The following is a 241,674-nucleotide window of genomic DNA, read 5'->3' as shown; positions in this document are numbered from 1 at the left end:
GTAGAGAGCAGGCTCAGGAGTCAAGCTCACCCCATAGAAAGTGCTGGTGTCAGCATATATGGATGTCTCGATCAGAGAGCCCTGCAGTACAGATTACAGCAGAGCATCCATCCAGTAAAGCCACCACCACGTCAGCACCTCTCTCACATAGGTAGGGTTCAAAACTGGACTATCCCTTTAAATAATTAAACTCCATCTGCCTGCAGTTGCCACTAGGGGGAGCTGCTGTACACAGACTTTCTCCAACCTCTATAGAAGTAATATGGCAGAATTTTGGTGACTCTGTAGTCCGCTGATGGTACATTATGTCATTTATTATATACATATAAAAAATTACACTGTTATAAAAAAAATTTATAATAAAAGTGTCAGGGCTGAGTGGCATCCGCTGCTGTGTCTTGTGTCACCACGGACGTGTGCCCCGCATATCCTGCTTCCGTTTCACCCACTGTGCGTTCACGACTGTTCCCAGCACCGTCCATGATGGAGTCTCCAACCAAGGAGCCGTGAAATTGTCCAGGCGGCAGGGTTTACTCTGTTCCTCACTTATTACTGGGCTTTTATTTCCTCCTGGCCGCTGGGTGCTGAATGACGTTGGTTTTTGCAGATTGCTCTTAGGCTGAACATTCCCATGGTGGTGGGCTTCTCCGGCCACAACTCTGTTACCCCTGTTTTTGATGATGGGGAATGGAAACATTGATTTATTCCAGAATTAGCAAACACCTTAACACAGACAGAGTCATAAATCAGCCTACAGGGAAGGTAAAAAGTATTTGGATTTTCCTAATGCCCTGCTATAATACTGCACCCCCTCCATACTGTAACATCATAACTGTGGAAACCCATGTATAGTATCTTACTTCTCTGCTGAAATCTGAGCAACTAGATACACATACAGGTTTCATTGAAATCATCGAGAGCTGTACAAATCTGTATGCAGTGAGCTCCCCCTAGTGGTGGCTGTATAAATCTGTATGCAGTGAGCTCCCCCTAGTGGTGGCTGAATACATATGTATGCAGTGAGCTTTCCCTAGTGGTGGCTGAATAAATCTATATGCAGTGAGCTTCCCCTAGTGGTGGCTGTATAAATCTGTGTGCAGTGAGCTCCCCCTAGTGGTGGCTGTATAAATCTGTATGTAGTGAGCGCCACCTAATGGTGGCTGTATAAATCTGTAGGCAGTGAGCTCCCCCTAGTGGTGGCTGTATAAATCTGTATGTAGTGAGCTCCCTCTAGTGGTGGCTGTATAAATCTGTAAGCAGTGAGCTCCCTCTAGTGGTGGCTGTATAAATCTGTATGTAGTGAGCTCCCCCTAGTGGTGGCTGTAAAAATGTATATTCAGTGAGCTGCCTCTGGTGGTTGCTGTATAAATCTATATTCAGAGAGCTCACTCTAACTGTGGCTGTATAAAGCAGTATGCAGTAAGCTCCACCTAGTGGTGGCAGTATAAATCTGTATGCAGCGAGTTCCCCTATTAGTGGTTGTATATATTTGTATTCAGAGAGCTCCCTCTAGTGGAATCTGTAAATCTTATATAGCCACCACTAGAGGGAGCTCACTGCATACAGATTTATACAGCCAACACTAGGGGAATTCGCAGCATACAGATTTATACAACCACCACTAGGGGATCTCACTGCATACAGATTTATACAACCACTAATAGGGGAACTCACTGCATACAGATTTATATAATCTGTATGCAGTGAGTTCCCCTAGTGGTGGTTGTATATATTTGTATTCAGAGAGCTCCCTCTAGTGGTGGCTATATAAATCTGTATGCAGTGAGCTCCCTCTAGTGCTGGTGTTAGGAATCTGGGTTCTATAATGCCTATGCGGGAATCCAGATTCACACATTTGTCTCCAGAGGCTAAGTGCTTTGTCCCAGCTTCTGAGCATGCTCACGGGACTAGCTCTCATTGGAGTTCAGGAGTCAGGTGCTCAGGTCCTGCTCCTGATTTGATTGGTTATGCTCGGGGCTCTGGAGATTTGTGGAAGGTCCCGTACGCTATAAAAAGTGTGCATGGCCGCTATGCCATGCGCTAGTATTTTCATACTGCTGCTGTATGTATGGTGATGGATGCTTGGACTGGTGACTGACTTATTATGAAACCCCTTCCCTCTGATATTACGTTTGTGTGAGTGATTGGGCAGCCGCCAGTAGCAGCGCTAGCGTCAGGGCACTCCAGCTATACTTTTCCAGCAGCTAGCGTCCTGCATCGCGCCAGCGAGTTTGCGGTGTCTCCTCTGTGGCTCCGTGCACACCACTCTGCGGTTGCAGTCTGTCGGACGTTCGCAGTTGCGATGTTCCGCATCTTTTGTTACGGTAGGTCTAGACGGAGTAGTCCTGCGGTTTAAGGCTACTCCTGTGACCTTAAATACTGTATCTGTGTTGCTGTCAGTCTGTGACATAGAACAGACTCAGCGTTATTGTATACTCTGTGCGTGCAGCTCTGTGTGTGAACAGAGCTTGCCTCTGTGCATATTGGGTGCAGTTATACCCAGTGCACACTACCGCCGTAGTGCTCTGCCTCTGTTAGCAGCGGTCTTTCTATCTGCCGCACGGTGGACCCCGGGCGGCGAACACGCTTATTTATATTTTTTTAAGTGTGTTCCGCCGCCGTAACAGCTGGCTGTATAAATCTGTATGTAGTGAGCTTTCCCCAGTAATGGCTGTATAAATCTGTATGCAGTGAGCTCCCTCTAGTGGTGGCTATATAAATCTGTATGCAGTGAGTTCCCCTAGTGGTGGTTGTATACATTTGTATTCAGACAGCTCCCTTTAGCTGTATAAATCTGAATGCAGTGAGCTCCCTCTAGTGGTGGCTGTATAAATCTGTATGTAGCGAGCTTTCCCTAGTAATGGCTGTATAAATTGTCAAGCAGGAAGCTCCCTCTAGTGGTGACTGTATAAAACAGAATTTTAAGGATTTGCTTTTTGTTGAGTGATGGCAATGGCAAGGTTTGCTTTGATAGTAGGGATGCCATTGCTAAAAAAAAAAAAGCCCCTAGGAAGACATAGAACTCAACAGAAACCAAAAATCTGGACTGGCAAAATTATTTGTTCTGATCATAACAAGCACCAATTTAAAAATTGTGCACTGTGAGGATTTTCCAGTGTCGGAGTGGGCGGTCATGTGATCTGCATACATCCAGCCACACTCCAACTAGAGGTGTCCAGCCACGCTCAATACACTTGATTTGAGAGAGGCTGTGCCCATCTAGTTGGCACATGGCCCCAATTATGCAAATCACATTCTTGTGGTAACACACCCGACACCGGACAATCCTTACAGCACACTGTGATGATTTATAAGTCTGCAGTCAGGTAGAGTAACTGCAGACTTGCAGCCTATTAGCCTATGGCTGGACAACCCCTTTAATTACCAGGTAGAGCAATGATGAAGCTTTCTGCCTAAACAAAGAATGCAGCCTGTAGATGTTCAGTAGCTGCCCAGCCGTCTGCCCCTTCATTCTGATCAGTACAGATAAACTGGAAGCAATGATCAGCATCCTACTACTGACTGGTGAGAGTAGGAGAACAAGAAGCAGGATGTGTGGGAGAGTCTTCTTCTTGGAGGGGTGAACTGACAAAGAGGAGCAGATATAAAAGCAGCCTGTGCGAGAGAGGTGGGGGGCGGCGAGCAGCCTACACGAGACAGAGAGGAGGGGCGCGGCGAGCAGCCTACACGAGACAGAGAGGAGGGGCGTGGCGAGCAGCCTACACGAGGCAGAGAGGAGGGGCGTGGCGAGCAGCCTACACGAGGCACAGAGGAGGGGCGTGGCGAGCAGCCTACACGAGACAGAGAGGAGGGGCGTGGCGAGCAGCCTACACGAGGCAGAGAGGAGGGGCGTGGCGAGCAGTCTACACGAGGCACAGAGGAGGGGCGTGGCGAGCAGCCTACACGAGGCAGCGAGGAGGGGCACGGCGAGCAGCCTGCGTGAGAGAGGGGCGTGGCAAGCAGCCTGCATGAGGCAGAGAGGAGGGGTGTGGCGAGCAGCCTACACGAGGCAGAGAGGAGGGGCGTGGCGAGCAGCCTACAAGAGACAGAGAGGAGGGGCATGGGGAGCAGCCTGCACGAGGCCGAGAGGAGGGGCGTGGAGAGCAGCCGGCACGAGGCCGAGAGGAGAGGCATGGCGAGCAGCCTGCACGAGGCCGAGAGGAGGAGCGTGGCGAGCAGCCTGCGCGAGAGAGGAGGAGAGTGGCAAGCAGCCTGCGCGAGGCAGACAGGAGGGGTGTGGCGAGCAGCCGGCACGAGGCAGAGAGGGGCGTGGCGAGCAGCCGGCACGAGGCAGAGAGGAGGGGCGTGGCGAGCAGCCGGCACGAGGCAGAGAGGAGGGGCGTGGCGAGCAGCCGGCACGAGGCAGAGAGGAGGGGCGTGGCGAGCAGCCGGCACGAGGCAGAGAGGAGGGGCGTGGCGAGCAGCCGGCACGAGGCAGAGAGGATGGGAACGGCGAGCAGCCTGCACGATGCCGTGAGGAGGGGCACGGCAAGCAGCCTGCACCAGGCAGAGAGGAGGGGCGTGGAAAGCAGCCTGCATGAAGCAGAGAGGAGGGGCGTGGAAAGCAACCTGCACGAAGCAGAGAGGAGGGGCGTGGAAAGCAACCTGCACGAAGCAGAGAGGAGGGGCGTGGAAAGCAACCTGCACAAAGCAGAGAGGAGGGGCGTGGAAAGCAACCTGCACAAAGCAGAGAGGAGGGGCGTGGAAAGCAACCTGCACGAAGCAGGGAGGAGGGGCGTGGAAAGCAACCAGCAGGGAGGAGGGGAGTGGAAAGCAACCTGCACGAAGCAGGGAGGAGGGGAGTGGAAAGCAACCTGCACGAAGCAGGGAGGAGGGGAGTGGAAAGCAACCTGCACGAAGCAGGGAGGAGGGGAGTGGAAAGCAACCTGCACGAAGCAGGGAGGAGGGGAGTGGAAAGCAACCTGCACGAAGCAGAGCGGAGGGGCGTGGAAAGCAGCCTGCACGAAGCAGAGCGGAGGGGCGTGGAAAGCAGCCTGCACGAAGCAGAGAGGAGGGGCGTGGCGAGCAGCCTGCACGAGTCAGAGAGGAGGGGCATGGCGAGCAGAAGGAGGGGGTATCACGAGTAGTTTTTGTGAGCTAGGCGAGCTGTCTGTGGGAGAAGGGAAATCATGAGGGTTTACTCTTTCTGCTACAGAGATTATGCTGGAATTTGGCGGGGTTATTTACCCACTGGACACCAAGTATGTAATGTTAATCTATCACTGCCCTAGAGCTATCGGTGCGACAGAAACACATTAACGCCTTCATGACCCAGCCTATTTTGACCTTAACGACCTGACCATTTTTTGCAATTCTGACCAATGTCCCTTTATGAGGTAATAACTCAGGAACGCTTCAATGCATCCTAGCGATTCCGAGATTGTTTTTTCGTGACCTATTGGGCTTCATGTTAGTGGCAAATTTAGGTCGATAATTTTTGCGTTTATTTGTGAAAAAAATGGAAATTTGGTGAAAATTTTACAATTTTCAAATTTTGAATTTTTATTCTGTTAAACCAGAGAGTTATGTGACACAAAATAGTTAATAAATAACATTTCCCACATGTCTACTTTACATCAGCACAATTTTGGAAACAACATTTTTTTTTCGTTAGGAAGTTATAAGGGTTAAAAGTTGACCAGCAATTTCTCATTTTTACAACAAAATTTACAAAACCATTTTTTTTAGGGACCACCTCACATTTGAAGTCACTTTGAGGGGTCTATATGGCAGAAAATACCCAAAAGTGACACCATTCTAAAAACTGCACCCCTCAAGCTACTCAAAACTACATTCAAGAAGATTATTAACCCTTCAGGTGCTTCACAGGAACTAAAGCAACATGGAATGAAAAAATGGACATTTTAATTTTTCCAACCAAAATTTTCTTTTAGCATCAGTTTTTTCATTTTCACATGGGTAACAGGATAAAATGTATCCTAAAATTTGTTTGGCAATTTCTCCTGAGTACACCGATACCTCATATGTGGTCATAAACCACTGTTTGGGCGCATGGCAGGGCTCAGAAGGCAAGGAGCGCCATTTTACTTTTTGAATGGAAAATATGCTTGAATATTTAGCGGTTGCCATGTCGCGTTTGGAGAGTCCCTGTGTGCCTAAACATTGGAGCTCCCCCACAAGTGACCCCATTTTGGAAACTAGACCCTCCAAGGAACTTATCTAGATGCATAGTGAGCACTTTGAACCCCCAAGTGCTTCACAAATTGATCCGTAAAAAAAAAAAAAGTACTTTTTTTTTTTTTTCACACAAATTTTATTTAGCCTCAGTTTTTCCATTTTCACATGGGCAACAGGATAAAATGGATCCTAAAATTTGTTAGGAAATTTCTCCTGAGTACATCGATACCTCATATGTGGTCATAAACCACTGTTTGGGCGCATGGCAGGGCCCGGAAGGGAAGGAGCGCCATGTGACTTTTTGATTGGAAAATTAGCTCCAATCGTTAGCGGACACCATGTTGCATTTGGAGAGCCCCTGTGTGCCTAAACATTGGAGCTCCCCCACAAGTGACCCCATTTTGGAAACTAGACCCCTGAAGAAACTTATCTAGATGTGTGGTGAGCACTTTGAACCCCCAAGTGCTTCACAGAAGTTTATAACGCAGAGCAGTGAAAATAAAAAATCATATTTTTTTGCTCAAAAATGATTTTTAAGCCCGCTATTTTTTATTTTCACGAGGCTAACAGGAGAAATTGAACCACAAAAGTTGTTGTGCAATTTGTCCTGAGTACACTGATACCCCATATGTTGGGGGGAACCACTGTTTGGGAGCACGGGAGAGCTCAGAAGGGAAGGAGCGCCATTTTGGAATGCAGATTTTGATGGAATGTTCTGCGGGCGTCATGTTGCGTTTGCAGAGCCCCTGTGTGCCTAAACAGTAGAAACCCCCACAAGTGACCCCATTTTGGAAACTAGAACCCCCAAGGAGCTTATCTAGATGTGTAGTGAGCACTCTGAGTCCCCAAGTGCTTCACAGAAGTTTATAAATGCAGAGCCATGAAAATAAAAAAATATTTTTTTTTCCTCAAAAATGATTTTTTAGCCAGCTATTTTTTATTTTCCCAAGGGTAACAGGATAAATTGGACCCCAAAAGTTGTTGTCCAGTTTGTCCTGAGTACACTGGTACCTCATATGTGGGGGGAAACCACTGTTTGAGCGCACGGCATGGCTCAGAAGGGAAGGAGCGTCATTTGACTTTTTGAATGGAAAATTAGCTCCAATCGTGAGCGGACACCATGTCGTGTTTGCAGAGCCCCTGTGTGCGTAAACTTTGGAGCTCCCCCACAAATGACCCCATTTTGGAAACTAGACCCCCTAAGGAACTTATCTAGATGCATAGTGAGCACTTTGAACCCCCAGGTGCTACACAGAAGTTTATAACGCAGAGCCGTTAAGATAAAAAAAATTTTTTCCTCAAAAAATACATTTTTAGCCTATTTTTTATTTTCACAAGGGTAACAGGATAAATTGGACCCCAAAAGTTGTTGTCCAGTGTGTCCTGAGTACGCTGGTACCCCATAAGTGGGGGGGGACCACTGTTTGGGCATACGTTGGGGCTCGGAAGGGAGGTAGTGACGCTTTGAAATGAAGACTTGATGGAATGGTCTGTGGGCGTCATGTTACGTTTGCAGAGCCCCTTATGTACCTAAACAGTGCAAACCCCCCACAAATGACCCCATTTTGGAAACTAGATCACCCAAGGAACTAATCTAGATGTGAGGTGTGCACTTTGAACCCCCAAGTGCTTCACAGAAGTTTATAACGCAGAACCGTGAAAATAAAAAATCATTTTTTTTCCACAAAAATAATTATTTTAGCCCCCATGTTTTTATTTTCCCAAGGGTATCAGGAGAAATTAGACCCCCAAAGTCGTTGTGCAATTTTTCCTGAGTACCCTGATACCTAATAAGTGGGGGTACACCACTGTTTGGGCACATGTCAGGGCTCGAAATGGAGGGAGCAACGTTTGACTTTTTGAATGCAAAATTGGCTGGAATAAATGGTGGCTCCATGTCGCGTTTGGAGACCCCGTGATGTGCCTAAACAGTGGAAACCCCTCAATTCTATCTCCAACCCTAACCCCAACACACCCCTAACCCTAATCCCAACCCTAATCATAACCCTAACCTCAACCCTAATCCCAACACACCCCTAACGAAATCCCAAGTCTAACCCTAACCACAAGCCTAACCGTAATCCCAACCCAACCCTAAGCCCAATTACAACCCTAACCCTAATTCCAACCCTTAGTCCAACCCTAACCCTTAGTCCAACCCTAACCCTATTTCTAACCCTAACCCTAGCCCTAATGGAAAAATAAAAAAAAAATTTTTTTTTTTTTTTTTTTTTTATTATTTGTCCCTACCTATGGGGGTGATGGGGGGGGGGCGGTGATTTACTTTTTTTTTTATTTTGATCACTATGAAAGTTTATTATAGTGATCAAAATAAATGAATGAATCTGCAGCATTGCAGATTCGATGCACTGCGCATGCGCCCGCCATCTTCCAAGATGGCGGCGCCCATGACGCTGGACGGCGGGACACCGGGACGGATAGCGGGAGATCGGAGGCACAAAGGAGGGTGAGAGGGGGTGATCGGAGGGCTGAGGGGGTGATCGGAGGGCTGGGGGGGCGGAGGGAAGGCGGGGGGGGCAGATTATGATGGCGGCTGCCGATCGGTGCCGTCAGTCGGTGTGGGGGGGGGGTCGGGTCTCGGTGTCCAGCCATGTCCGATGCTATTTCAGCATCGGCCATGGCTGGATTGCAATATTTCACCAAATTTCATTGGTGAAATATTACAATCGCTCTGATTGGCAGTTTCACTTTTAACAGCCAATCAGAGCGATCGTAGGCATGTGGGGGCTAAGCCACACCCCCAGGTGTTAACTCTGAAGGGTCCTTTGTGTGCGGGTCGGGTGACCTTTCAGTGACCCCGGTCACCCGACCCGCAGGGGGGCAATCAATTCATGACGCCACATAGGCGTCATGGGTCGTATTGTCACGACTTTTCATGATACCTACGTGGCGTCAAAGGTCGTGAAGGGGTTAATCCCTTAATTCCCATAGACTGCCAGGCATACATACATTAAACTAAATAGCAAAGCCACTAAGGAAGACTCAAGGTCTCCAAAAATTCATTTTTAAACAGCAGAAAAAAAAGGCAGCCCAGGTCTAAGAACAAATGCACTGCAGGGTGCAGCCAGCCCATATAGCAAGATGTTAGCAACACAGGTGCAAAATACCAAATTAACAGCCACTCTCCACATACCCTGCAGTGCATTTGTTCTTAGACCTGGGCAGGTAAGTGTTGCTGCATACATACATTAACCCTATCTCTGCCCAAAACCCAACAGATTAGTATATGTCCAACAACTACTATTGGCGCCCTACAGTAGTATCATTTGCTGCCTAAAGGGCCTGTCACACTAAGCGATATCGCTAGCCATATCGCTATAACGTCACTGGTTTTTGTGATGTAGCAGTGATATTGCTAGCGATATCGCTATGTCTGATACTTACCTCCGACCGGCTCCCCCCGCTGGTTATCGCTGATTGCACGAAAACGTCCAGGACTGTTTCTCGTCGTCAGCTTCCTGCTGTGGAGACGAGCGACGCGTGGAGCCGGGCGGGAGGACGTCAGGATCGCCATGTCTGACAGGTAAGTAGCGATCCCCGTCCCCTGCGATGTCGCTGGTGAGATCTGCCTGTGTGGCAGCGCACTAGCGACCACTTAGTGACGACCGCGTCATATCACTGGTCGGGATCGCTGGTACATCGCTAAGTGTGACAGTACCTTAAGGAACAGCACCTGGGTTGCTAATTTCCTGGCTCACTGGCTACAAAAGCAGAGGAACAGTGAACACGGATGTACAACATGCACAGATGTAGTGCTGCCGTCTGCCTGAAGACAACACTCAAGTCTGCACCTGCTCCTAACCTACACGTAAGATTAATACATGGAGCGACTCTTACCCTTTAGCGCCTTCATCCTGTTCTTCTCCATCGTCGACTGGAAGAAGAAAAATATAAACCCAACTCTTAATACAAAGAATATAAAGCAATGAAAAACATTATGGGGTCCCTAACCCCAGAAAATCCCAAAATAAATAGGTCACAAGGGTCCTATGAGCCCCAAAAATATTTTAGTAACAAAAATCACTTTTAACTATAGTAAATCTGGAACCCCAGGAGAGAAGCTTCACCATTGTGATGCTTCGTATATGAAGTACACCAGGTGGCACGGACATAGGGGGCACTTCGCCCCAAGATAACTTTTTACTTGCAGTACCACGGCTGACCACATGGTGCGCTGTTAAATAGAAACACTAACTCTAATTTGGCCATGTGACATTACTCTACATTGCCCTCTAAAAGGTAAAAATATTTAGTGCAACTTTTTCAGTTTAATTTTTCTTTTTTTTGGTGAGAATAATATAAAGGAAATCCACAAGATGGGCCACAAATGTCTTATATCACTACATATTTATGACTTTAGATAAAGGTAACTCGGGTCATCGTTCTGCAGGAAAACTCTCATCGTTTTGTGAGTGGTGAGTGCACGTACCTGTAGGTGGCGCCCTGGAGAGAAGTGGAGGGGAGACACACGAGTGGCGGCTGTAGCAGTTCCTCTGCGCCATGAGTCCGCGGGAGAGATTCACTCCGCTGAGAGATAAAGCGACAGGAAAAGAGGGAAAAGGAAGGAAGGAGCGGAGGATGGATAGAAGACAGCAGGAAATGAAAGTGGAGTGATATAAAATGTGCAGAAAATGAAGAGACAAGTGACGTCAGCAGCCCACGACAAGACGGCCTTCTCTAGAGGCTACAAGAAACCAGATCTATAAAACATGTTCTTAGTAACAGGACAGGAGCACCAAGGAACGGAGGCAAAAACCTCATCGCTTCTGTACAACTTTACACCAAAAATAACATACTCGTGCTTGCTCTGGGGTTGTCATAGCAGCCTCACCAGGTAAACAACCTCATGTGACTTTACCTCACAAGGACATAATACAGTGGACGTGCATACACATTTAATCACCGTGGCAACCCCAGAGCAAGCGCAATACCCATCTAGAGATCACTAGGTCAGCAGGAGATGAGAAACAAGAAAAGAAACTCAAATTAAATTAGACTTCTATTCAATGCAAGAGATACCAGGCCATTTTATTATTTCGGGACATGTGCTCTCAATGGGTGAAGAGGAAAAAAATTTAAAAAAAAACCACGATCAGACACATGACCTGCTAGATCAGTCACTAGTCCTGGGGTCAGATTTCAAGCAGCCATGCTCCAGTAGGGGGCAAACGTAGACCATTTATCCAGAGTTTTTCCACTTTCGTATTGGGAGGAGGGAGTGACTGCTGATGTAGTGTCATCGACCACCTGCCAGGTATTGGGAGGCGCCGCGTGCGGGATAACTGCCGATTGTACACAAGAGCTGACAATCCGCCGTTGATGTCATAAATTAGTGCCTCGGACCCTCCCATACAGAAAAGTAGACCTCCACCAATCCATCCAAGAAAGGAAAGGAAGAGCTATGCCTAGGTTCAAAACTTGCCATTTTGTGTATACAGCTCCAATGCACATCTATGTGTTTCCATGATTTTCAGACTACAGGCGAGATTTGTTTGTAATTCCTAATGCATCCTGTTAATGCAAACACAAGACTAAGGAATCAGACCAACTGGGTCTGTAACCATGGAGACACATAGATCTGCATGGGGACTGTATACACAACACAGCAGGACATTGCTAAAGAAAACTATTTGCAAACTTGGTTCAGTGCATCAGAGAAATACCAAGTCTGTTGCAATAGTATTGACGCCTTAAAACTTTTTTAAGGTTGGAGCTTTGCTCTCCATTACGCACCTTCTAGAACAGCAATATGGGTGGTCTCACACAGACACCTCACAATTCAGATGCATGAAAACATGAGCGCCGCCAGCCAGCACACAGACACAGATCTCGTCATCATCAGCCTTTTTATTGATCCAGTCAAGTAAAATAGTTACTCCTAAGTTATTCCTAGGGTGCACACCATCTCCTACAGATCACGGGCCGCCGCCGTAGGTGGGGCGCCCGCCTCTTCCACTGCGCGAAGGCAACAAGCACCGTCATAAACAACTCATCCCGGAGGGGCAAAAATGTGCAAAGGACGGAACATTGTAAAAGTGTATAAAATGGCGGAAACCCGCAGCACATTCTGAAAGGACAGGAGTCACCGAGGCGTTACCCGTCAATGGTGATTCAATGAGTCAACAGCGACCCCTACTGGCCACAAAAATAAGAAGTTCTACAAGATTATTGCACTTTGCAGAGTATAAAATAAATATTATATATAAAATAATGCTAAAAACATAGAAAAGACAAATTAAATTTAATGAAGCGGTCAGCAGAGGGTGTGACACTGTCTGGAGTAATTGACATAATGGGTGGCTGGCATTCTGCTGGAAAGGACATGGGTGAAAATAAAAAAAGCCCTGTGAAAGCTCTTAGTACCCTCTATACATCCTATAAATGCCCTTATTTAAAATTCTACACTCTCAAGACAATGGCTCATTAAAGGCATCCCAGCCTTAGACAATAAGTTTGTCAGAAAAGTCTCTTGACAAAAAGCGGATGACAAATTACTCACTGACTGAGACTTGCAGACTTGTGGGCAGTCCTGGCAGTTCCCTGTAGCACCACCAATAGGGTGAAATAAGTACTACACAGTGCCCATTAGGGTGACCGCAAAAAATTGATGTCGGAATTTTGTCCGTCTGGACCCCACAAAACGATTCCCCTTTCCAGATATTGAGATAGCCAAAATTTGAGCTCGATCAAACGACGTTAACCCGTGCCGCTCGTCGCTCAAAGTTTGAAAAAATCCAAATTGAGGTATTTTAAGATTTAGGTATTTTGCATAGTCTGTTAGACTATAAAGAATGTGACAACAACATTGCAGAAATAGCCCTGACCAAATTTTCGAACCATTTGTGGTATTTGAATGCAGAGTTGGTGGGATTATCGTTTTTTGATCCCACCATTACAGACAATGAAAAGTTGTTAATGGCTAATAAATTGCTCAGTAGCACAGATGAACCATCAGAGCACGCTAGGGTTGTAAAGCCAAAAGTTAGGAAAGAAAAATTAAAAGAGGTAGGAAGTAACCGACTTTAACGACCTTCTGACAAAAGATGAAGAACAAAAGCAATATGTCCTGCAAGTTGTAAGCAAATGCCGAGCATTATATTCTGACGTTTCAAAAACTACTTTAACAAAAGCTCTAGAATAGATTAGATAACTATGTAAAATTATCAACTCATGTAGGTTAGCGTGCTCTGATGGTTCATCTGTGCTACTGAGCAATTTATTAGCCATTAACAACTTTTCATTGTCTGTAATGGTGGGATCAAAAAACGATAATCCCACCAACTCTGCATTTAAATACCACAAATGGTTCGATAATTTGGTCAGGGCTATTTCTGCAATGTTGTCACATTCTTTATAGTCTAACAGACTATGCAAAATACCTAAATCTTAAAATACCTCAATTTGGATTTTTTCAAACTTTGAGCGACGAGCGGCATGGGTTAATGTCGTTTGATAGAGCTCAAATTTTGGCTCTCTCAATATCGGGAAAGGGGAATCGTTTTGTGGGGTCCAGACGAACAAGATTCTGACATTTCCCCCCCCCCCATATGAGATCCGGTCACCCTAGGGATTTCTGTGCAGTACAGCACAGGTCATCCAGAGTGACAGAGGTGAAGATCCTAAACCGAAGACCCCCTCTGTAGAGTATATGGAATAGGGTTTCCAAGGCCAGACACCCCCTTTAAATGTGACATGACTATTGCAGGGAATGTGAAGGTTCAGCACTGACATATCCCCCCTCTGTGCATGCATTGCGGAATGATGAGGCCCCTGACGTCCATTGCAGCAGTCGATGCTTAGACCGAGCCCCAGGCTGCTAAAGTGCATTTCCATTATATAAGCCACAAAGGTGGGCATTGTGACATTGTAAAAGTGATGCTGTTAACCCATGAGTGCGCGGTCAGCTCAGGAACTGCCTCTGTAATACGGATGCGAAAATGCAACAGAAATACGGTCCTGCTTTAGGCCAAAAAGGAAAAACCTCAGCAAAACGGAGTAAATGATAAATAAAAGTGCTCAAAATCTACATAAATACTACCGTAATATTAGCAAATTCACTAAGATATGGGAAATCACCAATTCACATAAAAAACTCATCATCAATCGGCCTATGAAAAGTGTGGTAAACTTACCTCACTGCATGTCTAGAATTAATGTCATTAAAGGGAATCCGTCACCCCATTTTTCGAATATGAGCTGCCGGCACCGACATCAGGGGCTCATCTACAGCATTCTGTAATGCTGTAGATAAGCCCCCGATGTAACCTGAAGGAGAAGAAAAAGGAGTTAGATTATACTGGCACCTCCCATCTTCATACAATGCCGTCCTCTTCTTCCCTTCCTGTCGTGGCTCCGGCGCAGGCGCACTGCTCTGCCCTGTTGCACCTGCGTCGTCGGGAGAGGTCCTGGTCCGGCGCCTCCCATCTTCATAAGATGCCGACCTCTTCTTCCCTTCCTGTCGTGGCTCCGGCGCACTGCTCTGCCCTGTTGCGGGCAGAGCAGAGTCCTGTAGTGCGCGGGCGTCGGTAGAGGTCCGGGTCCGGCACCTCCCATCTTCATAAGATGCCAACCTCTTCTTCCCTTCCTGTCGTGGCTCCGGCGCACTGCTCTGCCCTGTTGCGGGCAGAGCAGAGTCCTGTAGTGCGCAGGCGTCGGGAGAGGTCCGGATCCGGCGCCTCCCATCTTCATAAGATGCTGACCTCTTCTTCCCTTGCTGTCATGGCTCCGGCACACTGCTTTGCCCTGTTGCGGGCAGAGCAGAGTCCTGTAGTGCGCAGGCGTCGGGAGAGGTCCGGGTCCGGCACCTCCCATCTTCATAAGATGCCGACCTCTTCTTCCCTTCCTGTCGTGGCTCCGGCGCAGGCACACTGCTCTGCCCTGTTGCGGGCAGAGCAGAGTTCTGTAGTGCGCAGGCGTCGGGAGAGGTCCGGGTCCGGCGCCTCCCATCTTCATACGATGCCGACCTCTTCTTCCCTTCCTGTCGTGGCTCCGGCGCAGGAGCACTGCTCTGCCCTGTTGAGGGCAGAGCAGAATATTGCAGTGCACAGGCGCCGGAACTCTCTGACCTCTCCCGGAGCCTGCGCACTGCAGGACTCTGCTCTGCCCTCAACAGGGCAGAGCAGTGCGACTGCGCCGGAGCCACGGCAGGAAGGGAAGAAGAGAACCGTATCGCATGAAGATGGGAGGCGCTGGACAGGACCGCAACACCCATCGGACCAGACCGGACGCCGGGGTGAGTATAATCTAACTCTTTTTTTCTTATCTTTCAGGTTACATCAGGGGCTTATCTACAGCATTACAGAATGCTGTAGATAAGCCCCTAATGTTGGTGCCGGCAGCTCATATTCGAAAAATGGGGTGACAGATTCCCTTTAAAGGGGATCTGTCAGCAGTTTTTTGCCATGTAATCTGACATCACCAAGATGTAGGGGATGAGACGCTAATTCCAGCAATGTGTCTCTTAGTTTCTTGGGTGCAGCAGTTGTGATACAATCAAATCACAGTTTTCTCTATTTCAGAGCTCGGAATGCTTAACTCTATATAACCCTGCCTACACCACTCATTGGCTGTGGGGGTGTGGTTGGACCAGGAGGCAGGAGACACCTAGTTCTGTCATGATAATCCCCTGCTGTTAAAACACTCATTGTATTGAAACAGCAACACACGGCTGAGTAAGTGACATCGCTGTTATCAGGGTCTCTGCCTCTACATCATATTAAATACCTGCTGACAGATTCCCTTTAAACAGGATCGTTATTGTGCTCCGTGTATGGCAGTATATGAAGCCAGCCCATCCCTGCTGGCTAGATATATGCTTTATAGCATAAATGCTCGGCTTTTGTTAAATTTATCAGTTGGTCAAATATGGAGGTAAAAACGAAAAACAAAATAAAAAAAAAATCAAAATGGACTGAGCTAGAAAGCTGTGATTTAAAAAAGACAAAAAAAAAAAATCACAGCACCATTCCAGTCCATAACGCTGTCCCATTCGATGACTGAATTACAATACTGGGCACAGACTGTGGACCCAAATGTTTAGTTTTGTAAACAAAAAATAAAAGTCCATCATTTCTAATTTTATACAATCTTATAAACAACATTCATCACCCATTTACTAGAGGAGTTAATAAATAAATATATATATATATATATATATATATACACTCACTGGCCACTTTATTAGGTACACCATGCTAGTAACGGGTTGGACCCCCTTTTGCCTTCAGAACTGCCTCAATTCTTCGTGGCAGAGATTCAACAAGGTGCTGGAAGCATTCCTCAGAGATTTTGGACCATATTGACATGATGGCATCACACAGTTGGCGCAGATTTGTCGGCTGCACATCCCTGATGCGAATCTCCCGTTCCACCACATCCCAAAGATGCTCTATTGGATTGAGATCTGGTGACTGAGGAGGCCATTTGAGTACAGTGAACTCATTGTCATGTTCAAGAAACCAATCTGAGATGATTCGAGCTTTATGACATGGCGCATTATCCTGCTGAAAGTAGCCATCAGATGCCTGTTCTTAGCTGAGAGGAGTGGTACCCAGTGTGGTCTTCTGCTGCTGTAGCCCATCTGCCTCAAAGTTCGACGCACTGTGCGTTCAGAGATGCTCTTCTGCCTACCTTGGTTGTAACGGGTGGCAATTTGAGTCACTGTTGCCTTTCTATCAGCTCGAACCAGTCTGCCCATTCTCCTCTGACCTCTGGCATCAACATGGCATTTCCGGCCACAGAACTGCCGCTCACTGGATTTTTTTTCTTTTTCGGACCATTCTCTGTAAACCCTAGAGATGGTTGTGCGTGAAAATCCCAGTAGATCAGCAGTTTCTGAAATACTCAGACCAGCCCTTCTGGCACCAACAATCATGCCACGTTCAAAGGCACTCAAATCACCTTTCTTCCCCATACTGATGCTCGGTTTGAACTGCAGGAGATTGTCTTGACCATGTCTACATGCCTAAATGCACTGAGTTGCCGCCATGTGATTGGCTGATTAGAAATTAAGTCTTAACACACAGTTGGACAGGTGTACCTAATAAAGTGGCCAGTGAGTGTATATAGTGGTTATAGCACTGTTGAGACCTCCATCGATTACAATCACACAGGAGACATTTGGACCTTCAGTGACGCTCCCGGTAGTCTGAAGCACGGCGATCCTACATTTATCACCCATCCCATTAATAGTAAATATAGGACGACCCATTTAAGCATTACATGAAAATCAACTGAGTAGTTTTCCATAGGAAAATGAATCTTCATGTAATGATTTGCTGCCTGCCATCTATGGCTACCATAGGATAATGGCAGGCTCATGAACACGGACTCATTTCCTCACCATTTGCAGGTAACACCTCCATGGCCTGACCTCACGACATTCACTGACCATGGGCAGGACACCCCTTTATAGCGGTGTATATACCTAAACACCCACATTATGGAATTGTACCATAGATAGTTTTGTAGGTTTTTTGCCTCCCAAGTGAAAAAGTAAAAAAATTGTTGTGACTGACGGAGGTGGTAAAAATTGGAGGAAACAGACTGGTTCAATTTCCAATAAAAAAGATGCGCTTTATCTGGGAGTATTCCCATCTCCTACATGTCACAATATGTAGTAGGGGTCATAATAATATTATCAAATACGGTACATTCAATTAGATAAAAAAAATAGTATATTTCTTCTGATAACCTGTCCCCTTACCCCATGTGCAGGGCATTGCAGCAGCATAGGTATCCATAGATACAACCACTAACAACCAACTGTCACTATATGAGTGGTCGTAACCATGGATACCTTAGCTCCTGCAATGCCCTGCACATGGGGTAAGCGACATAGCGAATCAGAAGAACTTATCTACATTTCTAATTGGAGGTATTTGCCAATATTATTATTACTATACCTACTACATATTGGGAAAGGATCTTGGAGATGGAAATACCTCTTTAACTCTGCAGTCACTGTGCAGGGCTACGAGGAATGATGGAGGAGGTGGACCGAGTACGACGGCAATGGAGATCAGACTGTAGAAAAGGTTAATGGTGAATGCTCTGAGGACGGTTGAGGGAACTGAGAGGGGAAAAGGCAGGAAAAATGGAGAAAAAGAAAGGAGAGAAAAGAGGAGAAGAAAAGATCTATAGTAACAGACGGAAGGAAATCTGTAGATCGCTGATCAGAGAGCGTCACGGTCACCTGTGGTCTGTCACTATGAGACACATACATCGCTGCTGCTGGCAGCACAGCGTGATCTTCACATGGTGGTGAGCTACCATTCTCAGTGTGTTTTGTCAGCATATGTGTGGTGTAAGCCCCCAGTACATGGCTATAGGCCCAATTCGCCTAAAGATTGCCCTCCGGACCCCTCTTGGATGGGTATATCCTTTTCTTTTACTCTATAGAATAACATAAAGATCGCTGATAAACGGCTGATTGACGGGATCCCCACTGATCACTAGAACGGAGGTCCAGATCCCCCATTCCCACTCTCTGCAGTCAGGACAGAAGGAAGCAGTGGTCACATGTGCAATCAGGTCACCCTATTCACATCCTCCCCCAAAACAAGTAAGAAAAAGAATGGAGGATTGAAACTCCTGTGGGTGATCAGACATTTATCATCCTGAGAGGGATCTTACTACGCAGGTGCACTAACTTTACCACAATATCGGAAATACAATCTGATCCCGTACTGCGGTCACCATATGAGATGAGGACGTCGCTTGGACAATGTCAGTCCTCTCTTTTAGAGCATTTTAGGCCTGCACGATGTTTAGGGGGTCTGTCCAGTTGACATATTACTGACTGATGATGATTATAACCTACAGTAAAGGACACTTCTGATGTCCATGGTTGGTCGATATGTGGCTCCAACAACATCCATATGGCCCCTTTAGACAGGCGGATGCAGGCAGTAAACGACCCTTGGGTGACTACATACAGTGGCTTGCGAGAGTATTCACGCCCTTGGCATTTTTTATTTTTTGCTACCTCACCATCTGGAATTTCACGGTTATTTCAGTGTGCAAAACTACTCACCCCCCCTACAGTCAGCACTTTGTAGCACCTCATTTTGTACAATTACAGCTGCAAGTCTCTGAGCTTTCCACATCTTGCAACAGGGATTTTTGCCGATTCCTCAAGACAAAACTGCTCCAGCTCCTTCAGGTTACATGGTTTCCCCTGGTGAATAGCAATATTCAAGTCTGACCACAGATTCTTTATTGGATTAAAGTTTGGACTTTGACTAGGCCACTGCAAAACATTTACACGTTTCCCCTTAAACCACCCAAGTGTTGCTTTAGCAGTATGCTTTGGGTCATTGTCTTGTTGGAAGGTGAACTTCCATCCCAGTCTCAAATCACTGACAGACTGAAACAGTTTTTACTCAAGAATATCCCTGTATTTCACACCATCCAACTTTCCCTCGACTCGGACCATTTTCCCTGTCCCTGCAGCCAAAAAATATAGCAACAACATGATGCTACCACCATATTTCACTGTGAAGATGGTGTTTTTGGGGTGATGCGCAGTGCTGGTTTGGTGCCAGACATAGTGTGGCTAAAAAGTTCAATTTTGATCTCCACTGAAGACAGCACCTTCCTCTGTACATTTGGGAAGTCTTCCACATGTCTTTTGCAAACTCAAAACGAGCATTACAATTTTTCTGTGCAAGTAAAGGTGTTATGAATGGGTCACCGAGGAGGATAGCAGGCCCAGGCTAAGCCACAGAAAACCAGAGAGGTTGGTAACTAAGCGGATTGCAGACCCCTGATCCTGTCCACACAACTAGCAGTAGCTGTGGAGCATACCTACTATGATCCTAGACGCCTCGGCACAGCCGGAGAGCTAACTAAGCCTAAAGCAAGGAAGGGGAAATCTAAACTGCCCCGGAGCAGACCCCAAAGGAATAGACAGCCCCCAAACATATATTGTCGGTGAGACAAGATGAAAACACAAACGCAGGCAAAAAAATAGACTGAGCAAGCGATGGGGCCCACACTGACTAGACAGGACAGGAAAGGAAAGACTGTCTGCAATCACGCAAAAAACCCTGCAAAAGTCCAACACGTCTGATGCACAAAAAACACTGAAGTCGCACAACTTCGCCCCCACTATATCAGCACTCTGGTATATTCTGAAAGCAAAGCAAAAAGAGACGAATACAACAGGGGACAAAACAAACTGGCACAAGCAGTAACATATGGGCGGTGATTCAGCACAGCCCCAGCCGGAGCTGGCTGACCCGCACAAAGCAGAGATAGACAAAACCAGATCAAATGCAAACAGCGTAGCAAATGAACCACTTAGCTGAACATGCAGGGACAGAGCAGGAGACATCAGACCTCAGGAGGCACAGGAAGAAAATCACCAGCAGGGATAGAGGGAGTCGGCTGTCTTAAATCCCAATCTGAAACCCCAGATCTTCAATCGTCTTCCTCATTATCAGGTGGCAAGGCCTCTGTCAATCAGATCAGCTCCACTACCTCCAGTAACCACCAGAGGGAGCCCAGAAAGAGAACGCTCAACCCCTCTGTCAATCTGACCAGCTCCACTACCTTCAGTAATCACCAGAGGAAAGCCAGAGAGAAAATTCACAACATAAAGGCTTTTTTCTTCCCACTCTTCCATAAAGGCCACCTCTATTGAGTGTATGATTTATTGTGGTCTTATGGCCAGATACGTCAGTCTCTACTTGGGAACTCTGCAGCTCCCTCAAGGTTACCTTTAATCTCTGTGCTGCCTCTCTGATTAATGCCCTCTTGCCCGGGCTGAGAGTTTTGATGGATGGCCCTCTCTTTGCAGGTTTGTTGTGGTACCATGTTCTTTCTATTTGATGATAATGGATTTGATGGTGTTCCAGGGGATAATCAGAGATTGGAATACTTTTTTATAATGCTTCTTTCGAGATTCACTCTGTCCTTATTTACTCTCCCTCTAATCTCCAAATGGCTGTCATATACCGACCACCGGGCTCAGCCACTGCCTTCATAGACCAATTCTCCACCTGACTCCTCCACTTTCTTTCTGCTGACATCCCCACCATCATCATGGGGGACTTCAACATCCCCATTGACACCCACCAGCCAGCAGCCTCCAAACTCCAGTCACTTACCTCATCCTTTGGACTCACTCAGTGGTCCTCCACAGCCACCCACACAGATGGACATGCATTAGACCTCATCTTTACCCGCCTCTGTTCCCTATCTAATCTCACAACCTCTCCCTTCCCCCTATCTGACCACCATCTAGTCACCTTCTCATCCTTGTCCTTCTCACCTGCCCCCCATGTCCAGCCACTAGCACATCCTCGCAGAAACCTCACACACTTAGACATTCACAGACTCTCTTCTACCTCTGTCCTCCATATCTTCACTCCACAACACGGACAGTGCCACCGCTTTCTACAATGCCACCCTCACATCAGCCATAGACTCAGTCGGCCCTCTCATGCATGGCAAAGTGCGACAAATCAATAGGCAACCCTGTCACAACAACCTCACCAAAAAACTTCGACAAGCATCCAGTGTCGCGGAGCGGCGTAGGAAGAAAACACACCTGCCAGATGACTTCACTGCTTTCAAACAAGCTACACTTGCCTTTAAATCAGCCCTCACCTCTGCTAAACAGACCTATTTCACAAACCTTGTATCTTCATTATCCCACAACTGTTCAGCACATTTAACTCTCTCCTCCGACCCACCACTGCCACCTCCAACTCCCCTCATCTCTGCTGAGGACTTTGCCACCTACTTCAAAAACGAGATTGACCAAACAAGGCAAACCTTTACAGTTCCACCACCCCAACCACTCCACATACCAGACCTCTGCCTTTCCCTAATAACCTCCCTCTCCAACATCACTGAAGGAGAGCTTACTCATCTCCTTTCCAAATCACGCCTCACCACCTGTGCACTTGACCCCATCCCTTCCCACCTGCTCCACAACCTCACTAACATGATCATTCCAGCCCTAACCCATCTCTTCAACCTATCCCTATCTTCTGGTACCTTCCCCCCTGCCTTCAAACATGCCACCAGAACACCCATCCTCAAAAAATCAAACCTTGACCCAACTGCTATGCCCAGCTATCGCCCCATATCACTGCTCCCGTTTGCTTCCAAACTCCTTGAACAGCATGTCCATGCTCAACTTTCCTCCCACCTCTCATCTAACTCCCTCCTTGACATCCTCCAATCTGGCTTCCGCCCCCACCACTCCACTGAAACTGCCCTGACCAAAATTACTAATGACTGATATTATGCTTGTTTTATTTACACACAACTGATGCACACATTATGTCTCACGTCTACATGCTATTTGAACATATATATTTTGTATCAAGCTTAACATCTTTTACTAAATGTGTGTACTGTAAAACTGCTTACGGTTTAATAAACGAATTTAAAACAAAAATTACTAATGACTTACTCACAGCCAAAGCTAACAGACAGTTCTCCATCCTCCTTCTCGATCTGTCCTCTGCCTTTGACACAGTTGACCACTGCCTACTGCCACAGATTCTTTCTTCCCTTGGCATCAAAGACCTTGCCCTGTCCTGGATTTCCTCATACCTTTCTGACCGCACATTCAGCGTTTCCCACTCCCACACTACCTCCTCATCCTGCCCTCTCTCTGTTGGAGTCCCCCAAGGCTCTGCCCTGGGGCCCCTACGTTTTTCCCCATCTATACTCTTGGCCTAGGACAACTCATAAAGTCCCATGGCTTCCAGTACCACTTGTATGCGGACGACACTCAGATCTACCTCTCTGACCCAGATGTCACCTCTTTGCTGTCCAGAATCCCGGAGCGTCTATCAGTCATATCCTCCTTTTTCACCTCTCGCTTCCTAAAACGCAATGTGGACAAAACTGAACTCATTATCTTTCCTCCATCTCACGTATTTTCCGTACCCGATCTATCATGGTAAACGGCATCCGCTCTCTCCCGCACCTTAAATCCGCTGCCTCGGAGTAACTCTCGACTCTCTGCCCTGTCCTTCAAACCACACGTCCAAACTCTTGCCACCTCCTGTCACCTCCAACTCAAAAATATTTCCAGAATCCGTCCCTTCTTCAGCCCTCAATCTACTAAAACTCTTGTTGTACATGCCCTCATCATCTGCCTTGACTACTGCAACACTCTCCTCTGTGGCCTCCCTGCTAACTCTCTTGCACCACTCCAGTCTCTCCTCAACTCTGCTGCCCGACTAATCCACCTCTCTCCTCCCCTGTCTCTCCCCTCTGCAAATCCCTCCACTGGCTCCCAATTCACCAACGAATCCAGTTCAAACTACTGACCTACAAAGCCATCCACAACCTTTCCCCTCCCTATATCTCTGAACTAATCTCCCAATATCTTCCCTCGCGTAATCTTCGATCCTCCCAAGACCGCCTACTCTCCTCCACACTTATTTGTTCCTCACACAACCGCCTCCAAGATTTTTCCCGAATATACCCTATCCTCTGGAATTCCATGCCTCAACATGTCCGATTATCCACCACCCTTGGATCCTTCAAACGGAACCTGAAAACCCATGATGTCATTGGAATCAATGAAACTTGGTGGGACAATACACATGATTGGAATACAAGGCTAGAAGGATACAACTTATTTGCAAGAAACAGACTTGATAAACGAGGAGGAGGTGTCACATATTATGTTAGAAACACGCATATCTGCACAGAGATTGAAGCTTCAGAGACTGGGAGTTCTGTGGAAACTGTTTGGGTAAGAATACAAGGACAGAACAATGGAAAGGACACCATTGTAGGCATTTACTACAGGCCGCCTGTGCAAGCTGAAGATATGGGTGAACTCTTTATGCATCAAATGGCCAAGTTCTCCAAAAATATGACATAGTTGTCATGGAAGATTTCAACTATCCAGACATTTGTTGGGAATCTCTCTCAGGCAAAACTAACAGGTCAAGGAAATATCCTCTCTTGCTGACAACTTTATCTTCCAAAAGGTAGGGGAGAAAACAAGGGGATCTGCTACCTTGGATCTAATCCTTATAAGCAGGGAGGAAATGGTTGAGGAGGTAAAAGTGGCTGGGACCCTAGGAGGTAGCGACCATGCTATTTTAGAATTTTGGATAGCTAGAGGAGGAAGACCTGTGAATACTCAGACGTCAAGGTTAGATTTCAGAAAGGCAGATTTTAAGGGACTCAGAAAGAGAATTGGAGGGATCCAATGGCTGGATATCGTTAAGGACAAAAATGTCCAGGAAGGATGGGAAATCTTGAAAAATGAAATTCTCAAAGCACAATTGTTAACCATTCCGAAAAGAGGGAACAATAGGAAGCATTTAAGGAAACCAGGATGGATGAACACAGAACTTAAGCACATGCTAAAATGGAAGAAAGAAATGTTTATAAAATGGAAAGAGGGAGGCATATCTAAAGAAGAATATAATGCTGTCTGCAGAACCTGCAGGGCACAAATCAGATTATCTAAAGCTGACAATGAATTGAGGCTTGCAAGAGACGTCAAAAGCAATAATAAAGGATTTTGGGGATATGTCAAAAGTAAAAGAAAAGTCAAAGATGCTATAGGATTTTTACAGGATGAAAATGATAAGACAGGATGTTGAGTGTCACGTGGACCCGTCCTATGGGAAACGACCCGCAGGCCGGTAACTAAAACAATGAGAAAATGGAAACGGTCTTAGGAGCGCAGGAAAGAGACTCAGACAAGAGATGGGGTTAAACCACAACGCGTTTCGACGGAGGATCCGTCTTCGTCAGTTGGTAACTAAAACAAGACACGGCACGTGTAACTGTCCTGTGTGACACGACCCGCAGGCCGGTAACTAAAACAACAAGACACGGGGGAAGGGAAAATAGTTACAACGGTGGGCCCTGCGATAGGGAACGGCGATGTGGAGACCTCCTGCACTCCCCTGAGTCAGTGTCCCTCACACTCCAAACGTTCCCTAGGCCGGTTCCGCACTGGGCGCCGATCAGGATACCTGTCACCCTAGCACACCCTACACCTATCCCTTGCTAGGGAGCTGGGTGGTGCAGGCACTGGCCCCACTGCTGTACTAATACACACCAGGGAAAAATACAAACAGGGAAACACCACTTAGCTTTGCTCTGTTGCTATTGCTCCCAGCAACAGAGTCCACCACCAGAATGCAGCTTTCCTCAAGAATAGCTGCTACTTCTCCAAGCTTTGTCAGAGCTGCAAGGAACACCTCTCTGTATTTCCTTCCTTCACCAGACTTTAACCCAGAGCTCTCCTGAGCTGCTCTCTGTAGTTCCTTCCTTCACCAGTCTTGGTTGGAAATTAGCAATATCACCAACACCTGCTCATAGACCATGTGACCCTATATAGAAAAAGGGAATGGTCAAATGATCAGGGGCAAAAAGCTGCTATAACCCCACTGACCACCGGGGGCAAAAGGCAAAGCAAAGAAAACATCAAGTGCAATGACCCTAACGGCCACTGGGGGCAAAACTAGAACTGAAACCACACAGCTTAAGGAAAAAAAAAAGGTTACTAGTGCTAGTGCTTTTTATCTGTCATGATCCAGCATGGATCATGACATTGAGAAGGCCGAACTTTTAAATTCCTATTTTGCATCTGTTTTCTCTCAGAAAGGAAATGTAACATTAACTGTTCTTCACTGTCCTATTAAGGGAATAGAAGAATCCAGGATATCTATAGACAGAAAGATAGTGAGGAAACACTTAGCTAAACTAAATGAATTCAAGTCTCCAGGTCCAGATGAATTACACCCCAGAGTACTGAAGGAGATAGCAGAAGAAATTTTTGAACCCCTCTTCATAATCTTTGAAAATTCTTGGCGAACAGGAGAAGTCCCAGAAGACTGGAGAAGAGCAAATGTTGTTCCTATCTTCAAAAAGGGGAAAAAGGTGGACCCAGGCAACTATAGGCCGGTGAGTCTGACTTCTGTACCAGGAAAGATCTTTGAACAAATAATTAAACAACATGTATGCAAGTACCTGGATAAGAATGAAGTGATTAAACAGAGTCAGCATGGGTTTGTAACTAATAAGTCATGTCAGACTAACAATTTCCTTCTATGACAGAATCACTGATTGGGTGGATCAAGGAAATGCTGTAGATATAGTATATCTTGACTTCAGCAAACCATTTGACAAAGTATCTCACACAATCCTTACTGAATAAATGACTAAGTATGGAATGGACAAGGCAACTGTTAGGTGGATTCATAACTGGCGTAGTGATCGGACCCAATGAGTGGTCGTAAATGGCTGCACATCCAGTTGGAAGAATGTCTCAAGTGAGGTACCACAGGGCTCTGTCCTGGGCCCTGTACTGTTCAACATCTTTATCAACGATTTTGAAGAAGGAATTGAGGGTAAACTGATTAAATTTGCTGATGACACAAAGCTAGGAGGGATAGCTAATACTAGAGAAGAGAGAGAGAGGATTCAAAAAGATATAAATAAACTGGAGCAGTGGGCAGCAACTAACAGAATGGTTTTTAACAGGGAAAAATGCAAAGTACTACATCTGTGCAATAAAAATGAAAAAAACATATACAGTATGGGAGGAATAGGGCTAAGCAACAGCACACGTGAAAAAGATTCGGGTATAGTAATAGATCACAGACTGAATATGAGTCAACAGTGTGATGCAGCAGCAAAAAAGGCAAATGCAATTCTAGGATGTATTAACAGAAGCATACAGTCTAGATCACGTGAAGTCATTATTGCCCTCTATTCCTCTTTGGTCAGACCTCATCTGGAATACTGTGTCCAGGTTTGGGCACCACATTTTAAAAAAGACATCAACAAACTGGAGCAAGTTCAGAAAAGAGCGACCAGAATGGTAACCGGTCTGCAAACCTTGTCTTATGAGGAAAGGTTGCAGGATTTGGGAATGTTTAGCTTGCAAAAGAGAAGACTGAGAGGAGACTTAATAGCTGTCTACAAATATCTCAAGGGCTGTCACATTGTAGAAGGATCATCTTTATTCTCATTGCACAAGGAAAGACTAGAAGCAATGGGATGAAACTGAATGGGAGGAGACACAGATTAGATATTAGAAAAAACTTTTTGACAGAGTGATCAATGAGTGGAACAGGCTGCCAGGAGAGGTGGTGAGTTCTCCTTCAATAGAAGTCTTCAAACAGAGGTTGGACAGACATCTGACTGGGATGATTTAGTGAATCCTGCTTTGAGCAGGGGATTGGACTAGATGGTCCAGGAGGTCCCTTCCAACTCTACGATTCTATCTTTTCAGGAAAGCTTACAGACTGCAATAACCATTCTGCCGCCTCACCACCGCACGAGCTGCCGCCTCATCACCACCAGAGCTGCTGCACTCCCGACCTTCTGTCTCTTCCCCATTATCCCGTAAAATGTAAGTCCACAAGGACAGGGTCCTCTGCCCTCTGCACCAGTCTGTCATTGTAAATTTGTTTACTGTTAATGATATCTATAACTTTGTATGTAACCCCCCTTCTCATGTACAACACCATGGAATTAATGGCGCTATATAAATAAATAATAATAATAATAATAATAATAACCCAACCCTGACTTGTATTTCTCAACAACTTTGTCCCTGACTTGTTTGGAGATCTCCTTGGTCTTCATGGTGGTGTTTGGTTAGTGATACATCTTGTTAATGGTGTTGCAGCCTCTGAGGCCATTCAGAAAAGGTAAAGTGTATATACTGACAAACCATGGGACACTTAGATTACACACAGGTGGAAGTTCTGTCATTAACCATGGCACTTCTGAAGATAATTGACTGCACCAGAAATTTAGGGGCAGCAGAAGGGGTGAATAAATATGCACATGACAATTTTTAGTGATTTGATCCCATAAATGTAATTTATGCCTCTTATTTTTCCCACTTCACTAACTTAGACTATTTAGTGTTGTTACATCACACACAAATCAGATTACAAAAACTATTAAACCAAGTTGTAATGTAACAAAATAGGTAAAAAGCCAAGGGGGTGAATACTTTTACATTCTAGATGCACAGAACGATCGTTAATATGATCGTTCTGTGCCCATGAAGTAGCATTTATCATCTGCACATTTCCGGCCATCAGCTCAGATAGTCCACTCGTGCCCCACGGTACAGCACGCAGGCAGACCCCTTTACCTGGTCCTTCTCCTCTGGGAAGGATCGTCCTGTTCACCATTGGCCGCTCTTTGAAGCGAGTGTGGCCTGCAGTTTCTAAGGGACTTCACAAATTCGTCTTCTCCAGGAATAGGTCTGGAGCAGGCCCGTGTGGGAGAAGAGCCAAGGCTACCGGCGCGGTTAATGGAAGCCTGCGCCTGACTGAAGGGCCATGGAAGACCCTCCTCATGCTTCAAAACTGGAAGTAGAAAAAGGGAAACATCAGTGATCACAAGGTACAACAAAGATATTTTTTATAAATCTGCCTTTGTAGTCCAGAACAACCAATCACGGCGCCGCTTTCATTTTCCCACAGCAGTTTAAAAAATGAAACTAGTGCTGTGATTGGTTGCTATGGGCAACACTGACAGTTTTGGAAGAAGAGGCCCATTATGTCCCCAGTTACCCCAGATTCACCAGTCCTTACAGTCTCTCTCAGACAGGGAGTACGGTTTGATCTCTCCTTCTGCTCGTTTGGGGGGTAATTTCCTTCCTGGGACTGAAAGAAAAAAATTAAACATAGAATGAGACTTAGGAGGGGCCTTGAAAAACACATACATATGGGTCCCGTCCATGCTCCGGGTTACTATGCTAGGAGGAGGGAAATATATATTAGGAGAAAAAGAGAGGGGCGTCCAGAGTCCACCCTAAGGATAGGCAGGGAACGGATTTACAGGACATGGATACTGAAAATGCACTAGGTCCCGTTTACTGTCTGAAAAGCCTTGTCACAGCACAGCTTTCATTTTACATGAGCAGTATAGAAAATGAAAGGTGGGCTCTCATTGGTTGATATGGGCAATAAAGGCAGATTTTCTTACAAAAAAAAGAGATGGCGTCTCTGCACTTTTTTCCATGAAAATCTTCCCCAGATGGTCCCAGGCCCCTTCTACTACTACACACCATGATGCTGACCACTCCTCACACTGCCCACACCACCGCCATCTTAAATTTCTATTTGTACTTTGCTTAAAGTTTCTCTCTATTGGAAGGATTTCCAAAAGGAATCCCCCTCGACTGCATGTCCCCCCCGCGATCCATATTTTTCTGGGGAGGTTTGGCGTTTCATTGATGTGTGTGCCTCATTCATCTCCCTCTTTAACCTCTTGTAGTGGCGTTTAGTCCTCCCCCTTTACTGTACAGGTAACTTAATTTTAGATTTTAGTAGATCAGACTTTTACGGACTTGGTGATACGGAATAGGTTAAAACAAAATATTTAAATTATAGCACTATATAGTACCGTACTTATTAGGCTAAGTGCACACGTTGCAGAAATTTTCTGCTCAAAAACCTGAATCCCTTCCCAGAAACCGCACCTATTTTTCCGCTTGCGTTTTTTGCGCAGTTTTGATGCGTTTTTGATGCGTTTTTTTTCCGCAGCAGTTTAAAACCGCATGGAAGAGGCCTAAAACGGGGAAAATCCGCAAAATTAATGATCATGCTGCGTTTTTTACTGCGATGCGGTTTTTTCGCGGTAAAAAACGCATCAATGTGCACAAAAAGTGCAAAATGCATAGAAATGACTGTGCAGCTTATTTTTAGCGGTTTTATAGTGAACACCGCGGTAAAAACCGCTAAAAAAACGCTGTGTGTGAACACAGCCTTATAGTCTCTTATATAGCGTCATTAATTCCACACTGCCTTACAGACACCTCTACATTACAGTATATAGTGAAAATTACAGTCTCCTATGAACCCTAGTCCTCGGCCCGACTGTACATTATCAAGATGACGCAAAGGGGGCTTTCATCAGACTCATGGCTGCTGTGGTAGCCCTTCATCACCCCGCTAATGAGTCGAGTTAGGTGGGGGGGTGAAGGAATAAGGAGGGTTCCTGAACAGATGTCCACTGAGGTTGCGTGACTTAGAGGAACCTGCCACGTGAAAAATAGCTATTAGCCTGCAGATATGGGGTTAATCTTCAGGTTAATAACATTGTGAACTTGCCCAGTGCCCGCACTTAGACCCTTGCTGTCGGGACAAAATTAACTTTATAGATCTAGGCGCTCAGTCATGGAGGTGTCACCGGTACAGCTTCAGTCACCGCTCAGTGTATAGAGAGTGGCAGCAGTAGCCCCGCCCCTGGGGACAGATGGTGGCGCAACCACTAGGTGGCAATCTGTTTACAGCAAATATTAGTCAAAATACAGCTCACTCTACTGGTGGCTAGACTGTAGTGTTTTTGTATTATTACGTATACTACAGCCTTCACAGAAAATAGAAATTGTAAATGGCAAGGTCACTTTAACAGCATCCGAAGCAACAAAATCCTGTCAATGACCCCCGCAACTTTGGTCAATGAACAATTGTAACTTACACAGAAAGGAGCAAGAAAGGAATACAGGGGGTAAGGTGCAAGAAATGGAGAAATTTGTGGTTGGGTATGGGGGGTGGGGAGCTTATATGCCTTACTGTCCAATTAGCAGGACGATCTCCGGGGTCCCTGTGAACAGTATCGTCGGCTGCATGGAGTGAGGGATTGGAGGGTTATAAAGAGATGGGGTCATGAGTGGAGCGGACCCTCTAATAAGACATTTCCTGCGTTAAGACGGTGATAATAAGAAATAAAGAAGTAAAAATTATAATAACCAACTGGACAAAAGCAACGGGGGCTGAACAGCGGGAAATTGCAAACTTTTCAGAACTACTGTGATAGTTCGAGCCACAGTGAAGAGTTGTATGCAAGGCACCTGGAAATGAAGAGGACCCGGGAGCACGAAGCATATTTCTTTTTTCTCTTGTCTGTGGGCTACATTTATTTTAGGGGGCCTATTATATGGTTTTATTACCCCTAGGTCCATGGTCGGATAAATGTAAGGGTTATTCAGGGTCTGAACAGATTTAGGACTCCTAGCAAAATGCTAACAAGATGAGATATTTTCTATTCATGTTGGGACCTTCACCGGACCACAGATCCAGGTGACGGATCTTTACTGAACCTAGCTGAATCCTTCTTCAGAGATACTCTCAATGTCCCACTGTTTGGCCTTAATTCATGATCTTAACTTTGGCGGAACGTTGATTTCATTTCACTGTAGGTACTCCACTTAGAAACATTGATCAAGAGTTGCGTTTCGTAAAGCAGCATTCACTTGAATGGGGCTGAGCTGCAATACCCATAACGGCCTACGGGACAACAGTGGCGCTGTTTATATGGAAAATAAGCAGATTTCTATTTTCTTTCAAACCTCATAAAAAACACCTCCAGGATGTATTTTTCAATTAGCCATCTCTTACCTTTCCGGTCTCTGAAAAATCCATCAAAGACGACAAAATTGTTAACCTGAAATAAACAGGAAACGTACAATAATCCGGGAGGGGTAAAGATTATGCAAAGAGTCTGGACAACCGGAGGGAGCGCACATGAGGGATCCTCAATTTAGTTTTTTTAGGAGGTTGACATTTTGGTAAGAAATAAATACATTTTAAGGTTTTTCAATTTTATTTTCATGGTAAAAGTTATAGATTTAATTTTTGGGTACATGTGACGTTTTCAGCTCGTCTTATTCAATTTTTGGGGATAAAGTGACAGAGAAAAAAAAATAAAAGGGATACCAAATATGTTTTTTTTTTTTTCAATTATTGGAGAATGAACATGGCAGACATGAGGGCCTCTGATGGGCCACTGGCTCCTATGACAATGCCATCCACACCCCACAATTGGGTTGTGGGGTGAGGAGAGAGGTGAGTAAAAGACGCCCCCAGCCTTTTTCAAACTATTTGGGTCTGTCTGTACAACACAGCCAGCGCCTGATGTTTATAGAGCAGCCTCGCCTCATCCGGACCCTCTAAACATTTACACATCGCCAGAGGGTTAAACCCACATCCACCCTTTATCTCACCTGCGGGATAGTTGAGCGAAGGTTGTAATGTTTCCGCAGAAAGGAGAGAAACTTCTCAGATGGTCGGTCAATGGCGAGATGCTGCGGCTCAACCTGCTCGGTCTGGAATAAGACAAGGATAATGGATATTCACAAAGAGAAGAATGAAAACGAACGTCGCGACTGTACCATATACAACGGCCATGTACTTACTCTGAGCATAAAGCCGAACAGTTCCTTCCCGAATCCATGACGCTGGAGAGATTCATGGATGTAGAAATCGAGGATACACAATGGTTCTACTTCTATGTGGGCTCCTGTGTGGTCCTAGTAGGAAACATCAAAATATCTGGAAAGGGCCCAATGTCATCACTACAGACGCAGTGTGCATGAAGCCCAATGTCATCACTCCCGACAGTTCAATCGCCAAGCGAAGGGCTCAGACGCAGTGTGCATGAAGCCCAAGGATAATGGTGCAACTCATGGTTTCAGTTCTTACCAGCACAAATAGCTTCTTATATCCGACCTTGAGGAACCCGATCACAACTCCTCGGCCGGCTCTGAGACACAAGACGATTCAAGAAAAGTAATGGCGTCAGACGTGTGTGCCCAGCAGGTACAATAATCAATTACACCCATTAGTTCAGAGAAAGACACAACTAAGAAAATAGAAATTGAGGAAGAAAGAAGGACAAAGCACAATGGCGGGGCTCTCACGTTTTTGGGGTGCAGTCCTTCAGGATATAGAGATGATGCTGATTGGTCTGCATCCGTGAAGCACTGGTTATGGGGGCAGGTAATCGCTGGGCCTGAAAAACAAGAGGCAAATGTTGTCAAGAGCGTCCTCTAGTGTAGAGAGTTAGTATTACATTGTGATGAAGTCACATTATAAACAATGGTACCTTCGCGGACGCCTTCCCAATCTCATCTATGACCACCGTAATTTGTTTCTGGGCCTCCGAGCTGGAAAATAGAAGTGTAATATATTAGTACACATCAGTACAGAGATCCAGTGCTGGCCACAGTAGCCTCCTAGTATATATTCCCCAGCCAGAGCAGCCTCCTAGTATATATTCCCCAGCCAGAGTAGCCTCCGAGTATATATTCCCCAGCCAGAGTCGCCTCCGAGTATATATTCCCCAGCCAGAGTAGCGTCCTAGTATATATTCCCCAGCCAGAGTAGCGTCCTAGTATATATTCCCCAGCCAGAGTAGCGTCCGAGTATATATTCCCCAGCCAGAGCAGCGTCCGAGTATATACTCCCCAGCCAGAGCAGCGTCCTAGTATATATTCCCCAGCCAGAGTAGCCTCCTAGTATATATTCCCCAGCCAGAGCAGCCTCCTAGTATATATTCCCCAGCCAGAGTAGCCTCCTAGTATATATTCCCCAGCCAGAGTAGCCTCCTAGTATATATTCCCCAGCCAGAGCAGCCTCCTAGTATATATTCCCCAGCCAGAGTAGCCTCCTAGTATATATTCCCCAGCCAGAGTAGCCTCCTAGTATATATTCCCCAGCCAGAGCAGCCTCCTAGTATATATTCCCCAGCCAGAGCAGCCTCCTAGTATATATTCCCCAGCCAGAGCAGCCTCCTAGTATATATTCCCCAGCCAGAGTAGCCTCCTAGTATATATTCCCCAGCCAGAGTAGCCTCCTAGTATATATTCCCCAGCCAGAGTAGCCTCCTAGTATATATTCCCCAGCCAGAGTAGCCTCCTAGTATATATTCCCCAGCCAGAGTAGCCTCCTAGTATATATTCCCCAGCCAGAGTAGCCTCCTAGTATATATTCCCCAGCCAGAGTAGCCTCCTAGTATATATTCCCCAGCCAGAGTAGCCTCCTAGTATATATTCCCCAGCCAGAGTAGCCTCCTAGTATATATTCCCCAGCCAGAGTAGCCTCCTAGTATATATTCCCCAGCCAGAGTCGCCTCCTAGTATATATTCCCCAGCCAGAGTCGCCTCCTAGTATATATTCCCCAGCCAGAGTCGCCTCCTAGTATATATTCCCCAGCCAGAGTCGCCTCCTAGTATATATTCCCCAGCCAGAGTCGCCTCCTAGTATATACAGTTGTGACCAAAAGATTTGACACCCCTGCAATTCTGTCAGATAATACTCAGTTTCTTCCTGAAAATGATTACAAATACAAATTCTTTGGTATTATTATCTTCATTTAATTTGTCTTAAATGAAAAAACACAAAAGAGAATGAAGCAAAAAGCAAAACATTGATCATTTCACACAACTCCAAAAATGGGCCAGACAAAAGTATTGGCACCCTCAGCCTAATACTTGGTTGCACAACCTTTAGCCAAAATAACTGCGACCAACCCCTTCCGGTAACCATCAATGAGTTTCTTACAATGCTCTGCTGGAATTTTAGACCATTCTTCTTTGGCAAACTGCTCCAGGTCCCTGATATTTCAAGGGTGCCTTCTCCAAACTGCCATTTTTAGATCTCTCCACAGGTGTTCTATGGGATTCAGGTCTGGACTCATTGCTGGCCACCTTAGAAGTCTCCAGTGCTTTCTTTCAAACCATTTTCTAGTGCTTTTTGAAGTGTGTTTTGGGTCATTGTCCTGCTGGGAGACCCATGACCTCTGAGGGACACCCAGCTTTCTCACACTGGGCCCTACATTATGCTGCAAAATTTGTTGGTAGTCTTCAGACTTCATAATGCCATGCACACGGTCAAGCAGTCCAGTGCCAGAGGCAGCAAAGCAACCCCAAAACATCAGGGAACCTCCGCCATGTTTGACTGTAGGGACCGTGTTCTTTTCTTTGAATGCCTCTTTTTTTCTCCTGTAAACTGTATGTTGATGCCTTTGCCCAAAAAGCTCTACTTTTGTCTCATCTGACCAGAGAACATTCTTCCAAAACGTTTTAGGCTTTTTCAGGTAAGTTTTGGCAAACTCCAGCCTGGCTTTTTTATGTCTCGGGGTAAGAAGTGGGGTCTTCCTGGGTCTCCTACCATACAGTCCCTTTTCATTCAGACGCCGACGGATAGTACGGGTTGACACTGTTGTACCCTCGGACTGCAGGGCAGCTTGAACTTGTTTGGATGTTAGTCGAGGTTCTTTATCCAACATCTGCACAATCTTGCGTTGAAATCTCTTGTCAATTTTTCTTTTCCGTCCACATCTAAGGAGGTTAGCCACAGTGCCATGGGCTTTAAACTTCTTGATGACACTGCGCACGGTAGACACAGGAACATTCAGGTCTTTGGAGATGGACTTGTAGCCTTGAGATTGCTCATGCTTCCTCACAATTTGGTTTCTCAAGTCCTCAGACAGTTCTTTGGTCTTCTTTCTTTTCTCCATGCTCAATGTGGTACACACAAGGACACAGGACAGAGGTTGAGTCAACTTTAATCCATGTCAACAGGCTGCAAGTGTGATTTAGTTATTGCCAACACCTGTTAGGTGCCACAGGTAAGTTACAGGTGCTGTTAATTACACAAATTAGAGAAGCATCACATGATTTTTCGAACAGTGCCAATACTTTTGTCCACCCTCTTTTTTAGGTTTGGTGTGGAATTATATCCAATTTGGCTTTAGGACAATTCTTTTTGTGTTTTTTCATTTAAGACAAATTAAATGAAGATAATAATAACAAAGAATTTGTGTTTGCAATCATTTTCAGGAAGAAACTGGGTATTATCTGACAGAATTGCAGGGATGTTAATACTTTTGGCCACAACTGTATTCCCCAGCCAGAGTAGCCTCCTAGTATATATTCCCCAGCCAGAGTAGCATCCTAGTATATAGTCCCAGCCAGAGTAGCCTCCTAGTATATATTCCCCAGCCAGAGTAGCATCCTAGTATATAGTCCTAGCCACAGTAGCCTCCTAGTATATATTCCCCAGCCAGTGGCATCCTAGTATATATTCCTCAGCCAGAGTAGCCTCCTAGTATATATTCCCCAACCATAGTAGCATCCTAGTATATATTCCCAGCTACAGTGCCCTCCGAGTATATATTCCCCAGCCACAATAGCCTCCTAGCACATATTCCCAGCCACAGTAGCCTCCTAGTATATATTCCCCAGCCACAGTAGCCTCCTAGCACATATTCCCAGCCACAGTAGCCTCCTAGTATATATTCCCCAGCCATAGTAGCATCCCAGTATATATTCCCAGCCACAGTACCCTCCTAGTATATATTCCCCAGCCACAGTAGCATCCTAGCTTATATTTTCTGCCACAAAACCCTCCCAGCAACTGCAGTGCCCTGTCCTTGGATTGTGAGTGACTTGGTTGTTGAGCCCCACGCAAGTGAATGAGGGATCTATAATTCCACACACTGTAATCACCGACCAATGACATCCCCTATGTGCTCAATGGGAGACAAGTCAGGAGACGCAGTAGCCATGCGATCTGGTTTAACCAAGCAAGCGGCTCACAGAAGTGTGAGGAACATGTGGCCTGTGGTGGTAGTGTTAAATAATGGCTCCTGGGGATTTTTCACATTCCTTCATGAAGACTTCTTCATGGCGTTGCCCATGTAGTCTCCAGACCAATCTCCTGCCATCATTGTGGCCAAGATAAAAGTGGCAAAGCAATGACCTGTTTGAGATACAGGGTCTTGTTCTTCAAGATCATATTGTGATGAGCTTGGAAAAACACCTTATTTAAAACATACCTTTTACTTCATTACTAAGAAAAATCAAATGAGACAAGGGCAGTACCCAAGTTGGCTCTACAGATACCCCCCAAAAAATGTATCTATAGATCCAACCTGGGTACTGCCCTTGTTGGACGTGGACATTTAAATACATGGGGAACGACAGGGCAGAGCAGATAGTTAAGGCAATGGTGTTCGTCTGACCCTGGAGTTCTACAACTGAATGCCCCTTGGCTCAAATGGGTGAGATGTCAGCTATTTATACACTTGCACTCTCTTTAATTTTGGGGTGTTTTTTCCTTTAGGATTTTAGGTATTTTGGTACAAACCCTATGTGTAATATATGCTGAATCTAATGGTTCGTGCTCAGTCCACTTGTAAGTCAAGGTTGCACATTGTGTATTAGTCCATGTTGCACGGAGACATTCTTGGATATGATAGCCTGGTGGTTCAATGTCTTATTTGATTTTAATAGTAATGAAATAAAAGCTGTGTTTTTCCCCGATCACCACAAGACAAAAGTTGGACTCATTACTGTGAGGACAGACCTCATTTCCAACCTCCAATACTGTCTTGCTCTGCACCATGAATGCTTTTGAGAGCGGTGGCGTGAGGTCAATAGAACCTGTATCTGGACGTCTGGTTGTAGCCCTATGTCGCACTAATGTTTTCTGACTGTTTCTGTAGAAGCCACCGCCTAATGTGACATCCATTTTTACTTGGAAGTACAGAATAGATCACTACTGGCCATTCTTCGAATCTGACGAGACCACGTGGGCAATGCCATGAAGACGCCTTCACAAGGGAGCGTCACAATGGTCCTACTCTTGGGATTATGGTGGAAGATCACATAATGTATGATAGCTGGACCCCTGTAGTCTTCATTCCAGGTCACTAACAGATCGGCGTCACATTGATTTAGTTGTGTAACCAGTAGTGCGGCCATTTCTCCAGTGTCTCACGAGCCAATTTTCAACATGACATCCCCAGGCCACATGTGCCTCCTGCTACTGTGAGAAGCCTGTGTGACCTAAACCTGCTCCCATGGCTGCAGCGTCTCCAGACTTGTCTCCCATCGAGCTTATCATTGGTCGGTGATTACACAGGAGCTGCCAGCAGAGGATCTTGATGATGTGCCCAAGTGCATTCAGTGGCAGAACCTTTCTCAGACGACCATTCATAACCTCAGTGATAGAGGCCGACGCTGGAAGTGCCGGGATTTCTGCACGACGCTCAGACTCCAGAGGTTTTTAAAATAAAATGTTGCTTCCATTTTTCCATCATTTGCAGATCAGTGACATCTCAATCCTGTGATCTCCATAATTACATGACTTTTCCTTCTTGGTGTTGCACTTTCAATGTTGAGTAGTGTATAAATTACCAGAGTGGATCCTGTTGATCGCCAAGATGTATCCCTTGTCCTCGCTTGGCCACAAGATCACTTTGAGTAGTTAATTGGAGCAGTCGGGCACCCCCGCTCCCATCCGTCTAGGATTGTATCCTCAGATCTTCAGCGCCAGGCGACTTTCTACATAAATGCATGTTCTATCCAAGCTATATTGTAGCCAATTATGGTGCGATTTAATCCATTTATCATCAGAAAAAAAAGGTCTTTACTTTCTCTGCTTCCTCCTCAGAAGACGTGGACAATGGAGGTTATGTCTGCCATTGGCACAGTGAGGGGTATTGTTCCCTGGCCACAGTCAGTCCTATAATGAACTCTTCACAGACATCCTTATGCACAGAAAGTTATGTGTCCCCTGCAGCTGCCAGCTCGGAGCCTGCATTAACACTGTGCAGTCCTATGCAAGCTCCATGCCGAGCCCCTAAAATGTCTTTGTGTCTTATACAGGGCAGATATGGACAGACCACAACCGAGCAGGGAATACCTGTCTGTTCTTGTATGCAGCTGTGGATGCGATTGGAGTATAGAACAGCTCAAAAGCAGTATAAAGTAAAGCAGAAATCTGACCGCTCACAGACTGTGTCAGCCAATGAAATAACAGGTCTCATTAGCCCCACCTCCGAGGAACCCCTTGCACTGCACTCCTACATACCTGGAGATTAGAGGCCGCCGCTGCGGGAGAAGGCTGCTGTCCAGCTTGCTGATCGGCTCCGAGAAGATCTTGTGTATGTCGAACGTAAACTCCATCTTGGTTGCCGGGTGACACTATAGTTCAGCTCCAGAGGATGAGTTTGGATTTCGGGTCATATCCCACCGACGCCTCCCCTTATAGAAAGCCCCTGTGAGGGATAGAACAGAAGGTTGGGATGAGCTTCCATGGAAGGCCGCAATAAATACCACAGCACAGGTATATATGTCACCAGCGCACTCACATGATATACAGGGGAGCACTAACAAAAATGGAAAAAAATTATGTACTTTATACATATATTTCACATCACGTCCTTTTCCTGGAAAATAAATATCTTAACATGGGCACGCGGAACAGTCCGGCCTAAGGAAATATAAAAAAAAATTATCCCAAACAAGTGGAAAAAAAATTAAAATTATATATGTTTGAAAAAACACAATAAAAGGAAGAATTTGAAAGAAAAAATATGAAAGTCATTCAGAGCCCAAAACATTAATAATAATAATAATAATAATAATAATAAGTGCAGCAAAAAAAAAACTTCAATCAAAGGAAACATCTAATGGGGCTAGGGGCCCTATATACATAACATGAGTCCACATTTCCAAGCCCTACAATGTCACCACACGGTCCCCCACTATTTCCCTCACTCCCACAGTGGATGGCCAGACCCCCGCACTAATAAAGGGGCATTCAGGGTCCCCATTCTATCACTTTGTGGGGTTCTCCCATGCTGAGAATATACAGACCCATCAGTGTAGCCATATACAGCCCTGTGCACACTCACCTCTCCCTACAGACGTACCCGGCAGTGTCCGTGCACGGCGGCGCGCACATCAGGCCGTACTCATCCTATATGGGACGCCTGTACAACGCGACCATACGCTGCGCGCCCCCGCCGACCCGCACTCTGCTGCGCGCCCCCGAAACAAAAGAAGCCCGGCTCCAGATGAGCGCGAGGGGAGCAAGTGGGCGTGGCCACATGACAGCAGCTTCCTCCAATCGGAGAAGGCGAGTCCGCTTCCACCTAGCAACCGCTTTCCTAGCGACAGCTCCTCACGCCCATTGATTGGTTATGAAAGGTAAAGAGGCTTTAGTATTAAAAAAGTGACCTCGCCCTCCTATTTGCTGGTCAATGGCTGTCACGTGACCGCTTCTCTGTCAGTCACAAAAAAAAAAGGCGTGGGGCTCCCTAGCAACCGACCAGGCCTTCCTTAGCAACCCCTATTTGTTCCTGCTGGGGCTCTTCTGTGTCCCTTAGCAACTGATACAGGAAAGATGTATATCTTTGCACCGTGTTAGCCAGTAGATAGAATATTTAGAACTGAGAGTATACATTGTAAGCTTTCGGGGCTACTCAGGTCTCTTCATCAGGCTGGACTAATACAACATCTGAAGAATCACATATTTATACACAAAACAGCACAGAAATAATACAATAGATAAGACAAGTGACAGGAAGCAGAATTGTCATTATGTGAGTAGATAAACATTAATATTGGAACAGATCATAGATAAGGAGTGTGAAAGTTATATTGTCTTCTGATTGGTGTTTGGTTCTGTGTTGTGTGATGCCCCCAAAAGGTCTGAAGAGCAAATTCCTTAATTGGTGTAAAAAGACATAAATCCATGCGACACATTCCTGCACTGAGTGTGCCAAAGGTCGTCATAAATTTATACTCCCAGACTCTTCTGTCTCTCTGAGACTTGAAGTTACCGTTTAATACAAGTAATTTAATGTCCATCATGGTATGACCGGGGATACAAAAATGTTTGGCCACAGGTAGATCCATTTTTTTCTCTTATTGTGTGGCGATGAGAATTCATCCTTGTTCTCAGTTTTTGCCCGGTCTCCCCCACATACAGACCCCCAGTTGTACATTTAGTACAAATGATTAGGTACACCACATTAGCAACCGCACACTTTATTCATTGTAGAACTTGTCAGTGGTTTTATGTATCTTTTCTGTTAGCCCTTAGAAGGTCTGAACCACTGAGGACTCTCAATTCTGAATATTCTACTATGTGTCGGGTCCCATTGCACTGTGTTATCTGTAATGCCTTTTTCATTCTTCCAATGAACGATAATAAAGGTTAAATACTTAACCGATCCTCGCAAGCCATGACGTCTTCATGCTTGTCAACCCTTCTGAAATAACTGGGACACCGTCTCCCCAAAAAAGGAGACGAGTAGCCATGACTCCCGCGAGGCACCATTTCCTCCCTTGCTGGTCTGCTGTGCCATCAGACTCCTCACATTGCAGGAACAGGAGGTGGACGCTGTGTGACCCATCAAAAGAGGCCAAATAAAAATGAAAGTGAAGATCCATCCACACTGCAAGATCATCGTGGATGAAATGTTGATAATCTTCCAGTCTGTAAATCATCTGGATCAAAACATTCGTTTGTAAGCAGGTTGCGGGATGCAGTGACGCAAGGGAGGCAGAGCAAGGGTTAACAATTTAATTGGCACAGTACAGAAACTCCTCGCAGTGAGAAAACAGTTAAATTGAAAGAGGGAAATTGTAATGTAATGACAGTCCACTAATCAAAATTATCGTGTCTTTGAGGTCCTCCACCGCAGGTGATCTGATGGGGCTTGTAGTCCCGGGAACAGCCGGTGGAGTATCCTGAGATGAGGTCCCAGAGATGACGATCCAACTTCTGGCGGCAGCGGGAAGTCACCAGTTTTACCCACTGAGCCTGTAATAACATGCAGGTGCTGAGGATGTCACCACGGATCACAGACAGACCAAAAGTTAAAGACTTTATTTACAGAGGTCAGTATCTCCTCGCAGCGAGAAGCAGTGGGGGTAAAACTGACAGAAGAAACGTGTTGTAACGGTATACTTAACCCCTTTCCTACAATGGGCGTAATATTCCGTCCATGTGACCCTGGACCTAATTTCCATGGACAGAATATTACGTCATAGCGATCAGCGGCGCTCACGTGGTGACAGCCGCTGATCGCGGCCGGGTGTCAGCTGATTATCACAGCTGACACCCGGCACAATGTGTCAGGGGCGGTCACAGACCGCCCCCGACACGTTAACCCCTTGCACACCGCGATCAAACACGATCGCGGTGTATTGGAGGTTAAAGGGAAGCATCGGCAGGGAGGGGGCTCCCTCCGTGCTTCCCTGAGCCCCCCACAGCAGCGCAATGTGCAGCGCTGCTGCGGGGGGCTCCATCCCTGCAGGTCTCCGGATCCAAGATGGCGGCGGGGGCCTGCAGGAAGCTGGCTTCCTCATGCCTGCAAAGCGCAGGCAAGGAGGAAGCCTTGTGCAGTGCCTGGGACAGATCGCTGATCTGTCACAGTGATCTGTGATGTGACAGATCAGCGAACTGTCACAGGACAGTGATGTCCCACCTGGGACAATGTAATAAAGTAAAAAAAAAAAAAAAGTGTAAAAATAATTTTAAAAAAAATCGCTAAATAAATTAAAAAGAACAAAAATATTACCTAATAAATTCATTTTTTGGAAATAAAAAAAACAAAACAATAAAAGTACACATATTTGGTATCGCCGCGTCTGTTTTCATTGCATAAAAGCGCCAAAACATAAAAAAAACCTAAATGAGGTATCGCTGTAACCGTACTGATCCGAAGAATAAAAGCGCTTTATCAATTTTACCGCAGGCGGAACGGTGTAAACGCACCCCCCCAAAAGAAATTCATGAAACGCTGGTTTTTGTTCATTCTGTGTCCCAAAAATCGGAATAAAAAGCGATCAAAAGATGTCACGAGCCCGAAAATGATACCAATAAAAACGTCAACTCGTCCCGCAAAAAATAAGACCTCACATGACTCGGTGAGTCAAAATATGGAAAAAATTACAGCTCTCAATATGTGGTGATGCAAAAACTATTTTTACAATAAAAAGCATCTTTTAGCGTGTGACAGCTGCCAAATACAAAAACCCGCTATAAATAGTAAATCAAACCCCCCGTTATCACCCGCTTAGTTAGGGAAAAATAATAAAATTAAAAGAAAATGTATTTATTTCCATTTTCCGGTTAGGGCTAGGGCCAGGGCTAGGGTTAGGGCTAGGGTTAGGGCTGAGATTAGGGTTAGGGGTCTGTTGGGGTTAGGGTTGGAGTTAGAATTGGGGGGTTTCCACTCCTTGGACACATCAGGTGCTCTCCAAATGCAACATGGCGTCTGATCTCAATTCCAGGCAATTCTGCGTTGAAAAAGTCAAATGGTGCTCCTTCCCTTCCAAGCTCTGCCATGCACCCAAACAGTGTTTTACCCCTACATATGGGGTATCAGGGTACTCAGGACAAATTGCAAAACAACTTTTGGAGTCCAATTTCTCCTGTTACCCTTAGGAAAATTAAAAATTGGGGGCAAAAATATCATTTTTGTGGAAAAAAATGTTTTTTTTATTTTCACGCCCGGGCGTTATAAACTTCTGTGAAGCACTTGGGGTTTCAAAGTGCTCACCACACATCTAGATAAGTTCCGTGGGTGGTCTAGTTTCCAAAATGGGGTCACTTGTGGGGCGTTTCAATAGTTTAGGTACATCAGGGGCTCTCCAAAAGCAACATGACATCAGCAGACCATTCCATCAAAGTCTGCATTCCAAAACGTCACTACTTCCCTTCCGAGCCCCGACGTGTGCCCATACAGTAGTCTTCTCCCACATATGGGGTATCAGCATACTCAGGACAAATTGGACAACAACTTTTGGGGTCCAATTTCTCCTGGTACCCTTGGGAAAATAAAAAAATTGGTGACTAAAAAATCATGTTTGTGGAAAAAATACGATTTTTTTATTTTCACGCCCGGGCGTTATAAACTTCTGTGAAGCACTGGGGGGTTCAAAGTGCTCACCACACATCTAGATAAGTTCCTTGGGGGTCTAGTTTCCAAAATGGTGTCATTTGTGGGGGGTTTTCACTGTTTTAGTACATCAGGGGCTTTCCAAACGCGACAGGGTGTCCGATCTCAATTCCAGCCAGAAACGTCAAATGGCGCTGCTTCCTTTCCGAGCTCTGCCATGCGCCCAAATAGTGGTTTACCCCCACATGTGAGGTATCAGCATACTCAGGACAAATTGCACAATAACTTTTAGGGTCCTGTTACCCTTGGAAAATTAAGAATTGAGGGTGAAAAGATCATTTTTGTGGAAAAAATATGATTTTTTAATTGTACGGCTGTACGTTATAAACTTCTGTGAAGCCCTTGGGGGTTCAAAGTTCTCATCACACATCTAGATAAGTTCCTTGGGGGATCTAGTTTCCAAAATGGTGTCATTTGTGGGGGGTTTCCACTGGTTTGGTACATCAGGGGCTTTCCAATCGTGACATGGTGTCCGATCTCCATTCCAGCCAAAAAAGTCAAATGGCGCTGCTTCCCTTCTGAGCTCTGCCATGCGCCCAAATAGTCGTTTACACCCACATATGGGGTATCAGCATACTCAGGACAAATTGCACAATAACTTTTAGGGTCCTGTTACCCTTGGGAAAATAAAAATTGGGGGTGAAAAGATCATTTTTGTGGAAAAAATATGATTTTTTAATTGTACCGCTGTACGTTATAAACTTCTGTGATGCCCTTGTGGGTTCAAAGTTCTCATCACATATCTAGATAAGTTCCTTGGGGGGTCTAGTTTCCAAAATGGGGTCACTTGTGGGGGGTTTCCACTGTTTAGGTACATCAGGGGCTCTCCAAACGCGACATGGCGTCCGATCTGAATTCCAGCCAATTTTGCATTGACAGTGGTCAGAATTGTAAAAATTGGCCCTGGAGTTAACGTGCAAACCACCCTTGGTAGTGAAGGGGTTAAGCTAAGCAGAGTTATCAAACAGTTCAACGGGGAAATAAGGGTTAAATGGCTATTCTTGCAACTTATCAGTCCGATGAAGCCTTGATTGAAGGGTCGTCTTCTCCAACGTAGGCACCCAGGGTCGGACTGAGGCACCGGGATACTCCTGCTTTCTTCATTAGTCCCTACCCTGCATGTCAATAGTGTGTCCCAATTTTAAAACCCACCCCACCCGCTTACCCGCCCGGGAGTCTATTTTTCCCCACACTGCACTGAGATAAGCCGCCCCCCCATGCACTCCATCCTCGCCCTCCTGGAGAGACCCACCGCAGTGATATCACTAGGCTGTTCTCTTCTGTGGCACAGGGCCTGTGATGAGGTCACAGAAGGGGAGGAGTCAGGGGTCACATGATCTGGGGCCTGTCTTCAGGACTCTTCTATGCTGGTTGCCATGGTGCTGGATGAGGTGAAGTTTTTGTGTGGGGTCAGGAGGGGTTTGCAGGGTGGATGTAGCAGAGCTGTGTGTGTACGAGGTACACGGAGCGGAGCCATGTGTGTATGAGGTGTGTGAAGCCACGTGTGTACGACGTGTACGGAGCGGAGCCGCGTGTGTATGGGATGTACGGAGCCGAGCCACGTGTGTATGAGGTGTACGGAGTGGAGCCTCATGTGTACGAGGTGAACGGAGCGGAGACGCGTGTGTATGGGGTGTGCGGAGAGGAGCCGCGTGTGTACAAGGTGTACGGAGCGGAGCCGTGTGTGTACTTGGTGTACGGAGTGGAGCCGCATGTGTACAGAGCGGAGCCACGTGTGTATGGAGTGTGCGGAGCGAAGCCGTGTGTTTACGGGGTTACAGAGCAGAGCCATGTGTGTATGAGGTGTGCGGAACGGAGCCACGTGTGTACAAGGTGTACGGAGCGGAGCGGTGTGTGTACATGTTGTACAGAGCGGAGCCTTGTGTGTACAAGGTGTACGGAGAGGAGCTGTGTGTGTGCGAGGTATATGGAGCGGAGCCGTGTGTGTATGAGGTTACGGAGCGGAGCCACGTGTGTACAAGGTGTACAGAGCGGAGCCACATGTGTATGGGGTGTGCGGAGAGGGGCCGCGTGTGTACAAGGGGTATGGAGAGGAGCTGTGTCTGTACTAGGTGTACGGAGGGCAGGGCTGTTTTTAGGGGGGGACTGGGGGTGCGATCGCCCGGGGCGCCACCCAAGCCAGGGGGCGCCTGCCAGTGCCTAGCTGTCTGTGTCTGTCTCTCTACAAGCCCAGGCAGGCGCGCAATAACCCCCTCTCCCTGAAGTGAAACAGCCGGCAGAAAATAATCATTCACAGTGACAGGCAGCAGCTCAGCCAGCAGGGCGCCGCGCACGGAGATAGTGTAAGTGAGTGACGTCACACTCACTCCTATAACTCACTTGCCTGCTCCTTTGCTCCTCTGCTTCTGCGACTGGCCGAGGAACGCCCCCACGCTCTCACACAGGAAGGATAGTGAGAGACGGATGCTGCCTGATCGCTGCTGTTTGGATCCAGGGTCTTTGCTGCTATATCAATGAATGATCAATCCGTGCCTGGCCCGGATTGAGGTATTCTGTATTGCGGTATTTTGTGGCATGATCTGGGGTGCTTAGCCTGATGTTTTTTCTTGTAATATTGGGGGGTTGTTTGCTGGCAGTATCTGTGGTGCTTAGCTTAGCCTGCTGTTTTTTTGTGTAATATGGGGGATGGTTGTGGCACTGGCAATATCTGGGGTACTTAGCCTGCTGTCTTTGTGTGTAATATTGGGGGGGGGGAGTTTGGGGGCAATATCTGGGGTGCTTACCCTGCTGTTTGTGTTTGTTATATTGGGGGGGAGGGGATTTTGTGGTAATATCTGTGGTACATAGCCTGCTGTTTTTTTGTGTAATATTGGGGGGGGGTTGAACTTGTGGCAATATCTTGGGTGCTTAGCCTGCTGTCTTTGTGTGTAATATTGGGGGGTTGTTTGGTGGAAGTATCTGTGGTGCTTAGCCTGCTGTCTTTGTGTGTAATATTGGGGGGTGAGGGGTGTTTGAAGGCAATATCTGGGGTGCTTACCCTACTGATTGTGTTTGTTATATTATATCGGGGCGGGGGGAAGGATTGTGTGGTAATATCTGTGGTGCTTAGCCTTCTGTTTCTGTGTGTGTGTAATATCGGTGAGGTGGCGGTTGGTGGTAATATCTGGGGTACTTAGTCTGTGTTTGTGTGCGCGTGTGTATTATCGATGATGGGGGGGGCGCTTTTTCGATGTTCGCCCTGTTGGCAAAATTCCCTAGAAACTGCCCTGACGGAGGGGAGCCGCATGTGTACAAAGTGTATGGAGCGGAGCCGTGTGTGCACTTGGTGTACGGAGCGGAGCCGTGTGTGTACAAGGTGTACAGAGCGGAACCGCATGTGTATGGAGTGTGCGGAGCGGAGCCGTGTGTGTACGAGGTGTACAGAGCGGAGCCGCATGTGTATGGGGTGTGCGGAGTTGAGCCGCTTGTGTACAAGGTGTACGGACCGGAGCCATGTGTATACTTGGTGTACGGAGCATAGCCATGTGTGTACGAGGTGTACGGACCGGAGCCGTGTGTGTACGAGGTGTACGGAGTGGAGCCGTGTGTGTACGAGGTGTACAGAGCGGAGCCGCATGTGTATGGGGTGTGCGGAGTTGAGCCGCTTGTGTACAAGGTGTACAGAGCGGAGCCATGTGTATACTTGGTGTACGGAGCATAGCCATGTGTGTATGAGGTGTACGGAGTGGAGCTGTGTGTGTACGAGGTGTTCGGAACGGAGCCATATGTGTACGGGGTGTACGGAGCGGAACCGCGTGTGTATGGGGAGTATGAAACGGAGCCCTGTGTGTACGAAGTGCATGGAGCTGAGCCTTGTGTGTACGGAGTGGAGCAGAGCCATGTGTGTACGAGGTTTACGGCGTGGAGCCATGTGTGTACTGAGTGGAGCCATGTGTGTGCGAGGTGTACGGAGCGGAGTCGTGTGTGTACGAGGCATACAAAGTGGAACAGTGTGTATGAAGTGTGCGGAGCTGTACGTGTACAAGGTATATGGCGGGGAGCATTCATACCTCCCAACTGTCCCGGATCCAGCGGGACAGTCCCGATTTTGAGAGTCTGCCCCGCTGTCCCAGGGAGCTTACTTTTCCCGTGGACACGAGTACATGGCGGAGCCCCGAGGAGCACTTTAAAAATCATACGTGATGTTCCATCAGAAATGACATGCTGGAATCTGACTGGAAATGAGGTAATTTCGGGAAGAGATTGTGACGGAACCATGGAGGCACTTCACGGAATGCTTCAGATCCATCTCCGTGTTTTTCTCTGACAGTGCGGACAGTGGGATCATCTTGGAATCGGGGATGCCGGCCATGAGAGCGGATCATGATATGTCCTGCATCGAGTGGCTCAGGTGGGCACTACAATGGGAGCCGGGCTGCTATAGTATCTTTATAGAATCTTTCTTTCTCTCTCTGCTTCTTTCTCTCTCTCTGTTCTTTCTTTCCCTCTCAAATCTTTCTGTCTCTCTGTTTCTCTGTTTCTTTCTTTCTCTGTTCTTTCTTTTTTCTCTGTTTCTTTATCTCTCTGTCTGTTTCTTTCTCTCTCTTTGTTCTTTCTTTCCTTCTCTAATCTTTCTTTCTCTCTGTTTTTCCTTTCTCTGTTCTTTCTTTCTCTCTCTTTTCTTTCTTTCTCTCTATTTCTTTCTCTCTGTTCTTTCTTTCCCTCTCTAATCTTTCTTTCTCTCTCTGTTCTTTCTTTCTTTCTTTCTCTCTGTTCTTTCTTTCTCTAATCTTTCTTTTGTCTTTTTCCCTATCTGTTATTTCTTTCTCTCTCTCTCTGTTCTTTCTATCTCTCTGCTCTTTCTTTCTCTAATCTTTTTTTCTTTTTCCCTATCTCTGTTCTTTCTTTCTCTCTTTCTCTCTCTGTTCTTTCTCTCTCTCTGTTCTTTCTTTCGCTCTCTGTTCATTCTATCCCCTTTCTTTCTTTCTCTCTTTCTTTCTTTCCTTCCTTCTTTCTTTCTCTCTGTTCTCTTTGCCCTCTTTCTTTCTCTCTGTTCTTTCTTTCTCTCTCTGTTCTTTCTTTCCCCTCTTTCTCTCTCTCTGTCCTTTTTCCCTCTTTCTTTCTCTCTGTGCTTCCTTTCTCTCTCTGTTCTTTCTTTCTCTCTCTGTTCTTTCTTTCTCTCTCTGTTCTTTCTTTCCCATTTCTGTCTCTTTCTTTCTTTCTCTCTTTCTTTCTCTCTGTTCTCTTTTCCCTCTTTCTTTCTCTCTGTTCTTTCTTTCTTTCTCTGTTCTCTCTTTCCCCTCTTTCTATCTCTCTGTTCTTTCTTTGCTTCCCCTCTTTCTCTCTGTGTTATTCCTTTCTCTCTCTGTTCTTTCTTTCTCTCTAATCTTTCTTTCCTTCTGTCTCCTTTCTTTCTTTCTTTCTTTCTCTTTCTGTTCTTTCTTTTGCCTCTTTCTCTATCTGTTTTCCTCTTTCTCTCTCCCTGTTCTTTCTTTCTCTCTCCCTCTCTGTTCTTTCTCTTTCTTTGATTCTTTCGCTCTCTCTGTTCTTTCCACTCTTTTTTTCTCTCTGTTCTTTCTTTCCCCTCTTTCTTTCTCTCTGTTCTTTCTTTCTCTCTCTGTTCTTTCTTTCTCTCTCTGTTCTTTCTTTCCCTTTTCTTTCTTTCTTTCTTTCTCTCTTTCTTTCTTTCTCTCTGCTCTCTTTCTTTCCCCCTCTTTCTTTCTATCTGTTCTTTCTCTCTCTCTGTTCTTTCTTTCCCCTCTTTCTCTCTCTATGTTCTTTTTTTCTTTCTTTCCCCTCTTTCATGCTCTCTCTGTTATTCCTTTCTCTCTCTGTTCTTTCTCTGTTCTTTCTTTCTTTCTCTCTTTTCTTTCTTTCTCTCTATTTCTTTCTCTCTGTTCTTTCTTTCCCTCTCTAATCTTTCTTTCTCTCTCTGTTCTTTCTTTCTCTCTGTTCTTTCTTTCTCTAATCTTTCTTTTGTCTTTTTCCCTATCTCTGTTATTTCTTTCTCTCTCTCTGTTCTTTCTTTCTCTCTGTTCTTTCTTTCTCTAATCTCTCTTTTTTCTTTTTCCCTATCTCTGTTCTTTCTTTCTCTTTCTCTCTCTGTTCTTTCTTTCGCTCTCTGTTCCTTCTATCCCCTTTCTTTATCTCTCTCTTTCTTTCTTTCTCTCTGTTCTCTTTGCCCTCTTTCTTTCTCTCTGTTCTTGCTTTCTTTCTTTCTCTGTTCTCTCTTTCCCCTCTTTCTCTCTCTTTTCTTTCTTTGCTTCCCCTCTTTCTCTCTCTGTTATTCCTTTCTCTCTCTGTTCTTTCTTTCTCTCTAATCTTTCTTTCCTTCTGTCTCCTTCCTTTCTTTCTTTCTGTTCTTTCTTTTGCCTCTTTCTCTCTGTTTTCCTCTTTCTCTCTCTGTCCTTTCTTTCTTTTCCCTCTTTCTTTCTCTCTGTGCTTCCTTTCTCTCTCTGTTCTTTCTTTCTCTCTCTGTTCTTTCTTTCTCTCTCCTTTCTTTCTCTCTCTGTTTTTTCTTTCCCATTTCTGTCTCTTTATTTCTCTCTTTCTTTCTTTCTTTCTTTCTCTCTGTTCTCTTTTCCCTCTTTCTTTCTCTCTGTTCTTTCTTTCTTTCTCTGTTCTCTCTTTCCCCTCTTTCTCTCTCTCTGTTCTTTCTTTGCTTCCCCTCTTTCTCTCTCTGTTATTCCTTTTTCTCTCTGTTCTTTCTTTCTCTCTAATCTTTCTTTCCTTCTGTCTCCTTTCTTTCTTTCTTTCTCTTTCTGTTCTTTCTTTTGCCTCTTTCTCTCTATCTGTTTTCCTCTTTCTCTCTCCCTGTTCTTTCTTTATCTCTCCCTCTGTTCTTTCTCTTTCTTTGATTCTTTCACTCTCTCTGTTCTTTCCCCTCTTTCTTTCTCTCTGTTCTTTCTTTCTTTCCCCTCTTTCTTTCTCTCTCTGTTCTTTCGTTCTCTCTCCCTGTCATTTCTTTCCCCTTTCTCTCTGTTTTTTCTTTCTCTCTCTGTTCTGTATTTCTCTCTCTCTGTTCTTTCTTTCCTCTTTCTTTCTTTCTCTCTTTCTCTCTGCTCTCTTTCTTTCCCCCTCTTTCTTTCTATCTGTTCTTTCGCTCTCTCTCTCTGTTCTTTCTTTCCCCTCTTTCTCTCTCTATGTTCTTTTTTTCTTTCTTTCCCCTCTTTCATGCTCTCTCTATTATTCCTTTCTCTCTCTGTTCTTTCTTTCTCTCTCTAATCTTTCTTTCCTTCTCTCTCTGTTCTTTCTTTCTGTTCTTTCTTTTTCTCTCTTTGTTCTTTCTTTCTCTCTCCCCCTCTGTTCGTTCGTTCTTTCTTTCTTTCTCTCTCTGTTCTTTTCTTCTTTCTCTCTCTGTTCTTTTTTTCTTCCTCTCTGTTCTTTCTTTCTCTCTGTTCTCTTTCTTTCCCCTCTTTCTTTCTCTCTCTGTTCTTTCTTTCTCTCTCCCTGCTCTTTGTTTCTTTCCCCTTTCTTTCTCTCTCTATTCTTTTTTTCTGTCCCCTTTTTCTTTCTCTCTGTTCTTTCTCTCTCTGTTCTTTCTTTTTTCTCTCTCTGTTCTTTCTTTCTCTCTGTTCTTTCTTTACCCTCTTTTTTTTTCTCTCTCTGTTTTTTTTCTTTTTTTCTCTCTCTGTTCTTTCTTTCCCCCCTTTATTTCTCTCTGTTCTTTCTTTCGCACTCTATTCTTTCTTTCTCTCTCTGTTCTTTCTCTCTCTGTTCTTTCTTTTCATTCTTTGTTTCGGTCTATGTTTGTTCTTTCTCTCTCTGTTCTTTCTTTCTCTCTCTCTCTCCTTTCTTTCATTCTTTCTCTGTTTTCTTTTTTCCTCTCTCTCTGTTCTTTCTTTCTCTCTTTTCCTCAGTACCAGTCAGTGTGCCCACAGTACCAGCCACAGTGCCCTCAGTACCAGTCAGTGTGATCAGCAGTGCTAAATGGGTGCGGTTGGGGCGTGGACATGGGTGTGACTAGTTGTGAAATGGGTGTGTTCGGGGCGTGGCCTAAAATTTGCCACGGCAGTCTGACACTGTAGGCACCGTCAACAGCGGCACTTGTAATCTCTAGAGTCTCTCTCTACTCTTGGGAAACAGGAACTCCGGGGTTAAGTCTCTCAGCCACACTCAGGGCTCTGTCCTGTCACTGTGGGCACCGTGGCTGTGCGAACGGGTCACCGTCTCTGTACTGTCAGGGGAAAAGTCTCCTCTGGACAATGGGGCTTTCACGTTCACGTACTCACAGACAGTGTTATCTAGATCACGTCCCTCTGTCTCTGTACTCTGACCGGGAGTCCTCTCACCCCTGGAGCATGGTGCTGCTCTCTCTGTGGCGTGTGCTGCTCTGACCCTAGTGTGCTCAGCTTTCGCTCCCTCCGCCTGCACAGTTTCCGGTCCCCCTTCTCTTCTCTTCCCTCACTGCTCCTGACGGTCACCTGATGCAGTCAGTCCGAGTCAGTAAGTCTTCCCCCCGGCAGCCCTGCTGCCCAGCTGTGTGGTTCCGGGCACGGAGCAGGAGAGGTAACCCGCTTCTGATTCTTCTTGCTCTTCACCCCCTTATAAGCCCCTAGTCCATAATCCTGTTCAGCTGAAAAAGAGGGCTGCCGAATCACAGTGTCAAGTGTGGGCTGCTGTGCTCTGGCCGGCAGAGAAGATTGCAACTCAATGTCCTGCAGACGTCTCTGACCTAACTGCATGAGTTCTCCAATCTCACCGTTCTGCCCGAGTGTCCAAGGGAAGTTAGCCGCAGCACGTTGTGGCACTGATGTCCAGGGTGCGGAGCGCGCTGCTCACCCTGCTGCGCTCTCACTGATGGCGGGAAACTGACTGCCACTTCGCCTTCTTTTGGCTCTGCTTCCAGTTTAACCTCGCCCCGGGTCATGGGGCCTGTCCGGTCCCCTATGTATTCCCCCTGGCAACATGGGACGCAGCCTCGACAGTTCCAGACCGGGCTCAATACAGGTACCTGCAGCCCGGTCCGCCTCATTATACGATCATCAAGTGAAATGATCTTTCTGGAGCACAACACTCACTACAATCACTACATCACGCCTGCAGGAGGCACGATGATGTCACTACATCACGTCTGCAGAAGGCACGATGATGTCACTACATCACGTCTGCAGGTGGCACGATGGTATCACTACATCACGTCTGCAGGAGGCACGATGATGTCACTACATCACGTCTGCAGGTGGCACAATGATGTCACTACATCACGTCTACAGGTGGCACGATGGTATCACTACATCACGTCTGCAGGAGGCATGATGATGTCACTACATCGCATCTGCAGGAGGCATGATGATATCACTAAATCGCGTCTGCAGAAGGCACGATGATATCACTACATCACATCTGTAGGAGACACAATGGTGTCACTACATGATGTCTGCAGGTGGCTTGATGATGTCATTACATCACATCTGCAGGAGGCGCGATGATGTCACTACACAGTGGCGTAACTACAGAGTTATGGGCCCCGGTGCGAACTTTCAAATGGGCCCCCCTCCATGCCAAAATATTTTCCACCCAAATTCATATTTTCTCTATTCATTTCGCACACTATAGGTTTGTTGCAATGTTGTATAGATTCAGTGGCATAACTAGAGTATGATGGGTCCCGGTGCAAGATTTAGTCTGGGCCCCCTGCCATCCTGAATAAATTATATAAAAAAACTGGAGTCTGAACTGAGAAAGTAAGTTAATGTGTATGCACAATGTAAGTGCTTATTAGCACATGACCATTACACAGAGAAAACAAATATTACCTTTATGCATTATTTGCAGTTTATTTTTTAATATTAATTTTAGGATATTTGTGTATTTTGTTTTTGATTTCTCTGTGTAATGGTCATGTGTTAATATGCACTTACATTGTGCATACACATTAATTTACTTTTTCAGTTCAGACTCCAGTTTTTTATTCATTTTATTGTGCATTCAGTGCATATATGGGTGTGACCGCCCTCTTTCTGAGCTGGGAAAACCATCCAGTCTGGCCTATGCTTTTACTAGTGGTTCAGCCGCTCGATCCTTGTTCACATTCACGTCACTTGGCAACTGAAAAGGTTTTAAATACTAGAGTAGGGACTGTCCCACAAGGGTTGCCGTGACGTGGCGGGATGGCTTGTACATTATTTTGATCAAAATTATGTTTACTAAATACCCTTATTATTATTATTACTTTTATGCATTATTTGCAGTTTATTTTTTTCTTTTTTATTTTAGGATATTTGTGTTTTTTGTTTCTCTGAATAAATTATATACAGCATATGCACCCTCCATCCTGGTATATATGCGCCTTATCCTGATGCCATTCTGGTATAAGTATTGCCCATTTTGTTATATGCCCCTTATCTGGTGCCCCATCCTGGTATTTATTTGTCTCCCGTTCTGCCGTTGTTCTGTAATGTATAAAAGAAAATAAACCATTATACTCATCAGGGGCTTACATAGAAGTCATGGTGATCCATATAAGAAGTATAATGCACCACCATAGTCCTCCATATAATATAATGCACCCCCATAGTCCTCTATATAATATACTGCACAGTTCATAGTCATCCATGTAATATAATCAAATGCACCTCCATAGTCATCCATAAAGAATAATGCACAGCCCATAGTCCTCGATAAAGTATTATGCACCCCATAGTTATATGTAGTATAAGGCAGCATCCCCATAAGAGTATAAAATGCAGCAGCCCTATAGCAGTATAAAATGCAGCAGACCCATAGGAGTATAAAATGCAGCAGACCAATAGGAGTATAAAATGCAGCTTCCCCATAGCAGTATAAAATGCAGCAGACCCATAGCAGTATAAAATGCAGCAGCCCCATAGCAGTATAAAATGCAGCAGCCCCATAGCAGTATAAAATGCAGCAGACCCATAAGAGTATAAAATGCAGCAGTCCCATAGGAGTATAAAATGCAGCAGCCCAATAGGAGTATAAAATGCAGCAGCCCCCATAGGAGTATAAAATGCAGCAGACCCATAAGAGTATAAAATGCAGCAGTCCCATAGGAGTATAAAATGCAGCAGCCCCATAGCAGTATAAAATGCAGCAGACCCATAAGAGTATAAAATGCAGCAGTCCCATAGGAGTATAAAATGCAGCAGCCCAATAGGAGTATAAAATGCAGCAGCCCCCATAGGAGTATAAAATGCAGCAGCCCCATAGGAATATAAAATGCAGCAGCCCCATAGGAGTATAAAACACAGCAGCCCCATAGCAGGATAGAATGCAGCAGCCCCAGAGCAGTATAAAATGCAGCAGTCCCATAGCAGTATAAAATGCAGCAGCCCCATAGGAGTATAAAATGCATTACGTCTGCAGAAGGCACTATGGTGTCACTATATCACGTCTGCAGGAGGCACGATGATATCACTACATCACGTCTGCAGGAGGCACGATGATGTCACTATATCACGTCTGCAGGAGGCACGATGATGTCACTATATTACGTCTGCAGGAGGCACGATGATGTCACTATATCACGTCTGCAGGAGGCATGATGATGTCACTACATCACGTCTGCAGGAGGCACGATGATGTCACTATATTACGTGTGCAGGCGGCACAATGATGTCACTACACCTCTGCAGGAGACAATGATGTCACCACATCATGTCTGCAGGAGGAGGCACGATGATGTCACTACATCATGTCTGCAGGAGGCACGAGGGTATCACTACATCGCGTCTGCAGGAGGCACGATAATGTCACTACATCACCTCTGCAGGAGGCACGATAATATCACATCATGCCTGCAGGAGGCATGATGATGTCACCACATCATGTCTGCAGGAGGCACGATGGTATCACTACATCACGTCTGCAGGAGGCATGATGATGTCACTACATCGCATCTGCAGGAGGCACGATGATATCACTAGATCACATCTGCAGGAGGCACAATGGTGTCACTACATCACGTCTGCAGGAGACACGATTATGTTACTACATCACGTCTGCAGGAGGCACGATAATGTCACTACATCACCTCTGCAGGAGGCACGATAATATCATCACATCATGTCTGCAGGAGGCATGATGATGTCACCACATCATGTCTGCAGGAGGCACGATGGTATCACTACATCACGTCTGCAGGAGGCATGATGATGTCACTACATCGCATCTGCAGGAGGCACGATGATATCACTAGATCACATCTGCAGGAGGCACAATGGTGTCACTACATCACGTCTGCAGGAGACGCGATTATGTTACTACATCACGTCTGCAGGAGGCACGATGATATCACTACCTCATGTCTGCTGCCTCAGGATATAGAGGCAGTGCTGAAAGGAGACCTCTGCTCATTGTGGGGATGAGGCTAGGTGAGATTTTTTTTATCATGTTCCTTTTCGACAGAAGTGGAAAAGCAACATACAGGATGAGAAAGGGGTATCTTATTGTTTGGGGAGGCATCACTGTGTGAGGGGGCAGCTTTGCGTATAGGTGGCATCATTGTGAACTTGTGAATGAGGGTCAGGTAATATTTTCATATATCCAAAAAGTGGGTCCCCATAATCAATGCCACTGGTGGACCTAAGGATGTAACTAGAGTCAGATAGTCCCTGTTGCAAAATTTGGACCTGGGCCCAAAATGCATGTTGGACAGATGTATGAGTCTTGGTAGCATTCTAGATCCAATAAAGACATTTGTGTTCACCACTCTATGCAATAATGTCCCCCATTCTGGCCCCTTCCAGTAATAATGATTTTCATCCTGGGCCCATCCTATAATAATGTCCCTCATCTTGTGCCCCTTCCTGAAATAATGTCCCCCTCCTGGTCTCTCCTATAATAATGTCCCTCATCCTTTGCCCCTTCCTGAAATAATATCCTCAACCTGGGATCTTCCTATAATAAAGTCTTCACCCAGCACCACTTCCTGAAATAATGTCCCCATCCTGGGCTCTTCCTATAATAATGTCCTTCATCCAGTGCCACTCCCTGAAATAATGTCCCCATCCTGGGTCCTTCCTGTAATAATGTCCTTCATCTAACTAAAATATTTAACCTCTCTCTCTCTTCTGGTATCTTTCCCTCCTCATTTAAACATGCCATCATACATCCACTACTTAAAAAACCATCTCTCAATTAAAACTGTGCCTCAAACTACAGACCTGCCTCTAATCTTCCCTTCATCTCTAAACTCCTGAAACGCCTGGTCCAGTGCCGTCTTATCCGCTATCTCTTTGATAACTCTCTTCTCGACCCTCTCCAATCCGGTTTCCGCTCTTTACACTCTACTGAAACTGCCCTCACTAAAGTCTCTAATGATCTACTAACAGCTAAATCAAATGGTCATTACTCCATGCTAATTCTCTTGGATCTCTCTGCAGCATTCGACACTGTGGATCATCAGCTCCTCCTCACTATGCTCCGTTCCATTGGCCTCAAGGACACCGTTCTCTCCTGGTTCTCCTCCTATCTCTCTGACCGCTCCTTTACTGTATCTTTTACTGGTTCCTCCTCCTCTCACCTTCCCCTTACTGTTGGGGTTCCTCAAGGATCGGTTCTAGGCCCCCTCCTCTTCTCCTTGTACATTGCCCCTATTGGTCAAACAATCAGTAGATTTGGTTTCCAGTACCATCTCTATGCTGATGACACCCAATTATACACTTCTCCTGATATCACGCTTGCCTTTCTAGAAAACACCAGCGATTGTCTAAACGCTGTGTCTAACATCATGTCCTCACTATATCTGAAACTGAACCTGTCAAAGACCGAACTCCTTGTGTTTCCTCCCTCTACAAATGTACCTATACCCGACATTGCCATTTCCGTGTGTGGTTCCACTATTACTCCCCAGCAACATGCCCGCTGTCTTGGGGTCATACTTGACTCTGAGCTTTCCTTTGCCCCCCACATTCGATCACTGGCTCGCTCTTGTCATCTGCACCTCAAAAACATTTCTAGAATTCGACCTTTTCTTACTTTTGACTCTGCGAAAACTCTTACTGTTTCTCTTATTCATTCTCGTCTCCACTATTGTAACTCTCTTCTAATCGGTCTCCCTCTTACCAAACTCTCCCCTCTCCAATCTGTTTTGAATGCTGCTGCCAGGATCATATTCCTCACCAATCGTTACACCGATGCCTCTACCTTGTGCCAGTCATTACTCTGGCTACCCATCCACTCCAGAATCCAGTACAAACTTATTACCCTCACCCACAAAGCCCTCCATGGCTCAGCACCACCCTACATCTCCTCCCTTGTTTCAGTATACCACCCTACCCACGCCTTCCATTCTGCTAATGACCTGAGGTTAGCTTCCTCAATAATCAGAACCTCCCACTCCCGTCTCCAAGACTTTACACGTGCTGTGCCAATTCTTTGGAATGCACTTCCCAGGTTAATACGATTAGTCCCCAATCCCCACAATTTTAAGCGTGCCCTGAAAACGCATTTATTCAGAGTGGCCTATCGCCTCAACACATTAACCTAATCTATCCCTGTGTGGCACAGCCAAACGTTTTACCATAACCAGGTTCCCCGCATCATGTTCCCACATGCTTTATGCATCCATTAGCCCTCTGTGTCTGTACTGTTACACACTTAACATTATGGCTGGTCCATACAATCAGGGCAACTGTTACCACCCACCTTTCGAGCCTACCTCTTTCCTCATAGACTGTAAGCTTGTGAGCAGGGCCCTCATTCCTCTTGGTATTTGTTATAATCTATGTGATTATTGTTATGCTTGTTATGCTGTAATGTCTATTGTCTGTACAAATCCCCTCTGAAATGTAAAGTGCTGCGGAATATGTCAGCGCTACAGAAATAAAATTTATTATTATTATTATTATTATCCAGTGCCACTTCCTGAAATAATATCCCCATCCTAGGTTCTTCCTATAATAATGTCCTTCATCCAGTGCCAATTCCTGAAATAATATCCCCATCCTGGGCTCTTCCTATAATAATGTCCTTCATCCAGTGCCACTTCCTAAAATAATATCCCCATCCTGGGCTCTTCCTATGATAATGTCCTTCATCCAGTGCCACTTCCTGAAATAATGTCCCCATCCTTGCCCTTCCTATGATAATGTTCCTCATCCTGCACCTTTCCTTATATAGTGTCCCTCATCTTGAGCCCCTTCCAGTAATAGTGCCCCCTCCAGCCTCCCTCCCAAATTGGCCTGGGCGTCTGTGATTATAGTGCCCCTGGGTGGGCCCTTGTCCCCCCAGCCCAACACTGTAAGAGCCAATGCTCTCTGAAGACAGCAGATCTGTTAAGCTATGTCGTTATGTACAAAAATAGTCTAGCTAGGCAGCAATATAGAAAACTACACCGATCATGTATAAAAAATTAGCAAAGGTTAAAAAAATGATCAGTTTTGTTACAAGAAAAGTAATACAAATGTTTCAAAATGTTGGATGATGTGTAAATTAATCCCACGAGTAGTTCAAGGGAGAGGTCCATTTACAAAGTCCAAAATAGCTTTCTTAGTTTATTTTTTCTTCTACTAAACCTTTTGTTCTTCTCTTTTAGTTGTTTTTTTCTTCCATGAAATGTTAAGAGGGTGAACACTTGATTATCCTGTGGGATGGTCGAATATGAAAAAGGGAGGTATACGACAGGCACCAAAGAAAGGCAATTATGTGTTAAGTAGAGAAAATCTGCAAGAAAAACAAGAAACTACACAGAAGTAAATAAGGAATAGCTTATAGCAGCCTACTTTTGGGCTGTAGTGAGGAGACGAATGTGCTCCCTTTTGACTTTTACAATCTCATGTGTGCAGATGGTGGCGGTACATTGACGATGTGCTATTTATTGGGACTGGTTCTATGGAAGCTTGTCAGGAGTTTATGTCCAGTCTTAATAAACATTTTAACATTTTTCCACAACTTCCCTAGGTTTATTGGATAGAAGAGTAGGGCGGGCTGCAAAACATAAGAAAACAGCAGTTAGTAGCTTATTGCATTGCGCTGCGCACTTTTGTAGGTGCGCCGAACGCAGCATGTTGCATTTTGGCGCACCTATAAAAGTGCGCAGCGCACTCAAAAATCCTACTAGCGCTCGGTCAGTGCACGGTCTGTGCACCCTATATTAAAGATAGGGTGCGCAGATTGCATGCGGCCATGTGCGATAATAGGCGGTGATGTCAGGAGGGGGTGCGGCAGGGCTTATCGGCGGCCGTGCACATACAGCAGAAACGCTAGTGTGAAACTAGCCTAAGACTGAAACACAAACACGATGAGAATAAAGCAAAACAAAAAAACTGAGCTGGATTATAAGCTTGTATACGTGCAAAGTATAAGAGCACGTTCACACTGTGGCCATTTCATAGACAAAACCCATGCGAAAAAAAATTAAAATGAACATATACACTACATCTAAGGGGTAAGTTTGCTCCTTGTGGCGAGAAACATGCCAGGTCTGGCATGCCAGTATGTGGTTTAAATGCCTTGCATGCTCCTCTGTAAAATTAAATATGCAAATTCTGTGTTCAGAGAGGAAGAGGACTTGAAATATAGTGCCACCTATTGGAAGTAGCAATTCAACAAGTCAATATCGACCATTTAACGAGCCTTGCAATATGACATAGGATATAAGCCAAATCAGAATCTCAGTTTGCAGACATGATGTATCTGGTCACCAGGCTCCATGGGCAGGATCCTGTCGGTTTAGTAACTGAACGTGCATCCTGTGATGCACATTCAGTTAAAATCTATTACCGTGCGGGCCCACAAGACAAGCGAAAAGTGAAGTGAAAAGCCGCCAGCCAATAACAGGCCGGCAGGATCATGGGTCAGAATGAAGGGGGAAGGACCATTGGGCAGGATAGAGGAGACAGAATCATGGGGCAGGATGGAGGGGGCAGAATCATGGGGCAGGAAGGAAGAGACAGAATCATGGGGCAGAATGGAGGGGACAGAATCATGAGGCAGGATGGAGGGGGCAGGTCCATGGGGCAGGATGGAGGAGACAGAATCATGGGGCAGAATAGAGGGGGTGAATCATGGGTCAGAATGGAGGGGGCAGAATCATGAGGCAGGATGGAGGGGGCAGGTCCATGGGGCAGGATGGAGGAAGCAGAATCATGGGGCAGGATGGAGACAGAATCATGGGGCAGGATAGAGGAGGCAGAATCATGGGACAGGATGGAGACAGAATCATGGTGAAGGATAGAATAGGCAGAATCATGGGGCAGGATGGAAAGGGACAGAATCATGGGGCAGGATGGAGGCGAAATAATCATGAGGCAGGATAGAGGAGACAGAATCATGGGGCAGGATGGAGGAGACAGAATCATGGGACAGGATGGAGGAGACAGAATCATGGGGCAGGATGGAGCATACTCAATCATGGGGCAGGATGGAGGAGGCAGAATCATGGTGTAGGATGGAGGGGGGCAGAATCATCGAGGGGGCAACATCATGGGGCAGAATGGTGGAAACAGAATCATGGGGCAGGATGGAAAAGGCAGAATCATGGGGCAAGATGGAGACGCCAGTATCATGGGGCAGGATGGGACAACATATGAGGCAGAATAGAGACACATGGGGGCAAAATGTATGAACATAAGGGGCCAGGATGGGAGAACATATCCCTGGGGCCAGGAATGAGCTATAAGGAGCTAGGAATGAGACACAAGGGGGCAGGATGGGGAATTTTATTACTGTAGGGGCTAATTAAGAGATTTTATTACTGCTGCTTTAATACATTTTATTTTTGAAGATAACATTTCAGTGCTGTGGTGGTCCTCTTACTGTACAGGGCAGCACTATGTCTCTTTTTCTTCATCAGGTGTAGTGTAGAAGTTGGGAAAAAATTGGGCGATGTGCTCTGTAAGTGGTGCTTTAGATAACTGTTATTTTCTGCAGAGTCAAGTCCTGGCTGGAAGAAGTGATTGTGGTCTGTGCTGGATGAATATGAAAAGCGAAGATAAAGGACTTCAACTAGAGACGTCACTAGTGAGTCACTGTGTTATTTATACACCATATAGTATATACAGAGCTCCTCTGTATAATGTCACTGCTGATCATTGTATTACTGTATACTGACACTATACACTGTATAATATGTACAAAGCTCCTGTGTATAATGACACTTATGGTAATATTAGTATTGTATTTTTTGTATTACTGATCAATATTGTAGTATTCGGTCACTATGTGGTGGCAATATGTGGTCTGGTCATGGAGTGTCGGTATTTATCCCCTGTATGTAGTATTATTCGATCACTATTTGATGGCAATATGTGGTCTGGTGATGGTGTGGTGGCATCTGTCCCTTGTATGTGCTATTATTCAGTCACTATGCGGTGGTAATATGTGGTCTGGCCATGGTGTGACGGTATTTGTCCCTTATATTTAAGGTTATTGGTCATTTAAAAAAATGAAAAATAAATAAAAATATACATAAAAGAGTACTGACTATTTTAACAAATGTTTAAGAGATTAGAGTAGAGATGGGCCCGGACAGTCTACCTTGTCATGGTGGTGGCTAAAAAAAATCTTTAAGCCAAAACAAAAGCTGCTGGCTACGTATGTGATCTGGGGTTAGATATGAATTGTTCATGTGTGATTGGTGAGGACATGGTGCAGAAGTGGAGTTTTTCCAAGAGTGGGTGGTAGGACTATGGAAGGTTCAAGGGGTGGATGCAAAGCTGAGGTAGAGACTTGGCGAGGTCTTAAGGGGACCCTGAAATTCTTGGTGGCAGACCTGCTCCTCATACTGACATGCCAGACTTTGCATGTCACTCTCCACAAGAAGAAAACTTACCTATTAGATCCCAGTCTTAGCATCTCACCTAGCCAAATCAGATCTCATACTTTACACTTATGGTGTGAAGGAGAGAATGGCTAATGAAATAAATTATTAAACCTTATATAAGCTAGTTCAAATATGATGTGACAATGATGGCGTCTGTGTCCTGGACAACATGTTGAAATGGACCTATCATAGACTGACACTGGCTGTTCAAAAGATTGTATGATGCCCTTTTTCTGTCACAAGATTCTTTTGTTTTAAGAATAAAGTTCGGTTGTGTGCCAGCCTTTGCTGGGAAAGGAGAATATATCTGACTTCTGTGTCCGATATATTCTTTCCTTTATGCATGCACCCAGCTCATATATATTAGGTCAGGAACAAGCAATAATTTAGATCTGATTTTAAGAGATCACCCCCACAATGGGCAATACCCCAAAACACCATGTCTGCAAATTGCAATTCTGATTTGGCTTTTATCCTAAGTCATATTGCAAAGCTCGTGTAAAGGTCAATGTTGTAGGATTGCTTCTTCCAATAAGTGGCACTAGCGTTCAATTCCTCTTCCTTTCTGAAGAAAACAATTTGCATACATATACCCTAGACTCCTAGAGCAAGTAAATCATCAAATGGTAATAATACAGTGGCTTGCGAAAGTATTCAGCCACCTAGTCATTCTTCGTGTTTTGCTACCTTACAACCTTGTTTTTGCATAAGTTCAAGTAAAGAACATGCCTACAACTATGAACATTTGGTTTTCTTTTTTTTGTGTGTGAAACAAGCAAAAAATAGGACAAAATAACTGAAAACTTCAGTGTACATAACTATTCACCCCCCATAAAGTCAGTACTTTGTATAGCCTCCTTTTATGGCAATTAGAGCTGCTAGTCACATTGGATAAGTCTCTATGAGCTTTCCACTGGGATTCTTGCCCATTCCTCAAGACAAAACTGCTCCAGATCCAAGTTAGATGTTTCCTCTGGTGAACAGCAATCTTCAAGTCTGACCACAGATTTTCAATTGGATTAAGGTCTGGGCTTTGACTAGGTCACTTCAAAACATTGACAGGACGAAAGGGCCTTGGCATCTCTGGACACTGCTAAGGCTTTTGATTTGTCCGAGTGTGTCTATCTTGAGGAAGCCTTTCAATAATTTGGCTTTGGACCAGGCATCAGAAGTTGGATTGCATTCTTTTATCGACCTCTGAAAGCCAAGGTCCTGATTAATGGTTTTATGTCCTCTTTGATTCCCTTGGGGAGAGGGACCAGACCACCTCTCTCCCTTTTTGTTTGCCATTGCCATGGAACCACTAGCTGTCATGATCAGTCAGACTGCAGGCTATCAAGGGTTTAAAGTGGGTTCCTATGAGAACTGCTTGGGGTTATATGTCGATTATTTAATCCTGATTATGAATACTCCAAGAGTTACGCTGCCTTTGGTAATGGATCTGATTGATAAATTTGGCTGGTTCTCCAGTCTAAAAATGAAACTGGCAGAAATCCATGTGGTTACCTCTAAGCACTAAGGGATGGAAAGTAGGGGATGAATGCTGCAGGCTACAAATAGTATCCCACTTTCAGGGACGGTTTTAGGCAAAGTGGGGCCCTAGTATAATGCACCGCCATAGTCATCCATGTAGAACAATTCACTTCCCATAGTATAATTCACCCCATAGTTCTTCATATAATGTATTCCCCATAGTCCTCGATACAGTATAATGCAGCCCACATACAGTATAATGCAGCCACCCCATAAAGCATAATGTAGCCACCCCACAGAGTATAATGCAGCCCCACCATACAATATAATGTAACCCCCATAGAATATAATGCAGCCCTTCTCTTATAGTATAATGCAGCCACCCCTTAGAGAATAATGCAGCCACTCCACAGAATATAATATAACCCCCCATAGAATATAATGCAGCCCCCTCATATAGTATAATGCAGCCCCTCCATAGAATATATGGCAACCCCCTCATAGAGTATAATGCAGCCCCTTATATGGTATAATGTAGCCCCTCCATAGAATAGAATGCAGCCCCCATAAAATATAATGTAGCCCCCTCAAAGTATAATGAAGCCCCCATGCAATATAATATAGTCCCCCATAGAATATAATGCAACCCCCATAGAATACAATGTAGCCTCCTCATATAGTACAATGTAGCCCCCTCATAGAGTATGATGCAATCACCCCCCATAGAATATAATAAATATAATACAGCCCCCCCATAGAATATAATGTAGCCCCAAATAGAATATAATACAGCCCACCTCCCCATAGAATAGAATGTAGCCCCCCATATTATATAACACAGCCTCCCCCATAGAATATAATGTAAAATGTACCCCCCAATGTATATAACACAGCCGCATAGTATATAGCCCAGCACCACATGGTATATAGCACAGCCCCACATGGTATATAGCACAGCACCACATGGTATATAGCACAGCACACCATGGTATATAGCACAGTAGCACCATGGTATATAGCACAGTACCACATGGTATATAGCCCACCATGGTATACAGCCCACCATGTTATACAGTCCAGCATGGTATACAGCCCACCATGGAATACAGCCCAGCATGGTATACAGCCCACTATGGTATACAGCCAAGCATGGTATACAGCCCACCCCAAGAATGGCCCCACAGTCCAGTACTCACACTGATTAAAAAAAACCCACTCCTCACCTTCTCCTCGTGCCCGTGCTGCTCCCAGCTCCTGTCTTCTGCTCTGCCTGGTTCACAGTGAGTGCGCAATGACATTATTGCGCACCAGCTGTGTCAGAAGCAGAGCTGGGAATGATGCGAGAGGGGGCGTCAGCTGACGCTCTCTCCTCCATCATTCCTTTGAACTGTACCGGCGTCTATGACGCCGGTATAGTTCAATGCGGTGGCGGGGGGAGTCGGTGCTGGCGGCAGGCGGGCCCCTACCTCATGGGCCCCATAGCGGCTGCATGATGTTCCACTAGCTGGGGGCCCCTGGGGGAGCGGGGGCCCTAGGCAGCTGCCTGGTCTGCCTGCCCCTAATGGCCCTGCCCACTTTAAATATCTAGACCTACACATACATTGAAGGAAATAATTATTTGATCCCTTGCTGATTTTGTAAGTTTGCCCACTGACAAAAACATGAACAGTCTATAATTTTTTTTTAATCATATAAATTTTAATACATAATGCAGGAATATAGATTTCATATGATATATAAGCGCCTACAACGTTCATGGGACCATCCCTGACGAAGGAATCAGTGAATTCCGAAACGCGTTGGCTTGTTGTCCTCTGCGCGCTCTGTAGCCAGTCACGTGAGTCATCACATGACTGTGACGTCATGCAAGGTCCTGCAGCTTCTCTGCGCCTTGCTGGCTTTATCCTGGATGCCATGCCTTGACTGCTCTGACGTGACAGATTGGCACACTCCAGGAGGGACGTCTGTCACCGGCCTGGACAGCGCCCCATTAGTTTAGACTCCTTTATTCCTTGGCTATTTCTGGCAAAGACGGTACACCAAAATTGGGACGTTTAACCCTGTACAATAAAGAAAACTTGCTTCTAAAAAGGACCTTCCCTACAGCGGCGACTATCATTTCACTGAGCACATACAGTATGCATATATTAACCCCTTCACCCACAAGGGTGGTTTGCACGTTCATGACCGGGCCAATTTTTACAATTCTGATGACTGTACCTTTATGAGGTCATAACTCTGGAACGCTTCCATGGATCCCGGTGATTCTGACATTGTTTTCTCGTGACATATTGTACTTCATGTTAGTGGTAAAATTTCATTCAAATAACTTGCGTTTATTTGTGAGAAAAACTGAAATTTGGCGAAAATTTTGAATATTTCGCAATTTTCCAACTTTGAATTTTTATGCCCTTAAATCACAGAGATACTGCACACAAAAAACTTGATAACTAACATTCCCCACATGTTTACTTTACATCAGCACAATTTTGGAACCAAAATTTTTTTTTGTTAGGAAGTTATAAGGGTTAAAAGTTGACCAGCGATTTCTCATTTTTACAACACCATTTTATTTTTAGGACCACATCACATTTGAAGCCACTTTGAGGGATCTATATGATAGAAAATACCCAAAAGTGACACCATTCTAAAAACTGCACCCCTTAAGGTGCTCAAAACCACATTCAAGAAGTTTATTAACCCTTTAGGTGCGTCACAGGAATTTTTTTGAATATTTAAAAAAAAATGAACATCTAACTTTTTTTCCCCAAAAAAATACTTCAGGTTCAATTTTTTTTATTTTACCAAGGGTAACAGGAGAAATTGGACTGCAGAAGTTATTGTGCAATTTGTCCTGAGTACGCTGATACCTGATATGTGGGGGAGAACGACTGTTTCGGCGCATGGCAGAGCTCAGAATGGAAGGAGCGCCGTTTGACTTTTTCAATGCAAAATTGGCTGGAAATCAGATCGGATGCCATGTCACGTTTGGAGAGTCCCTGATGTACCTAAACAGTGGAAACCCCCCACAAGTGACCCCATTTTGGAAACTAGACCCCCCAAGGAACTTATCTAGATATGTGGTGAGAACTTTGAACCCACAAGGGCTTTACAGAAGTTTATAACATACAGCGGTACAATTAAAAAATCATATTTTTTCCACAAAAATGATCTTTTCACCCCAATTTTTATTTTCCCAAGGGTAACAGGACCCTAAAAGTTATTGTGCAATTTGTCCTGAGTACGCTGATACCCCACATGAGGGGGTAAACCACTATTTGGGCGCATGGCAGAGCTCAGAAGGGAAGCAGCGCTATTTGACGTTTTTGGCTGGAATTGAGATCGGACATCATGTCGCGATTGGAAAACCCCTGATGTACCAAAACAGTGGAAACCCCCCTCAAATGACACCATTTTGTAAACTAGACCCCTCCAAGGAACTTATCTAGATGTGTGGTGAGCACTTTGAACCCCCCAGTGCTTCACAGAAGTTTATAACGCCCGGGCGTGAAAATAAAAAATTCGTATTTTTTCCACAAACATGATCTTTTAGTCACTATTTATTTATTTTCCAAAGGGTACCAGGAGAAATTGGACCCCAAAAGTTGTGCAATTTGTCCTGAGTATGCTGATACCCCATATGTGGGAGAAAACTACTGTATGGGCACACGTCGGGGCTCAAAAGGGAAGTAGTGATGTTTTGGAATGCAGTCTTTGATGGAATGGTCTGCGGGTGTCATGTTGCCTTTGGAGAGCCCCTAATGTACCTAAACAGTGGAAACCCACACAAATGACCCCATTTTGGAAACTAGACCCCCTAAGGAACTTATCTAGATGTGTGGTGAGCACTTTGAACCCCCAAGGGCTTCACAGAAGTTTATAATGCCCGGGCATGAAAATAAAAAAATCTTATTTTTTCCACAAACATGATCAATTAGTCCCCAATTTTTTCATTTTCCCAAGGGTAACAGGAGAAATTGGACCCCAAAAGTTGTTGTCCAATTTGTCATGAGTACGCTGACACCCCATATGTGGGAGAAAACTACTGTATGGACACACGTCGGGGCTCGGAAGGGAAGCAGTGACGTTTTGGACTGCAGACTTTGATGGAATGGTCTGCGGGTGTCATGTGCGTTTGGAGAGCCCCTGATGTACCTAAACTATTGAAACTCCCCACAAATGACCCCATTTTGGACACTAGGCCCCCCACGGAACTTATCTAGATGTGTTTTGAGCACTTTGAACCCCCAAGTGCTTCACAGAAGTTTATAACGCTCGGACGTGAAAATAAAAAAATAATTTTTTTCCACAAAAATATTTTTGCCCCCAATTTTTTATTTTCCTAAGGGTAACAGGAGAAATTGGACCCCATAAATTGTTTTGCAATTTGACCTGAGTAGGCTGATACCCTACATGTGGGGGTAAAACACTGTTTGGGCGCATGGCAGAGCTTGGAAGGGAAGGAGCACCATTTGACTTTTTCAACTCAGAATTGGCTGGAATTGAGATCAGACGCCATGTTGCATTTGCAGAGCCCCTGATGTGCCCAAACAGTGGAAACCCCCAATTCTAACTCCAACCCGAACCCCAACACACCCCTAACCCTAATCTCAGCCCTAACCCTAGCCCTAACCCTAACCCTAACCCTAACCCTAGCCCTAACCCTAATGGAAAAATGGAAATAAATACATTTTTTTTATTTTATTATTTTTCCCTAACTAAGGGGGTGGTAACAGGGGGTTTGATTTACTATTTATGGTGGGTTTTATGTTTGGCGGCCGTCGCACGCTAAAAGACGCTTTTTATTGTAAAAATAGTTTTTGCATCACCACATATTGAGAGCTATAATTTTTCCGTATTTTGACCCACCAAGTCATGTGAGGTCTTATTTTTTGCGGGACGAGTTGACGTTTTTATTGGTACCATTTTCGGGCACGTGACATTTTTTGATCGCTTTTTATTCCAATTTTTGGGACGCAGAATGAACAAAAACCAGCGTTTCATGAATTTCTTTTGGGGGGGTGTGTTTACACAGTTTCGCGTGCGGTAAAATTGATAAGGCGGTTTTATTCTTTGGGTCAGTACGGTTACAGCGATACCTCATTTAGGTTTTTTTTATGTTTTGTCGGTTTTATGCAATGAAAACTATTTTATATAAAAAATAATTAATTTTGCATCGCTTTATTCTGCGAGCTATAACTTTTTTATTTTTTCACTGATGATGCTGTGTGGTGGCTCGTTTTTTGCGGGACAAGATGATGTTTTCAGCAGTACCATGGATATTTATATGCGTCTTTTTGATCGCGCGTTATTACACTTTTTGTTTGGCGGTATGATAATAAATCATTATTTTTTGCTTTGTTTTTTATTTATATTTTGTAAGGGGTTCGCTAAAGGGGTTAACTAATGGGACAGTTTTATAGGGCGGGTCATTACGGACGCGGCGATACCTAATATGTGTACTGTTATTGTTTTTGTTTTTTTTTATTTCCAAAAAATGGATTTATTTGGGGGAATATTATTTTTTTTTTCTAATTTATTTGGCGATTTTTTTAAATTTATTTTAACACTTTTTTTATTTTTTTTTAACTTTATTAAATAGTCCCAGGTGGGACATCACTGTCCTGTGACAGATCGCTGATCTGTCACATCACAGATCACTGTGACAGATCAGCAATCTGTCACAGGCAGTGCAGAAGGCTTCCTCATGCCTGCGCTTTGCAGGCACTGAGGAAGCCAGCTTTCTGCAGGCCCCCGAAGGCCCCCGTCGCCATCTTGGATTCGGGGGCCTGCAGGAAAGGAGCCCCCCGCAGCAGCGCTGCACATTGCGCTGCCGTGGGGGGCTCAGGGAAGCACGGAGGGAGCCCCCTCCCTGTCGATGCTTCCCTTTAACCCCCGGTACACCGCGATCATGTTTGATCGCGGTGTGCAAGTGGATAACGTGTCAGGGGCGGTCTGTGACCGCCCCTGACACATTGTGCCGGGTGTCAGCTGTGATAATCAGCTGACACCCGGCCGCGATCAGCGGCGCTCACCACATGGGCGCCGCTGATCGCGGTAGACGTACTATCCCGTCCATGGGCATAGGGGCCCGGGTCCCATGGACGGGATAGTACGTCTGATGTCAGGAAGGGGTTAAGGAAATCCAGCACATGGATTTTTCTTCCACCTTTTAAAACTATATATGGTTTTGTACAATCCGGGTTTTATCTCCCCATACAGTATATTCATAATCTTTGGTACTATTTATGTATTTATTCTTTTAAATAACCGGGATCTTTAGTGCAAATTTAACCCATCATTTGAAAAAATAATTTTCATTGGACAAAAAGGGTGGTATTGTCCTACTATTTGCTGCTTATACCTGGTACAGCGCTTAGCGCTCTTGGTTCTTTGTACAATTACTAGTTTTAGACTTACATCTAGAAATTTCTCAAAACAGAAGACCCCTCAAATATGCCTTCATGGCATCCCACACCAGTCGCCAGTCAGCACTACCTTCATTGATCTGCCAATATTCGTCTAACTCCCCCTTTATTGCTTCTATACTAATATCTTCCAGCCAAAGAGGATGGAGCATCCACCCACTCCCCTGTCTAGACCTTCCACCCGTCTTTTTAACAAGCAGCTCCAGAGGTTTATGATCTGAAACCACTCTTGGAAGATATTCCACTCGAAAAATCAATTGTGTCAACTCCAAATCAATTCACGAGAGAGATCCATGAGTAGTGGAGTAGCAGGAGTAACACACCACATCCTCATTCCTTACCCTCCACAGGTCTACCATTCCAAGCTGTTTGACATAGTTCCCAAATTATGTCAATTTCCAGCCACCTTTTCCTAATCCCTGTTTATGTCTATCCCATCTCTCACATTATTAAAATCGCCAATAATTAGCAATGGTAATCCCGCCCCCCTTTTAGATAACTCTATCACCTCCTGGATCTTCTTCCCCGAGTATGGAGGTGGTATGTACATGGCCACTATACATAACAATTGTTCATAAATTTTGCAGATTACAAAAACGTATTGGCCTTCACTGTCGATATGGCTTTTAATTTCTTCAAAGGGTGTGGATGCTCCCACCAACAAGACCCCCCTGGCATATGAGGAGCACGTGGAATGATATGCCCTCCCGATCCATCTTCTCTTCAACACCTCCACCTTCTCCTTAATCAAATGTGTCTATTAAAGGCATATCACATCCGGTTCCTCCTTCCTAATAAAGTCCATAATCACCGCTCTTCGTGTTCATCAGACAATCCCCTCACATTCCATTTGAGAATTTTAACCTTATCACCCTCCATATTTCCCTATACGTATACATTCCCAATCCCGTAGAGGACAATACTTCTCCCAGGAACCCCTAGAACCAACCCATAGCCTGAAGGGCCTTCCCTCCCCTCCCCACTGTTGATGAACATAAACCATTACCAAAGAATCCCAATGTGTTTCTCCCCTCTCCTCTCTAAAGTGGGTAACTCTATACCTAGCAATCTCACAAACATTATCTCAAAACCGTGAATTACTTTCAATCCCTCCATTTCTCCTCGGCTTATATGTGCTATCACCTACAGTCCCTCCATTGGCCACAAAAACTAGAACGCAGTAACAAAAAGATTGTATATAACAGCACCATCCATCTTTACTCCTTGACAAGTATATAGCCTGCCAAGTCTTTCAGCGCGTCTTCTCACTTCTCCCTTCCTTTACCAGCTCTGATCCTTTTCTTCTTCAAGTCCAACCACTTGTGTTATGATTCGGTCACCGAGGAGGATTACCGGGGAATTAGCTATGAGTTGTCCTAGGCCAAAAGTATAGATGGAAAAAAGTAGGGGCCCCAGGACAGAGCCTTGGGGGACTCCAAGAGAGTGGGTAACTTCTTGACCTTTCCTCTGCCTTTGACACAGTTGACCACTGCCTACTGCTACAGATTCTTCCCTTGGCATCAAAGACCTTGCCCTGTCCTGGATTTCCTCATACCTTTCTGACCGCACTTTCAGCGTTTCCCACTCCCACACTACCTCCTCATCCCGCCCCCTCTCTGTTGGAATCCCCCAAGGCTCTGTCCTGTGGCCCCTACTTTTTTCTCTGATCTGACCCTTCTCCAATGACTCCTTGATATAAGATCGCATAGCATCATGTTCAGGTACAGATAAGTTGAAAAGCCGACCCTTGGGAAATTTAAGTCAATCGCGAAATCATAACTCCTATGAGGAGGCAAAGACGTGGACTTACTCTCACTAAATATATCAGAAAAATCAGCCAAATAATCAGGAACATCATGAGACTGGGGAGAGGTGGAGAAAACAGGAGTGTCACTAAGAACACATTGACAACCCCAACTCACCACAGATTTCCAATCCAAAACAGGATTATGGGTCTGCAACCAAGGAAAACCCAGTATAATAATGTCATGTAAATTATGCAACACCAAAAATTTACAATTCTCTTGGTGGTCTGGGGCGACCCGCATTATCACCTGGGTCCAAAACTGGGGTTTATTCTCTGCCAAGGGGGTAGCATCAATACCCCTCAAAGGAATTGGGGTCCGCAGGGGTATCATGGTAAACCCATAACGTTTGGCAAAGTCAAAATCCATTAGATTCAGAGATGCTCTTGAATCAACAAAAGCTTTAGCAGAAAATGAAGATAAAGAGCAGATCAAGGAAACCGCCAAAAGGAATTTAGGCTGTACACTGCCCATAGCAAATGAGTGGGCAAAACGTTTTTCCCGCTTAGGGCAAACAGAAATAGCATGAGAGGCGTTCCCACAAGAGAAGCATAACTTATTACACCTTCTAAACTCTTGACGTTGCGCCCTACACAAAACCCTATCACATTTCATGGGCTCAGAAGTTTGTTCAAAAGGCAGCACCGCCTTTCGCATAGGTTTACGTTCACGTAAACGTCGATCAATGGAATGGCTAGTGACATAGAGTCGTTAAGACCAGAGGGGACTGGAAATCCCACCATAACATCTTTTATGGTTTCTGCCAAACCTTTCCGAAAGAGAGCTGCTAGGGCGTCATCATTCCATTTAGTAAGGACCGCCCACTTTCGGAATTTTTGACAATATAACTCTGCCGCATCCTGACCTTGGCTCAATGCCAATAAGGATTTCTCAGCTTGATCAATAACATTAGGTTCATCATACAACAGCCAAAATAGGATTCCCAGGTGTCAGAGAAAAAGCCTAGTCCTGGGGATCGCCGCGCAACAGGGAGACGACAATTTTAACCTGCTGCACCGAGTTCCTCGAAGAGTTAGGTTTCAAGGCAAAAAACAGTTTACAATTATTCTTAAAGTTCAAAAATTTAGATCGATCCCCAGAAAATACATCAGGAATAGGAATTTTTGGTTCTACAGCAGACGATTGCGTGAGATAGGCAGAAATTTCCCGAACTTCAGCAGCGACCTGCTCAACACGATCGGACAATTGCTTAGTCTCCATTAAAGAAAAAATCCTCCTACGGTCCCTAGAGAAAAAGAGGAAAAATTATATAAAAAATTCTGACACTTTTTTTTTTCTTAACAATTTTTTCGTTCTTTAGAGTACCCTAGAGTCTACAGTTTTGGCCGGTGATTCTGTTATGATTTGGTCACTGAGGAGGATTACCGGGGAATTAGCTAAGCAACCAGGAAACCAGAAAGGTTGGTAACTTAGCGGATTGCAGACCCCTAAACCTAACAACACAACTAGCATTAGCCATGGGATGTGCCTACGACGCCCTAGACGCCTCGGCACAGCCAAAAAGTTAACTAAGCCTAAAGCAAGAAAGGGGAAAGCTAAACTGCCCCGGAGTAGAACCCCAAAGGAATAGATAGCCCCCAAACATATATTGTCGGTGAGACAAGATGAGGCACAAACGCAGGCAGAAAATAGAGTGAGCAAATGATGGGGCCCAAACTGTCTAGATAGGACAGTACAGAAAAGATACTGTCTGCAATCATGCAAAAACTCTAAAAAATCCAACACGTCTGATATACAAAAACACTGAGGCCACACGACCGCTCCCCCACTAGATCAGCATTCTGGTGTGAACTGGAAGCAAAGCAAAAGATACAAATATAACAGGTAATTAGCAATACTGAACGAAATGGCATAAGCTGTGACATATGAGCGGGGTCCAGCACAAATCCCAGCAGGGAATAATGCTGAACCCACACAGCAAAGCAGAAAGCAGAGAAAGGCAAAAACTATATCAAATGCAAAAGATTCCAGCAAGCAAATAACTTATCTGAATGATGCAAGACCAAAGAGGGGAAAAAGCAGACCTCACAATGCACAGGAAGATGTTGTGAATTCACTTTCTGGCCTACCTCTGGTTACTAGTGAAGGTAGTGGAGCTGGTTATATTGACAGAGGGGTCGCCAGTTCTCCTTCCGGGCTCCCTCTGGTGGTTACTGGAGGTAATGGAGCTGATCTAATTAACAGAGGCCTGCCACCTGAAAATCAGGAGGATGACTGGAGATCTGGAGTTTCTGACTGGATTTAAGACAGCCGACTCCCTCTATCCCTGCTGGTGATTTTTTCCTGTCTCCTGAGGTCTTAGTTTCCAGCTCAGTCCCTGCATGCTCAGCTAAGTGTTATTTTGCTATTGTTCACATTTGATCTGGTTTTGTCTATTTCAGTTTTGTGTGTTGAGCCAGCTCCGACTGGGGCTGTGCTGAATTTCCATCCTTATGTTACTGCTTGTGCCAGTTTGTTTTTGTCCTTTATTGGATTGGCCTCTTTTTGCCCTGCTTTCAGAATATACCAGAGTGCTGATATAGTGGGCGAAGTCTAGTGACTTCAGTATTTTTTTTTCAGACGTGTTGGGCATTTTTTGCAGGGTTTTTTGCGTGATTGCAGGCAGAGTCTTTCCTGTCCTGTCCAGTCTAGTTAGTGTGGGCCCCATCGTTTGCTCAGTCTATAATCCTATCTGCGTTTGTGTTTTCATCTTGTCTCACTGACAATATATGTTTGGGGGCTATCTATTCCTTTGGGGTCTGCTCTGGGGCAGTTTAGATTTCCCCTTTCTTATTTAGTTCTCCGGCTGTGTCGAGGCGTCTAGGATCATCGTAGGTATGCTCCACGGCTACTGCTAGTTGTGTGGATAGGATCAGGGGTCTGCAATCCGCTTAGTTAACAACCTCTCTTGTTATGAGCTCATTTTCTGCTCCACCAGTTGAGAGTTCCCCTTCCGTTCTCCCTCTGGTGGTGACAGGAGGTAGAGAGGTTGGCTTAAGTGGTAGTGATCTGCTACCTGGTGAGGAAGATGACGATTGAATCTCTGGAGGATCAGAATGGATATAAGACAGCCGACGCCCTATCCTAGTGCTGGTGATTCAGTCTGCTTCTCAGGTCTAGGACTCAGCTCTGTTCCAGTCTTCCCAAGATAAGTTTGTTTTTTGCTAATGTTCACACTTGCTCTTGTTGGTCATTTCAGTTTTTTGTGTGGTCAGCCAGCCCGGCTGGGCTGGGCTGAATTTCCACACTTATTTGCCAAATTGTCTTTTTTGTCCCTTATTGGATTGGCCTCTTTTTGCTCTGTCTCAGAATATTTCAGAGTGCTGATATAGTGGGAGAAGTCTAGTGACTTCAGGTTTTTTTTTGCTATCAGTTGTGTTGGACATTTTTGTAGGGTTTTTTTGGCAGATTGCAGACAGTATCTTTCCTTTCTTGTCCTTTCTAGTATGGCCCCATCGTTTGCTCAGCCTATTTTCCTGCCTTTGTTTGTGTTTTCATCTTGTTTAACCGTCAATACATGTGGGGGGCTGTCTCTCCTTTGGGGTCTGCTCTGGGGCAGTTAATTTTCCTCTTTTCCTGCTTTAGGCTTATTTAGTTCTCCGGTTGTGACGAGGTGTCTAGGACCACCGTAGGAACGCTCCACGACTGCTGCTAGTTGCGTGTTAGGATCAGGGGTCTGCAGTCTGCATAGTTACCAACCTCTTTGGTTTTCTGAGACTTAGCTTGTTTGTTTTTCATTTCCTCCTCGGCTACCCGTTCATAACAGAATCACCAGCCATACCGCAGATTCTAGGGTACTCAAAAGCAGGAAAAAGAGAAAAGAAAAAAGAAAAAAAAAGTGTCAGAATTTTTTTTTTTATATGCATTTTTTCCTCTTTTTCTCTGGGGCCGTAGGAGGATTTTTTTTTCTTAATGTAGATTAAGCAATTGTCTGATCGTGTGGAGCAGTTCGCTGCTGAAGTGCAGGGAATTTCCACCTATCTCGCTCAGTCACATGCTGTTGAACCCAAGATCCCTACTCCTGATGTGTTTTCTGGGGATCGGTTTACATTTTTGAATTTTAAGAATAATTGTAAATTATTTCTTGCTTTGAACCCTAACTCATCGGGAAGCTCTGCGCAGAAGGTTAAAATTGTCATCTCCTTGCTGCGCGGCGATCCCCAGGATTGGGCGTTTTCTCTGACACCTGAAAATCCTATTCTGACTAATGTGGATGCATTTTTTCAGGCCTTGGGGTTGTTGTATGATGAACCTAATTCCGTTGATCAAGCTGAGAGAACCCTGTTGGCATTAAACCAGGGTCAGGATCCTGCAGAGTTATATTGTCAAAAATTCCAAAAGTGGGCGATCCTTACAACATGGAATGATAGTGCATTGGCAGCCCTCTTTCGGAAAGGTTTATCAGAGACCGTAAAAGATGTTATGGTGGGATTTCCTGTTCCCTCTGGTCTGGATGGCTCTATGGCATTAGCCATTCAAGTTGATTGGCGTTTATGTGACCGTAAAAATACATGGGAGGCGCTGCCACCTTTTGAACAAATGTCTGAACCTATGCAATGTGATGGGGTTTTGTCTAGGGCGCAACGTCGGGAGTTTAGAAGGCGTAATAAGCTGTGTTTTTTCTGTGGAGACGCCTCTCATACTATTTATGTCTGCCCTAAACGAGAGAAACGTTTTGCACACACATTTGCTGTGAGCAGTATACAACCTAAGTTCCTTTTGGCAATTACTCTGATCTGCTCCTTGTCCACATTTTCCACTTAGGCTTTTGTGAATTCAGGAGCAGCTCTGAATCTCATGGATTTGGACTTTGCTAAATGTTGTGGTTTGTCCATGACGCCTCTGCAGACGCCTATTCCTTTGAGGGGTATTGATGCCACTCCTTTGGCGGAGAATAAACCTCAGTTTTGGACCCAGGTGATAATGCGAGTTGCCCCAGACCACCAGGAAAATTGCAAATTTTTGGTGCTGCATAATTTGCATGATACTATTGTTCTGGGGTTCCCCTGGTTGCAAACTCATAACCCAGTTTTGGATTGGAAATCTGTGTCTGTGGTGAGTTGGGGTTGTCAGTGTGTTCTTAGGGACGCTCCTGTTTTCTCCACCTCTCCTCAGTCTCATGATATTCCTGATTACCTGGCTGAATTCTCTGATGTATTTAGTGAGAGTAAGTCTGCGTCTTTGCCCCCTCATTGGAGTTATGACTGTGCAATTGAGTTGATGCCTGGGTGTAAATTTACCAAGGGTCGGCTTTTTAACTTATCTGTACCCGAACATGATGCTATGCGATCCTATATTAAGGAGTCGTTGGAGAAGGGTCATATTAGACCATCCTCGTCACCTTTAGGTGCTGGGTTTTTTTTGTGACCAAGAAAGATGGTTCATTAAGACCGTGTATTGATTATCGTTCCCTTAACAAGATGACGGTTAAATATCAGTACCCGTTACCTCTGATGTCTGATTTATTCTCCAGAGTTAAGAGTGCCTGCTGGTTTACTAAGCTTGACCTCAGGTGGGCGTATAATCTTATTCGCATCAAGCATGGGGATGAATGGAAGACGGCGTTTAATACTCCGGAGGGACATTTTGAGTACCTGGTGATGCCTTTTGCCCCTTCTGTCTTCCAGTCCTTTATGAATGATATTTTCCGAGACTTTGTGGATACGTTTTTGATCATCTATCTGGATGATATGTTGATCTTTTCTAGTGATTGGGATTCCCATGTGGAACATGTCCGGACTGTGTTTCGGATTTTGAGGGAGAATTCCCTGTTTGTTAAGGGATCGAAATGTCTCTTTGGTGTACAGAGGATTTCATTTTTGGGATTTATCTTCTCTCCATCGACTATTGAAATGGACCCGGCCAAGGTACAGGCCATTTATGATTGGGTTCAGCCTACTTCTTTGAAGGCTCTTCAGAAGTTCTTGGGTTTTGCTAATTTCTATCGTAAATTTATAGGTAATTTTTCTAGTATTGTCAAACCACTGACTGATCTGACCAAGAAGGGAGCTGATGTGCTGAATTGGTCTCCTGAGGCTGTCTCAGCATGTCAGGAGTTTAAGCGGAAGTTTACTTCAGCTCCAGTTTTACGGCAACCTGATGTCTCACTTCCATTTCAAGAGGAGGTAGACGCTTCTGAGATTGGTGCAGGAGCTGTTTTGTCCCAAAAAGACCCTGTGACTTCTAAGATGAATCCCTGTGCCTTCTTTTCTCGAAAGTTCTCCCCATCTGAACGCAACTATGACGTGGGGAATCGGGAATTATTGGCCATGAAATGGGCATTTGAGGAGTGGAGACATTGGTTGGAGGGAGCTAGACATCATTTTTGTAGGGTATTTTGGCAGATTGCAGACAGTATCTTTCCTTTTCTGTCCTTTCTAGTTAGTTTGGCCCCATCGTTTGCTCAGCCTATTTTCCTGCCTTTGTTTGTGTTTTCATCTTGTTTAACCATCAATACATGTGGGGGGCTGTCTCTCCTTTGGGGTCTGCTCTGGGGCAGTTAGTTTTCCTCTTTTCCTGCTTTAGGCTTATTTAGTTCTCCGGTTGTGACGAGGTGTCTAGGACCACCGTAGGAACGCTCCACGACTGCTGCTAGTTGCGTGTTAGGATCAGGGGTCTGCAGTCTGCATAGTTACCAACCTCTTTGGTTTTCTGAGACTTAGCTTGTTTGTTTTTTATTTCCTCCTCGGCTACCCGTTCATAACACTCTCTGGTTTTCTGTGGCTTAGCTTGGTCTTGCTTTCCTCCTCGGTGACCCAATCATAACAGAATCACCAGCCTAAACCGCAGGTTCTAGGGTACTCAAAAGCAGGAGAGAATTGTAAAAAAAAAGTGTCAGAATTTTTTTTTTATATATTTTTTCCTATTTTTCTCTGGGGCCGTAGGAGGATTTTTTCTTTAATGGAGATTAAGCAATTGTCTGATCGCGTTGAGCAGCTCGCTGCTGAAGTGCGGGGAATTTCCCCCTATCTCGCTCAATCATCTGCTGCTGAACCAAAAATCCCTACTCCTGACCCTGTATTGGTTAAAAGCATTGTGGAATATGAGGTAGAGAAAATATTGGATTCTCGTTTGGCTAGACGGAGACTCCAGTACTTGGTCATTTGGAAGGGTTATGGCCAGGAGGATAATTCTTGGGTCTCTGCTTCTGATATTCATGCCGATAGATTGGATCTTGCTTTTCACCGGGCCCATCCTGATTGGCCTGGTGGCGTGGATGAGGGTTCGGTGACCCCTCTTCAAGGGGGGTTACTGTTGTGAATTCGCTTTCTGGCCTACCTCTGGTTACTAGTGAAGGTAGTGGAGTGGAGCTGGTTATATTGACAGAGGGGTCACGAGTTCTCTTTCCGGGCTCCCTCTGGTGGTCACTGGAGGTAATGGAGCTGATCTAATTAACAGAGGCCTGCCACCTGAAAATCAGGAGGATGACTGGAGATCTGGAGTTTCTGACTGGATTTAAGACAGCCGACTCCCTCTATCCCTGCTGGTGATTTTTTCCTGTCTCCTGAGGTCTTAGTTTCCAGCTCAGTCCCTGCATGCTCAGCTAAGTGTTCTTTTGCTATTGTTCACATTTGATCTGGTTTTGTCTATTTCAGTTTTGTGTGTTGAGCCAGCTCCGGCTGGGGCTGTGCTGAATTTCCATCCTTATGTTACTGCTTGTGCCAGTTTGCTTTTGTCCCTTATTAGATTGGCGTCTTTTTGCTCTGCTTTCAGAATATACCAGAGTGCTGATATAGTGGGCGAAGTCTAGTGACTTCAGTATTTTTCTATCAGACGTGTTGGGCATTTTTTGCAGGGTTTTTTGCGTGATTGCAGACAGAGTCTTTCCTTTCCTGTCTTGCCTAGTTAGTGTGGGCCCCATTGTTGGCTCAGTCTATTTTCCTAGCTGCATTTGTGTTTTCATCTTGTCTCACCGACAATATATGTTTGGGGGCTATCTATTCCTTTGGGGTCTGTTCTGGAGCAGTTTAGATTTCCCCTTTCTTGCTTTAGGCTTATTTAGTTCTCCGGCTGTGTCGAGGCGTCTAGGATCATCGTAGGTACGCTCCATGGCTACTGCTAGTTGTGTGGATAGGATCAGGGGTCTGCAATCCACTTAGTTACCAACCGCTCTGGTTTTCTGTGGCTTAGCTTGGTCTTGCTTTCCTCCTCGGTGACCCAATCATAACAGGAAGAGAAACCAAATCACCAGCAGCAACTGAAGGAAGCTTGCTCACTTAAATCCTTCCACTCTGTAACCCCTGACTTCAAATCATCCTCTTCAGATGATAGACTTCTGTCAACACGACCAGCTCCACTACCCGCAGCAACCACCAGAGGGAGCCCTGACTCAGAAGTCAGATCAAGAGAGTTCACAACACACTTGGTGGCCTCCTTTGGAGTTGGAGAAAATGAACAGATCCTAGGGCCACAACCCTGAGCTTAGCAGGATACAAAGTAGAGTACGCCAGTTCCATATCTCTCAACCTTTTCTTCTCCCCTCCATACCGCATTCATTTGCCTCTGAACCTCAGCCAAGTAGTTGGGGTATATGGACACTGTTTGGCCGTGAATACTCATATCCTTAGCCCTTCTTGCCTTCCGTAGGATAATGTCTCTATCCCTATAGTTAAGGATGCTGGCCAGGATGGTGTGATGGAGCGCAAGGGCTGCAGTCGTGGCTGAGACTAACGGCTCTTGCGCACCCTGGTCTCCTGTCACATACAAACATTGTCCCTTTGTCAGTATACTTGCCTCTTTGCTCTCTGCACCTTCAGGGTCTCTTCTGGGTTGCTGAAGACCCTCTCCAGATGATTGCGCACAAACAGAGACACAGTCCAATTTCAACTGTAAAGGAATAACTTTCCTTTCCTTTCGCAGCACATCCTTATCAGATACAGCATCAGCATAGGGTTCCATACAGTTCACAATCTTCACTTTCCCTCTACTCTTCCCTATGTCTTTCAGTGGGTGCCCAGGTCATACCGTCTCATCCGGTTCTAAGCGTCCTCCCTGTTCAGCTATACTACTTTCAGGAGTTCCTGCATCCGTTTTGCCCCAGACAAGAGGGCATCTGCCCATGATGTAAGCTGCCACATATTGAGCGACCTGTGTCCCTGTACTGCTGCACCTCTGCTGTAGCTTCTGGCCACCATAGGCCGTGGACGACTGGGTTCTTAGCTTCTAAAGTTGCAGAGACAACCACACTGTTCGGGCTCTATGGCCCTAATCCCACAAATGAGGAAGTCCCCCCTAGCTTACCCACGGTTTGGCTGCTCCTAAATAACTATGTACACTAATGTGCCACATCTAGTGTCCAATTCGGTGTACTACACTTTCCCTAATCTAAAACATAGCAGTAATATACATTTAACAGCAATTTGGCATAAAACATTATATACACAGTTCAACATGAACCAACGGTTTACCGGGAAGAGTGTGGGGGTAGTCATACCATCTTTGCAACCCCTTACAAAGGTACGGGGGGAGGAACCCGAAGGCATGGGAACATGGTGTGCTCTCTCCACTGCAAACAGCTTGGTCAGATTGTTAGCGCCACTTTTATTGCGGAGCCAGTCCGCAACAAATGCTGTAGGATCAGTCCCTTCTGCCTTTTCAGGGATGCCCACCAACCGCACATTGTTCTGCCTGGAGCGGTTTTCTAGATCGTCAATTTTATCAGCCAGAATGGCACACCGCTGCAGGTATTGAGTGTGGGACTTCTGCAGCTTAGAAAGTTGGTCCTCCAGTGTTCACACTCTTTCTTCTACCACCCCCACTCTGGTATCAGCCTTGTTAATGGCTGCTTTCATATTGATCATTTCCTCCTTTATACCGTCCACTCTTTTTGTGAGGGTAGTTAGTGCAGTTTTGCAAAACTTAACCAGATCATACATGTCTCTCATTGTGGGCTCCCTTACTACAGGCTCCTCAGAAGTCTCCTGCATCATGTTTTCCTGCTCCTGCCTTCTCTTCTCTCCCTCTGGACCCTCCTGTGCTGCATAGTCCTCCAGATCTCCATCCAGTTTCTAACCGGTCTCCTCCTCACCCCCTTCGGCCATCTCCTATGCTGCTCTATCCACCTAAGCAAATCTTTCAGGTTTAGCAGCAATTTCAAGCCGCTTTGTGTATGCTGCATTAGCTGCGTCAGATTTATCCACTGCCTCCACACTGTCAGCACCATCATGGATCTGGCTCCCTGCTCCTTCTCCCGCATCCCTCTGCCTTCTTCTCACCATTGCCTCAGTCCTCAGTTACACCACACGACAGGGCCGGATCCTGCGATCTTCTGCCACCGGTATAGGGTGGTACCAGTACTCTGGAGGCACTTTTAACCGGACAAAATCAGGATTACAGCGGAGGAGTCCTGAAAGCAGTCTGCTCACATGGAGTGCTAGGCCACAGTCTATATTTTTAAAGATAGGTTAATTTTAACATTGAGAGATAGAATATCAAACATAAAATCCAGAAAATCACATTGTATAAATTATATAAATTTATTTGCATTGAGAAATAAGTATTTGATCCCCTACCAAGAGTTCTGGGCTCCTACAGACCAGTTAGACACTCCTAATCAACTCGTTACCTGCATAAAAGACAGCTGTCTTATATAGTCACTTTTATAAAAGACTCTTGCCCACAGACTCAGTCAGTCAGACTCTAACCTCTACAACGTGGGCAAGACCAAAGAGCTTTATAAGGATGTCAGGGACAAGATCATAGACCTGCACAAAGTTGGAATGGGCTACAAAACCGTAAGTAAGATGCTGGGTGAGGATGAGACAACTGTTGGTGCAATAGTAAGAAAATGGAAGAAATACAAAATGACTGTCAATCGACATCAATCTGGGGCACCATGCAAAATCTCACCTCATGGGCTATCGTTGATCATGAGGAAGGTGAGAGATCAGCTTAAAACTACACGGGGGAACTTGTTAATGATCTCAAGGCAGCTGGGACCACAGTCACTAAGAAAACCATTGGTAGCACATTACACCATAAAGGTTTAAAATGCTGCAGTGCTCGCAAGGTCCCCCTGCTCAAGAAGGCACAAGTGCAAGCCCGTCTAAGTTTACCAATGAACACCTGGATAATTTTGTGAGTGATTGAGAGAAGGTGCTGTAGGCAAATGAGACAAAAAGCTCTTTGGCATTAACTCAACTTGCCGTGTTTGGAGGAAGAGAAATGCTGCCTATGACCCAAAGAACACCGTCCCCACTGTCAAGCATGGAGGTGGAAACATTATGTTTTGGGGGTGTTTCTCTGCTAAGTTCACCGCATCAATGGGAGAATGGATGGAGCCATGTACCGTAAAATCCTGAGTGACAACTTCCTTCCCTCCGCCAGGACATTAAAAATGGGTCATGAGGAAGCACATTAAGGTCATGGAGTGGCCTAGCCAGCCTCCAGACCTTAATCCCATAGAAAACTTATGGCTGGAGTTGACGCTCCGAGTTGCCAAGCGACATCCTCAAAATATTAATGATTTAGAGATGATCTGCAAAGAGGAGTGGGCTAAAATTCCTCCTGACATGTGCGCAAACCTCATCATCAACTACAAAAAACGTCTGACTGCTGTGCTTGCCAACAAGGCTTTTGCCACCAAGTATTAAGTCTTGTTTGCCAGAGGGATCAAATACTTATTTCTCACTGCAAAATGCAATAAGTTTATATAATTTATACAATGTGATTTCCTAGATTTTATTTTTGAAATTCTATCTCTCAATGTTAAAATTAAACTACCCTTAAAATTATAGACTGTTCATGTCTTTGTCAGTGGGTAAACTTATAAAATCAGCAAGGGATCAAATAATTATTTCCTTCATTGTTGCAAGAAATCACACTCAACTCTGTGTTTTAACTGTATCCCCTCTTTTGTTATACCTGCGGGAGAAAAAGAATATGGGGAACGCTCCCTGTGTAAGTAGCTGGAAAAATCAAGGTAATTAACCCCTTTCTGACATCAGATGTACTATCTCGTCCATGGGACCCGGGCACCTATGCCCATGGACGGGATAGTACGTCTAGCGCGATCAGCGGTGCCCACGTGGTGAGCGCCGCTGATCGAGGCCGGGTGTCAGCTGATTATCACAGCTGACACCCGGCACAATGTGTCAGGGGCGGTCACGGACCGCCCCCGACAAGTTAACCCCTTGCACACCGCGATCAAACATGATCACGGTGTACCGGGGGTTAAAGGGAAGCATCGGCAGGGAGGGGGCTCCCTCCGTGCTTCCCTGAGCCCCCCACAGCAGCGCAATCTGCAGCTCTGCTGCGGGGGTCTCCTTCCCTGCGGGTCCCCGGATCCAAGATGGCGACAGGGACCTTCGGGGGCCTGCAGGGAGCTGGCATCCTCAATGCCTGCAAAACGCAGGCAAGGAGGAAACCTGCACACTGCCTGTGACAGATTGCTGATCTGTCACAGTGATCTGTGATGTGACAGATCAGCAATCTGTCACAGGACAGTGAAGTCCCCCTTGGGACAACCTAATAAAGTTAAAAAAAAAAAAAGTGTAAAAATAATTTTAAAAAAATCGCTAAATAAATAAAAAAAAAAAATATTCCCTAATAAATTTATTTTTTGGAAATAAAAAAAAACAAAACAATAAAAGTACAAATATTTGGTATCGCCGCATCCGTAACGACCTGCCCTATAAAACTATCACATTAGTTAACCCCTTTAGCAAACCCCTTAAAAAATAAAAATAAAAAACGATTAAAAAAATAATGATTTATTATCATACAGCCGAACAAAAAGTGCAATAACGCGCGATCAAAAAGACGCATATAAATATCCATGGTACCGATGAAAACGTCATCTTGTCCCGCAAAAAAACGAGCTGCCACACAGCATCATCAGAGAAAAAATAAAAAAGTTATAGCTCGCAGAATAAAGCGATGCAAAAATAATTATTTTTTATATAAAATTGTTTTTATTGCATAAAAGCGCAAAACATAAAAAAAGACATAAATGAGGTATCGCTGTAACCATACTGACCCGAAGAATAAAACCGCTTTATCAATTTTACCGCACGCGGAATGGTGTAAACGCACCCCACAAAAGAAATTCATGAAACACTGGTTTTGTTCATTCTGCGTCCCAAAAATCGGAATAAAAAGCGATCAAAAAATGTCATGTGCCAGAACATGATACCAATAAAGCAAAAAAAGGAAGCACACTGTAGCGCCAAACCATGCAAACATGAAAAATGAATAATGAATTGCATTACTGCATTAGAAATATGAAAAATTGAGAAAGTTTAGCGCATAAAATGGCCAAGTTATGTGTACCTGGAAGCCACGTTAAGGCATTTCTCGTTTTCCAGGTCCCTATTCTATGCCAATCCTCACTAGGACTGTAGTCTCCATCTGAATGGGAACCTATGAAAAATCCTCTGTTAGGACTGAAGTCTATATCTCTGTGGAGGGGAAATGGCCCTGGTTTGATTAAAAACGCCTGCAGCTAACAGCTGGAGTGCTCAGTCAGAAGGTAAATGAATCAAAATTTCAAAAACTGACCGTCACATCCAAGCATAATGTGAACAGGTGCTTAACCTAGAGTCACCAACTCATATACATTCAAGCAAAAAAAGGAAGCACACTGTAGCGCCAAACCATGCAAACATGAAAAATGAATAATGAATTGCATTACTGCATTAGAAATAAGAAAAATTGAGATAGTTTAGCGCATAAAATGGCCAAGTTATGTGTACCTGGAAGCCACGTTAAAGCATTTCTCGTTTTCCAGGTCCCTATTCTATGCCAATCCTCACTAGGACTGTAGTCTCCATCTGAATGGGAACCTATGAAAAATCCTCTGTTAGGACTGAAGTCTATTTCTCTGTGGAGGGGAAATGGACCTGGTTTGATTAAAAACGCCTGCAGCTAACAGGTGGAGTGCTCAGTCAGAAGGTAAATGAATCAAAATTTCAAAAACTGACCGTCACATCCAAGCATAATGTGAACAGGTGCTTAACCTAGAGTCACCAGCTCATATACATTCAAGCAAAAAAAGGAAGCACACTGTAGCGCCAAACCATGCAAACATGAAAAATGAATAAAGAATTGCATTACTGCATTAGAAATATGAAAAATTGAGAAAGTTTAGCGCATAAAATGGCCAAGTTATGTGTACCTGGAAGCCACGTTAAGGCATTTCTCGTTTTCCAGGTCCCTATTCTATGCCAATCCTCACTAGGACTGTAGTCTCCATCTGAATGGGAACCTATGAAAAATCCTCTGTTAGGACCCATTAGGACTCTGTTAGCACCCGTTCACATTATGCTTGGATGTGACGGTCAGTTTTTGAAATTATGATACCAATAAAAACATCAACTTGGCCCGCAAAAAATAAGACCTCACATGACTCGGTGGGTCAAAATACGGAAAAATTATAGCTCTCAATATGTGGTGGTGCAAAAACTATTTTTACAATAAAAAGTGTCTTTTAGCGTGTGACAGCTGCCAAAAATAAAAACTGCCATAAATAGTAAATCAACCCCCCCCCCCGTTATCACCCCCTTAGTTAGGGAAAAATAATAAATTTAAAAAAATGTATTTATTTCCATTTTCCCATTAGGGTTAGGGCTAGGGTTAGGGCTAGGGCTAGGGTTAGGGCTGAGATTAGGGTTAGGGGTGTGTTGGGGTTAGGGTTGGTGTTAGAATTGGGGAGTTTCCACTGCTTGGGCACATCAGGTGCTCTCCAAATGCAACATGGCGTCTGATCTCAATTCCAGCCAATTCTGCGTTGAAAAAGTCAAATGGTGCTCCTTCCCTTCCAAGCTCTGCCATGCGCCCAAACAGTGTTTTACCCCCACATATGGGGTATCAGCCTACTCAGGACAAATTGCAAAACAACTTTTGGGGTCCTATTTCTCCTGTTGCCCTTAGGAAAATAAAAAATTGGGGGCAAAAATATTATTTTTGTGGGAAAAAAATATGATTTTTTTATTTTCACGCCCAGGCGTTATAAACTTCTGTGAAGCCCTTTGGGGTTCAAAGTGCTCACCACACATCTAGATAAGTTCCTTAGAGGGTCTAGTTTCCAAAATGGTGCCATTTGTGGGGGGTTTCCACTGTTTAGGTACATCAGGGACTCTCCAAAGGCAACATGACACCCGCAGACCATTCCATCAAAGTCTGCATTCCAAAATGTCAGTACTTCCCTTCCGAGCCCCGATGTGGGCCCATACAGTAGTTTTCTCCCACATATGGGGTATCAGCGTACTCAGGAAAAATTGGACAACAACTTTTGGGGTCCATTTTCTTCTGGTACCCTTGGGAAAATAAAAAAATTGGGGACTAAATGATCATGTTTGTGGAAAAAATATGATTTTTTTTATTTTCACGCCCGGGCATTATAAACGTCTGTGAAGCCCTTGGGGGTTCAAAGTGCTCACCACACATCTAGATAAGTTCCTTAGGGGGCCTAGTTTCCAAAATGGTGTCATTTGTGGGGGGTTTCCACTGTTTAGGTACATCAGGGACTCTCCAAAGGCAACATGACACCCGCAGACCATTCCATCAAAGTCTGCATTCCAAGACGTCACTACTTCCCTTCCTAGCCCCGATGTGGGCCCATACAGTAGTTTTCTCCCACATATAGGGTACTCAGGACAAATTGGACAACAACTTTTGGGGTCCATTTTCTCCTGGTACCCTTGGAAAAATAAAAAAATGGGGACTAAATGATCATGTTTGTGGAAAAAATACGACATGGTGTCCGATCTCAATTCCAGCCAAGAAAGTCAAATGGCACTGCTTCCCTTCCGAGCTCTGCCATGCTCCTAAATAGTGGTTTATCCCCACATATGGGGTATCAGCGTACTCAGGATAAATTGCACAATAACTTTTAGGGTCCTGTTACCCTTGGGAAGTAAGAATTGAGGGTGAAAAAATCATATTTGTGGAAAAAATATGATTTTGTAATTGTACGGATGTACATGATTGCAGTGTACCGACTGAGAGCAGGCGCTGAGAAAGCCTGCAGCGGTGCCTGTGAGATCGCTGATCTGACACAGCGCTGTGCAAAGTGTCAGATCAGAAATCTGACACTAGACAGTGATGACCCCCCCGGGACAATAAAATAAAGTAAAAAAAAAATAAGTGTAAAAGTAATTTATAAAAAAGCCTTTAATAAATTTAAAAAAATAAAAATATTCCCTAATAAATTCATTTTTTGAAATTAAAACAAAACAAAACAGTAATAGTACACATATTTTTTTACCGCCGCATCCGTAATGACCCGCCCTATAAAGCTGTCTCACTAGTTAACCCCTTAAAAAATAAAAATAAAAAACAAAGCAAAAAACAATGTTTTATCATCATACCGCCGATCAAAAAGTGCAACAAAGCGCAATCAAAAAGATGTATATAAATAAACATTGTACCACTGAAAACGTCATCTTGTCCTGCAAAAACCGAGCCGCCATACAGCATCATCAGCGAAAAAATAAAAAAGTTACAGCTTGCAGAATAAAGCAATGCAAAAATAATTATTTTTTATATAAAATTGTTTTCATTGCATAAAAGCGCCAAAACATAAAAAAATACATAAATGAGGTATCGCTGTAATCGCACTGACCCGAAGAATAAAACTGCTTTATCAATTTTACCACAGACGGAAGGTGTAAACGCACCCCTAAAAGAAATTCGTGAAATGCTGGTTTTTGTTCATTCTGCGTCCCAAAAATAGGAATAAAAAGCGATCAAAAAATGTCACGTGCCCGAAAATGGTACCAATAAAAACATGAACTCGTCCCACAAAAAATAAGACCTCATTTGACTCGGTGAGTCAAAATATGGAAAAATTATAGCTCTCAAAATGTGGCGATACAAAAACTATTTTTACAATAAAAAGCATCTTTAGCGTATGATAGCTGCCAAACATAAAAACCAGCTAAAAATAGTAAATCAAAACCCCCTTTATCACCCCCTTAATTAGAGAAAAATAATAAAATGACAAAAAAATGCATTTATTTCTATTTTCCCATTAGGGTTAGGGTTAGGGCTAGGGGTGTGTTGGGGTTAGGGTTGGAGTTAGAATTGGGGGGTTTCCACTCTTTAGGCCCATCAGGGGCTCTCCAAACGCAACATGGCGTCTGATAACGTCAACTCGTCCCACATAAAATAAGACCTCACATGACTCAGTGGGTCAAAATACGGAAAAATTATAGCTCTCAATATGTGGTGATGCAAAAACTATTTTTACAATAAAAAGCGTCTTTTAGCGTGTGACAGCTGCCAAAAATAAAAACCGCCATAAATAGTAAATCAAACCCCCCCCGTTATCACCCCCTTAGTTAGGGAAAAATAATAATTTTTAAAAAATGTATTTATTTCCATTTTCCCATTAGGGTTAGGGCTAGGGTTAGGCCTAGGGCTAGGGTTAGGGCTGAGATTAGGGTTAGGGGTGTATTGGGGTTAGGGTTGGAGTTAGAATTGGGGGGTTTCCACTGTTTGGGCACATCAGGTGCTCTCCAAACGCAACATGGCGTCTGATCTCAATTCCAGCCAATTCTGCGTTGAAAAAGTCAAACGGTGCTCCTTCCTTCCAAGCTCTGCTATGCGCCCAAACAGTGGTTTTCTCCCACATATGAGGTATCAGCATACTCAGGACAAATTGGACAACAACTTTTGGGGTCCAATTTCTCCTGTTACCCTTGGGAAAATAAAAAAATTGGGAACTAAAAGATCATGTTTGTGGAAAAAATATGATTTTTTTATTTTCACGCCCTGGCGTTATAAAATTCTGTGAAGCCCTTGGGGGTTCAAAGTGCTCACCACACTTCTAGTTCCTTGGGGGGTCTAGTTTCCAAAATGGTGTCATTTGTGGGGGGTTTCCACTGTTTAGGCAAATCAGGGGCTTTCCATACGCGGCATGGTGTGCAATCTCAATTCCAGCCAAAAAAGTCAAATGGTGCTGCTTCCTTTCCGAGCTCTGCCATGCGCCCAAAAAGTGGTTTACCCCCACATGTTGAGTATTATGGTACTCAGGACAAATTGCACAATAACTTTTAGGGTCCTGTTACCCTTAGGAAAATAAAAATTGGGGGTGGAAAGATCATTTTTGTGGAAAAAATATGATTTTTTAATTTTACGGCTGTACATTATAAACTTCGGTGAAGCCCTTGGGGGTCCAAAGTTCTCACCACATATCTAGATAAGTTCCTTGGGGGTCTAGTTTCCAAAATGGTGTCATTTGTGGGGTTTTCTACTGTTTAGGCACATCAGAGGCTTTCCAAACGCGACATGGCATCCGATCTCAATTCCAGCCAAAAAATTCAAATGGCGCTGCCCACATATGGGGTATCAGCGTACTCAGGACAAATTGCACAATAACTTTTGGGGTCCTGTTACCCTTTGGAAAATAAAAAATGGGGGTGAAAAAAATATGATTTTTTAATTGTACGGCTGTATGTTATAAACTTCTGTAAAGCCCTTGGGAGTTCAAATTTCTCACCACATATCTAGATAAGTTCCTTGGGGGGGTCTAGTTTCCAAAATGGGGTCACTTGTGCGGGTTTCCACTGTTTAGGCACATCAGAGGCTCTCCAAACGTGACATGGCGTCCGATCTGAATTCCAGCTAATTTTGCGTTAAAAAAGTCAAACGGCGCTCCTTCCCTTCTGAGCTCTGCCATGCGCCGAAACAGTGGTTTCCCCCCCACATATCAGGTATCAGCGTACTCAGGACAAATTGCACAATAACTTTTGCAGTTCAATTTCTCCTATTACCCTTGGTAAAATAAAAACAATTGGACTTGAAGTAATTTTTTTGTGAAAAAAAGTTAAATGTTCATTTTTTTTAAACATTCAAAAAAATGCCTGTGAAGCACCTGAAGGGTTAATAAACTTCTTGAATCTGGCTTTGAGCACCTTGAGGAGTGCAGTTTTTAGAATGGTGTCAGTTTTGGGTATTTTCTATCATAAAGAACCCTCAAAGTGACTTCAAATGTGATGTGGTCCCTAAAAAAAATATGGTGTTGTAAAAAAGAGAAATTGCTGGTTCACTTTTAACCCTTATAACTTCCTAGAAAACAAAATGGTTCCAAAATTGTGCTGATGTAAAGTAAACATGTAGGAAATGTTACTTATTAAGTGATTTGTGTGCCATATCTCTGTGATTTAAGGGCATAAAAATGTGATTTAAGGGCATTTCAAAATTTTCGCCAAATTTCCATTTTTTTCACAAATAAATGCAAGTTATACGAATGAAATTTTACCACTAACATGAAGTACAATATGTCACGAGAAAACATTGTCAGAATCACCGGGATCCATGGAAGCGTTCCAGAGTTCTTACCTCAAAAAGGAACAGTGGTCAGAATTGTAAAAATTGGCCCGGTCATGAACGTGCTAACCACCCTTGGGGGTAGAGGGGTTAAATTCAAGGACATGGTAGCAAAGTCCCCGTTATAGCATAACAGTGCTCTTCCTGAAATGCTACATTCCCAAGGTGGTCAGTTCTATTTGAAGTTAGTGGTCAAAACACTGGCACAGGTATATTTCAAGGGTGTTATTGTTTCCTTTACTCAATGTCAGCAGCTCTATCAAGTCCTCAGACATGCTTTTTTAGGTATCTGCAACAAAGACATCCCCCGAGCACCCAGATCTTGGAAATTCACTCACATTGTCATACACCTTTGGGATTCTTAGGAGCCATGCATCCATGGGGTGGATCTCCTTTTCATACACCCATGTTCCTCATCACCATTGTTGGTTGATGCCAAATGGGGGACTTTACATTCCCACAATATGTTTCACTGGTAATTAATAACAATCTAGTCCAAATGTATATGTTAGGCATTGGGTTCCTGTCACTGCACAGCAGGAATCCCGAGCCTTGCATTCGGCAGTCTCCCATTCCTCTCCGGCCGCAGAGGAGGCAGCTCAGCAGACTTGTCAATCCAGGCGCTTGGCTCAGACCAGCTCTGTAGGTTTGGTTGCTGCTGCCACGTCTGGACCAGCTATAGCAACGCATGCTGGTCAGCAGCGAGCTACTCCAGGGACTAAGTCCTCCTTTCTGTCCACTGAGCATGCCTGTGGGATGATCTCTCATTGCAGATCGGAGGTCACATGCTCAGGTCCTTCTCCAGCTCGGATTGGACCATCAGGAAGGTCAGGAAGGTCCCGGAAGGACGCGGCTATAAAAGGTTCGCATGGCTGCTTGGCCATGTGCTAATATAGAGAAAGATTTAGACCATGTGGAGTGAGAGTTGTATGCATGTATGAATGTCTTTGGTGAATGACTCATTGGAAACCCCTACCCTTGGTACGCATGTGTTGTGTAGCCTAGCCTGTTAGCACCCAGGCTGAGGAGCAAGTAGGAGGCAGAGTCAGAGACTGGCATCAACGCCAAGTGGTGGCCTGGTCTGTACGCCACGGTTCACTTGGTCGGCACTCCACGGTCGCCAGCGTCACTTAGTGGCGTCCGCAGTTGCGACGCCGCACGCTTAGTAGGTCTAGAGGGACTCTGACCCTGTGTCTTTGGGGTTGAGTTCTGTGAACTGATACTGAGCGTTTACCTTGCCGAGCTCTGTGAGCTTTAACAGGCTCCGGCATTTATGTTCAGCGGTAGTGCGGCTCTGTGAAGCAACAGAGTCTGCCACTGTACACACTGGGTGACGTTAACCCGCATGTGTTCCTCTATTATACCACCATATAGCGTCCGCCATTACTGAGCAGCAGTTTACCACCCCTGCACGCTGGACCCCGGGCTGCAAACGCACCTTATTACCATCTTTATTATTTGGTGCGTTCCGCCAGCCCTAACATTATATTAGCGCCAGGGTCTGGCTAGTAATGGCGGACAAACAGCGATTGCAGTGGTACATCCAGCAGCTGGAGGGTAGGTTGGCGGCTCTTGAGCGCAAAACCTCAGCCGTGGATGTTACCGCAATAGCTGTTCAGGCTGCTAGCACGGCTGCAGCTTCTTTGTCCACTGCCACCCCTGTTCTGACATTATCCCGCCTCCCGCTGCCAGATAAATTTTCTGGCGATAGTAAGGCATGTAGGGGATTTCTGAGCCAGTGTGCAATACACCTTGAGCTCCTGGCTGCATGTTTTGACTCAGAGCGGGCTAAGGTGGGGTTCATAATATCCCTCCTGTCGGACAGGGCGTTGGAGTGGGCCACGCGATTATGGGAGCGCGACGATCTTGTGGTACAGAGGGCTCCACGGTTCTTGAAAACTCTGAAACAGGTCTTTTTAGGACCTCGGGTCACCCATGATACGGCGCTCCAACTGCTGGCATCGACACAAGGCTCGTCCATGGTCAGTCATTTCGCCATTCACTTCCGGACCCTAGCATCCGAGCTGGAGTGGCCGGGTAAAGCTCTCATTCCTGTATTTTGGAGGGGGACTGGCTGACCATGTGAAGGACGCCCTGGCCACTAGGGAGATTCCTGCCACACTGGAGGAGTTAATAGCAATATCTACTTGCATCGACCTCCGCTTTAACGAGCAAAGGTTGGAGCGAGCCCAGTGTAGGCAGAGGTTTCGGCTGGCACCCACCTTCGCCAAACCTCTGGAACCTCCAGTCCAGGCGTTCAAGCCGCATGAGGCCATGAAGACGTCGCGAGCAGGATCCAAGTCCCGGACCGCTCGGGTACGCATGGTCTGTCATGTCTTCCGGCAGTCAGGACATCTTGCCTCCAGATGTTCTCGGCAACTGGGAGAGCGTCCTCGTTTGGTGACCTTGGGAGCTGGCTCACTAAACACAGCGGTGTCTTTTTCTAAGTTGACCTTTAAGGGGACAGTTTCTATTGGCCCATCCACCCATATGGTAGAGCTTTGCGTGGATTCCGGGGCGGAGGGCAACTTCACGTCCTCTGCCTTCGCCAGATGGCACTCAATTCCGCTAGTTATGCTCGCCAAGCCAGTGACCATACGGGTGATAAATGGGTCGACACTACCATCACAAATAACCCATTAGACCATCCCTTTTACGTTATCCATGTCTCCTTCCCATCAGATCATCTCCCTGCTAGTCATTCCCGAAGGAATTGACGAGGTCCTATTAGGGATGCCGTGGCTACGGTATCATTCCCCTCATATAGTCCTCAGGGAGGATTCTGGGATGGGGTAAATCTTGTGTTGGTAAATGTCAAAGGGAGTGTGTTCAGGTTGCTTCTACTGAGGTACCCACAGATCTCTCCTCCCTCCCCAAACACTATTGGCCCTATGCGGACGTGTTCTCCAGGAAGGCAGCGGAGACCCTTTCGCCTCATCGCCCCTATGACTGTCCTATCGACCTCTTGCCCGGTGCTGAGCCTCCTCGGGGTAGAGTTTATCCACTCTCTATCCCGGAGACGGATGCAATGTCTCAGTATATCAGGGAGAATCTGGCAAGAGGCTTTATTAGGAAGTCAGTGTCACCTGCAGGGGCGGGGTTTTTCTTTGTGCAGAAGAAGAACGGAGAACTACGTCCATGCATAGACTACAGGGGTCTTAACGCCATCACCGTTAAGAACAAGTACCCTTTGCCCCTGATATCGGAGCTTTTTGATAGGTTGCGGGGAGCTAGGGTCTTTACCAAACTAGACCTGCGGGGTGCTTACAACCTCCTGCGGGGTGCTAACAATCTGATTCACATCTGTGAGGGGGACGAATGGAAGACAGCATTTAACACCAGGGATGGGCACTATGAATATCTGGTGATGCCCTTCGGGCTCTGTAATTCTCCGGCCGTCTTCCAAGACTTTGTGAATGACATCTTCCGGGATATGCTCACCTGTTGTGAGCTCATTTTCGGGTTTGCTTCTGGCTTCTGGTGAGGGTTATGGAGCTGGCTGTGCTGACAGAGGAGTAGTGAGTTCTCTATCTGGACTCCCTCTGTTGGTGAAGGGAGGTAATGAAGCTGATCTAAATGGCAGAGACCGGCCACCTGAGGAAGAGGACTGCGATTGGACATCAGGAGTTTCTGATTGGATTTAAGGCAGCCGACTCCCTAGTTTCTTGCTGGTGATTTTTCCTGACTGTGGCTTCTGGTTTCCTAAAGCTAAGTTTTCTCTGCTATTGTTCTTATGAGTTTTTGTCTTGTTTACTTAGTTTTTGTGTTCAGCCAGCCCTGGCTGGGACTGGGCTGAATCCCCATTTTGTCTCTGATCAATTGATCTCTTTTGCTCTGTCTTCAGAATATACCTGAGTGCCGATATAGTGTTTTGAAGTCTAGCGACTTCAGGGCCTTTTTCTATCAGACGTGTTGGACATTATTTTTGGCAGGGTTTTTTGCGTGATTGCAGACAGCGGCTTTTCTTTCCTGTCCTTTCTAGTTAGTGAGGGCCCCATCGTTTGCTCAGCCTATCTTTCTATCTGTGTCTGTGTTTTCATCTTGTTTCACCGACAATACATGTTGGGGGCTGTATATTGCTTTGGGGTCTGCTCTGGGGCAGTTTAGATTTTCCCTTTCTTTCTTTAGGCTTATTTAGTTCTCCGGCCGTGACGAGGCGTCTAGGACCACCGTAGGCACGCTCCACGGCTACTGCTAGTTGTTGTGGATAGGATCAGGGGCCTGCAATCCGCTAGTTACCAACCTCTCCGGTTTTCTGGGCTTAGCTTTCTTTTTGTTTTTTCCTCCTAGGTGACTCATTCATAACAGAATCACCAGCCATACCACACATTCTAGGGTACTCAAAAGCAGGAGAGAATTGTAAAAAAAAAAAAAAAACTGTCAGAATTTTTTTTTGTATGTATATTTTCTCCTCTTTTTTCTTCTGGGGCCGTAGGAGGATTCTTTTTTTTTTTCTCCTTGATGGAGATTAAGCAATTGTCTGATCGTGTGGAGCAGCTCGCTGCTGAAGTGTGGGGAATTTCCGCCTATCTCACTCATTCACATGCTGTTGAACCAAGGATCTCTGCTCCTGATGTGTTTTCTGGAATAATTGTAAATTATTTCTTGCCTTGAAGCCTAACTTGCGATCCCCAGGATTGGGCGTTTTCTTTGACACCTGAATATCCTGTTTTGACTAATGTGGATGCATTTTTTCAAGCCTTGGGGTTGTTATATGATGAACCTAATGCTATTGATCATGCTGAGAGAGCCCTATTGGCATTGAACCAGGGTCAGGATCCTGCAGAGTTATACTGTCAGAAATTCTGAAAGTGGGCGGTCCTTACTACATGGAATGATAGTGCATTGGCAGCTCTCTTTTGGAAGGGTTTGTCTGAGGCTTTAAAAGATACTATGGTGGGATTTCCTGTTCCCTCTGGTCTTGAGGATTCTATGTCATTAGCCATTCAAGTTGATCGGCGTTTACGTGAACGCAAGACTACACGGGAGGCGCTGCCACATTTTGAACCTATGCAATGTGGAGTTTTGTCTAGGGCGCAACGTCAAGAGTTTAGAAGGTGTAATAAGCTGGGATTTTTCTGTGGGGATGCCTCTCATGTTATTTCTGTCTGCCCTAAACGAGAGAAACGTTTTGCACACACATTTGCTGTGGGTGGTGTACAACCTAAGTTTCTTTTGGCAATTACTCTGATCTGCTCCTTATCCACATTTTCCGCGAAGGCTTTTGTGGATTCAGGAGCGGCCTTGAATCTAATGGACTTGGATTTTGCTAAACGTTGTGGTTTTCCTATGACACCTCTGTGGACGCCTATTCCTTTGAGGGGTATTGATGCTACTCCTTTGGCGAAGAATAAACCTCAGTTTTGGACCCAGGTGATAATGCGGGTCGCCCAGACCACCAAGAAAATTGCAGATTTTTGGTGTTGCATAATTTACATGATACCATTGTTCTGGGTTTTCCCTGGTTGCAAGTCCATAATCCGGTTTTGGATTGGAAATCTGTATCTGTGGTGAGTTGGGGTTGTCGGTGTGCTCTTGGCGACACTCCTGTTTTCTCCACCTCTCCCCAGTCGCATGATGTTCCTGACTATTTGGCTGATTTTTATGATGTATTTAGTGAGAGCAAGTCTGCGTCTTTGCCTCCTCGTAGGAGTTATGTGCAATTGAGTTGAGACCTGGGTGTAAATTTCCCAAGGGTCGACTTTTCAATTTATCTGTACCCGAACACGAGGCTATGCGATCTTATATTAAGGAGTCATTGGAGAAGGGTCATATTAGACCATCCTCTTCGCCCTTAGGTGCTGTTTTTTTTTCGTGGCCAAGAAAGATGGTTCATTAAGGCCTTGTATTGACTATCGTTCCCTCAACAAAATTACGGTTAAATTTCAGTATCCGTTACCCCTGATTTCTGATTTATTCTCCAGAGTTAAAGGTGCTTGCTGGTTTACTAAGCTTGACCTCAGGGGGGTGTATAATCTTATTCGCATCAAGCATGGGGATGAATGGAAGACGGCGTTTAATACTCCGGAGGGACATTTTGAGTACCTGGTGATGCCTTTTGGGCTCACTAATGCCCCTTCTGTCTTTCAATCCTTCATGAATGATATTTTCCGGGACTTTGTGGATAAGTTTTTGATCATCTATCTGGATGCTATTTTGATCTTTTCCAGGGATTGGGATTCTCATTTGGAACATGTTCGGACTGTGTTCCGGATTTTGAGGGAGAATTCCTTGTATGTTAAGGTGCAACAACCCTGCTGGCATCACTGCATGGCCTCCCATCCCCCGCACACCAACTTACTTTCTGCTTCAAGCAATGCTGTAAATTCTGTCTGTTGCCAGCTCTGTGCCTCTGCTCTCCATGTTTCCAGACTGTGTGTATAGGGGGGCGGCGCCTGAACTCTCTGGTTCTTATGCAGTCAGGGTGCACCTGTGTAATATGTTCCTTACCAATCACCTAGAGCCCTTGACTATTTAGTTTCGCCACTCCCACTGAAACATTGCCTGTGCAATGTCTAAACTCAGTTAGCTCCTTGCTGCTGAGCCAGCCAGGCCCTGTCCTATGTCTTGCCTTCTCTGAAGGCTCTTACTGCGTATTCCTGTGTCTTGGTACCTTGCCTAGCATTTCTCTGTCCGCCTGCCAGGAGGCAGAATATCCTGGTCCTTGAGTCTTGTTCCCAGTGCCTTGTCTGTTCTCTGTCCGCCTGCCAGGAGGCAGAATATCCTGGTCCTTGTGTCTTTGTCCCTGTGTCTCTGTCTGTACTCAGTCTTACCTCTGTCTGTCAGTCTCCTTGTCTGTGGTTCCTTCTCTGCCGTGTCTTTCCTTGTGTCCTCCCTATCTGTGATTCTGCTCCCTAGCCGCTCTGTCTGCATGGCTCCCTAGCCGCTCTGTCTGCACGGCTCCCTAGCCGCTCTGCCTGCTCGGCTCCTTAGCCGCTCTGCCTGCTCGGCTCCTTAGCCGCTCTGCCTGCTCGGCTCCTTAGCTGCTCTGCCTGCTCGGCTCTCTAGCCGCTCTGCCTGCTCAGCTCTCTAGCCACTCTGCCTGCTCAGCTCTCTAGCCGCTCTGCCTGCTCAGCTCTCTAGCCACGCTGCCTGCTCGGCTCTCTAGCCGCTCTGCCTGCTCGACACTCCTGCCTATATCCATACCTGCACCTCCTGTGTGAACAGGTTCAAATCCTGTTCCAGCATACACCACTCCCTCCTGCCTACACCTCCTGTGTGAACAGGTCCAAACCTGTTCCTTCATATTCCACTCCTTCCTGCCTATATCCATACCTGCACTTCCTGTGTGAACAGGTCCAAACCTGTCTCTCATATTCCGTGCCCGCCTGTCCTGTGTCTCCAAGCCGTGCCGGCTTGCCCGGTGTCTCAGCCTGCTTGTCACTCGCACCTGTCCAGGTGTCCTGTTCCCGAGTGGGATCAGCAGCCACAGCCAGACACCACCCTGGAGTGGCACCCGGCAGCTACCTGCCGCACAAGCCTGACCTCACCATCAGAGGCTCCAGTGAAGACCAAGGTAGCTGCCGTAGTTACGCCCCTTCCAGGGTAGTCTGGTTTGTAGCACAGTGGGGCCACAACCCCCCTGGCTCACGCCATTCAGCCAAGGCGCGAGCGTGACATAAGGGGTCGAAGTGCCTTTTTGGTGTACAGAGGATTTCATTTTTGGGATTTATTTTGTCTCCGTCAACTATTGAAATGGACCCGGCCAAGGTACAGGCCATTTATGATTGGGTTCAACCCACTTCTTTGAAGGCTCTCCAGAAGTTTTTGGGTTTTGCTAATTTTTATCGTAAATTTATAGCTAATTTTTCTGGTATTGCTAAACCACTGACTGATTTAACTAAGAAGGGTGCTGATGTGTTGAATTGGTCTTCAGAGGCTGTTTCGGCCTTTCAGGAGCTGAAGCGGAGGGTCACTTCTGCTCCGGTTTTGCGGTAACCTGATGTCTCACTTCCTTTTCAGGTGGAGGTAGACGCTTCAGAAATTGGTGCAGGAGCTGTTTTGTCCCAAAAAGATCCGGTGACATCTAAAATGAATCCCTGTGCCTTCTTTTCCCGAAAGTTCTCCCCATCTGAACGCAACTATGATGTGGGGAATCGGGAATTGTTAGCCATGAAATGGGCATTTGAGGAGTGGAGACATTGGTTGGAGGGAGCTAGACATCAAGTTGTGGTCCTCACTGACCACAAGAAATTGATTTACCTTCAGTCGGCCAAACGCTTGAATCCTAGACAGGCTAGGTGGGCCTTGTTTTTTACGCGTTTTGATTTTGTGGTCTCCTTTCTTCCAGGCACTAAGAATGTTAAGGCAGATGCCCTTTCTAGGAGTTTCTTTGCTGATTCTCCTATTGTGACCAAGCCTAATACCATCCTAGGTGAGGGGGTAGTTCTTTCTGCCATCTCGCCCGATTTGAGACATGCTCTGGAAGAATTCCAGGAGGACAAACTTGAGCGTTGTCCTATGGGAAAATTGTATGTTCCTGACCAGTGGAGGAAGAGAGTGATGTCTGAAGTTCATTGCTCCGCATTGGCTGGTCATCCAGGTATTTTTGGTACCAGAGATTTGGTGAGTCGGTCTTTGTGGTGGCCCGCCTTATCTCGTGATATCAGGAATTTTGTGCAGTCCTGTGGGACTTGTTCCCGGTCTAAACCCTGTTCTCGCTCTAGTGGGTTGTTGATGCCCTTACCGGTGCCTAAGAGGCCATGGACCCATATTTCAATGGATTTTATTTCTAATCTTCCTGTCTCTCAGAGAATGATTGTTATCTTGGTGATTTGTGATAGATTCTCTAAGATGGTCCATCTTGTACCACTCCCAAAGTTGCCATCTTCCTCAGAGTTGGTACCCTTGTTTTTACAATAGGTGGTTCGGTTGCATGGGATTCCTGAGAACATTGTATCGGACAGAGGAGTTCAGTTTGTTTCCAGATTCTGGAAAGCCTTTTGTTCCAAGCTGGGAATTCAGTTGTCCTTCTCCTCTGTGTTTCACCCTCAGACCAATGGGCAGATGGAGAGAACAAACCAGACTTTGGAGTCCTATTTGAGATGTTTTATATCTGCTGATCAGGATGATTGGGTTTCATTTTTGCCCTTGGCCGAATTCGCTTTAAATAATAGAGCTAGTTCTGCCACCTTGATGTCACCCTTTTTCTGTAACTTTGGGTTTCATCCTCCATTTTCTTCAGGGCAAGTGGAATCTTCAGCCTTCCCAGGTGTTGACACTGTGGTAGAGAGAATGCAGCAGATTTGGGACCAAGTAGTGGATAAGTTGTCTCTCTCCCAGGAAAAGGCCCAGCGGTTTTCTAACTGGCATAGGACCATTGGTTCCCGATTTAAAGAGGTTGATATGGTTTGGTTGTCATCAAAGAATATCTCTATGAAGGTGTCTTCTCCAAAGTTCAAGCCAAGATTTATTGGACCTTACAAGATTTTGGAGATTCTTAATCCGGTTTCTTTTCGATTGGCTCTTCCTGTTACGTTTAAGATCCATAACGTGTTTCATAAGTTGCTGTTGAAGAAATATGTTGAGCCAGTAGTTCCTATGGCTGCACCTCCTGACCCTGTATTGGTTGAAGGTAATGTGGAATATGAGGTAGAGAAAATACTGGATTCTCGTCTGGCTAGACGGAGACTCCAGTATTTGGTCAAGTGGAAGGGTTATGGCCAGGAGGACAATTCTTGGGTCTCTGCCTCTGATATTCATGCCGATAGATTGGTTCGTGCTTTTCATCGGGCCCATCCTGATTGGCCCGGTGGCGTGGATGAGGGTTCGGTGACCCCTCCTCAAGGGGGGGTACTGTTGTGAGCTCATTTTCGGGTTTGCCTCTGGCTTCTGGTGAGGGTTATGGAGCTGGCTGTGCTGACAGAGGAGTAGTGAGTTCTCTATCTGGACTCCCTCTGTTGGTGAAGGGAGGTAATGAAGCTGATCTAAATGGCAGAGACCAGCCACCTGAGGAAGAGGACTGCGATTGGACATCAGGAGTTTCTGATTGGATTTAAGGCAGCCGACTCCCTAGTTTCTTGCTGGTGATTTTTCCTGACTGTGGCTTCTGGTTTCCAGTTTGGTTCCTGCCTTCCAAAAGCTAAGTTTTCTCTGCTATTGTTCTTATGAGTTTTTGTTTGGTTTAGGCTGAGTTCACACGTGGCGTTTTTTTCGCGTTTCCGCGGCGGTTTTAACCGCGCAATTTTGCCGCGAAAACGCGAAAAATAAGCATCCCATGCATTCCTATGGGATTCCGCAATGCTGTACTAATGCTGCGGTTTTTACCGCGGCGGAATCGCTTCGCGGTAAAAACCGCAGCATGCTCATTAATTTGCGGAATCGCAGCGATCCCGCACCCATAGGAATGCATTGTTCCGCTTACTTTCCGCATGTGGCTGTGCCCACCATGCGGAAAGTAAGCAGAACATTTGCGGATGGTACCCACGGTCCGGAGGAGAGGAGACTGTCCTCCGGGCTTTGGGTACCATATCCCTGTAAAAAATAGAATTTAAAAATAAAAAATATTGTTATTCTCACCCTCCGACGTCCTGCGCAGTCTTCCTGCTTCTCTTCACGCTCTCGTTCCCAGTAGTCCTTTGCGAAAATGCCCGCGATGGCGTCCGTTCTCGCGGGATCGCGAAGTCTCGCGGTCATTCGCGCGACGTCATCGCGAATTACCGCGAGTCGTCGCGATCCCGCGAGAACTGACGTCATCGCGGGCATTTTCGCAAAGGATTACTGGGAATGGATGCGCGGGACGTCGGAGGGTAAGAATAACAACATTTTTTATTTTTTTATCATTTTTAACATTCTATCTTTTACTATTGATGCTGCATAGGCGGCCTCAGTAGTAAAAAGTTGGTCACACTTGTCAAACACTATGTTTGACGAGTGTGACCAACCTGTCAATCAGTTCTCCAAGCGATGCTACAGATCGCTTGGAAAACGCTAGCATTCTGCAAGCTAAATACGCTTGCAAAATGCTAGTTTTTCCGCGGGAAAATCGCGGGAATTTAAAATGCGATTTTCCCGCGGACTGGAATTTCGGAATTCTCGCGGTAATTTCCGCGAGAGTTCCGGTACGTGTGCACTTAGCCTTACTTAGTTTTTGTGTTCAGCCAGCCCTGGCTGGGACTGGGCTGAATCCCCATTTTGTCTCTGATCAATTGATCTCTTTTGCTCTGTCTTCAGAATATACCTGAGTGCTGATATAGTGTTTTGAAGTCTAGCGACTTCAGGGCCTTTTTCTATCAGACGTGTTGGACATTATTTTTGGCAGGGTTTTTTGCGTGATTGCAGACAGCGGCTTTTCTTTCCTGTCCTTTCTAGTTAGTGAGGGCCCCATCGTTTGCTCAGCCTATCTTTCTGTCTGTGTCTGTGTTTTCATCTTGTTTCACCGACAATACATGTTGGGGGCTGTCTATTGCTTTGGGGTCTGCTCTGGGGCAGTTTAGATTTTCCCTTTCTTTCTTTAGGCTTATTTAGTTCTCCGGCCGTGACGAGGCATCTAGGACCACCGTAGGCACGCTCCACAGCTACTGCTAGTTGTTGTGGATAGGATCAGGGGTCTGCAATCCGCTAGTTACCAACCTCTCCGGTTTTCTGGACTTAGCTTGCTTTTTGTTTTTCCTCCTCAGTGACTCATTCATAACACTCACCACCTCGGTTGTAGTCTATCTGGATGATATCCTCATCTACTCTCCAGATATAGACTCCCACCGGAGAGATGTTTGCAAAGACTTTGACCTCCTATGGGCAAACTCACTTTACGCCAAGTTGGAGAAGTGTGTGTTTGAGCAGGAGTCCTTTCCATTCCTGGGCTATATCATCTCCGCCCAGGGATTGGCTATGGATCCTGCCAAGCTACAGGCGGTTATGAATTGGCAGGAACCTCATTCCCTCAAGGCGGTGCAGCGCTTTATGGGATTTATTAACTATTACCGCCAATTCATTCCTCACTTCTCAACCTTGGTAGCTCCCTTGGTGGCTCTCACCAAGAAGGGAGCAAATCCTAAATTGTGGTCAGAGCAGGTCTCCAAGGCCTTCCTCTCTATTAAGTCTAATTTTGCCAGCGCTCCCATTTTACATTGCCCCGATGTAGATAAACCGTTTATTTTAGAGGTGGATGCCTCGTCCGTCGGTGCTGGAGTGGTCCTGTTCCAGAAGGACGCTCAAGGTCGGAAGCACCCTTGCTTCTTCTTTTCTAAAACCTTCTCACCGGTGGAGGAACTATTCCATTGGGGACATGGAGTTGCTGGCCATGAAATTGGCCTTTTCTGAATGGAGACATCTCCTGGAGGGGGCCCGTTACCCCTTCCAAGTTTACACTGACCACAAAAATTTAGTGTATTTACAAACCACCCAGCGGCTAAAATCTCACCAAGCCCGATGGTCTCTCTTTTTCTCCCAGTTCGACTTCACCCTACATTTTCTTTCCGGTGAGAATGTCCGGACCGATGCTCTCTCTTGTTCCATGGTATCAGCAGAGGAGGAGGAGCCTCGGTTAATTGTACCATCTGAGAGCCTGAGGATGGTGGCTCCGGTCGCCCTTGACTCTGTACCGCTGGGCAAGACTTTTGTCCCTGCTCATTTGCATCCGTAGGTCCTCTCTTGGGCTCACGCGTCCAAGGTGGGTGGACACTTTGGTACAAAGCGGACAGTTGAGCTTTTGGCGAGGACGTACTGGTGGCTGCATATGGCCCGTGACATCAGGGACTATATTCAGGCGTGCGTCTCCTGCGCCAAGAATAAGTCTTCCCGGCAATGACCCGCTGGGTTACTTTACCCCTTACCCGTGGTGGACAGGCCCTGGGAGATGGTTGGCATGGACTTTGGGTCTACCCAAGTCCAGTGGCAGCACAATTATTTGGGTCGTCACCGTCCATTTTTCTAAAATGGTGCACTTGGTGCCTCTCTCTCGGCTACCTTCCGCACAAGGCCTAGTAGTGTTGTTCGTTAAACATGTTTTCCGGTTAAACGGCATGCCAGACAAGATTGTCAGTGACCGGGGTCCCCAGTTCGCATCTCGGTTCTGGAGAGAGCTCTGTCACTTGCTCAGTATTGAGCTGAATCTCTTATCGGCCTATCATCCCGAGACGAACGGGTTGGTAGAGAGGGCCAACCAGACCCTGGTCATGTCTCCGACATTTTGTCTCGGCCAGGCAGGATGACTGGGCATCTGTTGTGAATTCGCTTTCTGGCCTAACTCTGGTTACGGGTTAGGGTTTTTGCGTAATTGCAGACAGTGTCTTTCCTTTCCTGTCCTATCTAGTCAGTGTGGGCCCCATCGTTTGCTCAGTCTATTTTCCTACCTGCATTTGTGTTTTCATCTTGTCTCACCGACAATATATGTTTGGGGGCTATCTATTCCTTTGGGGTCTGCTCTGGGGCAGTTTAGATTTCCCCTTTCTTGCTTTAGGCTTAGTTAGCTCTCCGGCTGTTCCGAGGCTTCTAGGATCATCGTAGGCACACTCCACGGCTACTGCTAGTTGTGTGGATAGGATCAGGGGTCTGCAATCCGCTTAGCTACCAACCTCTCTGGTTTTCTGTGGCTTAGCTTGGGCTTGCTCGCCTCCTCGGTGGCCCAATCATAACAGGCATCCTTGTTGCCGTGGGCAGAGTTTGCCTTGAACAACACTGTGGCCGATTCCACCGGCCAAACCCCATTCCTCCTTAACTACGGCCAACATCCTCGTGTCCCGGTGACCATGTCCGTGTCTTCCACCGACTCTAGGGTGGCAGACTGGGCGGTGGAGGCACGCGATATTTCGGACCGCACCCAGGATGCTATTCGGGCCTCTAAGGAGAGAATGAGGGTCTCCGGATGCACACCGGCGTCCTGCTCCAACCTTCTTCCCTGGTGACTTAGTGTGGCTCTCCGCCCGTTACATCAGGCTGCGATTTGAGTCCACTAAGTTCGCTCCTCACTACATTGGTCCCTTTAAGGTCCTCGAGCAGATCAGTTCTGTGGTCTATCGGCTGGCCCTTCCACCACACTTGGCTATCTCTGACACGTTCCACGTGTCCCTTCTTAAGCCAGTCCACATGTCTCAGTTCTCCGAGTCATCTGCCGGAACATCAGACCTGTCCTCAGACGAGTTTGAGGTTAATGCCATCGTGGGACCAAGGTTGATACGTGGAAAAAGTTTTATTTGGTGGACTGGAAAGGTCATGGTCCAGAAGCTCGGACCTGGGAGCCAGTGGTGAACATCCACGCTCCGCTTCTCATTGCGGCATTTGAGCGCAGCGAGGCTCAGAGGGGAGGGGGCCCTAGGAGGGGGGTAATGTTAGGCATCGGGCTCCTGTCGCTGCACAGCAGGAATCCTGAGCCTTGCATTTGGCAGTCTCCCATTCCTCTCCAGCCGCAGAGGAGGCTGCTCAGCAGACTCGTCGATGCAGGCGCTCTGCTCAGACCAGCTCTGTAGGTTTGGTTGCTGCTGCAACCTCTGGTCCAGCTATAGCAACACATGCTGGTCAGCAGCAAGCTACTCCAGGGACTAAGTCTTCCTTTCGGTCCACTGAGCATGCCCGTGGGACGATCTCTCATTGCAGATCCGAGGTCATTGCTCAGGTCCTTCTCCAGCTCAGATTGTACCATCAGGAAGGTCAGGAAGGTCCCGGAAGGACACGGCTATAAAAGATTTTCATGGCCACTCGGCCATGCGCTAATATAGAGAAAGATTTAGACCATGTGGAGTGAGAGTTGTATGCATGTATGAATGTCTCTGGTGAATGACTCATTGGAAACCCCTACCCTTGGCACGCATGTGTTGTGTAGCTTAGCCTGTTAGCGCCCAGGCTGAGGAGCAAGTAGGAGGCAGTCAGAGACTGGCATCAGCACCATGTGGTGGCTTGATCTGTACACCACTGTTCACTTGGTCGACATTCCACAGTCGCCAGCATCACTTAGTGGCGTCCGCAATTGCGACGCCGCAAGCTTAGTAAGTCAAGAGGGACTCTGACCCTGTGTCTTTGGGATTGAGTTCTGTGACTTGATAATGAGCGTTTACCTTGCCGAGCTCTGTGAGCTTTAACAGGCTCCGGCATTTATGTTCAGCGGTAGTGCGGTTCTGTGAAGCAACAGAGTCCGTCACTGTACACACCGGGTGACGTTAACCCGCATGTGTTCCTCTATTATACCGCCATTACTGAGCAGCAGTTTACCACCCCTGCACGGTGGACCCTGGGCTGCGAACTCACCTTATTACCATCTTTATTATTTGGTGCGTTCCGCCAGCCCTAACAGTATATAGTGTTAGGCATCAGGTTTCTGCGTCTGCTCTGCAGGAATCCAGACCCTTACATTCTGCGGTCTCTTGCTGTTTATCTACCGCAGAGGAGATTGCCTTGCAGCAAATCTCTCCAGGGGCTAAGTCCCTCTGTCCTCCTACTGAGCATGCTCATGAGACGATTTCCCATTGGAGATTGGGAGTCATGTGCTCAGGTCCTGCTCCAGATCTCATTGGTCCATCTCGGAGATCTGGAAGCTTCCGGAAGGTCCCGGCTGCTATAAAAAGCGCTCATGGCCGTTCCGCCATGCACTAGTATAGTCTCTAGTTGCTACTGTGTGAATGATGATGGATGTATGATTCTGGTGAATTACTCATTTGAAACCCCTTCCCTCTGATATTACGTATGTGGACAGGGACTAAGCTTAGAGTCAGCGCCAGCGCCACTACTACATCATCCACAGTTGCTAGCATCCAACATTGCGCTTGCGTACTAGCTTTGTCATCTAGCGGCAGTGTCCTACGCCGTGCTGCAGTTGCAGCCCTCGGCGTCCGCAGTTGCGACGTCGCACGCACGGTAGTTCTAGATGGATGCAGTTCCGCTGTCTTTGGCTCTGCTCCTGTGACCAGATACCATGTGTGCATTTACTCTGAGTACTGTGACTCCAACAGGCTCAGCCTTATTGTATTTGTCTTTGTTGGCACCTCTGTGACTTAACAGAGATTGCTCTGCGCACCTGGGTGACGTTTAACCCACGTGCGCATTTCCGCCATATTGCTTGCCTGCCACCACTTAGCAGCAGCCATATCATCTACTGCACGGTGGACCCCGAGTGGCGAACGCACTTTATTATTATTTTTATTTAGTGCGTTCCGCCATTCCTAACATATAGTTCATCAATGTCTGACCGTGGTCTGTCTCCGTAAGGATGGCTCTATAAGGATACAGCAGAAATATGCCAGAAATTAGCCAGATCTGAACAGAAGGTACGACTAACCACTGTTGTTAAATGTACTAAATTTCTTTCTCCTTCCTCCACACTTACTCTCATCATGCTGACATACACTCTAACAGTGTTGGCACCATTACGTCTCACTCTCCTTCACTATCCACATACCCCAGCACCATCAAACCATATAATAATCTCCCCTTCATTCTTGCCTCCCCATCTGACCTCCTCCTCAACATCACATCTCTCATACTAAAACATAAAACAAGCTGCCCACTCTCCTTCTCCAACCTGCTCTCCTTCTCTGCTTCTCCTCACTGCTGGCGACATATCTCCCAATCCTGGACCGCCACAACTCATAGCTCCCATTACTACCCCTCCTATCGCTCCCAACCCAATATAAACACCTGAAATCTCGCCCACTTCAAATCCATGCCCTTGATGCCCACCACCCTACTCCCTCTCTCTGGATCACTCTGGAATGCCCGCTCCGTCTGCAATAAACTCCATGTGATTCACGACCTCTTTACCTCTCGTAATTTTTCCTTCCTGGGCCTCACTGAAACATGGCTGACACCCTCCGACACAGCCTCCCCTGCTGCGCTATGTTACGGCGGCCTCCACTTCACCCACACTCCTCCCTCTGGCAACAGACATAGTGGAGGAGTGAGCCTTCTCCTTTTGTCCAACTGTACCTTTAACCCAATCCCACCTCCCTTGTCCTCCCCTCTTTTGAAGTCCGCTCTGTCCGCACCTACTCTCCCTGCAACCTCCAAGTGGCCGTCATATAACGACCTCCGGGCCCGACCTCTGCCTTTATTGACCAGTTCTCCACCTGGCTTCTTCACTTTCTCTCTGCTGACATTCCGACCATCATCATGGGTGACTTCAACATCCCCATTGACAACCAGCAGTCAGCAGCCTCAAAACTCCTGCTGCTCACTTCATCCTTTGGACTTACTCAGTGGTCCTCAGCCACCCACACAGACAAACATACATTAGACCTAGTCTTCACCCATCTCTGCTCCCTATCTAACTTCACTACCTCCACTCTCTCGCTATCTGACCACCATTTACTCACGTTCTCATCACTGTCCTCACCTGTCACCTATGTCCACCTGCTTGCACCCCCCCGCTGAAACCTCGCACATCAAGACACTCGCACACTCTCTGACTCTATTCTACCACTGTCCTCCATAGCTCCACTCCATGACACAGACACTGCCACTAGTTTCTACAATGCCAATATTGCATCAGCCATCGAATCGGTCGCCCCGTCATGCAGACAATCCTGGCACAATAACATCACTCACAAGACGACTTCACCCCATTCAAACAAGCAACACTCGCATTCAAATCAGCTCTCACCTCCGCTAAACAGGCCTACTTTACATCCCTTGTATCTACCTTATCCCACAACCCCATGTTTAACACTTTTAACTCCCTCCAATCACTGCCCCCTCCGACTTCCCTAATCTCTGCCGATGATTTTGCCATGCACTTCAAAAATAAGATAGACCAAACAAGGCAAGTCTTTGTTGTTCAACCACCACAACCCCTTTGCCAGATCAATGTCCTAATCCCATAACTTCCTTCTCCAAAATCACTGAAGGAGAGCTTACTCATCTCTCCAAATCACCTCACTTCTTGTGCACTTGACCCCATCCCATCCCACCTCCTCCCCAACCTCACCACTACACTTATCCCATCCCTAACCCATCGCGTCAACCTATCAGTAACTTCTAGTACATTCCCCTCTGCTTTCAAGCACACAACGATCACACCTATCCTCATAGCATCATAGAATGGTAGAGTTGGAAGGGACCTCCTGGGTCATCTGGTCCAACCCCCTGCTCAAAGCAGGATTCACTAAATCATCCCAGACAGATGTCTGTCCAGCCACTGAAGACTTCCATTGAAGGAAAACTCACCAACTATCGTGGCAGCCTGGTCCACTCATTGATCACCCTCATTGTCATTTTTTTTTTTCTAACATCTAATCTGTCTCCTCCCATTCAGTTTCATTCCATTGCTTCTAGTCTTTCCTTGTGCAAATGAGAATAAATATGATCCTTCTACAATGTGACAGCCCTTGAGATATTTGTAGACACCAATTAAGTCTCCTCTCAGTCTTCTCTTTTTGCAAGCTAAACATTCCTGTAACCGTTCCTCATAGGACATGGTTTGCAGACCAGTCACCATTCTGGTTGCTCTTCTCTGAACTTGCCCCAGTTTGTTGATATCTTTTTTAAAATGTGGTGCCCAAAACTGGACACAGTATTCCAGATGAGGTCTGACCAAAGAGGAGTAGAGGGGGATAATGACTTCACGTGATCTAGACTGTATGCTTCTGTAGACACATCCCAGAATTGTATTTGCCTTTTTTTGCTGCTATATCACACTGTTGACTCATGTTTAGTTTATGATCTATTAGTATACCCAAGTCTTTTTCACATGTGCTGTTGCTTAGCCCTATTCCTCCCATTCTGTATATGCTTTTGTCATTTTTACTGCCCAGATGTAGTACTTTGCATTTTTCCCTGTTAAAAACCATTCTGTTAGTTGCTGCCCACTGCCCCAGTTTATTTAAATCTTTTTGAATCCTCTCTCTCTACTCTAGTATTAGCTATCCCTCCTAACTTTGTGTCATCAGCAAATTTAATAAGTGTACCCTCAATTCCTTTAAGTAAATCATTGATAAATATGTTGAACAATACAGGGCCCAGAACAGAGCCCTGTGGTACCCCACTTGAGACATTCTTCCAACTGGATGTGCAGCCATTTACGACCACTCTTTGGGTCCGATCGCTAAGCCAGTTATGAATCCACCTAACAGTTGCCTTGTCCGTTCTTAGTCATTTTTCTCAATAAGCATGGTGTAAGATACTTTGTCAAATGCTTTGCTGAAGTCAAAATATACTATATCTACAGCATTTCCCTGATCCACCCAGTAAGTGATTCTGTCATAGAAGGAAATTAAGTTAGTCTGACATTGCCCCATATCTTTGCTCTCATTGGCTTCCAAACTCCTTGAGCAGCACATCATGCTGATCTTTCCTCTCACTTTACATCTAACTCGCTCTTCGACAACCGACTATCTGGCTCCTGTCCCCACCATTCCAGCGACTGCCCTGACCAAACTCACTAACCATTTACTTACAACCAAAGCTAGCAGAGGATTCTCTGTACTCCTCCTTCTAGACCAGTCCTTCGACACAGTTGACCACTTCGACACAGTTGACCACTGCCTCCTACTACAGATCCTCTCTTCCTTTGGTGTCAAAGATCTTGCCCTATCCTGGATTTCCTCATACCTTACCAACCGCACATTTAGTGTTTCCTACTCCCACACTTCCTCCTGATCTCACCCTCTCTCTGTTGGTGTCCCTCAAGGCTCTGTTCTAGGACCCCTATTCTTCTCAATCTATACCCTTGGCCTGGGACAGCTCATAAAGTCCTATGGCTTCCAGTACCATCTATATGCTGATGACACTCAGATCTACCTTTCTGGCCCAGATCTTGTCCAGAATCCCAGAGTGTCTATCTGCCATATCCTCCTTCTTCTCCTCTTGCTTCCTCAAGCTCAATGTGGACAAATCTGAGCTGATTATCTTTCCTCCATCTTGCATACCTTCCGTACCTGATCTATCTATCACAATAAATGAAATCACAGTTTCCCCGTCCTGGAAATCCGCTGCCTCGGAGTAACCCTTGACTCTGCCCTGTCCTTTAATCCAAGCTCAAAAATGTATACAGAATCCATCCTTTCCTCAACCCTCACTCTACCAAAATGCTTGTGCATGCCCTAATCATCTCCCGCCATGACTACTGCAACATCCTCCTCTGTGGCCTACCTTCTGACACTCTCGCACCCCTCCAGTCTGTCCTTAACTCTGCTGCCCGACTAATTAATCTCTCTTCTCGCTACACTCCTGCTTCCCCTCTTTGCAAATCCCTTCACTGGCTCCCAGTTTCCCAGCATATCCATTTAAACTACTAACACTGATCTATAAAGCCATCCATAACCTTTCTTCCCTCACATAATCTCCGGTCCTCCCTAGACCTCCTTTTCTCTTCCACGCTTATTCGCTCCTCACCCAATCGCCTCCAAGATTTCTCCCGAATATCCCCCATCCTCTGGTATTCTGTTCACGTCTGGTTATCCACCATATTTGGATCCTTCAAACGAAACCTGAAAACCCACCTCTTCAAAAAAGCTTACAACCTGTAATGACCACTCTGTGCTGTTCCGTCTAAGTTATGCATATATGGTTGTCTTGCATTTGCTCTGCTGCCACCTGCTGGTCCTTTTTCTGTATGGCAGCCTGCAGCTAATTAATTCTTGTACATGCCTTTCACTTCCTGTTCAGAGGTCACGCCTTCTCTTCCTGCTTCCAGCCATTGTTAATTTCACTTTCACCTGGGAGAGACATGCTTGTACCGAGCTGTGAAAGGCATCAGTTTTTCGACCACCTTGCTTATCACTTTGCTGCACCACCTTGTTAACAACTTTGCTGTATCACTTTGATAACACTCTGCATTTCTGGAGAACTTATTGCATTATGCTGTATGTCCAGATTTCCAATTAAACAAGTCTGGACTTCACAATCCCTGGTGTGCATTAGCATTATCTCTCTGGACGCTGAGCAACATGGTCCTGTCTGCCCTGCACTGAGGAAACGGAAGGTAGGAATCTCTCCCAGCCCCAATCAACTATACCTCCAATCGCCTCATGTGGGGACAGAACAGTCGAAAAACTGCCTTGAAGCCCGGCAGAATCACCCTTATATCCCAACCCATCTGCCTGCTCACATACTGCAGCCCTGCTCTGCTAAGAAACTGTCTGCATCGTCACCCCAGACCGCATTGTGCTTAGAGACTCTCTGTATATTATACCACATTGCTGCAGATTGCAAAACCCCACAATTCTCCAAAAACAGCTAGAGAATCTTGTCAGGATGTCTTAACTAAGCTGCACTGCGATTTGCAGCCTCCAATTCAAAGGTTCAGTTTCTTAAAGAGACAGTGCACCTTAAATCAAAATGGCCAAAAAAGACCCTTCACAGTCTCCCACTGCTGAAACAGAGCAAATGCAACCCGATACTGCCCATTATGAAGAGCAGGAAACAGAGCCAGCTTCACAAACAGACTAAGACTCACGACCAGTACGCTCCCTTAAGCCAACGTTAAAGGTCCTCAAGAACTACCATTCCACGAAGGATTAGTTCAATGACAACCTGAACGTCCAATGGGAACGAGTCACCTCCCTCATGTCAAGCATCCAACGCCACAAAAATGATGCAGCGAGTCTACAGGACGCTATAAAACGGCTAGACACGGCCCACGGAAGATACAAGAGACTGTCCGCAAGGTACGTTGCCTTCCTAAAAGACTAATATTGATGACGCCTCATCAGAATTAAGCAAAGTAGATTCCACAGAAAGAGAAAGGGACGCCGCCGTGCAAGACGTGCAAGAAGATAAAGCGAAGCTCCGTATTGCTCATCTGCAAGAATCAAGATCCCACAGGTCAGGCTCATCCAGACACTCGGTCATACAAATCATCCTGCTCAAGGACTTCAACCCTCAGCGACAGAATCCTAGAGGCCCGTTTAAACGCAGAGCGATCCAAGCTAAGACGTTCCTACACAGAAAAGAAAGCAGAAGCAGAGGCAGAAACCAAGAAAGCAGAGGCAGAAGCCAAGAAAGCAGAGGCAGAAAGCAAGAAAGCAGAGGCAGAAGCCAAGAAAGCAGAGGCAGAAAGCAAGAAAGCAGAGGCAGAAGCCAAGAAAGCAGAAGAAGAGGCCCAAGCAAAGATCCTTCAAACAGAAGCAGAGGCTCGGGCAAAGATTCTTCAAACAGAAATGGAGGAAAAAATTGCATTAGCTGAAGTAAAAATACTCGAGCAAGCATTGAAGCAAAACCTCCACCCGATTTGCCTACCAGCACTGGAAGAAGAGGACCCAGCTGTCAGTACCAGTGATTATGTGCAGAAACAGATATCTGCAGCATACACCTTCTCCAGCGACGTTCAACCCAACAATGTGGAAACGTCCAAGTCAGCCAAATTTACGTTGCCAGTGTTACCCACAGCATCTGCAGAGACCCAAGACCAACGCCATAATGTGTCCCCTCAGGAGCGGCAATCATCACAAGACGACCACAAGACGCATTCCAGTCCATCTCCACAGTTCAAGCTGCAGTCATCGAAATCTCCAGAGGTTAAACCACAGCTCAATCCTGCAGCAACATCATTTTACCCGGGAACAATTCACCCCTGCACGCCACACAGCTTATACGCCCGAAGGGCACCACAAGCTAACACGGTAACAAGGAGTGAAGGATCAGACATGTCCGAGTTTGCCAGGTTTATGGTGAGCAAAGAGCTAATCAGCACCAGCCTCTCAAATTTTGACGACTGTGCAGAGAATTGCAGAGCCTGGAAAGCAACCTTCAAGGACGCCATTACTGACCTCAACCTATCCGCGGAACAGGAGCTCGACCTCATGGGTAAATGGTTGGGTCCTGACTCCACAAACCGTATCAAGAGTCTTCGGACCGTCTACGTGGGGCAAGCTGAAGCAGGTCTTTGATGCTGCCTGGCTGAGACTCGAAAGAACCTATGGCAGCGCTGAAGCCATAGAAAAGTCCCTATTCAAGAGACTGCAGAACGTTCCAAGGATCAACTTTAAGGAAGCCCACAAGCTTCTGGACTTAAGTGATCTGGTTATGGAGCTGGAACTTGCAAAAAGAGACCCTCGTCTGTCTGGATTATGCTACCTGGACCCTGCCAATGGGGTGAACCCAATCGTCTCAGAGCTGCTGCATAGTCTGCAAGAGAAGTGGCAGTATGTGTTTCCAGGTACAAAAGGTCACATGATGTCACCTTTCCTCCGTTCAATCAATTCTGCAAGTTCATTGACGAACAGGCCTAGGAACGACCCTAGCCTAGACTTCCTGGAGTCTAACATTATAGCTCAAGCAACACCGTCTTCAAGGTATGAAAGCGTCACAGGAAGACTATCCTGCCACTACCTGCAGTAACTGCCGATAAACAGTACACTATTATGTCGAGGGATAAGTCTTTCAATCGTCAGTGTCCCATTCACAAAAAAACACTCGTTGAACAAATGTAGAGGCTTCAGGTCCAAAACCATGCAGGAGCGTAAGAAAATCCTCAGTGAACTTGAGGGGGGTTTCAAGTGCTGCGCCTCATTAGATCACATGGCCAAGGACTGCGAATCTGCCATTAAGTGTGAAGAGTGTCATAGTGACAAACACCCATCAGCTTTGCATCCAACCTCAGCCACCAGCAATCCGGCAGTCGCAGTTACCTTTAGTCCGGCTACAAGCCATGGCGGGGAGCCACAGAATATGCTTAGCTACTTACCGGTAGCTGTGTTTTTCAGGAGCACACGACATCACCACGAGAGAGGGGATCTGCCCTTCGGGGACAGGAAACCTACAGACACAAAAGGGCGGCCCTCTCCCTTGCTTCAGTTGGATTACAGAGCATGAGAGGACCTCCCTGGTTAGTAGCAATATATATATATATATATATATATATATATATATATATACATCCAATCGAATTTTCTTCACACCCGTGCCTAAGGTCTAACTCTTGAGAAAAAAAGGTGCTGAAGAAAAACGAAAGAAAAGGGAGGGAATGGAAAGGTGCTGTCGTGTGCTCCTGAAAAACACCACTACCGGTAAGTAGTTAAGCATTTATTCAGTCGCCACGACAGCACCACGAGAGAATTACAGAGATGTAAAAAGCCTAGGGAGGGACAGCTGCCTCAAGCACCTTTCTCCCGAACGTGAGATCGGAGGAGTCATCCAAATCCAGCCTATAGTGTTTGAAGAACGTAGATGGAGAGGACCACGTAACTGCCTTACAAATGTCCTCGATGGATACCTCCGAGCATTCTGCCCATGACGTCGCCACAGCTCAAGTGTGCTCTTACGCCTTCTGGAGCTTCTGCGCAACCTGCTGTGTAAGCCAGAGAAATTACCTCCCTAATTCACCTGGCTAAAGTGTTTTTGGACACCCTAAGCCCTTTCCTAACTCCCTGAAATGAAACGAATAGGGATTTGTCCCTCTTCCAAGAATCTGTGGCCCTAATATAAGTAAGGAGACATCTTCTTACGTCTAGTGAGTGAAGTTTTTTCTCTGACTGGCTAACAGGGTTCGGGCAGAAGGAGGGAAGGACTATCTCTTGTAATCTATGAAACTTTGAAGCAACCTTAGGCAGATACAAGGGGTCTGGTTTTAGTACGACTCTGTCTTCTCTAAACTGTATACGGGGGAAGTCTAGAGAGAGCCTGCAAATCACTAACCCTCCTGGCAGATGTCAGTGCGACCAGTGGGGCAGTCTTGAAGGATAGGAACCTAATAGGGGCAGAATCAATAGGCTCAAACAGGGCTTCTGTTAAGGCTGATAGCACCAAGTTCAGATCCCAGGGAACTAGCTTCTTTTTAATGATGGGCCTGGACCTAGCCGCTGCCTTTATGAATCTGGATACCCAGTAGTTGCTCACTAGGTTACAGTTGTATAATGCCCCTAGGGCTGAAACCTGGACTCTGAGCGTGTTAGTGGCAAGACCCATCTCTAACCCCTTCTGTGGGAACTCCAAAACCTGGTTAATACAGATTCTCTGACCAACCTCCGCCCCCGAGGCTGACAAGAATTTTTTCCAAATTCTGACATAGATGTTTGTCGTGGAAGGTTTTCTGCTGACTAACCCCAGGGAGAAGCCCTTCCCACTCATTAGTGCCCCTTCAAATTCCACGCCGCTAGATGTAAATTGGACACACGCGGATAGAATACTGGACCCTGGGAGAGGAGATCTGGGAGCTCCGGGAGAATCCATGGCTGGATCACAGACATCTTCCTCAGCCAAGGAAACCACGGTCTCCTGGGCCAGAATGGAGTTGTCAGGAGTATGCGGGCTTTGTCTTCTCGAATCTTCCTCAGCACTATCGGTATTAGATTCAGTGGGGGGAAGGCGTAAGCCAGGCCAAAGTTCCACAGGATTAGGAGAGCGTCCACTGTGTGCGGGTCTTCTCTTCAGTCCAAAGAACAAAACTGATGTAGCTGCCTGTTCTTTATGTTGGCAAACAGGTCTACTTCTGGGGACCCCCACATGTGCATGATCTGTTCAAAGACGGCCCTGTTTAGTACCCACTCTCCTTGTCTGAACATCTTGCGGCTTAGGAAATAGGCCGTAATATTGTGTTTCCATTTTATATGGAGGGCTGTAAGGGATAGAAGATGGACCTCGGCTATCTGAAAGATATGATTTGCCACCTCCATTAATGCCCTGGAGCGCATTCCCCCTTGATGGTTAATGTAGGCTACGGTAACCTGATTGAGAGAAGCCTGACGTGTTGGCCCTGTAGGGACCTAAGGAAATCACTTAAGGCCCGCTCTACCGCTAGTAACTCCTTTATATTAGATGAGTAGTACTGTTCCTGTGGTGACCATACCCCCTGGACCCACATCTCCCCCATATGCGCCCCCCAACCCTTGGGGATAGCATCTGTGGTTATGATATGGGATATGATTTACCCAGGGAACACCTCTACGCAGGTTTGGTATGTGAGTCCACCACCGAAGAGAATGTACCGACTCGTGGGACAGTGTAAATTTTTTCTCTAGGTGACCTTCTAGCTGATAAGTGTTGTGTAACACATCCCACTGCAGGGACCTGGTGTGGTATTGGGCCCAGAGAACCGCTGGTATACATGAAGTGAGTGAGCCCAATAGTGAAATTGCCCCCCTTAGAGTGATCGAAGGGTTCTGTATTTCCCTGAGTGTTTGTTGCTGAATACTGTCCACTTTTGTTTCTGGTAACCGACATTCCTGTAACCTGGAATCTATTAGAAGACCGAGGAACTGCTGCGTTTCCAGGGGTTGCAACGGCGATTTTTTTAAATTAATCCATCCCAACTCTTGAAGGCTGGATACTAGCTTCTGTAAGTTGTGCGGTGCAATGTGACTCTGAATGTCCTACAATTAGCAGGTCATCTAAATAAGGTATCACGAGGATATCCTGTTCATGTAAATGAGCCATAACTTCCTATTTTAGTGAAAACTCGTGGTGCAACAGCGACCCCTAAGGGAAGTCCTCTGAATTGGAAGTGGCTTACTATTCCCCCCAATGAAACCGCTACTCTTAGAAACCGCTGGTGATCTACCTGTATCGGGACGTGATAATAAGCGTCTTTAAGGTCTAAAACCACCATGAAACAGCAGCTTTATGGCAGATTTAACTGACTCCATTTTGAAGGTGCGAATGAAAATAAATTTATTGAAGCTTTTAAGGTTTATGATGGTATGGAAGGAGCCATCGGGCTTTTTGACCAAGAAGAGGGGGGAATAAAATCCCTTACCTCTTTGTACCTCTGGGACTTTCACCAGGACTCCCTTCTGCTGAAGTTCCCGGACCTCAGACTCTAACGCCAGTTGTTCTGTTGAAGAAGAACGAACGGGGGTGTGGAGGAACGTACACAGACCCGTTCCTCCCACGTCACCACCGTGACGTAACTACACAGGCACAGCTCTCCGGCGCCCCCTTTGTCTCAGGTCAGTAAGGGAACTGCACCTAGAGCAAATGGTCACCGGGGAGGAGGTCCTGTTACCCGCTGGGGGTTCTAAGATTCGTGATCAGAGTAAAAGCATCAGCCCAAGATTAAGTTTATAGTTTAATTGCCTTAAGGGCGCACTAGATAATTACAGAAATATACAGTAAATTTGCAGTCAGAGAAAAGATATAACAATAAGGGTACAAGACTTAAGATATTAAGCTGGAAGTCAATTTACCAGATTGTAGGGTCATGTGGGTGCTGGGGAGCTCTGCAGTCCACAGGTACAAGAATCTTAGTTGCCGGACAGACCCCCAAAGCATGGGCCGCTGCTCCCCTCGGCAGGTCTGTCCCCAGGCCCTTCTTAGATCGTCATCGTCTGGATCTTCTGTGTGAAAGAATGAATGTCTGCCAGGGGCTGCTAGTCCTTAAACACGCTAGGTTCCTCCCCCTGTGTCAGAGGGTGGGCTAATAATCTCCACCCTTTAGCTCTCTGCAGAACTTATTTCCAATATCTAAGAAAGGGGATAACTTTCTACAGCATGATCGGATTAGAACATGAGAGGTACCAGTGAATGCGGTTTGTTTTGCCTGTCGTCTGGAGTGCAGACATGGCCCCATTGGGTCACTGTAGAGGGCCAATCTCTATATCTCAGGAATCAGTGCTCTAATCGACTCGGGCGTCACACTGCCAGATGCACGATTTCCTCAGGGTCACCCGGATATTTTCATGTGTCCATAACTCGAAAGATGAGTTCATAATCCATGCTCCTAGGATGGAGCCAAAGCATCTGGGACACACAAAGGACATATATTCCTGCGTCTGCTAGCAAGTACATTCTAATTGAAGCCCTAGGCTTTTTTCCGGCCCCCTGCTGGCACGGCTCCATACCTGAGCTTTGAAGCTCTGTTTTGGGCCTATCCTCATTATCACACCAATGGCCCTGGCTATTTAGCATTGGAACACTAAATCCTGCTTGTATTTACTAAGTACACAGCACCTGGGGGTATAGAAGCCGTTAGCTGCCTGTAATTCCTGAACTTAGACCAAAATGGATGCCAAGCTCAGACATGTGGCCCCATATCTAAGATGGCGGCTGCTCCTTCATCACACCTCCCTGCTTTAGAGGGCGCTAGGGGGTATCACATTCCTGTGATCCCCCATGTGCCCTTCCGCACCCTCTCCTTGCCGGGACAGCCCATCAGCGTTACCATGGTCCCTGCCTCTTTTGTGGCGAATGGTGAAGTGATACTGTTGGAGAGAGAGGCTCCAGCGTAGCAACCTCCCATTCGTCCCAGAGACCGTGTGTAACCAGCTGAGGGGGTTGTGGTCTGTTTCCACGGTGAATTGGCGTCCGTACAAGTATGGCTGCAGATGCTGCAGGGCCCACATAATTGCCAGACATTCCTTCTCCATCATGGAATAGGCCATTTCCCTCGGCAGGAGCCTCCGGCTCAGGTACAGAACGGGGTGTTCATGGCCCGTAGTGTCGACCTGGCTGAGCACAGCACCGAGGCCGAAGTCGCTGGCGTCGGTCTGCACTACGAACGGCCGCATGAAGTAAGCTGCCTGTAGTACAGGAGAACTAGAAAGGGCGGTCTTGAGCGCCTGGAAAGCTGTCTCGCAGGCGACTGTTCAGTCGACTGCGACGGGCAGCCTCTTCTTGGTGAGGTCCATCAGGGGCTTGGCCAGGCCACTATAGTGTGGAACAAACCTCCTATAATACCCGGCAGTCCCCAAGAAGGACATCACCTGCTTCTTGGTCCTGGGGGTGGGCCAGGATGCGATGGCATCCACCTTCCCGGGCTCTGGCTTCAGAGCTCCCCCACCTACCCGGTGCCCCAGGTAGTGGACCTCACTCATACCCAACTGGCACTTTTCGGGCTTAATGGTCAAGCCTGCTCGCTGGATCTGCCCGAGCACCTGCGCCAGGTGCTCTAGGTGATCTTCACAGGTGGGACTGAAGATGGCGATGTCGTCTAGGTACGCGGTCGCATACCCTTCCAGTCCCTCGAGCAGCGTGTTGACCATCCTCTGAAAAGTGGCAGGGGCATTCTTCATGCCGAATGGCATCACCGTGGACTCGTAGAGTCCGAATGGGGTGATAAAGGCAGAGCGTTCCCGTGCCCCAGGGGTCAGGGGAATCTGCCAATACCCGCTGCTCAGATCCATGATGGTCAGGTACTTGGCCCTGGCCAGCCGATCGAGCAGGTCATTGATGCGCGGCATTGGGTATGCATCGGTGACCGTCACAGTGTTGAGCCCCCGGTAGTCCACGCAGAACCGTGTAGTTCGGTCCTTTTTAGGGACGAGGACTACAGGCGAAGCCCACGCTCTATTGGACACTTGGATCATCCCCAGCTTCAGCATCTCGTCTATCTCTTGGCGCATGTGCTGCTGCACCTCAAGAGAGACCCGATATGCTGAACGCCGGATTGGGGGGTGATTGCCGGTGTCCACGTCATGGACAGCTGTCTCAGTCCTTCCGGGCAGGCTGCTGAACAGCTCCCTAAAGGGGTGTAGGGTGACCCTCAGCTGGGAACGTTGTTCCTCCGAGAGCTGGTGGCCAACCCCCACATCCTCGATGGATCCACCCGCCTTGGCTTGGGTGAGCAGATCCAGGAGGGTTTCTACCTCTCCTTCCTCGGGAAGGTTGCACACTGGGTGGGCACAAGCCTCCCGCTCATGATGGGCCTTCATCATGTTCATGTGGAAGGCCTTCCTCCTTCCAAGGGCGTGGTCCAGGGTGACCAGATAGGTGACAGTGTTGAGCCGCTGGTGCACGAGGTACGGACCCTCCCAGGCTGCCTGAAGCTTGTTTTGAGGTACGGGGACCAGTACCCACACCTTTTGACCCACCTCGTAGGTCCGCTCACAAGCATTCTGGTCGTAACACCGCTTCTGGTCAGCCTGGGCTTGGGCCATATTGTTATGCACCAGCCGTGTCAAAGCCGTCATTCTGTCCCAGAAGCGCACGACATACTCAATGACCGACACTCCAGGGGTAGCCAAATCCCCTTCCCATGCTTCCTTCACCAGAGCAAGGGGCCCCCGTACACGTTGCCCGTACAGGAGCTCAAAGAGGGAGAACCCTGTTGAGGCCTGTGGGACCTCTCGATAGGCAAACAGCAGGTGTGGGAGATACCGCTCCCAGTCTCTCACGTGGGAGTCGACCAACATCTTCAGCATCTGCTTTAAGGTGCCATTGAACCGCTCACACAGGCCATTGGTCTGTGGGTGGTACAGGCTGGCTACCAGATGTTGCACCTGCACCTGGTTACAGAGAGACTCCATCAGCTGCGACATGAACTGGGTCCCTCGGTCGGTGAGCATTTCCTGGGGAAACCCCACTCTGGAGAAAATCTCCAGTAAGGCAGTGGCCACTTTGTTGGCCCGAATGGACGACAAAGCTACCGCCTCCGGGTACCGGGTGGCACAGTCCACTACCGTTAGTATGAAGCATTTCCCGGAGCGGCTGGGAGTGGACAGAGGTCCAATGAGATCCACAGCCACCCTTGAGAAAGGCTCTTCGATGATGGGCAGAGTTACCAGTGGGGCTTTGGGGCGCCGCCCCGCCTTCCCCACCCTCTGACAGGTGTCACACGAACGGCAGTAGGCCATCACCTCGGTCCTCATTCCTGGCCAGTAGATATGCTGAGCTAGCCTGGCCCTGGTTTTAGCGATCCTTAGGTGTCCGGCCATGGGAATCTCGTGTGCGATCCGCAACAATTCTGCTCTGAACGGATAGGGTACCAATAACTGTCGGTCCCTGGGACACAACTCCGGTGAACCCTGCTGGACCGTTACCCGGTACAGCCGTCCCTGGTCCCAGACCACTCGCTCGCGGTCGGACTGAAATCCAACGCTGCCTGAAATCCCTGACTTGATGTGGCAAGAACTGACGAAACTGCCACCTCCTCTGTCACCTCCCTGGGATCTGTATCCTGGCCGCTGTCTGACTCGGCAGCCACTTGGTCGAAGAGAGGGGAACCGTCGGACCTCCGCGAGGCTCCTTGGGCTCCGGCGCTCCTACTCCTGGTAACAGCAGCCACGACCGCTGAGACCACAGGTAGCGCCTGCTTCCCCTCAGCCCCCGACCAAGTCGCCGGGTCAGGCAGACTTCCCTGGCCTCCTGACATCCCGGATGTGGGGAACTCCTGCCCTGGGGTCTTACCTGGTGGCTCCTCTCCCGGGACGCCCCCTCCCCCCATGGCCTGTTCCTCTTTCTGCAGAGGCCCTCGACTCAGCAGGCTGGATTCACTTAGGGGCCCTACACTGCCCATAGCAGCCCCTCCCTCCACCTCTGAGCTCTCCCCTGCAGGCTTCTCACCTGTCCTCACTGTGAGTCCTGTGTGTGTAGTGTCAGTGCATGGCTTACCATCAGGTTTCACTCCCTCCTCCACTGTTGGAGGCACATTCAACACATTAACATTAGCATTCACAGTAGAGTCATGACATTCTTGTGGAGCCAGACTTGGGGGTTCAGTGGTTACCCACTGAGTCACTGGCCGCCCCAAATTGGTCCCAAGCAACACACTGGCAGGAAAATTTGGCATTACTCCCACCTCCATTGTTGGAGGCACATTCAATACATTAGCATTGGCAGTCACAGTAGGGTCATGACATTCTTGGGGAGCCGGACTTGGGGGTTCAGTGGCCACATACTGAGACACTAGCCACCCCAAATCGGTCCCAAGCAACACATTGGCAGGAATATTTGGCGTTACTCCCACCTCCCGCATTCCCCTCCCGGCGCCCCAGTCCAAAAACACCTTGGCGACGGGCAGCGCCGGTTCAACACCTCCAATTACGGAGATGGAAAGGGTTTTCCCAGGCACCAAGTCTTGAGGGGACACCACCTCAGGACGTACCAGGGTTCATTCAGCGCCTGTGTCCCACAGTCCCATGACCGCTGAGCGGCCGATGGTGACGGGTTGGTAATTGTCCAGGGACCTCCCACCACCCCCTCCCACACACAAAACAGTGGACGGTTTCTGGGACAGGGATGGGGCCTTATGGCGCTGGGGACACGCAGCCTTAAAGTGTCCCGGCTGGTTGCAATGATGACGTCTGGGTTCTGCTCCTGGCCTGGAGAGGGCAGCAAGGGGTTACACCCCTTGCACTCTGGGGGCTGGGGGGACAGGGGCAGGACTGGGCTTAAACCCTCTCCATGGGGGTTCTGGTAGGCTTATTTGGCTCAGAGGCCCTGTTGTTGGCATACTCGTCTGCCAGGGCGGCTGTAGCAGAAGCCCCCTTTGGTTTCCGGTCACGGAGGAACTGCTGGAGGTCCACTGGGCAGTTCCACAAGAACTGCTACATGACAAACAGTTCCTGGACCTCCTGGCAGATGGTGAGCTCTAGACCCGAGGTCCAGTGCTCCGCAGCTCTCAGCAGTGCCCGCATGTGGTCGGTCCAGGTGTCCTTTGAGCCCCGCTGCAGGCTCCGGAACTTCCTGCAGTACGACTCCGGGGTGAGGTTGTAGTGCTGGATCAGGGCCCGCTTGATGCTGTTGTAGTCCTGCTCCTCCCCGGCAGGTAAGTCCTCCAAAACTTCCAGGGACTTACCCCTCAAACGGGGGGTCAGGTACCTTGCCCACTGATCCAGGGCCAGATGGTGTTGGAGGCAGGTTCTTTCAAAGGCCAGCATAAAGGAATCCAGGTCTCCATCCTTTTCAAGCAGGGGGAAGTCCTCCGCCCGGACCTTGGAAGCCTTGGTCCCTGGTGGGGCTGGAGCGTCCAGCGGGAGCCCGTGCTGAGCCATCTCCAGTCGGTGCCGGCGCTCCACAGCTTCACGGCGTTCAGTATGCTCACGCTCCGCTGCTCTCTCAGCCGCCGCTTGCTCACGCTCCGCTGCTTTCTCTGCTGCCGCTAGGAGTCTGTCATGGGTGGCGTCGTTACCAGCCTCGAGCTGTGCTATAGCCGCTTGGAAAAGGGCCTCCAATCTGGACAGGCTGGGGTGGGCAGGTGGTGGGCAGTCCACTACGGGACTGAGCATGGGGATCTGGCTCCTTGGGGAGCCCTGGCTGAGCTCCCCCTCGCCTTCATTGGTATTGTCCACCACCACCTCCTCATAGACCATAGCATTGGCCTCCCCCTTTGCCTTACTCCTGGTGCCTTCCGCCATCTTGGGCACCACTGGTTACTGACACAGCTGCAACCCTGGCCTCGCACACTACTTATTATATTTGCACTCTGACCGTCTAGTGCTGGGCTGACCTTAAGACCCCAGCAGTGAAAGTTACCGCTGGTAGTCTCTAGTGTCTGGGAGTAGGGGTCCCATGCACACTGTTACTCTGATCCCACCGCTGCCACCAAGTGTGGAGGAATGTACACAGACCCGTTCCTCCCACGTCACCACCGTGACGTAACTACACAGGCACAGCTCTCCGGCGCCCCCTTTGTCTCTCAGGTCAGTAAGGGAACTGCACCTAGAGCAAATGGTCGCCGGGGAGGAGGTCCTATTACCCGCTGGGGGTTCTAAGATTCGTGATCAGAGTAAAAGCATCAGCCCAAGATTAAGTTTATAGCTTAATTGCCTTAAGGGCGCACTAGATAATTACAGAAATATACAGTAAATTTGCAGTCAGAGAAAAGATATAACAATAAGGGTACAAGACTTAAGATATTAAGCTGGAGGTCAATTTACCAGATTGTAGGGTCATGTGGGTGCTGGGGAGCTCTGCAGTCCACAGGTACAAGAATCTTAGTTGCCGGACAGACCCCCAAAGCATGGGCCGCTGCTCCCCTCGGCAGGTCTGTCCTCAGGTCCTTCTTAGATTGTCATTGTCTGGATCTTCTGTGTGAAAGAATGAATGTCTGCCAAGGGCTGCTAGTCCTTAAACACGCTAGGTTCCTCCCCCTGTGTCAGAGGGTGGGCTAATAATCTCCACCCTTTATCTCTCTGCAGAACTTATTTCCAATATCTAAGAAAGGGGATAACTTTCTACAGCATGATCGGATCAGAACATGAGAGGTACCAGTGAATGCGATTTGTTTTTCCTTGTCGTGTGGAGTGCAAACATGGCCCCATTGGGTCACTGTAGAGGTCCAATCTCTATATCTCAGGAATCAGTGCTCTAATCGACTCGGGAGTCACACTGCCAGATGCACGATTTCCTCAGGGTCACCCGGATATTTTCATGTGTCCATAACTCGAAAGATGAGTTCATAATCCATTCTCCTAGGATGGAGCCAAAGCGTCTGGGACACACAAAGGACGTATATTCCTGCGTCTGCTAGCAAGTACATTCTAATTGAAGCCCTAGGCTTTTTTCCGGCCCCCTGCTGGCACGACTCCGTACCTGTCACGCGGGGCTTAGGACAACTAAGGCAGAAATACCCGGGGCCCCTGTGGTGTCCCTTTCACTAGGGGAAACCCTGTCTGACCCTCAACCCAGGGTTTTTGCTGAAGGTGCAAATGCCTGAGCCTCCACCCTTTCCTTATCTCCTGCTCAGCCCTGCACTTAACCCTCCACCCTCCACCCAGTGAGGAGACACACCACCAAAGCTCCCACACAAATAAGACAGACAGGGAGAACTTAAACTGCACTGCGCCGCACACACACAGGAATATACAGTAATGTGAACAGGGCACAACTAAACACAAATATGGGAAGGAGAAAGGATAACGACGGATCATACGACACCAGATACGAATCTCTCTCTCTGCAACACCTCCACTCCAGACCGGAACCACTTGGTATGAAAACACAAGCTATAATCGGCGACGCCCATATGCCAGTATGACTATTTAAAGACCGTGGGCGTGACTAACCTTCCAACCTGGTCTCCAGCAGGATTAACCCCCGAGAGCCTGAAGATCAAGCCGGCGCCACTGAGGCTATAGTGGCTGGAGGTGGAACTACCTCTGCCTGCCGGACGCTGTGGTGTGAACAGCGTCCGACATGACAGTACCCCGTCTTCTACGAGGGACCCCAGGGCCCTCAAGACTCATAGGACCCGGCTTGTCCGGATGACGACGGTGAAAAGAACTGACCAGCCGATCCGCATGTATGTCTGAGGCTGGAACCCAAGACCTCTCCTCCGGACCATACCCCCGCCAGTGCACCAAATACTGAAGAGTACGGCGTACTACTCGAGAGTCCACTACCTTGGCGACCTCGAACTCTAAATCGCCATCCACCATGACTGGAGGTGGCATCGGCGTCGTGTCCACCAAGCCTACCACCTTTTTCAATAAAGCCCTGTGAAAAACGTTATGTATTTTGTACACCGCAGGAAGTTCCAACCGATAAGCCACTGGGTTAATGATGGCAGAAATCCTAAAAGGCCCAATAAACCTTGGACCCAGTTTTAAAGATGGAATTTTGAGTTTTATGTTCTTCGTAGCTAACCACACCCATTCACCCACACACAGGTCCGGACCTGGCACGCGTCTACTGTCAGCCACCCGTTTGTACCTGGCACTCATGCTCAACAAACGCTGTTTCACCCGCCTCCAGACTGATGACAATTGGGCTCCTAGCTGATCCTCCTCCGGGACACCCCCGGAGTCACCCTGACGTAAGGTACAAAACTGAGGATGTTGACCGTACACACAAAAGAATGGAGACTCTCCTGATGCCTCTTGGCGGTGATTATTTAACGCGAATTCGGCCAGAGGAAGGAAAGTAGACCACTCCTCCTGGTTGTCGGACACAAAACATCGTAAATACTGTTCTAGATTTTGGTTCATGCACTCAGTTTGTCCATTAGACTGAGGATGAAACGCCGATGAATGTGACAACTTGATCCCCAACCTTGAGCAAAAAGCTTTCCAAAACCTCGCCACAAATTGCGTACCCCTATCAGATACTATGTCAGATGGTACTCCGTGGAGTCTGACCACCTCCTTCACAAATACCTGAGCCAACGTCTTAGCATTGGGCAAAGAAGACAACGCCACAAAATGCGCCATCTTTGAAAAACGGTCAACCACCACCAGGATGACCGTGTTCCCTGCTGAGGCTGGCAAGTCAGTGATAAAATCCATGGAGATTTCTGTCCATGGCCTATTGGGTATCCCCAGAGGCTGTAGCGTGCCAGCAGGACGGGTTCGGGGTGACTTAGCCCTAGCGCACGTGATGCAAGCTGCCACGTACGAGACCACGTCCTGCCGGATTTTGGGCCACCAGAAACGACGCGATACCAGCTCTAAGGTGCCCTTCACCCCTGGATGACCAGCCAGTACCGAATCGTGGTGTTCCTTCAACACCTTAAGCCGAAGATGCAGGGGTACAAATGATTTGTTGGCGGGAAGTCCTGGTGGTACCTCCTCTTGGGCCTCGGCAATCTCCGCCTCTACCTCCGTCGTGAGAGCCGAGACCACTACCCCTTTCTGGAGGATGGGTACCGGCTCTTCCCGAGGTTCTCCCCCCGGAAAACACCTAGACAAAGCATCCGCCTTGGTGTTTTTAGCCCCGGGACGGTACGTCACAAGAAAATTGAAACGAGTAAAAAACAATGCCCAGCGAGCCTGCCTAGGAGACAGACGCTTGGCCGACTCCAGATAGAGCAGATTCTTATGGTCGGTGATAACTGTGACCTGGTGAGCCGCCCCCTCCAAGAAGTGTCGCCATTCCTCAAAAGCCAGTTTGATGGCCAACAACTCCCTGTTGCCGATATCATAATTCCGTTCGGCCGGCGACAGCTTCTTGGAGAAGTAGGCGCATGGATGCATCTCGCTCAAGGACGAGCCTTGAGACAGTACTGCCCCCACTCCCACCTCCGATGCATCAACCTCTACCACAAAAGGTTTAGACACGTCTGGTTGCACCAGAATGGGGGCTGAAGCAAATCTATTCTTCAGACGCTCAAATGCACGTATAGCCACCTCAGGCCAGTTCGCCAGATCGGCACCCTTTTTTGTCATGTCCGTGAGCGGTTTGGCGACAGTCGAAAAGTGTTTTATAAATTTCCTATAATAATTCGCAAACCCAAGGAACCGCTGGAGTGCTTTCAGACTCTCCGGCCTCTCCCATTGCAGCACCGCTTGCACCTTAGCGGTGTCCATTTTAAAACCGGCTGCGGACACAATATATCCCAAAAAGGGCAACTCCTGGACAAAAAATAAACATTTTTCCAGCTTAGCATAGAGCTGGTTCTCCCGGAGCAACTGTAACACCTGCCTAACATGCTCCAAATGAGTGTCCCGATCGCTAGAATAAATGAGGATATCATCCAGGTATACAATCACAAATCTCCCCAGGACATGAGCAAATACATCATTAATAAAATGTTGGAAAACGGCAGGCGCGGTGGTCAACCCAAACGGCATAACCAGACTCTCAAAATGACCCTCAGGAGTGTTAAACGCCGTCTTCCACTCATCCCCCTGACGGACCCTTATGAGGTTATACGCCCCCCTGAGGTCCAGCTTGGAAAACCATTTCGCCCCCGCTACCTGGTTGAACAAATCCGGGATCAACGGCATTGGGTAGGGATCACGGATAGTAATCTGGTTTAACTCTCGGAAATCCAGACACGGGCGTAACCCCCCATCTTTCTTCTTAATGAAGAAAAACCCCGCGGCTACAGGCGAGGACGAAGGCCGGATGTGTCCTTTGCTCAGACTCTCCGCGATGTAGTCTTTCAGAGCTTGCCTCTCAGGACCAGAAATATTAAACATCCTGGCCTTAGGTAATTTGGCCCCGGGTTTTAACCTAATCGCACAGTCATAGGCTCTATGTGGAGGCAGTTCTGAGCAACCCTTCTCAGAGAAAACATCCGCGAAATCCTGCAAAGCCTCCGGCAGGCTGGGCGTCACGGCGGACACACATGTGGCCAAGCAATTGTCTTGGCAGAAACCACTCTATTGCACTATGTCCTGAGTTTTCCAATCAATTACCGGGTTGTGCCTGGACAGCCATGGAAAACCCAGGACCATTTGAGCTGGGAGATTACGGAGGACCCTACATGTAACCGACTCAGAATGTAGGACCCCAATGTGGAGTTTCCCCTCTGCCACAAACTCAGTAATCTCCCCTTGAGGGAGGGGAACAGCATTAATGGTCACCACCTGTATGGGGTGAGGAAGTTTTTCGATCTTAAACCCGGCGGTGTGTGCAAACTCCTCATCTATGAGATTGGTAGCGGAACCGCTATCCACAAACACTGATATAGGTAGCTCTCTGCCGGCGATAATAAACTTGGCAGGGAGCATACATTGAGATACCATCATGGAGGATATGCATACGCTCAGTTGGGTCTCCTCCATACCCTCTGAGCTTAACAGTTTTCCGCCGATGTGACCCTCTTAGGTAGTACCGGGCAAACGTTAACATAATGACCTCTTTTACCACAGTAGAAACATGCTCCGGGCTTCCGGAATCCCAGAGCGCGAGGCTGAACCTGTGCCACGCCAGCAATCTGCATAGGTTCAGGGGACTCATCTACTTCAACCACACCTGCACCTCTGCTTTCCCCCAGAGGTAGCGTCTCCTGTGCCCCCTGACGAAAACGGCGATCAATACGTATCACCAAACTCATGGCAGACTCCAATGATGCCGGAGTCTCATACATCAGGAGGGCTTGTTTCACCCTCCCTGATACCCCATGAATAAACTGGCTCCGCAGTGCTGGGTCATTCCACTGTGTGTCTACAGCCCAGCGGCGAAATTCCGAACAATAGTCCTCTGCCAAGCGCTCCCCCTGGCGGAGGGCGCGGATTTTGGATTCCGCTAGAGCCAGTCGGTCAGGGTCATCGTAAATGAGCCCGAGGGCAGAAAAAACATTATCGACCGAATGAAATGTAGCAGAGTCAGCTGGTAAGGAAAATGCCCATGCTTGGGGGTCACCACTTAGTAATGACAACACCAGCCCTACTCGCTGGGCCTCATTACCTGAGGAGATTGGCCGCATGCGGAAGTATAATTTGCAGGCCTCCCGAAATACGACAAATTTGCTGCGATCGCCTGAAAATCGTTCTGGCAGCGGAAACTTCGGCTCTGCACCGATACCTGCAGATGCCGTTTGCACCTTTGCTACTACCAGGCCCTGCTGCTGAACTGCCCCTTTCAACTCGGAGACCTGTAAGGACAGCGCCGCCAACTGGCGGGTTATGGAATCCATGGGATCCATGGACTCCTGAAAAAATGTGGGCCGATTATAATGTCACGCGGGGCTTAGGACAACTAAGGCAGAAATACCCGGGGCCCCTGTGGTGTCCCTTTCACTAGGGGAAACCCTGTCTGACCCTCAACCCAGGGTTTTTGCTGAAGGTGCAAATGCCTGAGCCTCCACCCTTTCCTTATCTCCTGCTCAGCCCTGCACTTAACCCTCCACCCTCCACCCAGTGAGGAGACACACCACCAAAGCTCCCACACAAATAAGACAGACAGGGAGAACTTAAACTGCACTGCGCCGCACACACACAGGAATATACAGTAATGTGAACAGGGCACAACTAAACACAAATATGGGAAGGAGAAAGGATAACGACGGATCATACGACACCAGATACGAATCTCTCTCTCTGCAACACCTCCACTCCAGACCGGAACCACTTGGTATGAAAACACAAGCTATAATCGGCGACGCCCATATGCCAGTATGACTATTTAAAGACCGTGGGCGTGACTAACCTTCCAACCTGGTCTCCAGCAGGATTAACCCCCGAGAGCCTGAAGATCAAGCCGGCGCCACTGAGGCTATAGTGGCTGGAGGTGGAACTACCTCTGCCTGCCGGACGCTGTGGTGTGAACAGCGTCCGACATGACAGTACCTGAGCTTTGAAGCTCTGTTTTGGGCCTATCCTCACTATCACACCAATGGCCCTGGCTATTTAGCATTGGAACACTAAATCCTGCTTGTATTTACTAAGTACACAGCACCTGGGGGTATAGAAGCCGTTAGCTGCCTGTAATTCCTGAACTTAGACCAAAATGGATGCCAAGCTCAGACATGTGGCCCCATATCTAAGATGGCGTCTGCTCCTTCATCACAGGGGGTCAAAATAAATCGGTTAATAGGCGTTTCCCGGAACTCAAATTTTAGCCCTGTCTCAATGACGCTCCGGATCTAGTGGCTATTTGAAATTTTTATCCAGGCCGGAAAGAAGTGTAAAAGCCTGCCTCCGACCTGGTCCATCAGTCACTGCGGCTTTCTGCGGTCACGAGAGGAAAACATCCTCTACCTTTCCTCCTGCTGGTGTCGACTCTCTTTCTCTCTCTATTTGACCTTCTTCGGTCGAACCACCTTCTGTTATAGTCCCACCTGTAAAAAGGTCTTCCCAAGTAAGGGAACCGTTTTTTGCTGTCGCCTGCTTTCTCCAACAGCTCGTCTAGTACTGAGCCAAACATGTATCCACCTTCACAAGGGATGTTGCACAGCTTTGACCTTGCCTGCATGGTGGCATTAGACAAGGCCGCTGACCTGGCCGCTAGCCTTACAGAGTCTGCTTATGCTTCTGAAAGAAATGCTGCTGCACCCTGGATCATAGGGAGGGAGGATAGGATCTCTTCCCTAGTGACCTTGTCCCTGAGCTGTTCCTCTAGGCAATCTAGCCACACCGTCAGAGACCGGGCTGTACACATGGCTGCAATAGCTGGCCTAAGAGATCCTGCTGGTTTCCCAAGACCCCTTAAGGAACACATCAGCCCTTCTGTCTAGCGGATCTTTTAAACTACCCAAATCCTCAAATGGTAGGGAGGTTCTTTTACAGGCCTTGGCCACCGCAGCATCAAGTTTTGGGGCTTTATCCCATGCGGCTGATGCTGTTTCCTCATTTCCTTTTAAATGCTGGTGGTAAGGAACCCTTCCTTTCGGGTCTTTTCCACTCCCGCGTTATGAGGGAACTTATTTCGTCAATAACTAGGAAGGATCTACGAGACTTCCTGTCCAGTCCTTTAAACATAAGATCTTGTATGGAACTTTCTGACTGGAGCTCCTCGATCCCCATAGTGGTGTTCACCGCTTTCACTAGCCGGTTTATCTGGTCAAGCGGAAAACATGGGCGACCTGCTCTTGCCTCTGAGGACGATGAGGATGAAGGGGATGAATCTGACCTCAGTTCCCCTGAGTCGCTCCCTGAATCTGAAAACGTGAGCCCGGGTTCTACCTCTCTAACCCGTCTTTCCTGTGATAGGGCTTTAACGGAACCCTTAACCAACTCTTTCAGAGTGGTGGTCAGGTCGGGGGTCTTGTGTGTTGTGAGTTCATTTTCCCCTTCGTCACTGGGGTCTGGTGAACTCCCTATTCTGGTGAAGGAAGGTAGTAAGCCTGATTATCAGGCACCTGAGTCTAATGAGGATGACTGGCTGAGTGGAGTCACAGACTGGATATAAGGCTGCCGACGCCCTTCTGCCCTGCGGGTGATTTCTCTGTGGACTCCTAGGACACCAGTCTGATTCCTGCTCCCTAAAGCTAAGTTTTCTGTTTTGGCTGTTTGCCTTTTTGTTTTGTTTTCCTTGCTTTTCAGTATTTTGCCATCCCCTGCTGGGGTGAGCTGAATCTCCTTTTGCCTGCAGCTCTGTCTTCAGTATATTCCTGAGTGCTGACATAGCTTTTTGAAGCCTAGCGTCTTCAGGGCCTTTTTCACTGTCAGTTTGTAGGCTCTTATTTTCATAGGGTTTTTCACGGATTGCAGACAGCAGCCTTCCTGTCCTTTTTCTATCAAGTTAGCTTGGGCCCCCCTTTGCTCAGTCTATCTTTCTGTCTGTGTTAGTATTTTCATCTTGCTTCACCGTCATTATATGTTGGGGGCTGCCTATTGCTTGGGGGGCTGCTCTGGGGCAGTTTAGATTTCCCCTTTCTTTCTTTAGGCCTATTTAATTCTCCGGCTGTGATCGAGGGGTCTAGGGCATCGTAGGAACCCCCCACGGCTACTGCTAGTTGTGTTGATAGGTTCAGGGGTCTGCAATCCGATAGCTGCCAACTTCTCTGGTTTTCTGGACTTAGCTAGCATTTCTGTTTTTGCCTCCTACAGTGACTCAATCATAACACTTGTGGCCATCAGGGAGAGGAACCCCACATTCGGCAAACTCCCTGTGTTTGGTCTTAGCGGAACTCTTTTGCCTTTTGTCCCTGCTAAATTAGGAGAGAGGGAACATAAGGGGAGACAATACATAACCAAGTGAACCTTCACGAAGATCACTTACCCCCTGCCTGTAGTAAGTGGTATCGTAGTCTGCGGGGGTTCCTTCTTAGCTGATGAAGTGTCTCTGTGGCTTGAGGACCTGCTGGACTTAGCCTTCTCTTTTTGACTGGCCTTAGCTTCTGTAAGGCGGCTACTGCCATTAGACCGCCGTTGGGAAGCTGAAGTGTGGGGCTTTTCCTGTTGCAGGTGCTCTGGCGATGCTACTGCTTGCTCCGGTGAATCCATTATGCACAATGGCCTTGAAGCACCTGGACGCCCGTGCAGCACCCTTAAATAGCAGGCCTCCCCCGGATGGGGCCAGCAGGCGAATACGAGTGGCCTGCCGGTACAGTAATGCGCGTTGGGGACGCCCATACCCCCCGGACCGCACCCCCCCAGGCGATGCTCGTCTGTGGGCATCAGTACCCCCCCGCCCGCCGGTGCCTACCCGGCCCAGCGTCCCGGAAGAGGCCCACGCCGTCGGCCCCACAACGCATGCCCGGCCACGTCATCAGGGACTGCCCCTTCCCGACGCGTCACAGCGGTTGCGCCGCGACGGCGGCGGGCACACACCGAGACCGCACTGCCTGCCTCCCAGCGCGAGACGGAGGAGCACCCGCCCCGGACGCCGCCAGAAGGCCACGGCCCGAAGGAGGGAGGCCCCCGCGCGTGTACTTACCGGTACACGTGGCGATGGGCCCCCTAAAGTCTAGGTTATTGAACTTTATTTAAAAAAAAAAAACATTAATATAGTGAAATCCCTTACGAAATGTCAGACAGGGGGTGTGCTGTTCCGTCTAAGTTATGCTTATATGGTTGTCTTGTATTTGCTCTGTTGCCACCTGACCTTTTTTCTGTATGGCAGCCTGCAGCTAATTAATTCTTGTACATGCCTTTCACTTCCGGTTCAGAGGTCACGCCTTCTCTTCGTGCTTCCAGCCATTGTTAGTTTCACTTTCACCTAGGAGAGACATGCTTGTACCGAGCTGTGAAAGGCATCAGTTTTTCGACCACCTTGCTTATCACTTTGCTGCACCATCTTGTTAACCACTTTGCTGTATCACTTTGATAACACTCTGAATTTCTGGAGAACTTATTGTATTACCAATCATACGCTGTATTTCCAGATTTCCAATTAAACAAGTCTGGACTTCACAATCACTGGTGTGCATTATCTCTCCGGACGCTGAGCAACATGGTCCTGTCTGCCCTGCATTGAGGAAACGGAAGGTAGAAATCTCTCCCAGCCCCAATCAACTATACCTTCATTCGCCTCATGTAGGGACAGAACACGCGGCCACCTCAACACCATCGGAACTACTGCAACCCACGACTTAATTCTCTTTCCCCATAATCCTGTAGAATGTAAGCCCGCAAGGGCAGGGTCCTCTTCCCTCTGTCATTGTTAGGTTTGTATTTTGATGTAACCCTGTCTCATGTACGGCACCATGGAATTAATGGTGCTATATAGAGTTGAGCGACTTTTGGTTTTTTAGGGTCGCGTTTCGTTTCGTGAAACCCGACTTTTCCAAAAGTCGGGTCGAGCAAGATCGTCCGATTATAGGGAAAAGTCGGGGTCGTCCCGAAACACGAAACCCAATGTAAGTCAATGGGGAATAAAAGTCGGCAGTGAGAGGAGGACAGGAAACACACCAACAGTGCCCATTTGAATGCCAAAAGCATCAATTCTTCTTACTTAAGCTTGTCAACCTTAATTAACTTCATAATACAAGTTACGCACTGAAAAATGGGGGTTATTTGGCTACAGTTGTGGGGGGGAGGGCTGGCTCCAGGTTTTCATGTGCCCTGGGCGAAAGAGCGCCCCTTTAACACATACCACAACTCATCATGCTCCGATACGGCAGAGAAATAGCGGTATAGTACAATGAAAAATACTTCACTTTTTACATCTCATGACGAGGCCCATCTATTTCTCCATACAGAATCATTGGTCCCATATAATGTTTGAAACAGTATATGATGAGCTCCACATAATGCTACAGTATATGTTGGTCCCCATGGATGAAGCTCCACTGTCTTATGGGCCCAAATAATGCTCCAAACATAATGGGCCCCATTTCTAATGCTCTAGTGTATAGTGGGCCCTGTAAATGCTGCTCCAGTGTCTGATGTCCACCTTTGGAATGTTCCAGTGTATGGTGGGCCCCATCTATCATTCTCCAGAGTATAGTGCTCCCCAAAAATTGCTGTCCCAACATTGAAAACAATCAAATAAGTCTCCTCGCTAGGGAATCCCTGTACTTGTCTGGACTCCTCGTCGTCCCCATCTTCCATCTCACTGCACAGTATTTCAACTTTGCAAGTGCTGTGATCCTGAGCAAGCAGGGGGGGACCACTCATTGGCGACGGCACTGGCACAGGGCCCCTGATAGTACGGTGGTGTGTCTGATGGCGGGTGGGCCGAACCTGCACTTTCATCTGCAGCTTCCTCTTTGTCACCGTGTAAGATGGAACTGTATATGGGAAGGGTAACCTGAGTTTCATCAGGGTCAGATTCAGGCCGTGTAGCGTGCGAGGGGAATCATAGAATCATAGAATCGTAGAGTTGGAAGGGACCTCCTGGGCCATCTGGTCCAACCCCCTGCTCAAAGCAGGATTCGCTAAATCATCCCAGTCAGATATCTGTCCAGCCTCTGTTTGAAGACTTCCATTGAAGGAGAACTCACCACTTCTCGTGGCAGCCTGTTCCACTCATTGATCACTCTAACTGTCAAAAAGTTTTTTCTAATATCTAATCTGTGTCTCCTCCCATTCAGTTTCATCCCATTGCTTCTAGTCTTTCCTTGTGCAAATGAGAATAAAGTTGATCCTTCTACAATGTGACAGCCCTTTAGATATTTGTAGACAGCTATTAAGTCTCCTCTCAGTCTTCTCTTTTGCAAACTAAACATTCCCAAATCCTGCAACCTTTCCTCATAAGACAGGGTTTGCAGACCGGTCACCATTCTGGTCGCTCTTTTCTGAACTTGCTCCAGTTTGTTGATGTCTTTTTTAAAATGTGGTGCCCAAAACTGGACACAATATTCCAGATGAGGTCTGACCAAAGAGGAGTAGAGGGAAATAATGACTTCACGTGATCTAGACTGTATGCTTCTGTTAATACATCCTAGAATTGCATTTGCCTTTTTTGCTGCTGCATCACACTGTTGACTCATATTCAGTCTGTGATCTATTAGTATACCCAAGTCTTTTTCACATGTGCTGTCACTTAGCCCTATTCCTCCCATTCTATATATGCTTTTTCCATTTTTATTGCCCAGATGTAGTACTTTGCATTTCTCCCTGTTAAAAACCATTCTGTTAGTTGCTGCCCACTTCTCCAGTTTATTTAAATCTTTTTGAATCCTCTCTCTCTCTTCTCTAGTATTAGCTATCCCTCCTAGCTTTGTGTTATCAGCAAATTTAATCAGTTTACCCTCAATTCCTTCATCTAAATCGTTGATAAAGATGTTGAACAATACAGGGCCCAGGACAGAGCCCTGTGGTACCCCACTTGAGACATTCTTCCAACTGGATGTGCAGCCATTTACGACCACTCTTTGGGTCCGATCACTAAGCCAGTTATGAATCCACCTAACAGTTGCCTTGTCCATTCCATACTTAATCATTTTTTCAATAAGGATTGTATGAGAGACTTTGTCAAATGCTTTGCTGAAGTCAAGATATACTATATCTACAGCATTTCCTTGATCCAACCAATCAGTGATACCGTCATAGAAGGAAATTAAGTTAGTCTGACATGACTTATTAGTTACAAACCCATGCTGACTCTGTTTAATCACTTCATTCTTATCCAGGTATTGACATACATGTTGTTTAATAATTTGTTCAAAGATCTTTCCTGGTATAGAATGTACCAGAATGTAGTGGTCTGGGTCAATGTACCAGCAGATTCATCGAGCAGTGGCTGGGCATCAGTGCACTTGTGTCGCCCCCAGGAGTACGGTCGCCACAGTGGCATTACCTTCTTCCTAGGGAGTGTGATGTCATGCTTGGGAGCAACGAACGATCTCTCTAGCAGGTTAACTGATTGGGCGGCGTTATTCCCACGAGTCATGACCCTCCAAACAGTGTTCATGAAGGCAAAGTGTTTGTTTTACGTGGGCAGTATGGTTGCAAAGCTGAACCTTAAAGGAATGTCCAGAAGGGCACCACCAGGAGTGGAGCCTACGGTTAAATTCGACTCCACCTGGGAAACCTCAACCATGCCAGCTACAGAACAGATGCACACATTGCAAGCTTAATTCCGTTAACGAACGAGACTCCGTCATGCCCCGCAGTCCGAGTCCGGCTTACTAGAGGGACACGTGAGGCTCTGGCACATGAGATTGGCCAATAACTGGTGTGTCATGCCCTTACATGTCCGTGGCTACATGTGCGCTACACTGAAAAGGCCAGCGTTTGTCGCTTACAGGTGCAGATAACCCGCTGAACAACGTTAGTGATGGGGATCACTGATTACAATTATTACCCGCGAACAATGATTTCCCAGTAAGTGCAGGTCAACCGCAGTTCCGGAATTAGGCCTAACCGTCATTCCTGAAAAAATGAAAAACTTACGTGTGCAAACCACAGGTGCTGTAGCTTGCTTAAAAGCTCGCCAGCCGTTCTCACGCCCAGTATGGATTACACGTGATTGCACAAAGGTGAGAAAGGGTACCGTATCCCCAAATAACATGTATGGATAGCGTACACATTCAAAATATATGTCTATACATCAGGAGGCAGGCTCAGACGGTGTTAGGCCCAGTATGGATTGCACGTGATTGCACAAAGGTTAGAAAGGGTACCGTATCCCCAGATAACATGTATGGATAGCGTACACATTCAAAATATATGTCTATACATCAGGAGGCAGGCTCAGACGGTGTTAGGCCCAGTATGGATTACACGTGATTGCACAAAGGTTAGAAAGGGTACCGTATCCCCAGATAACATGTATGGATAGCGTACACATTCAAAATATATGTCTATACATCAGGAGGCAGGCTCAGACGGTGTTAGGCCCAGTATGGATTGCACGTGATTGCACAAAGGTTAGAAAGGGTACCGTATCCCCAGATAACATGTATGGATAGCGTACACATTCAAAATATATGTCTATACATCAGGAGGCAGGCTCAGACGGTGTTAGGCCCAGTATGGATTGCACGTGATTGCACAAAGGTTAGAAAGGGTACCGTATCCCCAGATAACATGTATGGATAGCGTACACATTCAAAATATATGTCTATACATCAGGAGGCAGGCTCAGACGGTGTTAGGCCCAGTATGGATTGCACGTGATTGCACAAAGGTTAGAAAGGGTACCGTATCCCCAGATAACATGTATGGATAGCGTACACATTCAAAATATATGTCTATACATCAGGAGGCAGGCTCAGACGGTGTTAGGCCCAGTATGGATTGCACGTGATTGCACAAAGGTGAGAAAGGGTACCGTATCCCCAGATAACATGTATGGATAGCGTACACATTCAAAATATATGTCTATACATCAGGAGGCAGGCTCAAACAGTGTCAGGCACAGTATGGATTTGACGGCCCAGACTACACAGCGGAGGAGCAGGGAGAGGTAAAGATTGCAAATGCTGGGGCCCTGCCCAAGCAAGGGGGGCCCACTCGTGGGCGTCGGTACTGGCACTGGGCCCCTCATAGTACGGCGGTGTGTCTGACGGCGGGTGTGCACCACCACCGTCAGAGACACTTGATTGCACTATGAGGGACCCTGTGCCAGTGCCCGCGCCCAAGAGTCAGCCTACCCACCTGTCCAGGGCAACGGCACTCGCACGGTGTCGTGGGCTAGGTGGTGACCCCGGCCATGGGGGGGGAGGCAGCACAGTTAGGGAGTTTTAGAAAGTGGCATATGTTGATGTTGGACATTCAGCTGATGCAAAAGGTGAAATAGGTCAAGTCCCAGGAAGAGGTGGACCAAAGCAAGCCATTTTTCTGTTACCCTATGTGTCATCAGGGGAAGGTGGGACAAAATCCTTGGAAACCCATGAGTGGTTCATTTTAATGAAGGTTAGATCATCCACATTTTGGGTTGACAGACGGGTCCTTTTTTCTGTCAGGATTGATCCACCTGCACTGAAGACTCTTTCCGATAGCACACTTGCAGCTGGGCAAGCGAGCTCCTGTAAGGCATATTGTGCCAATTCAGGCCAGGTGTCCAGTTTAGCGGCCCAATAGTCAAAGGGGAATGACCTGTGTGGGAGAACATCGATATGGGAGGAAAAGTAGTTTGTAACCATAGTTGACAACTGCTGTCTCCTGTCACTTTCCATCGATGCAGTATTACCAGTTGTGTGAGCGGTACTTGAAAAATCAGTCCACAACATTGTCATGAAACCCCTGTCTCCAACGCCACTTCTGCTGTGTGCACCACGAACACCTCTGCCAAGCTGACCCCGGCCCGTACGGCTCGTGTGAGAACCATCACCGCTGCTGTGTGCTGGGAATGCCTCAAGCAACCGATTTACCAGAGTTGCTTGTTTATTAGCCAATATTAGGTCAAGGTTATCCTGTGGCATGATGTTTTGTAATTTGCCTTTATAGCGTGGATCCAGGATGCTGGCCAACCAGTAGTCGTCATCGTTCATCATTTTGGCAATGCGGGGGTCCCTTTTTAGGATCTGCAAGGCATAATCTGACATGTGGGCCAATGTTCCCGGTGTCAATGATGCACTGCGAGTGCTGGTTGGAGGAGCACTTTCTGGCAAATCCACATCCCTCCAGTCATGCACAAACCCTGTACCAGACCTTGCCATGCCAACATTTTCACTTGCCCCACGAGATGCATCCTCCTCCCCTAAGTAATCATCCCCATCATCCTCCTCCTCCTCTTCTTCCTCCACCTCGTCCAGGAGAGGTCCCTGAGCAGACAATGGCTGAATGTCATCAAGGATTCCCTCCTCCTCTTCCTCCTCATCAACATTGGCTGCGGAAGCCTGCTCCTTAAGGTGCGTCAAAGTTTGCATGAGCAGACGCATAAGTGGGATGCTCATGCTTAGGATGGCGTCGTCTGCGCTTACCAGCCGTGTGCATTCCTCAAAACACTGAAGGACTTTACAGAGGTCTTTCAGCTTCGACCACTGCACACCTGTCAACTCCATGTCTGCTCTCAAAGTGCCTGGCCGTGTATCCTCCCACAAATGCATTATGGCCTGCCTCTGCTCGCACAGCCGCTCCACCATGTGCAGGGTGGAGTTCCACCTTGTTGCAATGTCGATAATGAGGCGGTGGTTGGGAAGGTGGAGCATTCGCTGCAGCTTCTGCATACGAACGGAGTGTACAGGCGACCGGCGGATGTGCGCGCACAGTCTTCGCACCTTCTGGAGCAGGGCTGTTAACTCCGGATAATTTTTGAGGAAGCACTGCACCACCAGGTTCAAGGTGTGAGCCAAGCAAGGTATGTGGCTGAGTTTTGAAAGGGCTATGGTTGCCACAAAATTACGTCCGTTATCACTAACTACCTTGCCTGCCTCAAGATGTACACTGCCCAGCCATGACTCAGTTTGTCGCTTCAAGTACTCGGCCAGCACCTCGGCGGTGTGTCTGTCGCCCAAACACATCATCTGCAACACAGCCTGCTGACGCTTTCCACTAGCTGCTCGATAGGGGGACACCTCGTGTGCAACAGTGGCAGCTGCAGATGGAGTGCTCGTACGACTGCGCTCTGTGGACGAGCTTTCGCTTCTGGAGGAGGAGGAGGTGGGTCGAACGCCTACAGCCAACTGTTTCCTATACCGTGGGCTAGGCAGCACTGTCCCACCACCGCTGTCCCCTGTGGACCCTGCATCCACCACATTAACCCAGTGCGCAGTGATGGACACGTAACGGCCCTGGCCATGCCGACTGAACCATGCATCAGTTGTGAGGTGCACCTTTCCGCTCACTGACAGCTTGAGTGCATGGACAATGCGTCTTTCACATGATGGTGGAGGGCTGGGATGGCTTTGCGAGAGAAGAAGTGGCGACTGGGTAGGTCATAGCGTGGTACTGCATAGGCCATGAGTTCGCGGAAAGCTGCGCTTTCCACCAACCGAAAGGGCATCATCTCAAATGAGATTAGTTTGGCAATGTGGGCGTTCAAACCCAGTGTACGCGGATGAGAGACTGAATACTTTCTTGACCTACTCATAGTGTCTGGGAGGGTGAGCTGGACTTGAGAGCTGCATATGGTGGAAGTAGCGGTGGACAGGGCGGACTGAGAGAGGGTTGATGATGGTGATGGAGTTGGTGTTCTTTCTGATGGCCTAGAATCAGTCTTTCGTTGATATAACAGTGGGATTCCCTGACTGCTGTGCCCTTGCAACGACACCTCAACATTTGCTGCTGTGCTAACCGGTGGGCTTATAGTGGGGGAAACAATGTAGCGTTGCTGACTACCTTCGTTGTGATCAGTTGCACATGTGGCACTTGAGGTTTGGTATTGTGTCCACGCTTGCAAGTGCATGGTGTTTAAATGTCTAAGCATGCAACTGGTATTCAAATTTTTCAGATTTTTCCCTCGGCTAAAGGTCTTTGCGCACTTCTTACAGATAACCTTGGCCTGATCATGAGGAGTTTGTTCAAAAAAGTGCCACACTGCACTCTTCCTACTTTGGCAGACATTTTGCGGCCTAGCACGCTGTGATGTTTTGACCCTCTGGACAAGCTGTCCAGCAACTCTTTTGATTTTTGGAACCTGTCTTTGGAGTGCTCCGGGCCTGCCAGATAACAGCTGTTGCGATGTCGATGTCTGCTGTGGATGCTCCTCATCTGAGCTATTGGAAGCAGCACCCTCTTCCCCCAATGGATGCCAATCTGGGTCAACAACTGGGTCATCCATCACCTCCTCTTCAATGTCATGTGCACCTTCCTCTGTGTCACCGTGTATGGTGGTATAGTGTGCGGGAAGGGGCACCTGAGTCTCATCAGGGTCAGAATCTGGCTCTGTACACTGCGAGGACAATGTAGTGCTCTGAGTGAATGTACCAGCAGAATCATCCATCAGCGGCTGTGCATCAGTGCACTCCATGTCAGATTCATCTTGGCCTGGGTAATTCACCATTTGACTTGATAATCCAGGCATGGTATGTGAAAACAGCTCCATGGAGTAATCAGTAGTATGGCCTGCGTCATCCTTCAATCTTGGTTGGGGTGAAGGACACAAGGAAAGGTGTGGTTCATGAACATGAGCCTCCAATGACGACTCAGTGCTTTTACTTTTTACAACTGAAGAAGAGGAGGCGATAGAGCTGGAGGCTGAGTCAGCAATGTAAGACAAAACTTTTTCCTGATGCTCTGGCTTTAAAAGCGGTTTGCCAACTCCTAGAAAACTAAGCCTTCGAAGCCTTATGGAGCCAGACGATGACGCAGGCTCAACACCTCCTGCATTCGGTCCTATTTTGCTCTTGCCACTACCATCAGATCCACCACCAACACCATCATTACCAGCTGCCAACCCCCGCCCAGTTCCACGGCCTCTTCCACCAGCCTTCCTCATTTTTGGTAGAAATGTAGACAAAATCCAACAAACTATATAGTAATGTAAAACAAGGTACAAGGTGTCTATAGGACAGGGGAGATTTTGAATTTCTGCTCACACTAGTGGACACTGGACACTTTTGGATTGTGTGAGGCCCACTGAATATCTGAGCGCTATGTCACAGGCTCGATGGCACAGCTGTGACCAACGTGACTAGAGGATAAGTGAGATTTTGAATTTCTGCAGACACTTGTGGACACTGGACACTTTTGAATTGTGTGAGGCCCACTGAATATCTGAGCGCTATGTCACAGGCTCGATGGCACAGCTGTGACCAAAGTGACTAGAGGATAAGTGAGATTTTGAATTTCTGCAGACACTTTTGGATTGTGTGAGGCCCACTGAATATCTGAGCGCTATGTCACAGGCTCGATGGCACAGCTGTGACCAAAGTGACTAGAGGATAAGTGAGATTTTGAATTTCTGCAGACACTTGTGGACACTGGACACTTTTGGATTGTGTGAGGCCCACTAAATATCTGAGCGCTATGTCACAGGCTCGATGGCACAGCTGTGACCAAAGTGATTAGAGGATAAGTGAGATTTTGAATTTCTGCAGACACTTGTGGACACTGGACACTTTTGGATTGTGTGAGGCCCACTGAATATCTGAGCGCTATGTCACAGGCTCGATGGCACAGCTGTGACCAAAGTGACTAGAGGATAAGTGAGATTTTGAATTTCTGCAGACACTTGTGGACACTGGACACTTTTGGATTGTGTGAGGCCCACTGAATATCTGAGCGCTATGTCACAGGCTCGATGGCACAGCTGTGACCAAAGTGACTAGAGGATAAGTGAGATTTTGAATTTCTGCAGACACTTGTGGACACTGGACACTTTTGGATTGTGTGAGGCCCACTGAATATCTGAGCGCTATGTCACAGGCTCGATAGCACAGCTGTGACCAAAGTGACTAGAGGATAAGTCAGATTTTGAATTTCTGCAGACACTGGACACTTTTGGATTGTGTGAGGCCCACTGAATATCTGAGCGCTATGTCACAGGCTCGATGGCACAGCTGTGACCAAAGTGACTAGAGGATAAGGGAGATTTTGAATTTCTGCAGACACTTGTGGACACTGGACACTTTTGGATTGTGTGAGGCCCACTGAATATCTGAGCGCTATGTCACAGGCTCGATGGCACAGCTGTGACAAAAGTGACTAGAGGATAAGTGAGATTTTGAATTTCTGCTCACACTAGTGGACACTGATATGCAAATTGCCTCTTCAGAAAGAAAGAGGACTTTTACTCTACAGCGCCACATATTGAAAAAATATAATAAATGAATGAATGAATAAAATGAATAAAAGTCCTCTTTCTTTCTGAAGAGGCAATTTGCATATTATTTTCCCAGAGGAGCGTTGCACGGCGAATAAGTCTCCTTACCTTGACAAGCCAGAGCTGGCATGTCACTCTCCACAAGAAGCCTTACCTCTTAGACCTTAGTGGACACCGGACACTTTTGGATTGTGTGAGGCCCACTGAATATCTGAGCGCTATGTCACAGCTGTGACCAAAGTGACTAGAGGATAAGTGAGATTTTGAATTTCTGCGGACACTGGACACTTTTGGATTGTGTGAGGCGCACTAAATATCTGAGCGCTATGTCACAGGCTCGATGGCACAGCTGTGACCAAAGTGACTAGGGGATAAGGGAGATTTTGAATTTCTGCAGACACTTGTGGACACTGGACACTTTTGGATTGTATGAGGCCCACTGAATATCACAGCGCTATGTCACAGGCAGAAATTGGCTAGTGTATCACAAACTACAAGGTGTATGTAGAATTGGGCAGAGTAGGAATCTCCCTAGAGTGCAGGTCTGTAAGAATGGAACATGTCCTCGACTTATTCTCACAGAGTGACACAGATAGCTTCACTGTGGCTGTGATAACAGCCGTTACACGGTACTGTGTGAGGAGCGTACACCGCTGTATGGTGTGAAAAAATGCACGCTCAGTACCTCAGCAGGAAAAAAAAAAAAATTGGGATTGCTTTTAAAAAAGCAGTTTGCAGCTCAGTACCTCAGCAGGACAAAAAAAAAAAATTGGGATTGCTTTTAAAAAAGCAGTTTGCAGAGCAGTGGGTAAACAGCAATGCAGCTGTCAGGAAGCCTTAGAAGGCAGCCCAAACACCAACACCACTGATACACCACTATATAGCCTCCCCTTGCACTGCACACACAGTGACTGGTGTGTTGTACAGGCACAATCGCTAGCAGCAGAAGCAGTTTTTTTTTCTTCTTCCCTGCCTAACACTCTCCCTACAGAATCAGCAGCAACCTCTCCCTATCCTAAGATCGGCAGAAGTAAGATGGCGGTCGGCGTGCACGCCCTTTTATACCCCCTGTGACGCCCACCAAAGCAAGCCAATCACTTGCATGCCCTTCTGAAAGATGGTGGTGACCCGTGCCTATGTCATCACGTTGCCCACAGTGTCCGTGGATCCTGATTGGCTGAAAAAGAGCGCAAAACAAACTTTTGAAACGCGACTTTGGCGCGTAAGTCGTCGACCTCGTGGCCGACCTCATCCTAGGGTCGGGTTTCGTTTCATGAAACCCGACTTTGCCAAAAGTCGGCGACCTTTGAAATTTTTCGACCCGTTTCGCTAAACTCTAGTGCTATATAAATAATAAAATAATGCTATCTGACTCGTAGCAGGTCATATACAAGGGCTAGATCCACCACTACAGACTGCCAAAGGTTTGGGGAAGAGGCAGCAGATTTCATACATCTGATGTGGTCTTGCCCGCCTATTGCAGACTTTTGGAAAATGGTCATAACTATCCTCATCAAGATCATATATTCCCTTGTACCTATCTGCTCTAAGGCAGGGTTCCCCAACTTCAGTCCTCAAGGCCCACCAACTGATCATGTTTTCAGGATTTCCTTTGTATTGCACAGGTGATGCAATTATCACCTGAGCAATACTAAGGAAATCCTGAAAACATGATCTGTTGGTGGGCCTTGAGTTGGGGAACCCTGCTCTAAGGTATGTTTATTAGGATTCCGGGATGAGGAGACCTGGCCTCAGTACCCTCACACTCTTCTTTTTGGCTTGCAAGATTATCTCCATGAGATGAATGGATAGAAGACCCTGCGGACTTCACACTGGGTCAGTATGGTACTGCAGCTTCCTACAAGAGGGTGGTATATGAAAGTAGACCTTGTCCTCAAAAATGCGATCAGGTACAGTGGGTACGGAAAGTATTCAGACCCCTTTAAATTTTTCAGCTTCATCGCAGCCATTTGATACATTTTTTTTCTCATTAATGTACACTCTGCACCCCATCTTGACTGAAAAAAAACAGAAATGTAGAAATTTTTGCAAATTTATTTAAAAAAACAAAACAAAACCCTGAAATATCACATGGTCATAAGTATTCAGTCCCTTTGATCACTCATATTAAGTCATATGCCGTCCATTTCCTTGTGATCCTCCTTGAGATGGTTCTACTCCTTAATTGGAGGAGTCTAGCTGTTTAATTAAACTGATAGGACTTGATTTGCAAAGGCACACACCTGTCTATGTAAGACCTCACAGTGCATGTCAGACCAAATGAGAATCATGAGATCAAAGGAACTGGCCAAGGAGCTCAGAGACAGAATGTGGCAAGGTGCAGATCTGACCAAGGTTACAAAAGAATTTCTGCAGTACTCAAGGTTCCTAAGACCACAATGGCCTCTATAATCCTTAAATGGAAGACGTTTGGGACAACCAGAAGTCTTCGTAGACCGTCCAGCCAATCTGAGCAATCGTGGGAGAAGAGCAGTAAAGAACCCCAAGATCATTGTGGCTGAGCTCCACAGATGGAGTAGGGAGATGAGAAAAAGCTCCACAAAGTCAACTATCACTGCAGTCCTCCACCAGTGGAGCCTTTATGGCAGAGTAGCCTGACTGAAGCCTCTCCTCAGTGCCAGACATATGAAAGCCTGCATAGTGTTTGATAAAAAAAAAACCAAAAACACACATGAAGGACTCACAATGAGAAATAAGATTCTATAGTCTGATTAGACGAAGATAGAACTTTTTGGTGATAATTCTAAGTGGTATGTGTGGAGAAAAGCAGGCACTGCTCATCACCTGCCCAATACAATCCCAACAGTGAAAAACATGGTGGTGGCAGCATCATGCTATGGGGGTGTTTTTCAGCTGCAGGGACAGGATGACTGGTTGCAATTGAAAGAAACATGAATGCAACCAAGTACAGAGATATCCTGGATGAAAACCTCTTCCAGAGGGCTCTGAATCTCATACTTGGCTGAAAGTTCACCTCCCAACAAGATAATGACCCTAAGCACACAGCTAAAATAACAAAAGGAGTGGCTTCAGAACAACTCTGTCCATTTTTGACTGGCCCAGCCAGAGCCCTTACCTAAACCCAATTGAGCATCTCTGGAGAGACCTGAAAATGGCTGTCCACCAATTTTCACAATCCAACCTGATGGAACTGGGAACTGGAGAGGATCTACAAGGAAGAATGGCAGCGGATCCCCAAATCCAGGTATGAAAAACTTGTTACATCATTCCCAAGAAGACTCATGGCTGTACTAGCTCAAAAGGTTGCTTCTACTCAATAATGAGCAAAGAGTCTGAATACTTATGACCATGTGATTTTTCAGTTTTTCTTTTTTTCATAAATTTGCACAAATTCCTACATTTGTGTTTTTTCAGTCAAGATGGGGTACAGAGTGTACATGACTGACAAAAAAAAAAATTGAACTTTTTTGAATTTACCAAATGGCTGCAATGAAACAAAGACTGAAAAATTTAAGGGTATGTGCACACGTTGAGGATTGCTGTGCGAAATTTGCATCTTTTGGCAGAATCCGCAGGTCAAAATCTGCGCTTTTTTATGCGGATTTTGCATACTTTTTTTTAACTTTTTATTGAAAGATTCCACAAAATAATATAACAAGCATATGACATTTCAGTGTAAAAGCAGAGTAATCCATCAAATCATCATCCATATCTTTGCATGCATTTTTACACCTGCGGATTCCTATAATGGAATGGGTGTAAAAACACTACGGAATCCGCACAAAGAATTGACATGCTGCAGAAAAAAAACGCTGCTTTTCCGCAACATACGCACAGTGGTTTTTTTCCCCCATAGAATAACATTGTACTGTAAATCATTTGGATCTGCAGCAGATCCGCAGGGACAAATCCGCAACGTGCAAATACCCTAAAGGGGTCTGAATACTTTCCATACCCACTGTATATAAGCCTTGGTTTGATTCTCCTTTGACACAGTCCCCAGATGATGAGGATTCCCTCATGATGAAGTACCTGTATGTGATATTTGGATAGACCCATGGTATAAAGGTTAACTTTACCAGACATTATTAATGAGCAATGAGAAAAGCTGTTTGTTCTATGGTGTAATCTTATGTTGTACAATCTTCAATTAAACAATGTTAAAAGAAAAAAATGTTTCTTGTAAAGTCATAACTTTTTTTTTTTTTTTAACTTTTCTATCAAATCCCATAACCTCACTCTCCAACATCATTAAAGAGGAGCTTGTTTCCTCTCCAAATCGCACCTCTCAACCTGTACACTCGACCTCATCCCATACCACACCACATCCTCCCCAACCTCACCACCACTCTTAGCCCATCCCTAACCCACCTCTTCAACCCAAACTATCACTAACTTCTGGTACCTTCCCTTCTGCTTTCAAACATGCCACAATCACGCCTATCCTTAAAAAGTCAACCCGACCCAACCGCTATGTCCAGCTATCGCCCAATATCGCTGCTCCCATTCGCTTCCAAACTCCTGGAGCAGCACGTCCACGCTGAACTTTCCTCTCATCTAACTTGCTCTTTGACACTCTACAATCTGGTTTCCACCCACATCACTCCACTGAGACAGCCCTGACCAAAGTTACTAACGACCTTCTTACAGCGAAAGCTAACGGACAATACTCTATACTCCTCCTTCTAGACCTGTAATCTGCTTTTAACACAGTTGACCACTGCTTCCTACTACAGATCCTCTCCTCCTTTGGCATCAAAGACCTCACCCTATCCTGGACCTCCTCATACTTTTCCAACCGCACATTCAGCATCTCCCACTCCCACATTACCTCCTCATCCCACCCGCTCACTGTTGGAATCCCCCAAGACTGTGTTCTAGGACCCCTACTCTTTTCTCAATCTAAACAGTTGGCCTAGGACAACTCAAAGTCCCATGGACTCCAGTACCACCTTTATGCTGATGACACTCAGATAAACCTCTCTGGCCCAGACGTCACCTCTCTGCTGTCCAGAATCTCGGAGTGTCTATCAGCCATATCTTCCTTCTCCTCTCGCTTCCTCAAACTCAATGTGGACAAATCTGAACTCATCATCTCTCCTCCATCTCACAGATCTTCCTTACTTGACCTATCACAATTAACAACATCACGCTTTCCCTCATACCAGAAGTCCGTTGCCTCGGAGTAACGCTTGACTCTGCCCTGTTCTTCAAACCACACATCCAAGTTCTTTCCACCTCCCATCACCTCCAGCTCAAAAATATTTCCAAAATTCCTCCCTCAATCTTAAAATGCTTATGCATGCCCTCCTCATCCCCCACCTTGACTACTGCAACATCCTTTTCTGTGACCTCCCTGCTAAAACCCTAGCACCTCTCATCCATCGTTAACTCTGCTGCACAACTAATTCATCTCTCTTGTCACTACATCTCTGCGTCTCCCCTCTGCAAAACTCTTCACTGGCTCCCATTCCCTCAGCGTATCCAGTGCATATTACTATTACTGACCTACAAGGCCATCTATATCCTGTCTCCTCCATATACATGTCTGACCTAATCTCCCGATATCTTCCCTAACGTAATCGCCGGTCCTCCCAAGACCTCCGTCTCTCCTCCACACTTATTCGCTCCTCACCCAACCACCTCCAAGACTACTCCCGAATATCCCCCATCCTCAGGAATTCTTTGTCTCAACACGTCCGACTAGCAACCACATTCGGATCCTTCAGGCGGAACTTAAAAACCCACCTATTCAGGAAAGCTTACAGCCTGAAATGAGCCCACTGCCTAATCACCACTACCAAAGCTACTGCCTCACCATCACCAGAGCTGCTGCAACCCCCCCAACCTACTGTCTCCTTCCACACCATCCTGTAGAATGTAAGCCGGCAAGGGCAGGGTCATCTCCCCCTGTATGAGTCTGTGATTGTTAGTTTGTTTACTGTAAGTTATATCTGGAATTTGTATATAACCCCTTCTCGTGCAGCAACATGGAATCAATAAATAAATAAGCATGATTGATAGATCTATGGGCTTTCATTAGGCTCCTTTCTGCCACAACAAAGGGAGTTTGATATTGAATGCAGCACCTAAGGGTTTAAACGGCCAGTACCCGACATTGCTCGCTGCATCAGGTACCAGGGTGCAAGTTAAAACCAGCTCATGAAACATTCGCTATAAATAAGTGGCAGATCTCAAGAACGGGTTTAGAAGCAAAATTCCAGATCTTCTAATTAATAAATGCGAGGACCTACGATTTGTTCCTTGACAGGAATGACGGCAGTCTCTAACATAGTTGTCTGATACAATTACACAAAGTTCTACTGAAGGATGAGTTATCTGAGAAAATGCAAGCTCTCGATTCTTAGACTCACTCCTGTCACTGCAACCTGACTGCATTCTCTCCTGGGGTCTGTCCATTATCCTCTTTTTTATATTCTCCTGAATAAACTATGTCCTCCCGAGCAGGAGGAGATGCCCAAGTGATGCCATGCTAAGGCATAATGGAAATGATAGCGCACAAAGGAAGAGGAAGCAGAATGACATCTGAAATTCAAGGAGCAAACAGAAGAAAAGTCCAGTGATGATGGAAAGTTGAGTTTCTGCCTTTGATCTTCCATTAGGCAGATGTTACAGAAAATCCATTTTTTACATTTTGGGAATCTTATGATTTCAGAAATTAGGTAAATCTTTTACCATCCAATTCAATCCACCTTCTCATTAGGTTTATTTATCATTTACAAAGTATACAAAAGAGAAAAAAAAAAAAAATCATGGAGTCCGGGGGGGGGGAGATGGCGCTCCCACTAGGCGCCTGTAAAAAGTAAACATTTAAAAAGAAATACAATATATTCTCGGACAGTTTTCACAGAAAACAAGTTTGCAGGATAGGACTCGGAGCCGGCTCCCATCCTGTGATGTCGGTAGGTACAAAAGGTCAGAGCTTGTCCTGTTAATACTGTATTTAAATATATAAGTTGTGAAGGGGAAGAAGGAAGGGTTAATAACGAAGACCATATTGAAGTGGTATCAGAACGTCAAAACACTGGTTGTAGACAGATTGTCAGGGATGAAGTCCTTGTGTTTAGGCCCTGACAGTATAAACGCTCAGCATTATCAGTATATAGATACCCTGTATATCACACAGAGCAGCATAGACACTATATACATGGTGCAGATGCTCAGCATCATTACAATTTGACATTACACATATTATTTGTATAAAAAAAAAATAAAAATAATAGTGGTCAAAAAATATTCAGTGGTTTCCAATGCCAGGCAAGGAGTCCATAATAATACAAGTCTTTAGTGTAGCGTTCAGTCATTGTAATACTCGTTCTTGCAAGGTCTGTCCTGGAGAAAGCAGAGCTGAAGACAACACTGAGTTGCGTAGCACTTCTGTAGTGTTTAGTCTAAAAATATTGTATGCCGACCCAGCCGCTGAGAATCGGAAAAGTGTAATGTGGAACCGGGGGAAAGTGCAGAAAACAAACAAAAAATCTGGGAGGTTAGTTCTCCATCACATTTGATTTCTTTACTTGTGCAGTGGCATCCCCCCCACCCCAATGTTGTCCTTCTGACACCTAAGACGAAGGATATTTTGCATCCTTTCTAATCTGTGGTGAACGGAATAGGCAGCACTCCCCTGATCACCAAGTGCTTTATAGTAGCCGCTTTGTTACCAGGTTATTCAAGTAGAGGCGTAGATAGGCAGGAATGAGCTGCTCCTTCTTCAGGTCTAGACTTAGAGAGAGTTGGAGGCCTCACAGAAGCCATAAACAGAAAATCCAACAAGAATTCTCAAGTCACTTGCTCGCTTTAACCAGGAAAACACTGATTGTAAAAAGTCGTTGGAGGTTGACTAGAGAGGTGGGCCATTGATGCCTGGATGATAGAAGGCACAGCCGTTTTCATACCGGCAATTCCCCTTCAACATGAAGTGCCTGCAAACAGGGCGAAGAGACTTATCTGGAAACAGAAGGGAAAAAAAGTTTTATAAGGGCACAGAAATATCACACAGGTGTTAAAAGGGCTATCCCCACCATAGTACATATGCCATACATGTCCAAAAGACACGCATCCTATCTCTGGGAGCCACATCTAGAGGTGCTTCTCACAAAATTAGAAAATCAAAAAGTTAATTGCAGTTCTTAAATATAAAAAGTGAATCTCATTATATGGAGTCATTATAGAATGATCCATTTCAAGTGTTTATTTTTGTTAACGTTGATGATTATGGCTTACAGCCAATTAAAACCCAAGAGTCATTATCTCAGTAAATTAGAATACTTTATAACATCAGCTTGAAAAATGATTTTAAAATACGATATGTTGGCCTACAGAAATGTATGTTCAGTAAATGCATTCAATACTTGGTCGGGGCTCCTTTTGCATCAATTACTGCATCAATGTGGCGTGGAATGGAGGTGATCAGCCTGTGGCACTGGGGAGGTGCTATGGAAGCCCATGTTGCTTTGATAACAGCCTTCAGCTCATCTGCATTGTTGGGTCTGGTGTCTCATCTTCCTCTTGACAATACCCCATACATTCTCTATGGGATTAAGGTCAGGCGAGTTTGGTGGCCAAGCAAGCTCAGTGATACTGTTGTTTGTAAACCAGGTACTTTTGGCAGTTTGGCCAGGTGCCAAGTCCTGCTGGAGAATGAAATTTCCATCTCCAAAAAGCTTGTCGACAGAGGGAAACATGAAATACTCTAAATTTTCCTGGTAGACTGCTGCGCTGACTTTGGTCTTGATAAAACACAGTGGACCTAAACCAGCATATAGCATATCTCCCCAAACCATCACTGGTTGTGGAAACTTCACATTAGACCTCAATCAAGCAGCTTGGATTGTGGCCTCTCCACTATTCCTCCAGACTCTGGGACTTTGATTTCCAAATGAGATGCAAAGTTTACTTTCATCTGAAAACAACAACTCGGACCACTGAGCAACAGCCCAGTTCTTTTTCTCCATGGCCCAAGGTAAGACGCTTCTGGCGTTGTCTATTGGTCATGAATGGCTGACACAAGGAATGCGACACTTGTAGCCCATGTCCTGGATACGTCTGTGTGTGGTGGCTCTTGAAGCAATGACTCCAGCAGCAGTCTACTACTTGTGAATCTCCCCCCCCCCCCCCCCCCAAAATTTTTGAATGGCCTTTTCTTAATCCTTTCAAGGCTGCGGTTATCCCGGTTGCTTGTGCACCTTTTTTTGACCACACTTTCCTTCCACTCAACTTTCCATTAATATCCTTGGATACAGCACTCTGAACAGCCAGCTTCTTTAGCAATGACCTTTTGTGGCTTACCCTCCTTGTGGAGTGTCACAGTGACTGCCTTCTGGACATCTGTCAAGTCAGTCATCTTCTCCATGATTGTGGAGTCTACTGAATCAGACTAAGGGATCTTCTTAAACGTATAGGTAGCCTTTGCAGGTGTTTTTTGTTAATTCTAATTTACTGAGATAATGATTTTGGGGTTTTCATTGGCTGTAAGCCGTAATCATCAACATTAACAGAAATAAACATTTGAAATAGATCTCTGTTTGTAATGACTAATACGAGTTTCACTTTTTGTGTTAAAGAACAGAAATAAATTAACTTTTTGATGACATTCTAGTTTCGTGAGTGTATCTGCAGGACACGGGACCCTCAATTGTCCCATACTCAGAGAAGCAGCTTCTGGCTGCTGTATTGAGTTAAAGAATAAATGGAGAGGAGTCAGCAGCACTCTGTGTACTTTTATGGGAGTCACAAAAACAGGTAATCGGGCACCTCTCCATTCAATCTGTGCTGAAGATTGGGATAGGCTCACCCCCAGAGTTAGGACCGGAGAAGTCAGTAATGGGAAAGAGAACAAAATAACAGTGGTTGGTATTCTTACCTCCATGTCCATGACCTCGGTGTTCTCCGCTGTGACCTCTGTGTTCTCCGCTATGAACTCTGTGGTCTCCACCGTAACCTCTATGCTCTATTCCATGGGGACCATCTCGTCCTCTACCTGGAGGGCCTCTTTCGCCTCCTCTTCCACCTCTGCCTCGGTATGGGGGCTCTCCTCCTCTGCCACCCCTATTTCTGTGGAATGGAGGAGGGGGAGGAGGAGGAGGAAGGCCTCTGTCTCCTCCTCTCATTCTACCTCTTAAGCTTTCATGATGCTCGCCTCTCAAGTCATTAGGTGGAGGTTCCCAGTAAACATCACGGGGAGGAGGTGGTCCCATCATCCGTGGTGGAACGCCAGGAGGTCCATGTGGCCCTATAAGACAAAATTATATATTTTTTTTCATTAGAGGGAAGCAAAGTTAGCATGAATCAGAGCCTGTATGTTTAATTACAGCCAGGTATAATATCCAGCATTTCAGTGAAAATATAGTTTGAAGATTTGGCCAGAGACCAGACTAGTCGGCACAGTTTTCCAGTGCTGCTACAGGTGATTGACAGATCTCGTGTTATAAAAGAGACCTGTCAATCACCAGGAGTGGCTCTCTGTTTCAGCGAAAATTATACCTGGCTGAAATCGTGCAACCAGGCTGTGATTCATGTTGTCTGCAGTTTGGGCCAAGTCAGTAAGTTGGCAGGTTCCCTTTAAGTCAGATGCACCAATATGAACCAATAAACTGATATACAGGTGTAAATGAGGATTAATATGAGTTTCAGATCTGAGACTGTAAAGGGCTTTTTCAATAATCAGAAATAAATGCTCTAATGAGGGAAAGAAAATCATTGATGGCTGCAGAGATAAACAGGGGAAGGGAAAAAAAAAAAAAAAAAACTAAAAAAGAAAATCATACCTGGGAATGGCATGCCAGGCCCAGGGGGTGGAAAGTGCGGAGGCGGTGGTGGTAGCTGGGTATTTTTTAGTGCTGGTGGTGGGAATCCATTGTTGGGTGGCAGTGGTCCTGCCATTCCTGGTCCGGCTACAAGAATAGAAATATCAGATTAGCTTGATTCCAGTTACTTACAGTATATTTACACAGCATAATTCTCCACCATGTAACATATTGGAGGAGGATGGACTGTAAAATACAAAAGGTCCAATAATCCGAAAAATTCTTCAGGTGCTCCGATATGAGCAGTCTTTCCCTTTTGGCAATGATGAGGACCTTCCGTTTATTTCCTCCCTAGTACAAATCGGGGCTTCCATGTACCGAAGAGAGCAGGCATATTGATCCGATGCAGCTTGCTGATACTTACGTGGTCCTGGTGGCGATTGGTTCTGATTCTGTGTCTGACTTTGAAGCGAGCCAAGAAGTAGTTTTATCTTATCAGAGAAATCTGGCTGTTTCATCAGATCTTCGGTATTAGCATTACCCTGGGCGGTCTGAAATAAAAGAAGCCAAAAAATTACTAATGGGCTAAAATTCATTAGCAGAAACAGAGTATTAACAACAGACTCCCAGAACCCACAATGACAATACGCTCTCTCACCATTATGGAAGTCAGGATCTCCTGCATAGCATCTGGCAAGGGACTGGTTTGGGCCTTTGTGTTACCCATGCTACCCATTAAGTTAGCGAGTACAGGAGGCAATTTAGCCCCGCCGGTCAAGTCAGGTGATTGAGAAGCTCCGCTCTGATCCATAGGGTCAATATATGACCCATCATCCATGGAACAATCCTAGTAAAATAAATAAATTTAAAAAATTGGGTTCATTTTTGCTTTTAAGTCGACCAGAAAGATTCATTTTACTGTGAAAGCACTAGAAGATATCAGGATTGTGATCGGTAGCAGGAAACACTGTACCTCATCCAGTGGTATGAGTTTTGGAGGCGACGGTTCATATGGTTCAGGGTCTGGCTCATGCGGTGTGTCAGGAACACTGGTGGGTAAAATTATAAAAATTACCATTTACACTTACTAGGGTCATTTTGGCAGAGAAAAAATATTAGTAACGTTATATATTAAAAAATACAATCCAGCTGTGATTTATCTACCTCTCTTTGGATAGAAAGATTTCCTGCAGGATCCCCATCTCCCGCTCAGCCTGGGTGTGCTTCTCAGTGCTGTTATTGCCCACTTGTACAAGGGCCCCTGGAAGTGACAGGGGACGTGGTAGTACCCAGGGTGTAACTTCTTCCATGGCATCGTGACTTAAACGTCGGGCATTTTGGAAAGCACGGCGATCCATCAGCATTTCTCGTTTGGCAGCTTCACCAAAGTCTTTGATCTTATTTACATTCACTGTTATGAAAGATGTGATACAGAAGTCTAGTGAATACAGGGTACGGAAGGTATGGCCTAGGACATCACTAATAAGAGGAAAGCAAACATACCTCTCTCTGTTTCATCCAGCTCAAAGTAAAAGTATTCCCGGAGATGACTCTCGTCCGGCCAGCTGACTGTTTTCCTCTTCTTTCCCTTCTTTGTCAGTTGAGGGACTTCTGGTTCGTTAGGCTTCACTTCTGTTAATGCCGAATCAGAAGTAGCAGCTAAAAAATGAATAGATAAGATTCAATTAAGACCTATAACAAAGGTAAGAAAAAGGACAATAAATCGGCAGAACGAGTCCTTACTTTCCATGGGCTCAGGAAGCTCAACAGCAGGAACCGGAGTCCCAGGCCTCTCCACATCCATCCCTTCGGCTGGCGGCTCTGGCTCAGGAGAAGATGGCTTGTTCACACTGGTGGCATCTCCTGGAGATTTGATGTCAAAAGGACTGGGCTGCAGATACATAAACAATACATTATAGATGTGTACATACGAACAAGGCGTAACAACGTAGTCCAGAAAATGGGCACAGAATCTGCACCTACAAACCTTATTACTGGTTGGAGAAACAGCTTTTTTCTTCTTTTTGATCTTGATTCCAGGAATTGGGGCAGAATTTAGTGCATCCAGAAAACCTAAACTCTCCATAGCTGGGAAGAGATCATGCAATCCATTAGTTGCATACAGAACATAAAAAGGGCAGTTTCTGTAAAACTACAGCGTTTAATGTGAGGAAGTCACTAATATTTCTTGCAGAGAAAACTATTGATCAGAGGAGCAGGAATATTACAAAATGGCTTCAATAAAGAGATTGTATGGGAGGCTTGATACATACGTTGAGGAGGGATGATCTTGACTTTGATTTCTTTGGCAGCATTTGGTGTGGTATTGAGAGGTTTGTACTTTTTCTCAGCAGGAGCGGCATCGGTGGCAGAGGGCACAGGTCTGGTGGGATAATATGGGAGTGAGTTAAAGTGTTTCTCAATAAGCTATTTGATGTTTGCAAGTAACTAAATAACTGGGTCTACCAAGTATGTGACCAACACGACGGTTTGTAGAGGAAAAACGAAGTACTGCATCGACTTCAGTTTCTGGATCATGGTGGCCTCCTCAAGATCATAAAGTGATGACCTATCCTAGCAATTTCCCATGACTTTTTAAGCACATACACTACCGTTCAAAAGTTTAGGGTCACTTAGAAATTGCCTTATTTTTGAAAGAAAAGCACAGTTTTTTCCAATGAAGCAAACATTAGATGATTCAGAAATACACGCTATACATTGTTAATGTGGTAAATGACTATTCTAGCTGCAAACATCTGGTTTGTAATGCAATATCTTCATAGGTGTATAGAGGCCCATTTCCAGCAACCATCACTCCAGTGTTCTTATGGTACTTTGTGTTTGCTAACTGTAAGAAGGCTAATGGATGGTTAGAATACCCTTGAAAACCCTTGTGCAAGTAAGTTAGCACAGCTGAAAACAGTTTGGCTGATTAGAGAAGCAATAGCCTGACCTTCCTTTGAGCTAGTTGAGAATCTGGAGAATTACATTTGTTGGTTCCATTAAACTCTCAAAATGACCAGAGAAAGAGAAATTTCATGTGAAACGCGACAGTCTATTCTTGTTCTTCGAAATGAAGGCTATTTCATGAGAGAAATTGCCAAGAAACTAAAGATTTCCTACAACGGTATGTAATACTTCCTTCAGAGGAGAGCACAAACAGGCTTTAACCAGAGTAGAAAGAGAAGTGGGAGGCCCCGCTGCACAACTGAGCAACAAGACAAGTACATTAGAGTCTGTAGTTTGAGAAATTGACGCCTCACAGGTCCTCAACTGGCAGCTTCATTAAATAGTACACGCAAAATGCCAGTGTCAACGCCTACAGTGAAGGGACGACTCCGGGAGGCTGGCCTTAAGGGCAGAATGGCAAAGAAAAAGCCAAATCTGAGACTGGCTAATAAAAGGAAAAGATTAATATGGGCAAAAGACCACAGACATTGGATAGAGGAAGTTTGGTAAAAAGTGTTATGGCAGACAAATCCAAGTTTGAGGCGTTTGGATCACACAGAACAACATTTGTGAGACGCAGAACTGAAAAGATGCTGAAAGAGTGCCCAACGCCATCTATAATGGAGTGGCCAGCGCAGTCACCAGATCTCAAACCCATTGAGCTGTTGTGGGAGCAGCTTGACCGTATGGTGCGCAAAAAGTGCCCATCAAACCAACTTGTGGGAGGGGCTTCTGGGAGCATGGGGTTTAATTTCTCCAGATTACCTCAGCAAATTAACTGCTAGAATGCCAAAAGGTCTGCAATGCTGTCATTGCTGCAAAGAGAGCAATCTTTTACGAAAGGATAGTTTGAAGTAGAAATTTATCATTTCAAATAAAAAATTTTTTTCGAACCTTGTCAATGTCTGGACTAGATTTTAAATTCATTTGGCAAATCATTTGATTAATAAAAGTACCAGTTTTCAAGGAAAGCACAAGATTGTCCAGAGGTCGGCACCATCTACTTACCCCTGCCTCTTTACTGGCACTGGTTTCAAGTATTTGTCAGATATAACTGGAACAGGTGTAGGTTTCTTACTGGGGGCAGGAGCTGGAGCTTCAACCTCAAGACCTTTCAGATGAAGAAAGTAAGTAATCGGTCAAACAACTTGGGGTGGGGGGGTGGGGGGTTTAGACAGACGAATGTTCCTAATGCTGCCTCTCACCAGTAGATCTGAACTTTGCGTGACTTGGGGCTGTGGTTCGCTGCATCTTTGGTTTCTCTTTTTTCTTATCACCTTGATCATCAACCCTGGATTCAGCTTTCACCTCTGCACTCCTATCAGCAATGGGTGATCGCACTTTTACATCATCTTTCTTTTTCTTTTTGTCCTTTTCTATTAATTATAAAAGAAACAAGTTGCATGAGGATGGAGGATTCTTAGATCAGTCACACATTGAAATACCATACATGAGTTATAAAGACAAGCATTTCCTCGGCATGGCAGAAAACATTTTCCTCTTACCTGGAGGTAGGAGGTTGCTCTGGGTTCGAATAACAGTCATCCAGTCGCTGACCAAAACCCCTGCTAACGTCCGAAGCTCTAAGACAGAGAAAATCAAGAAAACTATTAAAACCATTACCCCATGAGACACAGCAGGTTGCATCAGCTGCCCGTGCCTCATATCTTACCTTCAACCTCGCTGGTTTTGCTGAGCTGCTTGACTAGCTTTGCTGTGTTGTTCTGTGAAGATAAAAATAGGTAAAATGTTAGAGAATACAAGATATCTATATTTAATGGTACATTCTCATAACAAAAAAAAAACAGAGAAAACATAGGAGTTGCACAAAGTAGGCTAAACCAGATGTGTATTGGGGCCTCCTGAATCTCCCTCGACAGATGATGTTGGGGGACAAGAACGATCGGGTGGTCTGAATTGAAGCAACCAATTCCTTTTGTTTTCCATGGAGATAAGGGGTGCCTGGCAGCAGCTTTCTCCTCTCTCCCCATCAGCAAGGCTGAGTACTCATGCATATGGGAAAAGGTGTTTGGTTAACTGTCGGCTGACACAGTGATTTTATGTGAGCAGGTTTAACATTCACGTGTCATATTTGCTGCAAGAATTTCTGCGAATGTTAGTGTTTTGAGTGGGCATAAATGGAATTAGGGTCTCTTTACCAGTTTCAGGTGGTCCACAGTCAGCGGTAAGTGCTGCAGAGTAAGGAGGATCTGGTGGAGCAGCGGGCTGTTGTTATTAGTGCGGGCATAAGTCAGCCAATTATTTAGCAACTTGTATCCACCGACACGAATAAACCTGAAAGCAAAAAGTCAGTTAGTTAATCCTCTGGATCTTTGTCTACAGCCCTGTTAATCTTGATGGCAAAATGCACAAAATAAAGTAATATTAAACAGCATTAGTAAGGGCTCATGCCAGATTTGAGCCAAGTGGAGACAATATGAACCCATGGATATTGTAACTTTATTTTTACAATGTCTGTATGAGCGTTGCAGATTTGCATGTATATTTAAAACATAAAATGTAATAACCCCCCTCCAAAAAAACATTAAAACATGTCTACATAGTCTTAAAAGTGGGTCCCTTACTTGGAGAGAATTTCTGGGGCTTGGGTCTGAAGGATGATGTTAAGGTAGACACAACGGCTCACCAGCTTTTTAGATTCTTTCATTAAGCTGAGGAAGACAGTGGAAAACGTTAAGAGATGGATAAAACATCAAAAGCAAGACAAGAAAAAAAAAGTTGAATATCTACATGAACATACTTGTAAATTTTGGTCATGGCATCAACCGCTTTTACTTCTCCTTCCTGCCCAAGGAAACAATCTAGCCCCTTTAGTAGCTCCAGGGGGTCTATAGCTCCAGACCCCATGTTTTTAGCAGCTAGTGGGAAAAAAAAAAAAAAAAAGATAAATGGGAGTGTTCATTTTCAAGTTGACTAACAGCAACAATTATCACTTTAGTAGGAAATATAAACAGCCGCCCTACGGTCACTCGCGGGGTCTGTTTTCAGAATGTCATCCAGGTAACAAATGATTAGTAAGAAATGGGCTAATGAACCAAGGAGGAGATGTCAAGTGACTCAGGCACATGTCTAGGGGAAGTCTAGAAAGGAGCAAGAGAGGTTGCCTCTTCCCAGGGTTTTCCTGATCTCATGGGATGGGGTCAGCTCCTATCCCTGGCAGTAAAGCACATTAACAAATATGGCGATTAATAAGGAGAAAAGCTTTATTATCCCCCGTGGTACATTACAAGTACATAAGTATATACATTATAACCTGACTCGCCAAGACCGATCCTGATAGCTGTTCCAAAACGTATATGGACGTTTTACCGGCATTGGGTGACTATATGGCCTGACAAACGCAAGCCTCCCACTAATGATCTCAGAATATACTAGGCTTGCAGTAAAGAAGCTTATCGCACTATAAACCTCTGTATACAGCCACGTTAATAGTGCGGTTGACTACATGTCTCAGTAGTTATGGTTGTAGAATCCACAGTAGTTCAACATTTACCCAAAGTCTATGGACTTTACAACTGGCATCACCTTTGCGGTGTGGGGGGGGGGGGTCTTTCCTCAACTACTGTGCCCCTATTCACATTGTGATGTGGTGGAAGTAGCTCAGACCCCCGCCCATCATCATTCTACATAGTAACCCGGTCATTACTGATCATTATACAGACTCCTCTATGGGTCACAAGCTGCCTGACCTACACGGGACACACAGATAGTCATTCTAACGATTGAGATTAGGTCTATCAGCTTTTATTTTTTAAACTGGCGGGAAACTGGTTTTGTTTTTTGTTCGATAGCATTTCTTTAACAATTAGTAAGTAATCTCTCTCTCCTTTTCTGACCGACGGTTTGTCCATCTCAGCACTATATTGTCTTTTTGCACTCAATGTCAGTAGCGGCAGGCAATAAACATAGAACCTTTCATTTTAGAAAAGTTGGATTGAAAGAGATGATTGGAAAAAACAAAACTATAGAGCTGAAAGTGCACAATCGTGAATGTTTGCAAAAAGGAAGCAAATGGTCCAGTCACAGATCTATACGACGTTGGTTATATATATCCCCCCCACCCCTATTTGCGGTTGTTTCAGATCTGATTTTGGTCACAGTCTGGCATTGTTGATGCAAGTAGTTTATAAAGCTGCAGAGAAGGTTCGGGTTGGTGTTCAGTTCAACACCTTTGTGGCAGTCATAACAAAAATGGTTTAAAAACATACTGCCAACGTAGTAGGCAAATGTACGAGAAAGAAAAAGGTGAGAGGATAGAAAATAAAAAACAGTATATAACTTGTTTCTGCTCCTGAAGACTCTTCCTACAGGATGCCAAAGCCGGCCTCCAGCACTTGTACAGAGTAGGATAGTGCTTATGTAATATAGACTATGCTGCTCTTCCCCTGCTCTATGGTAGGGGGAGACAGCGAGCCCCAAGTAGTGATGGATATAGGTCTCCTCCCAGATGATCTCCCTGCAGAGCTGGAGCCGAGCGCACACAATCACATCCACCCAGAACAGCACACAGGCTTACACCAGCTCCGTACAACACTATATTCAACACTACTGGCCTCTTACAGAACTTGCTGAACAGTTTTTTTAATCCAGAATTAAAATAAAAGTGCATTCATAATGATCTTGTAAGTTTTGTTCACGTCAGCACAAGTAGGGGCTCATTCAGATGTCCATTTATTGCATGTCCCAGTTTTCTTGTGGACAGATCGGTCTGTGTAAAATTGCAGAGACATGTCCAATAATGATCTGCGTGTCGGATCAAACGCAGGAATTATAGTCTAGGGGTCCACAAAAAAAAAAAAAAAAAATCAAGACGCCACTTAGCGCCATCTAGGTGATGTCCGTTTTTCATGGTCTGCTACACATAAGGAGGTGGAGAAACTTTTTTTTCTCATCTGAGATATTCTGATGAAACTATTTTCTCATATTTGAAAAAAAAAGGAGACATGTGAATGAGCTCTTACAGGGGTAGTCCCATCTCTAAGATCCTAGTTCAATACGTAGTAGGTGTAATATTAGCAAATACCTCAAATTATAAATGAAGTAGTTCTCCTAATTCGCTAGATTGCTTAACCCATGTGCGGGGCATTGCAGTAGTTTCGGTATCCATGGTTAGAACCACTCATATAGTGACAGTTCATAGTTAGTGGTTGTAACCATGGATACCTAAGCTCCTGCAATGCCCTGCACATGAGGTAAGCGAAATAGCGAATCAGAAGAACTATACTACATTTCTAATTGGAGGCATTTGCTTATATAATCCTTATTACACCCACTACATATTTGGATATGATCATGGAGACGGGAATACCCTTTTAAGCTTTTTAAATCTTATTTTTCCACACATTCGGTAGATGTACCAGTAAACTCCAGATGTGCATGATAAATGTGTCCTAAGGCCGCAAGCACCAAGTGTGAGTACACCTTTGGCACTTACTCTTCACTGTATAGGAAAGTGTAGTCCACCACCCCCTTCTACACACAGTAGAAGAATGACCACCAGGCTGCTGTGGACAGAGGACTCTAATGGAGGTATTGTCAGGAGAATTCTCCCAGTGTATATATTTCAGAGACTGTTAAAGAGCGAGGTCCTTAATAGGCTTACATGTGACATAGCAACACCCAGGCCCCACACACATACATTCATCCACCACATACATTTAGACTACTTAAGACAAGAGCATCTCTATAGACAGTCTAGTCTAAGTTTACATCACCTATTGTTTGGCTAATGGTATGTTCACATGGAGGTTTTCTAACCTAGATTTTGAATCAGAACCGCATCAGCATAACCTCCATGTAAACATACCCTTCCTATTAGCCAAATAACTAGCGCACATTTCTAGCAAATATATAGTGTACTTTATCAAACACACTTAGGTCAAAGTTAGAAGTCCACATTAATCTACAGACTGGACTGGGGGGGGGGGGGGGGGGGTTGTCTCCAAGCTGAAGTCAAAAGCCTCAAATATGCCTGGAAGACAGAAGAGAAAAAAAAAAAAAAAAAAAAAAAAAAAAAGGGTACACAAACAGGATTTCACTCCAATATGGCCAAAAAATAAAAATTTGGCACTCCAAAGAATTGATGCAAAAAAATTAAGAACAGTATTTAATAAAATTGTTAATTTTTTGTATCAATTCTTTGGAGTGCCAAATTTTCACTCTTTGCCTACAAGATTGTCACGTTTTGGTCAGGAGACCACACGGTTGGTCCATACATCACGGACTGATGTCCGAATGAGACCAAACCGCACCATGTTTTCTTGACACTCTCTAAAAGCACTTAAGCTGCAAAAAGTTAATAAAGTCCCCCAAACCACAGCATTCATATCAATAAGCTAAGTGTTATTGCGGCATTCACAACCACTGTTATCGAGCGTCATTGCCGCGTGTACGTATGTGCCTGCCTCGTGAGCATGCACGTACACAGCTGATCAGGTTTTTTTTTTTTTTTTAGGAGATCAGAATATCTGGCATATATTATATATACACTCACCATCCATGTACCCATTTTCGCACAGTCACACCAGGATTATTCTCTTACCAACACTTGAGCTGGAGTCATCAGAGGGGACATCGTCTATTCCATTCATTACAACGATGAAAACCGTATGAGTGGTCTGTACTAGAGGCATTCATAAGGCCGCTACGCCACCAAAAGCTCCACGTTACTCACCCAATGTTTCCCAGTAGAGTTTTTGGCAAGATATCAAACAAGTAAAACCTACTCTTACTTTTCTAACAATAAAAGTATGAAAAAACAGGAAGGAAACTTTCTCTAGCAAATTGAGTTAGCCAAGGCAGAGCTGAAAGGCTCCGTCCACATACTAAATACTTACATGAAAAGTATTAGCATAAGTAATCAGCGTTGAGCAAGACAAGAAAAAATTAGTTATTTTTCTAAAAAAAAATTTTACAATAAATTTTTTTATGTTGCTGACCAGTCAGGTATCATAAATTAACTACTTCTGGGAGAAACATCAAACTCTCAGGGTCTTATGCAAAACCTAAAGACACACAAGGAAAATGTAATTGTAGTGTATATATATATATATATATATATATATATATATATATATATATATAGTATTCGGTGATTTTGGTGCCAATGTTTGATCGGTTTTATATTATGTTTATGGTGCCGATTCAGAATATGACTTCGGTTTTGCCAGACTTGGCTCTACTTTCTGAGATATTTAATAGTCATTCTGCGTTCAGAAAGTGACTTTTATAGGATCACTGCTTCCAATAGGTGGTGCTATAGAGTTGAAGTCTTCTACTTCTCTGAAAAGGCAATTTGCTTATTAGCTACAAATTTAAATACAAAATAATTATAAATATTTCATTACCTAAGAGACTAAAAAGAGTCAAAAGACCAAAAGCTATTGCATTTATCATCACACAAGTCGCATTGGATGAATGAATGACGTTCACGGATGAATTATCCCAAAAACTAGAACTAATTCAGCGCCCTCAGAAAAAAAAAAAAGAATTGGAGGGGTTAGTCCTGTGCTACAGGAAGGACAGGTCCCCAACCGAAGCAAATCAGAAGTAGAATCAGCCGTGGATAAGAAATGAATCAGGACTTCTCTGAATAAAAAGGAGGAAAATCCCATAGGTCCGAAGAACGAGAAATTAAAGTGTAAAGGACAATACATACGAATAACGAAAAATAGGTATTAGAGAAAAAGAAAAAGGAAGGAAATGGTCTTATGTGCACTACAAAACAAAATGTGTATATATTTTACATACACACACACATTTGATTGATTCTGTAGTGCACCTGAACTTTTTCCTCTAGAATACCTATATAAATGCATTTACATACTTACACACTACATATACATATATATATACATATACATATATATATATATATATATATATATATACACACACATACACACACACACACATACGCATATATACAAACATATCTATATAAAGATTTCTGCACTCTAATATACAAAGTAAGGCACTGACTAAACAGCATCAAGACGAGCATTTTCATGGTTCTTTTGCCTCCCCCTCTACAAATATGTAAGATCTAAGTTTTAAGACATACCTTGGAAATAAAGGACATAGAAAAAAGGTATAATATATATCTTAATTTTAAAAATCAAAATGCTGTCAGACAAAACTACTGTACTTGCTAAGGAAAAATGCAATTTCATTGGGAGGGATGCAAACAATAGAACAGATTAATAATAATCAGCTAAATGAGCCCTAAAAAGCAAAGCGCAATATATTATCTGTATGTGGCAAATCTATCACTGTCAGTACCATGGTAGGTTACTGGCAATAGCCCACACTCTCACTGTCTAGCCTCTTTCTCCCCCCAGCTCAGCTCCTCTATCCTGATTTTTCAGCTGTCTGGTTGAGTAGAGGGCATTTGTAGATGAAATGAGGGCGTTCCGAAGAGCTGATCCGAAAGCCAACCCACTGCAGTACACCCCCATCCGCCCCAGATCTGAAAACAAAGGAGGGACCGTGGCCATTTTGCAGTTGGAACTTGCTAAAGATTAGAAGAAAAAACAACAAGCCTGGCAGCCATCTTGGAGAAAGAAATCAGAAGCTCAAAATTTAAAAAGAAAAAAAAAAAATGCAATGAGAAAATCATTACTATGCAAAAAAATATAATTATAGATTAAGAAAAATCAAATTTGCCAACAGATCTACAACTATTTACACATACAAATAAAAAAAAAATATTTACGGCTAAGATGAAATGTGTGTAATAGCAATACAGACGTAATGGAGAATTATGAAATGCCAAGCAAGTCTAAAGCGTACATTAAAATAATGATTTTGCAATCCCACGCACTAAGCCACAGTCATTAGATCCTTATTCCTAGCCCTCCAGTCCTGCTGCCTATAGCTAGATACTAAGTTGGCAATCTTTATTGCTAGATTGCATGCAATTCTCCTAGGAAAAGTTTGCCCAACTGCTAGATAGGAAGGAAAAAATATAATTGTAACCCACTGCTGTGTAAATAGCGATTCCTCAAGGACATTGAAATAATAGGTGCGTAGTCGACGCTTAAGTTGGAAAATAAACAGCACATCTCCGTAATTCTCATAGCCTAGTCTGTTTTGCCATGTCATTCATGTCTCTACCTGGACAGGGCATGAACCCTTTCGGAAACTGCCATCCTCACGTCTCTCCCTGCAATCTTTATGTACAGATTGCTCATGGATCTTTTGGGTTTTGTCATCCAAAGGGGTTAAATCGCCTATTAATACTCCCTTTTGTCAGGGGGGGGGGGGGTCTCCCACACAGAGATGACCAAACACCCCCATCATCTCTAGTGTGGGAGCTCATTTACAAAAACCCTATCTGCGGCTCATAGATTGCCCGCTTATCCAACCTCACTAACAGAAAAAAAAAATGCCTATTATTGTCTCGTCCTCTTGTATGGTGTTAATAGGCATGCCAAATTACAGAATACACATTACGTCGAAAAGGAGAAAAAAAAACTATAAAGTATTTCTCTGCAGCTTTAGCCTCAACGATTCAGACTGCGCCATGATTATTCATAGTATTTCAGTGATGTCAATCTCGGTACAGAGCTATAATGAGAACACTGCAGGGGAGGCTTTCATAGATTACCATTTTTTGGAGGGATAAAAAAAAAAAATTAATTGTTCTTTTTTTTCTCCAAATTTGGTCGGAAAAAGGTTAACACTTACTATCCAAAACTTTCCTCCTGAGCTTCGAATGTAGATAAAAATCTAAAATAAAAAAAGGGGGGGGGGGGGGGGAAGAAAGCAGGGATCCTTATATGTGCCTCTGATTCACAGCCACATGGAAAAAGCTGTGGTGGCCATTTTTAGAAAGGGCGTATCCTCATTTCATCAGGTTGGAAAACATCCAATTGCTTATTGTTTTAAGCTTTGCTGGAAAACCAGAGTTTTCTCCGAGCGGTGACTAGCATTTATTACCAGTGTTACTATGAACTAAACCGCCCTATGGTGGATTATGTGGAGAATAGTTTTTTTTTATATATATTTTTTTTTAATAAAAATGGCACAAGATGGTCAAGGAGAGGAAAGTGAAAAATCGTTAGAAATCGTACAGAGGCTTCCTGGAGTAATTTGATCTTCAGACTCCTCCAACCAAGGGAAAAAAACTGAGAGGAAATGGGCTGAAGCTTCTGGATATTAATCTTTAACTATCGTCCATAATCATAGTGGTGGAGGTAAACCCAGAATATTCGTGAAGACCTGTAAAGAGAAAAAGAAGAGATAGAAAAAACATTAGGTATGAGGCAAAGAAGCTCATATATATATATAATAGAGCATGTAATGGCGACTGGGACAAGGTCACGAAATGGCGGCTGGAGGGAACACAGGCAGCACAGTTTCAGAGCCCTACATACCTGACGACGCTGTCTGGAATGGCGGGGTTGTGACGCAGTTCCATTTATATAGGCTCGTGACGTAGCAGAGAGAGGCCGTTGAAATTAAGCACGCGATTGGCTGCAAGAGGACGGCAGATTTTAGCCACCAGTTAGAGACTAGTGATGTGTCGTTCGTGAACGATCCGATACAAAGAGCCGGCTCCCTGCTGTGAACGAAATGAGCCGACTCTGCAGGGTGAATGAGCCGTTTGTTTTTTTTCTGGCGCCTGGAAGCAGTGAAGCCTGACTGTGACTCATCTGGGGGGAGGAGCAGTCAGGAGGGGAGGAGCAGTCAGGAGAGGAGGAGATGTGGGTAAATGCACGTGAGTTAACCCTTCAATCCCAAATATATCCTGCCAGTTCCTCCATGGCATATATGGTGTGTGACTATGTGTAAGAGGAGGGACGCAGCACATTGTCATCATCATCATCATCTGCGCTGACCTGTGCGTTACCCTTAGGCTGAGTTCACACGTGGCGTTTTTTTCGCGTTTCTGCGGTGGTTTTAACTGCGCGATTTTGCCGCGAAAATGCGAAAAATAAGCATCCCATGCATTCCTATGGGATTCCGCAATGCTGTGCTAATGCTGCGGTATTTACCGCGGCGGAATCGCTTTGCGGTAAACACCGCAGCATGCTCATTAATTTTGCGGAATCGCGGCGATCCCGCACCCATAGGAATGCATTGTTCCGCTTACTTCCCGCATGTGGCTGTGCACAACATGCGGAACGTAAGCAGAACAATTGCGGATGGTACCCACGGTCCGGAGGAGAGGAGACTGTCCTCCGGGCTCTGGGTACCATACCCCTGTAAAAAATAGAATTTAAAATAAAAAATATTGTTATTCTCACCTTCCGGCGTCCCGAGCAGCCTTCCCGCTTCTCTCCACGCTCTCGTTCCCAGTAATCCTTTGCGAAAATGCCCGCGATGACGTCCGTTCTTGCGGGATCGCGAAGTCTCGCGGTCATTCGCGCGACGTCATCGTGAATTACCGCGAGACATCGCGATCCCGCGAGAACGGACGTCATCGCGGGCATTTTCGCAAAGGATTACTTGGAACGGATGCGCGGGACGTCGGAAGGTAAGAATAACACCGTTTTTTATTTTTTTTACATTCTATCTTTTACTATTGATGCTGCATAGGCGGCCACAATAGTAAAAATTTGGTCACACTAGTCAAACACTATGTTTGATGAGTGTGACCAACCTGTCAATCAGTTCTCCAAGCGATGCTCCAGATCGCTTGGAAAACGCTAGCATTCTGCAAGCTAAATACGCTTGCAAAATGCTAGTTTTTCCGCGGGAAAATCGCGGGAATTTAAAATGCGATTTTCCCGCGGAATGGAATTCTGGAATTCTCGCGGTAATTTCCGCGAGAGTTCCGCTACGTGTGAACTCAGCCTTAGTCCCAAATAAAGCTCCACTTTCCTGGCCCCTCATCCCTGGCGTATACATACAGTATATGGTCTGTGTAGGAGGAGAGGCTCCGCACATTGTTTGGTATATCATCTCATAGTGTTAGGCCAGGTTCACATTGCGTTTATGGCCCTGCGTTCAACGGGATCGTTACATAGCGGCACTAACGCTGTAACGGATGAGGTAACGCCCCCATTGGCTGCAATGATACTAACGCATCCAAAATCGGCATGATGCGTTACTTCATGACGCCCCCACAAATGCTGCAGACCGCGTTCCAGGGGGTGTCATGAAGTAACGCATCAGGCCGATTTTGGATGCGTTAGTAGCATTGCGGCTATTGGGGGCGTTACCTCATTCGTCACAGCATTAGTGCCGCTGTGTAACGATCCCGTTGATCGCAGGGCCAGGAGGATTCAGGACAACATTACAGGGAGGAGGACAGACGACGGCAGTTGTTGCTGCGAACGGCTTACACTCACTTGTGAGAGACGCACGTGATTCTCGTGCAAGTCTCACGCATGAAAACCTGGCCCGGAGCGTGCGGTTACATGTACTTCTATGCAGTCATCCCCTCCAGTCCCAGTGCCGGCGGCAGTGCCAGGTTTTCATGCGTGAGACTCGCACAAGAATCGTCCGAGTCTCTCGCTAGTGAGTATGAGCCCTAAGGGTAGGGGAAGGAATATAAAGTTATTTTAGGTAAAACCAGTAGGATTCAGGACAACACTACAGGGAGGAGGAGAGACGACGGCAGATGTTGCTGCTAACGGCTTACACTCACTTGTGAGAGACGCACGTGATTCTCGTGCAAGTCTCTCACATGAAAACCTGGCACTGCCGCCAGCACTCGGCCCGGAGCGTGCAGGTACATGTACTTCTATGCAGCCGCCCCCTCCAGTGCCAGTGCCGGCGGCAGTGCCGGGTTTTCATGTGAGAGACTCGCACAAGAATCGTCCGAGTCTCTCGCTAGTGAGTATGAGCCCTAAGGGTAGGGGAAGGAATATAAAGTGATTTTAGGTAAAACCTGTGGAGAGATCAGGTCCAGCCCCAATCATTATATAGGGTTACGCTGGTCTCACACTTGCATATTTTGGCTGCACACGGATTCCAGTTGTCACCGTTTTCCCACAGATCCGTGTGTCTGCATATTTTATCAGATGCACAAAAACACAACTGGTTGCAGTTTTGTGTCATCTGAAAAACACGCAGGCTCAGGGAGACGCACGGATCCACGGCTACTCGTCTGGAATTAACATGGAGCTCTATGGAGCACAGATCCAGGACAACACGGGTCCGTGTGCTTCCGTGTGCAGGAATCCGTTTTGTGGCACTGAGCGTGCTCGGAAGCGAGGGATGTGCTGTATGGGACCAGTATGCAGACATAATATAGACTATGCCCGCATGCTGCTCTGTCATACAGTGATCTTTCCCGCCTCACTAGAAGGGCTTGTGCCCTGTGCTATAGTGTGGTAATGATAATAAAATGTATTGGGAGCATGTATGGGGGCTCCTGGTTAGGGGCTGCATGAGTGGGGCTGCGTTCACAATAGTGCAGGGGCGGACATAGACTGTAGTGGACCCCTGTGCAAGAAATTTTTCGCCCCCCCCATACGCCCTCCCCCCCCTTCATAGGGCAACAAAGTTATTTGTTATTTGTTATCTAATATTGAGTCTATGCAGGGCTGGATATAATATCTATATAGAATATAAGGTAACCCCCATAGAATATAATGCAGTCCCCCCATATAGTATAATGCAGCCCCTCCATAGAATATATGGCAACCCCCTCATAGGATATAATGCAGCCTCTTATATAGTATAATGTAGCCCCTCCATAGAATATAATAAATATAATACAGCCCCCCTATAGAATATAATGTAGCCCCAAATAGAATATAATACAGCCATATTATATAACACAGCCTCCCCTTATAGAATATAATGTAAAATGTACCCCCATGGTATATAACACAGCCGCATAGTGTATAGCCCAGCAATACATGGTATACAACCCACCATGGTATATAGCCCACCATAGTATAATACAGCCCAGCATGGTATATGGCCCCCCAGAATGGTATAATACAACCCAGCATGGTATCATACAGCCCAGCATGGTATATAGACCCCCAGCATGGTATAATACAGCCCAGCATGGTATATAGCCCCCCCAGCATGGTACAATACAGCCCAGCATGGTATATAGCCCCCCAGCATGGTATAATACAGCCCAGCATGGTACAGTGGGGAAAAAAATTATTTAGTCAGTCAGCAGTAGTGCAAGTTCCACCACTTAAAAAGATGAGAGACGTCTGTAATTTACATCATAGGTAGACCTCAACTATGGGAGACAAACTGAGAAAAATAAAATCCAGAAAATTACATTGTCTGTTTTTTTTTTCATTTTATTTGCATATTATGGTGGAAAATAAGTATTTGGTCAGAAACAAAATTTCATCTCAATACTTTGTGATATATCCTTTGTTGGCAATGACAGAGGTCAAACGTTTTCTGTAAGTCTTCACAAGGTTGCCACACACTGTTGTTGGTATGTTGGCCCATTCCTCCATGCAGATCTCCTCTAGAGCAGTGATGTTTTTGGCTTTTCGCTTGGCAACACGGATTTTCAACTCCCTCCAAAGGTTTTCTATAGGGTTGAGATCTGGAGACTGGCTAGGCCACTCCAGGACCTTGAAATGCTACTTACGAAGCCACTCCTTCATTGCCCTGGCGGTGTGCTTTGGATCATTGTCATGTTGAAAGACCCAGCCACGTTTCATCTTCAAATGCCCTTGCTGATGGAAGGAGGTTTGCACTCAAAATCTCACGATACATGGCCCCATTCATTCTTTCATGCACCCGGATCAGTCGTCCTGGCCCCTTTGCAGAGAAACAGCCCCAAAGCATGATGTTTCCACCACCATGCTTTACAGTAGGTATGGTGTTTGATGAATGCAACTCAGTATTCTTTTTCCTCCAAACACGACAAGTTGTGTTTCTACCAAACAGTTCCAGTTTGGTTTCATCAGACCATAGGACATTCTCCCAAAACTCCTCTGCATCATCCAAATGCTCTCTAGCAAACTTCAGACGGGCCCGGACATGTACAGGCTTAAGCAGTGGGACACGTCTGGCACTGCAGGATCTGAGTCCATGGTGGCGTAGTGTGTTACTTATGGTAGGCCTTGTTACATTGGTCCCAGCTCTCTGCAGTTCATTCACTAGGTCCCCCCACGTGGTTCTGGAATTTTTGCTCACCGCTCTTGTGATCATTCTGACCCCACGGGGTGGGATTTTGCGTGGAGCACCAGATCGAGGGAGATTATCAGTGGTCTTGTATGTCTTCCATTTTCTAATTATTGCTCCCACAGTTGATTTCTTCACTCCAAGCTGGTTGGCTATTGCAGATTCAGTCTTCCCAGCCTGGTGCAGGGCTACAATTTTGTTTCTGGTGTCCTTTGACAGCTCTTTGGTCTTCACCATAGTGGAGTTTGGAGTCAGACTGTTTGAGGGTGTGCACAGGTGTCTTTTTATACTGATAACAAGTTTAAACAGGTGCCATTACTACAGGTAATGAGTGGAGGAAAGAGGAGACTCTTAAAGAAGAAGTTACAGGTCTGTGAGAGTCAGAAATCTTGATTGCTTGTTTCTGACCAAATACTTATTTTCCACCATAATATGCAAATAAAATGAAAAAAAAAACAGACAATGTGATTTTCTGGATTTTTTTTTCTCAGTTTGTCTCCCATAGTTGAGGTCTACCTATGATGTAAATTACAGACGCCTCTCATCTTTTTAAGTGGTGGAACTTGCACTATTGCTGACTGACTAAATACTTTTTTTCCCCACTGTATATAGCCCCCCCCAGCATGGTATGATACAGCCCAGCATGGTATATAGCCCCCCCAGCATGGTATAATACAGACCAGCATGGTATATAGCCCCCCCAGCATGGTATAATACAGCCCAGTATGGTATATAGCCCCCCAGCATGGTATAATACAGCCCAGCATGGTATATAGCCCCCCCAGCATGGTACAATACAGCCCAGCATGGTATATAGTCCCCCAGCATGGTATAATACAGCCCAGCATGGTATATAGCCCCCCCAGCATGGTATAATACAGCCCAGCATGGTATATAGCCCCCCAGCATGGTATATAGCCCCCCAGCATGGTATATAGCCCCCCAGCATGACATAATACAGCCCAGCATGGTATATAACCCCCCAGCATGGTATAATACAGCCCAGCATGGTATAATACAGCCCAGCATGGTATATAGCCCCCCCAACATGGTATAATACAGCCCAGCATGGTATATAGCCCCCCAGCATGGTATAATACAGCCCAGCATGGTATATAGTCCCCCCAGCATGGTATAATACAGCCCAGCATGGTATATAGCCCCCCAGCATGGTATAATACAGCCCAGCATGGTATATAGCCCCCCCAGCATGGTATAATACAGCCCAGCATGGTATATAGCCCCCCAGCATGGTATAATACAGCCCAGCATGGTATATAGCCCCCCAGCATGGTATAATACAGCCCAGCATGGTATATATAGCCCCCCAGCATGGTATAATACAGCACAGCTTGGTATATAGCCCCCCCAGCATGGTATGATACAGCCCAGCATGGTATCATGCAGCCCACTAGTGTTTTGGTACGGTGCGTTGTGATGTGTAGCAATCCTGATGCATCCTGATCCAGATTAGATCCCTATACTTAACATAGGGACGCATGGACCTGCGTTTGCATCAGGATCAGGATGCATCAGGTGCACCAACACATATCACAGCACTTACTAATTCACAAAGGACATTAACAAAAAATGCCATAATACATGTTAAGACTACAACCGAGGAGGAGCCGGGGCCTGATCACAAGAGCTGACAATCTGAGGAAGCAGCAATGCTGAATAACAGTCTACACTGCGTCACTAGATCCTTAAACAGGGGTATAATGAGGCTTCACTGTATAGGAGAGACCGGAGCGAGGAGCAGGGGCCTGATCAAAAGAGCTGACTGTATCGGGGTCTACCAAGCTGGGGTACCTCTTTCAGTACCACCCCGTGTTTTCGGAGGTCCGCTCTGCGTTGGCTGGAGTCTGAATGAATGACGCTGGCTGGAATTACTTGGTTACATGGGCGCATATAAAAGATCACTGCTTCTCCATGTATTTCCAGTCTGACAACACTTTACTCACAGGACACAGAATATATCACACAGATACAGAGTGCCGACCAATAGAAAAGCGGCAGGCCAGACATACATTACAAAAGCCGCAGGTGGCCGGAGCCTGCCGATGTTTACTGTGGGAATTACAAAGGTGGGGGGAGGGCGGACAAAAGGAGAATATCGTGTCCCCTCTGACCAGGGGCGCAGCCTGTGGGCTGATGCATTAGGGACATGCATCTCACATGGAACCTATTATACATACATATAACTGCACAACATATTTTGGGTGCTGAGTGGTTCTGTAACACGTAACACGGCTCCCCTTTTCAGCGACGCGATCGGCATACACAGTCTGATCCTCAAAGGATCGGTTTGGGGATGACCGAAGTTTATGGGGTTGGTACAAGTTCCGTTTGTCGACTTAGTCCATCGGCGTTACCGTTTTGTTTGCCGGGTCTGTGGTGGATGGTGAAGTCCAGAGGTTGTAGGGCTAAACTCCACCGCAGCAATCTGGCGTTGTCTCCGGAGACCCGATTAAGCCAGACTAGGGGGTTATGGTCCGTTAGGAGGGAAAACTGTCGTCCATACAAATATGGTTGCAACTTCTTGAGTGCCCATACTACCGCCAGGCACTCCTTCTCGATGTCCGCATAGTTTACTTCACGGGGCAGTAGTTTTCGACTCAGGTAAGCTACCGGGTGTTCTTGGCCGTCCGGCCCGACTTGGCTCAGTACTGCCCCAATCCAAACATAGAAGCGTCTGTGTGAACAAGGAAACGTTTAGTTGGATCGGGTGCGGCCAATACAGGGGTATTGGTGAGGGCGTCCTTTAGTTGGCGGAAGGCTTCCTCACACTCTGAGGTCCAGGTTACCTGGCGGGGCTGGTTCTTACGGGTCAGATCAGTGAGGGGCTTGGCTACGCTGCTGTAATTGGGAGCGAATTTCCTGTAATACCCCGCTGTCCCTAGAAACGCCATGACCTGGGTTTTAGTGCGTGGGATGGCCCACTTGGCTATGGCCTCAATCTTGGCTGGTTCTGGTCGCTGTTTCCCACTTCCCACCCAATGCCCTAAATACTGAACCTCTGCTTTGCCCACGTGACACTTGTTTGGGTTCAGGGTGATTCCGGCCTGGTGGATCCTGTCCAATACTGTCTCTAGGTGATTTAGATGCTCTTCCCATGTCGCACTGTAGATGGCGATGTCGTCCAGGTAGGCACAAGCATAGTTCTGGAGACCATCCAGAAGCCGGTCAGCCAGCCTTTGGAAGGTCGCCGGGGCATTCTTCATCACGAATGGCATAACTCGAAACTGGAATAAGCCGAACGGGGTGACAAATGCCGACTTGGGAATAGCGTCAGGACTAAGGGGAATCTGCCAGTAGCCTTTGCATAGATCGATGGTGGTCAAATACTTTGCCCCCGCCAGCCAGTCTAACAACTCAATCCACACGCAGCATGGGGTATGCATCCGTCACTGTTTTCTCATTGAGCCTACGATACTCTACACAAAACCGTGTAGTCCCATCCTTCTTGGGCACTAACACTACGGGGGATGCCCAGGGACTATCTGACTCTTCAATGACCCCTAAACGCAGCATCTCTTGTATCTCTTGTCGCATCCCCTCTCATACAGACTCAGGGACGCGGAAGGGGTTTTGTCGCAGGGGGGTCTGATCCTGGGTCTCAGCCTTGTCTTGTGCCAGGCGAGTGTACCCTGGTCTCCCCGAAAACATCCTCTGTCGCTGCCTCAACAACTCCTCCGCCTGCTGTCTCTCCCAGGGGCCTAGGTCTTCACCCAAGTGTACCTGGTCCCATGTTTTAGACTGAGTCCTTTCCCCTAAGACATCCGGCAAGGGAAGTCCGGCTAAATCCTCTGCTTCAGGTGCACAGATGGCCACTACCTCTTCAGGGCGCTCCCGGTAGGGCTTCAGCATATTCACGTGGAACATGCGGATAACCCTGGGGTCGTCACAATCGGCGACATTATAGGTTGTGTCGGCTATTTTCCCCACTACCTGGTAGGGCCCCTGCCATGCAGCTTGAAACTTATTCTGCTTAGTGGGCTCTAACACCAGGACCTTCTGTCCTATTTCCAAAGTGCGCTCTCTGGCCCTCCAATCGTACCATATGCGCTGGTGCCACTGGGTCGCCTGCATGTTCTCACGTACAGCCTGAGTCAGCTCCTGTAGGCGGTCCCGGAATTCCAGCACATAGGGTACAATAGGTACCCCTTCTATGAGGCCCTCGCCTTCCCAGCGTTCCAGCACTGAGTCTAGGGGTCCCTTTACCCGTCTCCCGTATACCAGCTCGAACGGGGAGAACCCCGTGGATTCTTGGGGCACCTCCTGATAGGCAAACAGGAGGTGTGGCAAGAATTTCCCCCCAGTCCCTGTATGTCCTGGTAAAAGTCCCAATGAGCTGTTTTAATGTCCCGTTAAAGTGTTCACACAACCCATTGGTTTGCGGGTGGTACAGGGTGCTTCTAATGGACTTTACGCCGCACAGCTTCCACAGTTGGTTGGTCACCTCTGCTGTAAACTGGGTACCCTGGTCCGAGATAATCTCCCGGGGAAATCCAACCCGTGAGAACACCTGGAGCAGGGCGGCTGCCACCATCTCTGCCAGTATGTTAGGTAACGCAACCGCCTCTGGATACCGTGTGGCATAATCTACCACTGTCAATATATACTTTTTCCCTGACGGACTGGGTTTGGCTAACGGCCCTATCAGATCGAACGCTACTCGGCTACATGGTTCCTCCACAATGGGGAGGGGGCGTAATTTGGCCTTGCATCGATCCCCCCTCTTGCCAATGCGCTGGCAACTGTCACAGGTCTGTCAGTACTGACGAACATCGTAGGTTACCCCCGGCCAAAAGAAGTTTTGTGTCAGACGATGCCTGGTGCGACTGACCCCGAAGTGCCCGTCTAAGGGTATGTCATGAGAGATTCGCAGTAGCTCCTGCCTATACTTCTTGGGAACTACCAGCTGTTGTTTTATAGTGGGGCTCGTCCCTGTGTGGTGCTGCTCTGTGATCCGGTAAAGGAGTCCCTGCTTCCATACAAACTGTTCCCCTTCCAGTACCCCTCTCCCCTCCTGTGCCTTCCCACGATATCCCTCTAATGAAGGATCCTCAAGTAACTCCCTCTTAAATTCATCTGGGGTGGCCCAAGAAATGTGTCTGGCTATGGGAATACGTGTAGGGCTGGAATGTCTTACCTGGGCCTCCTCTGAGTGTGATTCCACCTCCGCAGCTCGAGCTTGTCTCCGGGTGGTCACAGGATATGTCTCAGCCAGAGGGACCACCGAGAATACAGACAACATGGGCCCCAAGTAATTTCCCAGCAAGACGTCTGCAGGCAAATCCTCCATCAAGCCGACCTCGACAAGGCCATCCCTGACTCCCCAGTTCAGGTGAATTCTGGCAGTGGGCAGTCGATGTATGGCTCCCCCGCTACACGGACTGCCACTGTCCGGTCTGTCTTCTCTTGGTCCCGGACGAGATGAGGCTTCACAAGGGTCACAGTTGCTCCGGAATCTCTTAGTCCCTGCATACGTTTCTCATTAACCCACACGACCTGTCGATGCTGTTGTCGATTATCTGCCCGGGCTGCCTGCACGGGGTCTACTTCATGCAGCACTTCCTCCATCTCTTCCACCCCTTGGTTAGCCGTAGCCCCCAATGCCGGGTCAGCTTCGCCTTGGTAGCAGTGTACAGCAGCCCGGCTGAAGGTAGCTGTTCCCGCCTTTGGCCACTGGGTATGCTGAGTCCGGTTGGGACATTGTCTTTGCAGGTGGCCCAGCTGACGGCAGGTTTGGCATCGCGTCCCAGAGGGACTGTGGTAGGCCGTGTTTCTAGCTGGTCCCCCTACAATCTTCGGTGGTTTGGGGTCCTCCAGGTCCATGGGTGGGCCCCTAGTGACCCTCTTTGATCTGGATAACTGCGGCCTCCTGGCATCATGATGTTCATCGGCCAGACGAGCGGCTTCCTCAAGAGTCGTTGGCCGCCTGTCCCGAAGCCTTTCCTGTGTCTCGGGGGTTAGTCCATTAAAGAATTGTTCTAACAAGAAGAGCTGGAGGACGTCCTCCTTAGTGGTTGCTTGGCTCCCTTGTACACACTGTAGCAGTGACCACCGTAATTTACAGGCCCATTCAGCTTGGGTATCGGTTACGCGTTTTATAAGTCCGCGGAACTTTTGAAGGTATGCCTCTGGTGTCAGCGCATACCGGGCCAAGATCACTTCTTTGATCCGCTCATAGTCCATACAGTCCTCATCAGGTACCGTGCGATAGGCGTCCGCTTCCCGGCCTGTCAGCTTGCTGGCCAAAATCTTAACCCGTTCCTCCGGCTTCACTTGATAAAGGGCACACTGCCGCTCAAAGTCCTGCAGAAAGCCATCAATGTCTTCCTCTGCCTCCCCCAACTGTCGGAAGGCATTATACTGGATCTTTTTGTGGCTTACTGTTGAAGGTACCTGGTCGAAGGCCAGAGCTCCCCCTGCTCACTGACTCTCCTCTCTCCGCTCTGCCATCTCCATCTTGGTCAGCTCCACTTTGGTCCGCTCTGCCATCTCCATCTGGCTAGCTCTATCCTGGTCCACTCGGCCATATTTTCCTTCAGATCAGTACCACATCAGCCATCACCTCTCGTATGATCTCTACCGCAGGGTTTGGGCCATAGAACGCCAATCTATTCTTTACCTCCCTCTGGAATTCGGTCTCCTCCACGTTCACATTGGGGGGCGCTGCACTGTCGTGTTCAATGATGGCTGCTATCAAATCCGCTTTTGTTTTGTTGCTGGCGATCAACCCTCGGGCTTCCACCAGATCTTTTAATGTAGTCCTCTTTAACTTCTGGTAGTTGTTTTCCATTCATTCCTTTCCTCCTGTAGAAGGGGTATCATATCCCGCTGTCTGCTACCAGTGTAACGGGGTCTACCAAGCTGGGGTACCTCTTTCAGTACCACGCCGTGTTTTCGGAGGTCCGCTCTGCGTTGGCTGGAGTCTGAATGAATGACGCTGGCTGGAATTCCTTGGTTACATGGGCGCATATAAAAGATCACTGCTTCTCCATGTATTTCCAGTCTGACAACACTTTACTCACAGAACACAGAATATATCACACAGATACAGAGGGCCGGCCAATAGAAAAGCGGCAGGCCAGACATACATTACAAAAGCCACAGGTGGTCGGAGCCTGCCGATGTTTACTGTGGGAATTACAAAGGTGGGGGGAGGGCGGACAAAAGGAGAATATCGTGTCCCCTCTGCCCAGGGGCGCAGCCTGTGGGCTGATGCATTAGGGACATGCATCTCACATGGAACCTATTATACATACATATAACTGCACAACATATTTTGGGTGCTGAGTGGTTCTGTAACACGTAACACTGACAATCTGAGGAAGCAGCAATGCTGAATAACAGTCTGCACTGCGTCACACAGGTGGAGAACGAGGTCCTCACTTCACAGGCAAAGACCTAGAACGATGACTGTGGAAAACAGATTTCAATTTAAAAAAAGAGCCGTTTAAAGAGCCAAAAGAGCCAGCTCTTTATGGTGAGCAGAGCTGGATCACCAAAAAGAGCTGAACTTCCCATCACTAGAAGATCTAAACCTAACGCAAGGACATCTGCCAATCAGTAATTTTTTTAAATCCATAAACTTTATTAACAATGCGGAACACAATAACAAACCTCGCCTCAGCAATGCTAACAGTTTTTCATTCCCAGTAACCATTCTCCATCTCCATTATGTACTTTTATTAAAGGTTATGGAGGCATTATTAGGATCATGAGTAGGTCTTTATCCCCTCAGAATACTGCTGGCGCCATCTTTCCGAAGACTACCCCTTTACTTTCTATACGTAATGGCTCACCCAAAATGGCTTCCAAAGGAGACACTACCATGGCAACACCTGGTGCTCTAGTGATTGCACGAATCACCACAAGAAAGGGCGTCGACGCCATTGCATCACCCCCGGGGCTTCACATAGACTGTATATCATCATTACTGTTTCCTCAACCGCCGTTTATACACAACTACGGCCATATAAAAGGGTAAAAGGACATGAATGTATTCGGTTACGCCAACGTTAAAGGCATATAATCCTATTATAGCTCTGGGCGGTGTCACAGGGACACGAGTGTTAGCGGTTAAACGGTTCCTCATTGGTCAGCCGTTTGACGTCACCAGTCTCTAATAGTGATGGGAAGTTCGGCTCTTTTTGGTGATCCGGCTCATTCGGCTCTGCTCCCCATAAAGAGCCGGCTCTTTAAACGACTCTTTTTTTTAAATAGAAATCCGTTTTCCACAGTCATGGTTCTAGGTCTTTGCCTGTGAAGTGAGGGCCTCATTCTCCACCTGTGTGACGCAGTGTAGACTGTTATTCAGCATTGCTGCTTCCTCAGATTGTCAGCTCTTGTGATCAGGCCCCGGCTCCTCCTCGGTTGTAGTCTTAACATGTATTGTGGCATTTTTTGTTCATGTCCTTTGTGAATTAGTAAGTGCTGTGATATGTGTTGGTGCACCTGATGCATCCTGATGCCAACGCAGGTCCGTGCGTCCCTATGTTAAGTATGGGGATCTAATCTGGATCAGGATGCATCAGGATTGCTACACATCACAACGCACCGTACCAAAACACTAGTGGGCTGTATCATACTATGCTGGGGGGGGGGCTATATACCATGCTGGGCTGTATTATACCATGCTGGGCTGTATTATACCATGCTGGGCTGTATTATACCATGCTGGGCTGTATTATACCATGCTGGGGGGGCTATATACCATGCTGGGCTGTATTATACCATGCTGGGGGGGGGTATATACCATGCTGGGCTGTATTATACCATGCTGGGAGGCTATATACCATGCTGGGCTGTATTGTTCCATGCTGGGGGGGCTATATACCATGCTGGGCTGTATTATACCATGCTGGGGGGGCTATATACCATGCTGGGCTGTATTATACCATGCTGGGGGCTATATACCATGCTGGGCTGTATTATACCATGCTGGGGGGGCTATAAACCATGCTGGGCTGTATTATACCATGCTGGGGGGTATATACCATGCTTGGCTGTATTATACCATGCTGGGGGGCTATATACCATGCTGGGCTGTATTGTTCCATGCTGGGGGGGCTATATACCATGCTGGGCTGTATTATACCATGCTGGGGGGGCTATATACCATGCTGGGCTGTATTGTTCCATGCTGGGGGGCTATATACCATGCTGGGCTGTATTATACCATGCTGGGGGGGCTATATACCATGCTGGGCTGTATTATACCATGCTGGGCTGTATTATACCATGCTGGGGGGCTATATACCATGCTGGGCTGTATTATACCATGCTGGGGGCTATATACCATGCTGGGCTGTATTATACCATGCTGGGGGGCTATATACCATGCTGGGCTGTATTATACCATGCTGGGGGCTATATACCATGCTGGGCTGTATTATACCATGCTGGGCTGTATTATACCATGCTGGGGGGCTATATACCATGCTGGGCTGTATTATACCATGCTGGGGGGGCTATATACCATGCTGGGCTGTATTATACCATGCTGGGTTGTATTATACCATTCTGGGGGGCCATATACCATGCTGGGCTGTATTATACCATGCTGGGGGGGGTATATACTATGCTGGGGGGCTATTTACAATGATGGGGGGCTATATACCAAGCTGTGCTGTATTATACCATGCTGGGGGGCTATATACCATGCTGGGCTGTATTATACCATGCTGGGGGGGCTATATACCATGTTGGGCTGTATTGTTCCATGCTGGGGGGCTATATACCATGCTGGGCTGTATTATACCATGCTGGGGGGCTATATACCATGCTGGGCTGTATTATACCATGCTGGGGCGCAATATACCATGCTGGGCTGTATTATACCATGCTGGGGGGACTATATACCATGCTGGGCTGTATTATACCATGCTGGGCTGTATTATACCATGCTGGGGGGCTATATACCATGCTGGGCTGTATTATACCATGCTGGGGGGGCTATATACCATGCTGGGCTGTATTATACCATGCTGGGTTGTATTATACCATTCTGGGGGGCCATATACCATGCTGGGCTGTATTATACCATGCTGGGGGGGGTATATACTATGCTGGGGGGCTATTTACAATGATGGGGGGCTATATACCAAGCTGTGCTGTATTATACCATGCTGGGGGGCTATATACCATGCTGGGCTGTATTATACCATGCTGGGGGGGCTATATACCATGTTGGGCTGTATTGTTCCATGCTGGGGGGCTATATACCATGCTGGGCTGTATTATACCATGCTGGGGGGCTATATACCATGCTGGGCTGTATTATACCATGCTGGGGCGCAATATACCATGCTGGGCTGTATTATACCATGCTGGGGGGACTATATACCATGCTGGGCTGTATTATACCATGCTGGGCTGTATTATACCATGCTGGGGGGGCTATATACCATGCTGGGCTGTATTATGCCATGCTGGGGGGGCTATATACCATGCTGGGCTGTATTATACCATGCTGGGGGGCTATATACCATGCTGGGGGGCTATATACCATGCTGGGCTGTATTATACCATGCTGGGCTGTATTATACCATGCTGGGGGGGCTATATACCATGCTGGGCTGTATTATACCATGCTGGGGGCTATATACCATGCTGGGCTGTATTATACCATGCTGGGGGGCTATATACCATGCTGGGCTGTATTATACCATGCTGGGGGCTATATACCATGCTGGGCTGTATTATACCATGCTGGGCTGTATTATACCATGCTGGGCTGTATTATACCATGCTGGGGGGGCTATATACCATGCTGGGCTGTATTATACCATGCTGGGTTGTATTATACCATTCTGGGGGGCCATATACCATGCTGGGCTGTATTATACCATGCTGGGGGGTATATACTATGCTGGGGGGCTATTTACAATGATGGGGGGCTATATACCAAGCTGTGCTGTATTATACCATGCTGGGGGGGCTATATACCATGCTGGGCTGTATTATACCATGCTGGGGGGGCTATATACCATGTTGGGCTGTATTGTTCCATGCTGGGGGGCTATATACCATGCTGGGCTGTATTATACCATGCTGGGGGCTATATACCATGCTGGGCTGTATTATACCATGCTGGGCTGTATTATACCATGCTGGGGGCTATATACCATGCTGGGGGGGCTATATACCATGCTGGGCTGTATTATACCATGCTGGGGGGGCTATATACCATGCTGGGCTGTATTATACCATGCTGGGGGGCTATATACCATGCTGGGCTGTATTATACCATGCTGGGCTGTATTATACCATGCTGGGGGGGGCTATATACCATGCTGGGATGTATTATACCATGCTTGGGGGCTATATACCATGCTGGGCTGTATTATACCATGCTGGGGGGCTATATACCATGCTGGGCTGTATTATACCCATGCTGGGGGGGCTATATACCATGCTGGGCTGTATTTTACCATGCTGGGCTGTATTATACCATGCTGGGGGGCTATATACCATGCTGGGCTGTATTATACCATGCTGGGGGGGCTATATACCATGCTGGGTTGTATTATACCATTCTGGGCGGCCATATACCATGCTGGGCTGTATTATACCATGCTGGGCTGTATTATACCATGCTGGGGGGGCTATATACCATGCTGGGCTGTATTATACCATGCTGTGTTGTATTATACCATTCTGGGGGGCCATATACCATGCTGGGCTGTATTATACTATGGTGGGTTGTAAACTATGTGTTGCTGGGCTATACATTATGCGGCTGTGTTATATTCCATGGGGGTACATTTTACATTATATTCTATAAGGGGAGGCTGTGTTATATAATATGGGGGGCTACATTATATTCTATGGGGAGGTGGGCTGTATTATATTCTATTTGGGGCTACATTATATTCTATACGGGGGCTGTATTATATTTATTATATTCTATGGAGGGTCTTCATTATACTATATGGGGGGACTGCATTATATTCTATGGGGGGGTGGGCTGTATTATATTCTATTTGGGGCTACATTATATTCTATAGGGGGCTGTATTATATTATATTCTATGGGGGCTGCATTATATTCTATGGAGGGGCTACATTATACTATATAAGGGGCTGCATTATATCCTATGAGGGGGTTGCCATATATTCTATGGAGGGGCTGCATTATATTATATGGGGGGGGACTGCATTATATTCTATGGGGAGTTACATTATATTCTATACAGCTATTATATCCAGCCCTGCATAGACTCAATATTAGATAACAAATAACTTTGTTGCCCTATGAAGGGGGGGGCCCCGGAAAAATTTTTTGCACAGGGGCCCACTACAGTCTATGTCCGCCCCTGCACTAGTGTGAACGCTGCCCCACTCATGCAGCCCCTAACCAGGAGCCCCCATACATGCTCCCAATACATTTTATTATCATTACCACACTATAGCACAGGGCACAAGCCCTTCTAGTGAGGCGGGAAAGATCACTGTATGACAGAGCAGCATGCGGGCATAGTCTATATTATGTCTGCATACTGGTCCCATACAGCACATCCCTCGCTTCCGAGCACGCTCAGTGCCACAAAACGGATCCCTGCACACGGAAGCACACGGACCCATGTTGTCCTGGATCTGTGCTCCATAGAGCACCATGTTAATTCCAGACGTGTAGCCGTGGATCCGTGCGTCTCCCTGAGCCTGCGTGTTTTTCAGATGACACAAAACTGCAACCAGTTGCGTTTTTGTGCATCTGATAAAATATGCAGACACACGGATCTGTGGGAAAACGGTGACAACTGGATGCACAGTCCCATCCGTCACCACTGAAAGTCAATGGAGACGAAAACGGATCCGTGTGCAGCCAAAATATGCAAGTGTGAGACCAGCGTAACCCTATATAATGATTGGGGCTGGACCTGATCTCTCCACAGGTTTTACCTAAAATCACTTTATATTCCTTCCCCTACCCTTAGGGCTCATACTCACTAGCGAGAGACTCGTACGATTCTTGTGCGAGTCTCTCACATGAAAACCCGGCACTGCCGCCGGCACTGGGACTGGAGGGGGCGGCTGCATAGAAGTACATGTACCTGCACGCTCCGGGCCGAGTGCTGGCGGCAGTGCCAGGTTTTCATGTGAGAGACTTGCACGAGAATCACGTGCGTCTCTCACAAGTGAGTGTAAGCCGTTAGCAGCAACATCTGCCGTCGTCTCTCCTCCTCCCTGTAGTGTTGTCCTGAATCCTACTGGCCCTGCGATCAACGGGATCGTTACATAGCGGCACTAACGCTGTAACGGATGAGGTAACGCCCCCATTGGCCGCAATGATACTAACGCATCCAAAATCGGCCTGATGCGATACTTCATGACGCCCCCACAAATGCTGCAGACCGCGTTCAAGGGGGCGTCATGAAGTAACGCATCAGGCCGATTTTGGATGCGTTAGTAGCATTGCGGCCAATGGGGGCGTTACCTCATCCGTTACAGCGTTAGTAGCATTGCGGCCAATGGGGGCGTTACCTCATCCGTTACAGCGTTAGTATCATTGCGGCCAATGGGGGCGTTACCTCATCCGTTACAGCGTTAGTAGCACTGCGGCCAATGGGGGCGTTACTTCATCCGTTACAGCGTTAGTATCATTGCGGCCAATGGGGGCGTTACCTCATCCGTTACAGCGTTAGTAGCATTGCGGCCAATGGGGGCGTTACCTCATCCGTTACAGCGTTAGTAGCATTGCGGCCAATGGGGGCGTTACCTCATCCGTTACAGCGTTAGTATCATTGCGGCCAATGGGGGCGTTACCTCATCCGTTACAGAGTTAGTAGCATTGCGGCCAATGGGGGCGTTACCTCATCCGTTACAGCGTTAGTAGCATTGCGGCCAATGGGGGCGTTACCTCATCCGTTACTGCGTTAGTATCATTGCGGCCAATGGGGGCGTTACCTCATCCGTTACAGCGTTAGTAGCACTGCGGCCAATGGGGGCGTTACTTCATCCGTTACAGCGTTAGTATCATTGCGGCCAATGGGGGCGTTACCTCATCCGTTACAGCGTTAGTAGCATTGCGGCCAATGGGGGCGTTACCTCATCCGTTACAGCGTTAGTAGCATTGCGGCCAATGGGGGCGTTACCTCATCCGTTACAGCGTTAGTATCATTGCGGCCAATGGGGGCGTTACCTCATCCGTTACAGAGTTAGTAGCATTGCGGCCAATGGGGGCGTTACCTCATCCGTTACAGCGTTAGTAGCATTGCGGCCAATGGGGGCGTTACCTCATCCGTTACTGCGTTAGTATCATTGCGGCCAATGGGGGCGTTACCTCATCCGTTACAGCGTTAGTAGCATTGCGGCCAATGGGGGCGTTACCTCATCCGTTACAGCGTTAGTATCATTGCGGCCAATGGGGGCGTTACCTCATCCGTTACAGCGTTAGTAGCATTGCGGCCAATGGGGGCGTTACCTCATCCGTTACAGCGTTAGTAGCACTGCGGCCAATGGGGGCGTTACTTCATCCGTTACAGCGTTAGTATCATTGCTGCCAATGGGGGCGTTACCTCATCCGTTACAGCGTTAGTAGCATTGCGGCCAATGGGGGCGTTACCTCATCCGTTACAGCGTTAGTAGCATTGCGGCCAATGGGGGCGTTACCTCATCCGTTACAGCGTTAGTATCATTGCGGCCAATGGGGGCGTTACCTCATCCGTTACAGCGTTAGTAGCACTGCGGCTAATGGGGGCGTTACCTCATCCGTTACAGCGTTAGTAGCACTGCGGCCAATGGGGGCGTTACCTCATCCGTTACAGCGTTAGTATCATTGCGGCCAATGGGGGCGTTACCTCATCCGTTACAGCGTTAGTATCATTGCGGCCAATGGGGGCGTTACCTCATCCGTTACAGCGTTAGTAGCACTGCGGCTAATGGGGGCGTTACCTCATCCGTTACAGCGTTAGTATCATTGCGGCCAATGGGGGCGTTACCTCATCCGTTACAGCGTTAGTATCATTGCGGCCAATGGGGGCGTTACCTCATCCGTTACAGCGTTAGTAGCACTGCGGCTAATGGGGGCGTTACCTCATCCGTTACAGCGTTAGTAGCATTGCGGCCAATGGGGGCGTTACCTCATCCGTTACAGCGTTAGTAGCACTGCGGCCAATGGGGGCGTTACCTCATCCGTTACAGCGTTAGTATCATTGCGGCCAATGGGGGCGTTACCTCATCCGTTACAGCGTTAGTATCATTGCGGCCAATGGGGGCGTTACCTCATCCGTTACAGCGTTAGTATCATTGCGGCCAATGGGGGCGTTACCTCATCCGTTACAGCGTTAGTAGCATTGCGGCCAATGGGGGCGTTACCTCATCCGTTACAGCGTTAGTAGCACTGCGGCTAATGGGGGCGTTACCTCATCCGTTACAGCATTAGTAGCACTGCGGCTAATGGGGGCGTTACCTCATCCGTTACAGCGTTAGTAGCACTGCGGCCAATGGGGGCGTTACCTCATCCGTTACAGCGTTAGTATCATTGCGGCCAATGGGGGCGTTACCTCATCCGTTACAGCGTTAGTATCATTGCGGCCAATGGGGGCGTTACCTCATCCGTTACAGCGTTAGTGCCGCTATGTAACGATCCCGTTGATCGCAGGGCCATAAAAGCAATGTGAACCTGGCCTAACACTATGAGATGATATACCAAACAATGTGCGGAGCCTCTCCTCCTACACACACCATATACTGTATGTATCCGCCAGGGATGAGGGGACAGGAAAGTGGAGCTTTATTTGGGACTAATAGTAACGCACAACTCAGTGCAGATGATGATGACAAACAATGTGTTGCGTCCCTATGTGCACACATAGGTTTTTGTCTCTGCGGATTTTGTAGAGAAAACCGCAGGAAATCCGCAGGACAAAGTGCTGCGGTTTTTCTGCGGTTTATCTGCGTTTTTTCTGCGGTTTTGACCTCATAATGGATGAGGTGTAAAACTGCAGCGTTTCTGCACCAAACAATTGACATGCTGCGTTTTGAAAACCGCAGAAAAAAACGCAGCATGTGCACAGCTTTTTTTTTTATTTCCATAGGAAATAAAGGTACTGTACAACGCAGCAGAATCTGCAGCGCCAAAACCGCTGCGGAAACGCAGCAGAAACAGCAAAGTGTGCACATACCCTTACACACAGTCACACACCATATATGCCATGGAGGAACTGGCAGGATATATTTGGGACTGAAGGGTTAACTCACGTGCATTTACCCACAGCTCCTCCTCTCCTGACCGCTCCTCCCCCCAGATGAGTCACTGTCAGGATTCACTGCTTCCAGGCGCGAGAAAAAAAAAACCCGGCTCATTCACCCTGCAGAGCCGGCTCATTTCGTTCACTGCAGGGAGCCGGCTCTTTGTATCGGATCGTTCATGAACAACACATCACTAAGATCTTCCCTCCCCAAGATGGCGGCCTCCTTGGTCAGGCTGTGTGTGAGCGGTGTAAGAGGAGGGCTCCGGAGCCGGGTAATTAGCCGATGGCGGAGTAGTAGAGCGGGGCGGTGTAGTGAGTGATGCATGTTCTGTAACTGTGTGCCCTCTCCACAGGCGGCGCTGCCCCCGGGGGTCCGCTCACTGTGCAGCCCCCCAGAAGAGTCTCGTTATAAGGAGCATCCGTGGGAATACCTGAGCAGTGAAGGTAACAGTGCTATTGCTCTCTGTTATCAGCCTCACCTACTGGGGCACAGGCCGACTTTATGGTCTTTGCAGCAAGTTCTCCACTTGCTCGGCCCTTTTAGGTCATGTGACTCTGTCTGCAGGCGAACTACAACCCCCAGCATGTCCTGACAACCTGCAGTGGGTTGTCAGTCCCTTTTCCTCAAGTCCTTTACACCTGTTTGGAGGACAATGTTTTTTTGCTGAAATCTGAAAATAAAAGCAAAAATTAATTATTTTTTTTTAACTATTTTTTATAAACTAATCCTTCTGGCGGGAGAATCTGTTCCCAGGACTGCGGGTTCTCCTCCCGTCCCTCCTTCCAGGAGCAATGTCGTCATCACTCACACACAACATGGCGGCCACGTCAGAAGTCCCTCGTGTCTTTCCTCATGGCTGCTGACCACTCTTCTTAGCCTCCTCACTGCGGGCGGCCGGATGTCGTGCTGGAGCGGCTAATGAGAAGAAGAGGCGCACTGGGAAAGGAGGTCTGCAGGGCTCCCCTCCATATGGCCGTCAGACCGCGGGCCTGCAGTCTTCCTAGTTCTTACTCTTCTTGCTCTCAATGATTAAGAACCGAGCTGTGGTTGTTTTTATGTTATTTTTTTAACCCCTTAGCGACAGAGCCAGTTTGCAGCTTAATGACCAGGCCAATTTTTACAATTCTGACCACTGTCCCTTTATGAGGTTATAACTCTGGAACGTTTTAACGGATCCCGCTGATTCTAAGTGTTTTTTCGTGACCTACTGTACTTCATGTTAGTGGTAAAATTTCTTCCTTAAGTCTTGTGTTTATTTATGAAAAAACAGAAATATGGTGAAAATTTTGCAATTTTAAAACTTTAATAAATTTGTATGCCCTTAAATCAGAGAGACGTGTCACACAAATTTCTTAATAAATAACATTTCCCACATGTCTACTTTACATCAGCACAATTTTGGATGCAAAAGCGTTTTTTTTGTTAGGAAGTTATAAAGGGTTAGAAGTTGACCAGCGATTTCTCATTTTTACAACAAAATTTACAAAACCATTTTTTTTAGGGACCACGTCATATATAATGTCATTTTGAGGGGTGTACATGACAGAAAATACCCAAAAGTGGCACCATTTGAAAAACTAGACCCTTCAAGGTGCTCCAAACCACATTCAAGAAGTTTATTAACCCTTTACGTGCTTCACAGGAACTAAAGCAATGTGGAAGGAAAAAATTAACATTTAACTTTTTTTTTTGCAAAAAATTTACTTCAGAACCAATTTTTTTTTATTTCCACAAGTGTTAAAAGAGAAAATCAACCACAAAATTTGTTGTGCAATTTCTCCTGAATATGCCGATACCCCATATGTGAGGGTAAACCACTTGTTCAGTGCACGGCAGGGCTCGCAAGGGAAGGAACCCGTTTGACATTTTCAACGCAGAATTGGCTGGAATTGAGATCAGACGCCATGTTGCGTTTGGAGAGCCCCTGATGTGCCCAAACAGTGGAAACCCCCAACAAGTGACCCCATTTTGGAAACTAGACCCCTTAAAGAACTTATCTAGATGTGTGGTGAGCATTTTGAACCTTCAAGTGCTTCACAGAAGTTTATAACGTAGAGCCATGAAAATTAAAAATATTTTTTTTCCTCAAAAATGATTTTTTAGCCCGCTACTTTTTATTTTCACATGGTTAACAGGAGAAATTGGACCACAAAAGTTGTTGTGCAATTTGTCCTGAGTACGCTGATACCCCATATGTGGGGGGGAACCACTGTTTGGGCGCATGGGAGAGCTCGGAAGGGAAGGAGTGCCATTTTGGAATGCTGACTTTGATGGAATGGTCTGCGGGCATCATGTTGCGTTTGCAGAGCCCCTGATGCACCTAAACAGTGAAAACCCCCGACAAGGGACCCCCTTTTGGAAACTAGACCCCCCCCAAGGAGCTTATCTAGATGTGTGGTGGATTCAAAGTGCTCACAAGTGCTTCACAGAAGTTTAGAACCTAGAGCCGTGAAAATAAAGTCTTTTTTTATTTCCACAAAAGTGATTTTTTTTTTTTAGCCCCCAATTTTTAGACCCTCAAAGTTGGTAAATAGTGGAAACCCCTCAATTATTGCTCCAACCCTAACCCCAACACACCCCTAACCCTAATCCCAACCCTAATCCGCCCTAACCCTAATTCTAGCCCTAACCCTAGCCCTTAACCTAGCCCTAATGGAAAAATGAAAAAAAAAATATTTTCTTTATTTCATTTTGTTTGCCTAACAAAGGGGGTGATAAACGGGGGGGTTATTCACTATTTTTTTTATTTTGATCACTATGATAGATTATCATAGTGATCAAAATGAATGAATGGAATCTGCCAGGCGGAGTCGGCAGATTCCCGGCGGGCGCACTGCGCATGCGCCCGCCATTTTCCCCGGATCCAAGATGGCGGCGCCCACCGGAGGACGTCGGGACGCAGGACCACCGGGAGGGGACAGAGGACCACGGAGAGGTACCGGGGGGGGGATCGGGGACCCTCTTTCTCTCTCCTCTGATGTGCGATCACATCAGAGGATTGAGAAATTAAATGCAATATCGCGGCTTTTTATTTTTATTTTGCGATCGCCGTTATAGGGTTAATAACGGCGATCGCAAAAGCGGGGTCGGTAAATACCGACCCAATTCATGTTCTCTGGGGTCTCGGCTACCCCCTGCAGCCGAGACCCCGGAGAAAATGCAACACTGGGGGGTGCTATTTACTTACTCCACAGCGCCGTGAATACACTGCGCTGTGTGTTGTGAACTCATTTTCTGGTTTGCTTCTGGTGAGGGTGATGGAGCTGGCTGTGCTGACAGAGGAGTCGTGAGTTCTCTATCTGGACTCCCTCTGTTGGTGACAAGAGGTAATGAAGCTGATCTAAATGGCAGAGACCTGAGGAGGAGGACTGCGATTGGACATCAGGAGTCGCTGACTGGATTTAAGGCAGCCGACTCCCTATTTTCTTGCTGGTGATTTTTCCTGCATGGGGCTTCTGGTTTCCAGTTTGTTTCCTGCCTTCTCAAGCTAAGTTTTGCTCTGCTATTGTTCATATGAGTTTTGGTCTGTTTACTTAGTTTTTTGTGTTCAGCCAGCCCCGGCTGGGGCTGTGCTGTGTTGTGAGCTCATTTTCCCCTTCACTACTGAGGCCCGAGGAACTCCCTCTTCTGGTGAAGAAAGGTAGTGAGCCTGATTGTCAAACACCTGGGGCTGATGATGATGACTGGCTGAGTGGAGTTAATGACTGGATATAAGGCTGCCGACGCCCTTGTGGCCTGCGGGTGATTTTTCTGTGGACTTCTAGGAAACCAGTCTGATTCCTGCTAATCTAAAGCTAAGATTTCTGCTTTGCCTTTTTGCATTAGTGTTTTGTTTTCCTTGCTTTTCTGGATTCTGCCATTCCCTGCTGGGGTGAGCTGAATCTCCTTTTGCCTGTTGCTCTGTCTTCAGAATATTCCTGAGTACTGACACAGCTTTTTTACTGTCAGTTTGTTGGCTCTTATTTTCATAGGGGTTTTCACGGATTGCAGACAGCAGCCTTCCTGTCCTTTCCTATCTAAGCTAGCTTGGGCCCCATCTTTGCTCAGTCTATCTTTCTGTCTGTGTTTTGTTCTTTCTTCTTGCTTCACCGTCATTATATGTGGGGGGCTGCCTTTTACTTTGGGGTCTGCTCTGGGGCAGTTTAGATTTCCCTTTCTGTCTTTAGGCTATGTAGTCCTCCGGCTGTGATCGAGGGGCCTAGGGCATCGTAGGAGCCCCCCACGGCTACTGCTAGTTGTGTTGATAGGTTCAGGGGTCTGCAATCCGATAGCTGCCAACTTCTCTGGTTTTCTGGACTTAGCTAGCATTTCTATTTTTGCCTCCTACGGTGACTCAATCATAACAGTGCTGGATTCAATTTCTGTCTCTGATTATTTCAGTTCGTTTTTGTCCCTGATCAGCTTATCTCTTTTTGCTCTGTCTTCAGAATATACCTGAGTGCTGATATAGGGTTTTGAAGTCTAGCGACTTAAGGGTTTTTTCTATCAGACGTGTTGGGCATATTTTTGGTAGGGCTTTTGCGTGATTGCAGACAGCATCTTTCCTTTCCTGTCCTTTCTAGTTAGTGTGGGCCCCATCGTTTGCTCAGCCTATCTTTCTATCTGTGTTTGTGTTTTCATCTTGTTTCACCGACAATACATGTTGGGGGCTGTCTATTGCTTTGGGGTCTGCTCTGGGGCAGTTTAGATTTTCCCTTTCTTTCGGCTTATTTAGTTCTCTGGCCATGACGAGGCGTCTAGGACCACCGTAGGCACGCTCCACGGCTACTGTTAGTTGTTGTGGATAGCATCAGGGGTCTGCAATCCGCTAGTTACCAACCTCTCCGGTTGCTTTTTGTTTTTCCTCCTCGGTGACTCAATCATAACAGCTGTGGTTTAAGTACCCTTAATTACGGCCGTTAAAAGGCGTATCGGCGGTCGTTAAGGGGTTAAAAAACACGCACTGTAGGTAGAAATACATTCAAGGTTAACCCCTTCCTGACAGACGTACTATCCCGTCCATGGGACCTGGGCCCCTATGCCCATGGACGGGATAGTACGTCTCAGCGATCAGCGAGCTCCCCTGATCGCGGCCGGGTGTCAGCTAATTATCACAGCTGACACCCAGCACAATGTGTCAGGGGCGGTCACGGACTGCCCCCGACACGTTAACCCCTTGCACACCGCGATCAAACATGATCGCGGTGTACCTGGGGTTAAAGGGAAGCATCGGCAGGGAGGGGGCTCCCTCCGTGCTTCCCTGAGCCCCCCACGGCAGCGCAATGTGCAGCGCTGCAGCGGGGGGCTCCTTCCCTGCAGGCCCCCGAATCCAAGATGGCGACGGGGCCTGCAGGGAGCTGGCTTCCTCAGTGCCTGCAAAGCGCAGGCATGAGGAAGTCTGCAGCAGTGCCTGTGACAGATTGTTGATCTGTCACAGTGATCTGTGATGTGACAGATCAGCGATCTGTCACAGGACAGTGATGTCCCACCTGGGACTATGTAATAAAGTAAAAAAAAAAAAAAAAAAAGTGTTAAAATAATTTTTAAAAAAATCGCCAAATAAATTAGAAAAAAAAAAATATTACCCCAATAAATCTATTTTTTGGAAATAAAAACAATAAAAGTACACATATTTGGTATCGCCGCGTCCGTAAAGACCCGCCCTATAAAACTGTCCCATTAGTTAACCCCTTTAGCGAACCCCTTAAAAAATAAACGATTTATCATACCGCCAAACAAAAAGTGCAATAACGTGCGATCAAAAAGACACATATAAATATCCACGGTACCGCTGAAAACGTCATCTTGTCCCGCAAAAAAACGAGCCGCCACACAGCGTCATCAGAGAAAGAATAAAGCGATGCAAAAATAATTATTTTTTATATAAAATAGTTTTCATTGCATAAAACCGACAAAACCTAAAAAAACGACCTAAATGAGGTATCGCTGTAACCGTACTGACCCGAAGAATAAAACCACTTTATCAATTTTACCACAGGCAGAACGGTGTAAACGCACCCCCCCAAAAGAAATTCATGAAACACTGGTTTTTGTTCATTCTGCGTCCCAAAAATCGGAATAAAAAGTGATCAAAAAATGTCACGTGCCCGAAAATGGTACCAATAAAAATGTCAACTCGTCCCGCAAAAAATAAGACCTCACATGACTCGGTGGGTCAAAATGCGCAAAAATTATAGCTCTCAATATGTGGTGATGCAAAAACTATTTTTACAATAAAAAGCGTCTTTTAGCGTGCGACAGCTGCCAAACATAAAAACCGCCATAAATAGTAAATTAAACCCCCCGTTATCACTCCCTTAGTTAGGGAAAAATAATAAAATTAAAAGAAAATGTATTTATTTCCATTTTCCCATTAGGGTTAGGGCTGAGATTAGGGTTAGGGGTGTGTTGGGGTTAGGGTTGGAGTTAGAATTGGGGGTTTCCACTGTTTGGGCACATCAGGTGCTCTCCAAATGCAACATGGCGTCTGATCTCAATTCCAGCCAATTCTGAGTTGAAAAAGTCAAATGGTGCTCTGTTATGGAATGGGTCACCGAGGAGTAAAAAAAGCAAAACACGCTAAGTCTCAGAAAACCAGAGAGGTTGGTAACTATGCAGACTGCCGAGCCCTGATCTTAACACACAACTAGAAGCAGACGTGGAGCGTGCCTACGGTGGTCCTGGACGCCTCGTCACAACCGGAGAGGTAAATAAGCCTAAAGTAAGAAAAAAGGAAAACTAACTCCCCAGAGCAGACCCCAAAGGAAAGACAGCCCCCCACATGTATTGACGGTGAAGCAAGATGAAAACACAAACAAAGGCAGAAAAATAGGCTGAGCAAACAATGGGGCCAAACTAACTTGAAAGGACAGGAAAGATACTGTCTGCAATCTGCCAAAAAACCTAGCAAAAATAATGTCCAACGCTTCTGATAACAAAATTAACCCTGAAGTCACTAGACTTCTCCCACTATATCAGCACTCTGGAATATTCTGAGACAGAGCAAAAAGAGGCCAGTCTAATAAAGGACAAAAAGGCAAATTGGCAAATACAGATAAATAAGAGTGGAAATTCAGCACAGCCCCGCCGGGCTGGCTGACTACACAAAAACTGAGTTGATCAACAAGAGCAAGTGTGAACATTAGCAAAAAACAAACTTAACTTGACATGACTGGAGCAGAGCTGAAGTCCAAGACCTGAGAAACAGACTGAATCACCAGCAACAGGATAGGGCGTTGGCTGTCTTATATCCAGTCTGATACTCTGGAGATCCAATCACTATCCTCCTCGTCAGGTGGCAGACCATTACCAATTAAACTAACCTCACTACCTCCTGTCACTACCAGAGGGAGAACGGAATGAGAACTCCCAGCTGGTGGAGCAGAAAATGAGCTCATAACAGTGCTCCTTCCCTTCCAAGCTCTGCCATGCGCCCAAAGAGTGTTTTACCCCCACATATAGGGTATCAGCCTACTCAGGACAAATTGCAAAACAACTTTTGGGGTCCAATTTCTCCTGTTACCCTTAGGAAAATAAAAAATTGGGGGCAAAAATATCATTTTTGTGGAAAAAAAATGATTTTTTTATTTTCACGCCCCGGCGTTATAAACTTCTGTGAAACACTTGGGGGTTCAAAGTGCTCACCACACATCTAGATAAGTTCCGTGGGGGGGTCTAGTGTTCAAAATGTGGTCACTTGTTGGGAGTTTCAATAGTTTAGGTACATCAGGGGCTCTCCAAACGCACATGACACCCGCAGACCATTCCATCAAAGTCTGCATTCCAAAACGTCACTACTTCCCTTCCGAGCCCCGACGTGTGCCCATACAATAGTTTTCTCCCACATATGGGGTATCAGTGTATTCAGGACAAATTGGACAACTTTTGGGGTTCAATTTCTCCTGTTACCCTTGGGAAAATAAAAAAATTGGGGACTAATTGATCATGTTTGTGAGAAAAAATACGATTTTTTTATTTTCATGCCCGGGCATTATAAACTTCTGTGAAGCCCTTGGGGGTTCAAAGTTCTCACCACACATCTAGATAAGTTCCTTGGGGGGTCTAGTTTCCAAAATGGTGTCATTTGTGGGGGGTTTCCAATCGCGACATGGTGTCCGATCTCAATTCCAGCCAAAAACGTCAAATGGCGCTGCTTCCCTTCTGAGCTCTGCCATGCGCCCAAATAGTGGTTTATCCCCACATGTGGGGTATCAGCGTACACAGGACAAATTGCACAATAACTTTTAGGGTCCTGTTACCCTTGGGAAAATAAAAATTGGGGGTGAAAAGATCATTTTTGTGGAAAAAATATGATTTTTTAATTGTACCGCTGTACGTTATAAACTTCTGTGAAGCCCTTGTAGGTTCAAAGTTCTCACCTCATATCTATATAAGTTCCTTGGGGGGTCTAGTTTCCAAAATGGAGTCACTTGTGGGGGGTTTCCACTGTTTAGGTACATCAGGGGCTCTCCAAACGCGACAATGCGTCCGATCTGAATTCCAGCCAATTTTGCATTGAAAATGTCAAACGGCGCTCCTTCCTTTCTGAGCTCTGCCATGCGCCGAAACAGTGGTTCCCCCCACTTATCAGGTATCAGCATACTCAGGACAAATTGCACAATAACTTTTGCAGTCCAATTTCTCCTGTTACCCTTGGTAAAGTAAAAAAATTGAACCTGAAGTATTTTTTTTGTGGAAAGAAGTTAATGTTCATTTTTTTTTTTTTTTTAAATATTCAAAAAATTCCTGTGATGCACCTGAAGGGTTAATAAACTTCTTGAATGTGGTTTTGAGCACCTTAAGGGGTGCAGTTTTTAGAATGGTGTCACTTTTGGGTATTTTCTATCATATAGACCCCTCAAAATGGCTTCAAATGTGATGTGGTCCGTAAAAATAAAATGGTGTTGCAAAAATGAGAAATCGCTGGTCAATTTTTAACCCTTATAACTTCCTAACAAAAAAAAAATTTGGTTCCAAAATTGTGCTGATGTAAAGTAAACATGTGGAAAATGTTACTTATCAAGTTTTTTTTGTGTGCCGTATCTCTGTGATTTAAGGGCATAAAAATTCAAAGTTGGAAAATTGCAAAATTTTCGCCAAATTTCCGTTTTTTTCACAAATAAACGCAAGTTATATCAATGAAATTTTACCACTAACATGAAGTACAATATGTCACGAGAAAACAATGTCAGAATCACCGGGATCCATGGAAGCGTTTCAGAGTTATTACCTCATAAAGGGACAGTGGTCAGAATTGTAAAAATTGGCCTGGTCATGAACGTGGAAACATTGGGGGTGAAGGGGTTAAAAACAAAATGTTCCGCACCAACATTTGTTATTGTAAAGTGCTGCTGTTTTCCCACATGTAAAAAAAAAAATAAAAATCCCAAACTGCTATGTGTGAACAAGTCCTTACGCTATCCCTAGAGCGGGTGAGAACGAATGTATGACATTTCTTGTTCACGCGATTCCCTGAGCAGAGCGCGGTAGCGGAGAGGGGTCTGTTACTGCCCGTGTGAAGCGCGGCAGCAGAGAGGGGTCTGTATCTGCCCGTGTGAAGCGCGGCAGCGGTGAGGGGTCTGTCGCAGCCCTGTAAAGCACAGCAGCAGAGAGGGGTCTAGGGGACTGTCACCGCACATGTGGAGCGCGGCAGTAGATCGGGGTCTGTACCTGCCCGTGTGAAGCGTAGCAGCGGAGAGGGGTCTGTACCTGCCCGTGTGAAGCGTAGCAGCGGAGAGGGGTCTGTACCTGCCCGTGTGAAGCGTAGCAGCGGAGAGGGGTCTGTACCTGCCCGTGTGAAGTGCGGCAGCGGAGAGGGGTCTGTACCTGCCCGTGTGAAGCGCGGCAGCTGAGCGGGGTCTGTCGCAGCCCTGTGAAGCGCAGCAGCAGAGAGGGGTCTAGGGGACTGTCACTGCACATGTGGAGCGCGACAGCGGAGGAGGGGTCTGTGCCTGCCCGTGTGGAGCGTGGCAATGGAGAGAGGTCTGTACCTTCCCGTGTGAGCGCGGCAGCAGATAGGGGTCTGTACCTGTCCGTGTGAAGCGCGGCAGCGGAGAGGGGTCTGTACCTGCCCGTGTGAAGCGTGGCAGCAGCGGAGAGAGGTCTGTTCGTGCGGAGCGCTGCAGTGGAGAGGGGTCTGTCGCTGCTCTTGTTTAGCGCTGCAGCGGAGTCTGTCACTGCCAGTGTGGAGCGCGGCAGCGGAGAGGGGTTTGTCCGTTTGGAGCGCAGCAGCCAGTGACTGAGGTGACAGCTCACTTCATAATATTGAGTGCTTTGACATCTCACCAGCCGTCCCCCATCCTCATTCGTTATACCACTGGTGCTAGGAGCAGGGCTGTGGAGTCTGTATCCATTTTGGTGGCGTCGGTATAAAATGGACTGACTGCGACTCCTCACATAATATATTGGGTTCAGTAATACAATGCAGGATGTGCTGTAAATGTTTTCATAATAATTTGGGAAAGTTCTGAAATGTCTTATACATGTCAGTTCTGTTCCTGATCCCAGGATCTCCGCTTCTAGTTGATATGAATCTGTGCTGCACTTCATGCACATGCTCAGTAGTGACCAGTGCAGCGGAGTCAGAAGTCAGAGAAATTGAGGAGTCGGCAGTCTGGCTTACAGACTCCACAGCCTTGGCTAGGACATGCTGGGAGTTTTAGTTTTGCACCATGTGATGTGTCCGCAGCTTTGCATTTTCTCATTTCTCCCCACTCTGTAGAGTACTTGGAGCGTTATGAACAGAGATCCGTCTGGACCGGTTACAGAAGAAATCACAAGGGACCAATTCCCCCACAGAAAACACGGAAAACCTGCATTGTGAGTGATGGGGGCTGGAATGAGTTATAAGTGTTTTTACCAGGGGGGTGTACCTTCAGGTGTGGCTGCAGTTCGCTCTCATAGGGAATCTGTCACCCCATTTTTGGCCTATGAGCTGCGGCCACCGCCATCAGGGACTTATCTACAGCATTCTGTAATACTGTAGATAAGCCCCCGATGTAACCTGAAAGATAAGAAAAACAAGTTAGATTATACTCACCGGGGGGCGGTGGGTGTCGCGGTCTGGTCCGGCGCCTCCCATCTTCTAGCGATGATGACTTCCTCCTTGCTTCTGCAGCGGCTCCTGCACAGGCTTGCTTACTTACTCTGCCCTGTTGAGGGCAGAGTAAAATACTGCAGTGCGCAGGCGTCGGGAAAGGTCAGGGAGATCTGGCGCCTGCGCACTGCAGTACTTTACTCTGCCCTCAACAGGGCAGAGTAAGTACGCCTGCGCAGGAGACGCGGCAGACGTAAGGAGGAGGACGTCATCGCTAGAAGATGGGAGGCGCCGGGCCGGACAGCGACACCCATCGGACCTGACCCCTGGTGAGTATAATCTAAAGGCCCCGTCTCACTAAGCAATCTCGGTAGCGAGATCGCTGCTGAGTCACAACTTTTGTGACGTAGCAGCGATCTCACCAGCGAGATCGCGCTGTGTGACAGCGATCAGCGAGCGGCCCCCCTGCCGGTATCGCTGATCGCTGCAAGAAACCTCTGGACATTTCTTTGGTCGCTGGTCTCCTGCTGGCCAGCACACATCGCTGTGTGTGACAGCGGGAGACCAGCGATCAGGTGTAAAAAAATAATAAAAAAAAATAAAAAATATAGTTATTCTCACCTTCCGACGTTCCGTTTAGCCATCCCGCCTCTCTCCACGCTCCGGTCCCAGTGATCCTTTGCATGAATGACCGCGAGACTTTGTTATCCCGCGAGACCGTGACATCTCGCGGTCATTCGTGCAAAGGATCACTGGGACCGGAGCGTGGAGAGAGGCGGGATGGCTAAACGGGACGTCGGAAGGTGAGAATAACTATATTTTTTATTTTGATTCTATTTTCTACAGCGATAGCCAGCGATGCCGGGCGCTCGGCATCGCTGTGCTGATCGCTGGTGAAGCTGTCTGTGTGACAGCTCACCAGCGATCACATAGCGACTTACCAGCGATCCTAACACCTTCATATCGGTGTCGGGATCGCTGGTAAGTCGCTTAGTGTGACGGGGCCTTAACTCTTTTTTTTTTTTTTTTTCTTATCTTTCAAGTTACATCAGGGGCGTATCTACAGCATTACAGAATGCTGTAGATAAGCCCCTGATGGCAGTGGCCGCATCTCATAGGGCAAAAATGAGGTGACAGATTCCCTTTAAAGAGAACCTGTCCCAAATTTTGAGTTCCCTTTTTAAATCAAAAGAGCCCCGGACGCTGTTGGGTAAGTGGCGGCTCTTGGGGATCTCGTCCAGACGCGGCCGATGCTGCATATCCTGCAAACTGATTTACCAGACGTGGTACTTTCTGCACTGTGAATGTGCTGTAATTTACTGTACTCCATCCACACAGGAGGCAGAGCTTTCTGCAATTATCGCCCTTTGCAAAACATTGGTTACATTTGCAAGAATCCACACATAACTCGTTCATCACTTAAATACGTGGCTGCTCAGCAGCGCCACTCTTGTGTATAGGTCATGCCTGGTATTACTAGTTGATATGCAGTAACCACTTTGTGTTTTCTTACAGAGAGGAGGTAAAGTTTGTGGCAATCCCTGCCCCATCTGCCGGGACCAGAACCTTGGTGTGGATTACCGGGTGAGTCTCCTATGAGTGCGGTGACCTCTTCCAAACCAGCCCAGGCTGATGATTGTCGTTTCCGTTTGTTTCTGCAGAATGTGAAGTTACTGCAGCAGTTTATCTGTCCGCACACGGGAGTCGTGTATGACCCGACCAGAACAGGTTTGCCTTGTTGTAGAGAGCGGCACGGGACACAGGTGGATACCCATAGATGTAATGTATTTATCTCCTAGGTGTGTGCATGAAGCAACACAAGCGGCTCGTGAAGGCCATAACTGAGGCCGAGGACCACGGTGAGACGATGTTACATGAGAAACTGCATGGCCACCACTTGTGGTCATATACACACGTGGTCAAAATTGTTGGTACCTCTCGTTTAATGACAGAAAAACTCACAATGATCACAGAAATAACTTGAATCTGACAAAAGTAATAATAAATTAAAAAAATCTATGAAAATGAACAAATGAAAGTCAGACGTTGCTTTTCAACCATGCTTCCACTGAATTTTTTTAAAATAAAACTCATGAAATAGGCCTGGACAGAAATGATGGTACCCCTGAAAATAATGTGACAAAAGTGACATGTTAAATCACAGTGTGGTCCAGTAATTAGCATCTACAGTCTTGGAATAAGTGAGTGGGCCTGTATAGAGGGCTACAGATCCTCACTGTGCTGTTTGGTGACATGGTGTGCATCACACTCAACATGGACCAGCGGAAGCGAAGGAAAGAGTTGTCTCAGGAGATTAGAAAGAAAATGATAGACAAACATGTTAAAGGTAAAAGATATAAGACTATCTCCAAGCAGCTTGATGTTCCTGTGACTACAGTTGCACATATTATTCAGAAATTTATGCCCCATGGGACTGTAGCCAACCTCCCTGGACGTGGCCGCAGGAGGAAAATCGATAACAAATCAGAGACGGATAATACGAATGGTAACAAAAGAGCCCAGAAAAACTTCTTAACAGGATAAAGGTGAATTTCAAGCTCAAGGAACATCAGTGTCTGATCGCACCATCCGTTGTTGTATCAGCCAAAGTGGACTTCATGGGAGACGACCAAGGAAGACACCATTATTGAAGACTGGAATTTGTCAAACTACATGTTGACAAGCCACAAAGTTTCTGGGAGAATGTCCTATGGACAGATGAGACAAAAATTTACCTTTTGGCAAGGCACATCAGTTCTATGTTCACAAATGGTAAAATGAAGCATATCAAGTAAAGAACACTGTCCCTACTGTGAAACATGGAGGGGGCTCTGTTATTTCCTGGGGCTGCTGTGATGCATCTGGCACAGGGTGTCTAGAATCTGTGCAGGGTGCAATGAAATCTCAAGACTATCGAGGGATTCTAGAGGGAAATGTGCTGTCCAGTGTCAGAAAGCTTGGTCTCAGTAGCAGGTCATGGGTCTTGCAACAGGATAATGACCCAAAACACACAGCTAAAAACACCTAAGAATGGCTGAGGAAAACATTGGACTATTCTGAATTGGCCATCTATGAGCCTTGACCTAAATCCTATTGAGCATCTTTGGAAAGAGCTGAAACATGCCATCTGGAAAAGACAAGCTTCAAACATGAGACACCTGGAACAGTTTGCTCTTGAGGAGTGCGCCAAAATACCTGTCGAGAGGTGCAGAAGTCTCATTCAGGGCTGTGGAGTCGGTAAGCCAAACCTGCGACTCCGACTCCTCAATTTCCCTTACTCTGACTCCCACAATATATTGCTTATATTTAAGTGAAAAATGTATTCAAGTACAAAGTGAACATCAGACATTTAATCATTTCTATGATACAATAATCAAGATATTTAGATAGATATTATGTTCTATGTATTGGAATACAACTTTAGAACACAAAACTGTAATAAATTGTAAATATGTAATACACTGTATAATATCGATTACATACATACGGTACAGACCAAAGTTTGGACACACCTACTCATTCAAAGAGTTTTCTTTATTTTCATGACTATGAAAATTGTAGATTCACTCTGAAGGCATCAAAACTATGACCTAACACGTGCAATTATATAATTAACAAAAAAGTATGAAACAAATGAAAACATGTCTTATATTCTAGGTTCTTCAAAGTAGCCACCTTTTGCTTTGATTACTGCTTTGCACACTCTTGGCATTCTCTTGATGAGCTTCAAGAGGTAGTCACTGGAATTGGTCTTTCAACGGTCTTGAAGGAGTTCCCAGAGCTGCTTAGCACTTGTTGGCCCTTGTGCCTTCACTCTGCGTTCCAGCTCACCCCAAACCATCTCGATTGGGTTCAGGTCTGGTGATTGTGGAGGCCAGGTCATCTGGTGTAGCACCCCATCACTCTCCTTCTTGGTCAAATAGCCCTTACACAGCCTGGAGGTGTGTTTGGGGTCATTGTCCTGTTGAAAGATAAATGATGGTCCAACTAAACGCAAACCGGATGGAATAGCATGCCGCTGCAAGAAGCTGTGGTAGCCATGCTGGTTCAGTATGCCTTCAATTTTGAATAAATCCCCAACAGTGTCACCAGCAAAGCACCCCAACACCATCACACCTCCTCCTCCATACTTCACGGTAGGAACCAGGCATGTAGAGTCCATCCGTTCACCTTTTCTGCGTCGCACAAAGACATGGTGGTTGGAACCAAAGATCTCAAATTTGGACTCATCAGACCAAAGTACAGATTTCCACTGGTCTAATGTCCATTCCTTGTGTTCTTTAGCCCAAACAAGTCTCTTCTGCTTGTTGCCTGTCCTTAGCAGTGGTTTCCTAGCAGCTATTTTACCATGAAGGCCTGCTGCACAAAGTCTCCTCTTAACAGTTGTAGAAATGTGTCTGCTGCTAGAACTCTGTGGCATTGACCTGGTCTCCAATCTGAGCTGCTGTTAACCTGCGATTTCTGAGGCTGGTGACTAGGATGAACTTATCCTCCGCAGCAGAGGTGACTCTTGGTCTTCCTTTCCTGGGGCGGTCCTCATGTGAGCCAGTTTCTTTGTAGCGCTTGATGGTTTTTGCCAATGCACTTGGGGACACTTTCAAAGTTTTCCCAATTTTTCGGACTGACTGACCTTCATTTCTTAAAGTAATGATAGCCACTCGTTTTTCTTTACTCAGCTGCTTTTTTCTTGCCATAATACAAATTCTAACAGACTATTCAGTAGGACTATCACCTGTGTATCCACCAGACTTCTGCACAACACAACTGATGGTCCCATCATATACACACTTTGGCTTATCTCGGCTAATATAAAGCCTAGATCCTCAGGCTACATTCACACTATGGGCGTAGCCAGGATCAAACCTGGGGGGGGGCAGAACCTCATACTGTTCCGCAGAATTTCATACTGCACACCTCAGCTGCTGCAGAACCTCATACTTCACATCCCTACACTTGAAAATAAAGCCTGCACCTTAAGAAGATGTGGTGATGAATGCAGTCTATTTATTCCAACTATCAGTTGATGTGTTACTGAAGACGAGCAATGCCTGTCCTGGGCGTCCTTTTGGGCAGCTATGAGGTGTACCTGACTGGTGCTAAAAAAAAAAAAAGGAGTGTTAGTATGTGTGCTATCCGGCTTTCATTCTTTTTGGTACAGATATGATATGTTTAGACAGATATGGATATATAGAGCAGATTTCTAATCTGCTTTTGCTATTGAAAATATTATGAGCTCAAAAACCTTTCAGGTGATGCGGTTTTTTAAAAAGCTGATCTGCTTTTGCAACTGAAAAACATATCCTCAAAAAACGCAGGAAAAACGCTGTGTGTGAATGTAGCCTTAGATCAGGTCTAGAACAGCCATTTATAGGACATTTCATAACTTTCACAAATTCCTATGAAAAAATATTCAGGACATCCTGCATTGAACTACTGTACCCAATTTATTATATATTTTAGGAGTCGATCCATTTTATACCGACTCCAACTCCGACTCCACCAAAATGAGCACCGACTCCACGACTCCGACTCCACAGCCCTGGTCTCATTGACAGTTACAGGAATCGTTTGATTGCAGTGATTGCCTCAAAAGGTTGTGTAACAAAATATTAAGTTAAGGGTACCATCATTTCTGTCCAGGCCTATTTCATGAGTTTTATTTTTTAAAAATTCTGCGGAAGCATGGTTGAAAAGCAATGTCTGACTATCCTTTGTTCATTGTCATAGATTTATGATTTATTATTACTTTTGTCAGATTCAAGTTACTTCTGTCACCATTGTGGGTGTTAGGTTGAACAATAAGAAATGTTAACTAGTTGCCTGCTCCTGGCCCAATGGATATTGATCAGTGCGCACTAGAGAAATCACACCAGAGACAGTTGGATGTAACCTCTCTTTGATCAATCTATGGCACAGCTCCAAGAGAGAGCTTTATTAATCCAAACATAGGTTTATATATCCTTTGTAAGGGGGCTCAGTTAACTCTAAAATGGGAGTGTTCAGATGTTTTCCATTGGTTAGTGGGTTGGGCAGTGAGCTAGTCTGTGGGCGGATCCATGAGATCATCCGGCTGGGTTGGTCCATGGGGTCATCAGGGTAGGCGTCATCGTGGGGGGATCCATGGAGCACATGGTGTGTGGTGAAGCAGGAAATGGCAGCCATCTTTAGTGTCACACTTTGATCTGAAAAAGCTCATGTAAGGTGAAATAATACACTTTGTGGGTAGTTCCTCTCAATCTCTTATGTCTTGAGGTTAATTAAGTATTTGATCTTAAGGCTCTCCTCAACAGTCCCCCCTAAATACTTTATTAACCTTTTTTTTTCTTGATCCTACTGTGGTTCCCTAACCCATCAGTGTTAAGTGTCACTATGACATCGGAGGTGTCATGACCATATGGATCCTATAGACACCAGAGAATGTGTGACCAATTATGGGTATATCAGGAGGTATATAGGAGCACGCTACCCGCATCCTCGGGACTTTCCTACATGCTGGGTCTATTACTCTTATATCTCCCATCACCATGGTTACAAAGAATACACATGTGACTAACCCTGATGTACACATCCTAGATCTGACCGTTTCATCCGGGAGGGGGGAAGTGGAGTCTTCACCAGTTTGAGACAAGTTGTCCCTTGTGGAAAACCTCCCTTTGTAGCTGGACTTTGACAAGCAGGTCAGATCCTGCTCTGTCCCTACCTGTCTGACAAGTTTACTAGGTGAGAGATGGATCCAGGAGGCGCTCAGCAATCCTGAAAAGAAATTAACACGACAAGCAACATTATGTAGAAGGTTCTGATGGAGGCATGAACTTCTTGCAGTGAGAGGCGTGTATCCGCGTTGGACTTCCTTCAAGATTGACCGAAGTAGGAGTTGTCAAAAGCACTTGATAGAAACCTTCAAATCTGAACTCCAGGGATGTCTTTCTGATGAATTTTACCAGTCATCAGGTTGGAAAGTATGAGTACCTTCACTGGAATCGATCTGGAATGGATGATAAAACTCGTGCATGTGTTAGTGACAGTTCTTTAGTAAGGGCAATGACATAATTTACATGAGTATCACTTCCTAAGGCTAGCTGTTGTGGAAAATATTGACCCAACCTTGGAGGCCCCCCAAAAAGAATCTCGTATGGTGTGAGTTTAGTGGGATCCTTTGGAGTGTTTCTGACTGAATTTAAGGCAATGGGCAAATTGTCTGTGCAAAGAAGTCTGACCTTCTGACAGGCTTTCAGTATTTTATTTTTCAAGGTGGCATTCAGTCTTTCTACTTTTCCACTACTCTGAGGGTGGTATGGAGTGTGTAAACCCAAATCAGCCCCTAACAATGTCCATAGTTCCTTAGTCAGTGCTGTAATGAATGCGGGTCCTTGGTCACTCTGTTACCTCTGGGACCCCATATCTGCATACTACTTCAGTTATTAGTCTCTTAACAGTCACTCTGGCAGTCATTTTGGTTGCTGGATAGGCTTTCGGCCATCCTGAGAACATGTCAGTCACTACCAGTACATACTCGTACTTCCCTACTTTTGGTATCTGAATATGATCGATTTGAATTCTCTTAAAGGGATAGTGGTTTAGCCAAATGTTTCTGAGTAACTTTCTGAGGCGGTGCTGGATTGCATGTTGCACACACAAGGCAGGACTTGCACTATTTTTGGGTGACAGTAGAGATCCCAAGTGCCATATAAGTCTTCCAAATCAAGTCATGTGATTCTTGCCTCTATGGATGATACCGTGTGCCCATTCTGTCACCGATGGGGTACAGATTACGGGGTAGACAGATCTTTGTGTTCATCCTTTTTTGCTCCTTCTTCTTGCCATGACCTTTTTTTTTATCATCTGGTGTCTTGTCTTGATGTAGATGGATAAACCTCATAAGAGAGCTTTAAGGCCCTTCTTCAGTGTCTTGTGACACGTACACCGCTGCTTTCTCTTTCCCAAATGGATCTGCACCATATGTTTTTGCTGTTTTGTCAGCAAAGAAGCTTCTGGAGAATCCAATCTTGACCACTGCAACCTCTGAAGGTAGATCTAGAGCGGCCACAAGTTCTTGTATGGTAGCAGCATGTTTTACAGGAGTTCCACTGGACGTTAGGTATCCTCTGGCTGCCCAGATACTGCCGAAGTCATGAGCCACTCCGAAAGCATATCTTGAATCCGTGTAGATGTTGACCACATAAAGCATTTAGAGAATTAAAGCAAGTAGGTAGTGATGAGGCATTAACTAAATACAGAAGATTTAAATAAATTCTGTAAAAAGCAAATCAAGACAGCAAAGATTGAGACAGAGAGACTCATTGCCAGAGAAAGTAAAAATTATCCCAATATATTCTTTAACTACATAAATAGTAAGAAACTAAAAAATGATGGTGTTGGTCCCCTTAAAAATAGTCTGGGTGAAATGGTGGATGAGGAAAAAGCCAATATGCTAAATGACTTTTTTTCAACAGTATTTACGCATGAAAATCTCATGACGGATAACATGATCAGGAATAAAAATTCTCCATTGAATTAAGCACAGTCATAGATAGACCATTATTTTTAATCTTTAAAGATTCCATAATAGCGGTCTGTACCACAGGACTGGCGTATAGAAAATGTGGTGCCAATATTCAAAAAGGGGACAAAAACTGAACTTGGAAATTATAGGCCAGTAAGTTTAACCTCAACTGTGGGTAAAATCCTGGAGGGTTTTCTAAGAGATACTATACTGGAGTAGCTGGAGAAGAATAACCTCATGACCCAATATCAACATGGGTTTACAAGTGAGACCGTTCCTGTCAGACTAATCTGATAAGCTTTTCTGAAGAGGTAAGTTCCGGACTGGACCAAGGGAATGCAGTGGATGTGGTGTACATGGACTTTTCAAAAGCTTTTGATACGGTGCCACACAAAAGGTTGATACATAAAATGAGAACAATGGGGATAGGGGAAAATATGTGTAGGTGGGTTAAGAGCTGGCTCAGGGATAGGAAACAAAGGGTGGTTATTAATGGAGCACACTCAGACTGAGTCATGGTCAGTGGGGTACCACAGGGGTCAGTTTTGGGCCTGCTTTTTAACATATTAATGACCTTGTAGGGGGCATAGAGAGTAGAATTTCAGTATTTGCAGATGACATTAAACTCTGCAGGGTAATCAATACAGAGGACAATTTTATATTACAGGAGGATTTATGTAAACTAGAAGCTTGGGCTGATAAATGGCAAATGAGCTTTAATGGGGATCAATGTAAGGTTATGCACTTGGGTAGAACGAACAAGATGTATAATTATGTGCTTAATTGTAAAACACTGGGCAAAACTGTCACTGAAAAAGACCTGGGTGTATGGGTAGACGACAAACTCACATTTAGTGGCCAGTGTCAGGCAGCTGCTGCAAAGGCAAATAAAATAATGGGATGCATTAAAAGAGGCATAGATGCTCATGAGGAGAACATATATAGAGGTAAAATTAAGTCACTAGTGCGACCACACTTGGAATACTGTGAACAGTTCTGGTCTCCGGTGTATAAGAAAGACATAGCTGAACTGGAGCGGGTGCAGAGAAGAGCGACCAAGGTTATTAGGGAACTAGGGGGTCTGCAATACCAAGACAGGTTATTACACTTGAGGTTATTTAGTTTGGCGAATCGAAGGCTTAGGGGTGATCTTATTACAATGTATAAATATATGCGGGGACAGTACAAAGACCTTTCTACTCTTAAGGGCCTGTCACACTAAGCGATATCGCTATAACTTGTGATGTTTTAGCGATATTGCTAGCGATATAGCTGTGTGTGATACTTACCTCCGACCGCTCCCCCGCTGGTTATCGCGCGAGAACGTCCTGGACCGTTTCTCGTTGTCAGCTTCCTGTGGAGAGACGAGCGTGGAGCCGGGTGGGAGGACGTCAGGATCGCCTAGTGTGACAGGTAAGTAGCGACCCCCGCCCCCTGCTATGTCGCTGGTGAGATCTGCCTGTGTGGCAGCTCACTAGCGACCACTTAGCGATGCACCAGCGATCCTGACCGCGTCATAACGCTGGTCGGGATCGCTGGTGCATCGCTAAGTTTGACAGTACCTTTATACCTGTGACGGGGACAAGGGGGCATCCTCTACGTCTGGAGGAAAGAAGGTTTAAGCATACTCACAGACGCGGATTCTTTACTGTAAGAGCAGTGAGACTATGGAACTCTGCCATATGATGTTGTAATGAGTGATTCCCTACTAAAATTTAAGAAGGGACTGGATGTCTTTCTTGAAAAGTATAATATTACAGGGTATATACACTAGTTTCCTTAATATTGCATTGATCCAGGGAGCTAGTCTGATTGCCGTATGTGGAGTCGGGAAGGAATTTTTTTCCCCAATGTGAAGCTTACTGTTTGCCACATGGGTTTTGTTTTTTTTGCCTTCCTCTGGATTAACATGTTAGGGCAGGTTAGGATAGGATATGGGTTGAACTAGATGGACTTAAAGTCTCCCTTCAACCTTAATAACTGTTACATTCTCAGTCGCTTCCTGACAAGCCAGTGTCAAAGCCTTAAGTTCCGTTTCTTGTGCAGACATGTGCGATGGTAGGGATCCGGATGAGATGACTTGGTCATGTGTAACCATGGCATATCCCGTATGGAACCTTCCTGTTTCATCTGCAAATCTGGAACCAACAGTGAAGAACATCAGGTGCTGATATGGAAATTGGTTTTCAGACACATTTTTCTTGGAGGCTGCTTCTTCCTGCAGCATCTGTTCGAGACAGTCATGATCCTCTGAGTGTGTAAAGGCGTCTTCACCAAGAGCATCATTATCATCATCCACATCCCACCTGGAAAGAGGAAGCAGCGTGGACGGGTTGAGGATGGTGCATCGGATAAGAGTGACATTATCCGGAATCAAGATGGAACATTGAAGTCTCATATGATGCAGCAGCGACAGGTGTTTAGGTTGTTGTCCTCAAACAGTCCCACCAGATAAGCCTCCCTGGCCTCCTGCAGGGCCATCACTGCCAAGCTCTGGGAGATCTCCCTCACCAGGCGCTGGAAGGGAAGCTTACGGATCAGCAGCTTGGTGGACTTCTGATAGCGGTGGATCTCACGGAAAGCGAGTGTTCCTGGCTGGTAATGATGCGGCTTCTTCACTCCACCAGTGGTGGGAGCGCTCTTCCTGGCGGCCTTAGTGGCCAGCTGCTTGCGGGGATCTTTCCCTCCTGTGGATTTAAGAGCAGTCTGCTTAGGTCTGGCCATAGCTATGTACAGAAGAGAACACTATGTACAGAAGAGAATCACTTGTGTTTGAGGAGCAGGAGGAGGTAACAGTCCTGGAATGAGGGGCTGCATTGGGGCAGCTCCAATATCATGGAGTTCAGGTGATATAGGCAGTCTTAAAAGCTTTAACAATCCTGTCCTCATTACTAATTAATCTGATTTCGGAGACGCAGTAGGGGTCACAGCGTGTATGATCATTCTACATGGAAGATTGCCAGATTTAGTCACCAATATGTCCCCAACAGCTATTTGACCATGTGACTCAAAAATGATTCGACTGTCAGCTTGAATAGTTGCCCCTTCTGCCTCCACTATAGCTCTAGCCACACCTTAAATGTGCTCTAACTGAGAATTGGCAGCATTAACTATAGCATCAGTTTCCATTGTTATGTCACTCTTTCCCACCACTAACAAGGGTCCCTCAGGAAGATCTTTTTCAAAAATAGGTTGCCAACATTCCCTCCCCTTTGTGCTTCCTGTGATGTTGATATCCCCCTCCCAGATTGATTCCCCCTTTGATACAGTTGCCACCGTCCCGTACAGGTGTGCGCTTGGCTGCGAGAGAGCCTGTGAGGTACTGGGTATAGGGTTAGGTAGACTGTATGAGAGTGCTGTTGTAGCGGAAGAGGTTGTTGCTTGGAGTATCTTGTGTGGGTGTGCGGCTAAATTGTCAGTGGAAGTGACAGTAGGAAAGGTCAGTGGTGAGGATGAGCCAGGTGGATGGATTGTTGCGTTCACCACAGGAGTAATAGGGGAAAGGGTCGGTGGCCTACTGGACCCCCATTGTAACAGGGAACATGGGTAAAGCCTGTTCACTTCCCGAAGGAATATAGTATTGGCTGTTAGTGGTCATTACTGGGTAACAAGGATTTGGTGGTGTGTAGCCTTAATCTAAGATGTTCATCACTGGAAGTTGTGCCTCACTCGATTTAGACCGATCTATGTTAGTCACATGATGATATGGTTCAGTTTGTATGATCTGGGGTGATGTTTCAAGATGGATGCCAGAAAAAACACACTTGCCTTCGCCAAAATGGCTGCCAGAAGAAACACATTTGCCATTCGCCAAAATGGTTGCCAGAAGAAACATTGCCATTCGCCAAAATGGCTGCCAGAAGAAACACATTTGCCATTCGCCAAAATAGCTGTCAGAAGAAACACACGTGCCTTCGCCAAAATGGCTGCCAGAAGAGACACACTTGCCATTCCCAAAATGGCTGCCAGAAGAAACACATGTGCCTTCGCTAAAATGGCTGACAGAAGAAACATTTGCCATTCCCAAAACGGCTGCCAGAAGAAACACATTTGCCAAAATGGCTGCCAGAAGAAGAAACACATGGCTCTGTGCCACCATTATACGGCGGTGGCCGCTCAAAGGATGCATTTTTGTAATACGCATAACTCAAAACTCTGTCCTCTTTATTCCTTTCCTCTTCTACCCAATTTCCTCTATACAGACTTTCAGAGACTTTCCCATGCCCTAGCAGTAGACAATCCATTATCTTCTAGTATACCTTTCCTTTGTTTCAAGACAATCTTCCATTCCAGGGGCTGTAATCTCCCCCCTTCTGGCATTCCACACAACTTCATAAGTTTTTTACATTGTTTTACATGACTTTTTCCTTCACTAATCGTGACTAATGTACATGGGTCTAATTTTCCATCTGAATTTGGCTTAGTGCGAATACGGCAGAACTGCATTAATTTCTCCATGTTTCTTTATCTCAAGATAACAAAAACCAAACAAACAATAAGAAGGGGGAGATGACTCAAACCTGAGATTCTAAAGATAACTGAGTATGCAGCACACACTTCCTATTTCTGATTTCTGTGTTCCGTAGTTTAAAAAAAATTACCTTGTATTAATCAAATTATCAAATTACCAGGCCCTCCAGGGCCGAGTCCATCACTCTATGTCACACGGCAAACCTACAATTTATTAGGCTACGTGCTGAGGCCATCACTCTAAGTCACGAGCCCCTACAGGTCGAGTCCGTCACTCTAGACCTACTTTCTCATATCCAGAACTGAAAATCGTATCACAGGCAACAACGATGTACAGTACTATAGACAATATCCTTTTTTTCACTTGCTCCCTTATCTAGCAGTCATCTCCCCTCAACACATAACAGGCAGCAGGCAACTAATAAACTTGACGGTTCTTGCAATTATATGGCCAGCAGCGGAGAGACCCTTCTGCCGTCTTACAGATACCGCGAAAACCGGACACAGTCAGGCAATCTGCACAGGATACCCCGAGGGACACAGGCAAAGACTACAGATTATAAAAAAAAAAATCAGACTTTCCGTGTTCTGATAAGGAGGCGGTTTGACACTTATTCCATTGTCAAGGTGTCAAACCGCTGGCCAATCCGCAGGAAAACCGCAGGTCACTTTACCTGCAGATCCGCACTGAAAAATTCGCAGCGTGTGCACGCAGCCTAAGGAGGCTCGGTTAACTCTAAAATGGGAGTGTTTGGATGTATTCCATTGGTTAGTGGGTTGGGCAGTGAGCTAGTCCGTGGGCAGATCCATGAGGTCATCAGGGTAGGCGTCATCATGGGCGGATCCATGGAGCACATGGTGTGTGGTGAAACAGGAAATGGCAGCCATCTTTAATGTCACACTTTGATCTGAAAAAGCTCATGTAAGGTGAAATAATACACTTTGTGGGTAGTTCCTCTCAATCTCTTTTGTCTTGAGGTTAATTATTTGATCTTAAGGCTCTCCTCAACATGGCTTTTTCTGTCATACGAGGGGTACCAACAATTTTGACCACGTGTGTAGTGACTGCAGACCTAATTTCAACACCTTTAAATAGTTTTTTGAGACATATAAAATCGCACCTGCCAATGTCTTGTCCCTTCCTAATCCGCAGGTCTCCTGCCAGTAATGATACAGAACAAGGACATCACCTTCGGCGACTACTCCCGGACGCACAGTGCGGTGGCACAGACCCCTCCACCCCCGCCGGGCCCATGGTATTCCTGGTACGAGTGGCAAGAGCCATCCGAAAAGGACATCACCAAACTCCAGAAGCTGTACAAGCCGTACTTGAAAGAGATGAGGGGGGAGCAGTGAGGACCGCTGCTATTATTTATATTTTCTGTATGTAATAATGAATAAAATGCAATGTCTGGAAGTAACGAGATGTGTAGTGGCGCCATACTGCGGACACCGTGCGTCTCTGTGCTGCAATGTTTAGGGCAATGACGGTCTCTTACAGTATTGCTGTGGATATTGCTATTGGGTTCCTGGATTTTCCTACCTATAGGCCATGTTGCTTGTAGACAGATAAACCGGTGCACATTTATTTATAGGTAGGGATGAGCAAATAGGTTCAGATAAGAGCTTATCCAAATAGCTGCATCGGGAACCCGGATAACTGAAGCGCTCCCGATAATCAGCTGTTCGGCTCCGCAGCTGCTTGACTGTCACATAGTCTCTCCATGCATGTTGTGACTGTCACACAGCCGCGACACATGCAGCTACAGTGAGGAACAGCAGATTATGAGGAGCGCTTCGGGTATCCGGGTTCCCTATGCAGCTATTCGGTAAGCGTTATAGCTATTCGGATAAGCTCTTATCATAAGCTATTCGATCATCCCTATTTATAGAGTAACTAGATTATGGCCCGATGCTATCGCATCACACCTCTTGCCATGTTAACCCTCAACACACACACTCATCTCACCTTTCACCATCTCCACATATGACCCCTTCTCTCACTCCGTCACGGAAGTTGTTACAACCGGAAGCTGCTTAGGGCATTTATTATTATAGAAGATGACCAGAAAATCCTTTAGCAAAACCAGCTGTTTTGTTGGTGGGTGTGGGAGACCTTCCACGGAATCGCAGAATTTCCCATCACTGATATAAATGAAGAGGAAATGAAGATGCATTTGCCGTAGTGGGACGGGCAAGTGATCAGGGATTATCCCCTTTGGAAATCACCTTAAAGGGGTTTTTGACAAGTATAATAAATGCAGAAAAGTATCTGTGTGTCTGTCAGGGTGTGTAGTAGGTGAGACAGAATTTATTTCTCATTAAAGGGATTGTTTATTACTTGGCACAACCTCCGTTACTGCCCGACCTGTCATAGTTATGACAGAGCTCAAACTAAAGAACAGCTCCTGTAATTTCATTCAATTACTGTCACTAAGCAGAACACAGATCAGCTACTTATATACTGGACTATATCTGCTGCCCAGCATGTAAAACACAATCCAGAAGAAAGGGGATGATGAAGATGAGAAGCACGTGATGTGTTTGAGTGTGCTGCCTCAGATCTATCACCACCTGTATTAACCTGGCCATACATGAGATGGCTGTCAAGACAATCGCTCTGCCGCTGCCTCTCCCAGACACGGGAGTGCCTCTCTCGGACACGAGAGTGCTCGCTCTGCTGGCTCGTCCAAGTGCTTCTGTGTTCTCTATGAGAAAGCAGTCTGCAGACATGTTGGCAAGAGAGAATATGCTCGGCAGTCCGAAATCACACAAGATCGACATCTCTCCCAACCATCAGGCGGCCGGCGCTTCCATACACAGACTATTAGCCCAACCTGTCGATATTGGTGCGTTCAGCCAACATTAGTGTAATGTGTATGGGAGCCATTTATCCTGGATGAACCACAAGCAGGAGACAAACACCAAGCTGCGTCCTGTGACTGCGTGAGACGTTCTGACAGTACATTATCAGGGACTACTATCACCACGTGTAAAGCTTTATCGATAAAAGAGCCAAAAACAAGTTTTTTTATCCAAAATGAGAACTTTTTTTTATATACAAGATCTGTACAGATGTGTTACACACAATCCAGTGAGTGCCTGCAGCGTGACTAGGCCTCTTCCCGCAGCGCAAAGCGCGAGTGGTCACTGGCGCTGAGTTAGACGTACGCAGAATGTGAATACAGCTCTACAGTACAGAAATGGCCACACCCGACATGTACAGCTATTCCAGATCGGCACCTGAGTGCTACAACTACAGTAATATGGCCGCCATTCAGCCAAGTTCGTCTTTGCTCTTTCCTGCTTGTTTGGGCATCTTCTTACTGCTGGCATCCTCCAGTTCTCGGGACTGGTAGTAATGCGGTGCCACCTCCAAGAGCCAGGTGCTGTCAATCTCAATGATCTGCGAGTGGAGCGAGAACTTGGTTACGTCAAGTAAGTGCAAATTACTAACCTGTTGGACAGAAGTGTTTCCAGTGTTGGGGAACATGGGCCCACAGCCAGGGTAACCTGTAACCCACATCCCATGCATTTGGTACCTTAAATAAAGTTTTGCCATTATTTTTTTTATTTAAAAATAGGCTTAAGGTGAATGTAGAATAAAAGGAAAAAAAAAAAAAATTATATACATATATATATATATATATATATATAAATGGCTACACAATGCTGCAAATGCACCATCTATATCATCGCTTTTCCCATTGGGGATGTCCCATGACATCTGCAGCCATTTATTTAGCAGCCACTGATTGCCTGCAGCGGTGATGTTCAGAGGAAGAGAGCAGACTGAATAGCTGCAGCGGTCATTTGGGATTTTTAATTGTGTTTACTGCTCATTACCTGCCACCTCTGAAGGGCATCAGAGGTGGCCGGCTTCATAGGCGAGGAGCGCAGCACTTACATGCTCTTTACTGTTCAGCTTATGAGCACTGCTCTGCAGCCAGTGAGATCGCAGGATTCTGTTTGCTTCAGTGCTCCTCTGATGATGCAGAGGCAAAAAAGTGAAGTTCGGGCCAGTGGGCAACAATGCCGCTGGGGTGAACGGTCTGTCAGGAGCACGCTGTCTCCAGTTTGGGAGGCAGAGGAGCAGAGGGCTCCTGAAGATAGAAGATGAGTAAACTCCTTTAAGACCCGTGAGTAAAGGCAGAAATAAAAATATCTGACCTGTCTCATAAACTCCTTGGTGGTGAAGACCAGCTCGTGGTAGATGACCCAGCGGGGCTGCTCTTCGTGTAGGCTGCTGTTCGGGTGGATGAACACCGACTGTTGTTGTTTTACTGTCTTGTACCCACTGCGGGTTAGCCTGGCCGTGTGGTAGAAGTACCCGGCTGTAATTGCCTATAAGTAAAATGTCAAAAAAATAGGAATGAAGCCCTCATTGAATGAACGGGACTGCCAGGCTGAAAGCAGGGCAGTGGTGCATCGGAGGACGTGGTTAAAGGGGTACGCCATACAAAACCGATGCACTGTTATGCCCAATGAGGGGAATATGCCCAAAAAACCACCCTGTGTGCCCCTCAGCCACCTTAGGTAGAGCAGTCAGTTTTTCATGCAGGATGGCACGTTCAGGACCTACCAGTGCCCCAACATTCATGGCATACAACAGCCAAAATTATCCATAAGGGAACTCAAGACATTCTGGCACGTTAGGATATTGGTCTCTACCTTCCGTATTGGCACGGCGTCTCCTTCACAGGACGTTAACTCGATTTCTATCCGAGCCATGAGTCCTTCCAACTGCTCCCGGACGTCACGGGCACGGCGTAGGGAACGGGCTTGAATGAAGTTCTCGTAACACCACTGCAGGGAGTAAGCCGTCTCCACCCACTGACAGAGAGAAACAAGAAGGAAATGACATCGGTAAGGAAACATGGTAGACGGGTGGTCTAGGACTCCATAAAGCGCTGAGCTCCATGTGCTGAACATGTAGGTGTCACCGGCAGGGGGGATTAAGGGGTAAATTCGGTTTATATTTTATATCAATTTTTGAAACTTTTTAAACAGAACTTTTCACCAAATGTTTCATTTTGAACTGAACTCACGACGTCATAGAGGCTGCAGAGAGGAATACAATTTTTTTTTTTTATTTCTGCTCTGTGGAGATATCAGCAAATAGTTGGCGCCTAATGAGTTAAGTCCAAGTGGGTAGTATCACAGTTTTCAGTGGGGGCTTGTACATTTGCCTCCTGAATGACGCTGACCAATCATAAGCAGGCAGCAACATATACGGGCAGAAGGACTTATGATAATGTCATCAGGGTCACGTGACCCAAATCCACAGGTCCTGCCAGGTGGAAAGTACAGCATACATTACATAGAACAGAAGTGTGGAAATATTAACTCTGGTTACAGAAAAATGTCGGCTTTGCTCCTGGAACAGCGCCACTCCTGTCCATGGGTTGTGTCTGGTATTGCAGCTCAACTCCATTGTAGTGCATGGCACTAATCTGAACTATCAGACAACAACCTCTAAACTGATGTGGCGCCATCTCTGGAAGAAAGCAGCCATGTTTTTAGATTACATGACATCCAGACGACCAGCTATATATATACATTCATCATCTTACCTGTGTGTACACATTGAGCAGCACCATGTGGTCTCCCCCCGGCACCGTAAAGTTGGTCCGTGCTGTGTCTGCATGGACCAGTTTGTCTTTGGGTCGATAGAAGATGGAGTTATTTACAGACAACATGGCGGCGATGGTCAGAATCTGCTCAGAACAGCCGTACCTGAGAAAGGACGCAAAGGGGTGTAATGATGTCGCATCGAAAACCTGGGACGGTAGTGAAGAAGTAACGGAGAGAAAAGAAAGTGGATTCCAGGCAGACAACTCACTTCTCCGACGCCAGGATCATCTTGGATAACATGGGATCCACCGGGAGCTCGGCCATCCTTCTCCCAAGCTGCGGAAAGCAAAAGGAGAAGGCACGTAAACTGGAAACACGTATGAAGTGCCGCTGCACCACCACTACCCTCATCATTAGTGTTACCTTGGTCAGCTCTCCCAGGTGGTTTAGTGCCCCAAGGGCATAGAGCTGCTCAAGCGCCAGAACCAGCGTCTCGTGGGGCGGGGGGTCCATGAAGTCAAAGTGAATGAGATCATTAATGCCTGGAGAAGAGGACATGAAACTCTGAGCATTTGGAGATGAAGAAAAGATGTGCAGGACCCTGGTGCAGTCCGTGGCCGCTGTCCCAGAGTCACATACACAGGAGCAGTTTCCATTCACTACAAGCAGAGATCCTAATAGCGGTTAGGAATTGAGCCCAGATATGACAGAAAGTTGCAGAATTTCCATTATACAGGGATTACGGATTTACGCAAGATACTACAACTCCAATCCTCCTCCCGTAATGTTCTGTACAAACCCCAACTCCCACCTAAACTCTTCAGCAGCAGAACCACGTTTCCTAGGTTGGTTCTCTGGATTTCCGGTACAGTCGTATCTTCCATTTCGTTTTTGTATGCCCAGGCTGTATAAAGCCGGAAACACTTTCCTGCAGCCACGCGGCCGGCTCGTCCTGCTCTCTGGTTGGCGGAGGCCTGGAAGAAAGAGAACGACACTTGAGAAAGATTCTACGATTACGGCGATAATAAATGTGTATAGTTTTCTTTTTATTTCAGTGGTGCTAAAAGTGGTTTTTATTAATGTTGTAAAACTTTATAACATTTTTCAACTTCCTCTAGGTGACTTGTATCAAATTACATAGTAAAAATGAGGCTCTTTTATGATGCCTAGACGCAAGCTGGCCTTCGCAGGATTACCAGGATGGAGTTCAGCCTCCTAAGACAATCCATCAGCACCCTGCAATCATGATGATGGGAGCCGACACGCACTGCGCCATTTAAATGCCGCTATGAATCAATCGAAGGTGGCATCTAAATGGTTAAACAGGCACTGCCTGATATGGTGCGGTCTCAGCTCCTGAGCCTGCTACAACATATTGTTTTGTTGTTTTTTTTTGCTAGGTCGCATACTTTTACATGCTACGCCTAAATACGTTTAAAAGGTGTATGACCACCCTCAGAACAGATTTTCTACCTCTGTATTGCTGGCTAGAGACAGAAGTGAGAGGTGTCACCTTTGAGCAGGGGGTGACGATGAGGGACTCCATTCCGGTACGAGCGTTGTAGCTTTTCTGCTTGCAGAATCCGGGGTCAATGACGTAAATGATGCCGTCTATTGTCAGCGACGTCTCTGCAATGTTGGTGGCCACGACAACCTTGGAAGAAAAGAAATAATGTAAAAATATATATATATATATATATATATATATATATATATATATATATATATATATATATAGAGAGAGAGAGAGAGAGAGAGAGAGAGAGAGAGAGAGAGAGAGAGAGAGAGAGAGAGAGAAAAAAAAAAAAAAAAAAAAAGGAAATCCAGCAAGAACTCAGCAAACCAGGGTTGGAGTAAAATGATGCTTTTCTTTATTTCTTCAACAAGGTAAAAAAAATAGCCGTACAGATATTATTCTACATTATTGAGGTTTCAGTGGAGCATATTCTGTTTATGTCAAATATATCTTTTTTCATTTTTTTTGTGTTTGTGTTTTTTTTTTTTTCTCTTTTATCATCCTATATATTATGTCATTATTTAGGACGTTTATTTGTATTTTTTATTACATAAGAAAAAGTTGTCTATTTTGTAGCAATGCTGTTAGTTAATCCTCAGTAGAGAATTGGTTAAACCCTTTTTCTGCACATATGTTTGTAATCATTTGCACTAATTTTATTCAGGATTGCCTTTTATATGGCTCCACATACAAGGAGCAGATTAGGTTTGGACCGTGAAGAAGGCGGATTAGGCCGCCGAAACGCATAGTACCATTTGCGTTTATTTCTGCCATGCACTCTGGTTTCTGATCCTTGCGGGTCGTTTTTTTACCTTGTTGAAGAAATAAAGAAAAGCATCATTTTACTCCAACCCTGGTCTGCTGAGTTCTTGCTTGATTTCCTTTTTGTTCTCCTATTGAAGGATTTACTCCTAATCCAGTCCGTGCAGGAACTTGATTACCAGGTGGGAAAGACCCATGAGTCTCATTACTGCAGCTGGACACTGACATATATATATATATATATATACACATATGAAAACGGGAACTGTGAAAATAAGACCATATATTATATTTTTCCTTTCACAGTTCCCTTCTTTTTCGCAATACTTGGCCATTCCCCTCACCTTTCTCGCTCCAGGGGGGGTGGGCTCGAATATCTTGGCCTGCATGTCAGACGGCAGGTTGGCATAGATGGGTAATATCAGCATTTCGGCGATCTTGGAGCCCAGCCTGCGACAGCGTTCTTGTAACATTTCACAGCAAGCCTCGATCTCCTCCTGTAACACATTCACCAGCCGAGAGTATAACCACCATCATCTGCTCTGTGTGCACACTCCGTGATATCCAGTCTGAGCACACTTCTATGTGGGACACAGACCTTGAAGCTTGGGGGTCTCCAATGTAAAATCTGTAACAGGGACCCCCACGTCGATATGACGGGGCAGACTGGGTGCTACATGGTATCCGGTACCATGTAGAATAGTATGTACTGGACCTGAGTGATTGGCTGTGTGGTCACTGCCCTCTTATGGTCATATATAGTAATAACAAGCCAGGAGCACAATGCTGCTCACCAGGCAGATGTATACATAACTGTGCACCCTCTTTCGTTTTTTTTACTAAACCTTTCTTCCCCCAGTAAGTGGAAACGGATCTGGGATACTGCCTCAAAGACATCTTCGTGCTATGTTTATAAGGAAAATCAGTATAAATTAATTATGTATTGGTATCACACCCCATCACTACTACATAAACTAAACCCAACTATACCTGACAATTGTTGGAGGTGTGGAGCTACAGGAGGAGACATACCGCACATATTCTGGGTATGCCCCAATATCCAGGGTTTCTGGAGGCTGGTGCAATCTCTTATTTAGAAAGTAACTAACCTTCGGGTTCCCCTGGATCCTAAATTCTACATATTAAATATACCACTTGTTCAGCTGGGGAAGAGAGTGAAGCGGTTACTGTTGCATATGACCACAGCCGCCAGGTGTCTAATTGCCTGTAACTGGAGGTTAGCCCACCCACCCTCACTTGCCGATCTCCATTCTCGGATCCAAGATGTGAGAAGGATGGAGTATCTATCTGCCTTGTCAAATGACACGGTAGATCTTTTTGAAAGTGTTTGGTCACTCTGGGACACTTATTGGGCCAATAAAGAATAACAGTGAAACTTGGCCTTGATGGAAGCCTGAAATATTCACCTTCCCCGCTCCTTCACCCCCCTCCTTATATTTCCCTGTCTAGTATTGTATTGTTCGTCTTGTCATATTCCCTGTTTTCATTGTATTAGTGGATATTAAGATATGTATACTGATTTCTGGTTTACAGTTATTGCTAACAAGCTTGTGAGACATATCTATACATTCATGTACTTTTTCTGTATCTGTTTAAAAATGTTAATAAAATACACAGTTAAAAAAAAAAACACCTTTCTTCCCCCAAAAAATTAATTTTTTTTTTATTTTTCGTGAGACAACGGCTTGTTTTTCAGGAGCAACAAGATAGCAGCGATCGGGGTCATCAACCATGGAGTAACTCATCGATAGCCGGCTACTTTAGATGCCGTAGTAAGAGACTGATAGCATGGCTGACGCCATTGAAAGCAGGTGCTGCCTGTATAACACAGCCGGTGCCTGCCCCTGTGACGAGGGCTCAGCTCTGAGTGTCATGGAGTGTGATATGGTGACAAATACGAGTCACTGAAAGAAGACAATTGACATCAGAAGAACCACAACACCCAGCATCCCTCTGATCTGCACGTACCTGCCCGGTCAAAAAGACCAAGATGTCTCCAGTCGGCTGTGTGACGTGAATCTGTAGGACAGACACCACGCACGCCTCCAGGTAATCGGCCTCGGGTGCCTGGAGGTGATAAAGAAGAAACCAGGCGATGTTAAGCCTTTACTAACGCCCCCTCTCCAGATACATGTATGTAAGTTATATTCTCTCTGCACCTTTGTGTAGTAAATGTCTACAGGATATCGTCGGCCAGGAATACGGAAAATGGGGGCATCGTCGAAGAAAGAAGAGAAGCGCTCAGTGTTGAGGGTGGCACTGGACACCAGGACCTTGAGGTCTGGCCGGAAACGGGCGATGTCTTTGATGAGGCCGAAGAGCACGTCCGTGTGCAGGGTCCGCTCATGAGCTTCGTCTATGATAACCACACTATAAAGCAGATGAAGAAATGGGGCGAAAGGATCAGGATGGCACTTATTACAGGGGATAAGCGGGGCTGATGAAGACCCCACGGACCTGCCGAGAAGAGTCTACCATCCCCAGGTATCAGGCACGAGTCTTTAGAATAGATCACGTGCAGGTGTGTGGGGTCGTTCCGCCATTGCAACACCTTTCACCCGAGTGGCGACTGACAACCCAAGGGACTTCTACATTGAGGACATCTCCATGCCGGGTGGCTCTTCCTAATAGTAACCATAGCTCTGGTTACCAAAACTGCTGAAAAATGGCTTCAAACCTTTATGCAAATTGGGTCATCAGTGCAGAGTGGGCAGTGCTGCACAGTTCAAAGGATCTCCCCTAAATCTGGTTTGTTGATTGACAGTGCTGGCTTGGCTGAAATCTGGCGCTTGTGCACATCCCCGTAGTGCTATATCTGTGCAAGCCCAGGGGCTGTGGATACGTGTCCGTGTGTCCAATTTCAGAAGATACGACGCTGACCCGAGAGAAAACCAGTGCTGTCAATCAAGTAGGAGGAGGCCGACTCGACTGACAAGAGGGAGGTGCATCAGACTTGTTCTGCACATCTAATGTACAAAACTGGTAACACAAGGATGGATTGTTCTCAGGTTAAGATGCCCATTGTGGATGTGCCCTTCTTTTGGAACATAATTTTGCCCTGACACACACCCTTTAAGGAGAAGTAAATCTCAGCAGAGGAGGAGGAGGACATAGCTTTGGAGATGTTGGTGTAGTACCTGTAACCGGCCAAGTCCGGCTCAGTGAGGAACTCACGGAGCAACATCCCGTCCGTCATGTACTTCAGGACCGTCCGCTCCGACGTGCAGTCCTCAAACCGAATGCTGTACCCCACCTGGGAGCGGAGAACGGTTAGAGAATTAATCAGTGCAATCAGATGTATCTGTGTTCTCAGGAAGTGGAGTGACAACTCAGATGATTAGCCATCAACGCTCCTAGATGGGTTGTCAGATAGATTTTCGCATCCCCTCCTCTGGTATCAGTGCCTTACCTGAGAGATATGGCTCCAGAAAAGGGGAATTTCTCCGAGGAGGCTGCTGTGACTGGTCCGGTTTAGAAAACCCATTTTAGTACTTAAGAGCGATGGTCATAGACACATTTTGCTCTGGGGGAACCACCATGTACAGGACATGGACAGACACCAGATTTCATTGACAGCTTGGTAATGTTTCATTTGTCCTGCGGTGGCGCTGCAGGAAAACTGAACGCTCACTGGGAGGTTGCACAATAGATGACAGCTGATCACAAGCGATCCCCCAGTAGCAGATCACATGAGATCCCTCCGTAGCAGATCACAAGACATCCCCTGTAGCTGATCACAAGACATCCCCCCATAGTTGATCACAAGACATCCCCCCGTAGCTTATCACAAGACATCCCCCGGCAGCTGATCACAAGACATCCCCCGGCAGCTGATCACAAGACATCCCCCGGCAGCTGATCACAAGACATCCCCCGGCAGCTGATCACAAGACATCCCCCGGCAGCTGATCACAAGACATCCCCCGGCAGCTGATCACAAGACATCCCCCGGCAGCTGATCACAAGACATCCCCCGGCAGCTGATCACAAGACATCCCCCGGCAGCTGATCACAAGACATCCCCCGGCAGCTGATCACAAGACATCCCCCGGCAGCTGATCACAAGACATCCCCCGGCAGCTGATCACAAGACATCCCCCCCGTAGCTGATCACAAGACATCCCCTCGTAGCTGATCACAAGACATTCCCCCGTAGCTGATCACAAGACATCCCCCCATAGATGATCACAAGACATCCCCCCCGTAGATGATCACAAGACATCCCCCGGCAGCTGATCACAAGACATCCCCACGTAGCTGATCACGACATCCCCCCGTAGCTGATCACAAGACATCTCCTCGTAGCCGATCACAAGACATACCCCCGTAGCTGATCACAAGACATCCCCCGGCAGCTGATCACAAGACATCCCCCCGTAGATGATCACAAGACATCCCCCGATAGCTGATCACAAGATATCCCCCCGACAGCTGATCACAAGACATCCCCCCGTAGATGATCACAAGACATCCCCCCGTAGTTTATCACAAGATATCCCCCCATAGTTTATCACAAGACATCCCCCCGTAGTTTATCACAAGACATCCCCCGGCAGCTGATCACAAGACATCCCCTCGTAGCTGATCATAAGACATCCCCCCGAAGCTGATCACAAGACATCCCCCGACAGCTGATCACAAGACATCCCCTCGTAGCTGATCATAAGACATCCCCCCGTAGCAGATCACAAGACATCCCCTCGTAGCAAAACATCTTGTAATCACTTTAAACCAACACAACCTTTGAACAAAAATGAATTGTCCAAAGTGCACAGCTCCTTTAAAGAAGATGGATAGTGTCAGATAGAGATTGTAAAAACAAGCACTTTTGCAATTCACTGCTTATTAAAATTTGTAGCCGTTCTTGAGATATTAACACTTTTGCTTTGTTTACAACAGGTTGCCTAGAAAACCGACCGACCGCTGCTGCTTTATGGTTTGTAAGCACTGGGCTGAGGCCTGCGGGATTAGGAGCAGTAGTTACAATCTCTGTAGAAAAGAACCTGTAATCACTACACATATTCTCCTATCTAGCAGCGGTGGTCGATCTCCAAGGCAACGACCTGTAAACAAAAAAGATGTTAATATCTTGATAACTGCTGAAAATTTTGATAAGCGGTAAATTGAAAAATTTCTTGTATTTACAAGCTCTATCCGACAATATCCTTCTATGAAAATAGGAATAACCCTTTAACGAGTTACTGACATGGAGACAGATGTCAAAACATGACTGCTTGCTTTAAAAAACAAAAGAGCACCACTCTTTTCCATGAATTTGTCAGGTATTGCAGCTCCGCCACATCGCTTACCTCATTGCCCAACTTCACAGACATTTCCTGAGCGACACGTGCGGCTACGCTCATGGCCGCCACCCTCCGAGGCTGAGTGCAACCGATCTTCATTCCTTTCTGGGTGTAGCCCTGTGCAGGAAGAAGACAGGTAATGGGCGTCTACTACAGGCACGAATATAAGAGGGGATACTAGGCGTTAACCACTCACTTCTTCATGCAGGTACTGGGGGATCTGAGTGGTCTTGCCAGAACCAGTTTCACCCTCGATGATGAGGATCTGATGATCGGCGATGGCTTGAAGAAGGTCGGTGCGATAGGGGAAGACAGGCAGACTGAGCCTCACCTCCTGGATGGACATCCTCTGCTTCTCAAGCTCCGACAGCTGCTTGGCTGTCTCATCTTCCTGAGGAGCAAAGGTGGCAGATATTTATATCACCAAAGGGTTAAGTCCAGACATTATACCACCGTTACCGCTAAGTCCCAGAGCCACACCGCGTACATAAAACCACCGCTTACCGCGGAGAGAGCGACATCACCTTTGATTAGTAAACTGCTCATAATGCAATTCCCAAGCCTTCCGCCTCACCTTCTCCACCGTCCCTTTCATCTGGGTGGCGCTGACAAACTGTATCACCTCATCTTCCTCCATCACGTAGTCGTATTCCTTCTGACTGCGAGCGTGGGCGTCTTTGGCTCCAAATTTCAGAGCCGCCGCGCCAATGTGTTCCTCCTCCCAACGTCTTTGCTCTTCGCGGGGAGCAAAACGCTCCTCACTCACCGGCTCTTCATACCGATCTGGAATTTTCTGCACGGCAAATAAAACACAATAGACACGTGTAATATCCTCCATTTCCGTGGGGTCGTAAAGGGGTGCTGCGTTGGAAGTACAAAATGCTAATACAATATTACAAAGTCTACCACGTGTAAAAAATGTCAGCATGTGAGAGTTCGGTCCGATTTCTGGATGTGGTTGGGCGCATGAGCTGTGGGCGGGACTGGTCCGATAAATTCAGGGGCCCATGTGAACGTAACCCAACTTTGCATAGGAGTTGTGTACGAAAACGTTGGTTAGTACTTGACCCACCCCCGCCCCCCGAGCTTTATTACTAGAAGACGTACTTTACTCCTGTTCTCCTCGGGCATGAAGTAGCGATCGTGTTTCTCCATGCGCTCCTTCTCTCCGGCTTTCTTGTACTCCTTGGCCAGATCCCTGACGCTTCTCTTGTACTCCAGGTCTTTCTTCTCGGTCGACGTCAAGCGGCTGTCGGCAAAGAAATACTCCTCATCGGCTATCTCCGCTTCCAGGTCCTCCAGCTTCTCTTTCTCTCTCTTCCCGAGATAATCTCGTCGAGACTTTTTCCGCAATTCTGGAATCTTCAGAAAACAAAACGATAGGTAAAAAGTAAACCATGACTGTGGCGACGGCTGCAGTACCAGATCAGCCCACAGATGGGAGGGGGGAGCTGTTTCTGGGAGAAGGGTATATTTTCTGATATTGCACTTCAGTTCCAATTAAATGAATGGAGGCAAAGCTGTAGTAACATACACAGCCTGAGGATAAGGGTGGCACTGATCTTAGAAGTAAGCAATGTATTTTTATACACTCTGGTAATTAAAGGGGTTTTCCAGCCTTGGGGTACAAGTCTGCAATCATTCATCGTCATGTGAGGTTTCTTCGGTGCTGCTGCTGGTCATGTGATCACTAATATGTGATTTGCATACTACCGGTCACATTCCAACTAGACATGTCTGGCCTTACTCAATTCACTTGTATTGAGAGAGGCTGCACACGTCTAGTGGGCATGTGACCGCATGGATGCAAGTCACATATTTGTGGTCACACAATCGCCCGTTTCTAGTGCTAGAGGATCCTGACCGTGAAAATTCACAAGTCTGCAGTCACAAAGAGTGCCTGCTGACTAACCCCAAGGACAGACAAAACCACTATGCATTTCTTATGGCCTATTAACTAGTTATTCTAAAAATGTGTAGTCGCCGACTGCCAGAATTCAGGACCGTACGGATCCGAAGGAAAAAAAAAGTCCCTATTACCTCTGGAAAAACGGACGGCCATGTTGTAACATAAAGTAAGCACTCAGGTACATTATGGCGAGAGGTAGCAGAGGCATAACGTGAATTTACGTCACATGGAACATCTCGCCTCGTCTCCAAACTTGGCGTTTAGTTGCCGTAGCCCAAATCAGGGGAGACCCATCAATTGTACTCACTCCAGTATTTTGGGTGGGAAATGAAAAGAGAGTATGTTGTAAAGTGGAGGAATTCCTTTGAACACTGAAAAAGCGTACCATTTTCTTACGGTCCTCCTCGGCCATTTTGAGTCTTTTCTGCGCTTCTTCATAAGCCTAAAAAAAAAGTACAAATGCCATAAAGCAATGTCCAGGCGCCTGCGCCAAGTCTGGCCCATGTGCTACATCTGGTGAATACTACAGTACCAGACCCAGAATGTGGACAATGCCGTGACCGCTGCTGCCCCTTCGTTTCATAGGAGATTAACCTATGGCTGTCCTTGAAGGTGTGTAACCTCCATGCATATACATGGTTGATGTGCCACGATAGCCACAAATGGGGCATATGAGAAGGTCTCCGTTAATCCTAAGCATAGCCCTAGGACACAATGGCATTGATGTAATGTTTCTGGGTGGTTTTATTGGCCATGGATGTTGGGTTCCAGTGGCTGGACGCACACAATCTACCCAATTGGGCAGAAATCAGAAAAAGTTACTGGTGGGCTTCTTGTACCAAGACCCCCAGTAATTTCTAAAGCCACCCCCCACATATGAGCATCTCACCTTCTTATCTGACCGCTCCACAATATTCCTGGTCTTTTCCTTATCTCGCTGTTTTACCCTCTCAGCAAATGCATCTCTCTCCTCCAGGTCCTTGAGCCTGGCCTGCTCCTCACGCTCCTCCTCATCATCAGAGATCACCTGCGGAGATGGCACCTTCTCATTCCTGGTGGGATCAAGGACTAGATTAATGACCGAGCTTAGTCTGACAATATGGAGTACATGTATGTCTCACCCTCCTGCACTGGGACCACCATGAAGTCCCCATGGACAATACTTACTTCGCCCGGTCACTTTCACTGTCAGACGATTCCTCTTTCTTCCGCTTCCGGAGATGTTTCTTTTTCCTCTTCTTCTCGTCTTTGTTCACCATCTTCTGCTCCTCTTCGTCGCTGTCTTCCAGGAGAGCGTAAGATTTGTTTTTCTGCTGCATTGCTAAAGCCTCTCTCTCGGCAGCTCTGGCCGGACGCTCGACAGGGGCTTTACGGGGCAGCTGGGACATGAAGGGAATGAAGATAATAGTGTTTTATTAATTAGTGTCGCCATTATCGCAATGTAACACAAGGCTGAAAATCTGGTGCTGTAACATACAGCAAGCGTAGAAACATGCAGAATAAAAGGAGTCTATATCCTCAAATAAAATCACCTCGTTATTTTATTACTAATCTCAAAACATATATTAAAAATAGACAAGTAGTCACAACCATAAGTATGGCAGAGTGTCACAAAAAGAGACTAGGGTGCAATATAAGTGCGTCGTCACTAAGAGCAAGCAGTCTTAGCATGTAAATAACCAGTGCAATTATATACAAGAGGCCCCATAGGTCCAGATTAGCGCAGGCAAAGTGATCCCCCAGTGAGGTGTATACTTCTAAGTAATTCCTCGCCAATAAGTCAGTAGGTCATAACCCCATAATTACTGCTTATCCATAGCTGTCAGGTACACCACACTTCACGCCCCGACGCTCGTTTCGCGTGGGCTTCTTCTGGGGACTATTGCGGTCAATAGCGGCAACAGCCCCCGGAAGAAGACCACGTGAAACGTGCGTCAGGGCGTGACGTGCGATGTACCTGACAGCTATGGGTAAGCAGTAATTATGGGGTTATGACCTATTGACTTACTGGCGAGGAATTACTTAGAAGTATACACCTCACTGGGGGATCACTTTGCCTGCGCTAATCTGGACCTATGGGGCCTCTTGTATATAATTGCACTGGTTATTTACATGCTAAGACTTCTTGCTGTTAGTGACGAAGCACTTATATTGCACCCTAGTCTCTTTTTGTGAGACTCTGCCATACTTATGGTTGTAACTACTTGTCTATTTTTAATATATATTTTGTGATTAGTAACAAAATAATGAGGTGATTTTATTTGAGGATATAGACTCCTTTTCCTTTGGCTAATGCCATTTGGTGGTTTGATTACCTCTTATTGACCACTATTGATTATGATCTCTGCCATTGGGATTTTGTATTATTTTTAACATACAGCAAGTGACAGTGCCTCCACCAGACCCCAAAACGTCTCTACTATGTAATCCACAATGTAGCACTCGCACTTAACTGCCATTGAGGGGGGAAGAGGCATGCGTCCCTGGGGATCGTGGGGGAAGGAGGCACATGTCCCCAGGGATCGGAGGGGTGGTGAAAGGAGGCACAAGTTCCTGGGAATCTGGGGGGTGGGGGCACGAGTCCCTGGGGATTGAAAGGGTGGTGAAAGAAGGCACGCGTCCCCGGGGATCGAGGGGGAAGGAGGCACGCGTCCCCAGGGATCGTGGAGGAAGGAGGCACGCGCCCCCGGGGATCGTGGGGGAAGGAGGCACGTGTCCTCTAGGATCGGATGAGAAAGGAGGCACGCATTTGCGGGAGTCGGATGGGGAGGGGAAAGGAGGCACGCGTCCCCGGGGAACGTGGGGGAAGGAGGCACGCGTCTCCGGGGATCGTGGGGGAAGGAGGCACGAGTCCCCGGGGATCGTGGGGGAAGGAGGCACGAGTCCCCGGGGATCGTGGGGGAAGGAGGCACGAGTCCCCGGGGATCGTGGGGGAAGGAGGCACGAGTCCCCGGGGATCGTGGGGGAAGGAGGCACGCGTCCCCCGGGATCGTGGGGGAAGGAGGCACGCGTCCCCCGGGATCGTGGGGGAAGGAGGCACGCGTCCCCCGGGATCGTGGGGGAAGGAGGCACGCGTCCCCCGGGATCGTGGGGGAAGGAGGCACGCGTCCCCCGGGATCGTGGGGGAAGGAGGCACGCGTCCCCGGGGATCGTGGGGGAAGGAGGCACGCGTCCCCGGGGATCCTGGGGGAAGGAGGCACGCGTCCCCGGGGATCCTGGGGGAAGGAGGCAAGCGTCTCCGGGGATCCTGGGGGAAGGAGGCAAGCGTCTCCGGGGATCGTGGGGCAAGGAGGCAAGTGTCTCCGGGGATCGGATGAGAATCAAGGCATGCATTTGCGGGAGTCAGATGGGGAGGCAAAAGGAGGCACGCGTCCCCGGGGAACGTGGGGGAAGGAGGCACGCGTCCCCGGGGATCGTGGGGAAGGCACGCGTCCCCGGGGATCGTGGGGGAAGGAGGCACGCGTCCCCAGGGATCGTGGGGGAAGGAGGCACGCGTCCCCAGGGATCGTGGGGGAAGGAGGCACGCGTCCCCGGGGATCCTGGGGGAAGGAGGCACGCGTCCCCGGGGATCCTGGGGGAAGGAGGCACGCGTCCCCGGGGATCCTGGGGGAAGGAGGCACGCGTCCCCGGGGATCCTGGGGGAAGGAGGCAAGCGTCTCCGGGGATCGTGGGGGAAGGAGGCAAGCGTCTCCGGGGATCGTGGGGGAAGGAGGCAAGCGTCTCCGGGGATCGGATGAGAATCAAGGCATGCATTTGCGGGAGTCAGATGGGGAGGGAAAAGGAGGCACATATCTCTGGGAATCAGGTGGTGGAGTTGAGGAGGCAAGAGTCCCTGGAAGTTGGGGAATATTTTGGTTAAAAGGTACGCGCCTCCAATAGAGTGGAATGGTGGAAGGTGTACAGGTATGAGTCCTTGTAGTTTAGAATTATCTACTCTAATGGTGGCTCCTTGTCCTGACATCCAGGTGAGCTTGTGCTCATCGGAAGCAGCCAGTCTAAACAAGCAGAGCTGCAGTATAAAGCATGAAGAATGGAGAGAAAAAATAAACAGCGCGCAATCCTCCCCCCAGCCCATACTGTATACAGCGTCCCGCCTCTCACCTTCACCCACAGCTCCTCAGCAAAGCTGCGCACTTTGTCCGTTACGTCGACGGCTCCTGTGTCGTTCAGGCGGCTCACAAGGTCGGCGGCGCTGGAACTTCGCCGTGCGGTGCCAATAAGAAATTGTGCCACGTGGCGATCGCTCATTCCCAGGACCTCATGGAGCCGCTCCTTCACCCACGCTTCTATCACATCCATTTTGGATACTGGCTGTGGTTGTTGAACTCATTCAATGGTTTCCTGGACGTGATGGAGAGGAGACAGGAGGAGGCTGAGGGAGGAAGACAAGGCAAGAAGAAAACTTTCAGTTGTGGGGGAGCAGTGTGTTGTATGGACGTCTCACGGATTCCATGGCAACCAAAATGCACTTCTTTTGTAGGTCTACCACTTGGACAAAAACCACGGAGACAATAAGGATCAATATTGCCCATAGCAACCAATCAGATTCCAGCTTTCATTTTTCCAGTGCAAGTTTGAAAATGTCAAGAGGGCTCTGATTGGCTGCTGTGAGCAACACTGACACTTTACGACTAGCTTTATAACATCATTAGACATTAAGCGTTTGTATCTAATAAAATGTACATTAAGCTGTAACATTTGAATAAAAACTTACATCCCCTCCTGCTCACTTCGCCACCAAACAAGCGTTATCCGGCGACTCTTGGTGACGTCATTAACTCTTTCTATTGACCGCTGTTCCGCATCCTAGATCGCGTAATGCGTTCCAATGACGTCACGTCCTTGCTAGTCTGTTCACAGTGCGCATGCGTAGTAGTCATCGCTAGAGGCCTAAATGTATTTGACAGTCTCGTCTCCCTCAAAGGGACTGATTTGAAAGTAGAAGGCTCCGCTGGACTTCGGGAAAATGGCGACTCTAGCTTAGATAGCACATAAAATAGATGTATAATGTGAGAGGACGTGGTGGTAATCATAAATGTTTGCGCCTGGATCAGGATCGTGTAGGGAGACACTGTTCCTGTATATGCAGAGCGCTGTACTGTCGTTTGCATTCGTAGCAGTATGCCGTGACTACCTAAACGGGGCCACCATGATTTTCGGATAAGGAGATTCCTGTGAATCAGACCCACAACAGTGGCCCCTATCTTATCGCCATTCGATACAAGTTATAATGGAAAATTCCTTTTAGAATTGTTTAAAAGATGTGTCCACTTTAACAAGTTCTTATTTAGTTCATACTTGTTAACGTGCAGAAAAAAAGGGAAGAAAGAATAGTCAGATCTGGCATCCATCCATCCGTCTGTCAATTTTTCTATCTTGAATAGATCGGTTTGAGAAAGGCTCATTATTTATTATTATTATTTTATAAAATGTTACATATGAATGAATGAAAGTCACAATTTTTGGAAATATTTTCTGCAGCGCTGTCTAATTTTGGTTTCTATGCATTGGAGCAGGATAATAGGAGATGTGCGTCCGTGCGGATCATATTGTCACTGTATAGCCATAAGATCAGCAGATAGGGTTGCTCAGTCCCTGAATCGCTGAGCCATGTAGTCCATAAATAATACCGCCATACAGCGCTGGCATAGTAGCCGTAATACCACTGCAGCAGCCACATCAGCTCTGTATAATACTATGTGTCGCATTAATTTTAGCAGTGGATGGTTGGGTATAACAATAGATGGGGTTTTGGTAGGAAAATGGACAGAACTGAAATTATACCGCCATACAGTGCTGTTGTAACAGTGCCGAATGCTGCATTACGTTTTTGCATATGACGGAAAAAAACCGCAATTATGCATATAGTCATATATGATTCATTGATTCATTTTACATGGGGACAGTTTGATATTATCTTCCTGTGATGTTCTCTGTAGGCTCATGAATGACATTCCTCATAAGTGACATCAGGGGGCTCCGCCGGATTAAGACTGACAATACTGAGTGCTGTTCTTTTCCAGTCTGGTCCGCGGGCCTCCTCCACACTGCAGGCAGCCGGACAACACAGCGATACATTCATCCGTTACTCTCCATCCGTGGTTTCACAGTTTTTTAAGGAATGGTTCCATATAGAGAGCCCGGAAAACCCTATGACCAATATTGCCAATCTGGGATGCAGATTGTTGATTAACAAATTTGCACGAAGCATCTCTCCGAGCGGTACTTGTTATCTCCCCCAGCGGTACTTGTTATCTCCCCCCAGCGGTACTTGTTATCTCCCCCCAGCGGTACTTGTTATCTCCCCCAGCGGTACTTGTTATCTCCCCCAGCGGTACTTGTTATCTCCCCCCAGCGGTACTTGTTATCTCCCCCCAGCGGTACTTGTTATCTCCCCCCAGCGGTACTTGTTATCTCCCCCAGCGGTACTTGTTATCTCCCCCCAGCGGTACTTGTTATCTCCCCCAGCGGTACTTGTTATCTCCCCCCAGCGGTACTTGTTATCTCCCCCAGCGGTACTTGTTATCTCTCAGAGCGGTACTTGTTATCTCCCCCAGCGGTACTTGTTATCTCCCCGAGCGATACTTGTTATCTCCCCCAGCGGTACTTGTTATCTCCCAGAGCGGTACTTGTTATCTCCCCCAGCGGTACTTGTTATCTCCCCCAGCGGTACTTGTTATATCCCCGAGCGGTACTTGTTATCTCCCCCAGCGGTACTTGTTATATCCCCGAGCGGTACTTGTTATCTCCCCCAGCGGTACTTGTTATCTCCCCCCAGCGGTACTTGTTATCTCCCCCAGCGGCACTTGTTATATCCCCGAGCGGTACTTGTTATCTCCCCGAGCGGTACTTGTTATCTCCCCCCAGCTGTACTTGTTATCTCCCCCCAGCGGTTCTTGTTATCAGCCCCAGCGGTACTTGTTATCTCCCCCCAGCGGTACTTGTTATCTCCCCGAGCGGTACTTGTTATCTCCCCGAGCGGTACTTGTTATCTCCCTGAGCAGTACTTGTTATCTCCCCCCAGCGGTACTTGTTATCTCCCCGAGCGGTACTTGTTATCTCCCCCAGCGGTACTTGTTATCTCCCCCCAGCGGTACTTGTTATCTCCCCGAGCGGTACTTGTTATCTCCTCCCAGCGGTACTTGTTATCTCCTCCCAGCGGTACTTGTTATCTCCCCCCAGCGGTACTTGTTATCTCCCCCCAGCGGTACTTGTTATCTCCCCCCAGAGGTACTTGTTATCTCCCCCCAGCGGTACTTGTTATCTCCTCCCAGCGGTACTTGTTATCTCCTCCCAGCGGTACTTGTTATCTCCCCCCAGCGGTACTTGTTATCTCCCCCCAGCGGTACTTGTTATCTCCCCGAGCGGTACTTGTTATCTCCCCCCAGCGGTACTTGTTATCTCTCCGATCGGTACTGTTATCTCCCCGAGCGGTACTTGTTATCTCCCCCAGCAGTACTTATCTCCCCCCAGCGGTACTTGTTATCTCCCCCAGCAGTACTTGTTATCTCCCCCAGCGGTATTTGTTATCTCCCCCGAGCGGTACTTGTTATCTCCCCCAGCGGTACTTGTTATCTCCCCCAGCGGTACTTGTTATCTCCCCCAGCGGTACTTGTTATCTCCCCCAGCGGTACTTGTTATCTCCCCGAGCGGTACTTGTTATCTCCCCCAGCGGTACTTGTTATCTCCCCGAGCGGTACTTGTTATCTCCCCCCAGCGGTACTTGTTATCTCCCCCCAGCGGTACTTGTTATCTCCCCCAGCGGTACTTGTTATCTCCCCCAGCGGTACTTGTTATCTCCCAGAGCGGTACTTGTTATCTCCCCGAGCGGTACTTGTTATCTCCCCCAGCGGTACTTGTTATCTCCCCGAGCGGTACTTGTTATCTCCCCGAGCGGTACTTGTTATCTCCCCGAGCGGTACTTGTTATCTCCCCCAGCGGTACTTGTTATCTCCCAGAGCGGTACTTGTTATCTCCCCCAGCGGTACTTGTTATCTCCTCCAGCGGTACTTGATATCTCCCCGAGCGGTACTTGTTATCTCCCCGAGTGGTACTTGTTATCTCCCCCCAGCGGTACTTGTTATCTCCCCCCAGCGGTACTTGTTATCTCCCAGAGCGGTACTTGTTATCTCCCAGAGCGGTACTTGTTATCTCCCCCCAGCGGTACTTGTTATCTCCCCGAGCGGTACTTGTTATCTCCCCCAGCGGCACTTGTTATCTCTCCGAGCGGTACTTGTTATCTCCCCCAGCGGTACTTGTTATCTCCCCCAGCGGTACTTGTTATCTCCCAGAGCGGTACTTGATATCTCCCCCAGCGGTACTTGTTATCTCCCCCAGCGGTACTTGTTATCTCCCAGAGCGGTACTTGTTATCTCCCAGAGCGGTACTTGTTATCTCCCCCAGCGGTACTTGTTATATCCCCGAGCGGTACTTGTTATCTCCCCGAGCGGTACTTGTTATCTCCCCCAGCGGTACTTGTTATCTCCCCGAGCGGTACTTGTTATCTCCCCCAGCGGTACTTGTTATCTCCCAGAGCGGTACTTGTTATCTCCCCCAGCGGTACTTGTTATCTCCTCCAGCGGTACTTGATATCTCCCCGAGCAGTACTTGTTATCTCCCCCCAGCGGTACTTGTTATCTCCCCCCAGCGGTACTTGTTATCTCCCAGAGCGGTACTTGTTATCTCCCCCCAGCGGTACTTGTTATCTCCCCGAGCGGTACTTGTTATCTCCCCCAGCGGCACTTGTTATCTCTCCGAGCGTTACTTGTTATCTCCCCCAGCAGTACTTGTTATCTCCCCCAGCGGTACTTGTTATCTCCCAGAGCGGTACTTGTTATCTCCCCCAGCGGTACTTGTTATCTCCCCCAGCGGTACTTGTTATCTCCCAGAGCGGTACTTGTTATCTCCCCCAGCGGTACTTGTTATCTCCCCCAGCGGTACTTGTTATCTCCCCCAGCGGTACTTGTTATCTCCCCCAGCGGTACTTGTTATCTCCCCCAGCGGTACTTGTTATATCCCCGAGCGGTACTTGTTATCTCCCCGAGCGGTACTTGTTATCTCCCCCCAGCGGTACTTGTTATCTCCCCCCAGCGGTACTTGTTATCTCCCCGAGCGGTACTTGTTATCTCCCCCCAGCGGTACTTGTTATCTCCCCGAGCGGTACTTGTTATCTCCCCGAGCGGTACTTGTTATCTCCCTGAGCGGTACTTGTTATCTCCCCCCAGCGGTACTTGTTATCTCTCCGAGCGGTACTGTTATCTCCCCGAGCGGTACTTGTTATCTCCTCCAGCGGTACTTGTTATCTCCCAGAGCGGTACTTGTTATCTCCTCCCAGCGGTACTTGTTATCTCCTCCCAGCGGTACTTGTTATCTCCCCCCAGCGGTACTTGTTATCTCTCCGAGCGGTACTGTTATCTCCTCCCAGCGGTACTTGTTATCTCCCCCAGCGGTACTTGTTATCTCCCAGAGCGGTACTTGTTATCTCCTCCCAGCGGTACTTGTTATCTCCTCCCAGCGGTACTTGTTATCTCCCCCCAGCGGTACTTGTTATCTCTCCGAGCGGTACTGTTATCTCCTCCCAGCGGTACTTGTTATCTCCCCCCAGCGGTACTTGTTATCTCCCCCCAGCGGTACTTGTTATCTCCCAGAGCGGTACTTGTTATCTCCTCCCAGCGGTACTTGTTATCTCCCCCAGCAGTACTTGTTATCGCCCCCCAGCGGTACTTGTTATCTCCTCCCAGCGGTACTTGTTATCTCCCCGAGCGGTACTTGTTATCTCCCCCAGCGGTACTTGTTATCTCCCCCCAGCGGTACTTGTTATCTCCTCCCAGCGGTACTTGTTATCTCCCCGAGCGGTACTTGTTATCTCCCCCAGCGGTACTTGTTATCTCCCCCCATTGATACTTGTTATCTCCCCCAGCGGTACTTGTTATCTCCCCCGAGCGGTACTTGTTATCTCCTCCAGCGGTACTTGTTATCTCCCCCAGCGGTACTTGTTATCTCCTCCAGCGGTACTTGATATCTCCCCCAGCGGTACTTGATATCTCCCCCAGCGGTACTTATCTCCCCCAGCGGTACTTGTTATCTCCCCCAGCGGTACTTGTTATCTCCCCGAGCGGTACTTGTTATCTCCCCCAGCGGTACTTGTTATCTCCCCCAACGGTACTTGTTATCTCCCCCCAGCGGTACTTGTTATCTCCCCCCATTGATACTTGTTATCTCCCCGAGCGGTACTTGTTATCTCCCCCAGGGGTACTTGTTATCTCCCCCCAGCAGTACTTGTTATCTCCCCCCATTGATACTTGTTATCTCCCCGAGCGGTACTTGTTATCTCCCCCAGGGGTACTTGTTATCTCCCCCCAGCGGTACTTGTTATCTCCCCCCATTGATACTTGTTATCTCCCCGAGCGGTACTTGTTATCTCCCCCAGGGGTACTTGTATATCCCCGATTGGTTCTTGTTTTGAAGTTGCACGTAAAATAAATATTTTTTATAACCTTATTTTTGGCTTACTAGTAAGAGGGCAGACCAGTATCTGGTTTTCTAGTATGAGGGCAGACTGATACCTGGTTTTCTACTGTTACCTGGCTCTCTAGTAAGAGAGCAGACGGATATCTGGCTTTCTAGTAAGAGGGCAGACCTATACCTGGCTTTCTAGAATGAGGGCAGATCGATACTTGACTTTCTAGTAAGAGAGCAGACCGATACTTTGCTGTCTAGAAAGAGAGCATAACGATAATTGGCTTTCTATTAAGAGGGCAGATCGATACCTGGCTTTCTAGTAATAGGGCAGATCGATACCAGGCTTTCTAGTAAGTGCGCAGACCGATACCTAGCTTTCTAGTAAGATGGCAGACTGATACTGTCATTCCCGTCATGCCGGCCATGCTGCTTGCGCTGCATGATCCCCATTGTCATGCCTCATTGTCCCCAGTTCCGGGTCCCTGCAGGCGCGGGTCTCGCTTGTGTGTACAGGCGCACCTCATGACTGTTATGCCGCAAGATCCCTGGAGCAGTGTGCACACGCACCTCATGACTGTTATGCTGCTTGACTCCTGGAGCAGTGTGCATGCGCACTGAACTATCATGCCCGCCATGTCTGGTATGCCGCATGAACCCTGGAGCAGTGTGCACGTGCACTGAACTATCATGCCCGTTATGTCTTATTAAATACAAATACCCCAAACACTGGAAATAATAAAGGGCTCAACTCACTGAACAATACAAAATAAATAGAATCTCATGCAAGAACTATTAAGCATAACAAGAGATCAAAATAGAGTTTTTCAAAGCTGAAATATAATTTATTGAAATAATGATAAACAGAGCATGAGTGCTAGTATAGGTTGCAGCAGACATAAGCACAAAATGATTGTGCAGCACCTTGAAAAAAATTATTGAAGAATATATAGATATTTTTGTACAACATCAGCAGTTATTTCACAGATGTAGAACACAATAGAAAGCAACCCACCAATTGAAGTAATATATATTCCCTAGAAAGGGTGTTACATACAGTCAATACCCAGGGTAGGATACTATCCATAAAGTGCAAGAGTGCTCTGTGCTAATAAGCCTAAAGGGCGTTGAATGTAAACTAAATGAAGTAAAAAATGCCTGTGCACAAAAACTGAATATAAGGGCTGCATTAAAGAGTAACACTTACATGTGATGTGAATGCTGCTGTCAAACCTGCCGCCCCTACGCGCGTTACGCCGCAGCTTCCTCAGGAGGCTCACTTATTAGCACAGAGCACTCTTGCACTTTATGGATAGTATCCTACCCTGGGTATTGACTGTATGTAACACCCTTTCTAGGGAATATATATTACTTCAATTGGTGGGTTGCTTTCTATTGTGTTCTACATCTGTGAAATAACTGCTGATGTTGTACAAAAATATCTATATATTCTTCAATAATTTTTTTCAAGGTGCTGCACAATCATTTTGTGCTTATGTCTGCTGCAACCTATACTAGCACTCATGCTCTGTTTATCATTATTTCAATAAATTATATTTCAGCTTTGAAAAACTCTATTTTGATCTCTTGTTATGCTTAATAGTTCTTGCATGAGATTCTATTTATTGTGTACCGTTATGTCTTATGCGGCAAGATCCCTGGAAGCAGTGTGCACACGCACCTCATGACTGTTGTGCTACAAGATGCCTGGAGCAGTGTGCACGCGCGCCTCATCTCATGGCTGCCTGCCATTGCCAGTGCGCATGTGTGTTTTACCTTTGGCTACACGCCGTCACTGTCTGATCCAGCTATCCTTTCTGTGTTCCTGGACTCCCTGATCATGTGACCTTTCCTATGTTCCAGCACTGTCTGATCCAGCTATCCTCTCTATGGTCTTGGAGGACCCGACCATGTGATCCTCTCTATGGTTCAGCAGAACCTGACCCAGCAATGCTCTCTATGATCCTGGAGGACTGAACTGGAAGTCCTCCCCTGGTCCTGACCCAGAAGTGCAGGTGCTAATGCCCTATATCAGACCGCCCCTTCCTATGGTCGGGGCCTGAGTATCGTGTTGCTTCCCTGCATGGCTGCTTGGTCGCTCCCTGTATTCTGTGCCCCTGCACTCTGCCCTGTCGTGCATCTCTGCACACGCTCTGTGCTTGTACTCTGTCTCTTGTCTCGTGCCATGTCTTGTATTGTCTTTCGTGCCATGTTTGTCCTTGCTATGCTTTGCCTTGTAGTACTTCCTCTGTTCATGCCTTAGCCTGTTTTGCTATGTCTTGCCTAAGTTCTTCCTTGCCTTGTTGTTCGTTCTATGTTCCGTGTCTAGTACAAGGTTCCGCCTTGACCCGGCTCTGGGCTTTGGCCTACGCTCCGCTGCTAGACTCTGTCCTATGGTGCTCTCTAGCACACTCCCTGACTAGTCTCAAGGCTCTGCCTTGACCCAGCACTGGGCTTCGGCCTACGCTCCACTGCTAGTTCTATGTCTCTGTACCTGGCTCTGGGCTCTAGCTTACGCCCCGCTTCTCTTCTCTTGTACCCGGCTCTGTGCTACTGCCTACGTTCCGCTCTCTGTCTTGAACCCTGATCCTGGCGTGCCCTCTGCACGCGCAGGACCTTGCCTTGAACTCTGTCCCTGGCATAACCTCTGCATGTGCAGGACCATGTCTTGAACTCTGTGTCTAGTATCCGTTTTTCGTGCGCTCTTGCACCTTTCGTACCAGGCTTTGCCGTGCCATAGCGCATGCGTCTCTGTCCTGTACCTTTGCCTAGCTCTGCCTTGTGACTGCGTGCCCTCTTGCATGCGCCTGGTCGCCCCGTGCCCGCCTGTTGTGCCTCAGCCGTGCCGCCTTTAGTCGTGCCTGCCTGCCTGTGCCTCAGCCGTGCTCGCCGGCCAGTGCTATAGTGGTTTCCGCCTGTCTGTGCCTCAGCCGTGCCGCCTCTAGTCGTGCCCGCCTGCCTGTGCCTCTAGCCAGTACTGCCTGCCGGTGTCCCAGTCGTGGTTTCCGTGCTCCCTTGCACTCACGCTGTTTCTCGCACTGCGTTTTCGTGCTACCCTTGCACAAGTCTTTCGCTTTCCTTGCTCTGTCCTGAACCTTTTCTCTCTGTCGTGTTCTGAGTTCCATGACCTGTCTTGAATCTTTGTCTTACTTGTACCGTGCTCTGCTCTTTGTCTTGAACCCTGACCCT

The 241,674-nt window shown here is 46.5% G+C and overlaps 4 protein-coding genes across 12 annotated transcripts; 1 reads left to right on the top strand and 3 right to left on the bottom strand.

The window, feature by feature from the left end:
• Window positions 1-293: 293 nt before the first annotated feature.
• Window positions 294-118,435, bottom strand: ATAT1 (alpha tubulin acetyltransferase 1). Of its 8 annotated transcripts, XM_073548915.1 has the most exons (14): window positions 39,613-39,766; window positions 39,067-39,188; window positions 38,787-38,973; window positions 33,013-33,073; window positions 32,828-32,919; window positions 32,610-32,670; window positions 32,324-32,437; window positions 32,132-32,233; window positions 31,527-31,572; window positions 28,716-28,787; window positions 28,271-28,487; window positions 10,589-10,686; window positions 9,997-10,033; window positions 294-668 (listed from the first exon to the last, which is right to left on the bottom strand). In XM_073548915.1, the coding sequence occupies exons 3-14, from the start codon at window positions 38,879-38,881 to the stop codon at window positions 404-406; spliced, it is 1,260 nt and encodes a 419-aa protein (XP_073405016.1). In that variant the 5' UTR covers window positions 38,882-38,973; window positions 39,067-39,188; window positions 39,613-39,766; the 3' UTR covers window positions 294-403. The 8 variants fall into 8 exon arrangements, with proteins under 8 accessions (XP_073405016.1, XP_073405018.1, XP_073405019.1 ...); XM_073548917.1 differs by lacking the exons at window positions 39,067-39,188; window positions 39,613-39,766 and adding an exon at window positions 118,298-118,435; XM_073548918.1 differs by lacking the exons at window positions 39,067-39,188; window positions 39,613-39,766 and adding an exon at window positions 85,736-85,817.
• Window positions 118,436-150,661: 32,226 nt separating this feature from the next.
• PPP1R10 (protein phosphatase 1 regulatory subunit 10) lies at window positions 150,662-165,994 on the bottom strand. The gene is made up of 19 exons (XM_073548913.1): window positions 165,750-165,994; window positions 160,428-160,545; window positions 160,252-160,338; window positions 159,826-159,961; window positions 159,339-159,390; window positions 159,172-159,249; window positions 158,872-159,042; window positions 158,675-158,777; window positions 156,991-157,100; window positions 156,705-156,805; window positions 156,461-156,608; window positions 156,221-156,376; window positions 155,882-156,128; window positions 155,691-155,766; window positions 155,376-155,564; window positions 155,142-155,268; window positions 154,739-154,864; window positions 153,835-154,203; window positions 150,662-151,919 (listed from the first exon to the last, which is right to left on the bottom strand). The coding sequence occupies exons 1-19, from the start codon at window positions 165,856-165,858 to the stop codon at window positions 151,813-151,815; spliced, it is 2,610 nt and encodes an 869-aa protein (XP_073405014.1). The 5' UTR covers window positions 165,859-165,994; the 3' UTR covers window positions 150,662-151,812.
• Window positions 165,995-189,004: 23,010 nt separating this feature from the next.
• Window positions 189,005-214,363, top strand: MRPS18B (mitochondrial ribosomal protein S18B). Its single transcript, XM_073548912.1, has 7 exons — window positions 189,005-189,226; window positions 189,308-189,398; window positions 199,655-199,752; window positions 201,485-201,553; window positions 201,631-201,697; window positions 201,769-201,828; window positions 214,096-214,363. Exons 1-7 carry the CDS (start codon window positions 189,131-189,133, stop codon window positions 214,296-214,298), a joined length of 684 nt encoding a protein of 227 aa, XP_073405013.1. The 5' UTR covers window positions 189,005-189,130; the 3' UTR covers window positions 214,299-214,363.
• A 1,562-nt stretch (window positions 214,364-215,925) lies between these two features.
• DHX16 (DEAH-box helicase 16) lies at window positions 215,926-240,399 on the bottom strand. 2 transcript variants are annotated; one of them, XM_073548911.1, is made up of 21 exons: window positions 240,262-240,399; window positions 232,129-232,399; window positions 229,195-229,406; window positions 228,917-229,079; window positions 228,413-228,469; window positions 227,226-227,480; window positions 226,693-226,911; window positions 226,315-226,509; window positions 226,125-226,235; window positions 223,953-224,068; window positions 222,975-223,185; window positions 222,784-222,882; window positions 221,139-221,291; window positions 220,030-220,170; window positions 219,328-219,490; window positions 218,940-219,058; window positions 218,785-218,852; window positions 218,516-218,678; window positions 217,614-217,775; window positions 217,113-217,286; window positions 215,926-216,348 (listed from the first exon to the last, which is right to left on the bottom strand). In XM_073548911.1, exons 2-21 carry the CDS (start codon window positions 232,324-232,326, stop codon window positions 216,220-216,222), a joined length of 3,108 nt encoding a protein of 1,035 aa, XP_073405012.1. In that variant the 5' UTR covers window positions 232,327-232,399; window positions 240,262-240,399; the 3' UTR covers window positions 215,926-216,219. The 2 variants fall into 2 exon arrangements, with proteins under 2 accessions (XP_073405012.1, XP_073405011.1); XM_073548910.1 differs by lacking the exon at window positions 240,262-240,399 and adding an exon at window positions 232,742-232,897.
• Window positions 240,400-241,674: the final 1,275 nt, after the last annotated feature.

Source organism: Dendrobates tinctorius, unplaced genomic scaffold (assembly GCF_039654945.1).
Source record: "Dendrobates tinctorius isolate UK_male_01 unplaced genomic scaffold, ASM3965494v1 ptg000158l, whole genome shotgun sequence".
Lineage (NCBI taxonomy): Eukaryota > Metazoa > Chordata > Amphibia > Anura > Dendrobatidae > Dendrobates > Dendrobates tinctorius.
This window is presented reverse-complemented; position numbering and strand designations above follow the sequence as displayed.

Coding starts and splice junctions, on each gene's coding strand:
- PPP1R10 (XM_073548913.1), bottom strand. CDS start 165,858: ATGAAATTGCATTTTTCCTTAGCAAGTACAGTAGTTTTGTCTGACAGC. Junction 159,962..160,251: donor GCCCCAGAAATTCTCTCCAA/GTAAGGGACCCA, acceptor TTTTGCTTTCAG/GTTTATTCGTGTCGGTGGAT. Junction 154,865..155,141: donor CCAATCGCCACCAGGACCAC/GTAAGTATCAGC, acceptor CTATTCTTGTAG/CCGGACCAGGAATGGCAGGA.
- MRPS18B (XM_073548912.1), top strand. CDS start 189,131: ATGAACAACACATCACTAAGATCTTCCCTCCCCAAGATGGCGGCCTCC. Junction 189,227..189,307: donor GAGGAGGGCTCCGGAGCCGG/GTAATTAGCCGA, acceptor CCCTCTCCACAG/GCGGCGCTGCCCCCGGGGGT. Junction 201,554..201,630: donor ACCTTGGTGTGGATTACCGG/GTGAGTCTCCTA, acceptor TTGTTTCTGCAG/AATGTGAAGTTACTGCAGCA.
- ATAT1 (XM_073548917.1), bottom strand. CDS start 38,881: ATGGAGTTTACGTTCGACATACACAAGATCTTCTCGGAGCCGATCAGC. Junction 28,788..31,526: donor ATTTTTCAGAGACCGGAAAG/GTAAGAGATGGC, acceptor TTTTTCTTTCAG/TCCCAGGAAGGAAATTACCC. Junction 669..9,996: donor CAGGATGAAGGCGCTAAAGG/GTAAGAGTCGCT, acceptor CATCAAAAACAG/GGGTAACAGAGTTGTGGCCG.
- DHX16 (XM_073548911.1), bottom strand. CDS start 232,326: ATGGATGTGATAGAAGCGTGGGTGAAGGAGCGGCTCCATGAGGTCCTG. Junction 219,491..220,029: donor TCGTCACCCCCTGCTCAAAG/GTGACACCTCTC, acceptor TCTTTCTTCCAG/GCCTCCGCCAACCAGAGAGC. Junction 217,287..217,613: donor ACGCCGTGCCAATACGGAAG/GTAGAGACCAAT, acceptor TTTTACTTATAG/GCAATTACAGCCGGGTACTT.